The sequence below is a fragment of the Panthera pardus genome, unplaced genomic scaffold (assembly GCF_024362965.1).
Source record: "Panthera pardus isolate Hobbes unplaced genomic scaffold, ASM2436296v1 HiC_scaffold_13, whole genome shotgun sequence".
Classification (NCBI taxonomy): Eukaryota; Metazoa; Chordata; class Mammalia; order Carnivora; family Felidae; genus Panthera; species Panthera pardus.
Genome location: NW_026526688.1, coordinates 100,412,705 through 100,701,062, shown reverse-complemented (window position 1 = coordinate 100,701,062; position 288,358 = coordinate 100,412,705). Strand labels below are relative to the sequence as shown.

The following is a 288,358-nucleotide window of genomic DNA, read 5'->3' as shown; positions in this document are numbered from 1 at the left end:
GTCAGTTAAGCATCTGACTTGATTTCAGCTCAGGTCACAATCTCACCATTTGTGGGTTTGAGCCCCGCACAGGGCTCTGTGCTGACAGCATGGAGCCTGTTTAGGATTCTCTGTCTCCCTCTCTCTCTGCCCCTTTCTCTCTCTCTCTCTCAAAAATAAATACATAAACATTTTTAAAAAAGATATGACATAATGTAGAAAATGTAGAAAAGTGAAATAAAAGACAATACATTTCACCCGTAATCCCACTGCCTAGAGTCATTGTTGTCATTTTGGGTGTACATTTATGGCAGCTAGTCTGAGACTAACTGCCCCAGTTTGCCTAGGACTGAGGAGAGTTTCCCAGATATAGGACTTTTGGTGCTAAAACTGACTAAGTCTGGGGCAGAGTGGGATGAGGTGGTTACCTTACAGTAGTCTCCAAACTGAGATTAACACAAGAACTGCTTGTTTTAGACAGTCATCTCAGGCAACTCATGGAAAAGAGAGAGAGAACGAGCTAGTTGTTTTAAGCTGCTAAATTTGGGCGTGGTTTGGTTCTATCTACTTATCTGTCTACGTTATACAAGGGCTTTGTAACTGGATTTAAAATCTAGCAGTATATTATAGATATATGTTCATATTTTAAACTAGTGCTCTACAATATCAGTTTTAATGGCTGCATACAATTCTCCTGAAGGGAGGCAGGGACTGCAATCTGTTTAATAACTCCCATATCATTAGACATTTAATTTGCTTCTCATTTTGTTGCTTTTCCAAGCAAAGCCGTCCCAAATACCCTTACAGCTTGATATTTGCATACAAACTCCGCGGCTACTTCTTTAAGATGAATTCTTAGAAGTGGAATTGCTGAATAGAAAGGTATTATTTTGAAGGCTTTTGCTGAATATTGCCAAAGTGCCCTTCTTATGTGTTGTGCTAATTTACAGATCTACTGATCTCATGTAAGAATGCTTATGTTGCAAACACTGGTTTTGCCACAACCAGACAAGCTCCCAAACTCTGTCAACCTGACAAATTAACGAGACTTTCTTATATTCTATAGTTAGCCTCAGACACACCATAGTGAGATTCCTCTGGTCAATTTAAATTGTGCCATGAGAATATGTTCTGTGCAACAGCTCCTGATGTTTACATAAGTTATTACTTAAGCCCTCAACATCATCAAATATTTATTTAACATCCACCATAGGTTAAGAATTGCAACCAGAGGTTCCTGTGCAACTTAGAATCTGAAGGAGAGAACAGAGGCAGTATTCTTAATCTTTGCCTTGGGAGTGTTTTTAGTAACTTCCTTCTTTTATTTCCTCTATATAATCACATCACAGGAAAACTGTCCTGAAATTTAGAAAATTAAGCATTTTACATCATGAAATATAAAGTACCTTCAGAAAAGAGAAAAATACATATGCACGGGTTAATAAATGGTTAAAAACTGAATTTCTGTGTAACTACCATCCAACTCAAGAAACAGAACATTATCAATGCCTGAAAATCACCCTCTCCCTTCCCATGTATCTTTATGGAGTTCTAATCCAGAAGAGTAACCATTATAACTCTGTGGTGATCATTTCTTTTCTTTCCTCTCTTGTTCTACCATTGTTTAGTTTTGTCTGCTTTTAGTTTTATATCAAGAAAATCATAATGACTCATTCTTCTGATTTGCTGTTTTTGCTCAACATTATATAAGATTCATCCATTTTATTGTGGGTAGTTGTGTAATATTCCACATTATAAACATGCTATAAATTTTAATCCATTCTACTGTTGATAGATTTGGGTTGTTACCAATTTTTGGCCTTCAAGCCAGTCCATGACATAATCATGAAGCAAATACTTTGAAGTAATAGACTTCAGATTAGATGCATAAATAAATCTAATCTTTAAAAGACTTAGTTCTTGGGGTACCTGGGTAGATCAGTAGGTTAAGCATCTGACTCTTGATTTTGGCTCAGGAAATCCCACTGACAGTTTGGAGCCTGCTCAGGATTCTCTCTCTTTCCCTCTCTCTCTCTGCCCCTCCCCCGTTTGCTCTCGGTCTCTCAAAATAAATAAACTTAAAAAAAAAAAAAAAAAAAAGACTTCATTCTTTTGTGATTAGTTTTTCTCCTCCAGTGCTTTCAACTTTGATAATTTGCTTAAATTATAGGTTTGACTGTGAATCCTATTATATTGAATCTTCTTTAGTTATAACTGTTCAATGAAGGCTTTTTTCTTTCCTACCTATGGAATTGTGTAGGTACAGGAAACACTCATAATGGATGGCCACTGCTGCAATTGCCTGGACTCTTTCCTCCTGCCACAGTTGCTGTTCTCAGTGAAAAACTTGGAGTTTCTGGAAAATTGATGGGTTCAGAAAGGGGTGGGGTTAAAGGAACTCACCTGGGAGAGAAAGCAGATCCACCAAGTTAGAGACTTATCTAGATGAGAAAATATCATATTTTAAGAAAGCAGTTATCTTGTGGAAAGTTGGGGAGTCATCACTATCTAGAAAAATGGAATTTTTACCTGATTCAAATTGGGTCCAAATCTGTTTCCACCACCTAATGATTATATGATGATGAGTGATTTACCCATCTGAGAATCTTTCATCTTTTGCAAAACCAGGACGATAAAACCTTTCCTAAGAAATTAGGGAGTGAATGCAAGTGGTTAGGAGGTATTTATGATTTGAAATATAGCATGTTGATAATATTCAGCTGTTGGCTTTTAAAAATAACTTTTAAAGTTTAAGAAAATTTAGATATAAAGATGACATATAAAAATGATATAAAAATGGGGCATCTGAGTAGCTCAGTCAGTTAAGTGTCTGACTTCTGCTCAAGGTCATAATCTCACTGTTTGTGAGTTCAAGCCCTGTGTCGGGTTCTGTGCTGACAGCTTGGAGCCTGGAGCCTGCTTCAAATTCTGTCTCCCTCTCTCTCTATTCCTTCCCCACTCATGCTGTCTCTCTCTCTCTGTCTCTCTGTCTCTCTCTCTCACTCTCTCTCAAAAATAAATAAACATTAAAAATTTAAAAAATATAAAAATGTAGATAAAAAAGCATTTAATTGAGGCTTAAATTTCTTCTGATTAAACATGTAAAAGTATTTTCAAATCTCTCATGTTGGAAAAACTATTGCTTTGTGCCATTTTATTTTTGTCTTTTTGGGTTGAATAGAGTATTTATCATGTAACTTAATAAGTCAATGGACAGATTCTTCACAAAATGATCAGAATGAAAGATTAAAAAACAGCATCAAATAGGGGCGCCTGGGTGGCTCAGTCGGTTAAGCGTCTGACTTCTGCTCTGGTCATGATCTCATGGTCCATGAGTTGGAGCCCTGCGTCGGGCTCTGTGCTGACAGCTCAGAGCCTGGAGCCTGTTTCAGATTCTGTGTCTACCTCTCTCTCTGACCCTCCCCCGTTCATGCTGTGTCTCTCTCTGTCTCAAAAATAAACATTAAAAAAAATTTAAAAAACAGCATCAAATATAAAATCACAACTTTGTATATAAAATAGTATAATCCATTTTATTATATTTGTTTCTTTCCATCTCTTGAAAATACACAAATTTGTAAGAGCCTTAAAACTTGTGTAAAGGTAGGTGGGAATAGGAAAGTAATGTGAAATATCTCAAATTTAAGTAGTTACATACAAGCAAAATCTTTATCCCCTCATATGTTAGATGATTACATGTACATTGATTGTATTTATTTTATATCTTAATCCTGCATGAATGAAGTAAAACTGAAGGTACTATTTATATTTAGAAATTCATAACAGTTGGAATGAAAGAACCAGTCCCACACTTAACTTATATGCTTAATGTAAAAAAAAATGAGGGAGATAATTAAATATTGGTGAGATGATGTAATAACTATGATTTTGTCTTAAAACAGCTGCTGTGAAGGAGAGTGGGGAAGAGTAAGAGACAGAGATAAACAGTACTGGATAGAAGTTGGTGGTTGGAAGAGGTTGAGGATTAGGTATGGTGGGTTCGTTATGCTATTATCTTTACTCCTGTGTATGTTAAAAATATGTAAGGGCACATGTAAAGATAAAAGAGGATCAAATAAGATCGTGAATTTATAGTGTTAACTCCATTTCTAGTACACAATGGACTTAGTAAATTTAACCTCTTCACCTTCCATGATAGCTAGGTGAATAGTGGCATTAAAGGAATGGCAGGTTTGATTGTGAAGAGCAGAAATGGAAATACATTTTATTATGTGCTAATAAGTGTGGTAGGTTTTAGAGATGCCGAGGCTGATAAGACTTGGTTCTTATTTTTTAAGGAGCTTTGGGCTAGAGGGAGAGAGAATGCAACACCAGGAGAGCAGTTTTACAGCAGTGATGGGGTGAGGAGGCTTACTCTAGTATTCAGGAAGTGGGACAGGGTTGTGGAAAGAATGATGTGTGGCTGTCAAAGCAAGCTTTGCCTGTTTTAGAATTTTTCTTTGAACCAGCTTCATGTCCAGAAAAAAGGGAGGGGGAGAATCTCTTCTCCTTTTAAAATTTGTTTTTTCTTGAGTCATGTAGCTTTAATTCTACAAATCAAGAATTCATGCTATTACTCTTAGTTTCCTTGGACGGCTAGACTACGGAGTAAGCAGGAATTTGGGAGCTAACTCTATAATGTCCCAAGTCTAAAATGGGTGATGGGCGTTGAGGAGGGCACTTGTTGGGATGAGCACTGGGTGTTGTATGTAAGCAATGAACCACGGGAATCTACCGCAAAAACCAAGAGCACACTTTACACACTGTATGTTAGCCAATTTGACAATAAATTATATTAATAGATAAATAAATAAAAAATAATAAATTATATATACATATATATACACATATATACATGTATCTAGATACATGTATATATGTATATATATGTGTATATATGTATATATGTATATGTATATATGTATATATACATATATACAGGTATATGTATGTATATATATGTGTGTGTGTGTATATATACACACATATATATGTATGTATATATATGTATGTATATATATACACACACACATATATATACATACATATATATGGTCCCATTTCACTGAGGAGGTTCTTATCTCTGTATGAATTCTCTATCAGAACTGAAAAGCTATCCAGTAGGAGCTAAAACAAGCCAAACACCATAGTGGATGTCATATTTGGGCAGCAAACTGCATGCCAGGAGAAATAAAAAGACTGACTGAACGTGTCAGAGTAAGAAACAGACCACCCTTTCAAAATGCTGAGTGCTGTTCAAATGCCTGACAAACGTATATGAATGTTGTCGTGTTTCTGTATAGGAGAAACAACAGAAACTGGGAGACTCAGTGAGTATTCATTCTCATCCATAAACTACTGGTCTTGGGTCCCCTGTCAAAGTGTATGAGCAGCCTCGATAGTTTGGTTGTGGTACTGTGTTTAATTTAGTTTCTTCTGACTTCTATTCACCTTTAGTCAGCCACTCTGGTCTCCACTGACGGGTTAGCGGAAGATGGCCTTTAAATCGTGATGCAAACAGCATCTTCACCACATGAGGTGCATTTTTGTGGTTAAGTACTTTTTTAAACTGTCCCTTCCAAAGTTAGGGATAATGAAGAACAATTTCTAAATTTTATCAGATTCAGTGTTCTAAGGATTCCAGATTCTTGGTGGAAAAATCTGTCACAAGGGATCTATGTCCAATGAATTCGGCAGGAAGACTGACGTGAATCAGAGACTGTTCCCATGAGACTCACTAAACTTATTTCAAATGGTTTCCATTATGTGGGATGTGCCACTAAAAATCTTTGTAAAATGAAGATAGCAGCGCCTGTCTTGTTGGAGGCTTAAAAGACATACAAATAGAACATTTAGCACAATGCCTTACACAAAAACAACCCTTGTTGCCGATATATTAGGAACCTAATGTTGTCTTCACTGTTGTAAGGATAGGCAGGGCTTATGAGTAACTATCAGATAAATAGCTGATAAAACTAGCTAGAGGGCAGACAAAAAGTGTACAGCTGGATAGGCATGCTGATACATTGTTGGCTTTCTACTTGGTTCACTGATGACTTGAATAGACTCAATCTTGCCTGTGGGTGTCCCTAAATGTGAACCAACAGGTGGGTTTCTGTTCATTTTTTATTTTTCTGTTTCAGTGCTATTTAGTGGTGCTCTAGTCCAAGAGGAGAACTTGATGATCCCAGTTGTTGATGAATATCCTGTGTGTATTTAGTGTTCATATATGCATATTGGTATATGAACTTGGTCTTTGGTGGGTTTATTTCTCCTCAGTCCAGAGCAATGTGCTGACTCTAAAAAAAAGTTCAGTGATACCTGAAGTGTGCTTCCACAGAGTATAATAAATACTTTGGGTTTTGCAGGCTACATACAATCTCTGTTGCATATTCTTTCTTTTTCTTTCTTTCTTTCTTTCTTTCTTTCTTTCTTTCTTTCTTTTTTATTTTTTTTTAATCTTTATTTATTTTTGAGAGAGAGGGAGACAGAGAGTTGGGGCGGGGGGGCAGAGAGAGAGGGAGACACAGAATCCAAAGTAGGCTCCAGGCTCTGAGCTGTCATCACAGAGCCCAATATGGGGCCCGAACCCATGACCCATGAGATCATGACCTGAGCCAAAGTCAGACGCTCAACCGACTGAGCCACCCAGGCACCCCATCTTTCTTTCTTTTTAAAAAAATAATCCTTTAACAATGTAAAAATCATTCACTCAGGGATAGGGAGTGGGGAGGTGGTAGGAGAGAGGTAGTAGATAAAATTGAGGCCAGAGGCTCTAGGGCTGTAACTTGCCTACCTTGTATGACCTCCCAATGGTACCTAATGAAAACACATGAGTTTGCTATACAGGCTCTGAGGAATCAGTGTGGGCTGACTGATTTTACATTCCTGAGTCATTCTCTGGGTGATGGTGAATTGAATTGGTCAAGTCACCACCCAAACCCCTTTTGTAGCCACATTATTAGGGAGTAAAGTTAAGGTGACTATAAATTTCTTTGCTGGACCAAGTAGTGGTCCACTCACCATTACTTAGTGAGTGTCATGAGTCCTGTGGTAACAATTTGTGAAGTCCTGCGAGGTGAAAGGCAAAATCATAAATATTAATTATAACCATTGTTTTGATGAAAGGAGGATTATGGAAGCACAGAAGCCTCTAAATCTACCTACTAAACCGTGCTCCAGCTCTAAAGTTCTTGAATGTAGGGGCTAAATTATATTAGAAAAAAAACTCTATGGGATTCTTCTGTGGTCTGAAGTCTAATAAAGGACTGACTTTTCATATGACATTATTTTAAAATACCTTCCAAAGCTTTCAGAGTCATTTTCAAGAGAAAAAAAAAAATCAAGACAGAAACATTTTAAGCTATTAGTGCTTTTCATCAGGAATGCAGTAATAGAGTCAGGTTATTGGTGCAAAGCCCCAGACTTCAGTGTTAAAATGAACCCCATCTACAGGGTGAAATTTTTAAGAAGGTATAAAACACACTTAAGGCTCTTTGAAGTAGTTATGAAAAAGAAGAAAAAAACTTGAATAAACATATTTTTCATATTTTATATGTGTTACTATGGAAAAAAATAATTAGAAAGTTACTGAGTGACTTCATTTAGATCAAAATGTTTCTTTTGTGCATTGCTACACTAGCCAAAAAGCCATAAACTGCGGGCAGAAGGTGCTGATTATTTATCCTTATAAATGTCATCTCTTAAAGTCCCAATGCTTGAAAAAGAAAACGGGTGATGAGTCAAGGAGACCTGTTTTGAAATAAAAGGGGATGGTAAAATTCAAAGTGTATTGGTGGGTGATTAAGTTTTAATTTGTACATAGACTTGTAAAAAGATTGGACCAAAGGATTGGTTTTTGGTATCATTTTCTGATAAAAGTAAAAATTATAAAATATGAAAAATAAAAAAAAAATCATACATCCCAACACTCAAAAAAAGCCATCATTAAATGTTTTCTCTATCCATCTATTTTTAACAAAATTAGGTGATACTATGAATATTATTTTATAACTAGTTTTTTTTTTTTAACTTAGTATACCAGATCATCTTTGTGTGCTATCCATTCATTAATTTTTTTTGAAAGCCATCTAGGGTTGCCTGGGTGGCTCAGTCGGTTGAGTGTCCGACTTTGGCTCAGGTCATGATCTCACAGCTCATGAGTTCGAGCCCCCGTGTCAGGCTCTGTACTGACAGCTCAGAGCCTGGAGCCTGCTTCTGCTTCTGTGTCTCCCTCTCTCTCTGCCCCTAACCCACTTGCATTCTGTCTCTGTCTCTGTCAAAAATAAATAAACATTAAAAAAAAAAATTAAAAAATTAAAAAAAAAGAAAGCCATCTAACCACCAAATGATCTTTGGTAAGATCATGGTAATGACCACACAGTTTTGAGGTTATGAATATACTAGTTTGCCTAATTGATATATTTGGCTGGAGTGACAGAAACTGATGAAAACCTGTTCCTCCTCCCAATTTGGATGGATCTATAAATCTCATGCCTCTGGGATGAGTTACTTAAGTCACTCAAAAAATACTTATCCAAAAAGGGGAACTTGGTGGCTCTTGATATAGGGTTGGCTTCAGAGTCACCTGGATCCAGAACTGGAAGTATCAGGACCGTCTTTCCATTTCTCTGCTGTAAGTCTTGGCTTCTTTTGTTGCTGCTTACTTTCTGTCACATCAGATGGCTTCTTGAATGGACATAGCCACAGGAGCTCTGGAGTTATAGGACAGTCCCTGGGGAAGGCTTAGCAATGGCAAAGAAGAGGGAGCTCTTTCGCCCACCTTCAGTTTGTGGAACATTTGGAAAAGAAAGGCCTAGAAAGGCTCACCTTTGGGTAGTTGCTCACTTCTGGACCAATTGCTAGAACCAGCCAATTACTCCAATTGCCTGGGCTTTAGTCATGGACCTCCCTGTGGTCAGCGCGATAGCCAGAGGTGTGAGATTTATAGAACCATCTAAATTAGGAGGGAGAACAGTTTTTCTTCATAGGGAGTGAGGGGAGGCTGGTCCAAGAGGACTGCAAAATATGGTGCTTTGCAGGCAAATATAAGCTTTGTCCATTATGTAAACTGTTACCACTTTATGCAATTAAATGTTTATGTTTATAGTTAAATCTTGAGCAAAAGTTTAAAAATAGAGGTTAAGTTGGTTTCTCCAGAAATCTGTTGCGTTTGTTCTAAACAACTTCAGGGGATTAAAACAAAGTATTAGAGTGATGCTACAAAGTAAAAACTGAAGAATTATAGCTCCCATGCTATTTTATTCCAAGCCTTCTTAAAAATTGAGTGTTCTAGCTTCTAAGTACTTGGCTTTTCCTGTTATTTCATAAATTGGTTTCAATTTCACCAACTCCTATTTCCTGAGTTAAGAACTTCCTGCATTAAGAAGTTCATTACCTAAATTACAACTTGCTGTAAGCATTCCACATATGAGCCAGCAAAACTTGAAATTGTCCTGGGGTCTGAGAAAGACTCCTTTCATCTGTTCTCTCAGTGAATCAGGTTTGCACATTGATGAAATATAGTACACAGTATTGCTCCCAACTTCCTCATATTGTTAAGTACAGTGTCTTTTAGGTAGTGAAAGGCCTAGGAGGAAATTGGGGGGGGGGGTCTGAGAAGTCTAGAAAGAGGGGTGCCTTAGAAGAAGATCTTCACATGATTAAGCATGCAGTTCTTACCTGCTCTCACCTCCAAAAAGCAACAGTGACCACAGACTGACTTCTGCCTCTAGCCACCAAACCTCCCTCAGGCAATTCTTCAAGCAGTAGCCATTCAAAAATAATCGTCTTGTTTATTTTATTTTGCTGGGTCTTTTTTGAACTTTCATGTATCTTTAACATATCACTTCATTGTTTATTTAGGCTAGAGTGCGGGTTTAGGGCAGTGCAGAAGGAAAAACATTATTCGTATCTGATTCTGTACAATATCACGTGCTGCATACAAATATGCCCACCAATGAGTTCATTAAATAATTAAGTAATTGGTGTTTTAAGTGTGTTTTACTATGCAAGAATCCTTGATGCATTGTTTTATAGACACCGAAGAGTGTTTCAGTGGTATTTGGGGATATTGGTTGGGATTTTCAGACACACTGGGAACACCTTATTATTCTTCCCATTAAAAATAATGGATTTATAGTTCCTGTCATCCAAAAATTAGCTAACCCATTTTTGTAAAAGGATTTTAGCTTACTATGCAACATATTTTCCAGGATGGGATAATGAGGCATTCCTGTATAAACTAAATTTGGATATTATTCTGATTAAACCACAGTGAATGCCTCATAACTGAAATATAGTGCATTATGGGTCACCCCTCCCCCTCATTCTTTCTCCTAGAATAAAATCTAGGAGAATTTAATGACTCCTTTTTGCATAAATTCTTGGAGGGTAAGGTCAGCAGGCTATTCACCTTTGCATATGAAGGGGATCAGAATATGCCACCCCAAAAATGCCATGTGGTATAAGGATTATTTTGAGCTAAAGGCAATTAAGAAAGAGCAAACACAGAAGGAGCTCCTGCCCTCCCCCTTTCTGCCTAAAAGCAGAAAGTATACATGTCTCTTTTGTAAAGGAAGTTTCCCTTTGTAAAGTTAGTTTTCTCTTCTGAATCTCTTGGATAATTCTTATCACCTCAGGTGACTTGAGACATGCCAAACCTTACCTTTTTGTCTGGTTTCTTCATCACCCTTTGTTAAAATGGTATATAAGAACCTGGGTCTCTTTGTTTAAAAAAATTTTTTTTACATTTATTCATTTTTGAGAGACAGAGAGAGAGAGACAGAACACAAGCGGGGGAGGGGCAGAGAGAGAGGGAGACACAGAATTCAAAGCAGGCTCAAGGCTCCTAGCTGTCAGCACAGAGCCTGATGCGGGGCTCGAACCCACGGACCGCGAGATCATGACCTGAGCCAAAGTCGGCCGCTTAACCGACTGAGCCACCCAGGCGCCCCTCCATATATTATTTTTAAAGAGATAAAAATTGTTTTATTTAATCTATCTTGATACCAGTTCTGTCTGCATGTTCTAAGTAGGAATCTGGAAATTTTATACTAATTTTAGCAAACGAATGGTCAAATTAGGTAATTCACACACTGCAAATGGATTAGGTTTTGATATATATATGTGTATATATACACATATATATACATTTTTTTTCCTGTATCTGGGATACTACCTGAAACTACTGATACCCATTGGCAATTCATAAAAACATGAGGAAATCATTACCCCATCCTTGATGAGTAATGAAATGTGATTGGTTGTAGAAACGTTTATACTGATGTTGGTACTTGGGAGAAGTATAGGGCTTAAAAGAGGTGATTCCCAAAAGTTAGAAAAAAGGTAAGATTAAAACCTTAGGTAAGGCTTTAGAGAGAAGTTATGATGGGAAGGTCGATGGGGAACAGAGTTAGGTGGGGACTTAGAGCCTGACAGAACATGGTGGGCTTAAAGATGGCACGAGGAAGCAATGAAGAATGGGCAGTCTGATGTGGAGCTCTGTCGTGAGAATAGTAGATAAAGGAGTGGAACTGAGTGGAATCCACGGAATCCACAGAATTGTGATTTGGGTGGCTGGAAGGAAGCTGGTTTCAATCAAGAATCAAGAGGTGGACCTGGAATTGAGGAACAGACAGTTTTCCTTCACCCTTTCCCTACCCACCCCCCACCCTGAGGCCATGAAAATTGACAGAACTATTACTCCTTAGGAAATAGATGTGAAGGTGAACCAGAAGTGGGACTTAAACAGGATCATTAAAATCCTGTGTCCATCTAGGTCAAGTTCAGTAAGCCCAGGTCCCTGGATATTACCCAATTTGTATCCTTTGATATCACCTCATTGTTCCGAGTTTATTCTAAGCAGTGACCATATGGGTATATTTTAAAGCACACAGGACAGGAGGAAGTACTCTATAGGAATAAGAATATTTTAGAAAGGGGTGTCTGGGTGACTCAGTTGGGTAAGCATCTGACTCTTGGTTTCAGCTCAGGTCATGATCTTGCAGCTCATGAGTTACAGCTCTGAGTAGGGCTCTAGAGCAAGGAGCCTGCTTGGGAATCTCTGTCTCCCTCTGTCTCTCCCCTCCCCTGCTTTCTCTCTCTCTCCCTTTCTCTCAGGATAAATAAATAAACTTAAAAAAAAAAAGAATATTTCAGGAACATGGTCTCTGGAGAAGAAACCCCCAATTCTTGAGTAATAATGGCATTAAGTTAACTAACAGTGGACATTCAGATCAGGGCTTCTTCACAGAAGCTTTAAGGACTATTGTTCAGATAACAAGACTATCAATTCTGAGGTTTTAAAAAATGCTGAATTTATCTTGTTTAGCAAGGGAGATGGAATATTGGAACATGGTTTACTTGAGGATTGCTTGATCGGGATTCATACTTTTCTGAGTCAGAGGGTTTGTTCTAAAGGAAGGGAGAAAACGTTTTATTAGCTCTAACAGAATTGGGGAATGATATGAATTGGCTCTTGTACCAAAGCTGGGCTGCTTTAACCTACTCAGCTGAAAGCTGTTTCATTTTGTTTGTATAATCCCTGATAGGGTTTCAAAAATCCCAGTTCCTCAAGGTCCATGATTTAAAGAATAATGTTTCTTAGAACTATGCCCCTGATGCTCACCACAGAAGGAGATTTATAGTTTTGACCATATTCAGTCAGGCAGACCAAGAAATAATTTGAATTATGTGGTCTAACCATGTTTATTGATCAAATTAACTGGAAAATATTTGAATCTCTTATTCATCTGGTGTTATAAAGACTCAACCTTTAGCAAAACGTAATACTCCTTTGTTAAGAGTGTTAAGAATGGAGAGTCTCAAGTAGGTTGTGTGTTTCAGGAGTATTAACCATGGGTTATGGAGTCTGAGCCAGGGGGATTCCAAAGTATGTTAGAACAGTCTGTTCCATTTCATGAACTTTTGTTAAGCACATGATAATCATATCATACCTACTGTTTTTATGTGCCAGTATGCCCGATGCTTTATGTAATCTCCAATTCTCAACAATCCTACAAGAAGGTAAGGGTATTGCTATTACCATTTTACAAATGAGAAATCTGGGGCTTAGGTAACCCACTCGAGGTCATCCAAGTGGTAAATAACTGAAACGGAAATTTAACAAGGATCCTTCTGATTTCAGATTCTGTGATCAAACCCCTGGACCTTGCCCCTGCCTCTCTCACTGTCTGTGTGAATCTATTACAAGTTAGAGCCCGTTCTGTCATGGGTTTATTTTGAAGAGTGCACTTTAGCACAGGACAAATAATTCACTAAGGAAATAATCACTATCCAGTTTAGGCCCTCCATTAGGATGCATAACTATACCTTCAGTGTCCTAGTATAGCTCATGGGACAAACTCCTTTCAACTAAATCATCAAGCACTACATCACCATCTATCCTTTGGGTGAGAAGGAAAAAAACACTATTCGGGTTCAACCTGTGGACAGAGCGAGGTATCGGTAAAAGGTGTCTCTTCATAGTTATTATTCTTTATTCTGACTTTTAGTCCCTCTCCTTTACCCATATTTTCAAGTCCAATAGTGCTTCTAATCTGGACAAGAATCACCAACAGTGATAATTCATACTGAGGTTTTAGTGACTAAGTGCATCACTAAACATTTTGTCTTCTTTTCAAAGAGAAAAAAAAAAACAGGGGAAGACAATGGCTAACACAGAGAAAGCAACTATTAGCAGCACGGATCTTTGGGCACTCATTAGTCATAAACATCTAACTTTTTAATATACTTGAAGGATGGCAGAATATGCCTCCCCAGAATATGCTATTTGGACATACAGATTATTTTGAGCTAAACAAAGAGTGCTTGGGTGGCTCAGTTGGTTAAGTGTCTGACTTTGGCTCAGGTCATAATCTTGCAGTTCATGAGTTCAAACCCCACCTCGGTCTCTGGGCTAAAAACAGCTCAGAGCCGAAAGCTGCTTTGGCTTCTGTGTGTCCTTCTCTCTCTGCCCCTCACCTGCTTGCTCTCTGTCTTTCAAAAATAAATAAATAATATTTTGAGCTAAAGGCACTAAAAGATAGCAGGTGCAAGACGGGCCCTCTGATCTCCCCTTTTCTTCCTGAAAGCAGGAGATAAAACTCCCCTGGGAAAGATGCCCTCCCTCTAGCAGGAGGAAAGGAACATTCTTATCACCGGAGATGGGGAGTGAAGGCTGAGAGACATCTGTACAAGCAGACCTTGTTAAAATAACTCTTATCTTCCTTTGGTCTCCCGTATGTTTCAGTTACTTTTCTGCAGTTGCCTCTCTTTGTTCAACCTAATATATATGCACTTAGGTTTTGCTACTTCTTTGCATTTTCATTTCCTTATGAAGGCTCCTGTGTCTTATAAAACTTACATTAAACAAATCTGCTTTTCTCCTGTCAGTCTGTCTTATGTGAGTTTAATTCTCAGGCCCAGCCAGAGACCCTATGAGGGTAGAGGTTAGGTTTCTGCCCTGCTACAGTACCTGCAGTACTGTTCCACCTTGCAAAGTGAAACAGAATCCACTTCTTCCCCCCAAGCAGCCTGTATTTCAAAACAGGAGACAGGCAAGGCAAGAGTCTCATGGCAGAGGCATCACTGGAGTCATGCACAGGTGCTCAGAGCACATAGGGAGTGTTTGGGGGGGTGTGTGCAGCAGTATTACTGGGAAGCAGTAGCTTCCTTTTGGTAGACATCACATTAGTAAGGCTGACATTATTCACACTGTGAGATGTGAAGGTCAAATACCTCTCACACCTTTCGGCTGTGTGCGGCAACCTCACTTCAAGAGGCTGTTGAATCAGCATGTCCATGTGATGTTTCAGGGTGCGTCCTTGGGCACAGGAGTGGGGATGAGAGGTGGTGTTCTAAATGTCAAGAGAGTCATCAGCACCACAGTAGAAGTTTCCAGAGATTCCTGCCAGACCCAGTGTAAAGATGCAGGGGTAGAGTAGTGATCTCTTTTTGAGAAACTTCTATAATAAATTAGGATTGGGGGTTAAGGTGAACCTGCTTCTAGCTTCTGAAGACTCACGTTCATGAAATTCACATTCATGAATTTGGGGGAAATAGAAATAGCTTTTGTCAGGTTGTCAGTTCTACCCTTTGTAGGCGACCATTTTTTGTGGTTCAGGCTATTCATACATTCTGATGGTGTTTATTTTTAATTATCTTGATGGTGTTTCTCTTGATTATTTAGTGAATAGCTTTTCATTTCTTTGAACATAGAAGGTCTTATTAGTATGTAATCCCTTGCATTTTGCGGAGTAAATGCAGAGATCTTAATGATTTGGGACTCAATCCATGTGTAAGACACTGTCATTTTTCAGGGCCAGATGCTGAATCTGCCCAAGCCATGTTCTTACTATTCAAGAGTCATTCCATTGAATTAAGTCTCTCCCCTCACGCCACCATTTCTTGTAAAGGTCTATTTGTGTGATTTGGCTATTACAACATTAGCTCATGAAGACCCATAACTAAATAATATAGGACTATTATTATTATTTTAAAATATTTTTAAAATGTTTATTTATTTTGAGAGAGACAGGGAGGGAGGGGCAGAGAGAGAAGGAGACAGAGAATCCCAGGCAGGCTCCACAATGTCAGTGTTGAGCCTGAATGGGGGCTTGAACTCACAAATTGTGAGATCATGACCTGAACTGAAATTAAGAGTTGGACACTTAATCAACTGAGTCACCCAGGCGCCCCAAGATTATTATTACTTTTAAAGAAATTAGAGAGCCAAAAAGAGGAGATGTCAGAGAGAGCATGTGGTAAAGGGAAAATTGGGAAAAGGAAGTGTACTGAGGGCTTTTAGAAAGCATTGGCCAACTCTTGACAAGGAACTCTATGAAAAATAACCAGGACTAGGAGACAGACTGTCTGTTTTGTGGTTTTGCATTGACTGAGCCTTTTAAGATTCCTAGGGCAGATGATTTTCTTTGCCTTCTTAGGAAGATGCTAAATTTATAGTAAGTACCCTCAAATTAAATGATGGTATAGTCAGACAGTCAATTGGTTTTGGCATTACATTCAGTCATAAAACTTGTAATATTAAAAAAATAAAGCATGATAAAACAATGCCCTTAGAATGAGTATAGTTTTCTTTTTAAAAATGTTTACCTCAAACATTTAAAAATGTTTACCATTTCTCATGGGGAAATGATTGAACTGTATTAGACTCCAAGTGCAAAAACAGTATTGACTCTCACTTTCTACCTTTTGTTTAACAACAACAACAACAACAACAACAACAACAACAACAAACTACTCCTAACATAACTTACAGCAGCGGTTCCCACACCTGGCTGATGATCAGAACACCACAGCATTTATTACAGATTCCCAGGAATCTATTCTAGAGCTTCTGTATCAACATCCAGGAGTGGGGCCCCAGGAATCTGTATTTTTACAAAGCTGTCCGTGTGATGCAGATATTCAGGCAGATTTTAGAACTGCGGCCATAAAACAAATAGGGATTTAAATTCAGTCTTATCTCAGTGTCTCATCGAATGTGCTCCTATAATGGTCTAAGGTAATAATGACCTTGTGGTAGGCTATTTCCTGTTGATTGATGACCAGTTGGAAGAAGTTGTCTCTAGGATCTTTCAGTTCAGACTGCCAATAATTACCCAACTAAAGAGATGCCTGCAGTTTAAATGCGTCCAGTTTTCTCCACAAGAAACACTGCACTCCTAGACTGCCTTAATTGCATTTCTTTTCCTAATTCATCTCTCCAGTGCCACGGTTGCTCTAAAACAGAAAAACACAAACAAGAGGATCAAACTGTATGTCTCTGCTGGAACAAACAGAAGTTAAGAGAGGCTGGGGAGAAGATTTAGCCCTTGGGTGGATTTTGCTGAAATGTTCTATTTGTGCAGCACTGATTTGTACCAGGTCATGTGAACTAGGTTGCCCTCAGTCTCTTTGTAGATTACACCCCATTTCCTTCACCGCGCTGCTAAGTAATTCTTAGGGAATTATTCTCCCTCAAACTCCTCTCTGCTAACAGAGTGATCTGCCACATATGCTTCCACTTCATGTACTGCGGGACAGCCGGTGGCTTCATAAAGCTGCCTGCCTTTCAAATGGCGCAGGCTGGAGCTGCAATCTTCCCACCCACCCCTTTCCCGTGAGGTAAAGAGAATGTTCATACCTCAGGTCTTGTTACCAGGCAACAGAGTTCCATTTGCCAATTGCCACCATTTCCTTCTCATAGTATTACAGGCCTTATTATTAACATTTAGTTCAGAGAAATTGCTGTCATTATGTGAAGTAACTTCCTTTAGAGGTTATTCATTAACCTTAGGTATTTTACTGTGTAATTATAATTGCCAAGTGCCGCAGGCTTGGAAAACCTTTGAACTCCTCAAGGTATTAGGGGACGGCAGAAAGGATATTATCTGATTTCTCTTCCTTTTCCAGTTAAGTTTTAATTTTGAAGGTGCCCCATTTCCCCCCTAGAGGTGTCTGCCTTTCTAAAGGTAAACTCTTCCCTCTTCCACATTGCCGACTGTAAACTCAGAAGAGAACCAGGAAGGAACTTGCCTGTTAGACTCTGAGTTCCCCAAATGTTGTAGAGCAGAATGAAATTGTTCCTCCTTTGTCTTAAGGAAAATGGTGTGGCTATTCGGGAGCCCACGTTGTTGGCATAGGTGCCCTTGTGCCTCGGTGGGGCTCCTTGAAGACCTCACACAATACTTGAAATTGCATATTGCGCACAATCTTGTTCTTACACAGCGGAAGACCCTCATCCTGTTGCTCACTCCATGGCTCTATAAAAGCAATTTTTTCACTCCCTGGCTTTGCAGGAGCCAGGTGTGCATTCCATAATACGCCTATTATATAGCCATTCACAGTAGCCATTGCTTATACAAGGACACTTCTGATTTGTCCTATTGCATGGTTGCCAAGGACTTCAGTCCCCACCCAGTACAACTTCAGGTATGCATTTCACATATATTTTCAGGCAAAAGAAAAAAAAGAAAAAAAGAAAAAAAAGCATTCCTCTCCCGCCTCACCCCGTCCCCCCATGCCTCTTTGTTTTAAGACACACAAAAGTAACTGGCAGTTTTCTTCCCCCAAACCTATGTGCCTGCAGCGCGGGGGGCCCTAAAAAAGGAACCCTGTTTCCCTCCACCCAGGTTTCTGGTTTCTCCACCCTGTCTCCCCACAGTCCTTCACTCCCTGCACCCTGTTCTTCCGGCCTCCACCCAGACTGGAGAAGTGGCCCGACATTCCAGGTAACCTGATTCCCCAGACGGGAGAGGCGGGGGCCTGATGCTGGGAAGGCGCGGCCACGTGACCTTTTCTGCCCGCCAAGGGAAATGCATACCTTACTCCGAAAACTAGGGGACAGGTGAGCCCAGAGGACTGTTTTGAATCTGGATTTTAAAAACACGTATTTACTAAAAGGGTGTTTGCTTCTGCATCAGACAGCTTTCACTTTGATCATTACAAATGAAAAGCCAAGGCTGGTGGTGGGGTTTTCCTGGCGTGAACTGATCTGCAAGACAAAGGCAGCTCAATCTCGGGGAGGAAAAGGCGGAGCTGGTTTTATGGGAGCTTCGGCACAAGTCTGAACGCGGAGGCTTCACGTGGGGAGCGCAGAGCCGCCCAGGCAGGAGCCCCAAGCTGCAGGCCTTGGCTGCGAAGTGCGTCCCTCCGTCGTTTCCCCAGCTCTGGCGGCTCTGCCGTCCCTCACCTGCCCTTGACAGCTCTCTTCTTTGATCTGTAAAATGGGAGAAAATAGGGGACACTTTGATATTCTTTAAAAGCTCAGGGATTTGCTGGTTCCTCCCCAAATAAAGGGCTTGCAGGGAGTTTCTTTGAGAACTGGAAGCAACATGCTGTCGCATGTAATAATCTAATGAGCTGGGTCTCCTCTTCCAGTGCCCATTAATCAATCAACCAACACTGGAAGCATGTACTGTAGATTCTATGCCTTGTGGAGAAGTAAGGGCATGGTCTCAGCTTTTAAGGTATTTATGATTTAGCTGAGGAGTTGAGATACAAGAGCATAAAACGTGATCATAGCTGATATTATTGAGTACTTCCCACTCCTCTCTGTGGCACTTTCCTTTATTCCGCATAACACCCCATTCAGTAGGCACTATATTATCATCTCTGTTTTGGACACATTTTAGGGAGATCGCTGGCCCCAGGTCGCACAGTGTGTGGCAGGCAGCCTGTGTGTGCATGTGTGGTGGTCACCAGGGGATGAGCTGCATCAGCAGGCCCAAATCTGTTTAGCATCCTGTGAAGGTGTGTGGTCAGTTGCTTTTGGCCTCAGCCTCTCCACTCTGGCCCCAGGACCGTTCTCACCCTCTCTCTGATGAGCAGGGAAACCGCCTTGGGTCATCCCTGAGGAAATTTTAGCCACCGCTGCCCTTTGGGACCCGACATAAGTCTTCTTCCTCTTTGTCTGTACTCAGCAGTCAACACAGTTAATTTCTCCTTAGGCAGCATTAACCTTGTGCATACACCTTGTCCTGTCTTCTGTGATTTTATTGCCCAAGTAGGGAAGGATCCTCCTTCAAAGCAGTGAAATGTACAAAACAATCAAAGCAGAACTTCCCCTCAGTGAAGTGGACTGGATGGTCTCCTAAGTCCTTTCCTTGAACATTTGATGATTTGTTCTCTCTCTGCTTTACATAGAGCAGTGATCTTTGTTAAACATAGTCAGGTAGAGTCAGGGTTTCACCAGTACTCCAAAGGTGGGTCTGGTGGGTCTTCAACTCAGTTTACCACTCATGATGACTAAAGGGCCAAACAGAAGGTGGTTTCCCACATAAGCCAGCATCTTCATATTTTTTAATAATTTGAAACACTAGCCAATAGGATTTTATGAGGATCATAGTGCGGGGGTGGGGGGGTGGGAGATACATCCTTTGACCTGGTGTATAATCCCACATATCTGGATGCTGGGCTAATTACAGCAGCTCCCTTGGGCATACGTCTGAATGGGAAACATTTCAGTGTTTGGAAAATTCCAGATTGATGGGAATTAACCCTGGGTCTACTGTTTGTTTGTTTGTTTGTTTGTTTTTAATGTTGTATCCCTAGGTGATGGGGATTGAGAAGGCTTAAAAATCCTTATTTAGCATAATTCTCTCGTCTCTAAACCAGAAATAGAGGTATCTGAAAATTTGCTTTTCTTACTTTTGCTTTTATTGAGCACTTCTATTTGCATCATTTATTGGTAAAAGTAATGGAAAGAGTGAGTAGGTGTAGGGAAACCTAGGTTCTAATTCTGGACCTGCTACTAACCAGCCTTGGGCCAATGCATACTAATTCCCACCCATAGGGTCTCAGTTTCCTCAACTTTAAGGAACACAAAATAAAAATTTGGACCAGGCCAGTGTTTTTCAAATCAGAGCATCTCTGCTTTTCTCTTTTCTGCATTGGAGTTTTGTGTAAGATATTTATTTAAGAAATGGAAAGAGAGATTCACTGATAACAATTGTTATAAACTCACTGTTCCAGAGGCCCACTGAGGTTGTTAGCTGTAATGTTCTACAATTCTCTTAAAGGCATTTGGTGATGGCTGTGCTCCTCGGGAATCACAGTTGTGTCCTTTGGCTGGATTATAAATTGCGTAAAGGAAAGGAGTGGAAGACAAGGCTGGAAGTGAAGTTTCAGTCCAGATTTGGGATTGCCATGGGTGCTGGGCCAAGGAGGCTGGGCACTGCTTAGTTGAAAGTCAGGAGCCACCAGTGGTTTTTGAGAGCAAAATTTTGTCAGTTATGATTTGCATGCAACTGTGAATAACAGAGACCTAAAAAAGAGTGGCTCAAGCCACTATGTGAGAAAGCCGCTGTGCTTCCTTATATAAAAGCCTCTGGAGATTGGCAGTCTAGGGCAGGTGTGTGAGCTCCATGCAGTCTTTAGGGATCCAGGTCCCTGCTAGTTTTCTGCTCTTCAGTTCTAGCGAAGCAGGCTTTCATCCTCATTGTCCATTCAGGGTCTGAGCTGGCTGCTGGACTCCACCCACCATGCTTGCCTTGCAGGCTAGAAGGAAGAAGAGCGAATGGTACATGGGGTGTGCATCCCTGCTGAGTCAGCTTGCTTGCTATAATCAGCCTTCTCAGCAGTCCCTCATAACCCATTTTTTTACATCTCATTGGTCAGAACTTGGTCTCATTGCCACGCCTCGTTTCAAGGGAGGCTGAGAAATGTACCATTTATTCTGGGCAGCAGTGTGACTAGCTAAACGTCAGGCTTCTGTTACTAAGAGAGAAGAGAAAATAGATATTGGGAGGCAGCTTGTGTGTAGTCTCTGCTATAGCAAATGATACAAATTGTGCCCTGGATTCATTTATGTGGCAGCAGTAGATGGGAGAATTGGGACCAGGTCGAGGGAATGAGGGCTGAACTAGGAAGACTGGTAGGGAAAGCAGGGGGAGCTAATGCAGAAGATCTACAGCGATTTTGTCAGCTGGGAGGGAGCGAGTGGGAGGATGCAAAGGAGATGCTCAGGTTTGGAACCATGTGAAAGGGATGCTGGGGATGCCAGTGCCCAAAATAAGGAAGCTGGAGGAGGAGGAATTTTAGGAAAGGAGGTCATGAATTAGATTTTGGACATGTTGAGTTTGTGCTGGTGGTGGTACACCAGGACTGGAATTTGGGCGGGGTAGGGGGGGTTGGCCCTGTGTGTTTCCAAGTGAATATTACACCTACCTACTTTTTAAATTCCTAATATCTAGGATGGCCTAATGTTTCAGATGCACTTTTGGGCTTTATAAGTTGTTACTTAAGGACATTCTGTAAATCGTGATGGAGTAAGGCAATGGGGTTACTTCTCTGCTGAACCGAAGATCCATAGAGATTCTCTCCCACTGTTGGGCTTAAGGATCCTGAGAGTTATGACAGGGATGTTGTTCCAGGGAAATGCACATTTCTTAAAAAGGCTCTGCTCAGAATCCCTATGTGTTCTTCAACCCTAGTGAGCTCAGATTTGGACAAAACACAAAATCCTTCCATTTTAGTCCAGAGGCATTTCTTAGTAGCAGATTTTCTTATTTCCATTTTGCTCTCAGCTTCCGCCTGGCTTCACCTGGCCTCACTTGACCTTCCCCGTCTTAGGCTCATTGTTGGGGGGGCACAGACTAAGTGGTGCCGTCCCTGTATTCAGGAGGGATATACATAAGGAGCCATATCCCACCTCTGGAGTCCAGGAGAAAAACTGACAATGAAAATGTGGAGGTGAGGGCCCAAGTTGGATGGGGAGTGGGAATAGTCAACGAGTTTAATAGAGTTTTCACTCATATGCGGATCCTGAGAAACTTAACAGAAGACCATGGGGGAGGGGTAAGGGGGAAAAATTACAGAGAGGGAGGGAGGCAAACCGTAAGAGACTCTTAAATACTGAGAACGAACTGAGGGTTGATGGGGGGTGGGGGAGAGGGGAAAGTGGGTGATGGGCATTGAAGAGGGCACCTGTTGAGATGAGCACTGGGTGTTGTATGGAAACCAATTTGATAATAAATTATATTTAATATAAAAAAAACCAAGTTTAATAGAAAAGGTGATCGAGAGATTACAGGTTAAGGCAAGGGGTTGTGAGCTCAGTTAGCAGAACTTAAATCCCCTGAGCAAAAGGCATTATGTGCATCTTACCTGGATAAAAACAACTCCTTGAAAGGCAACCTGGGTGAGATAGTTCCAAGTGCGGGCCTTAAAAAAGACACGCTCAGTGAGAGAAGAGAGAGTAGTCTTCACCCAGCATGCATGGAGTGTGCAGTGTTAGTTACCAGTATGCCTGTTACATAAACCTAGATTGGATATCCCTTTCCTTCAGAATTTTGAAGGCATTGTTCTATTGTCTTCTGGCTGAGGATATTGCTGTTGAGGATAGCAATTCTGACTACCAGTCCTTTATTTGTGACCTTTTTCTTTTTCCAGACGCTTTTAGTATCTTTTCAATTTGACATTGACGTGCTTTGCTGTAAATCTTTTATTAGTCAGTGTGCTGTTCCCTTAATGAGCCCTCACTTGTGTCCTTCAGGTATGAGGAATTTTCTCATATTATTTCTTTGATCACTTCTTCCATGAAATTATCCTGTTTTTTCTTTGTGGAAATCCTATTAGTCACATGTCAGATCTCCTAAACATCTTTTCTCTCTTATTTTTCGTCCCTTTGTTTTATATTCTGTGGGTCTCAGTATTGCCTTCTTTATAGCACATTGAACACAGTGTTCTTTTTCTATTATAGCCCAAAGAGTGATCATGGTCCAGAATGGAGATGGGCTGGGGAAGGCTTTTTGGCACTGGTACTTTGTTTGGTGGGAAGGTGTTCTGAAGTTTCCCCTCATTTGCTGCTAGTCATCACCCACATGGCTCTCACAACTGAAGTTCATTGGTTCCTTGGATTTCTTGATGGAAGCGGAGGCCTTCTTTGCAACCTCAATTCTTCCAGCTTTCTTAGCACATAGGTTCATGCTTCAGGTTAGTAATGTAACTAAGGAATTGAAGAAGTGGATGATTACATTGAACAGCCTATTGTCATCAGTATACGTAGAGTGGTTTTAGTCATTTAGGCGAATGACTTCAGGCAGCCAACTACCTGGATTGCTTGAGGGAAGCTGCTTTTCTGACAAATTGGATTAACCTTAGTTTTAGAATCTTCACTTGAACATCATATTGGCATAATATAAATTTAAGAACGCTTGCTTGTTTTTTGTATTTTTTGAATAGCATTTGAGTACTTTAGCAGAATAAATGAAACTAATCTTTTACTTCTGCCCTCTATTGAACCTACCTGTCATGTAGGAGGAAGTCAAGGCCTTGCCAGAGTTGTCAATGTCCTGCCCTGCCCCCTCTCCAGCCCTGTAGCAAACTCTTTTCTGTTTACTTTCTATAATACTGCTACACCATCTTGGTTCTTCCATTTTTAGGCCATCTCTTGATGCCTTGCACACCTCTCTGTTTTACTCTTTTTGATTCTTCTTCCTCTCATTCTCTAAGTTGGTGTTTTTGAAAGAGTGGTTTGTGGATATCCAGGTTTAGAAGCACCTGGGGCCTGACCAGATCTTCTGAATCAGAACCTCCAGGGGTAGGGTGAGGGTGGCTGAGGGGGCTGCTTGTTGGTCAGGCACTCCTGGGGATTCTCTTGCACACTGGAGTTCAAGATACTCAAATTCCCAATATCCACCATGCTCAGTTCCTGACTCTGCTTCATGTATTTGGCCCTTTCTCTTGGGGAGTTCATACACTGGTGGGCTTTGCTCTCCTGCAGAGCACCGGAGGCTCCACTCTAGCTCTGACCATTTATTTAGCCTTGAATCTTCTATTTCCATCTATTCATAGGGACTCTTCTCTGTGCTGGGTGTGACCATTCACACTTGCCATCTGTTGGCACAACATCCCCAGGAGTTAGGTATTTTTCTCCTAGGTTATTTTCTAGGTGAGGCCACACAGCCTGGGAGGGATATATATGGTAGGACTTGTTTTGTTAGAATCATAATAAATGCATATTGAATACACGGATGAGAGAATGATTCACCTTGTACACACTATCTTTGTAGACTTTCAATAAAGTCTGGATTTGTTGTTCTTTCTTGCGTTACTTCTACTAGGACCATTGGGAGGTAGGAGAGGGGGAAATAAATGGTAAGTTATGTGCAAGAATTCAGCATTAGTAATCAAAGTGGAAAAGCTGTGGGAACCTCCCGAGAATATGATAGGGCTAGCTAGGAGTGTCCTAAAATGAGACTTTATCCAATAACATTTTTTTTTGGGTGGAATTTTTTTTTTTTTTTTTTTTTTTTATGGTGCTCATTGACGTTGATTATTGCAGAACTGGGTCAGTCAGAGGTCAGGAAGGCAGGGAAGGGGGAAGCTGTGGGCTTAGAGATGGAACATGCAGTTCCACCAACCCGCGCAAGATCTTTAGAAAGAACACAGGGTTTAAAAATCTCATTTGGGGAATTTTCTGTATAAAATTATCTGAAGAGCAGATCACTGCACTGTTCACACTCTGCATATGAAACAATACAAACGTCATAGGAAAAAAATCCCATTATGGGAAGGCAGTTAGAATAATTGCACGTTAGAAGAATTAGGTCACTGCTGGCCAGATCTGGCGGTGATTCGAATCCATTTTAGTGCTTGCGAAAGGAATGCTTGACCCACAGAAAGTGGACTTTGAGCGTGCCCCCTCCGCCGCACAGGTTGCTGCTAGATCCCAGGGGGGTTGCCACTTCCTCCATGGAGCTCCCCACTACAGCTGGAATCGGAATCGGGGTTTGTTTCTCCAGCTGTCTAACCTTCAGTTTTATCTGTCTCTTGTTGACCTCTCGGTTTTATAATGAGTCAGTTTATTTGCTTGTGCAAATTGAGTTTTCTTAGAGAGAAATAGAACAGAGCTAGAAAGAGGCCAATGTTTTGATTGTTTCCTCTTACGAAGGAGAAACACCCTGGGACCAGGCACTGCAGAGGCTGTTCATGCTATGACAGTCCCTGTGGTTGGTTTATTTTAAGACGGCGTAGTTAAATCTGGTGGGCAGAGGAATATCGTCTCCCTTGTCGGAGGTAGAAATATCTGCAGGCTTTACAAGCTAATTACTTCTTGATTCCCTGGGAGTTCAGAGAATTTGCTTAGCAACTGGCCTGACCAGTCCCCTTCCCCTGCCGCCCCCTAACATTACTGCACTTACTGGTGGGGCTGATGGAGCAGTTTTTGAACTAAACAAGGATTAAACATTTTGTGAAAATGGTGCCAGTCTTTTCCTCGATGGGACCTGAGCCTGTAACCCAGTCCAACAAAACGAGGGAGAACAAGCCAAAAAAAACCTTTTTAAGAAACAACACAGGCAGTAGGAAATCATACTGGTCAGGGCTTGTTTTCCTGGCTCAGGGCCTCATTCCAACCTGTTGCAATCAGCTCTAGAGTGTCTATAGGGACACCCTGGTGCAGGGGCCCCTCTGAGGAAAGGAACTTTTACATTTCTGTTTGACTGGGCTCTTTGCCAGAGGCTAAGTTCAAAGTGCAGTTTCCAGTAATTTGCTGGGACTTCTCTGTGGGTTTGATAGGCCAGGACAGAAGCCTGCAAGCCGAAGTAATATTTCCTGATTTCTGTCATTTCTTAAGAAGGGAGGGAAGGTTGCAGAGGGACTTGGGGGGGGGGGGCGGTGGAGGGCTCTTGTTTGCTCTGAGATCAGATGGGCCTTCCCTGCCTCCTGTCTTCCCCTGCCCTTTGTCCTTGTCTCATCCATGGCCATGGGCAGCCTGGCACCGGGCTGGAATGGCACAAGCTCCCCCGACCCCAGAGCAAATGTGAGGTGCAGCCAGTGAACCCTCCGTTGATTTACTGCATGCCAGCATTATTTGGAGCTGTAAAGTTGTCGAGTAATGGCAATATGTTCTTGTTTTCTCATATCTGTGAGATGAAAGTGAACATTTTTATAATCCTTCTCTCCTCACCACACTTGGTTCTCTGGTGTTAAACATGTGGCCTTGATTAAAGGGGAGAAAGGGCTACAGAGAGAAGTTAGGTTTTACATCCTCTCATTCGTTCCACCATCCCTTTCCCAGAACGGGGAGGGCAGAGCCCATCTTCTTGTTGGTTCATCTTTGTGTCTTCCCCCTGGGTTGGTCAGAAGACTTGGCACATAATTCTGAATGAATCCTTATTCAGCGAAGGGGTGGGTAGCAGTGGAATCTCCTTTCAAAGAAGTATCTGATAGAACAATGTAACTTCTATGTCAGGTAGAAGCTCCTAGGAATGGTGCTTGATTGATTTTATTACAACTTATTTTCTACAAGAGGAATTGTCTTCCAGAAATGTTTGCTCTAGTGCCTGCCTGTACCAGCGACTCTTTGCTTGACAGGACTCACTCAGCTGAGCCTGGAAGGCAATGGAACAGAGGAGAGAGACATAGTGGGGGCCAGGGTCAAGCTCTTCGAGATTTTTTAGCCCTAGCATCAAGTGGCAATCACCTTTGAAGCATCCTGTCACTGCCTCTGACATCATGAAAGCCACAAAACAAAACTGGACAAGAACCCAGAATACACAAAAGGGAGTTACTTCCTTCTTTCCCCCACAAAGTTCCTTCCCCTACTTCCTTAGTTCTCCTACAATGCACTTCTTTTCATTTGCTAATTCGCCTCAGAAAGACTGACTACATGTGCTGCTGCTTTTCCTCTAGCCTGGAAACTTGAATTATAGCAATTTAACATTATAACATAATTCCACTGCAATAAAGCAATTTGGGGCTGGCAGTGGTGATGGAGTGGATGTTGGTGGAAGTGGGGAGCAGAGAATTTACTACAATGGATTTTTTTCTGTATTCGTTTAAGAAACTAGCTAGCAGAAAGCCATGCTCGTATGAAATCTTATTTGAATATATTTCAGCAGTCTTTAGTTATCATTAAAAAAAAAAAAAACCCGAACCTTGTGGCAAATTGTGTATAAAACCAGGCACCAGCTAGCTCTGAAGGTAAGTCTCAGGGAGATGGAGAGCAAAGAAAGAGATGAACTTAAACCTTTTTGCCAAGCGACTTCTCACACCATGGTGTCATGAGATTGAGTAATTTATTCTTGAATGAAGTAAAGACAGCTTTGTCATCATCCAACAGCTCTCTCAAGGAAGGTCATGGATTTCCTAACACGTATCTGACGATTACACATCTCTGTTTAAAAGAAGACAGACACCTGCAGAAGACATGAGCTTTAAAGGTGATTTCAAGCTGTATTATTGCTTCCTCTCAGTTCCTGCGTGTGCTAATGATTGGGGCATATGATAAGCTGCATCATCCCTCCTATATCTATAATGTTAGGCCTTTGGCATTTATGGACATAACATTGCCAGTTTCATCTATTCACGAGGTGTCCTTAAAAGCCCGTGATATGTATAATTTGTGTCCCTGTCAGTCCCAGGGCTCTGAAATTTTGTCTTGTGTGTGGGAGCAAGCTCCTTTTGCAGTGAATGAACTGCCCACCTACGTCAGTGTGATTCTGTTGTTCTTCACAGATCTCAGTTGATACAGTCCATGACGCTTGTCAACCGCTCAACATTTTGTTCCTTGTGAGAAAGTGGACCCATAGAGGAAGTCATAGTTTAATGGAAATGATAAGTAAAGTTTTAAGGAAATGAAAGTTCTTTTTTTTTTAAAGTTTATTTATTTGAGAGAGAGAGAAAGAGAGAGAGTGGGGGAGGGGCAGAGAGAGGGGGAGAGAGAGAATCCCAAACAGGCTCCACACTGTCAGTGCAGAGCCTGATGCTGGGCTCACCTCGCAAACCATGAGATCAAGACCTGAGTTGAAATCAAGAGTTGGACGCTTAGCCGACTGAGCCACCCAGGCACCCCAGGAAATGAAAGTTTTTAGCCAGGAAGTATTTTCACAGAAAGTTTGTAGTCCTATATTTTTAACTTCATTAACTTATTAAGAAGCCAAAAGAGTTACTTAGACTTCTCAAATGTGCTTTCCTACATGTCATGATGGATGTTATATGCTATAGTGATATTTGAGAATTTGAGGGGTGCCTCAGTTGCTCAGTGGGCTGAGTGTCCAACTCATGATCCCAAGGGTTGTGGGATTGAGCCCTTCATCAAGCTCTGCGCTGAGCATGCAGCCTGCTTGTTTTTCCTCTCTCTCTCTCTCTCTCTCCCTCAACCTCTCTCCACTGCTCTTGTGTGCTCTTTATTTCTCTCTCTAAAATTAAAAAAAAAAAGAATTAGAGAATTTGTATGTTAAAGCCTTTTTGGGGTCACGGATTTGGTTTTTCATTTTTGCTATGCTTAAGATATCCTGGAAAATATTTTCTAGATTATCACGCTGTTAAAGTTATCTTTTATTACTTGTTTAGGGACAAGTGCTGACATGGGCCCATAACATTTAAATGAACAGTATTGAGATGAATGACACAAACAATATATTCATAGCATCGCTAAGCCATGGAGCAGCTACATAGGTAAATGGGTAAGCCTTGATTAGAAAAACGTAGAAATTAAAAAGCATTCGGAGGCAATTATTCATATTGCAAAAGAATTCCTCTCTGTAAGAGAGGGTTGGCTACAGGTTGTGCGTCAGGTATGGGTGGTGTTTCTTTGGTTCTTTAATTGAGGTTGTTCTGCCAGTTAAGTACAGACCACTCCCAAGCATCTTCTTCCTTTCCACCCCCATACCCGCCTCCTCTTTTCTTTTGGACTCCTTTCTTCCAATTCAATTATTCCAAAGCCAGCATAACAAGTGGGTGCGGAGGAGGAAGGAACTAAAAATGTAATAAAAGTCTTCACTGTTTTATGTACATTATCTCATTTAATTCACACAACACCCTCTGAAGTGCGGTACTGATCACACCCCATTTGCAGATGACACTCAGAAAGATTAACTTGCTCTTAGTGTCACAGCAAGAAGGTAGAGGGACTTCCATCCAGATCTGTGCAGCTGTGAGGACTGAACTCCTGGGATCCCCATCCCCAGCCTCCCACAAGGAGGAATTGGCCTGTTTGTGGTTGGGTGAAGGGGATTTCATAGCCTTCCTCCTCTTCTCCTCAAGGTCTCAGTGAATTTCCCTGATACACTGAAAAATATGGCTCAATTAAAGAACATATCTATTGTATAAAGCAAGGAGCATCTGATTCCTTTTTTTCTGTGTCAGTGAATGCTAGAGCACAAGGTCATGCCTGTGGTGAATGCACTCCCAGAAAAGCTACTCTTTTAATGCATGTCACCTTATTCTTTATTTTCAAAACAATCCTAGACATCTTAGCCAAAAAGCTGTACATCTAGGCGATAATTTTAAATTTATCACTATGCTATCCTTGTGAAAACCTTCAAGTCAACTTTTTTCCCCCCTCAAATATGTCTCATACCACCATTACCTACTAACTGTGGATTGAAATAGCAAGCCATTATGATGTCTGAATTAACATCCAAAACACACTGGTTTTCTTCCAGGGTTCCCATATCTGTTATTGTTAAAACATACAACTTTTAAAACTCAAATGGTTTTCCCAAGCCAATTCTCTAATCACAGACATAAATTTCACTCCATTAAGGAAAGGAAACCAGGCAGTATGACTAAAGTTAGGAGCATGATCAAATTTCAAGGGAAGGAAAAAAAAAAAGATTAGACATGGAATTCTTTCCATTGCTTTTGCTTGTGAAACACGGTTAAAATAAAACCCTGCTTTCCTGCACACATAAAGCGTGCAGTCTTTTTAAGTGAGAGGTTAGATTTAGGTATCGCTCTGATTTGGCGGAGCATTTTGCAGAGAGCTGGGATCGGAGTGCCCGCCCACTTTCTCTCCGCATGGTGGAAGGGGTCCCGGGACTGGTGAGAGCCAGTAAGACAGGTTCTCCTCCTTTCTGTATCTTAGGGTGTTTGGAAGTTACTCAGTTGCATTTTCTCCCATGAAATACCTGTTACATGGATGCGTCCTCCACACAATGACAGTCCACGGAGAACTTGTGATAACCAGGCAGGCCTATAAATTAGGAACTGGGATGTGGGGAGAAAGTCTTAGCTCCATATGCTATGGATGGTAGATTCAGTGGTATTCTTTTGATTGCTACTCCAAAAATACCTCAGCCCCTCAAGGGCGGATGGCTTTTTAATGTTTATCAAGATTTTTCTTTATAGAGATCTCTTTTCAACCTATTAAACTTGACTTCTTGCTATCTTTAAAAACTCAGCTGTGGGGAGCCTGGGTGGCTCGGTCGGTTGGGCTGCCGACTTCGGCTCAGGTCATGATCTTACAGTCCGTGAGTTCGAGCCCCGCGTCAGGCTCTGTGCTGACAGCTCGGTGCCTGGAGCCTGTTTCAGATTCTGTGTCTCCCTCTCTCTCTGTCCCTCCCCTGCTCATGCTCTGTCTCTCTCTGTCTCAAAAATAAATAAAAACATTAAAAAAAAAATTAAAAAAAAAAACCAAAAACTCAGCTGTGTTCGGGCACCTGGGTGCCTCAGTTGGTTAAGTATAAGACTTCAGCTCAGGTCATGATCTTGCGGTTCATGGGTTCGAGCCCCGCGTGGGGCTCTGTGATGACAGCTCAGAGCCTGGAGCCTGCTTCAGATTCTGTCCCTTCTCTGCTCACGCTCTGTCTCTCTCTCTTTCAAAAATAAAAACATTAAAAAAAAATTTAAAAACTCAGTTGTGTTCAAGTATTTCCTAAAGCATTAACTCTTCTACTGTCTGTCTTAAGAACATGAGACAAGATACTATCTACCCCCACCTCACCAACATGCACATGTGTCCTTTGAGAGAGTCTGTGAGATACACATTCTGGATTTCATAGGAATAGCCATATATATGTTTTAAAAAATACACAAGGTGATATGAAGTAATTTTTGATGTTTACCTTGTAGCTGATGTACATATATATAATTTGAAATAGCAGAGAAGGAAAAATCTTTTAAAGTACTTCTAGTTAAAAAGGAAGACAAGAAACGTTTATTTTTTAAACATATACTGTTATTGGTGGAAATGAGAATTATTGTAAATATACTTTTTGGGAAGCAAAGGAGCAATAAATAATCAAAGTTAAAAAAAATGACAACATATCCTTTGACTCAGCAATCTCACACATGAAGATCTGTATCATATAAAAAATATCATCATCAAGTGGCTGTCTGTTGTATCACTCTCTTTTAATTCTTTGTTTATGACTTCATGTCATTATTTCCTATTTTTGTTGTTATTCATTTATTTATTCATTCATTCATTCATTCTCTTCTCCCGTTGCAATATGAACTATATGAAAACAAAGACTGTGTCTGTTTCCCTCACTCCTGGAACTCTAGCAAATGGAATATTTCTGGCATAGAGTAGGCCCTCATTAAAATCTGTTGAATTAAAGGCATAAAATACCCACAGATCACAACGTATGTTGAACGATATTTATTGAAGTATTATTGTAGTGGCAAAAAACTGACATCAAGAGAATGCCCATTAGTGAGGGACTGGTTGGGAGCCCCAACATGCCTGGCTAAGCCATATCATGTAGAAGTTAATGGCATGGCTTCAGCATCAGGCTGCCTGGGCTTTAATCCCTATGTTCATCAGAAATGTGTGATGATCAGCCTTGGGAAGGGTGTTATGTTTCTATGACTCAGTTTTCTTATGCATAAAATGAGGACAACAGCAATACCAATCTCATAAGGTTTTTGTGAGAATTAAGTAATACAGGTAATTTATATGGCAACAGTGCCTGGTACATAGTAAGAGCTCAATAAATATGAATTGCTCTTATTTCATGACATATTAAAGAAAATGAATTAAATGTCATTTAACTTGGAGGAAGTTCCATGATGTACTGTGTAGTGGGCAAAATATGATGCAAAGAAGTATATGTAATGGACACTGTTTTTATAAATCTAACAATAATGATAAAATCATATATATATATATATATATATATATAGGTATATATGTATGTTTCATATGCTTGTAAGAGTGTAAAAGCACAGAATATGTATATACTAGGTATATAAAGCTGGGTTTGGGAAGAGCAGGATTAAGGGATGGAAAAGAGGAGAAGGGAAAGTTGAAAGAAAACAAAATGTCTAAGTAATAATATATTCATATTACCAATGCATTGCCAATACCATGATTAAAATTACAGAATATATGCAATAGGTGTATGTATGAATGTATATGTGATGAGATGCTTAAAAAGTGAGTCTCTAAATATTAATGGTGGTTGTCTCAAAGACTCCAGGTAATTTCTTCCTTTATACTTGGATATATTTGCATTTTTTTTTATTAAAAAAAATTTTTAAGCTTTATTTATTTTTGAGAGAGAGAGAGAGAGAGAGAGAGTGTGTGGGGGAGGAGCAGAGAGAGGAAGACACAGAATCCGAAGCAGGCTCCAGGCTCCGAGTGGTCAGCACAGAGCCTGACACAGGGCTTGAACTCACGAACCCTGAGATCATGACCTGAGCTGAAGTTGGACGCCCAACCAACTGAGCCACCCAGGTGCCCTGGATATATTTGCATTTTTGATAATAAGCATGCATTATTTATATAAGCAGCAAAAACTTTTTTACTATAAGGGGAAAAGAAAAAAGCAATATTTCTTTATTTCTATAACTCTCTACAAAAGGAAGAGGGACAGTGTTTGGTTGGATGGGTCTCTCTTCTGGAGGTTTCAGAGCCCAGGGAGTTGTCGGTACCCTGTTTGGAAAGAGTACTTGGCCACGTGGTCTGAGTACAAGATGGATTTAGTTTTTGGCAAATTACATGCCTGCTACCTCAATCTTCTCCTGTTTTGGAAAGGTGAACTCAAATCTGAGGGATTATGTGAACCAAAGGTGTTATAAACACTGGCAAATGGACCACAAAATTCTTGAAAACAGGAGAGAAGGGAATCACAAATGCCCATATCTGCAAATAATTCAACCATAGCAGGCTCTATGGACCCTAAATCTAGAAATTTTCTTAAAATACTGCCTTAGTCATATGAAAGCTTTGTTTGAAAAGCCTATTACCTTTGTACTACTTATAAGGTATGGTTGAAATTCTTAAGTCTGATCTTCAAAGTCTCGATCTCTTTGCTAACTTTCTCTTCCACTATTTCTTTACATTTGTCTCTCTGCTCTCATCACTTTCAATGCCCACTTAAAATGTGTCCTTCTCTTGTTCATGCTTCTCCCTACTTTTCCCTTTTTTGAATCTTACTCAGCCCTTAAACCGTGGCTCAAGTCCATCTTCCCTGAAAGAATTTTGAATTATTTTGGTTCTCAGGGACTTCTCTGCCCTGTTCTTCCACAGAATATATCATGTCATTACTTTAACCGCTCTGGTCATGTAGCGCTCATAGCGTACTTCCTTAAACAATCATCCAACCTCATATTTTAATTTTTCTCCTTTATTCAAATGAGAAACTCCTTGTGGATGAGGCTTGTGCCTTTTCCTTTCTTGTATTTCCACAATTCCTAATTCATTGACTTGGCTATTATTGACATGCAATTTTTGCTGATTGATATGTGTAATTTATTTACATATAAGCTTGCCTATCTAGATCAAAATTCCTACCCAAACATAGAAAACAACTTTAAGAGCCTTTCGTATACTCAGAAATGTGTGTGCAATCAGTGACAGGAATCTGCGTTTGCCATAAGCAGGATGAATGAAGAATGAAACTAAATGAGAGACATTTAATTTTTGAAAACTGGAACCTGAAACATTAATAAGGACATTAGTAGCTAACACTTTAATGGCTTTTATTATGAACTAGTTTGTCCAAATACTTAACATACATTTACTCATTTAATCCTTACAATACTGTCATTAGTGCCATTTTACAGAGGCTCAGACACAGCTGATCTGGTTCCTATTCGTATTGAATTTCTTTAAACCGTTTAATTGAAATATGAATTTAATGATTTTTGACTTGTAAATTTACCTATATGGCTATATCTGCACAAAAGACAATATTCACACACTTAAGTTCTTTGTAGACGTTATTCCTATGATTCCTTTTAAGATGAGATTTGAAAGAAATAAGTTGGTTTTTAAAAAAAAATTTTTTTTAATGTTTATTTTTGAGACAGAGAGAGACAGAGCATGAACGGGGGAGGGTCAGAGAGAGGGAGACACAGAATCTGAAATAGGCTCCAGGCTCTGAGCTGTCAGCACAGAGCCAGACGCAGGGTTTGAACTCACAGACTGCGAGATCATGACCTGAACCAAAGTAGGCCACTCAACCGACTGAACCACCCAGGCGCCCCCTAAGTTGGTTTAAAGACAAATTAGCAAACATACCTCAGGGAAGATTTTCTAAGGCAGACATGTTGTGAAGAAGCTATTTACATTTAACCTGAAAATTCTCTCCCTGCCACTTCGGGGAAGGGATGTTTTTAAAAGTCAGTATATACTTCCTAAAAGAAATTTAATCTCCTTTATTAATAGTTACGTCTGTTTTTACACCAAAGACAGCTTTATTATCTACTTCACTGTGTATGATTATGATTTTACCCCCAAAGGCTGAAGATTTGCCATTAACAAGAGATACTCAAAAGACCTCTCTAAGAGCCTTCAAAGGGTATTTTAAGACAAGAATTCCAAAGATGCTGGCAACATTTTGTTACCCAGATTCCAAGGTTGGACAGCTATTCAGGGGCAGAGGCTGATGAAGATCCATGGCTTTTGACTCTACTCCACTGTGTTTTCTGCTGAACTACACTACCACTAGCCATCTCAGTGATGACTTCTCTGCTGGCCCTGGAGGTGGTGTTGGGAGAGAGAGAGAGAGAGGAGTCCCTTGGGGAGTTGAGATAAGGATGTGGCATTGAAGCCTTTCCTTTGGGAGCACCAGATTGAGTATCAAAATGGTGAAAACTGAAAGATTGGTCATTTTTGTCATTGATTTAGCTGTTGTGGGTGGTGGGGGGGGGGGGTAAGGAGATTGTTGGATTTATGTTGTGGTCCTCACTAAGAAGAAAGAATAACAATTTCTCATAAGCCAATCTTAAGGGTTTAAAGACTCAGATCTAAGCCAGGTCTTCATCAAATCTTGTGGACCCTAAAAATTATAATAGCTAGCATTTAAGCATTTACTCTATATTAGGAATTATTCTAGGCACTTTACATATGTTATCTCATTGAATTCTCCCAAAAGCCATTGAGATGGTGACTGTTTGTATCACTCCTATTTTACAGATGGGGAAGCCAAGTTGTGGAGAGATTACACAACTTGCTATAGTTTGCCCAAGATTACATTGCTATTAAGTAGTTGAATTGGGATTCAAACACAGGCAGTTTGGTTTCAAAATCTCATCAATTAACAAAATTTTATTATTGAAAATATCACTCATTAAAGTAGAGAGAATAGTGCAGGGAACCTCGATTTACTATCTCCCAGCTACAACAATCATTAATTTATGGCCAATATTGTTCTATCTGTATCTCTGCTTAGTGGTCTCCGAGCCCCCTTTCTAGATTATTTTCAAGGAAGCATAGATGTCCCATTATATCATCCATAAATATTTAAGTTTTGCTAAAAAAAAAAATGGCCTAAAAAACACACTCTTTTTCCTAAGATGGGCATAGTACCTGTTGTCTTCTTTTTTCTTTTTTTTTTTTTGGTGACATTGACAGCTTTGAACAAGATTGTCTAGATCTGTGATATTCTGTGATATTCTAATTCTATAATTTCTTCTTAATTTATTTGCCAGAATTCTTTCCCTATACCAACAATTTGATTATCCTGATGTATAGTTTGCATAAGGAAGGCCAGATAGATGCTATATTTACAACCACCTCTGCCCTTCTTTTTTTTTTTTTTTTTTTTACTAGTTTCAATGACTTGGTTTCTTAACATTAGCCAAACTTGGTCACTTAATTTGTTTAAAGTATCATAATGAACTTATGGACGCTTAAACATATTTGTTATTTATTTGATGCATTTTCTTATCAATGCTCAAATTGTCCCATTTTGGCCAATGGGAGCCTCTTCACGTTGGGCTGATGCGTTCTTCAATTGTTATAAACAGCTTTCTTATTTTCTGGTACGACAAGATATTCTTTGCACTGTCAGCACAGAGCCTGATGTGGGGCTCAAACCCATGAGCCATGAGATCATGACCTGAGTGAAAATCAAGAGTCAGATGCTTAACCAACCAAACCACCCAGACACCCCTTATTTTCTTTCTTTTAAAAGAGAAACTAAATAATGAATTTTTACTGATACTTGTTTTTGTCTTTCTAGATAAATTTATAATAATAGTATTTCAGAATAACAATATAAAGTATTATTAAAATATGATTATCAAACACAGTTTAAATTTATTTTTCACCTTTTCATCTTTAGAGTATATGATACTAGGATGTATAGTCAAATTTGTCTGTTAATCACTTGAAGTAAATTCTTCTCTGTACAATCTACCAACTTCCTACATATTTAAATGTACTGGTTTCATTTTGCTTTAGAGTTGTAGTGTAGGTATCTTAAATTATATTTAATTTTGTTTGGAGGTCATGTAAAACAATGTGTATTCAGAGAAGTCTGGCCTCCATTGCTGTCTTCCCCTCCTCCATGAGTAATTTTTTAAAAAACTTCATTGCTTATCTTTCTACTTTTTAAAAAGGAATTGTTTGTTGTTGTTATTTATTTTGTTTTGTTTTTTTGTTTTTTGTTTTTAGAGAGAGGGAGAAAGCATGAGCACGGGAGAGGGGCAGAGGGTGAGAGAGAGAGAACCTCAATCAGGCTCCACACTGAGTGTGGAGCCCAGTGCAGGGCTCAATTCCATGACCCTGGGGTCCTGACCTGAGCTGAAACCAAGAGTCAGATGTTTCACCAACCGAGCCACCCACGCACCCCATTATCTTTCTATTTTTTTATAGAAGCAAGTATATGTAGGTCTTGGTATCTCCCTCACCCCCACTTTCTTAGATATATGTTTGTTTAACATATGCATTTTCCTTTACTTTTTTTAAAAACAATTTTATACCCCTTATCTCAGCAGTTACTCCTTAGCAGAATATGTGGCTATTTCTCATCCCCTTGAAAGCTGCATCGTTTATTCAACCAGTTCCCAAGTGAGGGACATTTGAATTGTTTCCTATCTCACTTAAAGGTCTGTCCATATGTTGGTCAAAATCTAAAGACATTTATGTTGGGGGGGGGGGGGGAGTCTTATTCAACCAGAGGAGAAAAATTAGATGAAATGTATTCTATAATTTGGGTTACTCTCCTATTTATCATAGTATATACAGTAAAACCTTGGATTGTGAATAACTTGGTTTGTGAATGTTTCACAAGACGAGCAAACATTTCTAATAAGTTTAAACTTGATAAACAAGTGATGTCTTGCAATACGACTGGTATGTAATGCTGAATGTCACATGATCACAACTGAGCCAATGGTTCTTCTCTTTCTGTCTTGCTGCAAGATTGTGGGTGATCTTCTTCCATGCTCAGATGCTCAGTCTCAGGCTGCTGTGTTTGGCAGAAATCAGTGGTTTTTCAGCAAGTTGGAAGGTGCCCACAACGGGCACTAGTGTATTTTTTGTCACTTCAAGCACCTATTGACAGTCCTTTGCTTTTCCATACAAGAGTAAGCTTAGGAATGCTTTGCTTCATTTTAGGTCAGCCTGCCTGCAAATATAGACCCTTCCTTCTGTTGCCTTATTGCCAGTTGCATTAAATACAATATATGACAAGAGTTTATTAATACTCTACTGTAGACAACATCCATGCGAGCATGTACAATGGTCCCCATGCAGAAAAAGGTTGAGTCTACAGATAACAATGATTCTGATAGTGATAGTGAAAGTTGTCCTACACAATAACCCTCTTCTCTCTTGTCTCCTTCACACCAGCTACAAAGGTTTCTAAAGGTAAGTGCAGGTTAATTTTTTTTTTTTTTATATTTTGTATTTTCTTTATTATTTTGTATTATATTACAGTATTGTAATCACTTTTATATGAATATTTTTGGGTTGTGGAATGATCATCTGAGTTTCCATGATTTCTTATGGGGGAAATTTGCTTTGATATACAAGTGCTTTGGATTATAAGCATGTTTCCAAATTGAATTATGCTCACAAACCAAGGTTTTACTATAAAAGGTAAGAGAAACTTTCTGTTCAGTAGTGGGCTTAGGGAAATAATAGTAGGAGAATCATCAGAGTCATGTGGTTTAACTATCCAGGTGGTTCCTGGTAATGGAGATCTGAATTGGGATAGTTCTCCTATCTTAACTTTTCACACGTAAATGGTAATGTGCTAGAACCAGCTACTAACTTTTAGGAGATCATATGCTCATATGACACCGACTTTACTAGTGTACTATTCTTGGCTTCCCCTAGTTTTATCTCTACCTATTTGTCTATTGTCTTTTAAAGAGTAAATTTACCCTTGTGTATTCATATATCACTTCTTTGCAAATATCTATTTTCTGCTTGGCTGTCTTTCCAAAATAAAATGTATCATCTTGGATATCTTGTGTACAATGTGAGAACATGTGCCCTACTGTCTGTCCCTATTTTCAGTGATGCACTATTCTCATAGATTTAAATCTACTGGTGGCATACCTCTATTTATTTAAACATTGTACTATCTACTTTGACCAAGTCTCCTGGGTTAGGTATTGATTTACCTGGGTTCATATGAAAACTTGGACATGACAGTCATATCCAAAAGAGACTCCTTAAGAGAAATCTGTATCAGAAGAAATTTGTCCTTGGCCCCTACCTGTGGATCAGTAGGTTAGATAAATATATGACAGTATATTGGTCAAATGTGACTATTTCTACATTCTACAAATAGGACTGCATGTGTCGAATAAAGCACTAAGTATAATGACTCAAGAAGCTGGAATAAATGAGCTCCAGTTAAACAATAGACACTGATTAAATGCCTCACACAGTCTTAGGAGAGTGACCCAATGTGAGGGGTTGAAACTGTATCCCAGCAGGAACACTGAAGTGCCAGGTGTGGTAGCCGGAAGGAATGAGGTCGACAGTGAAAAATCATGGCAACCCTCCAGTCTTGGGCGGGCTTTCCTTAGCAGGATTAGACCTATCAATTGTGAAAGGCTCTGGGATGCAGAACCAGGTCCAGTAGATGAGAAAGGTGTATCATACAGTGTTCCACAGGGAAGCAGCGCCAGTTTGAGTATGGGCTGAGGTATTTATTATAGAAATTAAAGTTGACACAATTGTGGGAGGATCAGGGAAAAGAAAGGTCCAGAAAGGGGAGTTGGAGGATCAGAGAAGGAGTCATTCCTTTAAGAAATGAGTGGAGCACTGACCTAGGTGGGCAAGTCAGAGCTTGCAGGGAGATCTGAGAAGACAAGCCCATAGAGCTACTAAAGCGGGACTGTGAAGGGGGAGCCAGTGGACTGTCTTTGGGAAGCTGTTGCCTCTGGATAGCTACAGAAGGTCTGTGACTGAGTAGTGAGACACTTTTGGTCATTGGGGCTCACATCTGGGAAGAAGAGCTAAATGTAGAGTAGAGGAGAGTGAGGACAACCAGGACCTTCCAGGCTCCTGTGTGTCTTTCTGCCACCACGTCTGACTGGAGACTTCACTCTGCCTCTGAAATCTTGCCCAAGGTTCTCTTCTGGCAACTCTAACCCGAATCCTAGGGGGAAGGGAATTCTGGGAAGCATACTTGCCAGACCAACCATGTTTTCTGTGACACGCCCGGCACAAAAAGAGGCAGGCTTTTGCTCAATAAAAAAGAAGAAATACAGGGATGGTTTTAAATCTGCCCAAGTGTGAAATACTTCTAGAGATAGTAAAGGAAAGCCCACGTGGCAGGGATATTGTAGATGGGTCCAAGCGCTGGGTATTTAGTTTGTCCAGAGGCTAAAAGGAACTTCCATATACTGCCACCATCAAATCTACTCACTTACCTACATCTGGACCTGTGCACTCTACTTTTTGTTCCTTTGTCCCTTTCCATTTTCTGTGAACTGGTAGTTAGATTTAGAGATTGGTCTAATTCAGTCTGGATTATCAGATTTTCTAGCAAGACTAATTCAAAAGATATGACTAGTAGCTATGGTCTCTCTTTTTGTGATGTTAGTGGCCGCTGATGATCATTCCTTTATTTGCAGAAAGCCAGACCTCTTACCCCCTTTGCTGTTATCTCTTCTATGAACAGTAACTAAACCTTCATAATCTTGGCCAGAATGGGTGTGGCCTAGAGAAAAAGGATTATGTGCACACATTCCTATGAATATGTCTGTCTACATATACATGCATCCCCACATCCCTATCCTTGTCAAGATGAGTTATTTCTGTGCTATGGAGAAAGAAGGCCTAGGTGACCTTAATCAGCACCATTGGACGCCAGCCCGAAGAGGAAAAGCAGGATCTGCAGCAGGCGTGTATGGTAAACATTTACACCCCTAGAGAGTAAGCATATTATCCTGTATACTTTATTTTCATACTGTGTTTTTGTACTGTGCCTCCTGGGGGATAAAACCAAATCCTTCCATTTACACTTCCCAACGAGGCAGGGAGAGGCGGCAGAAAGGGGGGACCGGGAGCTGCGCAGCCCTGCGAATTAAGGGATCAGGCATTGCTTTCATTGGCCCCAGTGCCAGCCCAGCCTGGGGACCTAGGTGAAGCGTCTTTGAAGCTTTCACTTTATGGAAGTCCATAAATACAATTTGGTGCAGATCGTACAGGACCAAACTAGTTTGGAAGCTAAATCACCTATAATGTCTTCCCAGAGATTTTCTTCAGCAGAGATGGAAGAAACTCCTTTGCTGAGGCAGAGGAGCAGGTATTAGAGTGTCTTAAACTGTTTACACTTTGGAACTCGCTTTTAGTACCTCCACAAGTTAAAAGGTCCTATTTTTTTTTCTTATTATTTCCTATGGTTTTGGCATTATCCCCTGAAAGAAGCCTGGATTTTTCTGCCTTACAGTTTCTCCGAAACAAAGCTTCCCAAGGCAGTTGGGGGATTGACGTTTGCCGTCCATGGGGTGGAAAGGAACCTAGAGGCATCTTGTAGAGAAACACTGAAGGCCCCCAGAGGAAGCAGATGTTCAGCTTAGAGACATCTTAGCAACCAAAAACTTGGGATTTTTTCATTCTATTAGTTTTTATATATGAAATTGTTATTTTAATACGTAAAAAATGGCTCACTAATGGCCATATCAGGTTCAACCTCTGTAATTTAAAGATATGTTCAGCAACCATCCTTAGCATTAATGGATCCAAGCTCTTATGGGTGTGAAACTAAGAGGAAATGCAGTTGCATAAAGCTGTTACAAGCAGATGAGGAAATGTACTGGACTGGAAAAGAAAATTAGAATATACGGATGTAAACCCCAACCCAGGGTTCCTGGCTTGCTCAGTTGGAGGACATGCACTCTTGATCTCAGCATTGTGAGTTCGGTCTCCATGTTGGGTGGAGAAATTACTAAAAAAATAAATAAATAAGCTTTAAAAAATCACAACCCTAAGATCTCGAGCTTATTCCTTCATTGAGAGTGTTGTGCAAAGCATATCCATTCCTCAAATTTCTTAGGATATTAATTGGAAAGTGATCTTGTCCTTTTGTGCATAAATGTGTGTTCCTATAACCAGGAGGAGAATTAGATTCCACAGAGTACCTTGAAAATGCTGAGGGAGGCATGAAGGTGAAGGCTAGCCCTTTGGTGGTGGCACTTACAGTTCTGAGCCTTGGTCGGGGGTCACCACTGAACAGATTGGGATATTTGATTTTATTGTTTCATCCAGAGATGATGGGGCAGGAGCATATGAGTCTTATTTTTATAATTTTTAAGAGATCAGACATTACTTTTTAATAGGCCAATTTATGACTTTACTATACAAAAATCTAACTTTTCGATGGATTAGATGCTTGCATTAGCTGGCCAGTGCAGTCCCCTTTGAGGATGTGACTTAAAACGCAAATATGGTAAATATGGTTCGAGTAAGTTTCAACAGATTGTTTTAAAAGTATATATTCTTCCAGCTTTGCTACTTTCTGGGCGAGGTCATGACCTGAGCCGAGGTTGGACACTCAACTGACTGAGCCACCGAGGTGCCCTTAGAGGGCCACTCTCTTTAACAGTGTGATTGAAACACTACTTGTTTTTATCTTCTTCTCCTTCTTTTATATTTAAGGTAATGTTCCCCTGTTTATGCCACTTTGCCATCAAGCCATTTCATTACAGTACACCTTACATGTTATTATTGTCAAAGCTTCCAGATTTACCAGATGGTACATTCCTTGAGGGTACGAGTTGTGCTTTTAAGAAGCAAGGTACACTGAAGGAGGCATGAGGCCTGGGTTCAAACTGTGACACTTTTGACTACAATTTGTGTCTCTGTGACCTGGGAGAATTGCTTAATTGCTCTGACTTCAGTTTGTTAATCTGTAGAAATGTGAATAATAGTACCTAACTCTGAGTGAGGTAGGTGTGAAAGCACTTCCGTCTGAGTGCCAGGTACCGGGTGCTGAATAGTGGTTGACTTCTCTGCCTTGGCTTCCATTCCTCTTTGTAAGGCATAGTACATAATAGGAACTCAGTATGTACTGGGTACTTTATTTCCTTTTAGGTGCCCTCTTCCCTAATTATGAGAGTGAGACCCCTTCGTGTTGGTGGCAGATTATTTCCATATCACATCATAGGGTGGTTTGCTTGTGGGAAATCCTCTTATGAAGTAGTGTCTGTCAATATTTTGTATGTAATAGCTACCATGAGAGGGGGAAAAAAAAAGGTTATTTATTTTTCTGAGAAAGGCTGTGGTTGTTATATTGTCATTGTTGGCAAGTTTTATGGACATAAAAGTTGTAGTAGTCCTTACTGGGACTCCCTTTGCCTTCTCAGCAGTTGAATGGCTCAGCCGTGGATCACTAATTCCAACCATCTTGTGTGGAATTTGGTTAGTTAACCTCAGAGGATGGCCCTTCCTCATGTAGCCTCTGTTTGAGGGTTATTTTTATGGTCTTGTAGTACTTTATGCATTGACTTCACCACTCAGTGCTTGCATGCTTTTACATGGTTGGAGCCAATGAAAGCTTTCTGAAATAAATCTGTCTGGGGCAGTATATGGCAACTTCGTTGTGAGTAGTAGATGGTTTAATATCTGATTTAACTTTACTTTTTCTTGCCTGTGGACTCTTTGCCCAAACTTTATAAAGCTAAGCGGTTTTAAGTTTTTTTTTAAAGCCCCTGTGAAGGTAAAATATACAAGATAATATGGGCTTGCAATTGCTTTACCAAAGTTTCAGAAGAAATAAAAACAAAACAGAACAACTAAGCAGTTTCTTTGTTAAAGGTCTGGAAAATACAACTTTTGGATAGATTTTTGGGAGACCTGTTTTGCATTAAAATACCAAATAAAACAAAATGATGGATTGTTTTGGCACCATTTGGGTTGAGCTTATGTGATGAGAACTGTACATAAAAGACAGCCAGCTATCGTCATAGTTGACAGATTTTTGGGTACTGTCTACTTATTCAGTATAGTAAAGTTCCAGGGGTGAGGAGCTTTTCCAAAATTCTTATGCCAGTAACAATGCAAACTTTTGCTCTAATAGAGGCTGACATTATCTTTCCAGTTCTGTAGATATCTAGACATTGTGGTCTTGCCTGGCACACCACATCAGTTCCTGTGACTTTCTGTGCAATGTGTTATCTTTATTGACACGGCTTCCTTTTATTTTTTGCAAGTTTGAAAGTGGCCTTAAAGAACGATTGGATTGGTGCAGAGGTTTTCGATTGGAGAAGATAGCTCAGGCAAGAAGAAAATGATGCAGAACGTGTCCTAGGAAAAACAAGATGATTAGTTTCATTAGGGTATAGGTCATATGTAGGGATTTTCTGAGCAATAATGCTGGAACAGTGTTTTGGGGACATATCTGGAAGGTTTGAGTGCCAGAATAAGGAACTGGTACTTAAGTTCATTAATTTTTTGGCAATGTGGATCAATTTTAATCTGATGAAACACATGTTGGAGAAACTCCTAAGGAGGCCAGTGCTCTGGAGGAGAGGTGATGAGGTTTGAATCGGGTGGAGGTGATGACAGGAAGCACACTGAGACAGATTGCCTTAATTCTGTCACATTACGCTCGAAGCACTTGTATGACAATGTGATATACGTCACTAATGGATCAGATCATGGACCTGTTAATAGAAATAACAGAGGCCTGACAGTAAGTCCAAGGTTAGATAAGGAATAGCATTTGTTCAACAAATACTCATTGAAGTCAGAGTCTACTGACACTTTCTTCAGCAATTCAGAGCTTTTAACATATATTCGTTTTTCTTTTTAACCTTATTGTGTCTTTATAATAGTACTGAAAGTTACCTCCTAGAGGTTTTTTGTAGAAACTGAGCAATAAATAGGGTAAGTACCTTGTTCAGAGTAGAAAGGTGGCAGAAAGCAGACCCTGGAGCCATGTTTCCAGGGCTCATGTCCATTTCCTGCCATTTTTCTCTTGCCTCAGCTGTACTCTGTGACCCATTAATTTGCAACTTAATGAATTTGTTTGCTAATGTGGCCTTTTCATCATTTTCATCAAGGGAATGTTAAAAAGCCCCCAGACCTCTGTGTTTTCTATTTAAGCTTCTAAGGGCAATATGAGAATTGCCTCATGAATCACTTGCTCGTTGTCGTTGGCACTGAGTGAAAGAGAGAATGTAGGCATGTTTGGATTAAACATATTTGAACGAACCCCTATAACACTTCCAACAGCAGGTCAGAACCTTTAAGTGCTGAATAAATGTTAGCTGATGAGCATGTTCCTGGGAATAAGAAGGATGCTTAGGAATGTGCCTTAAATGGAACATTAAATGGTCCCCTAGTGGCTTGAGATTCACTGTGCTTTTCTAAGTGCCTCATTTATGGCAAGGCTCGGGGGAGACCTTAGCTCCTTGAGTTTTATTGTTTGTAATATTTGATATGTTATTTGAAATAAATTGAAAGCATTCCTTGAAATGCTTCTTTCTAGTCTCTACCATCTTTTTACTCAAAATATCATTCCCTGTTTAATTTACAGATTAATTCTTGACTTTCAGCTGAGCTCACAGAAACTAGACTTAATGTTTATCAATGAGTCACCTTAGGAAACACCTGATGAGGACCATCTTTTGATGATGAGATTCTATACTTTTAGCCTGAGCCTTGGCCAGAGCCTGAAGCTGTCACAGAGGGGCTTGGGAGTGAGTGAGTGCATTTTTCATGCAGGAGGCATGTTAGCATTTGTGGCCAGAGGGGAAATTGTGACAATTTAAAATCATAGCTGCAAATTCATTGAGGGATGGGGGCTTGTACTGTGCCTTTGAATCTGGACGTACTTAGAAAAACAGAGTATATCAGAAATGATGCTATGTGACTCCCCAGGCTAACTGATATAAGATCAGATGGTATGCTTTGTTCACTGTGACACTTGCTCTCGAACTCTGAATTGCCAAGTGAGAGGTGGCCACTCTGTGGCCATCATCCTGGAGAGGTCTCTTGTCAGTGTTCCAGTTGACAATTTTTACTGAGTTCATCCTTCAGCCATCCCTGCCAACGTGCTAGACATGGAAGTGAAGCTGTGGTGGACCTTTCAGATGAGCCCAGCCCTAGCTGAATACCAGCAAATTACCTATGTTGATACCACATGAAACAGAAGAATCACTCAGCTGAGCCCTGCCCAAGCTAGACACCCACAAAATTGTGACAAATGGTGAAATGGTTGTTGTGAGTCACTAAGCTTTGAGGTAGTTTGTTGTGCAGAAACGGATAAGTGAGACAATTTGGTGCCAGGAGTGGGAAGAATTGAGAAAAAGCCTACTTGCCCAAAGAATTCGTTAAGAATTAAGTGTTTTTTTGGTTATATGTATGATATCAGGTGCAAAAGGAAATTCCCCTGTTTTTCTGAAAATACCTGAAAGTGTGTGTGTGTGTGTGTGTGTGTGTGTGTGTGTGTGTGTGTCTGTAGTGATATAGTGAAGACCAGTCCTGGAGTGAATCATTATACAGATGATTTCTCTTCCTCATTCTCTGCCCCCTACAAGATGATATCCTAAATTCTTGCTACTCGTCGTGTGGTGTGGTCTGAGGACCAGCGACATTGGTATTACTTGGGAGTTTGTTAGAAAAGCAGAATCTCAGCCTCTACCCCAGATTCTGAATCAGAACCTGCATTTAGCAAGATCCCGGGAAGATTTCAATACACATTAAAGTAGAAGGAACTCTGGCTTAAACATTGCTGTACACTATTATTGCCACTGTTTCTGTTATTGTCAGTCCCACTAAAACACAAAGGAGAACATCAGTTTTTGAACCACATGCTAATGACATATATGCATTGTTGCATGTGAATTTCATTCCTAGAATAACACTGCAACATAGATGTTATCATTTCTGTATATATATGAAGAAATTGAGGATTGGAGACTTCAAGGAATTTGTGCAAAGTTGCACAGCTGGTGAGCACCAGTGACAGGAGTGAGACCCAGGCCTGCCTGTTTGCAAAGCCTGCACACAACCACCCACCAGGATTCAAGTATCATTTATTTGGAAGGTCATCCCAAGCGACTCCTGCAGGAGTGTAAGGAAGTGAAGTAGAAGGAAGGGGACATATGGGGTGCAGTACTGAGCCAGTGACCATTCTGAACAACCAGACCTTAATCGCCAGGGGCCTCTGGAAAATGATTTAGAGCATATATTTCAGCGTTATTCCACCTGAGTGATGGGGGAGCTGTGATATCTACACAGTCACCGGCAAAAGGCTGCTTTTGGGGGTAATTCCCAGTATTTCTGGGAAGCCAAACACGTGAACAAAGTGGGCTCATGTGGTGACAGAAAGCTCTTAGGCAAAGATAATGCAGGTGCTGGCAGTTGGAAGCCTGGTGAGGATTAGGGAGACAGGAGATGGCTAGGGCACAAACAGTATCCAATACATTATACTTGCCCATATCTTACAGAAAGATTCCTCAGAAATGCATTTTCCTCTTAATTTTTATGTTTTGGATCAAGTATGGTTATAGAATTAAAGGAAATATACACAAGGTCCTTATTTTGAAGGTATTGGCTTGTTTTTCAGACCTGAAAAGAAAGTTGGAATAATGAAAAAATCCCATCAAATCATTTTACCTTAAGCTTTCATTTCCCTGTGTCCTCTAGCCAGGAGGTGGAAATTTGGTGCAGTGCTCATGTGTATACACACATATTGTTATATTCTGTCTTTTAAACTTAATGTATCATTACCACTTTCTGCAAAACATCCCATTATGTGGCTGCCACGGTGCATGGAACAAGTCCTCTACTGCTTGCTGCCTATTTAGGCTTAAGTGGCCCAAGTATAAGAATAAATACTTTTTTCAGCATGTTGAATGCAACTCAGTTTATTCACGGTGACTGAGGCACTTCCACAGGCTTTATTTCATTCAAGAAATATGTATTGTGTAACTTCTACATGCCCAGCTCTGTGTTGGGAATATTGTAGGATACAAGGATACAGACAGTCTTTGTCCTCCAGGAGACACGTTTATTTGTGAGGCAACTGGTGAAAAGTTAAATAGCAAACAAGAAGTTAAATACCATTTAGAAGAAATGCAATGTGTTAATGGGTGCTAAACCCAGGCCATGTTTTAATGAGCTTAGAAGCATGGGTTACACCAAAGATCACTGAGTTTGTTCTTTATTATCTTATAATGCTGTAACTCACAGGCAGAAAATCTACATTGGTTCCAAAGAGACTTATGTATGGGAAAGATCTTGGATCCTTAAATGCATATTCAACAAGCACCTATTATTGGAAATAACCAGAAAGGTATGAAAGTGTATGGTATGGTCATACAGATTGCTCAGGGCCCTGGATTTCCCCTTAGTTTTGCTTTCACATGGAGTTGGGGTGTGAGCACAGGGCCATCAGACTCCAGAGGCATGCCCTTGACTCCTGCGCTATGCTGTCTGCTGAAGAAAAAAAAAAAGAAAATGAGGACAGAATACTGATTGATGCTTTATGTAGGGAGATGGGGATTGATAAAGAAGTTCTTACAATGTAATGCCCATTACTACTCAAAAACTGATTTTAGCTGATTTAAGCATAAAAGGAACTTACTAAAAAGATACTAGATGACTCATAGAATTTCCAGAGAGACATGGCTTTGGGGACATGTAACCAGGAACAGTGCCCCAAGTCACAGTGTGAGATAGCACCAGTGATGACCCTTCTGTGCTTCTTGCCACACTACTGGCCCCCCTCACACGGGTCCTGCTACTTGAGTTTCTGCTTTGGCTGCTTCTGGGACAAAGATTCACCTACCCACACACATGCATGCTGTCCGCTCCCTGCTGCTCCCCTACACAGCACCAGATGGCGAGTCCAAGACTGGCACAGGTGATTCCAACTGGCAGAGCTGAGCCATGTGCTTGGTCAGGAAGGATGGAGAGCAAACAGCTGGCACTTTGGGCTTCCGTGATGGACAGGGGCATCAGATGCTGGAGACCAAAGAATGACAAATTTCCACAACTGTCCTTCTGGTTCTTTTGGTTCCTTCACACTGTTTTCCTCTCTCTTCTGTTAAGCAAAATCTATCCATGCTTCAAGGTTCAGTTTATGTCCCACTTCCTCTGTGAAATTTTCTCTGACTCTTCTAGTGTGGGTTTATTCCTCTCCTGAATCTCTGTATTACTCACAGCCAGAACAAGTTGTGAAAACATAACATTAAAACATTGACTTCATATCATGAGACCAGAACCTCATTGTGCCAAGGAACTATTGTAACTGGAATGATATTTGGTGGCACTTTTCAATAGTTCAAGGAGAAACAGCTAGTCTGTAAGGTAGAAATGAGTCTTTGTTGCTAGCTTCCTTTCCTTTCAACAACCTACTCCCCTTGTTCTGTCTTTGGTCTTTACCTAATAATCGACACAGTTGTTGCTCATATTCTGTGATATTTTCTGACCTCCTTAACTAGAAGGAATTCCATTCCCATATCTAGTAGTTCTTCTGTGATGTCCATAATATTTGCAAACAATCTGTGCTTATTAATTGGTTAAAAATAAATATGCCTGAAAAATGCAGCATTTTATGGCATATGTGGGTCTTTTGATCACTCAGTGTAAGAATACCTCATTTGTAGAAACAGCAATAAAACTTCCCCTTCTTCCTGTAAAACCCTCCCTTCAAGTAGGGATTAACGATGGAACACTTGATTATAGAACTGAAGATCCTCTTAGGAATGTGAGGTTCATAGCCCTCCTAGTAAAGTATCTCTTATACATGTCTACACACAAAAAGTTGACTGCATAATCCTCCAACATGCTTTTTAACAGACTGATTGCAGTGGGAGTGAGGAGCAGGTTTTCAGTCCTGAGTAGTTTATCCATCAGACTTATTTTAGTAGAGAAATATATCTATTATAATAATTATTGATATCTATGATAGAAATTATTTGGAAGAATAATATCTGATTGCTCAACAAAAATGTATGTATATTTTCCATTATGGTTTTCTTTCAAAGAAAACAGTACTTCAATTATATGTATATATACATGTATACATATATACGTACATATATACATATATATGCATACATACACATATATACATACATATATACATACATATATATGTATATATGTATATACATATATTTGTTGTTGTTGTTGTTGTTGTTGTTGTTGTTATTTGGGGGATGTGCATATCCCTTATATCACATCTCCCTGTGTGCTGACTTAAATAGTTCCCAAGTAGAAATTTAGATTTACTACTACCAACTTTTTCATGACATTATTCTAAGTATCTTGTTGACTCCTCTGAAGAGGTAAAGATATATATATAGCCATTTGTAGATTTAAATTTCATAAGTTCTTTTTGAAAGAACGGTTATCCTTTTTTGTATTTGGGATTTCAATTCATTGAAATTTTTCAATTCAATATTAAGGATATATTTTCTTAAATGTTTCTTTACTATTTTTGAGAGAGAGAAAGAGAGAGAGAGAGAGAGCGAGTGAGCATGAATGGGGGGGAGGAACAAAGAGAGAGGGAGACAGAGAATCCCAAGCAGGCTCTGTGATGTCAATCCAGAGCCCTATGCTAAGCTTGATCTCCCGAGCTATGAGGTCATGATCTGAGCCAAAATCAAGAGTCAGATGCTTTACCAACTGAGCCAGGCAGGTGCCGCTCAATTCAATATTAAGAGTATTTATTAAACAGAGTAGGGGAAAATATTTGCAATTCACATATTTGAGAAAAGACTCATATAAAAATAACTCTCAAAACTCCAAACAGCCCTTGAAACATGAACTAAATATTTGAATAGACCTTCCACCAAAGATGTACAGATGGCGCAGAAACACATTAAAAGATGCTCAGGGCACCTGGGTAGCTCAGTCGGTTGAGTGCCTGACTGTGGCTCAGGTAATATCTCACAGCTTGTGAGATCGAGCCCCGCATTGGGCTCTGTGCTGACAGCTCAGAGCCTGGAGCCTGCTTTGGATTCTGTGTCTCCATCTCTCTCTGCCCCATGCTCTGTCTCTCTCTTTCAAGGATAAATAAAACATTAAAAAAAAGAAAAAAAGATGATCAACATTAGTAGTCTCTAGGGAAATGCAAATTAAAACCACATTGAGATGCCACTACATGCTTATTAGAATGGTTAAAATAAGAAAAAACTGACAATATCAAGTGTTGGTGAGGATGTGGAGAAACTGGAATTCATAGCTGGTGGGAATGTGAAATGAAATGGGCACTTTGGCAATCGAGTAGTTTCTTATAAAGTTACACAGACACTTACTGAATGACCCAGCAATCCCATTTCTAGTTATTTATCTGAATAAAATAAAAATGTGTGTTCACGCAGAAACCCGAATGTGAATATCTATAGCCACTTCATTCACAATTGCCCCAAGCCAGAAAAAAACCAGTGTCCCTTAAGTGGCAGACAGGTAGACAAACTGGTATATTCATAAATGCAGTACTACTCAGCAATAAAAAGGAATGAACTGCCACAGTAATAACATGGAAGAAACTCGAGTGTATTACGCTAAGTGAAAGAAGCCATACTCTAAAGGCTACAAATTGTGTGGTTTCATTTATATGACATGCAGAACCTACATACGGGAACAGAAAATGGTGGTTCCCAGGGCCTGAGGAGGGGGGGCAGGTTAACTACATGGGGAGTGGAGGGTAGGGAGTATTTGGGGCAATGGAACCGTTCTATGGTGGTGGTGGTGGCTATGTGCCTATGCATTTGTCAAAACTCATGGAACTGTAAACTAAAAAGGAAGACGTTTACGTAGTAAATTATATCTTAATACAAAAATTTAAAAAAAAACTTAGTTCATCCCAGGACTGAGATAACAGAATACAGAGATCAGTAAGAGCATCAGTCTGGCGGAAGAAGTAAATTGAAGGGGCACAGCTAAATAAAAGTGAAGCTAGACCATGATATTTTGTAAGCAGAATGTAACAAAGTGCTAGAGTAGCATCCAGAAGATTTCAATAAACTCTAATTGTGCCTGTGTGTGCTTATGTTGGGGTGGGGGTAGGTGTGTAAGCAGGGAGGTCCTACCAGGGGAAGTGACATTTGATGGACAAAGAAAAATTGCCCAGTAAGGTAACTTGGGTGAGTGAGAGCAAGCAGGTACATCCAAATCATAAGGACTAATGTAAACAGAGTAAATGAGGAGTTATCTAAAAAATATAAGAAAAAGGCAAGTGTGAATTTTTAATAAAGCACCAGTTAAAATTTGTTTAATTTTCATTTTAATTAAAGGAGAAGAAAAACAAACATTGTTGGAAACATACAAGCTGTGTTTTTTCTTAGCTACAGCTGCAAACCATACAGGCTTCCTGGCAGAGAGCAGGTTATCTATCCTGTGACTCTGAGGGCACACCCTATGGTAGCCCCAAGGCAAAGAGATAATAATAGTATGCAAGCCTGGCAGCCGACACTCTGGAAGAGTTTATGAGGAGGAAGTCCGCAATTACATATTTCTGGGCAAACATTAACCAAGATTGAAACCCAGATTTGAAGAAAAATAACAGGCTGGAATCTTCAGACATATTCTGTAGCTGTTCTGCGGATTGAAAACAGTAGTCAAAGACATTCTGCTGCAGTTAAAAGCGAAGGTAAAATATTGAGAAGACAGTACATAAAACTTGGTAAGAAACCTTTTTCACACCTGCCCACAGCATGTGTTCTATAACACATAGAGCATTGTCCGCATCTGAATGGTGAGAAACTATTTACATTCATTACAACAAAGCCAAAGCCACAACATAGGGTCTATTGTTCACCTCTTAGCAATGACCGAATCTATTTATCCATGTGGTTTAAGAACTCGCCACTGTGCATTGAAAGGCCTCCTCTTGGCAACATCACCAAGAGCATCTCAATCACTGTTACTACCATCTGAACAATTTTGGTTCCGCGCTGTGGTTTTGTAATTTCCATTTTTAAAACTCCTCAGACTGAACTATGATGTGCCCAGTCTAGGTTGGGCACACTTAAAATGAAACTGTTAAGCTAAAATTAGCTTGACATCAAGATAGTGCATGTTCATTTTCCTTATATTTATAGCTGACCACAGTCATTATACAGAAGGCATCTGGTCTTTACTGTGCACTCTAGGGAACAGGAGGGGCAGTGGCAGTAACCAAAAAAAATAACTAAACGTTTCTCCAAAGGCAGATGGTCAGAACTACCAGTGGAGCGGTTCCTGCATCTTAGTGAGGTCAGCCCCAGTTGGGGGGTGTGGATGGGGGAGGACTTCTCATTGCACAGCTGTTTACTCTTCAGCTCTTCTGCAGTTAATCAAGAGGGATGGTACTTTTTCTACAAGTTTTGCTTGGGGGCCCAGGTTTAACTTACATCACCACAAAGGAAATACATGTAACAAAGCTTCCTCTGAGTTTTTTCACCAAGTCACTTACCTATTGACCTACCCAAGAGGCGAAGATAAATTAATCCAAGAGAATTTTTGACTAGAGTCAGAAGATCTGAATTTTAGTGTCTGTCTCTAGCTTGTTGTATGGTTTGGCTCTCCATTTCATCTGATAAGTTCAGAGGATTGAATTTATTAACCCCATAAAATCAATATTTTGGTTTTTTTTTTCAACTCCAGAATATCAGGTGGAAAATGCTATGCATTAGGGATAAGATTTCTTGTGAGCCAATGTACATTGTCCTTTACCTTGTCTAGCATTTGACTTTGAAATTCTAAGCAATCCATTTTTGGTCATTTTGTGTTATTCTAATTCTACTATCATTCATTTGGACCAGACATGTTAGTTAAGACAGAGGTGCAAGCTTTTTAAAAAAATTTTTTATCATAGGTGGTACCATATATCATATTTCTTCTTTTATTTTATTAGTTCAGTTTTTAAAGAAACGGCCTTTAGGCATGTCACAGAGGGATGCTTAATGGGTTATGTCAAGTATCTCATCTAAAATGAGACTAAAACCTTGCTTATGATCCCCAACGTTTACTTCTAATGCCTTATTAGAATCTTTTCACCATTGTCTTTTCCTGAATATTCTTTATATTGTGGTTACTAAGGAAGAAAATTCTATGGTGGCATATGTCCTTGTTATTTTGGGAATCATCACAGATATGGAGAGTAAGCAGATAAGAAAAAGATCATCAAGGCCTCAGACACAAGGGGGAGGCTGAAGCTGAGACTTACAGATTTATAAGAAAACACCACATTCTGAAGACGATTTTTATGTTGTGACCTCTTAAACATGAAAACTGTCAGAAACAATGATCACTTATATAATGACTCCTAAGGGATCTTTTAGATCAAGAGTTGTTGAACTTTTTCTATAAAGAACCAGAGAGCAAATATGCTGTGCCTTGTAGGCCATACGATTACTGTCCCAACTATTCAACTCTGCTCTTGTAGCATGAAAGCAGCCATGAACAGTATGTGAATGGATGGGTGTTCTGTGTTGCAATAATTTTTTTTTAAGTTTATTTATTTTGAGAGAGAGAGAGAGAGAGTGTGAGCAAGTGTGAGTGGGGGAGGGGAAGAGGAAAGACAGAGAGAGAGAGAGAGAGAGAGAGAGAATCCCAAGCATAGAGCCCAACACAGAGCTTGATCTCATGAACCATGAGATCATGACCTGAGCCAAGATCAACAGTTAGACGCTTAACCTTAACCGACTGAGCCACTCAGGTGCCCCTAATAATTTTTTTTTTTTTTTTTTTACAAAAGCAGACAGTGGGCTGGATTTGGGACTATGGTTTTTTGAATCCTGGTCTAGATTATTGTGATCATCTACATCATTACCAACATAATTAACAAACATTTATTGCACCTCTGGTAAGCAATTTATGGTAGAGTTAGGGTTAAAGTTAAGTTAACCCTTAGGTGAAGAAGAGAAGGAAGCTTAAACACTGGAGGCTCACAACTCAGGGTCAACTCCCACATCAAAAAGACCAGTTTTTAAAAGAAGAAACTAATAATACATAGAAATGAAGGTCAAGATACGTTCTCTTTGGATTCTATAAGTGTACTCTTCAGTTGTACCTAAAAATTTTAAACATCTACAGTGATTGACTTCTTTTTAGTTACTATGTACCTTTTTGTACTACTCTATGACCAAATAGGTAAATAAATAAATAAGAATAAGTTTTAAAATCCTGAAATTAAAATCAATCTCCTATTGGGGTGCCTGAGTGGCTCAGTTGGTTAAGCCTCTGACTCTTGATTTCAGCTCAGGTCATGATCTCATGGTTCATGAGTTTGAGCCCTGCATCGGGCTCTGTGCTGACAGCTCAGGGCCTGGAGCCTGCTTTGGATTCTCTGTCTCCCGCTCTCTTTGCCCCTCCTCAGCTCATGCTCTGACACTCTCTCTTTCTCAAAAATATACATTAAAAAATAATGAAAAAAAGTTTTTAAAATCAAACTCCTGAGCACTTGAATATTCAGCCTCCTTTTAGGGACATTTAGTTGGTCCTATAGAATCTTTTAGAAATCCTATGATATCAGGTGACAAACACATTCTAAGCTAAACCATGACTTTATTAATGATTTATGTATGTTTAAATGACTAAATGCTTCTGAAAAGAAGGGCATGTTTTTGAATTTTTATTTTATTTTATTTATTCTATTTTGTATTATTATTATTTTTTTCTTTAGCATCACAGGATTGACCCAACCTAAGGTAAAGTAATATTAATTTTATCAGACCTATTTTTGCTGTTTCTACTTTCTTTTTATTTTTTATTTTTTTTTAAGTTTTTAAATGTTTATTTTTGAGAGAGAGAGACATGGGAGAGACAAAGCGTAAGTGGGGGAGGGGCAGAGAGAGCAGGAAACACAGAATGTGCAGCAGGCTTCAGGCTCTGAGCTTGTCAGCCCCGAGCCCGATGTGGGGCTTGAACTCACCAAACTCGAGATCATGACCTGAGCTGAAATCAGGAGTCAGATGCTTAACCAACTGAGCCACCCAAATAAAAATCTCATTGTTTTAGAAAATTGAAAACATGGGTGGACTTGTAGTCTTATTATGACTGCTTATTTTTATCTTTGTTTTTGGCTTCAATTATCCTTCATAGTAGAAAGCCGAACAAATATGTTTCATGAATTTGATTATTGATCTACATTTTAACTTCTAGCAAGTCTCTAATTTTAGGATAGATAGACTCACACACAGGACAAGATTCTAGAGGTGCTGAAACTGTTTTGCAATATTACATTTTTTCCTTAGTGTTTGAAAAACTTGCTGCTTTGGTTGATGACCTATTAAAATACATGTATTTTATATGGCAAAGACATATTATCAGCCAGTAATTGATTACAAATTTGCTTGTATCATTGACTAACAGAGATAGGGTCTTAAGTGAATGAAGCCCTAGATAGGTACTTAAACATTTTTTTTTACTATTTTTTTTTTGTTTGTTTGTTTTTTGAGGCAGAGACAGAGTGTAAGCGGGGGTGGGGGGGGGGGGTTGGGGGGGAGCAGAAAGAGAAGGAGAGACACAGAATCTGAAGCAGGCTCCAGGCTCTGGCTGTCAGCACAGAGCCCAATGCAGGGCTCGAACCCCAGAATCACCAGATCACGACCCAAGCCAAAGTCAGACGTTAAACTGACTAAGCCATCCAGGCACCCTAGATAGATACTTTTAAAAAGAAGAAAAGAGAAGTGATTTGCTCTCCCTTTTACTCCATCATTTTTCCCCTGTATTTCAGTAACACTGAAAATACAATCCTTTTCTGGAACTTGCAGCAAACTCAATGTGTGCTCTTTGGAACATGCTGATCAGTAAAAAATAATAATCAACTGCCTCATGTTCTTAAATTTTGTTTTGCATATGTAATCTTGATGCTGAAGAAACTTCAGCAATGTGAATGGCCAACTTTATTTGGACTCATTGGATAAAAGCTGTATTCTGATGGCCAATCAGAACATATAAAAAATGATTAGAAAAGTTATATGAACTTTATTTGACCTTTTGATGTAGTTCATTTAAAGATAAACAATTTTTGCAGTAAGAGACCATGTCAGCAGTTTCTAGTTCTGATTCATTTTTTTTCTCAGTTGTTATATTTTTCTGTACTGAGGAGATTGGTGTGACAGGTGAGAGGTGGATATTGAGATTGGTTTACTGGTGAATCTATCTAAGTAGAATCTTTGTTGGACCACATTAGCTTTCCCCAGAAGTCAAGAGAACATACTCTGGCTAACACCAAGGATGGTCAGCCAAGAGAAAAGGGTAATTTTTCAAAGAGAAGGATCTCAGGAATTTGCTTCATGCCAGTCCTGTGGAAAAGGGTTTATTACAGATTCTTGGTGAGAGACTGTAGGAGGTATCACCAGAATTTTAGGAAGCATTCAAAAAATTTTTCAGAAAATTCTTCAGAACAAAGTGATGTGGATAAAGATTCTCAAAGAAAGAGCTTCAGAAAGACTTCTGTTGTCAGGGAGGATTCTCCCTGGAGCAAAGAGAGAAAACTGTCAATATACTATGGACATTATTAGCAAGTTGTAGCACAGGCATAGCAAAGTTGTTTCATGGAAACTGTGTTGAGAAGGATTCTGGGAATGTTTGGCCTGCGGAAGAAAGAACGCCTTGATGAATTAGTGATGTCTGCTATAGGTATGTGAGGAGAAAGTAATTGTGCATGTAGTAAATTTGCTTAGTTCTGGTTGAGGCATAGTCTTATAGCAAGGTTTTTGATCTTGCAGGGGAGGAAAACATTTTTTTCCTCTATCCTCTTAAGTTTAGTGAGTATGGCCTGTGCATTAAACTGACAGTTTAATAGTAGAAAAGACTTACTCTGCATGCTCATGAGAACTTCACAGAAAAGAAATGAAAACCCAAAGAAGTAGTTAGGGTTGAGAACTTATATGCCGTTAAACAAAGGGCAGTAAAATGTGAAGAAGTGTTGAGACAAAAGAAGGGATTTGGGTTTCTAGAGGTCATGAATTATGGGAAGGTAAATATATGGGAGAAACTAATATAAGATGAAGGTTATTTAGTAATATTGGTTATACAGACTCAAGGGTCTGTATCTCTAGTGATAAAGGGTCTGTATCTCTAGTGATAAAAGCCATCTCTGGTGATTCAGAGTCGTTCTCTTCCTGGTATTGGAGAAAGGAAGGAGGCCTGTGCTTCACAAAGGCAAACTTACACCTTGCTTTTAGGAAGAAAGGAGGACAGTAGGGAGTTTCTCCTGTGTTTGCTGTTTCCTAATTGTCTTCAGCTCAAAATTACCCTTTTGCTAAAGTGACATATTTTGGGGTGGCATATTCTGATCCCCTTCAATCTCTAATATTCCATTTCTCTATCTGTGATGAAGCTGATGTTACATTAAGAACGAGTATGAGAATGAAATCAGATGGTAAAGCATTTTGGGAACTATGCAGCATCCTACAAATGTAAGGATTCATTTTTATTTTTAGGTTGCATTTTCTTTCTTCAGATTGAAATGTCAGTTTCTTAGAAATTCACGATAAAATTGAGTTGAAAAAATGGAATGGGGATGAGAAAAGCAAAAGCATCCTTCTGTATCTTTCAAAAAATTCGCCTATCTTTTTACTGTCAATAAACAGCCAAGAAAGATAGGAATGGAACTAATTATCTGCAAATATCCCCTGACTCCTTTACTTCCCATCTGAATTTAATTCTAAAAAAAGGGACCCTGATGGATTCCTGCCTTCAGGTATAATTACCTCAAAATTGACTGACATTTAAAGCACACACGACACTTTTTAGCCTTAATTAGAGTAAATTGGTAGAATTTATTTGACCGGTAGTTTTGGGGATGGTTAGAGGCATGAGAATATACTTAGCATGTCATTTCCTGCTGATGCTAAGATTTAGCTCCTATTAGAGAATTCTATATTTAGGATAAAATCACTTAAGAAATGTAGCCCAGTGATTGTTATGACCATGAAGTAATCAGCGCAGTCAGCGAGAGAAGCTCTGAGGGGGAAAAAAAAATCACTGACAACAGCAGAAACCAAAAATCCACAGAAGTTTTATTTAAACAATCTTGAAGGTTTTCTTTAAAAAAAATTTTTTTTAATGTTTATTTTTGAGACAGAAGCAGAGCACGAGTGGGGGAGGGGCAGAGAGAGAGGGAGACACAGAATCTGAAGCAGGCTCCAGGCTCTCAGCTGTCAGCCCAGAGCCCCACACGGGGCTCGAACTAGTCAACCATGAGATCATGACCCGAGCTGAAGTCGGACGCTCAACTGACTGAGCCACCCAGGTGCCCCTTGAAGGTTTTCTTGATTTAAGAATGTTAAATTCTTTTGCTTTGCTATAACATTTTTTTGACATTGATAACATGGACACTGTAAAGAAATGTTAAGGTAGCAGAGAAGTAGGGGGACCCTGGGCTTTCCTTGTCCCTCAAACGCAGCTGTATTGAGGTCAGATCACTTGGAACACCCAGGAAATTGATCTGCAGAGCGGCAGAAGGATCTCCAGGTATGGAAGGAGACAGCTTGGCAGGTGCAAGGGGCATGGAGGTGAATTGGGGGAGAGACAAATGGTGGTGCTGCAGAAGGAAGGGAACCCTTTCTGCATTTGAGAAAGTGCGGCATCGAATTAGCACAAGAGGAGAACCTCTCTGGACCATGGACTGGGGAGCGAAAAGTACTGAATGTCCCAGTTCTTTTTTTTTGCAAATGGCTTTGGAGCTCAAACTCTGAGGTTTTGGTAGTGCATGAATTTCTCTGGAGTAGAGCTGTGGTATGCACTCCTGGGAAGGGGGTCCTGGCTCCAGAGTGCATATAGTATGGTGTAGCAATCAATCTCTGGGCTGCACTGGGAGAAAAGAGTCCCCTTCCTAGAGTACTTTTGGAAGAAGGCTTATTGCCTCCCCAAGGACAAAAGACCTTGCAGTTTCCAGTCAAAGGCCTTTCATCGGCAGAGGACAGAGGTGCATTCAGAGGAAATATAAACTTTGCTGCTTTTAGTAGTGCTACACCATAGATTCTGTGCACTGTGCACGTGTGGGACTGTTTTTCAGGGACAGAGGACTTCACACATTGTGGAGATGCTTTGCTCAGGAGGAGGGGAGCAAATCTGTGCAGTGCAGGGTCCTTTAAGACTTTGGGTTTTGAATCACAACTGTGCCCCAAAGAAAAAACGCAGGAGTTGTGGAACAGGGAGAGCTGACTAACCTCGCTATTCTGTGAGGGCTGCCTGAACACCTGGGAGTGCAAGATCCCTGGTCCGGGGATGAGAGATTGGGGCAGTGCCATTTCCCCTGCCCTCCCAATACCAACATGGGTGGAACTTCAGAGAGCAACACAGCTGCCCCCACTGGAGATGGGACTCACTTACAGCAAACCCTGACCCCCCACGCCCCCATGCCTGGCAATTGCTTATTTACTTTGAGCCCAAACAGTGGACCTCTCCTCCAGACTAGCATAGCCAACACCCCTCCTGCACCAAGTGCACTGAAAGTCCAGGGCTTCAAATTGGCACCTACAGTTCTTTTTTCTTCTTCCCTTCCTTCCTTCCTCTCTTTCTCTCTCTCTCTTTCTTTCTTTCTCTTTCTTTTCTTTCTTCCTTCATCTCTCTCTCTCCCTTCCTTCCTTCCTTCCCCTCTCTCTTTCTCTCTCTTTCTTTCTTTCCTTCTTTCTTTTCTTTCTTCCTTCCTTTATCTCTCTCTCTCTCTCTCTCTCTTCCTTCCTTCCTTCCTTTCAGAATCAGGCTCATAGTTTCTTGTTTATTTTTTCATTTCCTTTTCTTCTTTTTTGGATCAGGCTTTTTATTCTTTTCTTTTTTCTTCTTTTTTCCTTTCTTCTTTTTCTTTTTTTCCCCTTTCTTTTTCCTTGGAATCAGCTTTATAGTTTTTGATTCTCTCTCTTTTTTTTGTCCCTTTCCTTTTCTCTCTCTCTCTCTCTCTCTCTTTTTGGATCAGGCTCCTCCCCTTCCCCCTTTTTTCCAGGGTACATCAACAAACAAATCAAAGCACACCTAGGTAAAGGTCCAAATACTCCACTACTCCAAGCAAAGAGGAGCACTGCAGAGGACTGACCAGTGGGAAAGAACAGCCAAAATGCAACAGCAGAGTGTGCAGGGCATACACCAGAAACACTTCCTGAAGTGCCAGGCTCTGGACAGTGTATGACCCCTTTTTAATATAGCAGTACTCTCAGGTGCAGGAAACATAACAAGCTTTTAAAACACATAAAAGACAGAAATGTAGCCAAAATGACAAGACAGAGGAGTTCCCCTCAAAAGAAGGGTCAAGAAGAAATCACAGCTAGGGACTTGCTCTAAACAGATATAAGCAACATATCTGAACACGAATTTAGAACAACAGTCATAAGACTATTAGCTGGGCTTGAAAAAACATAGAAGACACCGGAGAAACCCTTAGTGCAGAGATCAAAGACCTAACAACTAGTCAAGATGAAATTAAAAAAATGCTATAACTGTGATGCAAAACAAACTGGACACAGTGACAATGAGGATTAAAGAAGCAGAGGAAAGAATAGGTAAGATAAAATTATGGAAAATAATGAATCTGGAAAAAAGAGGGAAAGAAAATTACTGTATCACAAGGGGAGACTTAGAGAACTATGTGGTTCCATGAAGTGACACAATATCTATATCATAGGAGTCCCAGAAGAAGTACAGGAAAAAGGAGCAGAAGGTTTATTTGAACAAATTAGAGAACTTCCCTAATCTGGGGAAGGAAACAGGCATTCAAGTCCAAGAGGCACAGAGAACTCCCCTCAAAATCAACAAAAACAGATCAACACCATGACGTATCATAGTGAAACTTTCAAAATACAAAGATAAAGAGAGAATTCTAAAAGCAGCTAGGGAGAGGTGCCTGTTTGGCTCAGTCAATTAAGTGTTTGATTTCAGCTCAGGTCATGATCTCACAGTTCATGGGTTTGAGCCCCACATCAGGCTTTGTGCTGACAGCTCAGAGCCTGGATTCTGCTTCAGATTCTGTCTCTGTCTCTGTCTCTCTCTCAAAAATAAATAAATATTAAAAAAAAATAAAAGCAGCTAGGGACAAAAGGTCCTTAATCTATAAGAGTAGACACATAAGGTTAGAAGCAGACCTATCCACTGAAACTTGGCTGCCAGAATAGAGTAGCAGGAAATATTCAATGTGCTAAATGAGAAAAATATGCAGCCAAGAATACTTTATCCAGCAAGGCTGCCATTCAGAATAGAAGGATAGGTAAAGACTTTCCCAGACAAACAAACAGTAAAGGAGCTTGTGACCACTAAACCAGCCCTGCAAGAAATTTTAAGGGGGACTCTGAGGGGAGAAAAAAAAAGACCAAAACAACAAAGACTATAAAATTCCAGAGAACATCACCAGAAACACCAACTCTACAGGTAACACAGTGGCAATAAATTTATATATTTCAATAATTACTCTGAATGTAAATGGACTAAATTCTCCAATAAAAAAAGACATAGGGGCATCAGAATGGTTAAAAAACAAGACCCATTTATATTCTGCCTACAACAGACTCATTTTAGATCTAAAGACACCTGCAGATTGAAACTGAGGGGGTGGAACCATCTATCCTGCTAATGGAGGTCAAAAGAAAGCCAGAGTAGCCATAGTGATATCAGACAAACTAGATTTTAAGACAAAGACTGTAACAAGAGATGAATAAGGGCATTATATCATAATTAAGGGTTCTACCCATTAAGAAGATCTAACAATTAAAAAATACTTATGCCCCCAATTTGGAAACACCCAAATATAGAAATCAACTAATCACAAACTCATTGATAATAGTAGGAGATTTTAATGCCCTACTTACAACAATGGACAGATCATCTAAGCAGAAAATCAACACGGAAACAATGGCTTTGAATGGCACCCTGGACTAGATGGACTTAACAGATATATTCAAAATTTTTCATCCTAAAGCAGTAGAATACACATTCTTCTCAAGTGCACATGGAACATTCTCCAGAATAGATCACATACTGGGTCAGAGATCAGCAAGATTGAGATCAAACCATGCGTATTTTCAGATCACAACACTATGAAACTTGAAATCAACCATAAGAAAAAATTTAGAAAGCCCTAAAATACATGGAGGTTAAAGAACATCCTACTAAAGAATGAATAGGTTAACCAGGAAATTAAAGAAGTAATAAAAATATACATGGAAGCAAATGAAAATGAACACATGATAGTCCAAACCCTTTGGGATGCAGCAAAGGCAGTCCTAACAGGAATGTACACTGCAATTCAGGTCTATCTCAAGAAACAAGAAAGTTCCCAAATACACAACCTAATCTTACACCTAAAGGAGCAAGAAAAGGAGCAGCAAATAAAACCAAAAGCCAGCAGAAGAAGGGAAATAATAAAGGTTAGAGGAGAAATAAATGATACAGAAACAAAAAAAGCTAGTAGAACAGATCAATGAAACTAAAAGGTGGTTATTTGAAAGAATAAACAAAATTGATTAATCTCTAGATAGACTTATCAGAAAGAAAAGAGAGAGGTCCCAAATAGATAAAATCACAGATGAAAGAGGAGAGATCACAAGCAACACCACAGAAATACAAATAATTATAAGAGAATACTATGAAAAATTATATGCCAACAAACTGAGCAATCTGGAAAAATGGACAAATTATGAGAAACTCACACAGTACCAAAACTCAAACAGGAAGAAATAGAAAATTTGAGCAGGCCTATAACCAGGAAATAAATTGAATCAGTTATCAAAAATCTCCCAACAAACAAAAATCCTAGGCCGGATGGCTTCCCAGAGGAATTCTACTAGACATTTAAAGAAGAGTTAATACCTATTCTTCTCAAACTGTTCCAAAAATAGAAATGGAAGGAAAGCTTCCAAACTCATTGTATGAAGCCAGCTTTACCTTGATTCCCAAACCAGGCACAGACCCCACTAAAAAGGAGAATTACAGGCCAATATCCCTGATGAACATGGATGGAAAAATTCTCAACAAGATACTAGTAAATCGATTCAATAGTACATTAAAAAAAATTATTCACCATGATCAAATGGGATTTGTTCCTGGGCTGCAGGTCTGGTTCAATATTTTCAAATCAAACAACATGATATACTACATTAATAAAAGGATGGATAAGAACCAAATGGCCCTTTCAATAGATGCAGAAAACACATTTGCAAAATATAGCATCCTTTCTTGATAAAAACCCTCAAGAAAGTAGGAATAGAAGGAACATATCTCAACATCATCAAGGCCATATATGAAAGGCCCACAGCTAATATCATCCTCAATGGGGAAAACCTGACAGCTTTTCCCCTGAGGTCAGGAATAAGACAGGGATGTCCACTCTCACTACTGTTGCTCAACATAGTACTGGAAGTCCTATCCTCAGCAATCAGACAACAAAAAGAAATAAAGTCATACAAACTGGCAAAGAAGAAGTCAAACTTTTACTCTTTGCAGATGACATGATATTCTACATGGCAAACACTAAACACTCCACCAAAACTACTAGAGCTGATATGTGAATTCAGCAAAGTTGTAGGATATAAAATCAATGTACAGAAATTGGTTGCATTTCTATACACCAAGACTGAAGCAGCAGAGAGAGAAATCAAGGAATTGATCCCATTTATAATTGTGCCAAACCCATAAGATACCTAGGAATAAACCTTACCAAAGAGGTAAACGATCTGTACATTGAAAACTATAGAAAGTTTGTGAAAGAAATTGAAGAAGACACAAAGAAATGGAAAACCATTTCTTGCTCATGGATTAGAAGAGTAAATATTATTAAAATGTCTATACTACCCAAAGCAATCTACACATGCAATGCAAACCTTATCAAAATAACACCAGCATTCTTCACAGAGCTAGAAAAAACAATCCTAAACTTTGTATGGGACCAGAAAAGACCCCAAATAGGCAAACTAATGTTGAAAAAGAAAACCAAAGCCAAGGCATCACAATTCCAGACTTCAAGCTGTATTACAAAACTGTAATCATCAGGACAGTATGGTACTGGTACAAAAATAGACACATAGATCAATGGAATAGAAAAGAGAACCCAGAAATTGACTCAAATGTATGGCCAACTAATCTTTCATAAAGCAGGAAGAGTATCCAATGGAAAAAAAGACAGTCTCTTTAACAAATGGTGCTGGGAAAACTGGACAGCAACATGCAGAAGAATGAGACTGGACCACTTTCTTATGCCATATACAAAAATAAATTCAAAATGGATGAAAGACCTAAATGTGAGACAGGAAACCATCCAAATCCTAGGGGAGAAAACAGGCAGCAACCTCTTTGACCTTGGCTGTAGCAACTTCACGTCTCCAGAGGCAAGTTGGAAATAAAAACAAAAATGCTGGGACCTTATCAAGATAAAAGGTTCTGCACAGTGAAGGAAACAGTCAACAAAACTAAAAGGCAACCAATGGGATGGAAGAAGATAGTTGCAAATGACATATTGGATAAAAGGTTAGTATCCAAAACCTATAAATAACTTATCAAACTCAACATCCAAAAAACAAATAATCCAATGAAGAAATGGGCAGAAGACATGAATGGACACTTTTCCAAAGAAGACATCCAGATAGCTAACAGATGCATGAAAAGATGTTCATCACTCATCATCAGGAAAATAGAAATTAAAAACTACCCCACACCTGTCAGAATGTGTAAAATTAACAACACAGGAAACAATAGATGTTGGCAGGGATGTGGAGAACGGGGAACCCTCTTGCACTGTTGGTGGGAATGCAAATTGGTGCAGCCACTGTAGAGAACAGTATGGAGGTTCCTCAAAAAAAAAAAAAAAAAAAGAATTACTCTATGACCCAGCAATTCCATTACTAGGTATTTACCCAAAGGATACAAAAACGCTGATTCAAAGGGGCACATACACCCCAAAGTTTATAGCATCACTATCAACAATAACGAAATTATGGAAAGAGCCCAAGTTTCCATGTATACATATGTGGTATATATGTACAATGGAATACTACTTGGCGATCAAAAAGAATGAAATCTTGCCATTTGCAACAACATGGATGGAACTAGAATGTAAGTGAAATAAGTCAGTCAGAGAAAGATAAATATCGTATGGTTTCATTCATGTATGGAATTTAAGAAACACAACAGATAAACATAGGGGAAGAGAAGGAAAAATAAGATAAAAACAGAGAGGGAGACAAATTGTAAGAGATTCTTAATTCAGAGAACAAACTCAGGGTTGCTGAAGGGGTGTTGGGTGGGGGATGGGTTAGACTGGTGATGGGCATTAAGGAGGGCACCTTCTGGGATGAGCACTGGGTGTTATATGTAAGTGATGAATCACTGGGTTCTACTCCTGAAATCAATATTATACTGTATGTTAACTAACTTGAATTAAAAAAAAATGCAATATGTATGAAGTGTTTCAGACCAACTCCAAAAAGTGTTGTTAAAATATAGTCATCTCAGTTGTCTCTTAAAATTGCTTTGAATTCCTCTGTATTTGTGGCTATTTCTCCTTGTTTGTAAATTTGTTAACTCTATTTTCTAGGTTAAGGCAGCTACTGCTTTGTTATTTCATTAATTATTTCAAAGAATCATTTTTTGAATTTTTTTATCACTAATAATCTTATTTAGTTTATTTTGGTATTCTAATATCATTAACTAATTTCGTTTTTCTAATGTGTAATATTTTTCTTTCTTCTTATGCTCCCTTAATTTTGTTGTTCTTTTTCTAAGTATTGACTTGAATGCTCAATTTATTCTCATTCTTTCTTATTTAATAATGTATTTATGATTTTGCATTTAACTGTAAGAGTTTAGCTTGCCACATATTTTTAAAATATAAAATGTATTTCATTATTATTTTGCAGATATTTTGAAATTTTAGTTTTGATTTTCTCTTTGGTGCAAGTGTTGATTACAAGTAAATTTCTTAATTTTCATGAGATTGATTTTCTTCCTTCTCTCCTCTTCTTTCTCTTTATTTATAGTTTAATATCACTGGAGGTCACAGTCAGATAATATGTTCTGTGTGATATCTAGTTTCTTTTTGTTTGATTAATGTTCAGAATTTTATAAATATTCCATGAATTCTTGTACAGCATGTGCATTATTTTTATTAGGAAGAGCAAGTTCTACATATCTATCATGTTCATGTTTACCAATTGTGTAATTGAATGCAACATTCTGAATTATTTTTTGTTCAATCGATTTATTGTGGACTAATATTGTGATGATATTAAGTCTTATATTATGTTTTAGTCTACTTTTCTTTGCATTTCTTATAGTATATGTGTTATGAATTTTAATATAACTATTTTGCACATCAAGACTATTATAATCATATTGTGGAATGTACTGTTTGTCACAAAGTTTCCTTTGTTTAACACTTTTTCTTGAATTTAATTTTGCAAATTAATTTTAATGTTAATACTGTGATCAACATTTTATGATAGTTTTACAAATGTAATAATTGTAAATTAGATGAACATAGAAAATTGTAGCTTTTTAATTTTATTTTTTATTAGTTTTTATTTTTTATTGTTGAAGTATAACTGACATACAATGTTATAATAGCTTCAGTTGTACAACATATTCATCCAACAATTCTATAGATTACTCAATGCTCACCATGATAAATGTAGTCACCATTATATATATATATATATATATATATAATATATATATATATTATATACCACATTATTATAATATTATTGACTATATTTCCCATGTTGTATTTATCATCTCTGTGAGTTAATTGTTATCTAACTGGAAGTTTGTACCTCTTAATCCCCTTTACTTGCCCATTCCCCCACCCACTTCCCCTCTGGGAACCATTAGTTCTCTGTATTTATGAGTCTGTTCGTTTGTCTATTTGTTTTGTTTTTCAGTTTCCACATGTAAGTGAAATCATATGGTATTTGTCTTTCTCTGTCTGACTTATTTCACCTAGCATAATACCCTCTACGTCCATCCATGTTGTCACAAATGGCAAGCTCTCATTCTTTTTTATGGCTAAATAATATTCCGGTGCGCAAGTGCGCGCGCGCGCACACACACACACATATAATGACTCATCTTCTTTATCTTCTTATCTATCAATGGACACTTGTATTGCTTCCATATCTTGGCTATTGTAAATAATGCTGCCACAAACATAGTGCTGACAATATCCTTTTGAATTAGTGTTTTCATTTTCTTTGAGTAAATGTGCCATAGTGGAACTACTGGACCATATAGTGTTCTATTTTTAATTTTTTGAGGAACCTCCATACTGTTTTCCAAAGCGGGTGTGTCAGTTTGCATTCCTACCAACAGTGCATGGTTTCCCATTTCTCCAAATCCTCACCAACACCTGTTATTTCTTGTCTTTGTGATACTAGCCATTCTGAGTGGTGTGAGGTCATATCTCCTGGTGGTTTTGATTTTCATTTCCCTGATGATAAGTGATGTTGAGTATCTTTTTGTGTATTTGTTGACCATCTGTATGTCTTCTTTGGGAAGATGTCTATTCAGGCTTTTTTATTTTTCATATCTGAGCTAATTTTCTTCATAAGCCTTTACCCTTCTAGAAAGGAATAAAACTGGAACTTCCCAAATAATGATATTCCAGTTTCCTTAGGATTACTTATGCTCTTTTGGGTAAATGCTCACAGTTTTTCAATGCCCCTTTCCTCTTTTTTCATCTTGAGATGGCATCTTGGAATATGAGGTATTTTACATAACATAACATGACAGGATTTGTTGCCATTCTGTGTCTTTGTTAGTCTCTGTTGCAAGGGTCTGTTGAGGCAGGAAGGATCCTATCTGAGCTCTTGGGTGAGTGGGCATTGGGTTGAGTGATGTTCATATTCTGTGGGCTCTGCTTTTTCTGGCACTGGGTCTTTGTTGCTGCAACAGCCTGTCTAGCTTTTCTGGGCCCTAAGGCACACGAGATGTTCTGGGTTCCTATTTTCTATACATAGACTTTGAGGAGCACACCACCACTACCCCAGGGTCAGGGACCCAGCCCTCTTCCTCTGTTAATCCATGTTGCCTATTTTTTCCACATGACGTTGGTAAGGCACTAAGCAGTAAGAAGGATTTTCCCTATAAGGTCTTTCAGCTTCCACAGGTCATGCTGGGGGAGGAGGGCCACTAGCCCTGATATTTTCAGCTTTCCTCAATACTTAGTAAAATGTTTTTATAGCTTTATCCTTTTTTATGTCCATTTTTAGAACTTTTGACTTATCTGAGTTGCTTTGTGTTTCATTTTTTTAAATTAAAAAAGATTTTTTTTTAAATGTTTGTTTTTGAGAGAGATAGAGTGCAAGCAAGGAAGAGGCAGAGAGAGAGGGAGACAGAGGATTTGAAGCAGGCCCTGTGCTCTCAGCACAGAGCCTGACATGGGGCTTGAACTCACAAACTGTGAAATCATGACCTGAGCCCAAGTCGGATGCTGAACCTACCGAGCCACCCAAGTGCCCCCCACCCTTCTTTAAATGTGTGTGCTTTAAGTTATAGATAAACCTAAAGCACAGTTTTAGAAAAGTATGATGTAATCCGAACATCTTGTTCCTTTAATAAGTATATTTACCTCCGTGACTTACGTTGTTGATCCATCAGCACATCCTGTTAATTTTATCTGCAACTCCATCTACTCTTTGTCTCCACCACTACCATCCTAATATAAGCTCCCTTATTTTTGTTGTTCTGTTTTGGTCTGCATTAATGCAAGAGCCTCCAAATTTATCTCCCCGATTCCAATCCGCACAGCAGCCAGAGTGATTATTTAAAAATATGAATGAGATCTTAAGTTTGCAAGACTGGACGAAGGCATCATGCCACACTTGAAATAGAATTCGAAATCTTTCCTCAATTCCACATGGGCTATATTCTCTAGCTAACCTCTATAACATCATCTACTCCTTTCTTCCTTGCTGACTACGCTCTGGCCAAACCACACTGACATTCTTTCTGCTCTGGAACTAGACAAGCTCCTTCCTGCTTATGGCTTTGGGGCTAGTCTCCTCTGTCTGTGGAATGCTCATTCTCCATGGCTCCTTAAATCTGGCTTCTTCCTGTTGTTACTTTCAATTGTCACATCTTTATAGAGGCCTTTCCTGACCGTCCAATCTAAGTAGTTTTCCAATGGCATTTTATCACATTCCCCTTTTTTGTATTCAACACAGCACACATTACTACCTGATTACTCTCACTGATATATTTGTTTATCTGTCTTGAGCGGAAATATGTGAGCTGTACACGAGTAAGAGCATGTCTGTCAGTTATCGCTAATAATGATAATAGTAATAGTGAAAGAATATAGCATCTACTGTGATTCTTCAATCTGGTCCTGTTCTGAGCCCTTTCCAGATATCAGTAAATCTTTAATCTTCATTACAATCTCCAGAGGTTGATACTATTATTACCTTCATTTATAGTTGTAAGGACTGAGACATAGAGAATTTCCGTGACTTATTCAGGGTCACGTGGCCATTAAATGGTAAAGCTGGGCTTTGAACCCAGGCAAGGTGGCTTCTGGCACTACACTGCTATGTGCTAGTCACAGGAAGTACAGATTCAAATAAGGCGGGGACATTCCTCTCAAATTCTCAATAGTCAGGAACTTCAGAGAATAAAAGAAATCACAACAAACCATGTGAAGTTTTATATTACAGAAATAGGGGGCAGCTAGGAAAGCATATAGATGAGACATCTTATTTATGTTATAAAAATGTTTTTGTATTAAAATATATCAGGAAAACCTGAAATGTCTTAATTAGTGTATATATATATTATATATGTATATATAATATATATATACTAATATTCATAGTATATTCATTAACAAAACCTTATCCAGGGTTTTCTTTCTGTGGTTTCAGTTACCCACAGTCAACCAGGTCAGAAGCAGATGATCCTTTTTCTGACCTATTATCAGAAATTCAGGGGGCGTCTGGCAGGCTCAGTTGATGGAGTGTGCAACTCTTGATCCCTTGGTTGTGAGTCCGAGCCCCACGTTGGGTACAGAGATTACTTAAAAATAAAATATGAAAACAAAAAAAAGGTCAGTGGTAACCTCACAGTGCATCACAACACCTCTATTTTTCACCTCACTTCATCTCATCACGTAGGCATTTCGTCATCTCACATCATCATAAGAAGAAGGGTGAGTACAGTACAATAAGATATTTTGAGAGAGATGGAGACCACATTCATATACTTTTATTACAGTATAGTGTTATAGTTGACCTATTTTGTCATGAGTTATTATTACTATCTTGCTATGCCTAATTTACAAATTAAACTTTGTCATAGGTATGTATGTATAGGAAAAAACATAGTACATCTAGGATTTGGTATTACATGTAGTTGCAGGCATCCACTGGGAGTTTTGGAACGTATCCCTCTGCACATAAGTGGAATGACTGTGTTTGGTGGGCCAACCACCTTTGCTTATGTAGGTTATCTGGAGTCGTTCTTGCAGAAATGTGGAGGTAGCCAGATGAGACATTGTCGATATGAAACATACTGAGAAACTGAAATCTGTAAGGCTGGATTCTTTTTCTGAAATGATTCTGGTATTGGTTTTCTATTCCTTTATCCTGGCTAAGAAAGAGATTGTTTCACAGATGAAAGGTGATGTGAGGGGACTAGAAGGAGGTGAACCCAACCATCAAGAGAAAACCATTATTTTCCTGCTTTGATGAAATCATTTTGAAATAATGAGGCATAATTAATGTCAGTGCTTATGATTATGTGAAAGTTTGCCAAGATACCCAGTGGAATCCTAATGGCCAGAAATGGCAGTTTGATCACGGGTGTGCCAAGTAGCCATCCCATGCCTCGCTGAATTCAGCAGTAAAATGAGATTAACTGCACCCATCAAGTAATAAATTAGACTACGATTACCACCAGTAATGGCTAGTCTACTTTTAGTGCCAGGAGCTAATCTAAGGGTGTTGCAGTTTATTTAATCTTCACAGCAAACCTGGTGAGGAAGGTATTATCTCTGGTTTACTGATAAGAAAATTGAGGCCCAGAAAAGTTAAGCAGTTTGCTTAACATCCCACAGCTACAAAGTGTGAATTTGAACCCAGCTATAGGGTTGTGTAAATAAAACAAGCAAATAATTGCCACTATTGAGTGGCTTCTATTTGCCTGGCACTGTGCTAGGCACTTTAATGTGTGGTCTCATTTACTTCTCATAACCCTGTGAAGTAAATGTACTCATTGAACAGGTAAATAACTGAGACTTGGGATGATGGAATTTTCCCAAGGTTACATAGGGTCAGGCCTGCCTGACTCCAAAGTCTATACAAACTAGTAATTCATTAAACTCTTTAAACTAGCAAGTGGTGTACGTTCTTCCTTCTCCATAATTGCCTTTACTACACTTACTTTTCTCCTTAGGTGCTTTTCTCTCTCTCTCTCTCTCTCTCTTTCTTTTTTTTGTGCTTTTATGATACACCACTCAATAATGTGCATAATGTAAAACCTGCTAACATTTTCTAAGCCTAGACTATGTGCTGGGCATTGTGCTAAATTACTTTCTATTCATTACCTCGTTTAATCCTCCCAGTGATCAAATATTGCAGGTACTAGTATAAGCACCATTTTTTATATGAGGCAACTAAAGTTGATAGAGATGCTCTTGGCCGCATTTTGCTGAAGAGTCTGATAATGCAATATTCTTTTGACAAAATAAAGCATTTTAAAGCCTCATTGCATTTGCTTGTACTGTGAATAAATGAGCCAGATTAAAAATTCTTTTAGTTCTTGAACATTAAGAAACATGCTATCCTATTTTAAAATGTGTGTTTTTGTTTTTTTCCTCTTGAAACAGTGTGGTTTGGAGTTGTCTTCTTTGCGGTGTGTTTCTTGAAGAGTTCTGTTGCGCTAATCTGGTTAATTCTGGATGCTTCCTTTTGCCCTTGTCTTTCTGCAGGTCTCTGCTCTGTTCTCAGGACAGCCACCATTAGCTTGTGTCTACTGAAGGAACCAGTGGAGCGGGGGCAGGGTGTTGGGTCTCTGGGAAACTCATTTGCATACTTCTTGTTACAAAGGCCGACCACATCCTGGTTAAGACAATGTGCTGTCTGATAAACAGACTGCATCCCCCAGTGTCTGCCTGGAGCTCGGCCAGCCTGTGGTCCGCCTTTGTCACAAGGTGCTGTTTATTCTGCCTGGAAGTCCAAGGACAGGACAAACCAGCTAAATGAACCTTTTATTTCTCCCATTCTCTGGCAGAAATTCCGTGGGTCAAAAACATTTATTAATATTAGATTAAAGGGGAGGCATCAGAATTCTCCAAAGAAGCTTTCCTAACTCTGTGGAAAACCTATTAAAGGTTTTTATCTTCTTTTCTAGCTATTAATTCTTTGGGGATCGGGGAAACTAGAAAACATGGAAAATACAGTGGGAGGGCAATATAAAGATCAAGATTTGCCAAGATTCTGTGTTGATAAATATTTATTTCCACATCTGTTTTCTATGTGTTCCCTTTCTCTTTTCCTTCTCCCTTCTAACCCAACACACAGACAAAAGGAAGTGGAGGCTTAAACAATTAACTGGTGACTGCAGGACTGGTTGTTTAAGAATCTGGGTAACTGAGTTCTAATTTCTCCATTCCTTCTACAATTTGGTAAATTAAAAAACATTTTTGTGATGCAGTCTCATTTATGGCAGTTAAGGTAAGAAATCTCTCTGTGCTATTTTTTTATTTTTATTTAGTTTTTTTTTTTACTGCCATTTCTAAAAACTCCTCTCGAAACAATTCAACATTTCCTGCTCTGCTGAAAGTGTTTTCAAATGTCAGTGTATAAGATATATTTTAACCACAACTTTTACTGGTGACTGTAATCATTGAAAGGAAGGTACTCAGTGATACAGGAGTTGTTTTAGTGGTTTTAATCAATAATTCCTGTAAACAGACTCTGTGTTGAGGGAATAGAGTATGTGGCTATTTCCTTTCTGCATTTACAGTGAGGTCTTGCATCTATTACAGCCACTCATCTGTAGCTAATCTCACATGAGGAGCGAAGACTTTCAGTCAAGTATTGACTGGAATCCTCCTGGAGGTATTCGTGGAAGACAGGGCTGGAGATGATGTTACAGAACAGTTTGAGAACTATGCTAGTCGGCATTTTGAAGGATTACTAACAATTCTAAGAAGGCCTCTGAAGAGATTTCTGGCAACCGAAGGACAATAATATGATAGAGATTGATTATTTTGAGGTTTTGAAGCTAAATACTAGCACATGGTGAATATTGAGGTTTGTTGTGAAAATAAAAATTAGACCTATGCAGAAAACCCTGTGAAGAATATCCTAAGGGGGTATTTTGAGCAATATCAGCTTTCCTACATTAGGAAAGATCGCTAACTTTTAGTGAATGTGTTTTCCTTTACACATCATACCAGTCCTCAAGACTCAAAGTCAGCAGCAATTAAGAGCTTACCAAGAACAGTGAGCCAACTTCTATTCCAGAGAGGCAGTTGGTTGTAAAAAGAGCAGCCTCAGTAAAGGGGACTGTGATAGCACTGTGAGGCATTGAATAAACACGCTTTCCTCTTTATTGGCCGTGTGGCTTTGGGCAAGTCACTTAACCTATATAACCCTCAATTTCCTCATCTGTAAAATAGAGATAATAATACCTACCTTGCTGTATTTTGTTGTAAACATTAGATGTCTAGAGACTAACAATGTCTGGCAAAATAGCCCTCAGCAAGTAATATTTATTTCCCTTCCTGTCTCCCTCTCTGTCATTCTCCTTACTTTGCACTTGATGTATTAATAGGCATTTGAGATTGGCTGTGCCACTTACCTTCTCTGGGCCTCATTTTTAAAATGAGGAGTTAATGTTTCTAGGTACCCTCTGGTTCTGAAGTAGTATAGTATCATGACAGGGAAATATTTATAGTCAACCATCGGGTGTGTTAATCAACAAAAACATGGTTTTTGGAGGCACCTGGGTGGCTCACTAGGTCAAATGGCTGACTCTTGATTTTGGCTCAAGTCATGATCCCATGGTCGTGAGGTGGGGCTTGCTTGGGATTGTCTGTCTTCCTCTCTCTCTCTCTCTCTGCCCCTTCCCCTGATTGTGCTCTCTCTCTCTCAAAATAAATAAATAAATAAACATTGAAAAAACATGACTTGTGTATGCTAAGATGTGCAAATGTAAGATGGTGTTATGATGGTGCCTCCTTTGTCCTGTTCAGAAGTATTTCCGTATTGAATTTCACACAGTCTTGGAGTTTGGCCATTTTCATACTCTTAGTATGTTTCTGGTATGATTTTGCTATGGAATATCTTTATCATCATGGGGCTAAAGAGATCCTTGAAGGCAAGAAATAGTTTTTTTAGTCTCTGTGATCCCTGTATCCAATTGATTGCCTGGTAGATAGTAGGTTCTCAGTCAGAGTTGTGGATGAATAAATGCAGTTGATATCATTTACTGACCATCTAACTAAGCTCGGGGCTCTGTTAGAGCTTTATTTACATTATTGTTTTTATTATGATAGAAATCAAGAACAAATCAAGTGGCCATTTTCTTCACATACTTTGGAAGAGTAGTTATAGAAGGTTGTCCACTACCAAATTTTTTTGTTGTACTTCTCTAGCCCTCTAGTTTCCTGTATCCTCTGCACCATGGTACTTTGATGAAATGTGCCACACCATGCTTTATGATCTGATATTTAAAAAGAGTGTAGGCATTTAAAGCCACATAAATAAAAGAACTCTAGGCATTTAGAATGCATTCATGTCACTGCCTTTGATATCCAGTACTGTTACCTGATCTCCAAAAAGTGTTTCACATCCTGCTGTGACTGTAGCTCAGCTGTTCTTATAGAATCCTATGTGGTTTATGTTTTTGGTTTCATCCAGGAGCTACAGTTATCTTTGATTATCTAAGGGAGATCATCCAGCATGGCTTACGGTTATTATCTGACTCCCTGCCCCTTGGAGATTTTACTGTTCATTAGCATCTCTACCAGAGGGTAGAGAGAGGGAAAGGGGGAAAAAAAAAGAAAATGAAAAAAGCTGGAATTGAAACCAGTGCATTTTGCTTCTTGGTTACAGTTCTGGTAAACGACTGGACCAGAAGTGGAGGAAATTGAAGTTGCAGGGTTTCCATAGCCATTTGGCCCATCTCCCAAAGGTTTTGCTGGCCAGTGTGTTTGAGGATAGGAAGTGGCTAGGGTGTGGTTTCAGACCTAGACCTTGACTCTGTCATCAGAAAAGATGGGATAGAATCTATAGGTCATTCCTATGTTTGAAAAAGGGGTTGACTGGGCTCATACATATGATTATTGCTGGAACACTGTGCATCGGGTTTGTATGCCAACAATGTGTAAGGTAGAAGGTGGCATGATGGTTACTTGTGGTTGTTTTTATCCCAAATTCTTTGGCATTCAGGGCACGGGACAAAAGTATATAGTTTTGGTTTGGCATTCTGTGACTATCCAGCTGTGTTATTTTCTTTCCTTCTCTTTTATGGGGTAGTTTAAGGTTTAGATTTTCTTTTTACCACAGAATCTAATTTAGTTGTGGCATTTTAAAAATTATTTTTTTGTATATGTGCCCAGAGCTTTTTAGGTTATTGGTAAACTTTAAAAAATACCACAGTGCTTGTAAACATATATAATTTAAGAAGCAGTCATGACTGAAGCCTATGATATCCTTTGGAAAATTCTTACTTGGAAGCAATTCTAATTAACAAGATATTTTCTGGTTTCCTTCTTGCATGCTTTATTAATAATAATGCTATTAGTTGGATAGAATCTTTTTTCCTCCTAGGATTTGGATTTCCCTATTCCTTTTCTTACTTATTATAGAATAGTCAATTTTATTGTAGTTACCTTTAATGAAACACATGTTAAGCTCGTGATAACAAACAACTAACATGACAGAGATGAGAACAGTTGCATTCTTGGAAGTCAGAGTTTTGTAGATGTTCTTTTATAATAATAAGCTCAGTGAAAAAGAATTACAGGGAAACCTCATTAAACTGCAACTGATTTATTCAAAAGAATCTTACAATTTAAAGAACATCCTTTTCCTTCAGTTACTAGATATCCTATTTTTTTTTTTTTTTAATAAGGATATTGGATAAATTGCTTGGCTATTCGGAACTATTTTGTTTTTCCTGTCATTTGAATTCCAGGTTAGGACTGTTCAATTCTCTTAGGTGGTAAAGAGACTAATGTCTGAATAAAACACTGATAGAATGTACCTCATATTTCTGACTGTGCTTTGGGCCACAGTGAACAAGAGTGGTTAGGCTGTGAAATTTTGGTATTCAGAAGATATGGTGACCTGATTCTCCATTCTGGATCATATCAAGGCCTAGTGAAGGAAAGGTTGTTTCGCTTAGGAAAGATGAGATTATAGCTCAATTCTACTATGTAAAATGCACACAATGAATCTCTTAAGTAAATGCACCATAACCATTCGTTGCCTTTTTTCACTTCTGGCATGGGACTTTATTTGAGGAATTTATTTAATTTATCTGGCTTGGGAATTTATGTTAATAAAATAATATTTATTTACCAAATTATTTACCTTTATGCCATTGCCCTGGAAACTGAGAACTTCTCAAGTCTCTAAGAAAGTTATACTTGGGGCACCTGGGTGGCTCAGTTGGTTAAGAATCTGACTTCAGCTCAGGCCATGATCTCACGGTTCATGGGTTTGAGCCCTGCATCGGGCTCTGTGCTGACAGCTCAGAGCCTGGAGGCTGCTTCGGATTCTGTATCTCCCTCTCTCTCTACCTCTCCCCCACTCGCTCTGTGTCTCTCGCTCTGTGTCTCTCTTTCAAAAATAAAGAAACTTAAAAAAGAAATAAAGTTATACTGAGGGGCACTTAGGTGGCTCAGTCAGTTCAGCATCTGATGCTGGATTTCAGCTCAGGTCATGATCCTACAATTCCTGAGTTTGAGCCCCAAGTCAGGCTGTGCACTGACAGTGCAAATCCTGCTTGAGATTCTTCCTCTCTCCAACTCCCCCATTTTTGCTGTCTCTCTCTCTCATTGGTTCTTTAAAAAAAGAAAGTTATACTTGATACAACAAAGCAACATACAGCTCCAGCATCATCATACTCTCTGAAATTCCTTCCTACAATGCCAAAGAATTTCAAAATAAGTTTATTTTGAGGGACTAAAATGAGTGTCTAAAACATGTATGGCTATTTATTGAGGTCATTGTGAGAAATAATAAAACGCACAGGAACACAACGTATTTACAGTGCGTATCTGCTTAGTATTTGGTATATATAAACCCGGACTCAGTCTTTAGAACATGAGCTTCAGTATCTGCCAGGATGGATATGTTTCTCCTATTAAAAAGAATGATTTCCCCAAATAATACTTCTTTGGAAAGAGACTTTGTTGATTATATGGTTGGATCAGAATGTGAGCCATTTTTAATATACATGTTTTAAATGCTTCTCCGCCCACTTTATGTGTATTCAAGTTGAGTAAGGAGGTAGCAGTAACAGGTTATCATAAATGCAATAAGGATATCTATTTTCCACAAGTATTGTTATTATCTTGGATGAGTAGCTGAAGGGAGCTGTGGTACATCTAGCTTCTTCTCTTTGATCCTCATTCTGCTTGTCATGGTTAACATTTGTTATGAGATGTCTTCTAAACTGAGGAAAGGCTTAATGACCTTTCATGGTTCTTAATTCAGCTCTTTCCATTGCCAAGGAGCAACTTTACTGTGTTGTCTAAAATTTTTAATTTTAAAGTACTGATAGTAACAGTAGGCGAGTGGTAAGCAATTTTAGAAAAAATATGTTGCAAAAAATGAGTAGAGCTATTTCCAAAGTATTTTAGCCAACTCAAGATTTATAAATGCACATTGTGGGTTCTCAGGGAATATTAAACAACATTGCATAATGATATGTGCTTCCATCTGGTTTGGAATGCTAATGGAAGAAACTGATATTTATTGGGTACCTGCTATGAACTAGATACCTTGCAAGGTTCTTATATACACTAGCATATTTGATCCCTTGAGGTGGTATTACTAGCTCTATTTTATTAGTATTTTTTTAATTTTTTAAGTGTTTATTTATTTATTTTGAGAGAGAGATCTCACACTTAACGCACCTACATGTGAAAGTGGGGGAGAGGCAGAGAGAGAGGGAGAAATAGAGGCAGAGAGAGAATCCCAAACAGACTCTGCACTATCAGCACGGAGCCTGACGCAGGGCTCAATCTCACGAACCCATGAGATCACAGCCTGAGCCGAAATCAAGAGTTGGATGCTCAACCAACTGAGCCACTCAGGCACACCACTAGCTCTATTTTAAAGATGAAGTCACTGAAACTTTTAAAGGTTAAACCAAATTTCCCAAGGTCAGTCAGGTAGTAAGTGCAAACTAATCTTTTATGAAAACCCATGCTCTTCTGACTACACCAGTAGTCAATTTTTCTAGAATTCCTGGGTCTTGGCTGCTAATAAAATAGATAATATTTTCCAAATCTATAGTATCATATTTTGCACAAATTCCCCATGGGCACAGTTATAAAGCAGCATTCTGCCTAATACAGATATTTGCATACCCATTACCATCTGCCTGTCTTCTACCCATCAGCTAATCTAGTCCTAGGATTATTCCTTCAGGTGATGCATTACACTGATCTTTTCCTGTCTATTGCAAAGGTTAAAATACTATTCAGGTCCTTAAAACATATCACTTGAATGGTTAACTTGTCCCTGTTGACTTTGGTTTACACTGAGAGATGTGACTAAATTAATATACTGAACCACCATTTTCGTTAAGTCATCTAATATCTCCCAGTTACCTGCAGATAAAACTCCTAAGGGTGACATTCAAGGATATATATAAACTGTCCCCAGTCTGCCTTTTCCAAATCCCCTACCTCTACTCCTCTATGTGGACCTGGATCCAGTGTTGCCAAGTGGTCTTCCTCCACCTCCACCTCTGCATAATGTTTTTCTTGCCCGGTCATTCTTAACAAACTTGACCATTCTAAGCCCATAGCACATCCTAGTTCTTCTCTGAAAGCTGCCCCTATTAGCTCTTTCCCACTTCGGCCACCCCTTGTTAAACCAAGGGTTTGGCCACAACCCCTTACTGCAGGGTATTATGAAAAGAGAACAGGTTTGAATACTGATCCCTTTACTTACTGTCTATGTGACCTTAGGTCACTTTATATTTAAGACTCAGTTTCCTTAAATATAGGTGTTTCCTCATTTCCTCATTCGACTTATCATGGATGAACTTCTTTTCTTATGATTCAATGCCTTAAGTTGTAAAATGGAGGTAATAAGAGTAACTATTATTATAGAATATAATGAGTGAGAATTTACTGTGTATTAATTAGGATGAGTTAGGTTATGTTTCAGGAAAAGTCAACCCCCAAATCTTACTGCCTTAGAACCACAACATTTTATTTCTTTTTCACCCTACATGTCCTTCTCAGCCTGGCAGAACTCTGTTTTACACTGTTCATATTCAAGGTTCCCAGAACCTTCACTAACTGGACTAATACAGGTCACTGTGGCAGGGGGAAGGGGATGTAGTGAGTTGCGTGTTGATTCTCAAAGCTTTTGTTGGAAGTGTTGCTCATCACTTCCCCTCACATTTCATTCACCAGAGCAAATCACATGGCCACGGCTACCTTCAAAGGGACAGGGAAGAATAATCTCACCAAATGCTCAGAAGATCGTAGCCCAGAAACATCAGGGGATGACACTAATGACAGCCATAACTTTCTTGTGTTATTGGACAATTTTCTTATGGTACAGTTGAAGTTTTATCTGTTCTTCTACAGCCTTGGCTCGTTAGAGCCAGACTGAGGGTGTATTCTCTGCTGTCTCTGTCCCACAGTGATCAGGATAGACCCTCAGTAATGTTTTACTGAATAGGTGATTAGAATACTACTCCAAGTGGCTTTTCCCCTGATGCTAGGGACCAACATAGGTTTCAAGTCCCAGGATTTGCTTTGTACTAAGGAAAGACTTAAGTAGAATTTACGTAACACAAAACCAAGGTGAGGTCTCGAAAGGACCTGCTATCTTTTTACTTGAGCCTGTATGGAATGTAAACTGTGAACTTGGTGGCATTAAGAAAAATGCTCCTTTAAAGCTTCACCTTTCCTTTTCTTTCCAAAGGACCATAGTCAAAGGCTGGAATTAATTTCTGATTAGTCTGAAGGAACAATATGTTACCTGGATCAGAAAGAGGTGAGTACATCATATCAGAACTTGGGCTTGCTCAGCCTCAGGAACATACCTGAAATCAACTTGTCTAGATCTGTAGGAAGGGCTAGAAAACATCTTTGGTGTTGAGAGATGACATTTTCAGTTGAAAATCACCTGCTGGATAGTCTGAAGTTATAGTATGTAATTTTTCATTTCTTATCATGTAAGACATTCATATTTGTTATAGTCAAGTTAGTAAATATAGATGGATAAAAAAGAAAAAAAAACACCATAAAAGGGAAAATTACCCAAATGAAAAACATCTTATTTCTCATCTTGAATTAATGTCTTTTAAACAAAACACCATATACTCTTTCATTGCTGTAGTGAATGTTTCTTACAACACTGATCAATTAACATACTGTGTTATAGTTTCTGTCACTACACTGTAAATTTACAGACAGTAAATTTACATCATAAGCTTGGCCTGATGTTTTCAAAGAAATTCCTTTTTATTAAACAAATTGTAAACAATACATAACAACTGTCTTTCTCTGACTTAGAATTACAAATCCCAGATGCAAGCATGGCTTTCTAAAAGTCACAAAAACAATCTTTAAGTAAACAAAATGAAGTGGGTCACAAGTAAGCAGTTCCATGAGTCTATGGCTTGATGTGCAACAGGGATGAGAGAGGCATTACTAAAAATCAAGATGCTCTGAAAGAAATGGGCAAGGGAACTCTTCTCTATTGTGGGGCTCTTGACAGAATGCCAAAGTTGGAGAATGAGTCACTTCTGCTGCCGTCAGAGCTGTTCCAGGAGCCTACGAAACTGAAGTCCATGTTTCAGGCACTCACTACCTTTGATGCATTTGATGAGGAGCCTCAAACAGTAAGTCAGAATGCTGTCTGGCCACGGGGAGAAGAAGGTTCCAGCAGGCATGCCTTCTGATCTGACTTCATGATCCTTTTCTCCTCTTGGCCACCCTTGGATGAAAATGTCAGTGGGTAAACTGTGCGATCTCTTTGAGGGACTGACTCAATTTGGAGATAGCCTTACCCTCTCAGGGCCTCTTCCCTCCTCCTGACCAGTGAGGAGAATTTACTGGCTTCAACTCTTCAGTTGACCTTTTAAAAAGGACATGGCCATGGCTGGTTTGGGGGGTATCTAGTCTCACTGAATGGACGTCACAACATGAGACTGAGTAAATCCACAAAGAAATGGTATATTAAATGAAATTAAAATGCAAACTGAGGGCCCTGGATAACATGACCACTTATATTCATTTAGTGCATTGTAAGTTGGTATTATTATTACTGTATTACTATCTCCATTTTATAGACAAGGAAACTGAGGCAAGCAGAGGTTGAGTTTTGCCCCAAATCACTTGAAAATGTTGCTTAGGTTTCCTTGTAGCTCTGTATTACGTGCTGAAAGATTTATAATTTCTTTCCTATAAATCCATGCAATACCATTTATTGCTTTCTCTCTTCCAGCCTTTCTCTCCTTCAAGCCCACTATTTTCACCTGTAAACTTTACTTGGTTTACCCATAGTGCTCTGAATATGCTCTGGGTGTTAGCATCTGGACCCCTTTGGTTTTGCTTTCTCCTTTCTCAGTCTCTCTTCTATTTGCTTAAATTCTATCTGTTTCCTGAGGATAGTCTGAGTTCTTGCTCCTCTGTGAAGCATTCCTTAGGCTGTTTAGCCCACGGAGATCTCTGTTATCTGAAAAGCTCCCTTGGCATTTGTTACTTGTGGTACTTCTTTAGTGCTTACTGAGTCCCTAGTAGTAGTGGTTATCTTTGGATAAGTGTATGTGTTAAACCCCAATCGAGACTCTGAGTTCTTTCAGGGCAGAACAGCCTTGCATATAGCAAGCTTCAGTGAATACTGGTATATCATCTCATCCTTTATTATACTTTTCTTCCTGTGGAAATATACGTAGCAATACTACATATTTTGTGACCTCTAAACAGAATGGCCATATGATTAACATCATTATTCATGCTGGCATAGTCCACACAGGAAGTAATCAGAGGAGATGCTAAATTGAGAACTTGAAGCTTGGGAAATACTTATTGTAGCTTAATTTTTATTTAGTATTTCTTTAATAACTGAAAAGGATTTATAGCTTTAATGACAAATACCAAACTTCGTGACTCCTGTGTGCTTTATTTTGTGACATGTGCTTAAGCATCAGTAAATTGAAATCACAGACCTGAAACCCAAGCAAGATACACTGTTCTATTTCCTTGAAGACAGACTTCTCCCCTGGAATTGAGCTCCTATTGAATGCTAATACTATGTCCATTTCATCAAAGCCTTCTTCAATCCTTTTTTAGAGTCAAAATAAAGATCTGGATAACACCCAACTATCTGCAACTTAATCCTGTTGATTTCAAAACCCTTAGCACAAAAGGCAAATAAGGCTGAGCAACTTTAAGGCACATGCATTCTGCATATGTTTTCTCCAAAGATACAGGGTACTAGGTCTTAAAGGACTTAAGCCTGAAGTTTGTAACTTTGATAATAAAGGATTTTTTGTGTTTCAACAGCATCAGATGTTTAAAGATTAATCTATCTCTAAATCCATCTGCAGGAGACCCAGATGTGGGATATAGAGATGATTTGACCAACTTTATGGGGAAAGACTGGAATTTTGCCTTAAATGGTACTCTTCAGAGACAAGAATCCTGAGTTTGGCAACATACATTAATAAAAAATAAGTGAATAATTTCTAAATCTCCATTTCCCTTTGGTCTGTGAAGACAGTTTTAATATTAGATAATTGCCAAGCAGACACACGATTAAAAGATGCTGTGAGGATTTGAATTAACTGATGCAGGGAAGTAAGAGGTAAGAACAGAGCCAGAAGAGACGGGACTGATATAAGACATTTTTCTGAAGAACACATAGTTAACTTTTTTTTTTTTTTGGCTTTCTTTCTTCAAACATACCAGTTCACAGGATGATCATAATCACAACAGTTTACATTTACATAATGCTTTACCACTTGCTTTCACAGATTTTATTCCCACTTGATCAGAGGGTGCCTGCTTTGTGCAGAGGACCTAATCTTGAAATAAATCATTTACTATATGAGGCTTTAAACAAGTCTTTTGGATGAAAAGTGCATTACATATTTATGAGCACTGATTTCAAGAATCACTTTGAAAGAACTATTGATGTTGCTCTATATTAGCGATCTGAACTTAATCCCATTTGATTCATCCTTGGTTTTATTTTCCGGAGGTTTCAAACCATGTTTGTAAATCCTTGAGGGCCCATTTCCTCTTCTAAGAAGGAAAACATTTAGGTGCAAGTCAGGAACTTACGAACCTTCTGTCACTATTCTCAGTATATTGGGGAAACCAGTTTTCTGAAATTAAAATGGCAGTCTATTTTTGTGAGGCAATAATAATGATGATGGTAATGATGATAATAAAATGTAGGGGTTCTCATTCAGTGCAGCAGGAGAGAGGAGATTATAGTCTATTAAAACAAAGTCCTTTGATGTCTGCTGTGAGGAGGGATCCCAGAAATGTTATTATTCACTTTTAAAATGTATTATTTCTTGAGTGCCCCTGATTAATTTTTTTATTTAGAGGTTGTTTATAAAGGTTATTGCCATTAAACCAGTTGCTTCCTGTGTAATCAGATCCCGAACATACTAGGAGAAAACAAAAAGATAACTGCTTGTAACTGAAATTATTTTTTGAGCTCCTGGGAAGAGAAAGAAAAAGTAGAATAAACATTGTTTACCGATTGCCACAGTTCAACTCCCAGCAAAGATTTTGCTTTTTTAAATAAAAAATGAAATTAAGAGGGAAAAGCCTTTTTCCCCCCGCTTTAGAAAAACAAAAGGGGGAAAAAAAACCCAAAAGCAGGGGCAGCTTTGCAGGGCCACTGGTGCCTGAGTAGAATTGCTAACTGGTTCCTCTCTCTTTTGCTGGGCTGTCTGTATTCACTGTATCACAAGCTTGAAGCCAGACCTCATTTGACTGAGCCAAAAAATGGTCCTTTTGTTGCTGTTTTTTTCCCTAGTGTCATCTCTCATGGTTGCCTGGGCAACCAGTGTGTATCCTTTCAGCATAGGTTACTGGGCCCCAGGAAGGAAGTGCTCCAGCGCTGGCCTGCTATTTTTATAGAACCGTTACATAATACAATCTATTAAAGCTTCCTCTTGGTGTTTTATTGCACAAAGGGGAAATTAAGTTTGATGACTCCTAAATGTTGGATGGAGGATGTCAGGTGACTCGGATTGTTTGGCTCAGGCCACATAGCAACAATATTCCTATATGCAATTCAAGGAGAGCCGATATACAATCATGCCCTTGGCAGTGCTCCCCTGCCTGCAGATCACTGGAGGAAACTGAGCTCTCAGCTGCTCAAGGGTGCAAGTTTTGTCCAACGGCACAAAGCTCCCTCTCTGGTAGGATGACAGCGGACAATGGAACACTATTCAGTTAAGGGCAAAGGGAACTTTAAAGGTGTAGCACATATGCTTTTAATAGGTGGGATGATTGCTGGAAAAGAGAATTGGATTGAAAGGAAGAGAACCCGGATTCTCTTCCCAGGACTTCCATTGAAGCATTACACAACTGCTGTGTACTCTGTGGTCCTACTGAGTCAGCTTTGCTTCTGGGTAATTCTGCCATGGCCCAGGAAGGGGAGTGTCAGGGGAGGGAGGGCATAATGGCTAAATGGCTTTTTGGTGGAGACCACTAGAGGCCATAGTGTCTTTTTGCATTTGCAGCATGCCTTCAGGGATGCTCCACTTGCCACGGGAACAAACAAGGAATGCAAGTTCTTAGCACCTTCTATTCCCACCTTGCTTACCAGTTACAATTTACTACCAGTCTGAATGAAAGAAGGTGCAAAATGCACAATGGGATCAGAAGCTCTGTCCTGGAACAGAAATGAATCCCTTTATCCTCAGGGGAGGTTTATGGCCACAAGTGACCTGAGGTTGAGGTTCCCTAGACTAGAGAGTATTTGAGCCGGCCACTCCTTCCTGTCTCTTCATAGTCTCCCTCCTCTGCTATTTTGTTGACTCCCATCGCTTCAACTAAACCTTGAGGTTCTCCGACTCTGAAATCTGCATCTCCAGCCTACTTTTCTTTTTTTTTCTTTTTTCCTTTTTTTAAATTTTTTTTTTTTTTTTTTACATTTTTAATTTATTTTTGAGAAACAGAGTGAGACAAAGCGTGAGCAGGGGAGGGGCAGAGAGAGAAGGAGACACAGAATCTGAAGCAGGCTCCAGGCTCTGAGCAAGCAGTCAGCACAGAGCCCAACGCGGGGCTTGAACCCACAAACTGTGAGATCATGACCTGAGCCGAAGTCGGACGCTCAACCAACTGAGCCACCCAGGCACCCCTCCAGCCTGCTTTTCTTAGAGGCTCCGCTGTGCTGTATTTCCAGTGCCTGCTGGAGATCTTTCTCTGGTTGTCTCACTTTATCTCCAGCTCAACATATCCAACAGGAAACACAATTCTTTTGTTTCCCCAACCCATGACCCTTGCTGACTCTCTGGTTTCCATGAATAGCTAAATTCAGAGAATGCTAAATGTTGCTGATCATCTGGTCCAGTCTTTTCCATTTTGTAGATGAAGAAGATGAGGCTGAAGAGGTTAAGTGATTTGTTCAAGGTCACCCAAACTGTTAGGAACAGAAGGAAGACCTCTTTATGATGCACCCCACTCCATTCCACCCAGGCTTGATGTCTCTAGGCATTTTAAGCCCTCCTCCCACACCCAGTTTTCTCAAACCTTCTTTCTTTCATGATCTAGCCTTTCCTGTTTCTACTCCTGCCATAATAATTGAGATCTTATTTGCATCAAAAGTAGACTATTTTAGTTTTTGGATTGGTTACCTCCTTCAGCTTCTAGCCTTTGAATCAATATTGCAATTCACCTCTGAAGTAATCCCACAACTTCATCATGTCACTTTATTACACAAATAGTTTTGATTGTTTATAATATATTAAAGCCTCAATTTAAATCTGGCCCTCGCACCCCCAACTTGGTTGCCTTTCTATCTTTATCCCCCATGCCAGTCAGTGGCCCTCTGTTAGGCAAGGTTTATTTTATTTGCTATTCTATTTTCAGAGGTCAGAGGTTCGTGGACTGTTTTCCCTTTTTGACACTATTGCTTCAGATAGTATGATTTCTAATGAAATATTCCCAATCCTGTTCTCTAGGGTTCCCAGAAAATAGAAAATGATATGGATAGAATGATAATGACTATTTTGTGCCAGCCTGTAGTCACTCATTTGGAACAGTTCATTGAGTATTTACATTACGCTCAAGCAGCAGCGAAGAAAGATACGGCCCCTGCTGTGTTGGAGCTTATTAAGTGCAGAAGGCAGGCATTACACAAAAATTACATAGCCATTAAATATATGATTACACAGAGAACTAATTTATCACAAATGCCTTTAAGGCTATGAAACATAAGGACATGAGAGGAAATAATGGTGGAGGTGAGAGCAGCAAGAGGATGGGATTGAATGTGGACTGGGAGTTCGGAGAAGAATTTCCCGAGGAAGTGACATTTACACCAAAATGAGAAAAACACGATGGGGTGGGAGAAGCAAAGGCAGTGGGTGAGGGAGGAGGAAAAGCCTATCAGGGCTACCAGGAGGGAATAGATTTGTGAGAGCCTCCAGGAAGCAGGGATCTGGAAGTTTTGCAGCAACTGAGAGAAGGCTGTGATGCTGAGTCTCGAGACTGGGGGGATGGGGGGGGGGCAGGAAACGGTGTGGGGAGCTAGTTAGAATGTGTATGCAAAAAGTTAAAAAAAAAAGCCCCTTATGACAGCACCCCATCCCTTTGCAGGCTTTATCGTCTGTAAGTCAGGTTCTTTCGATTTTAGGGAAACCCTTATATATGTTAAAGTTCCTTCTCAGAGAAGTACACAAATAATTGTGTATCAATAACAGTGTTTACTTTCTTTGTTTTTAAGATGTAATGATTTAGGGGATGGGGGGTTGGGTTGGGTTTGAACTTTCCTCAAACCACTGGTTTCTGCAGTAAAGTTAAATTTATTATGGTTTCTTATCCTAGGAATTTAACCTTATTTTCCCTGTGGGAAGAAGTGGTGGTTTTGTTTTGTTTTTTTTTTTTTTTTAATGTGTAAACTCAGTCTCAATAAATAGCTGGTTTACTCTGGAATATCAGACTAGAGGAACTTCTTATTGTTTAACTTATGGCCATTAAAATAAGAAAACAAGGCCCTTTAGATAAGATGATTAAAATGGTCTTTTATTTCTATAAATTCAGTTGAGTAATAAAAGAAAGCATAAGACATATGAAAGGTAGGGCTATAAAACTTGAGGATAGAATTTAAAATTCTTTCTCTTAAAAACTTTGACCTAAAAAAAAAACTGCTCTGTGTAGAAGGGGAAAATAATAGGGCTGGAATGATGTACGTGACTCTGTTCTATTAATGTAAACAGGAAGGATGGAGAACATTTTTATTTTTTCTTTCCCTTTGGCAGGCTCTCAGCCCAGCTTCCTATGGGTGGAAATGGGCAATAAATAGCAGGGTATCCAGTGGCCTCTTTCTAGGCCTCCTGGCCACTAGCATTGGCAAGGACATCATTCCCCTTTTCTTCTTATTTTTAGTGTTGATTTTTTTCTTTCTCAGGGTTGAGAGTAAGGCAGGGGCCTGTCATTATCAGGCAGTGAGGTGAACCACAGAGACTGGTTTCCCAAGAATCTGCACCCAACTGCCAACATGGTGGGTCAGAGCCATCATCTTTACTACTGCGGGTGGTTTTCCTGTGAAAGGGAGACTTCCTTCAAATTAAACACACACACACACACACACACACACACACACACACACACACGAGCAGTGTGCACCCTCCCTGCCTCCCATCTGTTAACTTGAGAAAATATACCTCTTGTTCTTAGTCTCTTCTGCAAATAATCCCCTATGTGTTGAACCACAAAGTACTAAGTAATTTCTGAAGATAAGTCATGCCATATTTTCTTGTGTTTTATGATAGTTCAGCAAATACTTTCTGTGGCTTTGACAAAAGGACAGGATTTCCTCTATTAATGAGGGGGGAAAGTAATCTATAGTTTTAAAAAGGCTTTGGAATTCCTGAAAGAGAAATTGTTGTAATCCTGGAAGTTTGGGCCAGACTAAGTTATTTGGGAGGCCAAAAGGAGAGAAACAAGGATAACAGTTTCATAGTTGATGACAACCTACCTTAACACACTGTAGGAATAATCTATATAGAGGGAGTCGCTATAAAGAAACACCAAAACTACGGTACAATTACAATTCTTCATTCTCATTAGGAGAAAAGAAATTTGGGGGGCCCTTCTGCTTTTGAGAAAGACACTTTTTCCTTGGACAAACTAAACAGAATCCACATCAATTTCTTTTCCACTGAAAATACAATGGTCCTTTTCCAGTGACCTTAGATTCTATAACTAAGTGTACCCGGACAGGGCCCGAGCACTTGAATGTCTCATTCCGGTCTCCTGGCTGAAGGGCCATTGCTTCCTCACTTATGTAAACTAGCTACTGTTTCTGTCTTGTGAGGTATTTGAACATCATTTGAGAAGCTGTAAGAGAAAGCTGTGAAATAATGAAATATTTAATATTCCAACTAGCCTGGGAGCGATAAATATGTTTTCCTGTTCAGGTATAAACAAGATTATTTTATATATAGGGGACAGCGTATGGTGCCTCTGCCTTCTAGTGGCTGAGAGGATGTAGTTTAGTGGGTGTTTGATGTTATGTTTTCATTTTTATTTATTTATTTTTTTAAAGTTTATTTATTTATTTTGAGAGAGAGAAATAGAGAGAGAGAGATAGCAGGGGAGGGGCAGAGAGAGACAGAGAGAGAGAGAGAATCCCAAGCAGGCTCCTTGCTGTCAGCGCAGAACCTGATGTGGGGCTCAAACTCACAAACCATGAGATCATGATCTGAACTGAAACAAAGTTGTATGTTTAACCAACTGAACCACTCAGGCATCCTTGGTGTTATGTTTTAAAATACCATTGTCATTTGAGTCCCTTATGCTTTAAAAATGTATGCTTTCTCATAAGAGATACTGTAAAGTTGCATCACTGAATCCATATGGTTGTTTGGGAGGAGGGTGCTCATACTTGCTATGAGAATACCCTGTTTTATTTCATTTGTGACTCACTCCTGAGAGTATGGTAAGAGTGACATTATATTGTATCTTATCTGGCTACATCCATTGTACGTTGCTAGTTAAGACAAATGAGAAAAAAAAAGTTTTAGAGTTTTTGCTTTGTCTGTTGGTACCATAAACAGTTGCCGGAGATTGAAAGCAAATTCCAAGACCAGCAACTAACTTTCCAAAGCCTCAGTCTTTTACAAACTGCTTTCAGTTTTACAAATGCTGTGATTATCAGTCCTTTCGGGCACTGGCCAACTAAAATGATGCAAGAATTCTAACCACCTTTAATTCCATTATTAAGAATAAGTCTAAAGTTGTCAAAATTCAGACCTGGAAGGTACTCTACATCTTGTCGAGTTTCTTACTACGCATATAAAGAAATAGAAAGCTGGAGTGCCTGGTGGCCACATGGTTGTTAAGTATGCCAGGTGCAGTCTAGCTGTTGTATTGAGACCCGTGCTGTACTGTAGTGTCTATTTCTGTGTGCAGTTTCACGGAAGCCTGGCATTTGGCTAGACATTTTAATTTTTTTTTTTAAAAAGTGTTTATTTATTTTGAAAGAGAGAGAAAAACCGTGAGTGGGGGAAGGGCAGAGAGAGAGAGGGAGCCAGAGGATCTAAAGCTGGCTCTGTGCTGACAGCAGAGAGCCTGATTTGGGGCTGGAACTCTCAAACCGTGAGATCATGACCAGAGCTGAAGTTGGATGCTTAACCAACTAAGCCACTCAGGCACCCCTGGCCAGGCATTTTATATACATAATGGTTTTGAGAAAGTATCAAGCTTAACTCCTTCTGCTACCATGTACCTCTAGAAGGCTCATTTCTCTCATCTGTAAAATGGCAATACTCTACCTTTTAGGATTATTATGGAGATTAAATAAAATAATCTGTGTAAAAATATAGCCTATAGTAAGTACTCTATAAATGTTAGTTATTGTTATTATTCTCATTTTCATAAATCATTAAGAATATCTTTAAACTGTTAGGTTAAAAATTCTGACTATCAAAGGTAGTAACCTATTATAAATTGATCCCATTCATCTAATATGTTTATTAAATGTCTACCATGTGCAAAACACCATACCAGATCTTTTGAGGATTAGAAGTATGAATAAGAAATAATCCCTGCCCTTTCAAGGTGTGTGTGTGTGTGTGTGTGTGTGTGTGTGTGTGTGTGACAGAAAGTAAGTAACATGAGGTGGGGATAAGAAATGGTAGAAATAAACTTCAGTGATATGATATATTATCTTGCTCAATGTCTGTCTTTCTGGGTACTGGCACATCATTTACTGTTTGTCCTTTATGAGTTTCTCCTGAAGCAACCTCACTGAATTTTTACAACTTCCAATGGTTTTTTGAAACTCTTGGTCTTCTCCTAACAAAGGCTGATCTCACTACATTCAGGAAGACTGTTGAGATTCTCAACTACTCCCCCTGCCCTCCATCTGAACAGTCTGCAGTTGTTTACATGCACACAGGAGCAAGATTTCCTAGTGGACATTAGCGTTTATAATATTTCTGAGAACAAGATTGCCTGAGGATAAGGGCAGATTTTTCTTAATGAGAACTTCTATCAGAATTTTTCCTTAAAGTTTCTGTACCACGAAGTTACAAAAAACACAAATAGTCCTTCTCTGAAGGCGGAACCTTCGGTCATCTGCCAGTATTTCCACCCATCTGTGGCTGTGGTTTCTCATCTGGTCAGGGTTATCCTGTTTCAAGTAAATAGATCCTTGTTTCTGACCCTTTGCTGTTGGATACTATCTGCTGCACTGTTATCTATTTCTTTTTCTTGCTGGTAAAAATACCTGGGTCTCTTTTGTTTTCAGGAAAGTACCAAGGGGTCTCCACTCCTCTTTGATTATGATGTCATCTCATTAAGAAAGAAAAAAAAAACACCTTTCTCTTTCTCTTTCAAGAGTAAGCTCATGGAATGTGTATATACATTGTATAGCCATATTTTTTTGCCATCCATCCTACAATATCCCCTGTCCCTACAATCTTCCATTCAACAGAAATCATTTATACTATGGTCATCTTTTGTCCGTACCCAAAGGTTTTGCTTCTGATTTTGACTCCAAAAATATCAATTCTTTCTGGCTTAACATTAGTCATGGTAGAGTTTCTTATTTATTCTTACATGTTGCTGACTTCTTCTCTTTTAACTATGAGTCTCCCTGGAAAACCTCTACTTTTCTACTCTTGGAAATGTAACCTCTGACGTGGCTTCAGATTATCAGCCATGTCTAGATGATGCGTGTATCCATATCTGCAGCTTCTACTTAACAGACACATGTCCAATGTTATCAGAATACTGTTATCAGAAGCCTCTCTACCTGAATATCTCAAAACCTTCAGATGCACAATTCCCAAGTTAGTAGATAAAAAAATCACCAAAATCTATTTTATATGATTCAACCTAATAGTTATATCCCTAGACTGAACTCACTGCTTTCTTCAAACCTTCATTTTTTCCAGCTCACCTCTTATTACCATTGACAGTTCTGGGCACTTGGTTGCTGGGTTTGTCCGACTGGAGACCTCTGTGGTAGCGCCCTCTTTCATCCATTCCTCCATTTCTCCCCCATCTCCCTTGCAAGTGGGAAGGCTTATAGCTGTTCTCTGATTTTTTCTTCTTCCTGACTGTGTTATCCCTGGAGTACTATACTGAAGAGTGCATGCCCCTTTCTATAATCTGATTTATGACCAGGAGCAGGGATTCTTAGGTGTTATGGGCTTGTTTATTGCCCTTTCTTTGGAGAGTCCTTTGTATCTCTTGTTTGAAGTTAAAAATACTTGTAATTAGAAACAAGATTCTTTCTCGCTCATTTGGTCAGCATATATCTATACTCTCCCCTGGGTCTATTATTTGAGTTTAATAAACTACAGTTTAATTTCAGTAAGCTTTGGTTTTCTAATCTGTAAATTGGGACTAATAGTATTAGCTGTCTCATAAGGTTGTGGTTGGAATTAATGTAATACGTACAAATCACTTAGAACAGTGCCTGGGACATAGTAACATATGTTAATTATGTGAAAAAAGTCAGAAGATTCATTATCATGTTGTGATGAGGTCAAATTTCTTTTGTTGTTTTCTCTATTTTTGCAAAAACAAAACAAAACCACACTCGAAATCCACAACTTTTAAAGGATTCATCTTTAATTCTGGATCTGAAAGAGCTTTTGGTTAATTCTTACTTGTCTTGATTCAATTTCATCCTCCTTAATTATAGTGCTCTTTAATGACGATTAAAAAAAACCCTAAAAACATGTAATCTTTAGGAGGTATTTAATATCAAGTCTTCTAATAAAGGGTTGCTATGAAGAAAATCTTTTGGTAAAGGTGATTCTCAAACTTGAGTTTGTTGAAATGGCCCAAGAAATATAGTAAGGGATTTGCACTGCGGTAATGTCTTTGAAGTCTGGTCGCCTGCCTTTAATTTTGCAGTAAGCGCCTAATCTCATTAGATTTCATACACTCAGTGTTTGCACTTGCACAAAAGCTGTCCAAACAAAGCCAAAATGTTGACACCACCGTCCTCTGATGGCATTTAGAATGAATATATTAAACACACTTGCACTAGCATTGCATTAAGCTAAGAAATAAATTTTGAACTTTGAACTCAGCAGGATAAAAAAGCTTTACTTGATAGCTGAGCGATTGTATTGCGGTATGGTAGAGGGAATTCATTGTGTTGTTCAGAGAATCCAAACTTGCAAACATTCTCTACATACAGTAAGCATTGCACAACTAAAGAATTAAAGTGAAGAACGGTCCTCAAATCCCGTTGTTAGGGACCTAAATGGAAGGTAAAGTGAGCTGGTGGATTTGCTTTGAAATTCACTGAATAAACTTTGATTAAATTCACTTCAGAGGAGGGCTCATAATGAAAGAATATCTCCAAGTTAGTGTGTGAATTAGAGTATGTCTTTATTCAATTCACTTTGCTAATTTACAGATTTAGAAATTTCCTTTAAAAATCTGGCAGTCTCATCTTTGTATTGAAGGTTTGGAACTGAAGTTTATAAAGAGCGTGCAAATGATTAAGACTTCTTTGGCACTTCTCATAAAATAACGATAGCAACGAAGCTGGAATTGAGAATGAACTAAATCTAAAAGGCAGCAGTAGATAGTGGTTTCTAAAGAGATAGTCCTTAAAAGAAATAGATTTCCCCATAAAATATGTGTAAATGTTTATAAACCTACATATCTGGAACATGGCCATCAATTAGGAAGTATGTGCTGGGAAACTTCGGTCAAGGAAAATCGTCATCTCGAAGTTCATATATTAAAGTTTGTGATGTGGCTTCCTGAGAGTCTTATAGTTCCTCAGCCCAATTGCTTTCACTCTTACTTTACATATTTATTTTACCTGGATATTTGCTTTTGGCTTATATTAAAGGATTTTTAAAGAAACAATATTTAAAATGTACGACACTACCCATTGCCAGGGTGCCATTGAAGATGCTATCCTTTTTTCATCTTTTTCATGAACATCCTTTTATGAAAACCAAAAAAATTCATGTTGGGAGTGGTAGTAATTTTTCTGAATATCTGTCTTGTTTTTACTTTCTGAGCATTGGGAACTGGTAATTCATTGATCACCTTTTCATCTTTGCTATGACTTCCAGGGGAGCTCTATTTGTTTCCTCATGCCAGCAATTATAGAAGACTACAGGGAATATAGCCTGTATGTGTTACTTACTCTTGGCTTTATTATTTACCTATCCTTATTTTCCTCTTGTTCAAATTCTCTGAAAAATCATTATCTTTTAAACTGTATAATTTAAAAAAGCTGTCCCAAATCCTTTGTGGAAAGGGATATGTATATATACATTCGTAAATTCATGCATTCATAGATTTCTGTATCATAGATTCATTGCAGCATAGATGGTCACATGGTTTCCAAAACCACAGCAAGTTTGAAGCTGGAAATTAGAAGGAGATGAATGATCGCTAGAGAAAGGACAGTAAGAATAGCAACTGATATGACAACTGATAACCTCCATCAAAGACACCAGAAAACTATCCTAAGGCACAGCTCCCAAAAGCATGCAGTGTAGGACTGAAAACCCTCCTGTCTCTATAACCTAAGGAGTGATAATGTGCTGCAATCTGTACATGCTGTTATAAAATGACCTTAATAGTGAGATAAGATTATATTCTATTCCACATACTTTGTCTAACAAGGCAGTGTCCTCTTTGTTATTGACTAGAAAGGTGTACCTAAAAAAAAGAACAGCTTTTTAAAAGACTAGCCTTTAGTTATTGGGAAAATTAACAGAAAGAAAACTCTTTCTTTTCAGTGAGGCTGAATTAAGGCACAACATATAAAAAACATCCATTGCATGACCTGGTGTAAAATTGGTATTTTGCTTCTGAAATTGGTAAAATTTTACCTGGCACAAAGTTGGTATTTTGCTTCTGAACAAACCATTGCAATTAGCATTTCCAGGAAGATGCTACCTGTTGTACCACGTGAACTCACCTGCCACCAATGACAACGTAGGCTCATTGAGGTTGAGGACATGAGGACGATTCATTGCCCATGAAGGGGAAGTTTAGTTACCAAGGGCTGAGTGGGAATTTGGTTCAGATGAAAGTTAGATAATAGCAAGCTAATGTCCCTTTCTTTGACTCAATTTACTTTTTCTTTTCATGAGGTGCTGGAAGGTCCTTTGCTCCTTGGGCTGCAGGAGGAGGGGTGCATTTTGCAGAGAGAGACAAAGATATTTGATTCTCACTTGTCAATGAACAAAGGCAATAGAGTTTATTACCTAAGCTAGCTAGCATGGCATAGTGCTTAAAAGGATGGACTCTGGAGCAGAATTCTTAAATCTTGGCTCTACTACTTACTGGCTGTGTGGTCTTAGACAAATTACTTAACCTCTCTGTGTATTAATTTCATCAGCTTCAAAATATCCATACCACAAAAGGTTATTGTGAGTTCCTATAAGGAGACTGCTTAAAACAGTGTCTTATTATATATTCAGTATATTATGTTACATAAATGACAAATATTCAATATTAACTATTAGCATTAGTTAATTTTTAAATAGTATTAACCATTGCCAGTGAAATAAGAAGGAAAGAGAAATTTATTCAACTTCTTAGGTAATATAAATTACCACCCCTTTTTACATATTACATTAAAATTTTTCCTCACATTTGCAAATATGCTTATTTATTCTGTTCACATGCATCTGAAAACACTTAAAAGGCAGTAGTATGTGGAGAAATAGATTTGTGTCTTGGCAATAAAAATTGTTGGGATCTATTAAGAATAATTCTTTTTTTTCTAAGTTTATTTTGAAAGAGAGAACAGCGGGGGAAGGGCAGAGAGAGAGAGAGAGAGAGAGAGAGAGAATCCCAAGCAGGCTCTGCACTGTCAGCATACAGCCTGACTTGAGGCTCAAACCCATGAACCAGGCGATCATGAACTGAGCCAAAACCAAGAGTCAGACGCTCAACTGACTGAGCCACCCAAGCGCCCCTAAAAAGTTTATTTTAAATGTGATTTTAATCTCAATTTAAAAATAACAGAACCAAATTAGAAAACATTTTCTATTCTTTATTTAGTTCAGCCACATGAACAAAACCACCATTGTGGAAGAAACATTATGGAATAAAATATGGTGTGCTTCCATCCAATCTCTTTGATATATGGACATGTATGGGTATAGAGAGGTGTTAGTAACAGGGATTCTCAAACTACTTGTTTTGCTGCCATACTAAATGGATGTTTATTTAAACATGCTCAAAATATTCCTGTAAGCATTTCCTAGCACAGTGACTGTATTCTGTCCTGTCATTGAAATGTAAGTAAAATCATTTGCAAATGTGAACATCTTATGGATTGCTTGTAACTCAGTATTAATACTCTAGCTCATTACTAGTTAAATGGGTGTCATAATGCTGAAGGGGCAAGTTTGTATTCTGCCTTTTCCCTTAATATTATTTATAAGTATTTTTGATGTAATTATGAATTTTTTTTTTTAATTATGAATTTAGAAATTGTTATTATGAAAGTCTTTCAAGCGGAGCACACACACACACACACACATGCATACACACACAAAAGAGGAAAATCTAATGAACCTTACATACCCCTTACCCAGATTAAGCAATTATCCACATGTTGTCACACTTGTTTTGTCTCTTTTTTCTTTCTTTGCTGGAAGCATTTTAAAGCAAATCCTACATTGTGACATTTGCTGTTTCACCCCTAGACATTTCCGTATGGGTCTCTAAAATAAGTAATTTTTCATATGACCACAATGCCTGTATCACAATGAACAAAACTAACGTCTAACTCATGACATATTCAGATTTCCCCCAAAGACTCAGGTCATCCTAAATTGGTTTGTTTCAGGATCCAACAAGATCCACACATTGCATATGATTTGGTGTCTCTGCAATCTTTTAAATCTAAAAGTGTGCCATCCAATATGGTAGCCACTAGCCACAAGAGACTTTAAAACTTTAAGTTAATTAAAATTAAGTGAGACTAAGAAATTCAGATCATAAGTGACACTAGCCACATTTCCAAGTGCTCAACATTTCCACATGTCTAATGATGACCATGTTGGGCAGTGGAGATACAGAACATTTCCATCATTGCAGAAACTTCTTTAGATACCAGGCTCCAGAAGGTTAACATCTCCCCTGCTTGGTCCCAAATCACTGAATTACTGAACAAACTAGGTCAATTGTCCATAATTCTGTATTGCTTACTTGTGAACAGTTTAACTTGTTCTTTTCAACCTGATAATTTCCCATATAGGATGTTTTATCTAAAAGCTTGAATAGATTCCAGTTCAATTATATATATATATCATATATATATATATATATATATATGATATATATAACTATAAATATAATATAAATAAATATAAATAAAAATATGATTTTTATTCATTGAGTATATAGACAATATTATATTTAAATTGTCTTTTATTCTTGGACATTGTTTTGTTTTTACTTTCTATATAGTACTATGCTGAATATTTCTGTGGATAGAGATTTTTTCTGTATTGTCTGTATTTAATTTCTATATTTCTGTATCCTAAGGTAGTTCTTTAGGATAAATGACCTAAAAAGAAAATTCTATATTAAAGCTAGTAGCAGTTTTATGGCTCTTGATACATATTATTTACTTACTATTCTAAGGGACTATATCAAATGATGCTGCCCCCAGTAATATTTGGGTACTAGTTTTACCACATCTTCACCAGCATTGAGTATTATCATGGAAATGATCACAATTTTTAAAAATTTAATAGTGCCCTGCAATTTGAATATGTTTTTCTGTAGTTCTTTTTTATTCCTTCATGTCTTGGGCAGGCTCACACCAGTGAGGCCCTTCTTCCAACAGGGTACAGTTTTCAACATCTTAGACTTGAAGGCAGGATGCACCAGGAGGCTTTGCCCTGGGCCTTTCCTGCCTAGATTCTTTGGGCTAATAATCCCTTTTCTCTCTTTATGATTCATTCTGAGCAGGCTTAGTGGTTAATCTTCTATTTCCAGTTTTATGCTGTGTTCCTCCCCCTTGCCTAGATCTGAAACATCCTTTCCTTCAACAATTCAAATGTCTTGGCTATTCATTTTCCCCTTTGGTTCAGAAAGCTTTAGTTGTCAATTCTGTTCCCTTGTCAGCAACAATTTTTATTCTTACTGGCTTAGTCAGGCTGTCTGCCCTGGCTTTCTTTATAAGTGTTTTTGTGTAGAATTTTTGCCTCCTAGGAAGCCCACTGTAGCATAACATAATTAAGTGACAATATATGAGGTGCCAGGGCTTTACAAGCAGTTAATGACTGGTCGGAAGATTTATAAGCAAGAGGTGAAATCAAAGAAAACCAAACGCTCCAGTTCTATGTAAATAAAAAAAAATAATAAAAAATTAATGTGATTCAAATTGTTGTTTCATGGATATTTGAAAAGAAGTACATGAAAACTTGCATATTAAGAAATTCTGAAATGCAATTGCGCATTCACTAACAACTCCATGTGAGCCTTGTATTCTCCATATTTGCGTGCATCCCATAACCCTTGCCTTCAGCATTTGCTTTCCAGCCTACTGACCTCTGGCCCTACTTTGATTCTTCATTGCTCCCTCTTACATTTTCAGTAAAAATAAAATGAGTGTGACTGAGGTCAGAATCTGGCTCTTCATACAAAGCTACACATGCAAGATGTAACTAGTACAGAAAATGTGTATCATGGGAAAGTTAAAATTACAACAAGAAACTTAACTTTGGAATTTCCTGTCTGATCTGTCTCTTCAGTTAATGTTTTAATTTGATGTCCTTATTTGGCTTTAAAGGAAGAGTTAGAACTGAGGTAGAGAAGAACAAATCAACAAACAAACAAAAATACCTACATGCAACTTATTACAGCTGTGATGAAGTAAGACCACACAACAGCACATAACTCTCAGATGGTTGTGCTGAGTGTTTACGGAATCTTATAACATCGACCAGAGTATATGACTGAATACTTACAAGTACATATGCACAAAGTACTTTTTGGATTCCTGATAGCTGTATCATAGCTTCACATCTTATTTTCTATTTTTTTCAGGAGCTCAGAAATAAGCACATGGAAACTTATGTATTTATTTTTAATGTTCAGTCCAATTGGTACCCTGTATACAGAACTCTCTGAAGAAAATATCAGTCTAAGAAAATGTGTACACCCCCCCCCCCGACTCCAAATAAGCTTACAGTGGTTGAACATCTCATACTATGTTGAAAAAGAGTTTAGTGATTGTATATAAAATATTTCCTTTAAGGCATCATCTGGCACAAAATTGTTAATTGGAAATATGTGGTGAGTGAAAATGCAATCAGGGTTATCAGATGATGGGCAACTCTTGTATACTATTCTCGCGTTCATCCTTTTTCTATTTTTGGTGATGAGACTTTAGAGTAATCAACTCAGAAATGAAACTAAAATTTTGAGAACTTTTCCTGTTTTCTTTCAGAAGGTTATGAGAGCCAAGTCTTTGATTGTTGGGTGAAGGAATTAGGGTCTGTGGCTTTCAAACTTGTAATTGTGTTTAGTCTTTAGCCCTGCTATTGGCATAACTTTCAGGGCTTTTATTGCTATAAAGTTATTTTCAAGATGGTGTTCCAGCAGGCCCCATTTACCTTTCCTTTCCAAAAACTTCTAAAGAAAAAAGATCTATTGTGAAGTACCAGTAAGCCTAACTGTTGAGACAGATGTGGGTCATTCTAGTGTTCATCTTTGCAGATGTTTCTGGCTCTGGGGGATTTGTTAATAGTCATTAACTTTATTAGGGATTTATTAAAAAATCAAAATCCCACTCTTCTATTGTATAAGTGGAGACACATCCGACCTTGGGGTAAGGTCTTGCCTCATACTAGGTTGGGATTGAGCCAGAGCCAACGCAGACATTTGGGTGTCTTTAGGGGAAATTTCTATTAACCTATAATAGCCTAAAGACTATTCTTTTCACCATGGACATTCTATGTAAAGAAGTAAGGAAAATCTTTCAGAAGCACAAGTACCTTTTTAGTTAGTGTTGAGGATATTGACACTTTCTTATTATGGATCAATCTGTTTTTTTTTTCAAATATTGAATCATGAAGACTTCCTCCTATCAAAACATTGCCTCATTAATAGCACATGTACAGTTGAACACTGACACTGCCCTATTGAGAGTAGATTTGATGGGTCAAGGGCAAGGAGTCAGTGGGACACTATGATGAGGGCAGCAGCCAATGCTCAGGGCTGTGAGCCACCAATGCCATAGTGCCACGTTCTTAGGAAAGTCCAAAGACTCAGATAGGTGTGGGTTCAAATTTTCCCACTTGGAAATACAACTATTGATCCAGAAGAGTTAGTGTGTTATTTACTTATTATTTTGCTTCCCCATCAGCTTTATTGGGGTGTAGATGACAAATAAAGTTGTAAGATATTTAAAGTGTATAATGTGATGATCTGATATACTTACACTTTGTGAAAAGACTTACCTCCCACTGAGTTAATTAACATATCTATCACCTCACATATTTATCTCCCTCTACTATTTTTGTTTTTGTGAAAATATTTAAGTTCTACTATCTTAGCAAATTTCGATTATACTATACAAAATTATCAACTAAAGTCACCATGTTCTATATTAGATCCTTAGAACTTTTTGTTTTTTTTTTTTTTGAGAGAGAGGGAAAGAGAGAGCACATGCATGCACAAGCTGGGAGAGGGGCAAAGAGAGAGAGAGAAAGGGAGAGAGAGAGAGAGAGAGAGAGAGAGAGAGAGAGAATCTTAAGCAGGCTTAATCCCATGACCCTGGGATCATGACCAGAGCGGAAATCAAGTGTTGGTTGTTCAACCGACTGAGCCACCCAGGCGCGGCTTTGGCAACCAGTTTTCTATTCTCTGTTTCTATGAGGTGTTTTGTTTTGTTTTGTTTTGTTTTGTTTTGTTTTGTTTTGTTTCTTTAAGATTCTACATAATAAATGATACCATGCAGTATTTGTCTTTTTCTGCCTGCCTTATTTCACTTATAATGCCCTTCAGGTTCATCCATGTTGTTTCCTTCTTTTTAAAGACTGAATAATATTCCAGTGTGTGTGTGGGTAAATTTATATTACATTTTCTTGGTCCAATTCATATCTTTATGGACATTTAGGTTGTTTCCATACCTTGACTACTGTAAATAATGTTACAATAAACCTGGGAGTACAGATATTTCTTTGAGATAATTTCCTTTGTATTTATTTCCTTTCCTTTGTATATATACTCAGAAGTGGGATTGCTGAATCATGTGATAGTTCTATTTTTAATTTCTTGAGGAGCCTGCATCATGTTTTCTATAGAGATTTTATTAGTTTACATTCCCAGCAATAGTGCACAAGTGTTCTCCTTTCTCCACATCCTCGTCAATATTTGTTAACTTTTATTGTTAGTGATGTGTCTTATTCCCTCATTTCAGTTCTTGAGCTTGGCCAAGAAAGAATTCAGAGCCAGACTCTTAAGCAAGCAAGCAAGTGTCTGGCTGCTATTATAGTGGCCAAAGTGAGAGTACACCCTCAGGATGGAAGAGCGGGCAGGCCCAGGGGTGACAACTGCACCAGGGGTCAAGGGTGTCTTTTGTTTTTATGTTTGTGTAGGTTATGGGTCATGACTAAGGCAGTCTCTGACTGAAGTTGACTGAAGTTGCTTCCAGTCATCTAAGTAGGTGGAGTTTTGGGCTCTATGTTGTCCTTGTTGGAACTGTCATGGCAGCCTTCCTCCACAGTGGGGGCGGCTCAAAACCACAGTGTAAACGTGTTATAATGAAGCTACAGGTTACTCTAGGACAGTGGTTATAGGGAGGGATGCATGTGTATCCCCTGGGGGTCTTTCCTAGCTATTTAAAACTTGGTTTCTGCCCTTTTTGTCCATGGGAAAGCACCTGTTCCCTGCTCATATCTAGCTAAGTACTTACTCTATTATTATCTTAGGGGCTAATTGTTCAATAGGTCCGTTTTGGGATCCACAAGCTCGAGCACCTAGAGGATATTTGGATTCTATATCTTGGCTATGGATTTATCAGCCCCAAACTCAGGCATGTAAAAAAGAAAAAAAAAATTGAAAGGAAAGAAGGAAGGAAAGGAAGAAGGAAAAGGAGTAATATTAATTTTCTATAACTCAACCTAGACTCTTAGGGCTTTTATTCTGAATGTAGATCCGGTTTATTCTGATAAACTGTCAAGTCAGTAATATTCATGCATTACAGAAGTAAACACAATTCTGGTTTCTTCTTCTCTGTCTTTATTCTTGTATTATATTCTGGGGAGTTAGGCTGTGACTCTAGTGGGGAGCAGACTTCCAGTCTATGCTCTTCCTTGTTGGCCCCTGCTGACGTCTACTGTGCTCCTTTCCAGTTTTGTTCATGAGTGTCCTGCCATGGTACCCAGTCATCAGGCCCTCATAAGTTACTATGCATCCTTCTTTTATACACCACCAGATTCCTTTGGGTCCCCCACTCCTCCTTAGGTACTTATCTCTGGTGGCACTTGGACTTTAGCATGCTGTTGGAGACACTTCTAACCCCATCCCTCCCCCCGCCCCCACACACACACTAGACAGGCCCCGCTGCCTTTCTCTGTGGTTACTGCTCTGTGCTGGCAGGGTTCCTTATTAAACTTTTTCCTTCTGGCTCTCCTGGAGTGTTAGGCACTATTTCCTATTTCTTTAGGCCCCCTTAAACTTGTCTGGGTTTTTCATTGCCTTCTCCTAGGGACACAGCATTGGGTGAGATGAAGTGATATTTTCTAACTTAGACACTTACTAGTGCTACTCACTCAGTTGCTCAGGCCAAGATTATTTGATTCAAGCTTGAATCCACTCCTACATTTCATATCAATTGTATCAACTGCTCCTGCTTTCTTTATAAATTATGTAGATTTATTTATTTATTTATTTGAGAGAGCATGTGGTGAGGGAAAGAGGTAGAGGGGGACAGAGAGAGAAAGGGACAGAGAAAGAGAGAGCCTCAGGCAGACTCCACACTCAGCATGGAGCCTGATGTGGGGCTTGAACCCATGACTCTGGGGTCATGACCTGAACTGAAATCAAGAGTCGGATGCTCAACCAACTGAGCCATCCAGGTGACCCATAAATTAGGTAGTTTTTATTTGTTTGTTTCCTCCACTTGAATGTAAGCTATATCCCTGTAAGAATGGTATGTGTGCAAATAAATATCAAATGAATGCCTGAATAAATCTATTATTGAACGTATAAGTTGCTTCCTTTTTTGTTTGTTTCTTTGTTTTAAGTAAGCTCTATGCCCAATGTGGAGCTTGGACTAAAGACCCTGAGATCAAGAGTCACATGCTCTACTCTACAGCCAGGTGCCCCATAGGTTGTTTCTTTTTATTATTGCAAACTACTTTGTAGGACATCTTTGCAGCTATTTCTTAATACTACCCAATTTTGCTAAGTGTAGTTTCCTACAAATAGAATTTCTAGATTAAACTGTGCTGGGCGTATTGGAAACAATTTGATGTATATTGACCAAGTTCCTCCAAAACATTTACAACAAATCACATTTCTGTTAGTAGTACATGGGACACTTGGGTGGCTCAATCAGTTAAGCTTCCAACTCTTTGCCCCTCTCCTGCTCCTTCTCTGTCATGCATATGTGTACGCATTCTCTCTCTCTCTCTCTCGCTCTCTCTCTCAATATTTAACAAAAATAGTACATGGGTGTGCTAATCTTTATGGTTCTTCAGCAATACCAAGTATGATACTTCAAAATCTTTACCAGCTTATTAGTTGAAAAAAAGAAAAATAATCTGATTTTTAAAAAATTTTACATTTACACATTTTTTTTTTGAGTAAACTCGACCCCCAGGGTAGTTCGAACTCACAGCCCCAAGATTAAGAGTTGCCTGGTCTTCCGACTGAGCTAGCCAAGTGCCCCAGGTTTACACATTTTTGATACTCTATTTTTTTTCTTGTGATGAGGACTTTCAGGATTTACTCTTTTGGCAACTTTCAAGTATGTACTACAGTATTACTAATTATAGTCACTGTGCTATGTTGATATTTTTAATTTAGAGTAAAATGTCTTCATTCTGTTGTTAGATTCTGGGTGGATAGGGATCATGCGTCTTGCTACAGAATATAAAGAAGGTCTCATTATTGCATCATACTGAAAAACAAAATAAAAAATAAAACAATTACTCCTCCCCAAATACAGCTGCATCACATTTTTTTTTTCTGGAGACTGCCTCCAAATGGCTCCACACTTTTGTACATTGATTAATTTTGGAAAAGCTTTTGTAGAGGTGACTGAGCTTTACTCACTCAATCCCTCATGCTTTTCTAAAAATGCCAATAAATAATAAAGATGTATATATTTTGCTGTAAGAAAGCTCCATATATGAGCATCTAAGTGGTTAAATTTTTGGGAAAGGGAATAATTATGTTATGTAGAGTTCCTGCACATAGTAACATACCTCTTAAGGGAAAAAAAAAGTTTACAAACATTGTTTTAGTTGTCAAGGGTAGTTGTAATGAGGTGAACCTAGCTTTCATGCTATATGTAGGAGCTTTGCTTCCAGGATACTAAAAATAATTTCGTTTGTAATGGGGCAGAAGGATTCCAAGCCACCCTCTTGTGTCTTGCTCGGTAGATTTATACATTTTTGGCTAACAAATATGTCCGTGTAAACCAATAGACCCTTTCCATTGTCTGCTCCTGTTACTCCTGAAGAGATGATCTCTGTCTCTGGCTCTATGAGTCCTAAAACCTTTAAGCAAATGATTATATACCACTTTCCTCTGAGTGCTTTACTGCTCCCTCTCAAAGTGTGAAAGGTGGCACTACAGCTGGAAAGCATGTGTATATATATGCATGTGTTTGTAAGCTTTAGGTTAGAAAGGCTGAAGATTTCAAGCCAAAAAAAAAAAAAAATACATCTCATTTCAATCACATTATTTGGAATATAAGACTTCTTTCATTTAGAATACTGGAAATATCTAATAATTGTCATCTTCATTGCTTAGATTTGCACATTTTCCTGGTTATATTTGAGCCTAGAATATTTCAGCATTAAACTAAGTAGCACCAACACCTGTTCATATATTGTCAAATTAATGGTTCTTGAAATAAAGAACAGGTCATATAGCTCCCATTTACCTTTTTTGGCTGTACATGGATTTTCATAGACTGCAATGGAAATACTGTGAACAAGGATTATCTCTCCAGGCTTAGGTGTAAACACTAGAGCTTACTATAATAACTTGGATCATGCACCATCCTAGGAGCTGGGGTTATTTCCTTGAGACACTTGAGTGGATGGATCAGTTGCCAAGCAACTTGCATTCTTATGGGGCCAGGCTGGGGAACAAAAGGGCGCCAGGTGGTAAAACATAGAAGGAAAATGACAAAGACACATGGAAAAATAAAGCCTCCATCTGGGAACTGTAGTGCATAACTTTTTAGAAATTTGGAATATGTTCTTCCTTAATAATTCATTTCAACAGCTATCAATCAATGGTTATACCTCCAATATGTGAGTATCTCTACATTCTTCTACCACCTATCCATTCATCTACACTGGCAGACTTATTTTGAGATTAGAAATTATGAGTAGTAAGCTAGAACTATATATCTTATATTAACTACTTTGCCAATAGTTATTGTTCACTAATTTCTTATCAATTCATGCAATTCCTCTGTTCTATCACATCTGCCACTCCCCATCCCTGCCCTTTATGTCTTACACATTTTTCCTTTTCTTTTCCTCATCACACGCTTTCTCTCTTTTTTCTCTCAGGACTAATTTTATAGATGGGATCTTTGCTTCGATGATATTTGATGCTTAGCTATTCAACTTATGTCGACATATAGATTCCCATAGAAGATTGTCAGAGTGAGCATCATGTCTCCACACTATAGGAGACCTTTCTCTTGGACACTGATGTGCTGAAAATTAGATTATTAATGTCCAACTGGAAAACAATGGTGACAGCCTAAAATGTCAGATGCTACAATACACAATCACAAATTAAATCAGCTTCATATATATATATATATGTATATATATATATATATGAAACATTAAAACAGAAGTCAATTCTATTTGTTCAAATACACTATAAAAATAAACTTTTTTCTCACTATAGAGACTAAAACTAAAGAAAAGCTATGAGTTCCTTCTTCTTGAGAGATCTTCCAGAATTACATCAGATTGCACTCCTCAGGCTTCAGGTTTTTTAATAGGCTGCCCTAGGACCATTCGTGTAACAACACGAATCCAGTTGGGTCTCAAGAATTTCAGGAAAAAAAAGAAACTCTCCAATCTGAACAACTTGCCTCCAATCTGAAGAATTCACTCTTAGTTTTAATTTTACACTTGAAAGCTCATCTGCTAGATTACTCCAAAGCTAGGGTTTTGCCTGAAATTACACACTTCCCCCACTTCTTCCTCTTCTCTCTTCAACTCCTTCCAGTTCCTTTGCAGTTCTGCTGAGGACACTTTCTTAACAGATCATTTGCTCATGAATTTTTGCCTCAGATTCTGGGGAATACTCAGATTTTAAAGGACTGATAGAAGACCTGAGGTGACACTGTTATTTGGGAGCCCAAAGCACTCTCATGGCTCCTCTGTTAGAATGAGGGAGAATGGAGATTGGATGAAAAATGAAGCTCTGGCCCAGGACCATCTCAAATTGGGTCCAACTGGCCTCTGGACCCATCTGGTAGTCATTTTCCAATTTCCTGACTGAATAATCAGGGTGAACATATTTAGCATCTGGCAGAATACTCACATTTGTTCCCTAACCTATGGAGTAAAAGCTATTGTAGTAGGAAAGACCAAGTGGAAGTCACCCAGGCCAAGGTGGTAAATCAAAAATAATTCTGTCTCTTAGCCTCTGTGTGGATGCTGCCACACAGGATGGAGTGGAGATTACCACCATCCTCAAAGACTCAAAACCAAATAGAAGATTGACCCCATTTTATCCCCATTTGATACATCATTCTACTTCCTGCAGAAATCAGATGAATCCTGACAGGTGACAGTGGACTACCAGAAGCTTAACCAAGTGGTGGCCCTAATGCAGCTGTTGTGCTGCATATAGTATCTTTATGAGAACAGATTAACACTACTTCTCATTTGTGGTATGTGGCTATTGAGTTGGCAAATGTGTTCTTTTCAATATTTATTATTAATGAAGATCAGAAGCAGTTCACCAGGATGAATAGCAATATACATTCATAAACTTTCCCTAGGCCTAAGTTAAATCTCCTGCTCTCTGTCACAATATAGTTTGGAGGAATCTTGATCATCTGGGCATTCTGTAAAACATCACTTTGGTCCACTGTTTTGGTGATAGCATGCTAATCACACGTGAACAGGAAATGGCAAGCACTTCGGATGCCCTGGTAAGATGCATGTCCTTGGGACATTGAGAGAAACTCTATAAAAAGTTAGGATCCTACCATATCAGTAAAGCTCTTAGGGCTCCACTAGTCTTGGGCAATGCTAGGACTTCACAGCAAAAGAAATGCAGCAATGGGCCCACATTCATGCAATTCACTGTCTTACTATGTACCCCATCCTCCTATAGCAGTTGGTTTGATAGAGTGGTGAAATGGCTTTTTGAAAGCTATGTTAGAACACCAGCTACATGGTAATACCTTTCAGGGCTGGGGCAAGATTCTCCAGAAGTCTCTGTATGCTCTGAACAGGTGCCCAATATATGATGCTGTTTCTCTAATAACCAGAATTCCTGGGTCCAGGAATCAAGGGATGGAAATAGGAGTGGTACCACTTACTATTACACCTTGTGACCCAATAGCAAAATTTTTGCTTCCTGTTATGCTCTGCTGGCTCAGAGTTCTTAGTTCCAGAGGGATGGATGCTTCTACTAGGAAACACAACAATGATTCCACTGAATTGTCAGACTGCTGCCCAGGTACTTTGGGTTTTTGATGCCTTTGAATTAACAGGAAAGGAAGGGAGTTACTATGAATGATCCTGATTATGAAGGGGGAAATTGGACTGCTATTCCATAATAGAGGTAAGGAAGAGTATGTCTGGGGTACAGGAGATCCCTAAGAGCATCTCTTAGTAGTATCATGCCTTGTGATTAAGGTTAATGAAAAACTACAACAGCCTAATCCATGCAGGACTACTAATAGTCCAATTCCCTTCAGGAATGAAGGTTTGGTTTACTTACCCCACCAGGTAAAGAACCATGACCAGCTAAGGTGCTTGCTGAACGCAAAGGAAATACAGAATGGGTAATGGAAGAAGGTAGTTATAAATATCAGCTACAACCTTTGTTTTCTTTCTGCTCTTATTTACTTACTATGTAATATAAGATTATTGATTTTATATTATTGCATTTAAGTATTATTAATTTTACATCATGGTACTTAAGTTATAAGACATCAAGGGAAGAGGAAACATCACTCAAAGAATTACTTCCTCTTCTAGAGAAAAGGTTAGTGTGTTTTTCTTTGTATGTAAGACAGTTTATAACCTTGTTATTGTCCTTATTTGGAGATTAAGTATGGTTTAAGGAGATGTATGGGTGCCAAGTTGACGAGGGATAGACTTGTGATGATTAATTTTATGTGTTAACTTGATTGACCATGAGGTGCCCAGATTAAACATTATCTCTGAGTGTCTTTGTGAGAATGTTTCCAGATGAGATTAGCATTAGAATCAGTGGACTCACTAAAGTAGATTGCCCTCCCCACTGTATGTTGGTATCCTCTAATCCTTTGAGGGCCTGAATAGGACAAAAGGTGTGAGAAAGTTGTCTCTTTTTTCCCCTGCCTCATTTATTTGAGCTGGGCCATCTCACCTCCTCTCTGGCCCTTGGACTGGGATTTGCACCACCAGCTCTCCTGGTTGTCAGGCCTTCAGACTAAGAGTGAATTATACCACCAGCTCTCCTGGATTTCCATCTTGTAGGCAGTGGAACACAGGACTTCCCAGCCTCCATAATCATGTGAGCCAATTCTTCATAATAAGTATCCTTTCTGCAATAAGTATACTTTTTTATAAGTGTACTTTAAATAACTATATATATCCTACTGGCTCCATTTCTCTGGAGAACCCTGACTAATAGACCCTCTAAATTAAAGAACATGTTTTGGCACCTTTGAGTTCTTACCACTTAAAAAATAAGCACAACATTTGTTAAACCTCTTTGTATTTTAGTAGCAGCATATACTGCACTTAGAAATACTGCTCTGATCCATTTATTGGATAACGTGGAAGACTTCCAATTTTGAGTGGGGCACAGAAAAAGCAAGGGCTATAGAGTAGATCTATGGTATAGTACAAGCAGCCCTGCTTCTTGGGTCTTTTGACCAAGTAGATCCCATAGTTCTAGAGGAATCAGTAGTAATATACTACATGGAGTCTCTGGCAAGATCTAATAGCAGAATCATAGTGTAGAACCCAAGTTTCTGGAGCAGCCGTCTACACCTGAGTACTATACATCATTTTCAAAACAGCTCCTGATCTACTACTGGTCCTGACAGATACTGGTCATATGAACATGGAACATCAAATGATTACATGACCAAAACTGCCCAACATGAGTTGAATGTTTTCAGACCCACTAGGTGATAAGTTTGGGTAGGCCCAACAGCAATCCGTTATACAGTGGAAGTGGTATATGCAGAATCAGGTACCAGCAGGTCCTGAGGTCATATATAATTTTGACAAATATGTAGTTCAAATCCCCATGTCACCACTCCCTATGGCATTAGTTCTTCTTCCTCAGTTTATACCTATAGCTTTATGACTCGCTGATGGAGGAGAAGAGAATACCAAGTTTGGTTTAGATAGGTCTGCTTAGCAGGTTGTTTCATTAAAGATCATTCATGGGTGGCCCAGAAAAACAATGGTAGAAAGAAATTCTTCCACAAGGCAGGGCTTTGGGCAGTGTAGCTGGTTATCCACTTTGTGTGGAGAGAAAAGTGGTCCAATGTAAAGGCATCTACAAACTCTGGGGTGGTGGAGATTGTTTATCTGTTTAGTCATGGATCTGAAAGCAGCAAGATTGGAAGATTGAAGACAGGAGGATGGCTTAGAGGCAGTTGGATAGACGTGTAGAAGTGGGCAAAAAGTATGGGAATTTTTCTATTGCTTGTTAATGCCCACCAGACGCCAGCCAGTGGCAGATCAGGTGAACAGGATGACTCATCCAGTAGATGCAGCCATCCTTTGTTTTTGTCTACCCTAGTATGTTGTCTTTGGCTACCAAAATATACCTGTGAACCGGGTAGACATGGTTGCAGAGACAAAAGGCATATGTTCTTCTAGTTATTGTTGCTGAATGTGAAACTTGTCAGCAGCAGAGACCTTTGCTGTAATATGATGGTGAACCCCTAATGTACTACTATCCCTCAAAGAGATCAACAAACCACTTAGTGGCAAGTTATTTACATTGGACACTTTCTGGCATGAAGAGGGCAATGATTTACATATATTTCCAGGTATGGATTTTTTTTCCTGCCTGGAGTTCCTCAGGTTCCCTGCTATCCAGCATCTCACAGAATATCTGATTTATCTACATGAGATCTGGCCAAATATTTCTTTGAACCAAGGGACCGACCTTACTGCAAAGGAGATGTAGCAGTGGATAAATGACCAGGGGGTCCTATCATAACACACATTCCATCATCTAGGAGCTGTGGGCTGATAAAGCTTTGTAATATTCTTTTGGAGGCATAGTTAAGGCATCAGCTTGGAAGTGGTATCCTCTGAGTCTGGGCCACTGTCCTTTAGGATGCAGCATATACTTTGTGATGGTTAATTTTATGTGTCAATTTGTCTAGGCCATGGTGTCCAGATATTTGGTCAAATGTTATTCTGGGATGTTTCCGTGAGGGTGTTTTTGGATGAGATTAAAATTTAAATTGGTGAATTTTGAGTAAAACAGACTGCCTTCCATTATGTAGGCGAGCCTCATCCAATCAGTTGAAGGCCTGAGTACAAGTCAGCTCTTTGAAAGATTCTAGAGCAATAAACCACATTAGACCATTTCTGTCTGAGTGGCTATATCCTTTTTTGAATCACAGAGCCCTTTAAAAATCCGATGAAAGTGTTAGATGTTCTCACTAGTAAATTGTATATATGAATCATACACAGTTTATTTTGCATATGGATTCAGGATGGATACTAAGAGAAATCCCTTATTAATCTTACAGGTTAAAAACTCTTTTCTGTATCATCCTTCAGTAAAGGAAGGTACTGGTTTTGTTGTGGAAGCCAAAATAGCCACAAGAAGTCAACAGATGGAATTAGTTAACACTGTAGTATCAAGGTTTGGACTAAGACATAAGCCTCCTCCCTAATCATTCTATTTATCTTCCAGAAGATGTGGAAGATATATAAGATATCAAATGTGCCAGAAATATTTTATTTTATTTGACTTTACAAGTAGTCACTAAGAAGCCTAAACGGCATCAGGTTTACCATCAATGGAATGCTTCTAGTTTGTTTAGTTCCAGAACAATTTTCTTATCCAACAAGTCCAATCCTAAATGTCATTCAGGGAAGAAGTTCTTTTTTTTCTTATTAAAAAAAAATTTTTTTTAACGTTTATTCATTGTTTGAGAGATAGAGTGTGAGCGGGGGAGGGGCAGAGACAGAGGGAGACGCAGAATCCGAAGCAAGCTCCAGGCTCTGAACCGAGAGCACAAAGCCCGACGCAGGGCTCGAACTTGGGGCTCAAACTCATAAACCGTGAGATCATGACCTGAGCCGAAGTCAGACACTTCACCGACTGAGCCGCTCAGGCTCCCCTCAAGGAAGAAGTTCTTAAGCATCCAATATCTGAAAATATTCCATATTGGCTGTCATAATATTCTCTTACTTTCCTTTTTCCTTTGTCAAATTGCTATTTGACACTAGCAATTGTATTACTGGTTGATTCACCAGTACAATTTAAGTTCAATCAGGGGGAAGACCATGCTTACCCTACATATTGCTGCATCCCTAGTATATTGTACAGTGCCGTACATAAGTTAGGAGCTAAAAAATATGTGTTAAATGAATGAATAACACATTTACAGAGTTCATGGTAAGACTCAAGCTTACATTAATTTTCTTGAATGAGTACTTAGGAAAGATATCTGGGCCATTAATTGTGTTTGTAATAAATTCTTTTCTTGAGGATGATGAAGATGTTAATGTCAGCTGCCTTTGCAGCTGCTGGGTGGTAAGCTGAAGTGAGTTGACCAGAAGAAATAAAAGGACACGCTAAAGCATAGTCTCAAACAATATCCTTTAATCTCCGACTGTTGGGAAGACCAGCCATGGATAAACTTGTCTGTGTGCCAGGATCCCAAGGGAGCTGGCAAACTGTGAGCAAAGTCAGCTTTTGGAGAAAGAAAGGCAAAGTCATGGATAGCAACAGATATTGCAAACCGTGGTCACAGTTGCTATCGAGAGGATGGGCCTGATGTGGTGATAGAGCACAAAGCTCTGTTCTTCTCTCACAGGTTTCCAACTAAGTTTTCCAGCTAGTCTTTCCAGCTAGTCTTTCCAACTAGTCTTTCCAACTAGTTTTGGGAAACAGGCCTGTCAACACTATTAACTTCCAGAAGGAAAGACCACGATGTCATAGGTACTCATTTCTATTTTCTTATACAGCTCTAGTTTATCCAGAAAGACATAGAGACATTTATTGCAATTATTATTAATAGCTTTCTCCCCAATGCTTGAACATTTATTTTATATAAGTGGAAAGTCCATACCATGTAAACAAAACTTTTTTTTTCACATGTCTTATGTTACATGGTAAGTCACAGTTTATTATTTGTCGGAATGTTCATCTTAAGCATTAGGACACATGCATATTTCTTGCTATTTAAATTTTAAACAGAACAAAGCCTCAAATTAAAAAAAAAAATTTAAACACATGCTTGTAAAGCCCATCCTACACTTTTTTAACCAAGTAAGTACCAATAATCTTATGAACACACATACACAAAGAAAAGAAAAAGAGAAAGAGAGAGACTTGGCCTAGCATTTCTTGTTCCATTTTACTCTGACTTGATCGTTTCCCTGGCCCACATACAGGGCTGAAAACTGGTGGTTTATTCTATCTGAGGTTAAGCTGATGGCTTTTATTTCCTGCTTTAACCATAACCAAGGTATCCAAAGAGTATGTTTTCAAGGACTTGGGTTTTTTTTGTTTTTTTTTTTTAACTCTGTGTCTTGTTTGTAGCTCTGTGTCTCAGTCACATGGGGTATGGAGGAGGCTGGGCAAAATCTGGGCACCTTCAGTGCAGAGAACCCCCTTCCATGAAGCCACATTTACAGGAAAGAGGTGTTATTTTCAGGAAAGAGGTGGTGAATTCTCAAGATAATCTTGTTTGTGATATACAAGTATTTCTAGGACATTGTCACAGCCAGCTTCATACCGTAATCAGCTGCAGAGTTGGAGTATACTGGAAACTACGAAGCTATGGGCAAAGATTGAATTAGGTGTGAAGGTAAGCTGGGCTGCTCTCTATTGTGTAGTTAAAAACAAAAAGTGGGCACAGAGAGAGTACTTGTTCTGCCCTTTCTTCACCCACTGCATTTTCATTTCCCCTTCCACTACCCCAGAGGTCTAATAATGGGCTCTAACATCTCGTATTCAACAGAGTTTTAAAAATCCACGTGGAGTACAAAATTGTAGTAGGAATTTGGGATTTGCTTTTCTTTCGGGTTTAATGGGACTTACTAGGTTCAGCATCCTTTGTAATATGTTCCTTAAACCACAGGTTCATGAAGGCAAATTCTCTTGCGGGGGAGAGTGGCTCTGCAAGTTGATTAGCACCACTGCCTGCTTCCTACCTCTCTTCTGCTCAGGTATTAGTTGTTCAGACAGCTGCACTCCTGCTCTGCTCCCCAAGTCCCTCGCTCCATTTTCATGTGAGCCAGTGATGCAAAGTCCCCAGCTTGGCCTGTCAGAACTTGATAGCTCTGTAAACATTGAAATCTTTGTTGCCATAACACCAGGAAAAATAATATGGGATCCTGCATATAAATATAGTGGAGGCCTTGGGAAATGGGAGCATTTCTAAATGCTCTTGAAGCTCTGTCATGGCATAATCTCTTGTAAATAAATGTCAACGTAGTCGCTGAATGCAGACTGGATTTTTGCCTGCCTATGGTGCTCAGCCTTCTAGACAATAGTTATGCTAAGGGATTATCTTTTAACATAGTGCAGTTATCTCCTTTGTTTGTTTTCTTTTTTCATTATTCACATAAGCCAAGGGAAATGAAAAGCATCTTATTTCAGGCAAAAGAGCCTGTGAATGATTAACTCTGGTTCCATGCATTGGGACTTTGCATAGCAACCCCTTGGCTTGCAACTAGAGAAAGACTCAAGGCAGCAACAGCAGCCCAGGGACCTGAGACTAACATTCTCAAATGGAGGTGGTGAGGAACGGATTAAGTCTAAGCATTGTGTTTATGACTAGAATGCTCTGTAGCTGGCTCATTTAATTTTGAACTGGTTTTATTGCACTTTTCTTGGTGAAGGTGTGTTTTGCTGACCTTTACTTTCACGTTTACTCTTCCTTTTGGAGTACACTTGAGGAGCTAAATGAAACTTGGCCGTGATTAGGGCTTAATCTGGTTTATGCTACCATATTGTATGTTTTTTCCCTAACACTATCCAAACCTGGACTGACATTGGATAAATTTTACATTAAAAGAAGGAATTAATGTAATGGCCTTAAGTTTTAACTTTAGCTCAACAAAATTTTTGTTGGTAAATTTTGGCACTCTCATGATTGTATATAGTACAAAGCATTATATGAACGGAAGAGAAGCAAATGGTATGATTATATGGTTCCTATTAAAAGGATATGAGTATGTAAAGGACCCAGATTATGCAATATGAGGGATGAAATCAAGAACAATTCCATATCTTTTATGGACATTTGGTGCTTAAGCATTTATATAACAAGGTCTATTTTCATGGCAAACAAGACTTGAATTAAAAGACTCAGAAGAAATTGAACTGTAGGCTAAGGACAGAAGAAACATTGGAGAATTTTGGAAAATGCATATAGTTATAACGGAGCCAAAATATTTAGGACACTTAAATTTAGACTGCAAGTCGATCCAGATGTTTATTTATTAACGTTAATAATGTTTCCAGTCTTGTTATAGAATACCAAATCCCGGGGGGTTCCACTTCTGAGTTTAAAAACAAATGCATGGTCTTTATTCTTTTCCAGTTCTGTTTTAATTTTAGGGGTTTTCTATAGCCATGATTTTCCCGTAAAATGTTTGCAAAATCTTGAGTAGCTCCTGATGCTTAGCAGAAAGTCTGAGTGAAACATTGGGTCTAGCTAAGCTTTCTCCTTTCTGCATTTCTCTTCTTGCTTCCATGGCAATAAAGAAAGAAACTTGGCATGAGAATATAATCTGTTCCTGCCTGTTTCTCATCTGAAGTCGTAAACCTCTGCCATCCCACCCAAGACTAGAATTTCAGCTGGCATGAAACAGCTGTCTGCTTACAGGTTTATTCCGGTAGTAACCAAAGACAAAACTATTTTAATTGAAGGCCCTAGGCTGTTCTCCAAACCCTCATAATCTTTGGGTCACTCCCAAGAGGAAACCATTGAGGAAAAGGCACATGTTACATCCTTTCTTATAGTTTTGACACACTGTATGTTTATGAAGTTGAGAGCATTTTACCTTCTAATTTTTCTAGGTAGGATGCCGTAGAGAAAAGGAAAAGGTCACAAATTCAAAGGTCCTAGGGCTCAGGCACACCAGCTATGTCAGTGGAGGGTAGGCAGTGGTGTATGGGAAGAGTGTCCTGTCCAAAGGGGCGTCTGCCGCTTAGCTGTCCTCCTAGTTGTCATGTGGGAATGTGAAAGCCTGGTGTGACCAGATATTCTGGTTTTCTAGTCGAAGTTCCCAGTCCTGATTTTATGTGAATTTTGTATAGTTTTAAATTTTGGCAAGTCATTTGAAGTAAAGCCAAATGTTGTGAAGGTCAGTTGAAACATGGCCGATTCTTGAATGTTGGGGACTGACAGTATCCAACCCCCAGGCTTTGCTCCTGATCCACTGCAGGTAGACTTTGCATTTCTCAGCTTCTTAGGTTCTAAAACTGTCAGGTGACTAATTTATTTACTCATTTCACTTTTTATTCCAGGTAGTACTGCATAAAGGAAAGAACACAAGTTTTGGAGGCAGGGAGATGTGGATTTTACTAGTTCCAGATTTTTACCAAATTGTTACCTGCACCACTTTAATCTCTTGAAGCCTCTCTTACAACATGTGGAAATGAAAACCTAGTTTACAGGGTGTTTGGAGGATTAAATAAACTGCTATACACATATAAAATGCTATGCCTGGCCCATAGGTGCTCTTTGCATGGCTGTTACTTTTCTGATCATTACCAGCAGGCGATCCACTTTCGAAGACACAGGACTTCATCCAAATGAGTTTCTCTCAGAACAGGGAGAAGGTAGTCTCTGAAGGTCTAACATGGTATGCAATACAAATAAATTATATCAAGAGTCATCTCTAAGGCCTTAAAGAATTTGAGAATTTTAGAAGCAGAAAAGACCTTGAGGAACAGTAACTTCAACAGCTAGAAGTGAATGGAATCATCAGTTTTATGGTCAACATTAATATTTGGAACCATGGCAAATGAATACTTTCACTGAAATGCAGTACAACATGTTAAGAACATGACTTGTAATGAGAATAAAACCAAAGACTATATCTGGAACAATGCTGTGAAGTAAAAGAATGTACATTAACTTTTTTCCTCCTGATTTCTGTGGGATTATTTACTTGGAAATGAATGGATGAATGTCACTGGATATTCCCTTATTTTGCATCCAGGCAGGTTTGCTATTATGGAGATTTCTTCTCTTTTACCTGTCAGTTCATTATCTATGTGTGATGATGGCAAGAGGCTACTCAACCAATTGGGGTGTATAAAAATTGAGTTTGAAAAGAAAACTGATATTTTCTCCTTTCTGTTCAAAATTAGGTGCAAGTTAAAGCTTCAGCATTCAAAGGAAGAAGCTTCCTTCATTTCTTTTCCTGGAACAGCTGTAAGTAATAATAAAACAAAACAAAACAAAACAAAACATTCAGTCTTACATAGTTCAGTGGTAAAAACAAAACAGAGTGGTCATGTAATATGGTTCAACGTATCTGGTGTCTTTCACATGACATATCCTCTTGTTTGATAAGGGCTCTGTAGCAGCATGATAGGGAGTGGTGTCGTTGTGTGATGGATTATTTGAAGTGTTTATCTATGAGCCCATGATATATTTACTGACAAAACTCTCTTATTCCCAAAACTTAATGGCATATGGTCCTGGTCATATGGGAATCTCAAAGACTCTTGCTGACATTTAAGAGTTGTAAAGAATAATAATGACATTGGACATCTACCATGAGAGAGGAATTATGTGAGATGCTTAATGGACTTTGTTTATATTCCTCATCACCCTTTATGTAGATCTCTATCTCCATTTTATAGAGGGGTAAATTGAGTCTCAGGCATAAAGGACGTTCCTCTGGCCACATAGATGGTTAGATGAGGCTACAATTAAACCAGGTTTGCTGCTCTATGCTGTCTACCTCCTACTTCCTCAAGTATTTTATGGAGTAACTGGTCCCACTTTTGGGAAATCTGTCATCAAGAAACCATCAGCAATGTCAGAACCCCCAGCGATCTAATAGCCACCCCAGAAATAGAAAAAATTCACTTGGCATGTGTTACAGGCACAATTACTGAAGGTCCCTTGCTGTTTCTTAGAAAAGAAAGCAGTTCTCTCTCTTTTACTTACTGAATTAACAACAAAGAAAGAAATTGAAAAAAAAATGGGGGTGAAAAGGTGTAGACTAATGAAATATTGGGCCTGATAAAAGCATAAAGAAACTAGCCCTTCCTCTCTTTTTCTTTTACTATCATAGACTCGGTCTCCTAAAATGAATGAAAGGCTACTAAGGTGGACTGTAGAAACTGTCAAGGACTAACCGTGACTGACATTCTATGGACAACAGTGGTTGTTTAGTAAATGTGCATGAGCAAGTGAGGTCCTGGGTAATTTTCTTTGCTTTCATTCTTTCTGGAGACCCTTTCCTCCAAATATTTTTTTCAATCCTGGTTCAGCCATCCCCACCTTCAGGAGACTGTTAGATGTTCAATAAGTCAAAGGGCCATTCTGGATGTTGAAAGAAATCCTCATACATCCCAGGAGATAAATTAGCATGACAAGCCACAGTGTGAAAATTGAGCCTGATGACACCTTTTTTTCCTTTGGCAAAGGGTATTATATTGTTTATTTACATGCCCAGCAAATTAGAACATCAGGATGGGAGTCCACAGGAGTGGGGAAAAACATGCAAAGGGAAGTTCTTTGAAGAGAGGCAACATGAAGGCAAAGCAAAATCACAGAAGGCCAATCTTATCACTTACATTTGTTCACAGAGATGAAATTCCAGGCTCCTTACCTTCATTGTGGCTATTGATATCACTATCTCAAGAATCATTTAGATTAGTGGTTCTGAGTTCCCCAAGGAGTTTCTGAATCTGAGGCCCTGGAGAGAAGGACAGGCAGAGGTAGAGCTTTTTCATATGGAATGTTCTATGGATAGCTCTGATGTGCAACCCAGGTTAGACAGCAGACTGAGACTCTCACTCCACTCTCACTCCAGAGTTCCAGAATTGGTCTGTTTGTTATTTATTCCAAGTGAAGATGCATGACTACACTATGTTTACATCAGGTACCCAGTTCACAAGAATGAAGGTACAGCAAAGAGATTCTCAAAAAAAAAGTATCAAAGTATACTTCCTTTCAACACACTGTGATTTATGAATTAGATACAATAAAATGGAAATAGAAGGTTTAAAGAACACATGTAATTAAGGTCAAAAGAATATTAGTATAGTCAGATCCCTGATCTGAATTCAGGGGTGGCAGTTGGTTGAAAGTTCACTATGCTAATGTGCCTGGTTTGACCCTGATGATTTTTCACCCAAGAGATGTTGGCTCAGTTGTGAAGAAGCCTGAAGCTTTTTGAGAAAATACAAATTTGAGAGAGAGGGAGGGAGAGAGAAGAGAAGGAGGAGCTCTAGTATGATCTGATGGAAAGCGAATGTATCTCTACTGAAAAGAAGAGGAGAGAAGGTCACAAGGAACTAGCAATGAACCAGTAAATGTGGGATACTCCTGAAGGGCTGAGGGCATCTGATCAGAGGACAATTAAGACCAAAGGCTGAGAAGTGACCTTAAGGTCAAGGTAGAAGAGGACCCAACAATTTCAGGGAGGCATGACCTGTAGCAGGAAGTGAAAATAGAAGAAGCCAGTGAAAATACTGACTCCCAGAATCAGGGCTAGGAGGGTTGCCTGTGACAAGAAATGGTGTAAACACAGAGAGGGCTTAGCCAAGATTAAGGCTGCAAACCTCTGCCAGCCAAAGAACATGGAACTATATACTTGTAACCTCACTCTTCTGGATATCATTTGTACCTGAACAGTCTTTTTTATTGTAGTAAAAGCAGTTGTACCCTTGAAAGGACTGTGTGTGCTAGATCCCATAGACATACTGGGTATGGTGAATGGCCAGAGTTGAAGGAGAGGGCAAAGTTCAGAGAGGCATGGTTTTTGTAAGAGAAAAACCACCTCCCTTAAAGAGTTGTTTGGTGACTGCTGGAAATTATGCAAGAGAAGGAGTACCTGGAAGCCTGACTAAGAGAACCATGTATTGGGAGCAGGCAACCTGCATACTAGACCAGCATATTCAAGAGCTTAGAGGACAGAAATAAGAGGGCACATTAGTGAAATTTTGAGGAAGAAACTTGAGAGAACTTGATGGAGAGAATTCCTAATAGAAGGCTTAAGTAACTCAAGAGCAAGGGCAGATTACCAACAAAAATCAGGAAGAGGAGCATGAAGAATAGAAACAGAATTCAGAAAGCACTTTGGAGAAGGGAAAGCTGAGTGTGGGGCTTAATGCCCAGAAACACACAAAAGACTAATCAGAGACCCCATTGAAAGGAAAACTCAGGGACATGCTGGCTGAGGTGGTGATCCTGAGCTGCTCAGACCTGAAGTGAAAGGGAAGGGTTGGGGCCAAATGGGTAAAGATCCCATACTACTCCCTCTGGGATCTCAGAGTGAAATGCCAGCTTGAATCTAGAGAAGAAGGGAGGTGAGACCAGATGGAAAGCTACAAAGAGGAGCCTTTTGGGGACATAAAATGTAAGTAGTGCGAGAGAGCCTCTTGTGGAACTTTCTGAATACTCAAGACCATTGCCAATTAGGGACTATTTTGCAACTCAGATTTCCTCACGAAATAGAAAGGTTATGTCCATGTTTGGTTACCTGCCTGTGATGGACTGTAGAGAAGGGGTAATACTTAAGGATATCAGAAAGTAGTAAACGGCTATCACTCAAAGGATCTAATTCCTGGAAAAGAAAGCTGATCCTTACTGGCCATGAGATGATCATGTTAATTAACTCAAGTTTAGTGTAGAAGGAGAACCATAGTAGAGAAGTCTTTTCTATGGAGTTATGGTCTTGACAATAAGACTATTTTAAGTGAATTGGTTAAAGAGTACAAGAAATTGCTTAATCATTAAAGAAAGAGAATCTGTTTAATTTCATTTAAGGATATAACATAAAATGCTTTTTAAAAACTAGTGTGAAATACCCAGAAGTAATATTTGAATTGCTGGGGTTTTCCAGTGGAAAGAGGAATTTATATTGAAAATTGTGAACATAAAGTGAAGAAAAATTGCTTGGAACCATTTATTGTTACAGGCAGGCACACTTTGTCAAAGATGGTATATCCTGAGCAAGAAGAATTTATGGTAATTTTTTAAATGTTTATTTATTTTTGAGAAAGAGAGAAAGAGAGAGAGCATGAGCGGGGGGGAAGGGCAGAGAGAGAGAGAGAGAGAGAGACAGAGAATCCAAAATAGGCTCCAGGCTCTGAGCTGTCAGCACAGATCCCAACGTGGGGCTCTGGCCCATGAACCGTGAGATTATGACCTGAGCTGAAGCCAGATGCTTAATTGAGCCATACAGGCACCCCAACTTTATGGTAATTTGAATCAAGAGGACACTGTATCTTGTTCATAAGAGGTGCTCAAAATGTATTGGTTGAATGGATAAAATAAAAACATGTTAAGGAACTAAACAAATTGATGAGTAAATGAAAGACATAGTTGTATATTCCAATATCCCATTTGGGAAGTCTTTTTCCAAGATGGGTTATTGGCCCTTCCACAGGCTCCCATACTACAGGCACATCCCCTATCTTATCCAAAGGTATGCTGTGCTCTTCTACTAAACATTAAGCTATTTAAGGGCAGGACTAATTCTTATTCTTCATGATAACTGCAGCACTGAACATAGGAGACATTCAAGAACCAGTTGTATAAATGAATATTACTCGAAAGAGTGCTAGCTTAACACAAATGTTAACTTAGCATTATACATGGAAGAGTAAAAGAAGTAGTTTTAAAGAAATACTTGAATAATATCTAGGAAGTCCGTTATGGAGATATAAGACAGGAGCAGCTGGACAACTTGGACAGTATTATTGCTATAATTTGAACATATATTTAGATTGGAAAATAGATTGTCATGATGCAGAGGGAAGGATTCCTCCCCTGGAAATGAAAGCTAAAGAATTGAGGATGGAGACATGCTTTTTACTGAAAACCCAGTAGGAGAATGTCCTCCCCACCTCCCTACCCCCCAAATTATCCAGATTCTCAGATTAAACATAGATTATTTCTTGAAAAAATTTTCCCAGAGGAAAACCAGCATCTATCTCCCCCTACTGGTGTCATGTTAAGAGTGATTTCTGACTTTTTTTTTTTTTTTTCTTTTAACTAAGAAGCGTTTTAGTTAAGATGAATATTTTCATTTGTTATTTGGGAAAAAAAAACAACTGTCATACTTAATATAAAGTTTAAGCATCCTGCCATGGAGGTTTGTGTTGCAATGAGCTTTACTAAGATCTAGAGTATAAATTGTTTTATCACAGATGAGGGATGGTTAAATAGTGTTGCTAGTTCATCTGCAATTAACAGATTTATATGACAGGATTATCATTGGCTGGCACAATAAAATTTTTAAAAACTTTTTATTATAGGAAAGTTCAAACATACACAAAGAGAGAGAGAAAAATGCAATGAATTCCCATGTGCCCATTATCGAGTTTCAGCAAACAAGTCAGAGCCAAGATTGTTTCATTTATTACTTCTCTGAGGTCCCACATCCAGATCATTTTAAAGTACAGTACAAGCAATCACTTCATCTGTAAATATTTCAGTAAGTACCTAAAAGGTAAAGATGCTTCAAATATCCCCATAATACCATTTTTATGCCTATCCAAAATTAGTGATAGTTCTACCAGGAAATATCCAGTCAGCAGTCAGTGTTCAAATTTCCACAATTGTTTTAAAATTGTAATTATTTATTTCACAATTTGAAACAGGCATTTTATAAGGGCTATTGATTATAATTATTTCATATGTTCCTTAAATCTCATGGAATTTATGAGATTTAAGATTCTTCCGTCATTTTTTTGGGTGGGGGGTAACAAAACAGCAACATTTGTTCTGAATAGTGTTCCACAATCTGGAATTTGCTGACTGGATCCCCATGGTGTTGTGTAACACATTCCTCTGTCCCCTGTATTTCCTGTAAATTGGTAGTTAGATCCAGAGGCTTAATTTTATTCAGGTTTGATTTATTTTTTTGGCGAGGTGCTGTTGTGTACTTCTATCACACAATGTCTGGCAGCAATCAAAGTTCACTGTATGGAGTAGACTTTCTACAACAGCACTTTCCAATAGAAATTTCTATGGTGATGGCCATGTTCTATATTAGTACTATGTATGTTCTGTAACTGTACTTATTGTTTTATATCTATTCTGTATCTTCATACGGTAGTCACTAGTCATGTGTGGCTCTTAAATGTGGTAGGGTGCTTGAGAAACTACATTTTTAATTTTTAAAATTCTAATTACTTTAATTTTAAATGTGAATAGCCACATGTGACTAGTGACTACCCTATAGGGTAGTATAGCTATAGACTCATTAATTCATTAAAGGCTGCTGAAAGATAACACGATTATTCTATTATTTTTAAAAATTTGTTGGAATATTTTTGTAAAGAGAATTAAGATCAAGTGTGTTGCTACATGAGGTTCAGACCTTACAGAAAAGGTTGAAAAATTGTTTAATTCTTCTCCTGTATTTGTCAGTTGTCAAAACGATGAGTTGCAATAAATAAATACTAATTTGAACTACTCTCTATAACCTTGAACTGTACATCAGGGGAGTTATACCTATGATAGAGCTTTCAATTGGGCCTTGCTTACAGACAGGGGGACTAAGAGAATGTTCTCAAAAGTTCTAAATCTCAAATCCCCTCCAACCCGCACATTTCTCCCACCTGCTGAACCTCCCTATACTAGGCCTCAGTGCTCATGCTTACTGACTTCTGTGTGGACCAGCTGCACAGCAACGGCCTGTGACACAGTGCCGCTGCAGGGCAAGGAGAGCCGGCTCTGGACAGAAGCAAAACCAGGGAATCAGCCATTTCTAAGGCGTCAAGAAAGGACTTGCCTTCTAAGAGAGGCTAGAAATTCAACTTAACATGTACTTGAAACTAGTTTTACCTTTCTGAGCAGGCTACTCTTAGAGTACTAAGCAGTAGGTGGAAACTGAGGTGCCCCAGGCTGCACTGCCTAACACTCAAAGGCTTGGCTACGAAAAGGAATGGCCAGACTAAGCACAGTGCAGTCATACCAAGAGGGCAAGAAAACCAAGAACTAGCTGCTGATTTGTCAGTCTTTCTTAATAATTTTTTTTCCGTCTATTACCAGCCTGCCTATGGAGATGTCTTTCTTGGTTTTTTTATAGTATTAGGTTGCTTGTGAAATTTGTATGTTTAAAATGAAATGTAATATCTATTAGATATTAAAACCGCTTGGTGGCTAATAATTGCAATAGCTTATTATGTGTCCATTACATATTTTCCTAATGTTTTATTTTTAGTTTTTCTTAGAGTCTTGAAGGGTTGGGTTTCAGGTAAGCTGAGTGAGGCACTCATCTCAGGGACAAAATTTAAGGGGGTTTCAAAAACCTCAGTAATGATGATAAATGCTATTTTAAAGCAATAGTTAAAATAATCAAGATTAATGCAAAAAACCCCTACATGATAAACACTGTATGAAAATTTTAAGTAAAGGCAGATCTGATCCTGCCCTTGAACAACTCTGCCTCACTTGCCTCACCCTAGTCCTGGCCCTCCAATAAAACTTTACTTAAAAATCAGGCAGCTAGGGGCGCCTGGGTGCCTCAGTTGGTTAAGCGTCTGACTCTTGGTTTTGGCTCAGGTCATGGTCTCATGGTTTGTGAGTTTGAGCCCTTCATCAGGCCCTGGACTGGCAGCATGGAGCCTGCTTGGGATTCTCTCTCTCCTTCTTTCTCTGCCCCTTCCCTGCTTGCTCTCTTTCTCTCTCAATAAATAAAATAAAACAAATAAAAACAATCAGGCAGCTACTCTGCGGGGTATAGTTTGTTCATTTTTAAAAATATTATACTGAACTATTACTTATCTTTATCATTGCATTTTTTGGCACCCTCTTATATTTTGCATCCTATTTTTGACCCTGTTTTTGAGCTAAACTTAAGAGTTGACTAAATCCCATTTCATCACTTTTACAGGTAAGGCTTACATGAATGTCTATGAGCAGCCCAAGGTTGAACAGGTAAGAGATAATGGGGTTGAGATTTATAATGGTTTTGTGTTCTCTATCTCCCCATTTACATTTTTGAGGATGTGATTCTTGACTCATATTAATTTCTTTTTTGTGATATAGTGCTGTGTGTAGAGTAGCCTCCATCACCCTTAAACTTGCTGTTGTTCTGTTTGCTGAATTCCATCAATTATCTATGTGACCTTAAAGAATATACTTTTTATTATCTTAATCTGTGTCTACAAAACACCCAATTTGGGGTCAGTTCAATTAAAAAAAAAAAAAGAATTGAAATGAAGAGAAAAGACAATGAAGAGAAAATGAAGCCAAAGACAAGATGCGTGCCACTACATGGACAAAATAATTGATTAAGTGTTTGAATTTTTTTTTTATTTATTCTTTTATTAACTGGTTTGTGGTGGTGTATAGATATGGGCAGAGTTTACTAATGTTCAAGAAAAAGTAATCTGCCTAGTGGGAGTTGTAGAATTAAATAAAAATTGAATGATGTCTGCAAAGGATATTATCTTTGGGTGTGGTAATTATTAGGCCAGGTGGTTAATGTTTCCTTATTTTCTCAAGAGGTAGGAAAAGGTAAGACTTTTCGGTCTAGTAACAACCACATAAAATTACAAAGGGTACTGGCAGAGGTAGTGGGGGGCAGGGGAGGGAGGAGCTGGAGGAGAGGAAAGCACAGTCATCTTATATGGTTTTTTGGTTAAAACTGGGAGAGATTTGTGGGTTTCACATCAGTCAACTTTCATTATTCTTGTTCTCATCTTCTTTGATTCACATGGTTTCAGTTTCTTTCCAAACGTCTTTGGTTCAAAACTTTATGGTCTTGAAACAGAGCAGTTGAAAAATGTTGACAAAAAGTTTTGGAAGCAACCACTGAATTTTGCACAACTTTACTAGCACTTATTTCTAGTGTGAAAGATGGTGCTACTCTATAATAAATGTGGGTTAGGAATATTTATGTCATTATTATGTAGCCAGTTAAACAGAGAAGTAAGACCATGATGTTATAGATGTTGCAGAAAATGAACTTATTGGAGAGCTAAAAAGTAGAGATTTTCTATGTATTTCTTAAGGGACAGGGGCATATTTTATTGTGTGGAAAATACGATTTCCCTGAACTGAGGGAGAGGTACTATATTGCATACCATTGACTCGTATTTGATATTGGATTTAAAAAATATTAACTTTAAAAACTTAAGATACCATTTGAAGCCATAGTGAGATGAATCAGGAAAATTACTGAGAGATGGCATTGGTTTTTAAAAATAAATAGAAAGTTGGGGCACCTGGGTGGTTCAGTCGGTTGGGCATCCAACTCTTGATTTCATCTCAGGTCATGATCTTACAAGATTGAGCTCCAGGTTGGGCTTTGCACTGGCAGCACAGAGCCTGCTTGGGATTCTCCCTCTCCCGCTCTCTCTGCCCCTCCCTGCCTCACACCGTCTCTGTCTCTCTCAAAATAAATAAATAAACCTAAAAAAATAAACAAAAAGTGTATTTTCTTGTGGAATCATAATTATATGGACAGCATAAGGGTAACCCTTGGCTTATGTGTCTGCTAATCCTATCCTAGATAATAAATTCATAATTCAATTAATCGCATGCATTATATATACTAACTCATTTAAGGAAAATGAACTATCATCATCATCCAGAGGTCTTTATGGGATGACTAAGGTGCTGGCTTTACAGTGTCAGTAAGCAGACTTTCTGCTTCTAGGAACTTTGAACTAAAATGAAAAAAAAAAGAAAAAGTCTTCTGAAAAAGAATAAGCAGACAAAAAGTAATCATGCAAGGCAAATACAGGATACAATGGAAACTAGATCATCACTCAAAGTTCATTAATAAATGCCCCTGAAGGGAGAAAAACGAAAGAAAATGTATTCCTCACCAGACACCTTAATAAATAGTTTATATTCCCTCAATTAGAGTCAGATGAGGGGCATTAAGCAGAGACATCCAGAAGCAATAGGTACAGATGAAGGAGGAGATTGGCTCTCATCTAGGAGGGAATGGCACAGGAAATAGGGAGTAGGTCAGCTGGACAGAGTGGAAGGTTTTCAGAAGGTAATTTTGGAAAGTTGGCTAAGCTGGGACTGTATTGTGGAGGACACGTTAGGACAAGCTAAGGCATGCTCACTTTTTAATATAGGCAAAGGAAACCCGAAATGATTTTGAGCAGAGGGTGACCCATCCAAGAGCTGTGAATGGCAGAGCAGACTGAGTGTGGAAAACACTGGGGCTACTTTGCCACATGGTGACAGGCAGGGCAAACTCAGCTTTGAAGGTGGCACTCTTTGAAGGCTCTGTATAAGTAAATTTTCCTCGAATAGTCTTGGCTGGTAGTGATTTTATTGATTTAATCATCAATACTTCAGGATCACAAATATTTTCTCTGGTTTGCTGCCCATCTCAAAGCATCCGACTGTGTGAAATAAATGTTGAATAAATAAGACGTTAAGTGTTTAGAATTATGCTGACATTTAGTGACAGTTTGTGGTGACTTTTGAGGAAAAGCAAATAAGAGTATTCTTATGCTCTTCTTCCTGTTAAAAACAATTTTTTGAAAGGAATAGGATTCCAGGAAGTCCTTGAAGTGAGGAAGGCTGACCATGTGTGATACTTTGGAAAGAGCAAAGATATTTATTTGCTCCCTCCATTTCTAGTCCACATGAGCCCTGCTCCTTCTTCCTGTCACACCATCTCCATTCCATTCAAACCACTTTCTTGAATATTCCTAATAAACTCATCTTTCCCCTTTCCTTGTTCTTCTTAAACCTCTCAAAGCATTTTGTACCACTGCTCACTTCCTCTTTTCTCTCTTAGCCACATTTCTCTGTGTCTCTGGATCATATTCCTCTTCTTACTTCCTGACAGGAGCCTTAGTCATCAGCCCTCAGTGATCCTCCTATCATTAACATTGTCAAGTGATAAATAGTTCTAGAACTTTTAGAATCCTCAAATTTGCAATAACTGCTATAAGATTTCATTTTCTTCATAAAAAATAATTTTTGGACTGACTGAGGCATTTGCTAAAACAAGTTAATGAATGGCTCATACTTCCACATAAAATACAGGTGTTAGCTTCAATGCCACCCATTCGGGTAGGTATTCTCTGTAGGACAACGTCAGGCTCCTTGGTGATATATTCCTCAGGTACCTCAGACTCCTCTTTTATAGCAGATATCTTGTTTGAAATTCATTACTTGTAACCCACTGAGGACATGAAGTGTGTCAAAGGTATTCACAACTGTCCCTCTAGGATGTAGCTCAGGCATGTATTAGGAACTCAAAGAGTATTTTTTGTTGGTTAATTGACTAAATGATTGTTTTCAACAGTATGTATTTTACTTAATATTTCATCTAAGAGACATCATTTTCATAGATATCTTTGCTTTTATGTTATTTCCTCATTCACACATCTAGTTGACTTTCTCCTCCAGGCCATTTTTCTTTATAAAGAAATTTTTAAAAAATCGTTTTATGGGAATGACTTTGTGCAGAGGAGAAACCTAGAACAAATGCTCTTCTGAGGTGTGCATGTGAGGCTTCAGACCAGGCTCACAGACCACTTAATCTTCCATTTTTAGCAAAATTTCAAATCACCATGTGTCTCGGGCTTCATCTTATTAGCAAATGGCCAAAACCACAAATTTTAAGTAAGTCTACTTTTTTTCGTATTAAATGTCCCTTAGTCACATTTTCTCTCTAGGGAAAGTCAGTGGCTGCAACCCTCCCTCATTTGTGTGTCTCTAATTCAATCCTTTCATGTGAATCCAGACCTATATCTAATTACAACAGGATGTCTACTTTGACTTGTGAAGTCTAGCACCTAGGGATTGTAGCTTACTGTTGACATGGTATAGGGTGGTGTGAGAACTGTCTTCTATACCTGGCACTGCCGTTAACCGTCTAGTGAATCTGAATGGTCATTTGACTTCTCTAGGCTTTCCTGAGAAACCCTGAAGACTCCTAAAACATAGTTTCTCTAACTAACCTGCTGAAGGAATTCTGATCTCTGCTTAATATTTTCACTTGCTTTGTGGTTCTATCTCTACCAATCCAACATGGTAATAAACCAAAGTGTGGAGGGAACTTTGGCCCTGGCAGAACCAAGCAAAACGGAGATAATTCTCAGATTTATGAAAGCTGGTGCTACTGCTGGAAGCCTTCATAATTTGCTTCTCTTCCTCTCAGGTCTCTGAAGAGATCAGCCTCGTTAAAGCTGATTGAACTAATTGAACATGAGTAAAGGAAAAATGAAATCCAACTGCTTTCCTCTCTAAGCCCACAAAAGAAACAGTAACCGGGTCTCTTTGGAGAAGGGCAAGGTCAATCTCTGATGTGCTCAGAGGTTGGGTGGAGTTTAGGGGCAGCGAGGGGCTTCAATGGTCACTTGAGGGATTTTCTTTCAAAATGTGGCGTGAGCTTCCTTAAGCATCCTTTATAGGAACAGAACACCCAAGAGAGTTGAGAACACAAAGGTGATGATAGTACCACACTGGGCAGCGGAATATCTATTTTCTTGGTGAGGTAGACAGAACGGGGAGATTTATGCTCTAGTCAAGTTTCTTCCTTTCATGCTTGGAGGGAAACTCAATATTCCATATTCATGGTCTTTGACATAACATTTTGCTAGGGTGGTCAAAAGGGATTTATACTATTTGTTGCAAAATATCACAGTGTTATTTTTATAAGAATCAAGCGGAGTGGGGATGGGAATGAGAATCTTAGGTGCCACCTGGTTTTCACACTTTTGGTGAAGTAAAATTTAATTGAGTTTTCAAAGGCAGGAAAATATTCTGTTGCTGGGAAATATAGCATAAAGAATTTCTGCAAGCTTCCTCTGGGTTTTTCTTGCAAGTTTTAAATGAGAATTTTCTGCCAATTTTCTAGCAGAAGCGGAGGAGACATAGCAGTTCTGCTGGTGGTTTTGATTATGGATTGTCTATATGGCATCAATAAAAATAACTAGACCTAGGTCTGATGGGCACTGAACTTGCTTAAAATGCTAATAAAAATTATAAGGGAAGGGAATCAATCTTAAATTTTAAATATTTTTTCTTATAATACATATGGAAAGACTATTTCTCAGTACTTTAGTGTTAAAAGTACAATAACTGGAGAAGAATATGTTCTCTTCAAAGTGCCAATAAAAATGCAAAATGTCATTTTCCAGTGCAATTCGGCCTGAAATCAACCTGTTTTATGGTAATTATGGGCTCTGGCACCAGAACATAGCAGAGCTTTAGGAAGATTGAATGAGTGATTGAGTCCAACCTACTTAAATATGAAACATATGAAATGATTTGTGTAAAGCAAAAACCAGAGCGCACTGTCACCCTCCCCACCCCAACCTATGCATCAAGCTTCATTAATGCTGTGTGGTAGTCATATCAGCATGAGGGAGTGGGTGAGAAAAACATTTTCAGGATAATAGAAGTAGCGCAGGAAAATCCTCTTGAGGTGGAAGGGAAGTTTCTTATAAAGGCAGAAACTGTGAGAAAGAGATAACGATGCTCAAAGTGGGTGCAAAGTGCCTTTCGTTGGCAAGATTCTGCTATATCACTATGAAAGGAAAACCGTATATATTTCTCATAACCACTGTGGTGTCAGGTGTAGCTACCCAATAATGCATCGCCGTAAACCATATGGCAGCATATCACGAGGTGGCTACTCAAGACAAGAGAAATGTGGCAACACTTCTCCCTTTGCTCCCTTTTTCTGGCATAAACTGAGTTCCTCGTCATACAGGTATCCTGACATAGGTATTACCTTAGATTGGTTTTCATTGGGAAAATGGGAGGAAAATAAAAATATTTAAATTATATGGTGTTCAGGTACCCACACTATAGACCCAAATAAAGTCGTGGCTGAATCTTCTTAGTTTTTTTTTTTTTTTTAATCAAAAGTATAATATATATGTTTAAAGAATCCATTTTTTTCTGTGAATTTTGTCACTGGAAACCATCAACCCCCTCCACTCTTCTCTGATTTTTTTTTTCCCTTCTCAGAGGCTATTGTTTTCAACAAAGTAAGCCTATCCTTTGTACTAATTTCAACGTCTTCAAATGCTAGGTTCCTACTGCTGGTTGTTAATATTTCTGGTTTTGGCATTATTACTTCCCTCTGAGAGGAAGGAGACTTTAGCTCTCACAGACCCCTATCCCATGCACACACCCCTGAGATCCTACATTTTGAGGATATAAAATTTTTGCTTACATAAGTATTGGAAGTTTATGTTTTTATGATCAGATAAATACTATTTCCAACTAAGCCATGCAGTTTTTTTAAAATGATTACTCTTTCCTTCTTGCATAACGTATTATTTTCCTTGGCGTTAATAATTGTCTTGGTTTCCTGGTTGTGTATTTGATTGGTATTCTGTAGTCTTATCAATTGCAAACTCTAGGTCATTTTTAAAATTCTCCTTTCAGTACCTTGTAACATATAAAATATTCCATAGAATTTGTCTTATTGGAGAATCTCTCTGGGCCTGTGACACTGCACTTTTCTTTTGATCACTCATCATTATAAAAGTGAATTCTCTTTGATTGTTTAGGATGTTAGACCTCTTGTTTCCTGGAACCACATCTCCCTCTTTCTTAGTTTGCTCTCTTTTTTTGGTTACCACAATTCCTGGTGCTTGTTTCACAAAGGGTGCATGAAATGTACATCTGTTGAGACCTTGTATGTTTGAAAAAATTTTTTTTCACACATTAATCTCAGATGTACAACATAATGATTTGATAATTGTATATATTGAGAAGTGAGTCAATAAGTCTAGTTAACATCTGTCACCATACATAGTTAACAAGAATTTTTTTCTTGTGATGAAAACATTCAAGATTTGCTTTCTTAGCAACTTTCAAATATGCAGTATAGTATTATTAACTATAGTTGCAATGGTGTACATTACATCCTCATGACGTATGTATTTTATAACTGGAAGTCTGTACTTTTTGACTCCCTCTTCACACATTTTACCCATCCCTCAATCCCTGTGTCTGGTAACCACAAATCTGTTCTCTGTATCTATAAGCATTTTTTTTTTTTTTTTTTTAGTTGCTTCACGTGTAAGTGAGATCATAAGGTATTTGTCTTTCTCTGTCTGACTTACTTGATCTAGCACAATGCCTTCAAGGTCCATCCATGTTGTTGCCAATGGCAAGATTTCATTCCTTTTTTTTTTTATGGCTGAATAATATTGTAGTGTGTATACCACATTTTGTTTGTCCATTCATCCATCAGGCCACACTTGGGTTGTTTTCATAGCTTGACTGTGGTAAATAATGGTGCAGTGAACATGGGGGTGCATGTAACTTTTCAAGTTAGTGTTTTTATTTTCTTTGGATAAATATCCACAAGTAGAATTGCTGAGTCATATAGTAGTTCTATTTTTAACTCTTTGAGGAATGTCCATACTGTTTTCCATAGTGGCTGAACAAGTATACATTCATAAGTGTTCCTTTTTCTCTACATTCTTGCCAACACTTGTTATTTTTTGTCTTTTTAATAATGCCACTGTAACAAGTGTGAGGTAATATCTCATTGTGGTTTTAATCTGCATTTCCTTGATGATTAGTGATATTGTATCTTTCATGTACTGTTAGCCATCTGTATGTCTTAAAATAATTTTATTTTATCCTCATTCTTTCTTGGGAGTTTGGCATAGAACTCTAGTTTGAAAATAATCATCTTTCAGAAATTGTATGTCCTTGTTCCATTTCATTTTTTGCTTCTAATGTTTATAATAGAGAATTCTGATGCTGTTATAACTCCTGATTCTTTATTTTTGACATGTTCCTTTCCCCTCATTGCTCTGAATTGTTGTCCTTAGTATGCTAAAGATTTACGACAATATGTCCGTATGTTTGTTGGACATGCAGAAGAGTATTTTAATCTGAAAAATTGCGCCCTTTATTTTTGGCACATTTTCTTTGTTCTTTATTTCTAAAACTACTATTAGTTGGACGGTGGTTCTCTTGGACTGCTTCTTTGATTTTCTTATTTTTTCCCTTATTCTCTCAGAGTCTATCTCTTATATTTATTTAAAAATTTATTTTTCCGGGGGCGCCTGGGTGGCTCAGTCGGTTAAGCGGCCGACTTCGGCTCGGGTCATAATTTCGCGGTCTGTGAGTTCAAGCCCCCCGTCGGGCTTTGTGCTGACAGCTCAGAACCTGGAGCCTGTTTTGGATTCTGTGTCTCCCTCTCTCTGACCCTCCCCTGTTCATCCTCTGTCTCTGTCTCAAAAACAAGTAAACGTTAAAAAAAATTTTTTTTAATTTATTTTTCTGGGATATTTTCTCAACTTTATACCCTAACACATCCATTGCTTTTCATTTCTACTAATAGATTTTTAAAAATTACCAGAGTTCTTTTGGGTTCTATTGGCATCTCTGTTTAAACTGTTTTTGTTTCATAGATAAAACATGTTTTCTTGTGTTTCTGAAGGTATCAATGGTTTTGCAGTTTTCTTTTGCTACCTGTATGGTTACTGCTTTTCCAAGCTTCTTCCTCCACTCCCCCACCCCATTTGTATGTGTCTGCATCTTTCATGATAGAGATTTTCCTCAAAAGTCTGATGATCTTTGGTTGTTCATATTAATAGTGGGGCACTAAAGCCAATTGGAAATTTTGGTTTCTCTAACATGATATTCTAGGGACCAGAACAAACCCTTCCTCTGAAAACAACTTAAAAGGCTGGATTAAAATGTTCTGGAATGCATTCATATGCTAACACCATAAGAGGGTATTCTGAGTGGTACTGAGTGAAAGCAGGAACTCAGAGGTAAGCACAGCAGTAAAGATAGCTTTCACCTTGATGATACCTAACTGAACCTGAGTTCAGAGGATAGAGGTCAAAGCCCAGGGCCTACCCAAGTTGCCTGCAAGGAGGGGTATCCATAAAGTTGAGATGCTAAGGGCTGCACCATCTGAATAAGGATGAAAACAAGCTTCCTTTTTTCCTCCATTTTTAAATGAGAATCCCAGGAAAATTGGTCTCAAACAGATGCTGGGTAGGGGAAAAAAATAATCTCTGAGAATTTGTAACCACAGTCAACTCTTGTGCAAATATGTAGCCTGAATATACACTAGCTAGGGGAAATTACATCTTCTAAGAAAATAACTGTCAACCTAGAATTCTGTATCCAGTAAAAACTATCATTCAAAAGTGAAGATAAAATAAAAACATTTTTAAAGAAAGCTGATAAGAGTCTCTTTACAAGTGGTATACAGTTAAATAAAAACAGAACATTTATAAAAACTGCCACACATCTGGCTATAAAACAAGTTTCAATAAGTTGTAAAGCTGGATGCTGTCCAGATCACATTCTCTGACAACCAAACAATTGTTAGAAACTGATAGCAAAAATGTAACAAGAAAACTCCATATTTTTAAAAATAAAGAAAAGATACTTCTGAATACTTTATGAGTCAAATAAAAAGTCATGATGGATTTTAGAAATTATCAAGGACTAAACATTATAAAAATACAACATATAAAATATTGTGACATTCTTGCTACTTAGTAAGATGTTTATAGTCTTAAATGCTTTTATTATAAAAGAAGGGATAAAATTAATGAATACAGTTCCATCCCAAGAAGTTAAGAAATAATAGCAAAATAGCCCCAAAGATAACAGGAGACAGGAAGTAATACCACAAAAATATACATGGAACAGTAAATAAAATTCAATAGGGAACATTAATAAAATAAATGTCTCATTTTTTTTTTCAGAGACTAAATTGTCAAATATCTGGTTAGGTTAATTAAGGCAAAAAGGAGAGAAGGCACAAATATCCAATAATAAGTATAAAAAGGGCAATGAGTTTCTGATATAAATAACAATAATAAAAAGCTATTCTCAAGAATTTTATGCCAAAAATTTTGAAAACTTAGATAAAGTGGCTAAATGCACTAAAAACTGAGTCAAGAAGAGATAGAAAACTGGAATAATATCATAACCATTAAAGGTATCAAAAGATATCATTAAAGATATCAAACAAATATCTAAAAAATCTTCCTACAAAGGAATCACAAGGACCTTTTTATTTAAAAAAAAAATAATGTTTATTTATTCTTGAGAGAGAGAGAGAGAGAGAGAAAGAGAGAGTGTGTGAGCGGGAGAGGGACAGATTGAGAGAGGGAGATACAGAATCTGAAGCAGGCTCCAGGCTCTGAGCTGTTAGCACAGAGCCCGACGAGGAGCTCCAACTCATGAACTACAAGATCATGACCTGAGCTGAAGTCAGCCACTTAACTGAGCCACCCAGGTCCCCCCTCACAAGGATCTTTTTAAATTTAAGAATTCTGGCAAATGGAGCACTAGTAATTCCAATATTGTGCAAATTATTCCAAGGCGTATAAAAAGTAGGAAATCAGTTACTTGTTTTATGACTGTAGCATAACCTGACAACAAAAACTTAACAGAGAATAAAGAATAAAAATGACTGATCAGACTCATTCATGAAATATATACTAGATTAAAAATTTTTTTTTTAATTTTTATTTATTTTTAAGAGAGAGAGAGAGGGAGAAAGTGAGCTAGCAGGGGAGGGGCAGAGAGAGAGAGAGAGACAGACAGACAGACAGAGGATCTGAAGTGAGCTCTTGTGCTGACAGCAGAGAGCACAATGCAGGGCTCAAACTCATAAACCATGAGCTTAAGACCTGAGCCAAAGTTGGACACTTAACTGAGTGACACAGTGTCCTACATACTAAATTATTAAGCCAAACATTAGTAAGCAAACTCCAATGATGTATTAGAAAAAAACTTCATGACCAAGTTGGGATTTTTCCATGAGTATAAATTTGGTTTAGCATTAGAAAATCAATTAGTGTCTAACAGATTGAAGAAAAAAAATCATATAATCATTTCAATGAGAATGAAAATGCATTTGATAAAATTCAACATCCAATTATGGCTAAAAAAACCTCTTAGCACATTGGAAATTGAAGGCATATTCCTGAGAAAGGGTGTCTGAAAAAAGACTGTACTAAATATAATGGTAAATGGTGAAATATTGAAACCATCTTCAATACTTTAGGAATAAAATGAGAATGTTTTAACATTGTACTGGTAACCTTAGTTTATTAAGGCAAGAAAAAGAAATAAATTTTATAAAGATAGGAAGGAGGAAAGAAAACTGCTATTATTTGAAGATGATCTAATTGTATACCTAGTCAATTACCAAGAATCCAACAGCTAAATTGTCAGTTTCAGGGGCGTCTGGGTGGCTCAGTCGGTTAAGCGTCTGCCTTCCGCTCAGGTCATGATCTCAAAGTATGTGAATTCAAGCCCCACCTCGGGTTCTGTGCTGAGGGCTCAGAGCCTGGAGCCTGTTTCGGATCTGTGTCTCCCTCTTTCTCTGCCCCTCCCCCACTCGGGCTCTGTCTGTATCTCAAAAATAAATAAACATAAAAAATTTTAATTGTCAGTTTTATAAGAAAGCATCTCAAAATTGTTTTTCTATAAATGAACAACAAGCATTTAACAAGTGGAATTTTAAAATGTCATTTACAGGAGTGTGAAAGTATCAAGTACCTAGCAATGAATCTTAAAACCTTTATGTGAGATCTTTATGAAAAAATAAATTGAAATACAAAATATCTCAATAACATGAGACAGTTATGCTCAAGGATTGGAAGCATCAAACTTCCAATAGGTTTCTTTCTTTTTTTTTTTTTTTTTTTGAAATCTGACAAGCTGATTTTATTTTATTTATTTATTTATTTGTAAACGTTTATTTATTTTTGAAAGAGAAAGAGACAGAGCATGAGCAGGGGAGGGGCAGAGAGAAAGGGAAACAGAATCCAAAGCAGGTTCCAGGTTCTGAGCTGACAGCACAGAGCCCAATGCGGGGCTCAAACTTACGCACCGTGAGATCATGACCTGAGCCGAAGTCAGATGCTTAACTGACTGAGCCACCCAGGTGCCTCCTGATTTTAATATTTGTGTACAAGTGCTAGGGTCCATAAAAGCCCAGATATTTTTGATAAGAATAATGTACAGTGATTTGCTTTACTACATACCAAGTGTACTGTAGTAGAAAAATCAGTTTGTTATCACCATAAAAACAAGCAGACCAGTGGAACAATACAAAAGAGCTCATAAGTAGACCCATCTATACATGGATACTTGATTCATGATGACCTTTCCTTAGTAGGAAGAGGTTACAGTTTTTGTAATTCGGCTGACATGATTGGTTATCAAAGTGAAAATTATGGAATTGGAATATTACCTCACACTATTCATAAAAATCACTTCCAGATAGATAAAATATCTCAATATTTAAAACTTTTAGAAGAAATATAGGAAATTCTCTCCTTTTTGCTCTTTTTTTTTTCTCATCATCTTTCTGAAAGGATATTTTCTATGAGTGTAGAATTCTGGGCTGGTGGTCTTTTTTGTCATAATTTTGAATCTATTCCATTGTTTCTGTTGAGACTTTAGTTTTCATTCCAATTGTTATTTGAAGGTATTGTGTTTTATTTCTTTGTTTGCTTTAAACTTTTCTAGGATGATGTTATCTTTCTCCTAAAAGTACTTATAGTTTCTTCTTCTAGGCATCTGTAGCCACTAGCATTCCAGTATCATCTCAATTCAGTTTTAGAAATTGGAATTGTGTGCAAGTTAACTTGAGTTCCTATGATACCCTGTTTACTTCTGACCACCTTACTTCTTAAGATAAACTCCTTCAGCAATCCAGTCACCAAGAGGGAGATTCACTAGAATCCATACCCCTTTGATCACTAAGAATTTGAATATTTGTGTTCTTAGCCCTTCCATATTGTCAGAAATAGTCCCATCTCCATATTCCGATCACTTATTTTGAGTACCTTAGTAAAGCTTTTGTGCTTATTGCTGTATACCTCACATGTTAGCCTTTTGCTCTTCAAGTTTTTATATTTATTTAATTTAATTTATTTATTTAGCACAAGTTGGGGAGGGGCAGAGAGAGAGAGAGAAAGAGAGAGAGACAGAGACACACAGAGAGAGAGAGAGAGAGAGAGAGAGAGAGAGATTGAGAACACCAAGCAGACTCCATGCCCAGTGCAGAGCCCAATGAGGGGTTTGATCCTATGACCATGGGATCATGACCTGAGCTGAAATCAAGAGTTGGAGGCTTACCCAACTGAGCCACTCAGGCGCCTCTTCAAGTTTTTATTTAAATTCCAGTTAATTGACGTCACACATTAGTCTTTAAAACATTTCTTTCTCAATTTTGACACTCAGACATATTACTGTGTGATTTTTTGGGGGCTACATATTACATTATTTAGTGTCTTGTTGACTATTCCGTGCTAGTCAAACATTTGCAGTTTCAGTTTCTTCATTTTTACTAAAATAAATAATACTACATTAAACCTTAAAATTAAAAAAAAATCCTATCTCTTCACTCTTTTTCTTGGATAGACTTTTAGAAGTATATTAATGAATATTGTAGAGATCATGACACACATTGTCAGTTTGCTTTGCAGGAACGTTTTATTAATTTGTAGCCCAGACCAGCAGAACACGTGAGTGTCAGTCCCACCATACATATACCAGCATTTGAAATGTTTTGGCCAATCTAACTGGCTAATATATATATATTTTTTTAACGTTTATTTTTGAGACAGAGAGAGACAGAGCATGAACGGGAGAGGGTCAGAGAGAGGGAGACACAGAATCTGAAACAGGCTCCAGGCTCTGACCTGTCAGCACAGAGCCCGACGCGGGGCTCGAACTCATGGATGTGAGATCATGACCTGAGCTGAAGTCGGCCACTTAACCGACTGAGCCACCCAGGCGCCCCTCTAACTGGCTAATATAAGAGACACAAAAGCCTCTTGTTTCACTGTAATTTTCTTTTCTCTGATTATTAATGAGATTGAATACTTTTTCATAAGTTTATGAACTATTTGAGTTTTCTCTTACGTGAAAACCCTCTTTATGTCCATTGCTCTTTTTGTTTTTTGTTTTGTTTCTATTATGATGTTTGCATTTCTCATGTTCTGATTTTCTAATGGGGAATATAGCTACCAGATGGTTTCTTAATAGCACAGTCTCCTTCCCCTACTGGATAAACATATTTCTCTAAGACAGCATACCAGCTATAGGGGGAAACAAGTGACTATTTTTACTTCCACTGCAATTAATGGTAGGACAGTTTTTTTGTGTCACAATATTTTCTAATTATGCTGTGCTACCTAGGTCAGAGTCAGGAGTTTGGGTTTCCAGTTTGAGGAGAGTTACAGAAAGTACCTTTCAATCATACCAACTTTTCCCATCATTAAAAACTTTCAATTGTTAATCCACATTCTTTGAATATCCTCTAAACTACTTAGAACAAATCTGCATGGTCTGACCCCAGCTCACCCTCTCCAACCCTACCCGGAGTCACCCTCTTTGCTTACATGACAAACCTTTGCTTAATAGCCTAGGTTTTCATTCGGTTCCTAACACACTTCTTTTCAGGCTCAAGGCCTTTGGACATGCAATTCCTGCTGCCTGCAATGTCCTTTCTTCTTACTTACCCTTTGCTGAGCAAACTCCTCATATCAAACCTCAAATTAAGCATCACTTCCCTCCTGCTTCCGTTTTCTCCTTCTTGGCTATTTCTTAATGATCATATATTTATTCGTGATACTTTTCATTTAATGAGCGCCTCTTCCCCTGACACTGGGTCTAGGCTCCATCAGGGAGGGGCAGCTTTTGTTTTGTTCTCTACATAGTTTTTTGTTATTTAGAACATTTGAATAGTTTACTTTGAACATGTTAGATGTCCAATAAATGGATAACTGCATTACTGACTAGCTGATTGAGTTAAAAGATAGAACCTTTAGGACACAACTACTTAATTTTGGGTCTGGAAGCCAGTCAGAGCCCCAATTATATCCCAACCATTATTCTTTCCACCAAGAAATTAGTACTTATTTATACACAAACTAAAATATTCAGAAATATTTTAAAGTTTTCTCTTTAACTTGTACTTTTGTTAGTAACATGTATTAGAGGTGTACATTTTGCTATGTGTAATTTTCTCTTGAGGATTAGATTCAAGTCTCTCTCTTCTACATTAATAAATTCCTTTCTTAAGGAAGGTTTCTGGAATGGATTGTATTATATTTGCTATTTCTTGTTTGACTAAATATCTGGTTTCTCAGGAGTTCATTGAGATTGATATGCCAGTCTACAGACTCTTCTGAATAGACACAGAGGGGCACCTGGCTGGCTCAGTCAGCAGAGCATCTGATTCTTGATCTCAGGGTCATGGAAAAAAAAAAAAAAAAAAGAAATAGACTCAGGGATTGAATTTACCTATAAGAAAACCATTTTGCTAAGGGTCATCACTAACAAATGTTTACCCTCTCTTGCTCTTTCTCTTTGTTACTAGTGAAGAAATAACCTATGTGGACAGTTACACATCATTCTTAGATGAAACCTCTTGAACTGACTAGAAATTGTGTCACTGGATATTTTTCCTTTTCTCTCAGACCAAATCAAGGAGCTATGGCTCTTTCTGTGCTATTGTGATTTGCCTATAGGCAGCAATACAGCAGCTTAACTGTTGATTTCGTTTAAATCCAAAGATCGTTTCTAGTCAGTTTTCCTTTTTTGGCAATTCAGTTTTTCTAAGAAGCAGGAACTCACATCCATTGGTTAGTATGTAAGATATGCAAAAATCAATAATTCAAATTTTGGTTTTCTATTCAATCACTGGGGATAACATAGGCCTATTTTATGAATATACACAAATGCAGCAAGGTCCCCCAGTTTTTCATGCATAATCATTCAGAACATTTGCCATTGGGGAATAAGTTTTGTTGGCTAAATCTGGTCCTAAGATCTCTGAATTTTGGGAAAAATAGGGAGAAAAACTAATAAAACCAGGCATCCTTTAATAAATAGGAGAGGGGCAGGAAAAAGTTTCAGTGCCTCTTTTTGATGGTTGTTGATAGTAAGCAATTAGGAATGATTGCCAAGTATGTATGAAATATTGATGAAGGCAGTAAGGGGGCAGATCATTTCTTTTTGGACAATTTCTATATAAAAAGAATACAGTTTTCCTTTTGCTATTTCTTTAAGATGCTGAATAAATAAATAAAGCATTTTAAAATTTTGGTTGCTGGACTGTTTTCACCAAAATGATACTATATTGAGATGTTATAAGGTACCCTAGGTTTATTTGGGTAACATATGTTTAATATGATGGTTATAATCCTGTCTTTTTCTAAAGTCCTGTGGCGGTATACAGATCTTTAGATATACAGCTTGGAGCTTAGAACCTACTTACTCAAGTGTGAGAATTCATGCTATGTTAACATTACTAATGACCTCTTATTTTTATGTCTGAGATAAATGTGCCATTAGCTCACAGACACAGCATCTATTACAGCTTCTTCCAGTATCCAATAATGGCTTCATATTTTCAGGATCCTAAACCAGACCTTAGTTATGTTTATGCCAAAATTTGTCGGTTGTGGCTGGCTTTGGTTACATCTTTGATCACCATTATATTGGCATAATTTGGACTGAACTAATGGAGTGAGTGATTGAATAGTGTGCTAGATATGACTCTCCCTATAAGAGGCTGAAGTAAGAAATTAAAAGGCCAAGTGGTGGTCAGAAGTGGGTGTGAATTAGGTAAATGCTGGTGGTGGTAGTGGTGGTGTGGGTGGTGGTAAGGTGGCAGAGACTGCAGAAGGCAGTGGGGTTTGCATTTGGCCTGTCCATCATACAGGGTGAGAAATGCTCAGGATGTCCTGTGGCTTACCATGACCCAAGGTCTATGTTTTAGCACACCTTTGACATGTGATCTCCAGGGAGTCTGCTCTGTCTCTGGAATTTTGATCAGTAGGATTCTGGATGCCAACGAGATTTTGCCAACTAGATGCAGTTTTGTGATGTTTGGAAGAGAGGAAGTGAGGCAGAAGTCATTTTGCTACTCTAATGGCAATCAAGGTTATGGAAACATGAATGCCAGGAGGAACTTTAAGTTGCTGGAATCAGTTTTCCTGGGTCTACTGGTTTGTGAGATTGAAATAAATAGGCAGTCTACTGAGCCCCTACTTGACCTGTACAACTTAAAGGTTGATGTTGCAGTGGTTGTACAGATGCACTCAGTGTCTTAGTGTTTGGTCACCAATTTCATGAGTTATTGAGAGGCAGTTGCTGAGGCTCTCTGGTTTCTAGAGTATAGCCATGGTGATATGTTTTTAGATTCTATGTTTCCAGAGGCAGACTCCTAACTCTTGATGTTCTAGGCATTCCAATGATTTTGAAAGCAGATTATTTCTTGAATTAAATATCTCATTGTATATAATAGCTAGAACATTTTTTGTTTCTTGGGTTGAACCTCCATGGATACAATATTTAACACTAGGAGTGGGGTTATGGAAATTGGCCTTTACTGGCAGGAAATTGGTGTTTGTTACCTGATCTGGTTGGATATGAATGCAGTTACTATCTGGGTACCATTGGAAAATGAAATACTATTAGTTCATGGCATGTAGTAGCAAAAACAAAAAACAAAAAACAAAAAAACAAAAAACCCACAACAAAGCAAAACAAAAAACAAACAAACAAAAAGTACATAAAATATCATTGTGATATCCTTGAACCAGGTGTTCTATTAAATGTGTGTTTTGTCAGACCAAGTATTTATTGTTATGTTAGACCATTAGAGTACTAATTAAAAATTCAAGATGAGGTAGGGTACCTGCTTCTGGCTATGCTGGAGAATGTTGAGGAAAACAGTGGCAAGCTGAAGGTTCTAAATTCTTGGCTCAAGAACCTGGGTCCAGGGATCTTCTTTGACTGTTCTAAATAAATCTCTGATCTTGTAGTTGAAAGGCTAACATAGCTGAGAAAAGGAGTCTGAGCCTGTGGGTTCCAGTATGAGATGAATCCATATTCTTGCCAGATCTCTTATATAAGAACATAAAATATTGATAGGGAAAAAGTGAGTCTGAGACTTGAAATATTGCCTTTTGTGTAGATTTGGATGAATCTCAATACATTGAACCACCAAAATCAGTCTGTGCTGCCCTAAATAGCAGTGACCTTCCTCCTTAGCTGTCTGGAAAGGCTGGTGGTACCTCACTCAAGGCAGTTAGCTCAAAAAAAGGGTTGTCCGTTCCCCATGTACATTACTTCTATCACTCCTTGGTCTCTTTATACCTGCAAATCCCGAAATGCCTTAGGGAGGCAAGTACAGATGTGACCAGAGAGTGATATTTACATAACAAAGTCTGTCTAAGATTTAGGTAATATGCATCAGAGGATATCTGGAGAAAAGTCATGTGACAGAATATAATGACACTAGAGCAGAAAGGAAAGCACATAGTTTTTAGGGCTACTTCACTGATAGGGGTTCACTGACTAGAAATTCTGAATACAACACAAGCTTGAGAATTTGAGGGCTGGTTCTGTCTCAGTTAGTTGGCTTGAAACCTGAGTGTCCTTTTAAACTAAATGAAATCAGGATGCCAGAAATTCCTTGGTAAAAATTGATGAAGGAATCCAAAGATTTAGGAGTGGATTTATCATATATGACCCACTCACTCACTTCTTAACTATATATCCTCAAAGGGTCCAGAGTATACTCTCTCTACCAAGCAATTGGCAAACAGTGTGGTGAGAGCCCATCATGGGAGCAAGTGGCAGCAACAGGTTTGTCGTGGTTGCTGTCCAGGAAGGAAGGTGTGAGATGATGCTATTGAAAGAAGGAATGCATGTGGGCATCAGAGTGATAGAGGCCATCAGACAGTGTAGTTACCAAATGTGGCAGCAAGGTTGGAATAGTTAATGGGATGGTTTGATCTGCGGGGATCTTTGGCAGTGGTTAGTTGATCCTGGGCCCTACAGTTTTGGAATAGATGAACAGAATACTCAAGTCCAATTTGGTTTATATAACCGCATGTGTCTTAGGTCTGGTAAACAGTGACTGGTTCACCATACCTCACCATAATCCAAAGTCATGGCTCCTTATTCATTTCTATACCTGAAACAATCTGCCCTGAACCACTGTGTCCAGGGTCTTCTCAAATGAAAAGGGGGCTAGATATTGTTGAGGAATATTTCTTGATTTTTTGCGTGTGTGGAATTGTCTGTTGTCTTTATACTTGATTGGTAGCTTGAATGAAAAATCATAGGCTCACTTTCTTTCCTTGATGATTTTCTGTATGTAGCTACTCTGTCTTCTAGATGTGGTATACTTATATCTACACTATCTTCTACTATAAATGGGTTTCACTATTGTTTAATCATATCTTGCTTTTGCAAAGTATGCCAGATTGACTTTTTCTGGCAAAAAGTATTGGTATTTTTGCCTGAATTCCCAATGACTATTTTTGTTTTTCATTAAATTTTGTTAGTTGCTATCTACTTGTTGATGTTATGGGCCAATTTTTCTTGGGACACATTGTACTCCTTAGCATATAGTTTCAAATTCTCTTTTATTTCAAGAAGATTTCTTGATTATATTTAAGAGTATGTGTGTTTCCATTATTTTAGTTTTCTTCCTTGGAATATGAAAATTTCTTTTTGCTACCTTCCCTATATATCATTTTCTTTTCTAATCCTTTTCAGCTCTTCATTTCCGTTATTTGGGGTGTTGATTTCTGGTTTTTATTCTCTATGTCCTTTACTGTACAGCAGTATCCATTTACCTTTGCACACATTCTAATTTCACCTTCGTGTCTGTGATAATCTCATTTTTCCCTCTATTCCTTCCTTGAGCTGAGTTCATGTTTCATTTCTTCCAGTAGTTTCACTGTTCCTTGAATTCTTGCATTTTGTATCTACAGCTTGTGCTCTAGCATAAAAGAAGCTGTTATCCTTCTTTAGGTTTTCAAATTAATGGTGAAAATGTCTAGTCGTGCTATTCATCTCCTCAGTGACAAAATTTTTCTGGAAAATAGTCTGTGTTTGTAATTTGTATTTCCTGCTCCAGTACTCCTTTTCTGTCAAGTATCTTTTTTTAATGTTTTTATTTATTTTTGAGAGAGAGAGAGAGACAGACAGACAGAGCACCAGCAGGGGAGGAGCAGAGGGAGAGGGAGACACAGAATCTGAAGCAGGCTCCAGGCTCTGAGCTGTCAGCACAGAGCGTGATGTGGGGCTCGAACCCACAAATGGTGAGATCATGACCTGAGCCAAAGTTGACAGGGTGCCCCACTGTCAAGTGTCTTTGAGTTGATGTTGTGAATGTTCTTTTTTGGTAACCTGCCTTTGGATGTGGTGAGTTGTTCTGGGGCCAGCTCTCTGTGGGAGGCTTGCATAAGGCAGTGATCAGGGCTGGTTTCAGGCTAACTGGAATTTGTATTAAAACTCAGGCTTTTGCATAACTTTGGTTAGCCTTTACTTTGCTTATGGAGATGGGCAGCTGTCTGGGGTGGGCCTTTGTATATGTGGATGTTTGTCCCTTTCCGGTGCAGTTTTCCTTCTTCCTGCCTCGCTCTCTGCAAAGATGGCCTGTTTGTATAGCTTCTCATTGGTCTCCTTCTCCTTTGCTTTTTGAAAGTGGGCACGAGGAAATTCCTAAGACCAAACAGAACATCCACTTCCAAATCTTGCAAAAATGGGATTTAGGTTTTGCACTTCAGTGTGCTCCTTGCCTCTGAGATGACTACTTGCCTCTGAGATGACTACTTGTCTGGCTTTTTCTGCACCCATGGCAGGTTCTTCTCAGTTTTCTTTTGCTGCGCCCTCACTGCTTTTGGAAATTCTTTCACAAATTTTGTGATTCAGGCTTTAGAGAGCTGCCAGTGCGTTTTGCATTTTGAATCTCGTTCTCTAAAAGTCAGCTTTGTGTCTTAATTTAACTAGTGGCCACCAAGCATTTGCTATGTGCTAGGTATTGGACATTTGGGAACTCTAAAGAAAAAATACCTTGTTTTTGAGGGCTTTTTAATAAAATGGGACATGAAAAATAACAAACAAACAAACAAAAAACCCAAACACCAAAAAAGACAGAATGTATTAAGTATCAAAGCAGAAGTTTGAAGTGGTGGTTTAGAGCAAACGTGAAGATCAGGAAAGGGTGGCAGTTAACAACACTTTAACAACACGGTTGGGAGCACAGTACTCAGAATATGGTAGGAACCCAAGAAATAATTAATGGATCCAGAAGATTCATTTTCAAGCGAGACAACAGAGATGGACAATAATTCTGCTCATGGTGCAGTTTTAGGAGGAAGCTGTACATAAGCTAACAATTTTAGGATATTCTAGTTTAAGGAATTATTGTTCACTCTTTATCTAGATTTCTTTCTGGATCAGGTTATCTGTCTTAAAACTTACACTCTTTTCATTTGCTCTGCTGCCTTTGAGGTAGACTTTGGAGAATGGGTCTACTGTTGACAGATGAATAGAGAAGGGAGATCATTTTACATAAAACAAAGGACAGGAACACAAGCACACGGATGCAAAACCATAGGAAATAAGTCTGGAAATTTTGTGTAAGGGTACATTATTGAGGGTCTAGGATGCCAATCCAAAATACCACTTACTTTTTGGATAGAGGAATTTTGGTTCAAATTGAATTTAAAAAAACCACGAATTTTTCATAAAATTCACCATTTTCTGCCTTTATGTTGAAAGATAACAAGACGCTAATTGTATCAATGTATTTCTCAAAAAACTGATGATACAAGGTTTAGTTTTATAAAGTGATAACTTTCTAATTGATAGAGGCAGAATATTTAGTCATTAATTGTTGGTAATCAGTGTCTTTTATCTTTTTATTCTCTTTTCATGATTATCTTTTATTGAAAATGTTATTTGTTATATGCTATGACATGCTTCAATAGATGCTTCCCCTTCATTCCTTTCCCTGCTTCACCCCTCCTGTCCCCTCTTCCCTACACCTCTTCCCTCATCTTTTCTTCTCTCCACTCAGTTAATTATCAAGCAATCATGGGGGTATATACTAGATGAAACATAGTTCTTTTTTTTAATGAGGTGCCTGGATCTTTACCATTTTAGACACAATGCAGTATTTTTCATACCATATGGTCTTTGAAATGTTTACAATGCTTCCTTTTGGTAAAAAAGGATTTGTTTATACATGTCATACAATCAAACATTACTCTTGACTCACATAATCATAATCACCACCAATACCACCACAATAACAGTAACCTTTGGGTTGAATAGACCAATCCATTTTATAATCTGTTGTAGTTGTCTTCTGATCTTCACTATCGTGGGTTTTATGTATTCATGAAAAAAAGTAGAGAATAAAAGCTTAGTAGTTTACATGCTGTAAAAATTAAAAGGACATGATTTAGGATTAAAGGAGGTAATGATTTAATTTTGGAGTTGCTGAGCTGAGCTCTGGTGGTCTGGGAAGCTCGGGGGAAAATCCAGATATTGCAGTGACATATTTGGGTTGGAATATTTTGTGCATGCAATAGCAGATGCACTTATGGAAAGCTTTTCAAATCAAGATGTTGCCTCACATGACCTTAGGATATGGTGACTCTCCCAAGGCTCTGGATTTACCGAGAAGTTTTCTGTTTAGCCAAAAGTTGAAAATCATTTCCCTTCACGCATAAAGAGTTATCTTTACATATCTTTAAATTACATGGTTTGCAGAAACTATTAATAGGGTATATATATATCTAATATATATATATATATTATGTATATATATATATATATATATATATATCTTTCTCTTCCATTCTGTCTCATCTTTCTCTTTCTGTGTGTGTGTGTGTGTGTGTGTGTGTGTGTGTGTGTACTTTGCAAGTAAAATCTATGGTCTTTAGACAGCTTAAATTAAGGTAAATATCCTTTATGGCAATTTTTCTGTCCTATAAATATGGCTTATGTGTCTCTATGTCTTTGCTTCCACTGATGAACTTGGAGTAGCAGTAATTGGGTCTTCTGGAGAGTCTCTGGGACTTTAGTGTCTCCTACCATGTTGTTAAAAGTATATACCTTGGACATTTTCAAGGATCTACCCAGGCATTAATAGTCAGAGTTAATATTAAAAGTCTGAAAATTTGTACTTGTGGTCTTTGATCTCTTGAATTCTTGATACTGAGACACCATTGATTATCTTTACACACTATATTTGCTTGTAAATTTTTTTCACTGTTAATAAATAATATACAGCATATTCATGACCATGTGTTAGTACAAGTCAGAATTAACCTATAGGAACTCTGCTCTATGAGAATTATAATCAAATACCATGAAATATCCTCTATAATCTTTAAAAGTATGCAATAAATTGTTTCACTTGTAAAGATTTTTATATCTTGTCCTATGATATTGCTTAAATCTCTATTTAAAGACAGATTTAAAAACACGACAATTCTTAAAGTTATAAACCTAAGTAGAAATTTTGATTATTTGTTGAACAACGGAAGCTGCACATTGACAATAACTATTCATACTTTGTACCAAGATCTTAATTTGACACGATCGTATGTTTTAGCTTTGTTTGGATTTGCTGTCAAACCCTAAAAACATTAGCAAATGGTACCCGCACTTTTAAATCATAAAAAGAAACCTAGATTTGTTTGCAGTTTTTTTAATCTGTTGTTAATAAACTTGAAAGAACACAGCCCTGTCTAATAAACACATCAAACTAATGGGTACCAGTGCAGTTCAGAGGAGTGTTTGTTGTTTGGTGTTTAGATTTCAGTCAGAATTAATCAACAATGGATGGGGCCTGCTGTATTTATTAGCAGCTCAAATCCCTGTGATTTAATGCCAGGTCCCTTTGACTCATTCCAGTGAACGCTGGCAAGGTTACAGCACTGATACATACTTACATCCTCGGGTCTTAAAAAGAAAGAGAAAAATAGAGCCTAAAATCAGACCACAGGATTGGCAAGAATTTCCCGAGAGCCATTTTGAATTTAGCCCTATACAGCGAGCCTGTGAATAGGAAGCAATTGATTCAGGAACAGTGGAGCCTTTTTTGCTGGAAGAAGCCTTCAGCTGTGCAGATGGCTCGCTGGCATAATCCAGTCTGCCTTTGTCTTTCATTTTATATATTAGGCTACTTTCTTCTCACACTCTATATTGCTTTTATTTTCTCTTTTTACTCCAAGCCTCCCAATTTCGGGGGCAAGGAGAGGTTGCAGGGGTTTAGTGAAGGTGGCTGCGTTATAGATGCCCTATCTCCCACAGATTTATGAGTCGCCAAGACATTGCTGGCAGGGCTGCTTGCTTGTCACAGTCGGCGCTAGGCTGTTCTTTGTACCAAAGTGTCAACTTTTGAATGAAGTCTCTGGAAACAGATGTAAAGATTAATCTTGAGAATGCATTTTTCTGAGGCTCCAAAAACGTGCCTTACTTGTGCAATAGCCCCGGTTCTAGACATTTATTTTTTTCAAAGTGATCTCATTTCTCAATTACAAAGACTGACATTCTTTACTGTTCATGTGCAGAAAATTCCGCAGCCCTTAGCCATTCCTTCTGCTTCCCATGTCTGGGGGCTGCCTTTCGAGAGCAAAGTATTTGTGGAAAGACGTTATTTATCTGGAAACTCTTCAGTGAAAACTTGATGGAGTCATTGTTACTCTAGGGACCATCTATCTCCCTTCGAAGATAAGATTTGCCAGGGCTCCCCTCCTACACCTTCCTATGGGAAGATAGCCGACTTTTGGCCTGATAACTAACTTCACACTGAATGCCTTGTTACTGTCTCATGGATCCTTTCACGTCCTTCCCAGAAACAAATTTTTCTATCTTGCTCTAGGTCATAGTTTTTTTGGTTTTTTTTTTCTCACTTGGAGGCATATTTTGAAGAACAAATATACACCCAAATAGGCATTTGTTCAAATATTTCCATGTTAAATATTAGGATATATCTCAAAATGTTCTGAGACAAATCAGTATTTTAAAAAGAAAGAAACACTGAGAATGTTAATCACATACCTCTGTTTTTCTTCTGGTGCTCTTCGGTCCAATGACATGTTTCCTTTCAGCAAATAGACTTTGTGGGAATGATGTGGGCTATCTTTTTTATTTTTTATTTTTTTAATTGTAAATGTTCCACACACAGAGAATAAATACCACAGACTCCACCACTTTGGAATGACTTGATTGTGAGTCAATGTCCTTGTTTTCCCTGCTCAAAAATTGTCTCTTCCATTTATATGGGAAACACATGTAGATAGTTCCTCCTTTCTTATCTTTAAACAACGTGTGTAATGCATTTCAGCTGGGGATTAGAAAGATCTGGTTCTTTAAACATTTGTATATGATCGGCAAGTGTCCTAACATATAGATGTTTTTTTCGCTGTTGTAATCATTCTCTATACACTCAGCACTTTCTTTTGTGAGGTACATTTGTTTTGGTACTGACATACTTAATTTTCTTATGGTACCTCTTTTAGATTATGTATCTCAAGGGCATGATAAAGGAGAACTTGACTCTCAAGTGAACATGTTTAAATTTAAAGACCGAGTGCAGATTTTTGGCTAAAGATGGCAGAGGAAATGTGTTTGCATCCCAGTTTATTCCTTGAAATAATACAAAATAACAATGATGTAAAAGCAAATAAGAAAGGCTGTCTTCAATGAAACCAGGCACATGCAAGCCATGACAACAAAGTGTAGGTGCCAAAAATAATGAAATTAGGACCAACCTGAGATAGCCTTAGTCTGCTGGCATATACATCTCTGATCCCTGGTAATGAGTAGAGCGCTCATTGGGTGTCCTGTCCTGAAAGGCTAACTGAGGATCACTTTCTGGAATGACAGAGTCTGGGGGTTTGGATTGGCTGTAGGAAGGTCACTGAATTCAGGTTTACGTGGCCGAAGAGAAGCAGAGTCAGAATTACGCAGATATCCCTTTTGATCATAAGCAGGCTGACCACTAGGAAGAGGGAAGATGTTAGAAGGCAAACAGATTTGTTAGGGACTCACAGGCAGCTGAAGACTTACGTGGTATATTGAGCCAGCTCTTTAGAGCCGATTCATAAATGTTTGAAATTTTGCAAGTTGATTGTTAAATACAATCATTAAAAATTAAATTATAAACTTACAATAATGTTAAAAACAAAGGTAATAGGTACTCAAAACTCATCACTCCTTAATTATCATATTTTATTTTTACCTATGTTCTTGAGGAATTTACATTGATTGCACCTAATTGGTGAAAATATTATGAAAGTGCCCTTCCGTGCATTTCCTCCCAACCCTGTGATTAGTGATGTCACTTTAGTAGTTTGAGATTAGCCATGGTGGGAGTATTATTCCATGAAAATCTGCAAATGCCAGAAGATCAGCACTTGGTTTGTTGTTTGTTTATTATTTGGACTTAAAGTGATAGAGAAAATGTTAATCATGCCGATTAAAATGACCAGTGTCATGTCTGCAGCACAAAATGTGGAGGAAATATCGTGTTAGTGTTTGAATCTATTATCTGGTTCAGTGAGTAAGCTGCTCTAGTCACCAATGAGAGAGTGAAGTTCGCAGATGTGTGTCTTTGCTGTTTCGCTTTTGTCTTACTTATTAACTAACAAAGTATCATCCAACGGTTGTGTCAGAATCACATTTCCTTGTCAGTCATGACCACAGGTTGTGTGTGAATTTGGTAAAACTCAGTAAAAGCATTCTGGGAAAATCAACTGGCTATAGAGACTTTACAAGGATCTTTCTGTGGTTATTTTATAAATTGTATGCTGTGCATTCTTTATATCGGTAAAACTTACAGTACACTTATTATGTGTTTGTAAAATGAGGAAATGTAAAAGTGTGTGTGCATGTAATAATGCGTACGTTATTTTTTAAGATAGTCTGTTAAGGAGTTATCAATACCCACAGATGTTTGCAATGCCGCAGCAAGATAGTGTCCTCACTCTGTTCTGGGCATGGGGACAGAAAAATAGAGGTTTAGCAACTTGAATGCAGGAGACATATTTATGCCATAGAATCAGTGAGAAGGTACTTTGAGACAGTATATTTGAATTCAAGATACTCACAGTCCCAGTTTTTTTCCCAGGCTCCTCCCACACCAGTCTTGACTGGTCCTGAAAGAACTATCCCCGTTCAGCGATATCATTTTCTGAAAAGAATGAGTGTGGGATCTATATACAGGTATTGAAGACAAAAGAAAGTAGCATGTAGAAAGTGATCAAGTTATTATTATTATTTTTATTGTATAAGACAGATGACTCATTCACATCAGAATAACAATTAGAAAAAATTTCAAACATACAGTTCTCCACATTATCAAATAGATTAAAGACAATATTTTGTGAAATGAGTCAACACAGAAGGGAAACAACAAATCAAAGAAGTGAAAGTTGAGACACCTGGGTGGTTCAGTCAGTTGTGGTGTCTGACTCCTGATTTCAGTTCTGGTCATGACCTCATGGTTTGTGAGACAGAGCCCTGCATCAGACTCGGCTTGACAGCGTGGAGCCTGCTTAGGATTCTCTCTTTCCTTCTCTCTCTCTCTCTGCTCCTGCCCCACTTATGTGGGTACACATGCACACACGTGCTCTCTCTCCCAAAATAAACATTTAGGAAAAATAAAGAAGGGAAAGTTGTGAAGTAAGGGAAGTGTTGCCAGACAATCAGAGAAGTTTGGGCCCAGCTGAGCTGTTTGAGTATACAGGACACAGATCATCATAGACATGAAAGAATGGAGGAACAGGATACTCATGTGTCTTTCTTTATAAAGGTACATGGTGATGAAACCTAAACTATATATACATACATACATATATGTATATATAAATTCCTTGACTTGAAATCAGAGAACACGGACTCACTTCTAATGCTCTTGGAATATTAAAAACAAACAGACAAACTTACGTCTGGGCACAAAGAAAACCTCAGAATTTACTAAATTGGACAAACTAGAAAAAGAGGACATAATGTAGTAGCAGGTCATACACTGAAACTAATTTATTATAGAAATAAAATACAAAATCCCAATCATCTAGAATTAAAAGTAACAAGAAGAACAAATTCTCAAACAATTTTTAGGTTAAAGAGAAAATTCAGCACTGAAGTTATAGAGCATGTAGAAAATAACAATAAAACACTATTACAAAAACCTAGACTCTAAAGCTGAAGCCATGCTCAGGAGAAGAGTCATGGCCTTAAGGACGAAAGAAATGATCTTGTAACAGAGTAAGTTAGAAAAAAAAAAACAGCAAAACTAATTTTAAAAAGGTTTTAAGAAAGAGGAAATAAGGTTTTAATAAAAGTAATGCCAAAAATTAATAAATTAGAATATAGAAAAACAATAGTGCTAATACATAAATCAATCTCCCAGTAACACAGATAAATCACTAACTAACGTAATTAAAGAGAAAAAGGAGATGACGCAAACAACACAAAATTAGAAAACAAAGGAAAAATAACCAGATACAGAGGAAATTATAAGATATGTTTAAGTTTTTTTCCACAAATATTTAAAAACCTGTATACAAGGATGATTTTCTAGGAAAGTACATGTGACTAAAATTGATATCCCATAACAGGGAAAACTCAAATAGTGTTGAAAGATATTAAAGTGTTGTCCCTTTGAAAAATGTCAAAGCTCATGGTATTTTATTTTATTTTATTTTACTTTATTTTATTTATTTAAAAAAAATGTTTTTTCCACATTTATTTATTTTTGAGACAGAGACAGAGCATGAGTGGGGGAGGGTCAGAGAGAGGGAGACACAGAATCCGAAACAGGCTCCAGGCTCTGAGCTGTAAGCACAGAGCCCGATGCGGGGCTTGAACTCATGGACTGTGAGATCATGACCTGAGCTGAAGTCGGTCGCTTAACCGACTGAGCCACCCAGGCGCCCCCAAGCTCATGGTATTTTAAATGTGAATCTTTCAAAGCTCCTTATACACTTCTCTGAAACTGAATAGAAAAAGCCTTCCACTTTATTTTTATAAAACTACCACAGCATTAAAACCAGATTCTGAAAAAATGGAAATTTCATACCTAGCTTACTAAACTAGAATTTATCCAAAGCAAAGTTAAATGATAATGAAATAATATGTAGCAATAAAAAAGAAAATGTAGATCTATCCCGATTTGGATATGGAAATATCTTGAAATATGCTATTTAAATAAAAAAAGAAGGTGCAGAACAATGTATATGTGTCCATTTGAGTAAAAATGCATAGATTTATGAATGGAGCATTTTTTATTGAGGTATAATTGACCAGTTATCCTATTAGTTTCAACTGTGCATCATAGTGATTTGATATTTTATATCATACAAAATGATCCCCATGATAAATCTCATTACCATCTGTCACCATACAAAGTTATTACAATATTATTGACTATATGTTCTCTGTGCATATATTACTTTCTCGTGACTTATTTCGAATGGAGCATTCGATGAAGAAACTGTTGACGTAGTAATTGACATTAGGGCTGGGACAAACTATCAGTTTTCATTGTGTCTCTCTTTTGTATTTTTATTCCTTTCTTTATTATATTTGTATTATTTTCATTAAATCACTCATCAGATTCTTAGCCACAAAATAGAATTTACATATTCAGTAAATTGCCCCAGCTACTACTCTTAGATTACACAACTGGCCTAGAATTGCAGACAGGATATTTATTTGATGAATGTTTTTAGAAGATAGCATATCAAATAAGATTTTTTTTTTCTCTCATTCTTTGTTAGTTGGAATTCTCAAGTAGAATCACAGCTCAATACTCTATGAAAATCTTAACCTTTCAATCGGATCATGAGATTTGAAGCGCACTAACCCACTGTTATCAGTAATGTCCATGAATTTAAAGGGATAATAGGTGTTTCATTTTCATCATATATTTCCAGTTTTCTTTTTAGTTACTTATAGAGAGTAAGTGCTATACTATACTTTTGAACAACGCACCAAGAGGTGGCACTCTTTTTACCCCTTAATAATAGAATTCTTGATCTTTCTTTAACATTCAAATAACACAAAGTTTCTGAAAATCTCAGTTACCTGGCAACTGTACAGTTTATGTTAGGTTGGAGTGTTTGGCTCTTCAGTCTGATGGGCACTATGTGAAATGCATCTGGGAAAATTTATAGAGGGGGTCCAGTTCTCTTACGGGATGCTGTGGAAGCAGATTCCATGTGCTAATAATAGAATCTTCAGGGAGATGATTTTGCTTTTTGTGGGGAAAGAATGTTTTGAACTGCTGTATGGGAATTTCAGTGTCCGCAACATCCCAGATGTCGTACTGTGAATTGTTGGGTTTAATGGTCTACAGGCAGCAGGAATTATAGTATACAGAAAACAGAAAAGATCAAGAAATTATTGTAAAAATCTGGAGTTGAGGGCAAATTTAATTATTAGTTAAGGATTTTGGAGACACATGTTTGCCGAAGTACCCCTGGACATGATGCTTATTTTTGGTGTATTTTTAAAGGAAGATTTGAATATGTGATACCTCGTATTAAAATTTGCCCTACCTTGTTATACATGTCTAGCTGACACCAACTCTAGAACTCAGATATGTATTATTTTGGGGGGTGGATGACTATTGGAGCATTTACAAAAGAGGTAAGAAAAATGGAGGAATCTCTTAGTTTCAGTGTAGGGATGCTTCCTAGGTCCAGGACTCTTTTCCAGCATTCTTGAGCCTAGGCTAATGAGGTGCTAATGGGGTGTTAGTACTGGACTGTTAGTACTGGCTACTGGACCACGGCATCCAAGAGACAGGAGGGTAAACACTCTTTGAAGTATGTGCCTAATCCTTTGGAGTGTGCTTCTAATGGGAAGATAAGCACTTTTCCTGTCTTACAGATCCCTAGTTGGATTTCCTCATATAGGAAACCTTTAATTGTAAACTGGCTTAGGTGATTTTCTTATACTTCACCCCCAGAAGAAATATAAAATAGAAAGAAGGCCAAACCACGGGTATATAAGCCCAAATCCCACTGTAAACTTTTCTCGTCTTTGACTTTTCCTTACTCTCCTTTTCCCTCTTCAATACCCTAATTAAATATGATCAGAACTGTCCCTTATTGGTCTTTTTATCCTCAGTTTCCAGCACAATGGTTTGTATACCTTGAGTACTCAATCTATTTAATTAATTCACATGAATGAATTGCTTCATTACATGGACTAAAACCCTGAAGATGTTCTACTACATGATTCTTAAAACTAAAAAGTTCTCAACTTAGCAGAAAGCCATAAATAGGACAATACTTTCTAACCTTTAAGTGTTTAGATCTTGTACATCTTTTGTTAGGTTTATAACTAAGTATAGTATTTTATTTCCTTTGGGTAAATGGTATTTTTTTTTAATTTTCAAATTCCATTGTTTATGCTAGTATATAAGAAAACAATTGACTGTACTACATTAACTTTGTATTCTGCAACCTTGCTATCATGGCTTAATAGTTTCAGGTATTCTTTTTTTTTTTTGTTTGTTTGTTTGTTTTTGTTTTTGTTATTATTTTTGCTTTGTTTTTGTTTTGTCAGTTCTTTTAGACTTTCTACATAAACAGTCATGTCATCTGAGAACAAAGACAGTTTGCTCCTTGTTTCCTAATCAGTATACCTTTAAGCCTCTTCTTGTCTTATTGCATTAGTTACACTTCTGGTATGATGATGAAAAGGAGTGGCAAAAGGGGATATCTTTGCCTTGTTCATGATCATAGTGGGAAAACTTTTAGCTTCTCACCATTGAAAATTGTGTTAGCTGGAGATTTTTTGTAGATGTTCTTTATATCAAGTTGAGGATATTCCCTTCTGTTCCTAGTTCACTAAGAGTTTTTATCATGAATGGGTGTTGGATTTTGTCAAATGCTTTTTCTGCTTCTATTGATATTATTATGTGATTTCTTTCATTTTTTTGCCTGCTGATGTGATAGATTGCATTAATTGATTTTTGAATGTTGAATCAGCCTTGGATGCCTGGGATGAATCCCACTTAATCATAGTATATAATTCTTTTTCTACAGTCTTGGATTCAATTTGCTAGATTTTGTTGGAGGATTTTTGTATCTATGTTCATAAGACATATGGTGTGTGGTTTTTGTAATGTCTTTGTTTTTGGTATTAGGGCAGTACTATTCTCATAGAATGACTTAGGAAATTATCCCTTTGCTTCTACTTTCTAGAAGGGATTGTAGATAATTGGTAAAATTTCTTCTTTAACTATTTGGTAGAATTCACCAGTGAAACCATCTGGGCTAGGTACTTTCTCTTTTGAAAGTTATTCATTATTGATTCAATTTCTTTAATAGATATAGACATATTTTGATGGCGTATTTCTTATGTGAGTTTTGGCAGATTGTGTTTTTTAAGTTTAGTCAATTTTATATAGGTTTTCAAATTTCTGGGTATAGAGTTGTTTATAATATTCCTTTATTATTCTTTTAATATCCATGAGATCTGTAGTGATGCCCCCTTTTTCATTTTTGTTATCAGTAGTTTTGGTTTTCTCTCTTTTTTTCTTGGTTATGTTGACTAGAGGCTTATCAATTTTACTGATCGTTTCAAAGAACCAACTTTTGGTCTCACTGATTTTCTCTATTTCCTGTTTTCAATTTCATTGATTTCTGTTCTAATTGTTATTACTTCTTTTCTTCTACTCTGGATTAAATTTTATTTTCTTTTCCTAGTTTCCTGAAGTTGAAATTTGGTTTATTGATTTTTAGATCTTTTTACTTTTCCTCACTTTCCCTCTAAGCACTGTTTTCATTGCATCCCACAATTTTGCTAAGTTGTATTTTTCAATTTCTCTTGAGATTTCTTTTTTGACTCATGTGTTGTTTAAAAGTGTGTTGTTTAATCTCCAAATACCTTTTAATTTTCCAACTACCTTTATGCCGAATGTTTATTTTTAGTCCAAGAATCAATCTGCATTTCTTTCTCCACTTCCTCTATGTACCTTTGTATAGGGAGAAGGGTGTTGTCACAAATTTTTCCAGTATCTTCTGGAGTTATCCTTTTAAATCATCCATGAGTACCTCATGGTTAACAAGCTTCCACCACAGACAGTTCTACTTTTATTATGCTTGATATATTTTACTGGTAATTCTCTACCTAACCCTTCTCCAAGTCAGAAACCTGCAGATCTTCCAAGATTTTTAGTTTCTCAGTCTCACACGTGTAACTGAAAAATCAAGATTTATCAATTATAAATTTGAAGCATTTTTCTGTCCCTTTCTCTCATTTTCAGTTTTCACTAAGTTCAAATCCTCCTCATCTCTTATTTGAACTATTAGAGTAGTTTCTTAATTCATCTTCCTGCTTTTAGCTTTATTTCTCCCATTTATCTTGTACCAATTTGCCTGAGTAATTACATACATATGTAATTAATATATTAATTATAACAATATAACAGTATAATATTAGATTATAGATAACAAATATGCATTTGTTATATATTTTGTTTTGTTTAAAATTATTTTTATTTAAAACTCTTCAGTAACTTAAAATTCTTCCTAATGCCTAGAGGATAAAGTATAAATCCCTTCATAGAGCATATTTAACTCTTTTAATTTGACCCTTCCCCCTTTAAACTTTGGTTCTTGACTTCATTCCTAGAAATTTGGTTACTGCTCTGTAAGCAAAAGGCAAGCATACTTGTTGTTGCTCCTCAGAGATCACCTTCTTGTGAGCTCTCCCTGGAATATTTCTTTTTCTCCCTCCTCCATTTAAATGCTCCTCCTGTGTTTGTCCAAAGTTCCTTTCCTTACTTACTCTTTCAATGCCTCTCCTGTTTGGTTTCAGATAACTGTTTACAGGTGGGCTTTCCCCACTGTGAGCTCCTTAAAGATAAGGACTGTATTTTGTTCATATTTATTTATTTATTTATTTAGCCCAGATACTTGCCTGTAGTGGGTGCTCAGCAAATGTTTGTTGAAAGTGGCAGAGCTTCGTAAGAATATGGTGAAGGGCTCATTCTGGCTTCATTAAACCTGAGCCATTCAGACCACCAAAGGAGCTTTGTCTGAAAGGAGAGTGGCACCAATTAGTGTAGATTGTTGCAATTAGACTATAAATAAGCTAGAGAGAAACTCCAGGCTCATCTAGGTCCCTGGAGAACGTACTTGATGTCTTTCAATGATGATGATTTAAAACTTGATTCATATGAATTTTTATTGCCTTTCTCAGGGATCTCCCCCAGAACTATAAACACAGGTATTGTTAGACTGATACTTATTCCAAAAAAGAATGCCAATTTGTATTATAGTTGCTTGGAATTGTGGTCTCTATTAACTTTATTTCAGTATTTTTTTGTGCTTTTTGATTTTTCAGTTAGCTGGATCTCAAAATATCCGTGAAATCTTTCTTTGGCAATGTCAACAACTCCTACTCTCCTACTCTCTTCCTGACCCTCCCATTTCCTCTGCCATCCCCCACTCCCAAGCCCTAGCCTCTGTTCTAGTACTTCAGTAGTGTTTCTGTAGTAGATCTATGAGGCTTACATTGACCTCCTCTAGACCATGAGTTCCCAGAGGACAGTCATGGTGTCCTTGCATTAAATTTTTTACTGCAAGACCTAGCAAAGTGACTTGCATAATATAGATGTTCAGTAAGTATTGAGTGAATATATAACTTAATAATGGCAATGGCCTAATAAAGGCTGCAGAGATGGCCAAATAATGACCTCAAAAGCAATTTGGAGATATTCTTCTTTGAGAAGATTTGAGTAGGTGATATTGTTTGGACATTATATCATGTGTAGACTCAATTTCTCATGACAACTAATGTGGGGTTAAGAGGACATTCTGTGCAGTTCAGCAGTTTGAGGGAAGCCACAGCTGGAAAGGGGAAAGAAATGAGTTCTTGAAGGGGGCAGGGGAACAAGACAGGAAATCCTCAAAGGCAGCTGTCCACTAGTGCTCCTGGAAAGAGTGGGGGAATTGAGGGAGGGGAAGTCTACTGTTGTAAATAACTCAACTTGCCAACCACTCATTGAGCTAGCCACAGTGTCTGTGTGGGGAGAGTAATTTCTGATAAAAATAGAGGACAACTTTCTTTTCTTTCTTTTTCTTTCTTTCTTTTTCTTTTTTTAAGTTCAAGCACTTTAAAAGCAACTGTGGGAAGTTTTAATCATAGGGTGGTTCTTTTTTTTTTTTTTCTGAAAGAAAGAAAAGGCATTTCAATTTTAAATTCAGGGGGTTGAAATGATTGTGTCATTTCAGCTAGAGTAGAACATGTCAACAAGTAGACATGTTTTCATTGTGGAAAGTATGACTTGAGGATGTAACATTTTAAATTAAAAAAAGCAAGTGATTTCTGTTGTGGGTTTTCTTTCCTCCACAGGAACACTTAGAACTTAGCTGAATTTAGAAATATAAAGTAAAAATATCAAGCATTCACTACTGTCTTAGAAATAGAAATCTTATTATGTGGGCTGGGTTTCTTAATATGGTTAAGATATACTGAAAACAGAACAGAGGTTGTCCCTTAGGACACAAACTTTGCTTAGAGATATTCTGAAAGATTAGCTTGCTGGTTTATTTAAATATTTACATTTTAATTATAGGAGTTAGTAGATAAAAAGAGGTGTTGACTACATTGTAAGGTTCTTGATTTCCAGCTCAGTGCTTTATTTATCACTAAAACATCCTTTCAGTTCAAATAAACATTTGATAAAGATGTGCTGAATGAATGAATTTTAAGATGTTTGGAGTGTAAGTGTGCATTAATTATTTAATGATACTATCAGCTACCAATAAGCACTAATAATGATAACAAAGGCATTATTCATTAATTGGATTAGTATAGACATTGGAAGTATAAAAACGATGACTTATAGACTGGTCTTTTTATTTATTTATTTTTTTAAGTTTATTTATTTATTTTGAGAGAGGGAGAGGGAGAACTAACTGGGAGCGACAGAGAGAGGGGGAGAGAATCCTAAGCAGGTTCTGTACTATCACTGCAGACCCAAGGCAGGGCATGAACTCACCAACCAGTGAGATCATGACCTGAGCTGAAATCAAGACTCAGATGCTTAACCGACTGAGCCACCCAAGCGTCTCCTAGGCTGGTTATTTAAATTTTTTCTTTTTTTTTACATTTATTTATTTTTGAGAAACAGAGTGAGACAAAGCGTGAACGGGGGAGGGGCAGAGAGAGTAGGAGACACAGAATCTGAAGCAGGCTCCAGGCTCTGAGCAAACAGTCAGCACAGAGCCTGATGCGGGGCTGGAACCCACGAACTGTGAGATCATGACCTGAGCCCAAGTCGGACACTCAACCGACTGAGCCACCCAGGTGCCCCAAGGCTGGTCATTTTAAAGCCAACATTATTCTATGGTTTAGTTAAAGTGTAGTTTGTTGGGGCGCCCCGCTGGCTTAGTCCGTTAAGTGTCCAACTCTTGGTTTTGGCTCAGGTCATGATCTCATGGTTTCATGAGTTCGAGCCTCGCATGGGGCTCTGTGCTGATGGTGTGGAGCCTGCTTGGGATTCTCTCTCTCCCCTTGTCTCTGCTATTCCCCCCCTCATGCTATCTCTCTCTCTCTCTCAAAATAAATAAATAAGCTTTAAAAAAAATTTAAAAAGTAACAAAATTAAACTGTAGTTTGTGTAATGTAACAATATTCAGAACAGTGTCCTTTTATAGAGAAATGAGACCAATAGCCCAGATTAACTGCCCAAATATGAATAAACATTCAGAACCATGAAGCTGTAGAGGTTATTAGCTCTGAATAAAAAGTGTTGACTAAACTTTCGGTCGGAGCAATTTGTTGCTCTTTTTATTTAACTAATTAAAAGATACAGCGAGGTTGACATTTTTTAACTGACAAGAGGCCTTTTCTAAAGTGATTTTTCCACTTGCTCCGTCATAACTTTAGGAAAATTCTTTTCCTTTGTAGCCAAGCCCTATGTGCATATCAGTTATTATTATTTTTTGATGGGAGGATATACGTATGCATATAAAGTAATCTATGTTGATTATAGCTTCCTTCTAGATGTGCAAAATTACTTTTTCCCTATAGAATTTTCATTTACAAACCAAGATGTTTTGTTATTAGTAACAAGTTACTTATGCTTCATAGCCGATGGTACTGCCTTTTGGAACATGGTGGAAAATAGCAGATGTCAATGCTTTTAACATACACCTTCTAAGAGAATTAAAATGATTTTTTTTCTTTTGTCATGGCATTTGTGTTCAGGGAAGCCTTTTGGAGCTCTTTTTTTGGGGAGGAGAGTTGGACTGCTTCATTTAATGCATGCTTTCAACCCAGATTTGTTCTCTTTAGTAGAGCAACATTTTCTCACTCAGAGGGACTGGTTTTGACCCCCTGGATTCCAGCTCCTGTTGTTCCATTTATTACCTGCGTGGCTTCAGTTTAGCAGCTCTGCTATTCAACCTCACTAAGCCTCAGTTTTCTTACTTGCAAAAGGGAAAAATAATAGTAGGGCTGTTGGAGGATTGAATGAGATAGAGTTAAGGCCCTTAGCATGGTACTTAGAGTAGAACATTGTAAGCATTCACTAGGTTGTTGATTATTACAGCAGGAGTTCGTATTTCTTCTCCTTTGTTTAGTTTCTTTCTTCTTATGTTTTTCTTCTTCTCAGATCAACTCTTTCACTCAATTTTCCCCAATATATTTGTTTTCCCTCTTTTGGTTAATTTATTTTATATATGTGGATATACAGCAGAGCTTATAAAATAATGGGATTGTGGGGGGGGGACGTCTGGGTGGCTTAGTCAATTAAGCGTCGAACTTTGGCTCAGGTCATGATCTTGCGGTTTGTGAATTTGAACCCCACATCGGACTTTGTGCTGACAGCTCGGAGGAGTCTAGAGCCTGCTTCAGAACCTGTGCTCCCTCTCTCTCTGCCCCTCCCCCCTGAAATAAATAAACATTAAAAAAAATTTTTAAAAATAATGGAATTGGTTCCCATGAGAAATTTTTGGAATAGAACTCAGTATTATTATACCTCCTACAGTATGCATAGAAATCACTTTTTAAAGCATCCAAACAACATTTTACATATGAATGGACCTACTCTTACAATGATCCCTCTTAACAATGATTCCTATGTTCTTCTAGGTGTTCCTGGATATTCATTACCTCATATTTGTGAATTTTATGTATACCACATGTATATATACTACACATGTCTGCTCCTTTATTCCTGCATAGTCTTCTTCCTCTGGTTTCTAGCTATTGATATATTTCCCCCTGCCCTGTATTAGAATGAATATTTCTTCCAATATTGCTTCTAGGTGATACTCATTAGCCTTCTATTCTGTATTGCAGATATCCTATATTCAATCCAATGAGGTTGACAAAGGAGCAGAGTTAACAGTTATTTAGGGATAGCAGCAGGAAGGGAAAGAGCAGGCTGATACTTTTCCTCACTCCTCCAGTTCTCCACTGGTTTCTGAAGCAATGGGCTCATGACTATCTTGTGTGCTGGTGACAAGAGAAGGACAGCAAAGGGATTGGACAAGTTTTGCTTTTCAGGTACTTCCCAGTACTCACTGGATAATATCTAAGCTCCTCAACATGGTGGATGTGTTTTCCAAGGCCTGGGTCCTTGTAGCCTCTTCAGCCTTAGCTTTTAAAATGTATACCCTGGTATAATTTAAAATTTATACCGTGGTAATACTACATGGCTTGCAATTGCTGGTACATCCCACCCTGCTTTGAACATATGTGTCTTTGCTCACACCTGTTGTAATTTGGAATGTTCCTCTGCCCATCTTCACCTTGCTAAATACAAGACCCACCCATCTTTCAAAGCTCAGGTCAGGGACTGTCTCTGCTGGGAAGCCTTCCAGGACAGGCTTTCACTTCTTTATACTGGACCAAATGCCCTTCTTTCCCTAGGATGCCACTGTATGCTGTGACTAGCTTTGTCATGATGTCTTTTCTTAATTTGGAATGATCTGTTTATGGGTCTGTTTTTTTCTGCTGAACTAAATTCTGTGACAGCAAGGACCAGATAGTATTCAATTCTGTACCCCCAGCATGGAGCATGGTGTGTGATGCAGTGTATACAAGTTGGGGTCATTTACAGAACTCTTAAACTGGCCTCACTGGGATCTGTGGGGATGGAGACAGTGATGAAGTAATTCTTACTTCCTTTCATGGGGCTTGTCTAATAGTGGCCTCAGCATTGAAATTCCTTCCAGACAACTTAACCAGCTGGATAATCTAACCCTTCTCCGATTTGTGGTCTTATTCCAGAAGTGACTATGCTTTCTAACTTGGATTCATATCTTTACATTATTTGTATACTTTTTTCTTATGTTGTAATATAGCTTGTTTTCCAACAGCATGTATTTACTGTTTAGTCATTTGTTCTACATAACTTATTAAGATGATGGACTTTCTAAACACGGGAGGCAAATGCCTATGTAATGCCTGAAATAAAATAGGCCATGCAGCAGATTTCCTCATAGAAGAAACCCGTAGGCACATAATAGAATGCTCTTAGTGCAAAACAAACAAGTAATTACCTGAGTCTGCTTCCGATGGGAAATTCAGCATCCTACCACCCATGGTGATGACTCCTGTGAGTTTTTTGGAGGGGTTGCATCATTCTAAGGAAATTCATTCATGTGTTTCTCAACAAATGCACATTTTATTTTCTTGGACAGAAAACAAGCTATATGTCTTTGTTCAAGTTTATTTTCCTCTTTCTACTTTGCCTGTTTTGTTTTTTAGACATGAATGTTAAATATGCGATTCTGAAAGGCAGTAAAAAAGATTGAATGGTGGTTGTTGTAGGCTGGTGAGTGCGGAGCAAACTGGGCTCGAGAAACATCTGGAATGTTTGTGATGTGGTAGTTGTCTACATTGTCTTCTTCTGGGCTTCAACATTAATCAGTGATTTCTAGAATTTAATTGAAGATATATTTAAATCACAGATGTTTATTGGTATAAGTCCAGTAGAAATCATATTTGATGAATCTGCTCTTGGTTTTTGTCTCTGCCTTACAATTACCTCTCCCTTTCTCATATTAATTTACAGTTTTCAAAAATACTGTGAGAATGGAATTTTGGAATAAAAATTTTTTGGAAATATTACTGAGAATATATTTTACAATCTACTTTAAAATATTTTTCATCAAGTGAAACAATAGATACATTTAGTCCCAATGGATAAAAATCTACTGTGTGAATTGATAGTTCAATATAATTTTTAGAGAAACAAGAGTTCTAATTTTGCATTTTTCTTTACTTCATATTAGACAAAATACTAGTCATTTTATAGTTTGTATCCCCTGGAACTTCAGACTCAAATTTTTGGCATTAGCTTCTTCATGTAGAATTATCAATTCATGTTGAGCTTTTTGTAGAAAACTATTTATTTGAATTAAAAATCTTTAAGTTTTCACTGAAAACTGATGTGTTTGTTGTTTTAGCAATGGTAGTTTAACCTAAAAAGTTTCATTACACTTGAAGTTTGAAGAGAAATTAATAGCTTCGACAAGTATATTTTAGGTGTATGTATTAGAGACAAATTGTGAGGTATTATGCATTTTCCATCTGGAAATTACTATAAGATTTAGATAGAAAGTGTTTAAAGTTTCATTTCCTAAGTAATAGTTTTTTAAGCAGCTATAGGAACTGCCCTATTAATGTTATGAAGAAAACACTTTAAGGGGTCTGTGATTATTAATTATTCTTCCCTATTACGTGGTTTGTTTCTCATACCCTCCTGATGTTCTGTGGCAGAAAAAAAATGAAATCCTTTAATTATGAGGTTAGATACCAACAAAGACTCATTTTCTGCCCACTTCTCATAGAAATTAAGAGGCAAAACTTTACTTAGAGACCTGTGATCTGATGGAGATGGGGTGTTCAGAAGTTGCAAGTTTGAATTTGAAGTTGGATCGTTGGGTTGGCATTTCTGTCCAGTTTGGTTAAGTATCTGAAAGCACATTTCTTTATCAGGAAGTCAGGCTGACTTGTGATGAAAGATGATGAAGACAAATCCTAAACAGGGCTTCCTGTTTGCTTAAACCTCCAACCCAAGAGAAAATCGCTTCCAGTTTCCCTGTACAATCATGGTAATATATTTTCTTTTCAGATGGTTAACAGACTGTTCAGCTTGTACTTGGCATTTTAATCATAGTGTAAAAGGTGAAGCCCAAAAGACTGAATTCTCATTAGGAATCTGAAATTGGTTGACCTTTGAAATTAACCTCTGCTTCTCGTCCTCTTCTCTTTGGTAAACACATTATTCATTAATTCATATTAATTGATTTTCTGCTCCATGGACAGGTTTGAAATGGTTATTGTGATGGATATAAAAGTAATAAATATAGCTTCTGTCCTCAGAGCTCACTGTTACTAAAAATATCAGGTTAAAATATAGACGAAAATTTCAATTTAAAGATGGTAACTTCTCCGAAAGAATGATTAAGTTGTTCCCTTTTAAGATAAACACTTGTGTACAATGAGATTTTGTGAATGATTTTTAGGATACTAAAAGTAGGAAGGAGAAGAAGAAGAGTTGGGGAGGAGTATAAACTTTGTGGAAAGATTTAGAATTTTCCTAGAATTCTGGGACATTCAAACCATGTTTGGACAGGGGGTGAAAAAAATGAGAAACTGATCTCAGCTTTATTTATACAAGAACAATTTGATTTAAAGATTTTGGTTACAGATCACTAACTATTATACTTTATGAACTGGTTTGACTGTTACTAATCTTTTCTAGCATTCCTTATATTAAAATATTTTCCTTATGACCAATATGAAACATAAACCTTATGACCAGCCTTAAAAATTTTTTTAAAAGGAAGAATCACAAGATTTGGCACTTTGAGTAATTGATTTTTAGAAGACGAAAGATGAAATAATGTTAAAATAGTAAGATAAGTTCTATAAATAATATGTTATTATAATACTGCCAGTTACACTAACTCATGCTAATAGCTAACATGTATTGAACATTTACTTCATTGACTACCTTGCTAAGCGCTGTACCTGCATTTCCTCATTTACGCCTGGGAATAGGGTTAAGTGTGCGATACATTTTATGGACGAAGAAATTGGGACAAAGGTAAAACAGCTTTTCCATAATCAACCTTAGTGTCCATGCTTTAAACTTCTACTCAAGTCTTCTGAAGAACATTTTTACTTCTTTCTTGCTTTCCATACTTTTACCTACTTTCATTTCTTTTTTCTCTTCTCATTCCCACTGCCTAATTCTCTCTCTTGATTTCTTAATCCCTCTTTCACTTTCTCGTAGCACATCCGTGGTCTGTCATGGATTTTCTTGTTTAACAGAGAGTTCACTGAATACTTCTGTTGCTGTTGTATTCTTAATCAAATGCATGGATGATAGATAACACTTTTACAGTCTGATATAGATATGAATGTGCCAGATACATATATTTTGTTTGATTAGAAATTGAGGTACATATCAACAGAGGCCTGACATCATTCTTTTTCGTAAAAGGGGCAGAAAGGTTATGAAAGAATAAATGATTTATTGTTTAGCACTACATGCATATGCATTGTTTTTCCTGGAAAACAAATGATAGAGCTTCTGCCCATAAAAGGTGGGCAGCAAGTTTGGTCGCACTGGATTTGAAGCCTAGAAAATTCTTCCCACCACAAGTCAAATGTCTATTAGAACACAAACATTTCATGTTCTTTTCCACCTACTTGCATGAATCCCTGATATCTACTATGGCAGAAATCTTCTGAATTCTTAGCCTGCTGAAATGATAGTCTTTCAGAAAATTCTCTTTCAGAACATGGCACTGTCTATACAATTTGGAGTGCTGGTGGAACTTGGTTATAATCAATTACATAGACTTTTTAACTAAGATGTTCTGTAGGGAAACCATGGTCCTTTAGGATGCTCATTATTTTCGAATGGAACAGTGATCAGGATAAAGGCCAGGGTGCCATTGGAGATGATATGCTGAGAAACAGTTTCATTGGGAAATTATGCTTTGAGTGGCCATATAGGTAATTCAAAGATGGATTGCCCTGATCAGACAAAAACAAAATAATCTCAAATTGCTTTATTTATCTTCTCAGTGCTTCCAAACTTTGTTATTTCAATGATTACATAACAATTTGGCATACATGAACTCTCTGACAAGGTTCAGAATCTCAAATTGTAAGAATAAGTGTTTGTACATTGTGCCTGCCCATTGCTAGTTGGTCATTAATGATTTTGCCTAATATGAAATTCTCAGCTTAACGATTTCCCTTCTGGCCTTCTAAATAATTACCCAATGAGGCTAAAAAATGTATAAGAACGTATTTTGATAGAATAGTAAGCAATATATAATGCCATATGTTCATAAGAAATGATGCAGCAGAAGTGGCTCTTTTTTTTTATATATATGAAATTTATTGTCAAATTGGTTTCCATACAACACCCAGTGCTCATCCCAAAAGGTGCCCTCCTCAATACCCATCACCCACCCTCCCCTCCCTCCCATCCCCCATCAACCCTCAGTTTGTTCTCAGTTTTTTTTTTTTTAATTTTTTTAATGTTTATTTTATTTTTGAGAGAGAGAGAGACAGAGCGCAAGTGAGGGAAGGGCAGAGAGAGAGACACACACAGGATATGTAGCAGGCTCCAAGCTCTGAGCTGTCAGCACAGAGCCTGATGTGGGGCTTAAACTCATGAACCATGAGATCCTGACCTGAGCCGAAGTCAGCGCTCAACTGACTGAGCCCCCCAGGTGCCCCTGTTCTCAGTTTTTAACAGTCTCTTATGCTTTGGCTCTCTCCCACTCTAACTTTTTTTTTTTTTTTTTTTTCTTCCTTTCCCTCCCCCATGGGTTTCTGTTAAGTTTCTCAGGATAGAAGTGGCTCTTTTTGGACTTATGTTCTATTGTCTCCCCTGGGCAATTTATGAGTTAAGAGGAAGGGGTGGGACCCATGGGTAGGTTATAGGCCATCCCTATAATGTTATATTCATATAGTTTAACTGTTATCTTTTTAAAACATTTTTTAATGTTTATTTATTTTTGACAGACAGAGAGAGACACAGCATGAGCAGGGGAGGGGCAGAGAGAGAGGGAGACACAGAATCTGAAGCAGGCTCCAGGCTCCCAGCTGTCAGCACAGAGCCTGATGAAGGGCTCAAATTCAGGAGATCATGACCTGACCCGAAGTTGGATGCTTAACCACTGAGCCATCCAGGCACCCCAGGTTTTATCTATTTTTTAAGAGATTTTTTTAAATGTTTATTTATTTGAAAGAGAGAGAGAAAGAGAGAGAGTGGGGGGGGGGAGGGGCAGACAGCAAGGGAGACAGAGGATCTGAAGCCTACTCCACACTGTCAGCCAGAGCCTTATGTGGGGCTGGAACTCACAAAGCATGAGATCATGCATGACCTGGCTGAAGTCGGATGCTTAACCAACTGAGCCACCCGGGTACCTCTTATATATTTTTTATATATTGACCTCCACATGCGATTTTATTGAAAAAATAATCCTGCAGTAAAATTGTTTAAACATTCATGATAGTAAATTAATATTCGATAACATGAAAAATGTTCACTTACTATAACCTGAAAAAAAAGCTGATTAGAAAACTAGAAGATAAAATCCGTTCTTTAAAAAAAGGTGGGGAGAGGGGAGCAAAACAAAACAAAGAAAAACCAAAACCCCAAAAGGCTGAATATATTTACCAGATCGTTTTGTGTAATCTAAAAACTGAAAAAAAAAAAATTAGACACACAAAAATGTGAATCATATGTTTGTACTGCTTCGTTTGGCCAAGTTATTAAGGATTACAGGAAGAGAGTGTGCTATTGCTTAAGATGATGAGAAATTTATATTAAAAAATAAATACTGCATGTAGCAGGAAGGGGCAATTGCCTCATTAATTACCTGGTTATCTTATCGGGGCTCTAATTTTTGGGTTTTCTGGAATGCAGAGCAGGCTTCATGAACAGTGCTCAGAGTTGCTGGGGCAGCACTTATCCAAGCGGAGTGATGTGCAACATTCATGCTCACTCTGCGTTTGGGTTTCAGAAAATGAGCGTCTGCCTGGGTGCGTTTGGTGCCGCGCAGCGTGAGAGGGCGCTTCGCGCAGCACAGCTCCCAGGAAGGGTTACACTTCCTGCATCTGTGCTTTCAGTCAGTGCAGTGGGTCTTGTTTCCACCCTCTGGGTTAGGGCAGTGTCAGACTCAACACCCCTTCCACAGGGCAGGCTCTCAAATCCAGAGTAACCCAAAGGGAACAAGGAAGCACAGAATCCTGGCTGAAGCCATTTTCCTCAAAGGCAGTTTTGAGTGCTGCTTGCTCTGAGTGTTCAAGAGCCTTTTCTTCACTCCATGTAGCTGTACTGTGATTACCTCTCAGGGATAGATTTTATTCTCTTTATCTATCTTTTATAGAAATAAGCATGTAGAAATTTTATAATTCCAGTAAAAATTCCACATAGTCTATATTTAAAAAGAAAAGCAAAAAAAATTGCTAAAATGTAACATGATGTATATAATTCAAAATATTTATGTTCCTTTGGACCTCCAGAAAGTAAATTGTTAGGTGGAGAGTGCTTATTTTCCTAATTTGGCTGTAGGTTTGAGCCTTAATCCCATTATTCTTTTGTCTGAAATCCCTGTGTTCAAAATCTAATTTCTATTTCTTTATTTTCCAAAGCTATGATATTTGTGGGCTTAATTTATACAACTTCGGAATGATGCAACTGGTAGCCCAAATTAATATAATCAATTACAACAATTTTTAATATCTCATAAGTCTTCTTTTGATCTCAGACGATGAGGCTTTAGAGTATCTAGGCTAATGGCCAGAAAGGCAAATAAACTGTTTATCACAATAATAGTGACAAGCATGATAAAAAAATTGGTACCAATACCATAATAATAATAATAATAATAATGCTGTAAATTTTATGTTCTTTGAAAATAAAATATAGGGGGGGAATACTATGTTCCTTCTCCACCCCCTCATATGCGTTTCACAAAAAAATATATATGAAGTATGATGCTGACACAACCTCCCGGTGCCAATATTTCAACACAAAAGACAGTTGCAATCAAATTTTACCCACAGCCATTATACAGGATCACCTGCCTTTTCTTAGATGTTCATGTTTTAGAAAACTGACACAAAGCAATGCTGGTCAGCAGGATCTGTGACCTGTTCAACAAAATCTACACTGGATGAACTGTTTACACTGAATGGCTCCTTGATGTAGCTGGCCAGTGAAGTGGGAGTGCCTGCCAGCTGATAGTAAATGTTATACATTTTACATAACGTTTTATTTGATTTCACACACATCACCTCATTTCAGTCACATTTAACCCTGTGAGATAGATGGGACAGAAGTTAGAGATTTTTATACACACGAATAAAATGAGATCTAAACAGAGTAGGCAACTTGACTAAAATCGACACTTCTGAGAGGGCTGTAGAGTTAAGAGTAGGGCAGGGCTCTCTGACTCCAGTCAGGCGCACTGCCATTCCTGGCTTCCTTTTGCTGAGCAACTGTGCTCTCCTGTTCTTGCTCTCTCAGTAGCTGTGCTGTCACCTGCAGCCCGTGGCCAGCATTGCATCCTTCTCCAGTGCTCTCAAGTTTGGTGGGGAATAATAAGAAGTCTTTATAAACAAAGTTAAGAATCCATTCTTTTCTGGGGGCTCCTGGGTGGCTCAGTCAGTTGAGCGTCTGACTTCGACTGGGTCATGATTTCATTCTTCGTTCGGTTTGTGGGTTCGAGCCCCACATTGGGCTTGCTGCTGTCAGCACGGAGAGGAGCCTGCTTTGGATCCTCTGTCCCCTTCTTTCTCTCTGCCCCTCCCCCCCTTGTGCGCGCTCTCTCTCTCTCTCTCTCTCTCAAAAATAAAGAAAACATTTAGAAAAAATAATAATCCATTCTCTTCTGAGCCCCTTCTTCTTCAGGCAGGGAAACTAAGATCCAGGTGCAAAAGCAGAACTGGACTGCAGCCCAAACGTTCTCTCTGCTCTACCACAGTAGTTGACATCAGTGTGGCGAAGGGGAAAAACTGCTATTTAAAAACACAACCGATTACAGCTACATCTGCCCCAATAGGAGGGGAGCACTTGCTGACTGGAGGTGATGGCTTTTTGCTTAGAAAACTTCTTGCTGGGCCCTTTGAATGAAAAGGCCAGCCCCTCATTCCCCTCCCCTGACTGTGGTGGTCTGAGAAGTTCTGAGCAGCAAGATGGCTGGTCTCTTCAGAATGCTATGTGGGGTAAAGTAGCAGAGTACTTCTAAGAAGTGCTTATGTCACCATGGATATTAATGTGAAGGGCTGTGATGCCACCTCCTTTGTTGAACTCTGCTGGGTAGATAGATCCTCCAGTGACTATCTTTCTGTGAGTGGTGTCTGTAGGGAGAGGAATTGCAGAGAGGGGTCAGTGGCTTACATCTGAATCTCCATTGGAAAAAATGGAAATAACAGCTGCTAGAGGTCACAGTGTATTCTAGATTGAGTGGGAATGAGAAAATTGATGTAGACCATGAGGTATAAACCCTACAGACCTGCAGAGATCTTGGAAAGGGTAACAGCCTGCCCGCTTGGTGTGAATCTGCCAACTTGATGGAAATCTCAAAGGTTATGCTGACTTCAGTTGACCTCTTGCTTACACAAAAAAAGTGAACAGTCATTACTGGTTGTTCTAGAAAAACTTGAGATGGGGCCACGGCCAGTGAAGTATCCTGAGAAGGTTCTTAGATTTATTGAACTGTGGACACACAGAAATTGTAAACATCAAGTGGGCCAATCTTCCTTTATCTCTTTCTCCTTCTCCCCCTTTTTGCAGTAAAGGAATCTTAACCTAGATCATTGTCCAATGTACCCAGGGCCAAATGGCTTGTGAGTGGACACGGATCTATGACCAGAATCTGACAGTGATTTCAGAATCAGAAGCCCTGGTTCTGGTTGCTACCCCATTTTCTAATCTTTCTTGCCCTCTTGAACATCAGTTCCCTCTCTGGTAAAAGGAGGAAAGTAAAATTCTATCTCAGAAGGTGTTTGGAGGGCCAGATAAGTTAATGTAGGATTTAAAAACTGTCAAGGAATGTTAACACATTTTATTGGTTTATTTAAGAGGTTATTTATGATGTCAACAATTATATGGAGAGGATTATTTTGACTTTTCTGAAAAGGTGTAACAGGAGTATAATTCATGTGACCTCACTGTCCCTTGTGCATACACAGGCACAGATTGAGGCAAGGGGACAGGTAATGAAGTTTATAGAGTGACTTCTGGAGTAGTCATCTTTTGTGTTCTTGATAGGCCTTCTAAATGAAACTGTTTTTCTTTTATTATTTTTTTTCCTGAAAGAATTAGAATGAAATAAAAAAAAATTCTCATTTTCCCTTAAGGAAGTCAGGGATATCTCTTAGTAAATCAAGAAGTTCAAACACACCATCCATAGCAGCTTGAAGTAAACTCCTGTTATGTTTAACTGTGCCTTTTGAAAGTCAAAACTCCAGAGGACTCTTGGTAGATGAGTCATGAGGAATAGTAGGGGCTCAGCATTCTCCTAGGCTGTTAGGGCTGTTACAGCCACTTACTGCCTAACCTCCCTTTGCCTCCCTGAACAATACTTGGGGGAAGAAAACTCTGGGGGAAGGAGGAAGAGATTAGGTCATTCTAATTAGCTTCACTTTTATCTTCCTGAAGCACTTTTGTATGTGGTGGGAAAAAATGAGAAAGTTTAAGACATCACTTATATGATCAATCTTCAAATTTATCTTCACTTAGCTTTTCAGTGTCCAATACTCTCTTAAAGCTTCTAACCATTTTAGCCTGAGTTTTTAGTAGAAGGAAATTTTCTTCTGTGAGAAGGATACTCCCTGGACATGTTTGCCTCTAAGGCCTGGAAAGAAAGGAGTCCATTTTACACTCTGAAGCAGAGCTCCTCTGGCTCCCTTCTGTTCAGCCAGTTGTAGGGAAGGATCTACACCCTTAATCACAGAGACAAAAAAATACCAAAACAGATGACTTCGGCTGGTTTGCTAGGGGCTGGCGGCAGGTTGGCCAGGCCAACGATCAGTGGCTTCCAAAGTTCAGCATGACAGGAAGTTGGGGGCTGCCACTCAGTCTGGTCATTAGTTAGGAACTACTGAGATTGATGATTAGTCCTTGCAGCACTGGAGAATGTATGCATATCTGGCTCAGGGGACAGAGAGGTCCCAGAACATCCCAGACATTTGGTCGTCAGCCCTTTCATTCCCCCATCACTCAGGAAGTGAGAAAGAAAATGAAAACAAATTAAAAAAATAAAAAAAGCATCCGAGTTGTTTCTTTCATTTTCCATTTCCTTATACAACATGATTTTTTAACATTCTAATAAAAGGCTAAGTCATAGACCCAAGGATGTCAAGAAGTATAATTTCACACAAAACTTATCCTCCTCTGAGTTTGAGAAAACCGGGAAATAAATTACATTTTGATTCAACTTTCTTAATAAAATGAATACTTTTTTGAAAATATCAGTGAATTTGTGAACTTCTCCAAAAGGTGAAGAACAGTTATGACAGCATTATCTTGAGGCGATAGGGAGAAAGGCTGGTGGGAGGGCTATAAGCCATTGGAACTAGAGGAGTAACAATAGCACACCAACACAGAAATAAAGGTTGGAAACTGGCCTCGTGCAGTAGTGGCCACTTCCTTCTTCTGTCTGCTTAGCTGTACTCTGCAGACACACAATAATCACCCCAGTGGGTCTAGGGATCAAATGACGGCACTGCTGAAGGATTAAGAGCAATTCTATCCTCTTGGCTTGGACTTTGGAATTTTCATTAAAATGACCTTGGGTGTGGTGAGAAAGGAATTCAGGCAACAGGGATCAAGTCTTAAACATCTTACCTGGGAAAACAACCAAAGGGCCCCTTTTAGAAAGAGCCTTCTTTCTGGGCCTCAAGCAGAGCTGTCACACTTGTTTTTCTAAGTGTTTCTTACATGGGATTAGCCTCCAGATATGTGAAAAGTGAGGAGTTTAAGGGTCTTAGGTAGGCAGAAAGGGGGAAAAAAATAAACTACAGTAAGCTAGTGGCAGACCAGACTTCATAAATTTTCCAGGCTCTGTAATGGTTGACTTGTCTGGAAACTGACCTCTTTCTTCCTGTCCTGATCCTTTTGACCTCAACAGAAGAGCTGGTGCTCCATCCGCCCTTCATGACTGGTTATTGTGAGGCATACTGTTTACATGCACAGATCATGTTGGTCTTGCAGAGGCAGGGGTTTGAAGTCTAGCAGATGTGGACAGATTTCCAGATGTAGGCCTGGAGACTTGGAATGATAAACTGGAGAAAAGGTAGAGGCCTCAGGAATTTAATGATTCCCCAAATGGGAGGACTCAGGAGACAAAGCAATTTGGTGATGACTAACAAAAGTTTATGAAAAGAATGGGTTTTCAGAGTGGTACAATGTCTGTGGTCTCAAGGAGTGGGCTAAGAGGAGGCAGGCTAAGCCACAGTAAGCCCTTCTTATAGGGTCACTATGAAATCAGCAGACTCAGACTAGGAAGAGGCAATGAATAGAAACCGGAACAGGGTTAGACTATATGGTTGGACAGATTTGCAAGGAAGGTTTGTTGGTCTTTGTCTATGTCCACTGTGTTAGTCAGTTCAGGCAAGGAAGGTTTGTTGGTCTTTGTCTATGTCCACTGTGTTAGTCAATTCAGGCTATAACATTACCACATACCAGGTGACTTACACAACAGAAATTAAATTTTTTACAGTTCTGGAGAAGTTTAAGTTCAAGGTTCCAGTCAAATTGGTTTTTGGTGAGAGCTCTTCTCCTGGATCATGGATGGCTGCTTTCTCATTATGTCCTCATATGGACTTTCCTTGGCATGTGTACATGGAGAGAAAGTGAGAAAGAGAGATCTCTCTCTCTCCTCCTTTTCTTCGAAAGCCACTAATCCTATCAGATTTGGGCCACACCCTATGACCTTATTTCAAAAACAGTCACATTGGAAGTTAGGGCTTCAACATATGAATTTGGTGGTGGTTGTGGGGATACTTCAGTACCTAGCATGCACCAAGGTGTAGATCTGGACATCTACCATGTCTAGGATCAACCAGGCTTAGCTCTTAAACCAATGGAACTCACCTTGATCATGTGAAAGATCTTCTTTTTCCATCAATGATTAGGATGATGAAGAGGTGGGACCTGGTCCTATACTGATGATCAGAGTGCAAGCAATTGAATTTGGCCTTTGAGATTCATGAATAACTATGGGCTGTAGCCTCGTATTCTAACCACTTCGGTTATCATCATCATTATCATCACCGTCATCATCACCATTATCATCATCATCACGGCTACCTATAAGATAAAGTCTGTGCTAGATAAAGATATATATTGTTTGTAATCTTTTCTGATTTGGGAGACCAAGGAAGTGAATATCCCTTTGATGACTTAAGATGTAAAATACTACAACTCAAGTTTTGGGGGCCAGGTTTTTAGCTATGTGCATCAGAGAGCTAGAGAGAACATTTTGTGGAGTGCGAGAGGGAAGAAAGCAAATTACAGAGACAGATTAAGAAGCTGGCCAGAGAGGTATGAGGGCTTCCTGAACCACAGCTTCAATTTTATTCATAAGTTTAGTGGGACACCATTTTCCTTATAATAAGATTTCCTTTTTGCTTAAGCTACATACACTTATGACACTTGCATAAAGGAATCTGCATTAATATATATTAAGCCAACACTTTTTGTAAAGAAAAAGCTACACAGAAAGGATAAAGTGATTATATAAGAAGAGACTAATAAGAGGATATAGGAAAAATGGCTCATCATTCCATTCTTGCCTAGAGCAGAGCTTCTCAACCTGTTCTGGGATGAGATAATTTTATCACTAATTGCAAACCAAATTAGAAAACCATACACCCCTACCTATAGGATTGTCCCCCCAAATGTTTCTGATTGGGAATACTAGATGGGTGCGTATACCTGTATTATAATATATATCATACTGTACTGTACTACACCATTATATTATACTATATTCTTATACTATTATCCTATATTGTAACAGGCCTGCTTGTTTTTCTGAAACTTGTGAATGTCTATACCTCTCTTTCTTCTCCATTTTTGTAAATTAAAAAACATTTTTTAGTGTTTATTTATTTTTGAGACAGAAAGAGACAGAGCATGAATGGGAGAGGGTCAGAGAGAGGGAGACACAGAATCTGAAGCAGGCTCCAGGCTCCAAGCTGTCAGCACAGAGCGTGATGCGAGCCCCGAACTCACGGACCGTGAGATCATGACCTGAGCCGAAGGCAGACACTTAACCAACTGAGCCACCTAGGCACCCCTCCATTTTTGTAAGTTTAAAAGAAGTAAGATTTGGCTCTTTTTTGTGTTATATTTCACACTGTATTTATGTAATAATAGAAAATTATAACTCAATGAAATCACCATATTAATTGTCTATCCTGGGGGAAGGAGTTCAATATTTCTATTAAGAAGAAAGTCAATAGATATATGATTCTGTAATTAGAAAATATGGAAGAATTTACACATACTTTATTATAAGTGAATTTAACAAGGTCATTGGATATAATGCCAATATGTAAAAATCAACTATATTCCTAAATACCAGCCAAAACCAAACAATAAATAAAATTCTAAAAGATATGTGCAGAAAAGATTTAACAAGTTTGGTCTTTAGCTATTGTCAGGGAACTTGGATTTCAGGAGGGTTCCAATGACCATAATAAGAATTATTCACTATGCCTTAACTGTGCAAATAATGTGGTTTAGTCTGAATATCTGCTTTCCTTCTGGGAGTCTGGGATTTTGATATAGTGGACACTAGGTCTCTAATAAGCTTTCCTGGTAGACAGCGTTTTGCTTGAATGGTCAAACTTATTGCTGGGAACAAGTATGATAAAATATATGTAATATCTCTACATCGAAAACTTAAAAATATTGGGAACAAAAAGGCCTAAATAAATGACATGTTCATAGGTTAGAAGATTCAATACTGTTAATACTTTAATTCTTCCCAAATTAATCTATAAAGTCAATGTACTATCAAAAAAATGCCAGTATATTCTTTTTGGGAGGTTAAATCTCATAAGCTAATTCTAAAATTCACATGAAAAGACAAAAACCTAAGAATGGCTAGGGTAAACTTCAATGGAATAAAGCTAAAACATTTATATTGTCTGATGTAAGGTTTATTATAAAGACATAATAAGTAATTGAGATAGTATGATACTGGTATAAGAATAGACAGACTGACCATTGGAATGGATAGAGTCCAGAACAGACCTACACATTTATATAGCCAAATGATCTATGACAAAGGTAACACTGGAATGTAGTGTTTTCTTTGATAATAGGTGCTGCATTAATTGGATATCCACGTGAAAAAAATGCATCACACACCATATATATATATATATATATATATATATATATATATATATAAATTCTAGGTAGACTGCAGGTCTAAATGTAAAAGATAAAATAAAATATTTAGAGAAAAATATAGCTGAATATCTTTCTGACTTTGGAGTAGGTAAACCAGTTGAAACAGCAATCAAATAGCATAACATGGAAGAAAATGGTGATGCAATAGTATAATAAAAGTGAGAACTGTTTATCCAAAGACATGATTAGACACTGAAAAATCATGTGTAGTACATGTATCTAACAAAGGACTTATATTTTAATATATAAAGAAATAACACAAATTAGCAAGAAAACTATAACAACCCAATGAGAGAGTGGGCAAAAACTTTACAAAAGAGAATATTTAAACATGCAGTAAACAAAAGAAAAATGCTCGATTGTAGAAAATAGGCAACTATCTCTTTGACCGTGGCCACACAAATTTTTACTAAACACATCTCTGGAGGCAAAGGAAACAAAAGAAAAAATGAACTATTAGGACATTATCAAGATAAAAAACAAAACAAAACAAAACAAAACAAAAAACTTCTGCACAGTGAAGGAAACAATCCACAGAACTAAAAGGCAACTGACAGAATGGGAGAAGATATTTGCAAATGACATATCAGATAAAGGGTTAGTATCCAAAATCTATAAAGAACTTCCCAAGCTCAACACCCCAAAACAAAAAATCCAGTGAAGAAATGGGCAGAAGACATGAACAGACACTTTTCCAAAGAAGATGTACAGAAGGCTAACAGACAGATGAAAAGATGCTCAACATCACTCATCATCAGGGAAATACAAATCAAAACCACATTGATATACCACCTCATTTCTGTCAGAATGGCTAAAAGTAACAACTCAGGAAACAACAGATGTTGGCAAGGATGCAGAGAAAGTGGAACCCTTTTGCACTGTTGGTGGGAATGCAAACTGGTGCAGCCACTCTGGAAAACAGTATGGAGGTTCCTCAAGAAATTAAAAATAGAGCTATACTACAACCCAGGAAATGCACTACTAGGTATTTATCCAAAGGATGCAAAAATGCTGATTTGCACATGCACCCCAATATTCATAGCAGCACTATTAACAATAATAGCCAAATTATGGAAAGAGCCCAATGTCCATTGACTGATGAATGGATAAAGAAGATGTGAGATACACACACACACACACACACACACACACACACACACACACAGGAATATTACTTGGTGATCAAAAAGAATGAAATCTTGCCATTTGCAATAATGTGGATGGAACTAGAATGTATTATGCTAATGAAATGTCAGTCAGAGAAAAACAAATACTGTATGATTTCATTCAATGTGGAATTCAAGAAACAAAACAGATGAACATAGTGGAAGGGAAGGGAAAATAAGATAAAGGGAAGGAAACCATAAAAGACTCTTAAATATAGAGAACAAACTGAAGGTTGCTGGAGGGGTGTTGGGTAGGGGAGATGGGCTAAATGGGTGATGGGCACTTGTTGGAGTGAGCACTGGGTGTTATATATAAGTGATGAATCACTAAAGTTTACTACTGAAACCATTATTACACTATATGTTAACTAACTTGGATCTATAAATAAAATAAAAAAAATAAAAATAAAACAATATAATGTAAACAACTCACAAGAGATACCATCAAGATGGCTAAATGAAAAATTATGGAAAATGTCAAGTGTTGATGAGGGGATTGGATCTCTCATATACTGCAGTTTGAAGAATAAATGTGGTACAAACTGCTTAACAGTATCTATTAAAGGTGAGCACATGTGTATCCCATGATCTGGTCATTCTAATCCTAGGTGTATACCCTGAAAATATGGATTCATATGATCACCAAAAGATATGTGCCAGAATAGCATTGTAGTCTATTCACATAGGCAACAGTTATAAAATAATCAATGTCTGGAGCTACTGGGTGGTGTGGTTAAGCATCTGACTCTTGATTTCAGCCAGGTCATCATCTCATGGTTCATGAGATTGAGCCCCACGTTGAGCCTTGTGCTGACAGAGTGAAGCCTGCTTGGGATTCTCTCTCTTTCTTTCTCTCTGCCTCTCCTCTGGTGGCACACACACACACGCACACACACTCTCAAACTAAATAAATAGACTTAAAAAAAAACCAACAATTAATGTCCATCAACAGAAGGAATAAGTAACTTTTATTGTTACTCAAATAATGTGTTACTATATAGCAATAATGATGAATGGTCTACATGATATTCAGCAATAAAGATGAGTGTCACATGCTGAATGTAAAAGAATACATAGAAGAATCATACTTGATGGTTCCTTTTGTAAAGCAGGAAAACAGTAAAACCAATCTGTGGTGTTAGGAGTCAGGATAGTGGTGCTTTGGGGATGAATGGGCATTGGAGTAGGCATTGGAAAGGAAGCAGGGGGGTGGGGGAGATTTTGTGATGTTGGTAATGATTTGAAGACACTTGTATGGTTGTGTTTAATTTGTGAGAGTGCGGAAAGCTGTACACATATGATACGTGAACTTTTTCTCCTATATGTTTTTTCTTCAATGAAAAGTTAAAAACAGGCTTACGGCTCCTTCTTTTGTTTATCACTTATATATTCATTTATTCTTCATTAACATAATTCTTTCCATATGTAAGAAATGGTACTAGTCGGTGGAAATTAAAAAATTAATACATGTGGTCTCTGACATAATGGAGTTTTTAATTCCTTGTCACTGAAGTATATGTACATATAAATCATTGCAAACTGCAAAGAGATATGTTACAAGGGCTTTGGGGGTATCGAAAGTGGGATAACTGCACAGAGGTGGGAGCAGGGAGTTAGGAACCACTTCATGGAGGATACAATGTTTGAGGAGAGCTTTGAGGGATAAGAATTTCTTAGAACCTGGTACCTTTTCTACTTTGCCCGTTGATATCATTAGCTTTTAACCTATGCTGCACATTAAGATTATCTGGGCAACTTAACAAAAATCAATGATAGAAATCTGTCCCCAGGAATTCTGATTCTAATTGATATGGAGTTGTAACCTGGACATCGGTATTTCTTCAGTTTTCAAATTATTTTAACGTGCAACCTAGGCTGAGAATTTCTGACATAGGCAGACAATGTGAGAAAGATAGTACCGAAGAAAAGAGAGGAATGAGATACAGTGGCAGGGAACTAAATGATTTAGCAAGGCTGTATCACTGGATCCAAGGGGGGAGGTAGCAGAGATGGTTAAGAAGGGTCCAAATAAAGGACTTAGAAACCAGCTTATGGAAGTTGGATCTTCTTCAGTAAACAAAGGGGACATATTGGAGTTTTATAAGCTGATGGGTAAAATGATCAGACTCACAGTGAGCTCATTGGAAAGATCACACTGACTGCAGTCTATAGAAAACCAGAAGGGGCAAAACAGCTTGCAGGTAGATAAGACTTTAATTAGCCTTCCTAGCACTATTTTGCAAGTTTTTGCATCTTTACGTGTGTCCTTACTTATGAGTCCCTTTTCTTTTCCTTTTGTGACTTTGAAAATGCATTTCCCTCAGCTTGGAATGCTTCCAGCATGCTCTTTTGTATAACAAATTACTATTTGTCATCTAATCACAGTTTAAACATTACCTTCTTTGGGAAACTTTTCTTACCCCCTCTAAGAAAATTATCCAAAACATAGAAATAAGGCAAAAGAGGGGCAACATCCATCAATGGCATTGTTTAGCTGTTCACCAAAGGATGATTTAATTCTCTAGAACAATACACTTGTGTCAATTTTATTATTATTTGGTTAAAGCTCAGACACTGTTAAAGTAAATATTAATTTGTATATTTCTGTGTATAGATCTTTCTCAATTTATGACAGGATTCCATCCAGATAAACCCATCATAAGTTTAAAATAGAGTAGGTTAAAAATGCATTTAATATACCTAACCTACCAAACATCATAGCTTAGCCTACCTAGCCTACCTTAAACATGCTCAGAACATTGGCATTAGCCTACAGTTGGCTAAAATCATCCAACACAAAGCTCTAAGAAAGTGTTCAATAGCTCATGTAATTATCAAATACTACACTGAAAGTAAAAACCAGAATGGTGGTATGGGTACAGAAAGGTTGTAAGTCTATCAGTTGTTTACTTTCATGGTGGCGTGGCTGACTGGGAGCCGTGGCTCCCTGCCACTGCCCAGCATCATGACAGAGTTTTTGGTATCTCATGTGGCTAGGAAAAGATCAAAATTCAAAATCTGAATGAAGTACAATTTCTTCTGAATGCATATTATTTTCATACCATTATAGAGTCAAAAAATCATAAAATTGAATCATCATAAGATGGAGGTGTCTGTAATAGAAATGATAACCCGAAGACTATGGTCTTATTGCCCTCTAGACATTAACCAGTTTTTTTTTTTTTTTTTTTTACCTAACTGGCAATCCTATTCTAAATCCTTCCTTCCTACTTTCCTTCCCTCCATCCCCCCTTTCCTTCCTTCCTTCCTTCCTTCCTTCCTTCCTTCCTTCCTTCCTTCCTTCCTTTCCAGTATAGTTAAGATACAGTGTTATTCTACTTTCAGGTGTACAATATAGTGATTCAACAATTCTATACATTACTCAGTGCTCATCATGATAAGTATACTCTTAATCCCCTTCCCCTATTTCACCCATCTTCCTACCCACCTCCCATCTGGTAACCATCAGTTTGTTCTCTATAGTTAAGAGTTTATTTTCTAGTTTGTCTTTTTTATTTTCTTTGCTAATGTGTCTTGTTTCTTAAATTCCACAAATGAGTGAACGAATATGGTATTTGTCTCTCTCTAACTTATTTCAGTTAGCATTATGATATTCTCTAGGTCCATTCATGTTGCAAGTGGCAAGAATTCATTATCTATGTATCTTCTTTATCCATTCATCTATCAATGGACACTTACATTGCTTCCATAATTTGGCTATTATAAATAATGCTGCAATGAATATAAGGGTGCATATATCTTTTCAAATTAGTGTTTTCATATTCTTTAGATAAATACCCAGTAGTGGCATTATTGGATCATATGGTAATTCTATTTTTAATTTTTTGAGGAGCCTCTACACTGTTTTTTACAGTGGCTGCACCAGTTTGTTTTCCCACCAATAGTGCACAAATGTGCCTTTTTCTCTACATCCTTGTCAACATTTATTGTTTCTTATATTTTTGATTTTAGTCATTCGACAGGTCTAAAGTTCTTTTACAAAATGTTTGTGAGCATCTAATTCTTCACATGCTCTTTCAACCAGCTTTTCTTCTTACTGGTCCCTTCACTAATGCATTGAATAAGACATTGACACCTATTTATTCTATAACTATATGAGAATCCTGATTTTTTTTTTCTTTTTGAAAATTTTACTTTGACAGTCTTTAAGATTGAGTTATATCTTGCATCCTACCCCGTGTTTAATCTCATCATGGCCTGAACTCTGCTTCTAGTTACCAGAATTATTTTGACCATTCCTAATCCACTTGATTTGCCTTCATATTTCAGAATGTGATGTTGTAGAATCATGTATATTTTTAAGTTTTAATTTTTAAGAAACTTTAAAACATCTGCTTTTTTGAAGTCTAGTCATATGTCTTATGTCTTATGTTTCTTTCCTTGACTTTCATGAACTCTGACGGTGACAAGTTTCCACTTTAACTTTGTCTAAAATTTTCCATTGTTGATAAGAGTTTTTTCTGGAATAGTGATTGTTCTAGTTGATGCTTAACTCTATAAATTTAACATAAGAACTGACTTTGTAACATTCTTGATGACTGACAAATGAGTTGTTAGATTCTCTGTTGATCAAATCTCATTTTGAATAAAACCTGGATGTGATTCATCTTGATAATACGTAAGGATTTCACTAAAAAAAGACACACATGGTTATTAAAAAGGGGACATGAAAGAAGAAAAATGAATTAACTGTAGTCTGCTGCTCAGAGGAAACCATTGGTTAAAATTTAAATGTTATTTTAGTTATTTTTTCTATGCTAAATTTTCCAAAAATAGTTGTAATCATATTGCGGATACAATTTTTATATCATACGTATTTTTCACTTAATATTACATATGACTCTTTCCCATACTATACTGTTATAAATATAAATTTTAAATAGCAAAACTCATAACCTCAAGGGAATTAAACAAGGTTCTTTCTTATTGTCTTTTCTTGAATTTGTTGATTTTGATTAAATTGCTTGATTTCAATTACTTATAAAACTAGCAAATTTTCATTCAGAATAACAGTGAAAAAATTCTTCAATCTATGTGAAATATTTAATGGCTTAATTATAAATATGTGCTACTAAAAAAAAAAAAAGAGGTAAAGAAAAGAAAAGAAATACTGGGCACTTTTTGCAAAACTCCACTATGATGTTCTTACCATTCTGAGTGGCCAGACTAACTTCTCCTTCCTTCCATGTGGTCCCAGGAACTGCAGGGGTTAAGAAAGAGTTATAACCATTATAATTCTGAATAGATGAAAGTCATGTCACATTTCCAGTAATCTTCCTTCTCCTGTTTGGTATTTTTTTCTTTTTGAAATCTCAATACCCTAATTCATTATGATTCTTGTCTTAACTGTCACCCAGGGTCAGGACTAGAGATGGGCCAGACAGAGGTGCCTAGGGTGCACAATTTAAGGAGGTATTCACTCTCAGAGTTGTGCAAGTGCAGGGTCAACACCTGAGACTGAGTGCTTCCTTAAAATTTGTACTTTAGGTACCTCTCTTCTTATGATCTCCCCTATTTAGAGAAATGAAATTCTTTGGAAGCGGGGCATGGTGTTAGCCTGACCATGAGTGATTGACTGTTAGTGTTGCTGCTATGCGTGTAGATTGTGGACTAGTATTACCATCTGAGAGCTTGTTAGAAACACAAAATCTGGAGCCCCATTGCAAACTTACAGAATAAATACCTGCATTCTAGAAAGATCTGTAGTCATTCTTAAATTTTTTTTTAATGTTTATTTATTTTTAAGACAGAGAGAGACATAACATGAACAGGGGAAGGGCAGAGAGAGAGGGAGACACAGAATCTGAAGCAGGCTCCAGGCTCTGAGCTGTCAGCACAGACTCTGACGTGGGGCTCAAACCCATGAACCGTGAGATCGTGACCTGAGCCAAAGTCAGATGCTTAACCGACTGAGCCACCCAGGCACCCCAGATCTGTGGTCATTCTTATACATGTTATATTCTGAGAAGTACAGCTCTAGACAATTGTCATTGTGATAGATGTTGCTGCCTCAGGGACTATTTTGGGTATATGGACACCATTGATCCTTTTGGGGAAGTAACAGTTGTGATGGAAAGGAGGTCCAAAGAGTTTAGAATGTTTGCATATTTTACTATGGATTCATATATGATCGTCATCAAAACAAAAACTTCAGATGATAGACTACTCTTCAGAATGAAATACTTCTAGCTTTGGAAATCTCCATTTACCAGTTTTTGTTTTTTTGTTTTCCTTTTCCCTGACTTTACTATTGGTTTTAGTAGCTGCAGTATTAGTTTTCAAATACATTTTAGTTTTCTGCTTCCATTTGGTTGACAGTGATATGTAAAAAACTTTTTTTTTTTCACTTAGGATTGTCAGCCAAATTGAAGACGGTTAAAGTTCCTTCCATCACCAGAATTGACTATGTATTCTGTTTGCACGTATGTATGAGAATATACACACACGTGCACACATACAAATCAGAATTTTGGCTTTATTGTGCCTATAAGAAAAGATTCTCAGCACCAAGGTAAGCAGGATTAAATAATGTTCTTGATTTGCAAATGAGATTTAGCTAGCCCCAGTGTCAATGATTTTATCTTCCCCTTTTTCTTGTTCTCTGGAAGATTTCTAATAAAATACGTATTATAGCTCTAGTTATAATATTAATCTCATCTCTTGCAATGTTGATTATATTGTGTTGGTTGCTTCACCTATTTTATAGAGGGCAGATGGGAAAATTTTCTCTTCCTTGGATCACCTTTTATTTTGATTTATTTATGATACAGATTCTTTACTATTTGGTGTTGTAAATACTGGTGGAATTGAGTTTCAATCCAGTGGTGGTAGAGTAGCTTGTATCAGATTTACTCTCCCACAGATAATAATAATAAATTCTGCAAAAAAAATATAGAAGAAAAAACAACCCTCTTATTATTTGCAAATACTGGAGAGAAAGCAGGTACTGAAGGGAATTTATCCACTGAAAGCAGACAATACTCTGGGTAAGATACACATTTTTGTGTCTTTTATTGTTTTTCCTAAGTACACCACCCAGACTACAGACTATTGTCTGGGCAACTAGCACTAGCACAAAGCTGCAGTCTTATTGGTTTGAAGTATAAGGAGGATAGAACTTGGGACTATAAAAGTAACTGGAAATTTAGGGGGTAAATCTTGTAAAGGTGGGAGCACTAAACTCTATGTATAAAGTGTCTCATCAAATCCTTGTCTGATCCTTGATCTTAATGTGCGTGGACTTCAAGAAGTCTAGTAGAAAGCAACCGTTGAAAGGCTGTAAGTCTGAACAGATATTTCAAAAGATGCCCACCAGAGGGAAGACAGAGTTTGGGGTTTGAGCCCTGCTTATTTAGAAAGGATTGGTAAATACCTTGGGCTTTTGATTAAAACCCATAAAGGGCCACACTTTAGCAGCAAAGACTAAGTTCTTTAACCAATTTGTCTTGGTAGAAAGGGCTAACTTTAAAAAGACATGCCCCAACAAAGTCTCCACATTTATGGAAGTTCCATAAAAGAAGCCTCCTCAAATCTAAGTTGGTCAACCAGTAATTTAACTGCAAGCTAGAACAAAAATCAATACTCTTTAGAGGAATATAATAGAATCCAGTGTCTCTTGAATGTATCATTCACAATGTATCATATGCAATAAATATTTTTTATACATGTGAACAAACAAGAAAATATGACCTTTAGTCATGGGAAAAGGCAGCTAATACAAATGGATTGAGTTAACATAAATTTTGGAATTAGTAGACAAAGACTTTGAAGCAGCCATATATGTTTAAGGATCTAATGGAAATTATGTTCATAATGAGGGAACAAATGGAAAGTCTCAGCAGAGAAATGGAACCTATAAAAAAGAATCAAATGGAGAAATATAATAACTGAAAAGGAATGTTTAGTGATTGGACTGAACAGTAGATTGAAGACGGGAGAAAAAAGGGTTGCGCCAATGGGTTGGACACAGATCAATCGAAACAATTCATTTTGAAGAACACAGGAAAAAGTGCTGAAAAATAAATGGATGGGTCTTATTACTTATGGGATAAGGATCAGGTAGGTTTCCTGCTATTTGTAAAAGATTCAAATTCCCTAAGTTTGGGGTTTCTCTCCCATGTCACAACCTGCTGCATGTGTAGGTATCACCTCACTCTCTTTATATTACTCTATGGGAATAAAGGCTCAGGTAACTAGTGTAATGAACTCTGACTCTGGCTACTGTTATTGTTGTGACTAATGAAGTCCTTCTTCCCTGACTTAGGAGTCTTGGGTGTTTTACTAACATCCATAAATTTGTGGTAGGTTAACTTGTTTGCTTTCAAGTGGGGTGAATTCTCAGACTTTTTACAGTCCTTGACAGTTCTCTCACCACAATAGAATTAAACTACAATCAATAACAATAATATACCAGAAAAATTTCTGAATACTCAACACTTAAAAATAAACAAAACACTTCTAAATAACTCATGGGTTATAGAAGAAGTCACAAGGTAAACTAGAGAGTGTGTTCAGCTAATGAATATATGTCAAAATATTTGGGGATAGAGATAAATATTGTATAGAGGGAATGTGATAGTTCTTATGCTTACATTAGAAAGGGAAAAAAGGTTAAAATCAATGATCTATGTTTCCACTTTAAGCTAAAAAAAAGATCAAATTAAAGCCAAAGTACTTAGAAGAAAGGAAACAATGAGGATAAGCCTAGGGACCAGTAAAAATATAGAACACAATAATAGCAAAGAAATTTGGCAGATGTGCTTAAATTAAGGGTTTTGGGATGGGGGGAGACTATCCTGGATTATCTGGATGGATTCTGTAATCACAAGTGCCTTTATAAGAAGGAAGCAGAAGGCATTTGACTACAGAAGAAGAGGAGAATGTGACAGCAAAGCAAGAACTGTGGTGATGTGACCATAAACTGAAGAATGCCAGTACCTGGCGGAAACTGGAAGAGGCAAAGAATGGATACCCCTCTGGAGCTTCCAGAAACAGCCATCCCACTGACACACTGATTTTAGGCTTGTAGGACTCAAATATCATGGTTTCCAGACATTAGAGAATAACTTTCTGTTGTCTTAAGCCATTGCATTTGTGGCAATTTGTTACGGCAGCAATGGGAACTAACACAACCCCTTAGCAAGACTGATTAAGACAGAAAGAAAAAAAAGAAAGAACACTTAAATTACCAGTAAAAAAATTAAAAAGGGTATATAACTGCAGATTCTATGGACATTGACAGAAGAATAAAGGGGTATTTTAAATAATTTAAGTAAGATGAAATGACAAATTTCTTGAAAATTACAAATTTCAAAACTGATTTTAGAAAGAGAAATGGAAAAGCTGAGTAGCCCTATATTTATTGTAGGAATTGAAATATTCATTTAAAATCTTCTTACCAATAAAAATAAGATCAAAACTTCTTCACTGATAAATTCACTCAAACATGTAAGAAAAAAAAAAAAACATAGTACCAATTTTATGAAAACTTTCAGAAAAGAGAAAGATTCTCCAACTCATTTTATGAGGCCAATATTAGCCTGATAAAGAAAATAGAAAAAGACTAACAACAAAACTACAGGCCAATATATCTCTTGACCATAAATAAAAATATTCTCAATAAAATATTAGCAAATTAATTCCAGCAATAGATAAAAAGTTTAAGGCATCATGATCAGTTGGGGTTTATCCTAGTAATAGAAGTTTGGTTTAACATTTGAAAAAAAATCAACGTAAGTCACTAAATGGACAAAACAAAGGAGAAAAAAATGACCACCTCAATAAATATAGCAAAAGGATTTGTAAAAGTTCAACCTCCATTTATGATAAAATCTTTTAAGAACTAGCAATAGAAGGGAAATTCCACAATTTGATAATGAACATCTATAAAAAGCCTATAGGCAGTATCTTACTTAACATCATATGCTCATTTGGAATGCTTCTTTCCTTAGAGTGAGAATAGGGCAAAGAAATCGCTGTTCGCATTTCTATTTAATATTTCTCTACAAGTCTAGATTGCAAAAATGCAAGAAAAAAAATGGCAAACTGATGGGAAAGGAAGAAATACAACTGTGCTTATTTGCAGGTAACAAGTCATTTACACAGGAAATTCAAAGACATCTACAAAATCACTACCAGAAGTAAAAAGGAAATTTGTCAAGGTTGCTATTTATTTATTTATTTGAGTTTATTTATTTATTTTGAGAGAGAGAGAGAGCAACTGGAGAAAAGGCAGAGAGTGAGGGAGAAAGAGAGAGAATCCCAAGCAGGCTCTGCACCACCAGTGCAAAGCCCCATGTGGGGCTTGAACTCTTGAAGTCCAAGATCATGGCTTGAGCCGAAGTCAGATGCTTAACCCACTGAGCCACCCAGGCACCCTAAGGTTGTTATATATTTTTAAAAAAATCAATGAAATTTCTTTGTAGTTATAGCAGACAAGTGGAGCATGATTCTTTAAAAATTAGAATAACATTAAATACATATAAAAAAACCCCTTGATCCCTAACTTACACCAAATATATATATTTATGCTATATGGATCATGGACTTATATGTAAATGTTAAAACTGTAAAACCTATAGAGTAGAAAATACTGGAGAGTATCTTCAGGAACTATACATGCACAAAATTTGTAGAGTTCCACAATATACTAAACAGCACACTTTGCCAAAAGTAAAAGCTTCTGTTGATTAAAAAAATCCTAAGAAAATGAAAAGTCAAGTGACAGACTGACCCTCAATACATATATCTTACAAAGGATTTACAACCAGTATTTATGAAATCATCACAAAAATAATATAGTAAATAGTAATAGTAAATAGACAGTTCCATTAAAAATGGCTACAAGACTTGAAGAGAAACTTCGTAAAAGATATATGTATGTCCAAAATGATGCTCAACATCAATAATCAGTAGGAAAATCCAAATAAAATCATAATGAAATTACAAAATGACATGGCATTGTACTCTCTATAGAATAAAATTTAAAACAAAACCAACTTATTTGCAAGGATGTGACTGGAACTCTTCCATACTACTGGAAGGTGTATAAAATTGTACAATAACTTTGTAAAACTGCCTTGCAATTTCTTATGAATTTAAACATACATAAACATAACCAGAAGTTAAACATCTGCCTAAGCCATAGCAAAAAGGTATTGGTTATGTGTGTGCAAGAGAAATGAAAATATTTTGTTCACAAAGTATGTCAACAAGAATGTTTATAGCAGCTTTCTTTATAATATACAAATTGTGGCATAGTCACACAATGGAATATCATTCAGTAATATAAAATAATAAACTATGGATACATACAGTATATAGATTTATTTATATGTTTAGATTCCACTGATATGAAGTTCCTGACCAGGCAAGATCAAATCAGAGTAGGATTTGGGATCTACATCTATGGGATATAGACTGATTGGAAGAGAGTATGAGAACATTTCCTGGGCTTAGGGAAATATCTAATATCTTGATTTGGGTGGTCTATTTGGTGTAATATTTCTATACATTCTTTGAATTGTACAGTCAAAATATGTGCATTTCATTCCATGTAAATTTTATCTCAATTTAAAAAATAAATGAAGAAAATGAAGTATTTTTTAAAGACAAAATATTTCTTTTTTTAAGTTTAAATTATGTTACTATTATCAGTCAAAAATATATTAAGCCCTACATCAGCTTTTTTTTTTATGCCACACTCTCAAAGCAAGAAAGTATATTGTTTTTATTTTAAAAATATGCTCCACTTTACACTTGAGTATACACACGTGAGTCAATTTTGACCTTGAACTTAAGCACTTTTATAAAACACTAGAAACTAGAAGCAGAAAATAAATCTATTAAGATGCTCATTTGCATTTAAGCTTGTAAATCTTATATATTTATATATCTTATAAAAATTATTGATAGGTACTCGACTCTGGATAATTCTGTCTCAGGTTATATGTTATTTTTTCTTTGCTTGCTGTACATTCCTTGATATTTCCAATATCCTGTTTGCTTTTGTATTAGCTATTATTTCATTTCTTACAGTCAGAGTGTTTTGTACACTGGCTGATTCACTAGTTGGAAAACATCATAGGTTCCCAGGCTAATTGTGGAATGTTAGTTCATTGAGTACAGTCCAAGTTCAGAGTAAAAGAGGGTGGGTTGTGAAGTTCAGAAGAATGCAAGATTATAAACACTCAAGTTCAACTATAGGAAAGATTCTTATTTTTCTAATTGGTATTAAGAAATACATAATCTTTGTTTTCTTTTTGCCTAACTTTGTAAGTTTTTTTTTCTTGTCTCAAAGTGGCCAGATAATGTCGAACAAGTTTGATAATGTTGAACAAGTTTCTAAGTCTTTTTCAGCTGTACTCTTATCTCTAAATCAGTAAAAAATCTCTACATATTTAAAAGGTACAGTATGATGATGTTGACAAAATAAAACGAACTGTTTGTAAAATTATGGAGTTAATTTTAAAAGGTTGCAAATTGGGATAAGAAGAGGAGATTCTTTACTTTTTTTTTTTTTTTGGAAGAATTTGGGTAGTTAACCCAGCTGAGATTTCTACATCCACCAGGAAAAGGACTGATTTGTAAAGCTGTCTTGGTAATTTCAGGATTTAGAACTCCTAAAAAATTAATTGTCTCAGTCTCTAAAATTATCAACTTTAGGACACAGTGGGAATCTTTGGAAAGGTCTGTGATCATATGGTCTCATGCAGAGAACAGAGGGGATTACTTGTAGTATATAGTACTCACAATTTATTCAAGCAGTCTTGGTTTTATAATGATTGATTTTAGTATCAGTTTTGTTCACATTGTCTCATGTCAACTTGCATGTAAAAATGTAGTAATATATTTGTAGAATTAAAAAAATATTCTGCAAGTATTATTGATTCTAATTCTCTAATATCACACATGGCTCAGAGGTGAAGTTATGGCTGACGTGTAGTAATGCTATGTTGCTCTGCAAGGGTAGTGAGAGGTCACATTGACAAATACAATGAGGAAAGAGGTATTGAAATAAAGAGAAAGAGTGTGTTAAAGGAGCACATGAGGTGGTCCAACTGAGCTAAGAGTCTGGGAAATTGTTATCAGAGACCTTTATATATGTAATGAGTCTTGAAGTTAACCAGGTGAAGGGAAGGGCAGAGAGGAAGGAGAGCGCTTTAAAGGAAACAATGTGGCCTTGGGCGGGAAAAGTAGACTGTCTCTCAGATTTACTGTCCTTCTGCTCTTCATTATTATTGCTTTTTAAATATATTTTGTTGTGGTAGGAACACGTAGCATGAGGTCTATTTTCTCAATAAAATTTTAAGTGTACAATACAGTAGTGTTAATTATAAGGACATGCTGTGCTTCAGATTTTCAGAACTTGTTCATTATGCATAATTGAGTCGGCTTTCTATTTTTAACCTAATTTCTTCATTCCCCAATATCTCCTAAGTTCCATGCATAGGCACCCATAACCACCTCATCCATCTTTTGTTTTGAGGTGGGGATCTCTGACCCTTAACACCTGTTATCCTTGGCTGTGTTTTACTACTTGCCCTCTGGCTCCATGTGTCTGCTAACCATCTTGGCATGGAGGTCCTGATTCAAAGAGCGGCCTGCCTAGGGAGGGCCAGGAGATGAGAGAGGCTGAAGCAGCAATGACCACGTGGTTCATAAAGTCCCTTAGATACGGTGATAAGGTGTTTGAAGTTTATCTACAAGGTTCTGGGAGCGACTGAAGTATTTCAGTTCCAAGAGAGACATTTTTATATTTATGCTACATAAAGATCATTGTAGGAGCGATGGATCGCAGGGGTCCAGTCTGATGGCAGGAAGGATAAGTATGAGGCCATTGTAATTATCCAGACAAGAAGTATTGAGGGCTTGAACTAAGGCTGCACCGCTTGGGAATAGAGGGAAGAGGATAGATATTACATTATTTAGGCAGAATAGAGGAGCTCTAGTGACTGATTATTATTAACAAAGGAATTTTTCCATTTGTTTGATGAGTTCAGAGTGGCCATTTTGTTTCTGCTTTCATTCTTGGTTACATAACATAAGATTCAGGTTCTCAGTCACTAACAGCAATGTAGTTAAAAGAGCCTCGCGCATATCTTGGTATACTGTTTTGTGAATGTTAGCTCTAAAGCTGAAGGGGTAGAAGATTCCAATATTCTTATCACATGGTTGACTTTCTTTGGGAATAATACCATTTCCAGTCAACTGCAGCAGGAGATTGTCTGGTTTTAAGAACTTCAGAGAATCCAGATTCTGTTTTATGAAACTCTTTATATGAGTAAATGCAAGAACAGAATTTGTCTTTGAGAAGCACTGAACCTGCTTCTCAGCTTTTCTGGATGGTGAAGAGGCAGGCTGCTTGATTAGTACAAGGGGAATTTATTCACTTGCCCAAGGTGAACCTGGGAATTTACCCAGGCTCTTACTGCCTAGCTCAATACCTCTACTTTGTTCTGTTTTATCTGTATTAAAAATGTTTTTGAGGCTCTATTCAGAAAAGTTTAGTATGAATTTTATAAGAAGCATTTTTATCAGGGAGAGTAGTATTTACTTTTAAAAAATGATTTTTTAATGTTTATTCATTTTTGAGAGAGGGTGTGAGTGGGGAAGAATCTGAAGCAGGCTCCAGGCTCTGAACTGTCAGCACAGCCTGAAGATGGGCTCAAACCCATGAGCTGTGAGATTGAGACTTGTGCCAAAGTCAGATGCTTAATCGCCTAAGCCATCCAGGTGCCCCAGGGAGAGTAGTATTTAAAATAAAATACTGGGCTCCTGTAGATGTCCTGATGTAATTTTTACTATGTTGTAAATGGTAAAGAGAGAGAGAGAGAGAGAGAGAGAGAGATTAACCCAAATCTTTCTACTAAGAAAATTCTCCTTTATAGACAAAATTTTAAAAGAGAAGTAGTATATATTATAAAAGATAGATTTTAGTTTTATGGTCAGGCACACTGCTGAAAGCAAAGCTAAAAAAATCCACAGGCATAAAGCCAGTTTCAAAAGTGGGAACCTACTGAGTTTCAACCTAACCCACTGACAATGCACTGCAGGTGGACACCACATGGGAGGATGAAAAAAATGTGATTGTGAGGGTCATGTTGACAGTTCCATGTCCATAATCTATTCGTCTTAAATTTGATCTGTGCATCTGGTACATATTTATGCATGTATTTTTGCTACAGGAGCTTAGAGTTCTTTAAGTAGGTCAAGAGTGTCTATGCTACAAAACCTCCTGTTGAGGAGAGCTGATGAGGCAGTGTGAGTGGCCTGGCAAATATTAGTGGCCTTGGATGCTGCAGGGCTCTATTAGAGTATTTGAGGTTGCTTGAGGGTCCCCCCCTCTGAGAATGGGATTATTAGGGACTATACTTCAAAAAGGAGGCATATCCCACTTCCTATAAATTGGAAAAGCCAAGGAAAGTTTCACTGATGCAGATTCCTTTGGGGATGGGAGTTGAAAACCACACTTTTAGTACCCAGCCAATGGTCCTCTGCCACTGCTGCCATAACAAGCCAAGAATAAATAATTTGATAATGGAGGATCCAGAGACACATAAACTGGGTAACTATTGTTGCTTGCAGTGTAGAATCAGCTCTACTCAAGGGCATATTTCAGGGTTAGCCTCTTAGCCTGTTTAAATCACTTCTCAATAAGCATCTCATCCTAGGACCTTCTCAAAGCACGATTAACTGTCCATGTTTTCATCTGTGTGAATGGAAGAAGAAGGCCCTTCAGGAGAGCTGCTACATTTCTTCTCTTTCCTAGTGGAAGGTATGGTTTAGAATCTTAGGTCAGGAGATGTGGCTTGGGTTTAGAAAGTGTGACCCAGAGCAAGAGGAGTTTAGAGTGGTTCTTCAGCTCAGATGTGAGCACCATCGGAATTTCAGAGAGCAGCTGACCGGTCCAGTGTGCCTGACCATAAAACTAAAATCTATCTTTTATAATATATGCTACTTCTCTTTTAAAATTTTGTCTATAAAGGAGAATTTTCTTAGTAGAAAGATTTGGGTTAGTCTCTCTCTCTCTCTCTCTCTCTCTCTCTCTCTCTCCCATTTACAACATAGTAAAAATTACATCAGGACATCTACAGGAGCCCAGTATTTTATTTTAAATACTACTCTCCCTGGGGCGCCTGGATGGCTTAGTCGGTTAAGCATCTGACTTTGGCGCAAGTCGCGATCTCACAGCTCATGGGTTTGAGCCCATCTTCAGGCTCTGTGCTGACAGTTCAGAGGCTGGAGCCTGCTTCAGATTCTTCCCCACTCACACTATCTCTCAAAAATGAATAAACATTAAAAAATCATTTTTAATAGGCTTTTATTAATCATCTGTTATCTGTTGTAGAATTATGAAATACTGAGGGCTAGCTCAAAATAAAATTTACATCTATGCACCCAGTAGTCCCAGGTGGGCATAGGAAGATGAATGTGTGGTGTAGCTGGGTCTCCGGGTTACTGGAACTTGAAAGATGCCTGGCAGAAGTGACTGGTGATTTCTGGTCTGCCTTAAGGAGTGTGAGCCCCATTCACACCTCAGGATGTATCAGTGACCTGTGAGCATCACCACAGCCAAGCTGTGGGGTAGGTGAAGTTGGGACTGGAGAATATGTACCTGACATCATAAGATAGACCCACAGTCCTAAGTGTCACCCCAGAGGCCATGAGCAAGCACCTCTGAAATGTCAGATGGTCCCTGAGATGCCACTAGAGGGCGCAGTATGGACATAACTGAATTGCACTTAGGGGATGAGACTGATTCTTAGGTAATCAAAGGCTGAATTTGGAAGCTTTCTGAGGAAGTGAGAGAACTACTGAAAAACAGGATGACTGGGGAACCTAAAATGGAAAATTCTTTGAGAGAAATAATAGTGATAACAGCTACCATTTATTGAGCACTTACTAAGAGGCAGGTATGATTTAAGTGCATTTATGTCCTTGAATTCTTACACTCCACTTAATGAAGAGCTTTATTATTATCTTCAACAGATGAGGAAATGGAGACTTAGAGGAACTTGCCCACGGTCCCACAGCATCTGCCTCTGTGTGGAGGAGCTGGTTTTTAATCCAGGACTATCTGAATCTAAAGACCTCTTCACTTCCATTCTTAAAACTTAACCCTGGTATGCTCTGTGAGGGAGGGCTAAGGTTATCCCTGAAAGGAAACAACAAAAAACAGCAGCCTAGCTGCTGGGAAAGGTTTCAAAATTCATACAACTCTGAAATTTTTAGCCCCTCCTCTTCCCGGTGATTTGTGCAAAAGGTTTAGGCTATGGAACTTTCATGCTGAATCTGTGGTTACAGAATGGGTTTCAGTGGAACCTTATCCATCCAGAAAAGGGGTCTTTGCTGGGAGAAAGACTCAGAACAACAACCTAAGAGAATTTGCCTCTGATTTTCTTATCACTGGGTTCTCATAGATTCTGTCAGCATGCAGACTATATATGTTAGTGAGTAAATTCTAGACTTGAGACATTAGAAGGTGTACTACCACATTCACCTGAGGGCCATTGCTGGAGGGCAGCATCTCAGGTCGAGATCTTAGAGGGCTTCCCTTGGGGTTGTGAGAATTCTGTGGTTGGGAACAGCAGAACCATCCCACCGTGTTTCCTACTGTGAAGTCTCTGAAAGGGTTTGGTGGCTGGAATAGGGCACCAGTCAGAGATAAGGATTTTCTGGTTCAATTTCTGACACAGATAACATTGTCATACTGCACAGACTTGTTTTCTCCTTTGGTCAAGTTTTTACCAAGATACTTTTCCTTTTTGACTAAAAGAATTTGGCTCAGTTAAGACTACTAGCAACTTCTCTCATTTATCCTGCACCCCCCATGCCTCCAGCACACACTAATTCGGTGATAATAGAATGCTAAAATAACTTAAGGTGTAAGTAAAGCTCTACAAAGGAGATGGATAGGCACTTTACAAAGCTGAAATGAAGGTTTTCTTTTTTTATCAGCAATAACACTCAATGCTGATAGAAGTGTGGGGCATGGGAATGTATATATTAATAGTGGGGGTTATAATAGCAAGACCTTTGGGAGGGTTACTTAGTACTTTTTTTTTTTTTTTTTTTTTTTTTTTTTTTTTGAGAGAGAAAGCACGAACAGGGGAGGGGCAGAGAGATAGAGAGAGAGAATCCCAAGCAGGCTCTGCACTACCAGATCAGAGCCCAATGCAGGGCTTGAACTCACTGTGAAATCATGACCTGAGCCAAAACCAAGAGTTGGACACTTAACCAGCTGAGCCACCCAGACACCCCAGTAGTATCTATTAAAATTAAAAATACTCATTCCCTATGGCTCAGTTATTCCTCTTTTAGGAAACAACCTTTCATTTTTTTTCCTTTTTACTTGTTCCTGATTTGAATGGGAATACTTCTAATGTTTCATTATTAAATAATAATTTTTGCTGAAATTTTCTTTTCTTTTTCTATCTGTCTGTCTAGTAATCACCATCTTTTTAAGGAATATCCTTCCATTCTTAGTTTCTATTATGAATCAAATTTGCATTTTATTGAATGCTTTTCCTGTGTCTATTGTGATTGTCACACTTCCCCCCCCCCCCCCCCCCCCGAATCTGTTAAAGTAATGAGTTTTAATGATAGAATTTCTAATGACAAATCATTCCAGCACTTCTGGGGTAAACCAAATTGGTATAACACATCATTTTCATTAATTACTGAATTTAGCTTGCTAATAGTTGCTTCAGCATTTTGCATCAATATTCAGACCTCAGATTAGCCTATACTGTTCCTTCTTTATGTCTTTCTTTAGTTTTGGAATCAAGAGTGTAACTGTCATAAAATGAGTTGAAAACTTCTGTTTTTTTATTTTTTCTGAAAATGTTTGTATAATACTGGCATTTTCTGTTTCTTTTTTAAAAATGTTTATTCATTTTTGAGAGAAAGAGAGAGAGAGAAAGAGCACTCAAGCAAACAGGGGAGAGGCAGAGAGAGAGGGAGACACAGAATCCAAAGCAGGCTCCAGGCTCTGAGCTGTCAGTACAGAGCTCGATGCAGGGCCCTAACTCACGAACCGAGAGATCATGACCTGAGCCAAAGTCGGCTGCTTAACCGACTGAGCCACACAGGGTGTCCTGGCATTATATGTTTCTTGAATGTTTTAGTAGAACTTAATTATAAAACTATTTGATCCCAGTTGTTTTATTTTTCCTTTGTGGTAAATTTTTATTTACTCTTTTAAGTTTTTGCTCAATTTATTTAATGATACAGGACTATTCAGACTTCTTTTTAAATATAAGACAGTCTTAAGAGACTCTTAAAAACTGAGAACAAACTGAGGGTTGATGGGGGTGGGAGGGAGGGGAGGGTGGGTAATGGGTATTGAGGAGGGCACCTGTTGGAATGAGCACTGGGTGTTGTATGGAAACCAATTTGACAATAAATTTCATATTTAAAAAAATAAATAGATATAAGACAGTCTTGATAAAGTATAATTTTCTGTGAAGTTGCTTATTTTGTCTAAATTATAGGCTTGTTTTTTAGTATTCTCTTTACTTTCGTTTCTATGTAGTAATGTTGTCCACTTTCATTCTTAACGTTGTTTAGTTGTGATTCTTTCTCCCAATTAGCTCTAGAGGCAAGGCCATGTAGCATTGGAAACAGATTATTAACAAAATAGTTTCTTTGTGGCAAAAGAATGAAAAGAGGAAAACACCCTAAGGCACTCATGAAAAATGCCCACCAATCCAAGGTACAATCTCTTGTACAAACTTGTATAAGAATAGCAAAATCCTTGTCCATTGCTTAATTTTCTTTCCTTTTTCTTTTATAATATTTAATTTTGCTTCCAATTTCCAAAAATGGTCTTTAAACACATACTATGTACCAGGAGTGTTGCTATGTGCTTCCACGTGTCGATAAATACATGGTCCTGCCTATAGGGAATTCATCTAGGCAGGTCACAGAAAATAAGCAGGAACACTAGTGATGTAAGCACTGTAGATGTGTATTCAGGCCACATGGAAGCACTACTGTAGAGAGTCTACACCATGACTGGGGACAGGGATGAATCCCTACACAGTTCTGGGTGTGCACTATTCACCCTGAATTCTCTGCCGATGGCACCTCATGGAGCCTGTGGGAATATTGCTCTCTAGAGTTGGGTAATTAGATGACCTGGACTGAAAGTAATCTTAGAATGAGCACAAAATGAGTACTAAAAAATGGGTGGAAAAAAAATCAGATGAAGGGATTAGAGAGAGTAGAAAGACAATCCACTTGAGGGATTTTGCAAACACAAAACTTTCCACAGATGAGGAAAACCCTGGTCAGATCATGAAGGTCCTTATGTGCCATATTGAGTGAGTTTTGATTATAACCTCATGGTGAAGGGAAGATACTCAGGGACATTTAGTGTGGGGCTGACAGGGATCAGATTTACATAATAGGAGAATGGGTGTTGTGATTGGTGAGAAAGAAATATTTATCTTATTGCTTAGCCCATAAAGAATTGTGATGATATAAATGAATACCCATGTGTCATAGAGAAGATGAAGGAGATGGGCAGAACCAGGAGCACTTACACTGCTCATCCTTAGACTTAGTTGAAGGTGACATCCTCAAAGCCTACAGTAGATGCTTGTGCTTGCCCTCTTATGGCATACTATACTTACACTTCATCAAATTTATAATAGTCTGTAGCACTAATCCATTTATATGGTAGTTTATTTAACCTCTGTTCTGCCAATAATCTGTAACTCCACAAAGGTAGAGTTATTTGATTTGCTCACTATTGTATCCCAAATGTGTTGTTCAGTACTGAAATAGAAGAGATGCAAAAGGAGAAAGGGTTGTTGCGTGAATAATGAGTGAATTCAAAAGAGGCAAGATTGACAATTAGATTTCTAGCTTGAGAATCTGTGTCATTCACTTCATAGATAGTAGAGGATGACTTACAGGCTTATGAGAAGTGGAGGTTTGAACACGGTGAGTTTGAAGTATTTGTGGGTGAGTTTCTAGCAATCATTGTGTAGAAGGAACTGAAACTTATGAAGGAGAGCTAAGCTGAATACATTGACCTAACACCCACTGGTATGTAAGCATTGCTGAAATTGTGGGAATAAAGAGAGCTGGCTCAGAGAGAGCAGGTATGGTGAAAAGAAGATGGGGTGCCTGGACCAGAACCGTGAGGATAATTGAAATTTAAAAGAAAGACAAGAGGCACCCTGAAGGAAACTTAGGTGCTCATTAAGAAGTAGAACAAAAAGTGATGTTACCATGGCAGAAGGAAGCATGTAGTCAAATACTGCCAAGAAGTCTAAGATATGAACCAAAAAATCTTCATAAGATCTTGGGAAGAACAATTTTAATTTTGTGAACAAGGCCAGATTATCCTGGGTTGAGATGTAAGGGAGGGAGAGGAAATGGTGAGCATGTATGGCTTTTTTCTGGACACATCTTTGTGCTCTAATAGGAACTGTGAATGCGTAGTGTCAGGAGATATATATATATATATATATATATATATATATATATATATATAGAGAGAGAGAGAGAGAGAGAGAGAGAGAGAGAGAGGACAAAAGACTCTTCAGAGTTTTCACAGCTAAATTGTGACTCACATAACCTTGGTTAAGGATATTATGAAGTGCTTCTGTTGACTATTACATCCCGATTAGGACTTCACAATTTATGAATAAGAATTTGAAAATGGTTTTGAGGAGAATCACCAGATGGTTATTTGATCAGAAAGTAAGCCTTTGAAGATATTAAGTGGGAGAACTATCTCAAGCATGAGGAGTGCTGTTACTCAGAAGAGGTTGACTATTTGTACTTTATCTCCCCTGGAAAGAGAAAGTGAAAAAGGACTTTGGTTGAAATGAGGGATTTAATCTAGAAATCAAAATTTCCTGACACTGTGATTGTTCAAGCAGGTTGCAGAAGTTGCTATAAAATCTCTTCTTCGAGGTCTCAGAAAGTTAACATTAATAGTTTTGAAATAAGGCCTTGAAGAGTAAACATTGGTGAATTTGATTAATCCTTTCTGAGAGAGAATAGTTGGCCAATGGCTACAGTAGCTAAGGGACTGTCCGTGTACCTCCCTACAGCTGCGTGGTGAGTCTCCTGCCAACTAAATCAAGCTGATTTGACACAAAGTGGTTGTTTGTAAGCCCCTGAGAGCTCTTTCGGCATCTCAAACCCCAGAGCTGCTCACAGTATTTCCTGTGGGCTTCGAGTTTAGACCTCAGTAAACTTGAAAAATCCATCTGGCGTTGGCTGAGTCTAGAATTCAGGAATGTACGACAAAAGCAGAAGCAAAGTGAAAATCTCAGAGCACTATATGTCCGTGTGAAGTTTGGAGGCCTAAAACCCTTCTTATTTTTCTCTCACACTAAACTGAATGGGTGAACAGCTCATTGTGGGTGGTTTGTGTGGTTTATATATTATTAGTCATCTTGCAGCATTGTGAGACCCAGGCCACTCCTACCACCAATTATGTGTGTGTGTGTGTGTGTGTGTGTGTGTGTGTGTGTGTGTGTAAAGAATATAAGCCAAACATACTATCTTCATTCAAACTCCGTTTTATTCTCTTAAAAATTTTTCTTTGTGTAGGAAACATTCTGTTACTTTTGAAAGGAATGATTTCTTGAAATGTCTTTACAAAGGCATTTGAATTATATTTTAAAGTTTTCATTGGTCTTATAATTATTGTGACTATAAAAAGCTCTGTGAAAATGTATTGACATAGATATTAAAGTCAGAACAGGAAAAAAGAGAGAGAAATTTTTACTTAATATATACCTCATATGATGATGGTTCCTAAGTTTAAAATTGTGGTAAGCTTAGAAAGGATGTTGATTTTTTTTCTTGTACCTAATATAAATTGTTATTTAACCAGTAGTAAACAAGATAAGTAGTTATTTCCATGGCTAATTATGTTTATGTGTTTATCTTTGTATATTTTCTACTCCATCTTCCTTTTTAGATTATGTGCTTAAATTAATTACCTTAGAACCTAAAACAGAGACAATACAAAAGTTATGCCCAGAGTAAAAATATAGGTTGCTTTTGAATAGAGTAATTAGCTACTAGATTCATTAATTCAGGGTATACTCATATAACTCATTCATTCTTTCACTTATTCATTTGGTGGCTACTCTGTACCATGAGTCATGCTTAGCACTGGGATGAATAACACATGTTGCATGCCTTCCAGAAGTTTGCAATCTGTTGAAGGGAAACAGGCATATGAAAAAAAAAAAAAAAAAAAGAAAGGCAAATGTATAGCTAAACTGTTTGGGTTGAATGTGACAGAGACCCAACTTAAACTAGTTTAAGAAAAATGGGAAATTTATTCAGAATCCAGTGAAGTTAACAGCAAAGCATGAAAAGATAGGGATGCAGCCAAACCTTGAGGACAACTAGCAGCAATAATTTATCCTAAGAGTGAGTTTGTCTCCTTCACCTCTGTGGTTTCTTTAGAGTAACACCTTCATCATCCCTCATAACAGATCAGGTTTATTCTCTATAGTGGTGAACTCACTATTGAAACTCTTAGCTACCAAGTCTATGATTTCTGCAAAGGAGAGGGATTCATTAACTTTCAAAGCTTCCATTTAAAAATTTCTTGAGATGTTCTCCAATCATCCTGGCCTAGACCAGGAGTCCAATTCTAGATCGGTCAAGTGTGGCTGTTGGGAGAGGGTCATGTAAGAATTTGGCTCCTCTTGAAACAGCTACATGGGTAGAGATTGGAAGAGCAATTCTGAAGAGTTCTGGACTGCCAAACTATATATATTCTGCTATGATACGTACCATGATAAAAGTATGAACATATATCAGTGAGGGCATAAAATGGGGCTTACTCCACTTGGGAGAATCAGTTGACTCTTATAGGGAAAAGGTGATACCTAAGCTTGGCTTTAGAACGTATATAGTTAGTCCTCAGGCAGATTTTGGGATTGGGGTTGGGAGAGTGGGAAAAGGGTGTAGGATTGCTGAAAAAGGAAGTCTGGAGAGGCAGGTTGGACCAAAAGAGTGAAGATCTTCTATTTCATGTGCTTTCCTGTAGACAAATTCTGAAAAGGTATTTTTTGAAAGAAGTACCTAAAAGTTCCTTTAGTGTGTTTTCCAGCTAAGATGAGGAAACCATACACCTTGTTGTTTTTCTTCTCTAAGTGTAAAATATGTAACTTTCTCAAAAGTCTAGCATTTTGAAAGGTTTATACATTTATATTTAAAAGAAATATATGTAGGGGCACCTGGATGGCTCAGTTGGTTGAGCATCCAACTTCGGAACTTGTGTGTTCCGTCCCACATCAGGCTCTGTGCTGGCAGCTCAGAGGCTGGAGCCTGCTTATGATTCTGTGTCTCTGTCTCTCTCGGTCCTTCCCCCACTAGCACTCTGTGTGTGTGTCTCTCTCAAAAATAAATATTCAAAAAATTAGAAAAAAAAGAAGTGTATATAAATTTGCATAGATTTTATAGAATCTATTTGCATAGAAACTTTGTAATGTTGGTGTCTACTGCTAATGTTAGAAATGTGGCCTTGATACAAATGTCTGACCTTTGGTGGAGAGAGGAGGAAGGATTCAAAATGGGCTAGAAGTTTGGGAAAGTGGGAAGCACAAGAGTTGGACCAAGATGGGGGCTAAAAAAGTGAGCTTAAGATAAAGATTCAGCTTTAAATTGTAAATGGAAGCCACTTCCTGGAAGAAGTGGTTCTAGGAACAGAAAAAAATTGTTCTACATGTAGAGAGAAATTTTAAGTGGTGACAATTAATCTGAGAGTATTTGTAAGCATATAAATTAATTTTAGAATTATATTATTTGAATCAATTGAACTTGAGACCTGAAATTGACAGTCAATGATATTCAATTATTGCATTCTTCCTAAGTTTTTGACTTGGGTTTTGCAAATATTAATAACTGCTCAATTAATTAGGCAGCAGTCATGAGGACAGAAGCCTTGTGTTTTTATGTCTTTCAATATGGCTGCCTCACTGTTGAGTATGTAAAAAGATTGACTCACTGATTGATTTCTACTAATTTGACAAATACATCTTATAGGATATTGTAGATATGTACTTTGGTAAGATACAAAACTAAGTTTAATTCATCAAGATTTTCTCTTAATAGTGGACTGATTCTTTACAATCAGTGCAGTGAATAACATAGTGTTTGATTAGATATTTGTTTCGGTTTGGGAAGATTTGCTTAAAGTGGAGCAGATTTCAGAATGACAAAACAAGTTTCCCTGGCAAGTTTGGTATCAAGCGTTTTGTTTTGTTATACTTGATTATGTACTTTGGCTGCATAAACCAAACATATGTTCCAATCCAATTTAGTCTCTGTTCAGAATGATTTTCCTTATTTGTCCAAAAGTTTCAGAACTAATTTTTTTTGCCCTTACTCTGAGCATTCAGCCTTCATGTATTTCAGGGACAACAGGCACCCCAGGGATTTGGGTTTGACTCATGACTTTTATAGTTAAGAAGCAAGCCATGCTATTTTAGGCGGTTTTAGTGGTGGCAAATTGGAACCATATACCGTGTAATTTGTTTTCTGACACAGGTGATAGAAAAGTCACTTAAGTTTCTATATGTCATAGTTTAACCAAAATGTTTCCTGTTCACTGTCTATGCTTTTGTTCTATTAGAACAAAATATGCTCCTTGTCATTTAGGAAATTACAAGGGTTTTAGTAGCTCTGAAGACACAATCTCATGTCTTTAATGTAAAAGTCTTTAGCATATTCCATGCTTTGCTCAAGAACATAATGCTTTTAGAATCTCAGGTTATATATTTATTGAAATCAAAAAACAACCCAACCCAGTTCTTCCCCACTGTGATTCTCTTCCCTATGTGTTTCCTTTATTACTCATACAGAAAACTTCACTTCTGATCCTTCTGGTCACCGAATGGGAAAATTTTTTCCCCCACACCAATGAGCAGTTTTCTGTGACACCACCTGGGTGTCCTACAATTTGACACAATTCTAACCCTATCTATGTGGAGATAGTGTGAGATTTCATAGGTCAGGGGCTCAGTCCCACAAGGCTGCCCCTACCCCCTCACTTTCAGATGTTAGTTACAAGCCTAGGTTATCACCTGTGCTTCTGACCAACCAGCTGTAAATCAAAGGTTCCAGTGATCCCCTCTGTGGGCTTGATTAATTTGCTAGAGTAGCTTACAGAACTCAGGGAAAGACTTACATTTACCAGTCTATTAAAGGATATGACAACAGGTATAAATGAATAGTCAGACGAAGAGATACATAGGGTGGAGTCTGGAAGGGACCCAAGTGCAGGGAGCTTCTGTCCCTGTGGAGTGGGGATGTGACACTTTCTTGGTGTGGATGTGTCTGCCAACCTGGAAGCTCTCTGAACCTGGTACTTCTGGGTTTTATAGAGCCTTCATCACGTAATTAACTCCATTTTCAGTTCTTCTCCCTTCTCAAGAGAATGCGGGGTGGGGCTGAAAGTTCTAAACTTCTTATCATGGCTTGGTCTTTCCTGTAACCAGGAGCCCGCTCAGAGATGCCTCATTAGAGCAACAGATATTTCTATCTCCCAGGAAATTACTTGGGTTTCAGGATCAGGAACAAGGGTTAAAGACCAAATATTAGAACAAAATATGCTCCTTGTCATTTAGGAAATTACAAAGGTTTTAGTAGCTCTGTGCCATGAATGGGGGACAAAGATGAACATACATATTTTCTATTATCTCACACTTACTTCATACAGCCCCCTGGATTCAATTGTGTGAGATAGACAGTGAACAATCTTAGCTCAAAAATAATTTTCACAAGAGAATTATATTACAGGTTAAATTTATAAAACTATTTCAGGGAATAATATAATTTTGACAATAAGCTCAATGTTTTTTGCATGAATTCCATCTGCATTTGTTAAATTGTTTTCTCAATACCCCTGTTGGCTATGTGAATCATAGGATTCCCAATTATTTGGTAAATGTAGAGTATGAAGTTTAATATATTTAGACTTGACAAAAGTTATCCAACAAGTGAGTCACAGTGAGAAATATCCAATACAAATATGCTATTCCCTTAAATTCAGATTAAGAAAAAAGAAATATGTGTTTAATATTTTCTCAATTATTTTAACATAGAGTCATAGTAGAATACTAATCACATATTAGAGTTAGACAGTTCCTAGAAAATTACCTGGTCCAAGTCTTTCCGTTTCAGATGAAGGAGGAAGGCCTGATATGTGCCTATTCATTCATCCACCTAGTGGCATCAGCCAGGCATATCGCAGAGAAGCCCTGTGATAGTTACCACAAGGACTCATAACCACAACTACCATCATCATTGCTATGTTGGTGTGTGTGCTACACAGTGTCCTAGTGTTTTATTTAATCCTTGCAATAATTTAATGAGTTACTTTTGCATCCCTGTTGAACGGGAAAAGAAGAGAGGGGGAATTAAAGGGGGAATTCACTTTTCAGCTAAGTGATAAAAGAACTCTGACCCCACATCTCCCTGACTTCAAAACCCAAAGTCTCTTTTCAGCTGTTTTACCATTAAACAATGGTGCCATGGTAAACCAGTTGTCAAATATGGAAGGTTTAAAGCAAGTCTGTGACAAGATCAATGCAGAAGTTTTGGTGGGATAATAAAACCAGGTGTGTGATTCTAGTAGGTAAGAGACTATTTCATATTTGGTGGAGTTCCTTTGAATGGAGAATGTAGATCTCATACTTTACTAAGTGGACCTCTCTAATTATCCCAATGCTTGTCCAAAGAATCTTTCCCCTTTTCCTTCCTGCCATCAACCCAGATTTAGAAGGAAGTTGGAAGAGATATGTAAATGAATAAAAATAACCCAGGAAGCTTTGCACTGATTAAAAAAAATATTTTTGTCCTGATTTGGAAATAGTTATTGAGTAAATTATTCCTGACCTCATAAAGCTCATGTTCTTGTGTGTGTGTGTGTGTGTGTGTGTGTGTGCACATGCGTGTGTGCAGTAGGATGTGCATAAATAAAGAGCTTTATTTGACCATAAATAACTTTCCACAGCAGTAGCTTCTTACATGAATGAACACATTTGGAGAATACGGATTACTATTTAGATGTTTTTTTGTAATTCAATAAGTTCCTACTAAATTCAGAGACTGAGAATTTGATCCCAGAAGATTGATCAAAGACCTTGTATTACTAAAATGGCTGTTTTCATAAAAGTGTTTTCAAAGATCTCTAAAGCTCTATAAACACTTCATTTTTGTACATGTTATAACTGTCTGCTGAAGAATTCATCCTGTAGATGGCTTAACATCTCCATACTGGGTGAGAAAAGTGAAATAGGATATGGTATGAGAGTAGATGGTCAAATAAGGGAGAGGAAAATACTCTCTATTTTTCTTCTGCTTGGAAATAAATATGCAGGAAACTCTTACAATGGCAGCCTTTTTCTTTTCTTTTTTTCTCTTCTCTTCTCTTCTCTTCTCTCCCCTTCTCTCCCCTCCCTCTCCCCTCCCCTCCCTTTCCTCTCCTCTCCTCTCCCCTCCCTTTCCTTCCCTTCCCTCCCCTTTCCCTCTCTTCCCTTCCCTTCCCTTTCCTTCCCTTCCCTCTCTTCCCTTCCCTCTTTTCTCCTCTCCCCTCCCCTCCCCTCCCCCTCCTCTCCTCTCCTCTCCCCTTTCCTTTCCTTTCCTTTCCTTTCCTTTCCTTTCCTTTCCTTTCCTTTCCTTTCCTTTCCTCTTTCCTTTTTAAAGCTATGGATGCATTAAAAAACAAACAAAAATAAACACAAACTCCATCTGGAAGCATTTTGAGCTAGGGCATTGTAAAAATGTGTCAGATGATATATTGGGAAAAGAGTTGGTTTAAAGTAACACTAAAATTCAAAATGAGATAGTTTATGTCTCTGTTGTATGTCTGGAGAAAAAATTTCACTGCCATTATCAAGGTTGTTCTCCACAAAGCCCTCAGGGATCTAGTGCCTCCTAGCTTGGTGTTTCACCACATATGACATCTTTTTTTAAGGTCACCCTATAATCCAAGAAGGCTGCTTCAGCTCCAGCCATCATGTTCCTTTTCAAGTAGCAGGAAGAAGGAGAAGGAAGAAGATATATCTATCCTCTCCCTTTAATATTATTTACCATAATTTACTCATACATATCACTTCTATTTATACCCCTCGGGTCAGAATTTAGAAAATGGCTATACCTAAATGAAAAGAGACTGGGGAAAAAAGTCTTTATTTCAGGTGGTCAAATACCTAACTAGCTTAGGAATTCTTACGACCATAGGAAGCAAAATAAAATAAAATAAAATATAAGTAAAAAAGATAGTGAGGGACAACTATAGGAGTTTCTGCCACAGATGACTCTCACTCTGTTCTCTGCCCCAAGTCCCACATGTCAATGATTTTAAGTCCAGAATGAGCATGCCTTCAGTGAAATCTGTTCTTTCCAACTTGTTTCTGAGATGCAAAAACACCTTTTAATGCCCTGAGATATATGGTGGGCAGAAGCTGGTATTAAAAAAAGATGAATGCCAAATGGGTTTGCAGTTTGCTCTGGGTCCCACTAAAATTTCACAGAAACAGTAGCATCATCTCTGCATGACCTGTTCGCTTCATAAGGATGCCTTTAAAGTTGCAAAACAATTCAGGCTCCTTCAGGCACCTGGAATGTTCTTGCGCCATTGCCTGACTCACTTTAAATTGAGAAACAGTTGGGACCTGGGACTACAAATCCTGCTGCCTGACCTCCGGAGGATTTTCCTTTCTGGAGTTTTAATAGGTGTCATCAGCCTAGTAGGGGAGTCTCTTGGCAAACCTGAGGCTTTCTCCCTCCAGAAGCTCACTGATCCTGCCTCTGTGAAAGGGCCAAATTTGTCAGTGGGAAAAGAATTTTAAGAAGTATCATGAAGTAAACTGTTTTGCCATGGACTGAATATTGACCCTCAGTAATAAAAACTTCTTACATTTTCAACCATGGCATTAAACCATCTCTTTAAATAATTAGCAAGTGGAGAGACAAGAGGTAGGAGCTCTTTGAAAAGGAAAACTTTATCAGACTTGGGCACACTGGGAAAGAGTGAATCAAATCAAGGCACATTTAACTTTTCATGCTTGAATACTGAGAGTATTTTTCAAAGGTCTTATATGTGAACACAATAGCAGTATTGCAGTTGTGTGTCTGTCCGTGTAGCTGAGATTTATTGTCAGGCAGTTTTCAAGTCAAATATTTATTCCTACTAGAGAGTAACACTGTTCTTCAATTATTTCTTTTTCTCAGTCTCTTCCCTCACCCACTTTAAAAATGATCCAAATGTTCCACTCACTGAGTGTGGGAAGACACAGAGCAGCAGGAGGGAAAGAACAACAGAAACTCAGTGAAGGCCATTGGGAACCTCTGCCAAGAAGCATTTTGAAGAGGTTAATAATGCTCAAATAATAATGCTTTTAAGTTGCCTTTACCTTGAAAACATCCAGCTACTGTGTGGAGTTTAAATTATCTACCTAATAGCAGCAATCCAAATTTTAATTGCCTACTCTTATATATAGAAATATTTGATTGGACCAAGTTCTCAAATGTTGGTCAGTTTTCTGGGTTTTAAAAGGTGTTACTCATTACACCACATGGAGCCTCCGTTCTTTGTCCTTTCCGGCCATAGTTATATCGGCTTCCAAATTCAGCACTGTGACAACATTCCATTAGAGTATCCAAAGTTGTTTTTACAGTCTGACAGAGAAGAAAAGAAAACGTATTGGGTAAAGTATGAGAGAGTTTCTCTTTCTCCTAAACTTCCTCCCACCAGAAAGAAACAAAATTAAAAACAAAGCAACCAGAAAATAAATGTGTGTCTGGGAATCCAGGGATTAATTTCCTCATAATATACCTGTTTCAGCAAATACTTGCAGAAGTGTTTGCCTGTTCCTCAGATGTCATAGCTTTCCTTTGGTCTCTCTTGGTGGATCCAGTTTCTCAGCAGTATGATGTATTCCTTGTTGTTTCTAGTATTTTCAGTGGACAAGAATCATCTGGTACATAATCCATGACTGGGCTGGAGGCTGAGTGCAGCTGGCCACAGCTGTGCTAGAGTAGCCTGAGAACTGAACTGTTCATATAAGGTGGTTTAAGAAGGTATTTGCAAGTGGAGCAGAAAATGGGCTCTGTGCCAAGCTCAACTGCTGACGGGGGTTAGTCTCTCAAGGAATCACACTGGTCGTTGGTGGTCACAAAGATGGAGCTGAACATAAAGTGGAGAATTCACTACCCCTAAGCCTGTTGCATGGCTAATTTCAACCTCTCTGTGGTCACGTGGATGTTCCTAATGCAGTGAAAGGCCATGCCCGTTTCTTTCCTGCCTTCTAAGGCTTTTCACCACAAATTCCTCTTTGGAGAAATTTTAGCAGTGACGCCATATTTTCATTAATAATGGAGTGCATATATATGGACTTGTAAAGGATGCAAACTCATGCCAAATTGTCACTCTGGGGCAGCAGAAGATCAGGAATAATTAAAGTGAACAGGACAAAGAATATGAATTGGCAGGAGGGGCCTGGTTTGCTTTAGTTTCAGACAAAGGGAAGGATTTTGATTTCATACAGTAAGGTAGTCCTGGATGTCATGGGTTACCATGCAAAATGATGAAGTCTAGACAATAAGCATCAAGAGCAAGAAGTTTTCATTCCTGAGACATCAAAAGATGTGGGGCTCTAGAAGACATGGATGTGGGGCTTCTAGGCTCTGGAAGACATGGTGGAGGCCACACAGAGGAGACACTGAGACAGGCTTTTGGCAAAACAGAGGATGTTTTTATGTTTTCCATATATGTACTTCTGACTACATATGGGTGCTCATTGCCAAAGGGAGACTCATGGGCTGTCCCTTCCTGACTTAGCAATGCCAGAGGTAGTCAACCTTCTGGGAACAACACACATATCTATCTAAAGTTGGTCATGGCTCTATGATCATCACTTATTTCGAAAATTCACTGCCAAATGAAGTTACTTTAGAACTTTATTTAAATTTTTCTCCCAGTATAAGCAGGAGATAATTTTAAATCATTTTCAAAATTCAAAGAAGTCATTAATTTAAACATTGTTACCTTACCCACTGCTTCTTTTGTGATCGAATAAGAAAGCTTAATATTGAAAATGAAGGGCCAAAATATTAGAGGACTTTCTATTAAGTTTAATGTCTTCTGTGGTATTGTTACATAGCATTTTCATGAGACAGCTAAGTAGATCATGCACTATTGGCATGTAAAACAAAATAGTAACAAGACATAGTGAAGGAAAGAGTCATGAAGATAAAGGGTACCTAAGGCTGACATTTCTTGATGGCATTAATGAGGACAGTGTAGCTTCAGGTAGATCTTTTAAACCAAACTGGTAGATCTGGGCTATGTTGTATGTGTGTTGGCAGATGGGGTGCAGTCCCTACTCTCTCTCTATCTCTCTGTCTCTATGTCTCTGTCTCTCTTTCTATCTCATCTTTTCCTTACTCCCACTGTCTTTATCCAAAATTTTCAGGGTTGTTGACAAATGAATATAATGGATGTGAGAGGAAGCTTGTCCTGTGGTTCTGGGGGGCCCAAGGAAAGGATTAGCAATCCAGGCCTGACTTTTAGCATCTCTTCTGAGTAAGTGAAAGCCAACAGGAGTAAGGGCTGAGGCCACCCCCTCGCAATGGCTGTCAGTAGGGGTCAGGGCTTTGAAAGCTTAGGCCAAGGATTTCCTCTCAGTATGTCTCACGGACATGCATATATTCAAATTGTATGGACTGAGCATGCTATTCATTGGACAGCAGTATTTTTATTGCTTCACCATACTTAACCCTCTGCTTCCACCAAAGAGCCGTTTAACTTTCCTTTTTTGCTTCAAAAATTATGAGTTTCATTTATTTTTAAAAAACAAGTACTCATTGATTGCTTCTGTGTGCATTGTACCAAACACTGAACTGTGGCAGTGGGAAGAATTTAAGACACCATCCTTATCCAGTGAATGTCCTTACACATACAATCACATCAAGGTCTGTATAGTAGTTTAAGAGCTGTGGAAGAAGTAATTACAGTAGAGCTAGAGTTAGGGAAGTTAGAAAGACAAATTTTCATGAGAACGAAACATTATACAGACTAAGTTTTCATGGACTCTGGTGCCTGATTTTTTTTTAAATGTGCCTTTCCTGATGTTATTGCAAGTCTTAGGGACATAGGCATGGCTTAGTGTATGCTCTTGTGGTTGATATACATACTTATTTCTTCACCACTGTTGTTTTCTCTTCATTTCACAAGGACACCAAAGCTAGTGAGAAAAGGCCAATGAGGAAATTCTTGGGGGAAAAATCCCACATCTAATATTTTCATTTCTAATGAGAAAACCCAAAGGGAAAAAAGGTACTCGATACACAGAAGATGCTGGCAAAATATTTTACTAGGATGTGGTTTTGATCAGGTTACCATTTCTTCTGGGATAGAATGTGTTTTGTTATACTTTTTAAATCATTTTTTGATCTCCCTTACACGTTCTCCATTATGGGCTCTTTCCTACTCATTGAAAAATTATGCAGAAATACATAGTACATGCTATTCTATATTCATATTAGGCTAGCTTGGAGAGTTTTAGGGAGAACACATGCAATTCTTCCACTAGGCTTAGCTGTGTTAAATCAGAGAAAGTATTTTTCCTTGTCCCCAAATGTGGGTCTAGAGGCTAGAGCCCTGACTGTTGGCATGTCACCAGCTTTCATGGCTTGCATAGTTCTTAGAAATGAAAGAAATACATTTTTGCAGTCACATGAGTCAAACATGAGACTTAGTTTTATTCCTTATTTGGGGACAACTTGACAGTTTTTTTTCATTCTAGGTGATGTGGCTGGCTCAGATGCATTGCCAATGCATTCATTTTACGAGTGAGCTCTCATCCTCACTTCTCTCCCAAAATATAAAATGAACATGACAAAATTATGTGACAGTTGCTATAGACAACAATATTCTATTTATCTTTGCAATAGAAAGGCTCATCAAAGAATTTTGTCCAGGTATTTTTGTCACTTGGAGCAGATATGTTGAGTGTCCCTTAGCTTTGGTTTTGGTTTTGTAACGTAACACATAGCCAAGGTGTCAATACAGTGCCTATGTGGAGTCCAGATATCATTCTGCCATAATGACTATAACATGGTGTGAATGTTGAAACCAGAAAGTTCATTTTTGAAGTCTGAAAGCAGCTGAGAACAGATGAGGGTAACAGAGCAAAGCTTGCTTCCAGCCTTGGCTATTTCTACTGCCAGGACATTCTTCTCCCATTACTTCATATGGACCAGATAGGAACAAAGGTGCTCTGCAGATATCCCCATGATTCCTGCTAATAAAAAGAGTAGGGGATCAGCTTACACAGTGCAACCATGGATCACCTGTTAAAAACTTGCTGGTGATGTTCAGCTCTCTAGATTATAGCAGTTTCCCAAACTTTACTGTGTCTGCAAATCCTTGGAGATTTAGTGTATCCAAGGTGGAGGGAGCCCAGATAATCTACACGTTTAACAAGCTCCGGGAGATGGTGATATTGCCGGTTTGTGGACCACACCTGGGTAACATGAAATAGGGCATGATGTTGAAGTGGCCTAGCTGTCAGGTCTAATGGCAATATCAGCAAGCTTATTTCTGATCTGTGGGATTGACTGCATTCTGAATCTTAGTTTACCTCCTTTTAAGTATTTGTTGTTGGTCAAGAGAAGGATCTGGTGTTGATAGAGGGTATAAAGGGCTAGAGGGTATATGGAAAGGTCTCAGAGTATGGGATAGCCTTCAGACTCCCATAATTCTGTAGGCCCTACTGGTTAGAGAGCTATTTGTATTAACAAATGGTCCCTTTCACATGTTAGATCTTAGTTTAAATTAGTTTCATTAGCTGGTCTACTCCTAACTGGGAGTTGGGTTACTAAGGGAAGCCTGAGATAAGAGTAAGAGTTTGGGGACTTCTATAGGAAAAACAATCTTGTGTGTTTCCTTTACTGTCACGCTACTACCACATTTGACTTCTGACACTTCCAGTTACCAAATGTGTGTTTCCCCCCGGCACCAGCAATTCTCTTAGGCCAGCTGAGAGTCCTACGTCCCATAAGACTGACTACCCGCCCCCCCCTTTCAGGTGCTAATCCCAAGTCCCAAGTTATCACTTGTACTTCTGATTGACCAGCTATAAGTCACGGTTCCCTGATTTTTTCTCTTTGTGTTTGATAATTTGTGAGAATGACTCATAGAACTCAGGGAAACACACTTACTGGTTTATTATAAAAGGTTATGATAAAGGACACAGATGAACATCCAGATGGAAGAGATGCTTAGGGCAAGGCGCAGAGAAAGGATGAGGAGGTTTTTGTATCCTCAACAGGCAAACCACCATCCCAGTCCTCCATGTGTTCAGCAACCGGGAAGCTCTCTGAACCCAGTACTTTGGGGATTTTTATAAAGGCTTCATCATATAAGCATGATCAATCTGCAAATTAATCTCTAGTCCCTTACCCTCTCCTGGAGGATGGTAAGTGGATGAAATTTCTAGGTTTCTAATAATAATGGCTTGGTCTTTCTGGTGACTAGTCCCTGAGTTGAAGATATCCAGGAGCCCACCAAGAGTCACCTCATTAGCACAAAAGACATACCCATCACCCAGCAAATTACAAGAGATTTAGGAGCTCTGGGTCAGGAACCAGGGCCAAAGACAAAGGGACTAACAACAACAACAAAATGCTCTTAGTGCTCTTGTCACTTAGGAAATTATAAAAATTTTAGGAGCTCTGTGCCAGTAACTAGGGATATAAACATTTTTCCTATTATTTCACAGAACTGGAAACAATGAAGAAAGGTAATTTTGGGGTATGTGGCATTTCAGAGAATAGTTGATCTGCAAGAGGCAATGGACAGTCCAGGAGACAATAGGAGTCTGTGCTGATTGGCCTGATGGAGACTGAGATGACATCACTAATGACCAGCTCAAAATGCATATTTCATTGATCATGAACTAACTGTATCATCTTCTTTTATAAGAAACAATGTAATAAAAAAACACACTCTGATAAGACATTCTTCCCCTTTCTTTTCAGGTGGATTCCTCCTGGTTTGGCAGCCAAGAAAAGATTTATTTCAGTGTTTACACCTGCTGGAAAATTGGGAATTCCAGAAATCTCACAGTGTCCAGACCAGTTTTCTTTACAAATCTGGGATGCAGCACCCTCTTTTGAAAAACAGAGATCAGTTCTTAGACTTTGTACATTTATACTAGTTTTACTTCATTGGTACCAGGGTGACTTGAATTCTTGACAAGGATGCAGTTTCCTAGAAACTTTTAGAAGAAAAGCATTAAAATAAAAGTTGACCATTGAATGGCTGGGATTTTCTGCATCAATGGATCTGGTGCACTTAATGGGCATTGAACTGTTCCAACTGAACCATATTCTTTCATTTCAAATAAGTTGATTTTTTAAACAGTAAATTGTGAGAATGAGAAATTTTGAAGGGGCAGTGGCAAAATTGTAGGTGAGATGTGCTTATTTATCATAACTTATTATGTTTAATCAAAATTACATTAGTACCCAACTTTCTTAGGATTAAAGACCAAGTAATATAATGAAATAAGAATTAGGAAATCAGGACCCTGATCACTATTTGAATTTCTACCATTTTATTACATCAGATGTATCACAAACTTTATCTAATGTTTCGTGAATGTGGTCCATGATCCCTAGTAACTGTGTTTTAATAATAATGATTTAATAGTAACACTTACCATTTATTGAAGATAAACTATATGCTTAATTACAATCTTAACTCATTAATGACTTTCTAAATAACCTTTCCCCTATAAACCGATTATAATAATGGTCACTTGTTATAGCCCATATGTCTATAGTCCTTTATATTTACAAGGCATATTCTATATATTTTTTCATTAACCTATTCAGTTCTTTATTTAAAAAAATTTTTTTTTACATTTATTTATTTTTGAGAGACAGAATATGAGTGGGGGAGGGGCAGAGAGAAGGAGGCACAGAATCCGAAGCAGGCTTCAGGCTCCGAGCTCTCAGCACAGAGCCCGACGTGGGGCTTGAACTCACAAACTGTGAGATCATTACCTGGCCGAAGTCAGACGCTCAACTGACTGAGCCACCCAGGCGCCCCAGTTCTTTATTAATTCTAATTTCTTGAAACAAGACTTTGCTGGGATGTCATGGAGTCTTGTGACTGTGAATGAAATCTTCCTTATTTGTGGGGTAGAGAGAATGTAAAGAGAGCATTGTCTTTCTTTTCTCTCAAATTCCAACTGTAAAGAGTGAGACAGAGGTGTCAGTGTGGGGCTACTGGCCTGAATATTCTCATCAACAGCATTGGCTGTACAAACCTGGTGCTACAGTTTCCATGAACATTTTTCCCATTTCTATTTTGCTTATAGACTTAAGTCTTTCCCTTCCACATTGTACTTTGTCCTTTCATTTTGTCTTTTTAAATTTGATTAAGTCATGTTGGTTTAGACATTCTGGTGGTTTACTTACTCTTAACAGTGACTTTGGCCAGCCTTTAAAAACTCTTCTAATGCTGAAGACAAATGCAGTTACAACTGAGATGATTAATGGTAGAATGTTTCACTTAAGTAGGCCTGGTAGATATCTGTTATTGAGAATTTAATAAAATTATCTGTAATCATGTTGGCAAAGTTGTTTCCTAGGGCCATCTGCTTAGTCATTAAAATTATTTTTAAAGATATATCGAACCAGATGGTTTTCAAGTAGGATTTGACTTGTCCTATTTTTTTCAACTCTAAGGTGTATTTTTTATTACCTGTGTACCCCATCATCCTAGGATAGGATCCCTCAGAATAAAGGTATCTCCTTTACTAAACCATTCTGCCTATTTTTCTATTTGTAACAAGAAAATATAACCATTTTTATTAGAATATTAAATGAGTAATCAATTTATACTGCCTGCATAGACAATGTTTAGGTATGGGCAGGAATCAAAGAAGAGAAATGCTCCTGCGTTCATGGTGATTAACATCATTCATGATGTTATATTTTCTTAAACTTTATTTTCTCCGATACAAAACAAGGTGGATACTATTATGGTGATGTGAAGAGGAAAGTGACAACACTGGTATTCCCCCCCGCCCCTTGGCCCATTGGAGGTTTCCAGAGAGCCACAAAGGCAAGGAAGACAACTCAAGATGCACACAATGGTGTTCTTATTTCTTCTTTAACAGGCCTTGAACAGGGCACTGGGTAAGTGTGTACCAGCATTCCTGGTCCATAGTTTCTTTAATGCCAACCACTTATTACAATAGACAAGGCAATTTGGATAGGCAGCTGCATGATATATTGCCATGCTGACTCAGTCAGGGACTGCAGGAAAAGCAAGAGTTCTGAGGTGTCCCAGAAGTTCTCAGACATGCATGGATTTTGATGGTTTAATGTACATATTTGTGCATAACCATAAAGCATTCCTTCCTCTGTTCTTACTCAAGATTCCACCCAAATTCCTGTCTGTTACCTCCCTTGGGGCTATCTTAGGGAGTGGCTTTTCCAGGAACCTCAGTGGGATCACACTGTGGGATCCTTTCATTATTGTGTGATTATAAAATGGGAAGCCAAGTGGTCCCTTTACACCTGTGATGACATGTGGTCTTCAGTTCAACTCTGTGCTTCTCACTGCCCTTGTACCTTTGATTCTTGTTTTTTAGAGAGGTGCATCTTTCTTAGAAGAGTTTTTAGTTTTATTTTTTGTTTCTAAAGTATTATGACATCTACTTTTTATTACATTTTATTCTCCATCAATGTCACTTAACAACAAATCTGAAAAATTAATGTATGCTTATATATTTAATTTCAGTGTCTTTTATTCCTTTTATGTATATTAATAGAAAAGATAGGTGAACTAAGAATGGAGCTAGGGAATAAAGATAGGACATAAGGAATTTTTTAAAATAGTTTTTTTCAACTTTTTTTTTTTTTTGGGCAGAGAGAGACAGAGCATGAACGGGGGAGGGGCAGAGAGAGAGGGAGACACAGAATCAGAAACAGGCTCCAGGCTCCGAGCCATCAGCCCAGAGCCTGACGCGGGGCTCGAACTCACGGACCGCGAGATCGTGACCTGAGCTGAAGTCGGACGCTTAACCGACTGCGCCACCCAGGCGCCCCTAAAATAGTTTTTTAATGTTTATTTATTTTTGAGAGAGAGACAGAACATATGTGGGGGAGGGGCAGAGAGAGAGGGAGACACAGAATCTGAAGCGGACTTGAGGCTCAAAGCTGTCAGCACAGAACCCGATGCTGGGCTCGAACTCATGAACTGTGAGATCATGACCTAAACTTCGCGAAGTTGGATGCTCAATTAACTGAGCCACCCAGGTGCCTTGGACATAGGGAATTTTTAATATGAGAAGGATTTTATAGAAAAGAAACTTGAAAGAAGAATACCAGAATAAAGGTGGGGAGTGGAATTTGTGATCAACCAACAATGTATGTGTATGTGCCTGTGTGTCTATGTATCTGGCAGTGGTTGAGGGTCACTGGACATACAGAAAAATGGTAGAGCATCTCTTGGACCCATGGTTAGCTTGCTTAAGGGAATTTCTTTTTTATTTTCCTCTTCAAATGGATAACTTTATCCTAATGCCTTTTCTGGAGCAAAACAATAGGAAGGACCTGAATAAAAAAAGTGAAAAAAGATCCCAAAGAAAGAGCATATATGTTGGAGGGACATTGTTTGATAGTAATGGAGAGCTAAGGCTCAGAGAATACGTTCTTTAGAAAATTGTTTCTGTTCTCACCTAGTCCATGCTCAGGACCACCACAAAAATGGGGTAGTAATTTACATATCTAGTGAAAGGTTTTTTAAAAAACAGACCAAAGATTGGTGAAAGTGTAGATGTGTAGATCAGTGGGACAGAATGGAGGGTCCACGAACAGACACACATGCAAGTGATCAATTGAGTTTTGACAAAGGTGTAAAAGCAGTTCCATGTAGAGCAAGTGGATATAGTAGGTAAATAAATAGGTATATGTATATCTGTATGTGCTGGCACAATTGTGCTTTCATATGTAGAAATTAATCTTGATCCATGCTTTGTACCATATAAAAAATTACATAAAAATGGATCATAGAACATAAAGTGAAATAAAAAACTATAAAAATGTTGAAGAAGGTAGAAGAAAATCTTTGTGACCTTGAGTTACACAAAGATTTCTTAGATGCAACATCAAAAGCATAATACTTGAAAAAATATTGATAATCAGCTTCATTAAAATTAAATACTTCTGATCTTCAAAAAAAGCTTTTAAAATAATGAAAATAAATAATGAGAAAAATATTTACAAAACGCATATCTGATAAAGAACTTTTATCCAGAAGATACAAAGAATTCATACATAAAGAATTCTCTAACTCAATAATAAGGAAATAAACAATTTAACAAATTTAACAAATAAACAACTAAATAAAGTGGGCAAAATATTTATTTCTTCATATTTTATTTTAATTTCAGTGTAGTTAACATACAGTGTTACATTAGTTTCAGGTGTACATTGTAGTGATTCAACAGTTATATGTATTACTCAGTGTTCAACATGGTAAGTGTATTCTTAATCCATTTCGCCTATTTCACCCATCTTCCCATACACCTTTCCTCTGGTACCATCTGTTCTCTATAGTTAAGAGTCTGTTTTCTGGTTTGTCTTTTTTTCCCCTTTGTTCATTTGTTTTGGTTCTTAAATTTTACATGTGGGTGAAATCATACGGTATTTACCTTTCTGAATTCATTTCATTTAGCATTACTCTAAATCCATCCATGCTGTTGCAAATGGCAATATTTCATTCTTTTTTATGGCTGAATAATATTCCAGTGTGTGTGTGTGTGCATGTGTGTATACCACATCTTCTTTATCCATTCATCTATCAGTGGACACTTAGACTGCTTCCATAATTTGGCTATTGTAAATAATGATTCAACAGACATAAGGGTGCATACATCTTTTCAAATTAGTGTTCTCATATTCTTTGGGCAAATACCTACTAGTGCAACTACTGGATCAGAGGGTGGTTCCATTTTTAATTTTTTGAGGAACCTCCAAACTGTTTTCCACAGTGGCTGCAGAGTTTGCATTCCCACCAACAGCATACGAGGATTCTTTTTCCTCCATATCCTCGTCAATAACTGTTGTTTCTTGTGTTTTTAATTTTAGCCATTCTGACAGGTGTGAGGTAACATCTTATTGAAGTTTTGATTTGTATTTATCTGATGATGAGTTGAGCACCTTTTCCTGTGTCTGTAGACCCTTTGTATGTCTTCTTTGGAGAAATATCTGCTCACGTCTTCTAAGATGGATAAAATACTTAAACAGAAAAGATACTTAAACACCAAAGAAGATATAGATGGCAAGTAAGCACATTAAAAGGTATTTAATAACATTAGTCATGAGAAAAATGCAAAAAACAATATCAAGTGTTAGGGTATGAAACCACAATCATACTTACATATTGCTGGTAAGAATGCAAAAATGGGGGCGACTGGATGGCTCAGTCGGTTAAGTGTCTGACTCTCGATTTTGTTATAGGTCATGATCTCACGGTTCGTGAGTTCAAGCCCTTCATCAGGCTCTGCGTTGACAGCGTGGCGCTTGCTTGGGACTCTCTCTCTCTCCCGCTTTCTCTCTGCCCCTCCCCTGCTCATATGTGCTCGCTCTCTCTCTCTCAAAATAAATAAACTTAGTGCTATGACCACTTCGGAAACCAGTTTGTCAGTTTCTTATGAGGTTAAATGCACACTTGACACATAACCTTGTAATTATACTTTTAGGTATTTTAAGTGAAACAGAAACTATTTTCACAGAAAAAATTTTACTGCAATGTTTATGGTAGCATTATGTATAAATGCCAAAAACCTGGAAATAGCCCAAATGTCTTTTAACTAGCTAAAGGATAAACTGTGGTATATCCAGGCAGTGGAATACTACCCAAAAGTAAGAAGGAGAAAATATATCAACATGGATGAATCTCAGATGTATTATTTTAAGGGAAAGAAGCCAGACTGAAAAGGCTGTATACTGTATGATACCATTTATATGACATTTCTGAATAGGCAAAATCACAGAGACAGAACAACAATCAGTGGTTTTCAGATCACAAAGGGAGAGGCATTTACCAAAGAGGTGCAACAAAGGGAGGTTTTGGATGACGAAAATATTCCATGTGTTATGTAAACTGCTGCTACCATGACTATCTACATTTGTCAAAACTCATAGAACCATCAATTAAGTATGAAATTTATTATATTTAAATTATATCTTAAGCAGAAACAGAACAAGATATAAGAAGTGATATGCTATATTAATGGATTGGGAAATCCAATATTATAAATATCATTTTTTTCCTGCAGTGGCATCTTGATAGAGTTTAATCCTAATTAAAATTCCACAATGGTGACGATGATGGAGGATAGTATAAATTGGCAAGCTAACTCTAAAATTTAAATAGAAACACAAATATCCAAGAATAGCCAAAATCATATTTTAAAAAAAAGAACAAAAATGAAGGACTTATATTATTAGGTGTCAAGGTTTGTTATAAAGCTAGAATAATTAAAAGAATATAGTATTGGCTCAAGGATTGACACATAGAACAGGAGAAGAGTAAGCACTCAGAACAGACTCCCATGTATATGATCACATGATTTATTACAAAGAACACTGCAGTTCAATGGGCAAAAGAATGGTCTTTTCAACAAATGATATTGATCGATTTGACACTGTATTTTTAAAAGGGGGAGGAAAATTTAAGCCCTACTTCACAAGGATAGACTCAGATGGATTGTAGATCTAAGAATGAAAGATAAGACAGGAAAGTTTTATTTACTTATTTTTTCCTTTTCAAATTTTTATTTAAGTTCTAGTTAGTTAACATACAGTGTAGTATTGGTTTCAGGAGTAGAATTGAGTGATTCATCATTTAACTACAACACCCAGTGCTCAACGCAAGTGCCCTTCACAATACCTATCGCCCATCTAGCCCATCTCCCACCCACCTCCCTTCATCAAACCTCAGTTTGTTCTCTTTGAGTCTCTTTAAATGTTTATTTTTGAGAGGGAGAGAGAGAGAGCGTGAGCGGGGGAGGGGCAGTGAGAGAGGGAGACACAGAATCTGAAGCAAGCTCCAGGCTCTGAGCTGTCAGCACAGAGCCCAACACAGGGCTCGAACTCACAGACCTTGAGATCGTGACCTGAGCTGAAGTCAGATGCTTAACCAACTGAGCCATCCAGGCGCCCCTTTAAGAGTCTCTTATGGTTTGTTTCCCTCTCTCTTTTTTCTTCATATATCTCACATATGTCTATGTCTCCATCCCATATGTCTATCTGTTGTGTTTCTTAAATTCCACATAAAAGTGAAATTACATGGTATTTGTCTTTCTCTTAATGACTTATTTCGCTTAGTGTAATACACTCGAGTTCCATCCACATCATTGCAAATGACAAGATTTCATTCTTTTTGATGGCTAAGTAATATTCTATTGTATAAATATACCACATCTTCTTTATTCATCCATCAGTTGTTGGACATTTGGGCTCTTTCCATAGTTTGGCTATTGTTGATAATGCTGCTATAAACATTGGAGTGCATGTACCTCTTAAAATCTGTATTTTTATATCCTTTGGGTAAATAGTAGTGCAATTGCTAGATTGTAGGGTAGTTCTATTTTTAACTTTTTGAGGAACCTCCATGTTTTTCCAGAGTGACTGCACCAGTTTGCATTCCTACCAACAGTCCAAGGGGGTTCTCCTTTCTCCATATCCTCACCAAGACCTGTTTCTTGTTTTGTTAATTTTAGCCATTCTGACAGGTGTGAGGTGGTAGCTCATCATGATTTTAATTTGTATTTCCCTAATGATGAGTGATGTTGAGTATCTTTTCCTGTGTCTGTTATCCATCTGGATGTCTTCTTTTGAAAAATGTCTATTCGTGTCCTCTGCCCATTTCTTAACTGGATTATTATTATTATTATTACTACTATTATTATTATTTTTAGCTATTGAGCTTAATAAGTTCTTTATAGATTTTGGGTACTAACCCTTTATCAGATATCTCATTTGCTAATATCTTTTCCCATTCTGTCAGCTGCCTTTTAGTTTTGTTGATTGTTTCCTTTGCTGTGCAGAAGCTTTTTTATCTTGATGAAGTCCCAATGGTTTATTTTTGCTTTTGTTTCCCTTGCCTCTGGCGACATGTCTAGTAAGAAGTTGCGGTTGAGGTCAAAGAGGTTACTGCCTATGTTCTGTAGGATTTTGATGGTTTCCTGTATCACACTCAGATCTTTCATCCATTTTGAATTTATTTCTGTGTATGGTATAATGAAGTCCAGTTTCATTCTTCTGCATGTTGCTGTACAGTTTCCCCAACATCATCTGTTGAAGAGACTTTTTTCCACTGGATATAATTTTCCTGCTTTGTTGAAGATTAGTTGACTGTATAGTTGTGGGTCCATTTCTGGGTTTCCTATTCTGTCATTGATCTATGTGTCTGTTTTTGTGCCAATAAAAGACAATAAAGACAATAACACAATAATGCTTTAGAATAAAGCAGGATAATATCTTTTTGACTTTAGGCTAGGTAAATCTATTAAGCCAGATTTAAAGGAAAAAATTAGTTAATTAGATCCCACTAAAATTACAACCCATTCTTTCAAAAACACTATTATGAAAATGAAGACAAGCTACAGACTAGGAGAAAATCTTTGTCATGCATCTTTCTGACAAAGGACCTTATTCCAGAATGTGTAGAGATCTGCTAAAAATTTAAATGGAAAGTTCAATGGATCCGTCCAACATGCAAAAGACTTGAACAGATAATTAATAAAAGCGAGTATCTATATAACTAATAGATCATATAAGTGTACTCAACATCATTGTTCTTTAAGGAATTTATATTATAACCACAGTGCTGTGCTACTACATGTCCATTAGAATGACTAAAATTAAAAGACAATGTCAAATATTGGTTAAATACGGAACAGGTGGAACTCTCATGTATTATTAGTGAGAATGTGAGTTGGTATAATCCTTTGAAAAAATATTTTGTCAGATCTCTTGAAGTTTTATATATGAAACTTATTTTCATATATAAATAATTTATATACTAGCATTAACTTATGAACCAGCAATTCCACTCACAGGTATATAGTAAATGGAAATATGTACTCACTAAAAGACATGTGTAAGAGTTCATACCAGTGCTATTTATAATAGATCCAAACTGGAAACAACTCAAATATTCATAGAAGATAATGAGTTATTAGACAATTCACAAGCCAGCATGGAAAATCAGAATAGATCGAACAGGAAGGCAGCTGGATGACAATTCTGTGTGAAGCTGGTCACGATGTTGGTGCTAGAAGCCTGGGTCCCACCTGAGAGTATAACTGGAGGCTGAGTGCTGTGAGTTCCACTTTTCCACATAAAAGTGGGGTTAGCACTGCTTATGTGCTCTCTCTGTCTTTGTGAAATGTCTGAAGCTCCTCTTTCAATTTTTTTCCTATAGGTTTTTCCTCATGAGGACAAGACCAAGAATCACACACACCCTGGCAGGCTAATAATCTGGTGCCAGTTAAACCAATTATCTGTCCACCATGTATTTCATGGGTTGAAAAGAACCAGATTCTGCTTTTATAAAAATTGTACTAAATTTTAGATGGTATCCTGGAGATCTTGGAATACTAAAAGGGCATTAGTGGAAAAACTGGTGATTCAAATAGTCTGTAGTTTAATTAATAGCACTGTACCAGTGTCTTATTTCTTAGTTTTGACAAATATAACACGGTTCTGTCAATACTAACATAAAGGGAAACTGGGTGAAGGCTATAAAGGAATTTTCTGTAGTCTCTTTGCTACTTTCCTGGAAGTCTAGAATTATTCCAAAATAAAATAAATAAAATAAAATAAAATAAAATAAAATAAAATAAAATAAAATAAAATATTTTTTAAAAACCCAGCCAAAAAATAATATGTCTTTTATCTTCAAAATAAAAAATAAAAATGTTATTAGGTGTTTTGAACACAATATAAACATCTTTAGAATGTTATTATTATTTCACAGTTTTCACAGTTATTTCACAATGAATTATTTCACAGTTTTTCTGTCATTCATTAGTAAAGACTATTTACCAATCACACTAATTTAATATAGGAGTAGCTTATAAGGATGTAATGACAAAGTCTTGTAGAAATACCAATTAAGGTTTTTACCTCAAACCTTGATTATGCCAGCTAAACATTTGGGTTTCTTTACTCTAGTTTTCTTTTGCGTGACATTCCAAACTCCTCCAAAAATATGGTAAAGAACTCAATACCAAGAATAGGTAAAAAGTTTAAGATATGAGTTATATATGGAGGAAATTTTAGACAATAGTTAAAATGTGTAAAAACATAGTTTCTAGAGAAAGAACATTAGTAAATGGGGTTCCTAGTGATTGACAGTATTGCTAAGTTTAGGGATGTCCTTTTAGCATCTACATCACTGGTACACACTGAGAGGTTAGGAAGTTTTGGAACCATGTCAGTTGGAATTCATAATTTTATTGTGTTCTCTTACAAGCAATTTGTTTCTCGCTTGGCTCAAGATGCTAATTATGGAACTTCAGATTTTAACTATCAGGTGAGTCGGATACACATCTTGGTGAAGGAAATTTCGAGGGCCTTAGAGCAGAGCCCTAAGGCAGCATCTGCTCTGCTGCTCTCACTCCAGACAGAGCCTCTGACGGAAACACTGCGTGACAGGTACAGAGAGACTGAGCTCTGGTTGTTGTCCACAAGAGAGAAATCTCTTTCCACAATGTGAAGAGTTGTGACTAGACACAAAAAGGTAGGAAAACCCCTAATAGCCTCAGACATAACCAGCCATAACATAGCCAATATCTAAGAGAAGGCGTATTCTACAACAAGACTATCCTGGGTGCAACTGTCATTGTGTTAGGAATTTGACTCAATACAACTACATGTGTCTAAACTTTACTGTCACATGTTCTATTTCATGACTAAGAATATAAACTAGAATGAACTGACAAGAGAAATTATAAAATCTATATAATTAGCATTAGTCATTCTTCATTATGAGCAAAGATTTTTGAGTCAAAAAGAACTGGATTTTTATCTTATCTCTGCCATTTGCGATCTCGATGACCTTGGCAAGTTACTTATCTGAGCCCTGGTTTCCTTGCTTGTAAATTGGAAATAACAACAATGCCTATTTCATCGGATTGTTTTGTGGGCTGAGAATAAAGTGCCAAGTCCAGCACATGGCACATAATGAGAACCCAGGAGAGCCCATTACATATTCATTCTCTCCACCCTCTTCTAGCTCTCTGTTATATACGGAATCCAGAAGATGTCATGTGTAGACAAACACAGGTGTGGGCACATGTAGCCAATTCCAAGTCTTTGGCCATGTATGGAGTTTCCATTCTACTTCTGATTTTCTCTGAGACCATTTTCCCTCTTCTCTTCCTCCTACTTCCTTCCTCCTCCCTTTGCCAATACCTTCTTTCTCTCGTCCTACCTTTCTCTTCCTCTCCCCTGTTTCTCCTCCCTCACACTTTCCTTCTCCTTCCTACCCTCCTCTTCCCTTCTTCCCCCCATTCCTCTTCCCAAGACAGGATGGGGAATGTTCACACACACAAAGGCAACCAGGATTAAAAATTAATGTTTAACTGCATTATTGAAAATTCTAGATCTTTCTTTCACAATAAAAGCTGTCTAGTGCCTCATTAGAAGCACACATAGTCCTAAAGCAACCCACTGACTATAAGTAACTCAAAAGCAAATAGAACTCTCCTCCCTTACAACCAAAGTAGCCATTCAAAGGAGGATAATGTCATGTCATTACTACCTGTGGAAAGGCCCCAAACCACCTCTTGTTCGGCCATATGCTGGACTATTTTCAGAAATAGTATGGTAGTTGATTACTTTGATCCAGTTTTAATTTTTATTTTCCCACATAAATAAGGGTGTCATAATCTCAATTGTAGGGGAATGGGGCAAGTTTTCTGAAATATTCTTATCCTCTGATTATTCTGAAGGCTTCCATGGTCTTCATTTCATCCCTTTTTTTCAACCCCCAAAACTAAAATGTAAGGGGGATTACAGAGTTAGTGTAAGGCCATAAGAGGAGAAAGCCCCATGGGTAGAAGGGGAGAGGACTATTGTACAGGGTTGTCATTTATGAGGTGACCAGCTGACCCATGTCTGAAACTGCAGTAGATCCCAAGCACCTTAGGACTATGCAACCTTAACTTCTGCAGGACTCTTAAAATCCCTGATATATTCTGAACTCAAAAACTCAGATATTCAGTTATTAGAAAAATGTGTAGTTCAGAAGAGCTCAATTTATATTCCTTTTTCTGAAATTGATTGCAACGTGAATTCCGGTTGGAAGTTGTTGGCTCAGGTATGGACTTCTCTTAGGTCTTCAAGGAGTGTGTACCAGATGTTTGATGAGGGCTGGAGTAGTAGTACCAGCCTCTTGATGCATATGCTAAGATTTTTAAATGTTACCCCGTATTAGAGAAAATATTGCCCTTTAAGATCCTCTTGGGCAATACAAATAGAGAAATGAAGATAATTCAGAGGAGCAAAAATATAAATATGTTTGTAAATATGTTTGTAAAACAATTGACATTACATCTGAGAAAATATATAAGTGCTTTCAGTAAGGTGTTCAGTGGAGAGGGAGAAAGTGCATGTTTTTAGCTGAGATAGGGAAAGTAGTAAATGTTCAGGGAGGGGAGGCTTCCAATGCTAAAAAACTGAGAAGTAGATAAATTTCTCTGAGAGTGGAGGGCACAGAGGCATGGAATGTGACTTGGGAGAAGGCTCAGAAGAATAGGTACTTTGTCTAGATTGAGGGGGGATTGATGACTAGAGGGAAGTGAAAGAAAGAGAACTACCTTTGGTTTTTCTGTTACCATTTGGCAAGCCCACTGGGATGAATATGGACTTGGGTGCTTAGATCCTCTGCAGATGAAAGTCTGTTGCCCAGCCTGTGGGAAAGCTGTCCACAGGCAGCCTCCTGCTGTCAGTCCCTTCAAGTTTGGCTGCACAGAGCCACCTTGCTCACAGACACACCCTTCCAGGGAGACCCACACTCAATGACTGATCAAGGGGCAGGTATAAAAAGCTAGCCATTTTGGCCTTAACTGGAGAAATTCTGATGTCCTGTTTCAACTCTAAAGCTCTCTATAGGGTCAGCTAAAGCTGTCATCAGGCCCACATCAAAGCTCAATTTTCCCTGTGCCCAATCCGGCTGTTTTTCCTACCCTCCCATAGGCGCTGATCTAAGAGCATTCTAATAAATGTTCTACATTCTAACTCCATCTCAGGGTCAGCTTCTTGGAAAACCCACCTTCTCAGTACATTAATTTTCATAATAACTCCCTTAAGTTGGTATTATTAGCTCTATTATAGAGGTGAGAGATTAAGACTTAGGTTAAATAACTAGCCAGAAGTCATACACATTGGCATCCACATTCAACTACAATATCTGTGCTCTTTTTAGTATATCATGTTGCCTGCTAAAAGGATCAGCTGTAGACACATTAGCTTCATGCATGTGCAGTAACTAATACTTGTATGTCTTTATTAGGTCAATAGTTATTTACTAAATACCAGTGTTCTGGAAATTTTATAGTTATGGAAGGAAGAAACATGAAATGTGAGATAGGGTTGCTCCCTACATAAAAGCTTTGTAGACACGTGAAAGGATCTTGTTTCTGCTTTATAATGACATTCTACATGTCTAATGCCAGCTTTGATAGTGTCTTTGAAGATCAACCTTTCTCAGTTATATTTTCTTTTGTAATTTAATTAGAGATTAAATAAATTAATGGGATATGAATGTAAAACAAAGAAAAAAGTTTTGCTTTGAAAGATACAATGAAGATAGATACTAAAAAATTGCTGCCAAACTAGTTGTAACCAAGACAACTCTAAAATATTGGAAGATGTTGTAAACATTTAGGGAAGATATATACTTATACTGCTTCTCAAATATTTTTAAGTTTTCACTTTAAAAAGCACAAATGGAAATCTTAGATGATGCATTTTGAGTGTGGTTCACGCAGGAAAGAAAAAGGATGGATTTAAAGTAAAAAAAAAAAAAAAAGAAAAGAAAAGAAAAAATAAATTGGCCCAACATGAAAAGATTGGCAAATGAATATACATTTATATGATATGTTTTGAGTTAGAACAAAATATTTAAGGTATGTATGCATCATTTTTTATGATTCTCTGCTTTAACCAACTTTTTCTGTTGGCCACAGTTGCTGCTAAATTGAGGTTCTCTACCATACTTACTAAGACCATGTAACCCCAAAACAATAGCTCTCATAAAGAATATATTCAGTAAAAGTTGATTATATAAATGAATCACTCCCAAACATATGAGAGGAAAGTTATTTTAAGTAATGTATCGTGTAGATTATACCCAAGTACCACGTGTAGGGTAAGGTAAGGTAATATTCAACCTTTATTTGTTGTTCAGTCTTTCTTTGTTAGTGTACTACTGAACTGATTTTGCTTTTTCAACTTTGTGTACCAATCTGTAGTGAAACATTTTAACTAGTTATATGATGAGGCAACACATTTAGAAGGGCAAATTTAGCTAAAAAAAAAAAAAAAACAGCAGAAATTTCCTGCTTATAAGCTAACGATGAGAATTAAAACAAAAACAAATTCTTAATCCCACAAAAACTGCAACTATTTAACTTTTCCTACCAATATATTAACCATTAATTTATAGTTAACTGCTACTTCACCTTTTTTTATCTTTGACTTTTCTCCCAAATCTCTGAATGGTAACAACCTTCATTTCCATTGTCGACTCATCATACTTTCCCACACACATAATATCTACTTTTTTTCTTAAATTTTTTAAACGTTTATTTATTTTTGGGAGATCGAGAGACAGAGTGAGGGAGGGGCAGAGAGAGAGGGAGACACAGCATCTGAAGCAGGCTTCAGGCTCTGAGCCGGTCAGCACAGAGCCCAACGCAAGGCTCAAACCCACGAAGGGTGGGATCATGACCTGGGCGGAAGTCAGAGCTCAACTGACCGAGCCACCCAGGCGCCCCCATAATATCTACTTTTATAACTGCTCCATATTTAACATGCAACTACATAAAGACAATATGCTATCTTGACTTTTCCTAGGTTTATGTTGATTTTCCACACATAGTGGAGTGAGAAGCCACTCCACAGATCATGGAGCCACAGATTTGCATTTGTCTTGGTGACCAAATAGCTTACGTTAAAATCATTGGTTGGAATTCCTGGCTAGATCTAAAATTCTGGAATTTTGCCATGTTTGGGGAGAAAAGCAAGAATGACACTGATAGTCAGTAGTATTTCTATTCTACAGAGGCAGAGTTTTAAAATTTACAGTATAAATGAAAGTATAAATTTTAAGTATAGTACTTCATTTTATAACCTAAATCAAGGTAAAAATTAATCGAATTTTAGGAAATAAAATCATTTAGGAATATATTGTTACTACTCTCACTACCATCAATATTTGGTATTATTATTTATCGCTGTAAAGTTAAATAAAAAACCACCTTCATTTATCCTGAATCTTTTCTTTCAGTCAAAATTTTTCATAGCTTATTATTGATAATGAAACATCATTAGCTGCTCTTAGTTGATAATGAAAGAACCTAAACCTTCAGAATAATTCAATATCTTCTCAAAGCTTTCCAACCCAGCTTTCAAATCTTCCTGTTGTCTTACTATAGCTACCACAGAGTGCTAAAAATATGTGATTTCATGCAGTAGCAAATGCTCTTACACACCTGTTTGCATTATAAGAGAGAAGACAATTTCCTTAAAGCAGATGAGCAGATAATTTTTAAGTTAATATTGTGTATTAGGTACAGTGTCAGATACTGTAAGGTGTACAAAAGATGAAGATGTGATCAAGGAGTTAATAATTTGGGTGAAGAGATAGACTATGTCAAATTGCTCATGTTGTAAATAACAAAGGATTAATTACTCAAGAGTCAAATGTTCTACAAGCATAGGAGAAGATCCTTCAGACTCTAGTGTTTGAGGGAAGTCAGGTTTAGCAGACCCTCAGGGACTGGGCAGGATTTGAATGGGTGGGGAGAGGAGTGTTGGCTTTCCAGGATTGGGTGGGGAGGGGCTGAGGGTTTTGTAGAATGAGTTGCAAAGGCTGTAGGATATGTAGAGTCTATTGAGAAAAAATAAGTTTGGTAGAGATTTTATGGGGGAAAGTAGATAAGATGATGCTCTAAAGGATAGTTTGGTCAGACTAGAGGGTCAAGGTAAAGGATACTGGGTTACAGCTTAGGTACTTTTGGCTTCAATAGGTACACCTGTTTTGTTTTTTTTTTTTTTTTTTTTTCCCCCAAATTGTGTCCTGGGAACATAAATTTTGAAAGCTTTGAGGAGATGTATCATTGGAGATAAAAAAATATTTCCAGAGGCAATTTCATTTGGCGAATATTGAGCTAAATGAAGTTTTTTCCTTTAGGAAGTATTAATCTTTAATATATTCATATGCATTGTAAATTTCCAAGAAAGTGACGAATGTAGTATATAGTGTTTTATAAACCTGTGGAAGTGGAAAAGAAGGCTCATAGAATACATATCTTGAAGGATAAATTGATGCAACTCTGTGACTGATTAAATATGTGAAGTAAGAAAGAGTGCAAACAAAGATAATAGATGTTAAAGTTGAGACATTGTACAAAAATCATTTTATAATCATTGCTATTATTTGTCAAGCTGCTATTACATGCCAGGTAGTGCAGATGAAAGACTGGGACTCTGAAGTTTAAGTAATTTGTCTAGGGTCATATAGATAATATGTGGTTGTCACAATAGTGCAATCACACTGTATTGAAATGATTGATGGAGAAACACCAAAGACGTAAGTGAAAGGATATGAAGTTCCTTTAATCACAAAGGATGTAGAAGCTTATGGTACCAATTTACACAAAGCAGGAGGTAACACAGTGCACACCCAGATGGAGGTACAGGTGCAGGCAATACATGCTACACAGTGTGATGATTCTGCCAGATGAGTTTCTTTTTCTCCCTTTCTTTCTTTCTTTCTTTCTTTCTTTCTTTCTTTCTTTCTTTCTTTCTTTCTAAAAAATCTATGTGATAATCTGCAAATCACTGTTACTAAATAACCCCAGCAGATTTTTGAGTGCTTATTGTGGAACGAGGTGAATCAAAGGTTACTTTACCAAGAATAATATCTTATAGACAGTTCAGGCTATAAGCCTACTGACCTGAAGTCCATTATTTTTTTAAAGTTTATTTATTTTGAGAGAGAATGAGAGAAAGAGAGAGAGATAAAGGGAGGGGCAGAGAGAGGGGATAGAGAGAGAATCCCAAGCAGGCTATGCACAGGTAGTGAAGAGCCTGATGAGGGGCTTGACCCCAAGACTGTGAGCTCATGACCTGAGCTAGTCGCTTAACCCACTAAGCCACCCAGGCATCCCTCAAAGTCCATTATTAAACACAGTAACTGGTAGACCCGGTGTTTAAATCCAGGTCTACTTTGTTTCAAAGCCCAAATTTTCCCTCTATACCTGACCATTGATTTTGTGTACCGATGGAAGAATGGTAAAGCTATTAGAACACCATTGCCTGCTGATATTTCCTATCCAGGTCTACTGAAGAACTTGACTTTTTTTGCTTCATAACTTGGGCATCAAAGTGCCCCTGTGACTTAACTTACTTTTTCTAAGTCCTCCATACAAAAGAAAATCAGTACATGTTTTAAGGGATTCACTGGGTATCAAATCCCTGGTTGGTTTGTTTAAAGCAGAGGTTACTCTATGGATGTGCATCTTTGTCTTATATTCCTAAGACTATGGTGCTATAACACGTGCAATCTATACTTTGGTGGGACAAGCCTTCCTAAAGGAAGATGATCCGAATAACTTTTGACGGGCACTGTTCTAAGTCCTGACATATACATCCTCATTTATCCTCACAGCAATGGGATGAGGGTTAATGGGATAATACTATCAGTTACCCTCACTTTAAAAATCTAAGTAATTTTCCTAAGTTCACACATTTAACAAATGATAGAACTCAAGTCAGACTTTAGACTCCATATTTTTATTTTTACTTATATTTATTTTTTTAATGTTTATTTATTTTTGAGAGAGAGAGAGAGAGAGAGAGAGAGAGAGCATGAGAGGGAAAGGGGCAGAGAGAGAGGGAGACACAAAATCCAAAACAGGTTCCAGGCTCTGAGCTGTCAGCACAGAGTCCAATGTGGGACTTGTACCCATGAACCTTGAGATTATGACCTAGCCGAAGTCAGAGGCTTAACTGACTGAGCCACACAGATTCCCCTTATTTTTTATTTTTTTAAGTTTATTTATTTATTTTGAGAGAGAGAGAGGGGCAGAGAGAGAGACTACCAAGCACCCTTGGCAGTGTCAGTGCAGAGCCCTATGTGGTGCTCGACCTCACTCACTGTGAGATCATGACCTGGGCAGAAGTCAAAAGTTGCATGCTCAACCAACTGAGCCACCCAGGTGCCCCATCCACATTAAAAAAATGTTTATTTACTTTGAGAGTGAGAGAGAGAGAGAGAGAGAAGGGGAGGGGTGGAGAGAGAGAATCCGAATCCATGCTGAGTGTGGAGTCTGACAAGAGGCTTGATTTCATGACCTGAGCCAAAATCATGAGTCTGACACTTAACTGACTGAGTCACTCAGGTGCCTTTAGACTCCGTGTTTTTAACTCAAACCCTGTAAGGTGATAGCCATGAAAATCACACTGCAATACTGGATCTGTTTTGCTTCAGTCTCCTTGCCACTATCTGTTGCTGTTGCTCTTACTTTCTCTGTCTCTTAGAAGTCTTATGAGGCTATTTCTGCTGTCACGCTTATCGTCATCTTGACACTCATCTTTTTAAAATGATGTTTAACTTTGATTTCCTTCATTCAGTGGCACCGCCTATCTTCAGGACTCCTTTCTTTGGTCAACACTCTTACAGGTATGAGGGAGTGTCCTCCCTTATAGTGTTATGATGCTTTTGCTTTTATCCCCCCTTCACAAATTTTTAACCACACCCACACTATTATGTATTAAAACAGATACTTTTTCTGTTGAGAAACGTAGACATGTTCTATTGGGAGGTAGAGGGATTTGACAAACATTTAAAATTGCCTAAAATCCTCTCTCCATGTAAATTTTTATTATGAATATTTTCCCAATTCTCTATATTTTATCCTATCTTCTCATCATACCAACATCCATTGAGCTCCTACTAATATGGTGGGCGCCATGCTAGTAACATAAGGATAAGTAAGAAAACATCCTGATCTTTGGGTGTTCAGTGTCTCAGAGGACAGATGCACACAAATGGATAACAGGTACAATATGGAAAGTGCAATGCTAAAAGAATGTTAAAAGTACCTGGGGAAAAAGGAAGAGGTAGAGAAAGGACATGGTACTTGATCTGAGGCTTTGGGAGATGAGCAGGAATTCATTGGTTGGAAAAAGAAGCAAAGGGCAAACCGGGCAGAGTGGATTATATTAAAAAAAATTCATGGAGTTGTGAATGTACATGGTGCATTGGAGGAAAAATGGATTTCTGATAGATTTAAAGACCAGGATATATGCAGAAGAAGGGAAGGAAGTGATTATTTACTAGCTTTATATGCCATGCTAAAGAGTTTGGGTTTAAGTCTGTAGACAGCAGGGACCCCCTTTTTCCAGGTTCAGTCTTTGTACTAATACCTTCACCTCTCCCAGATCCTTCTTTAACTCCTGCTCAGGAATAAAATTGGGAGTTGAAGGTGGACAGACTCAGCCGCCAAGGCAGCTCCTGATTTTAAGAGAAAATTTGATTCCCTTTTGACATTAGAAAAATCCTCAGCCTTTGCCAAATAAACCAGTATTGGTTTTGGCAACATTTGTCAGGCAGGATGAGTTTTTCTACCAATTTTACTGCATAATTTTAGAATCAGTATGACTCTCATTCATGGAGTACTGGCTCGGTGAAGATGAGTGCTTATTAACTAAAGACTTTTTCTAAGTGAGGGCCTCTCTAGGTGACATATAAATACAGTCCACTTTGTGTGTGTTTGAACTGTTGGGATAATCCAAATCATCAAATGTCTGGGTATTAAGCTGCTCCTACTAAGAAGCTTTGTACATTTCCTGCAAAGGTTGGTCATTTTCTTTCCAAACTTATGAGCAAACATTTCTGCCATTTTTTTTTTTCAAACTTGATCTTGATAATGTTTTTGTAAATCCATTTCACTGCCTGCCCTGCTCACATCTTTTTTGGGAAAGCTTGTCATACCACAGTCCTGGGAAAGCCACATGACCCCATGACCTCTCCCAACTTCCCAGTCACGGGATGCACATCTGACCCTAGGACAACCAATCCCTTTGCCGATCAGTGATAAAGCAAAATCTCTTTTTCCAGATTGTTTTTAAAATTAGGAGAGGGGCGCCTGGGTGGCGCAGTCGGTTAAGCGTCCGACTTCAGCCAGGTCACGATCTCGCGGTCCGTGAGTTCGAGCCCCGCGTCAGGCTCTGGGCTGATGGCCCGGAGCCTGGAGCCTGTTTCCGATTCTGTGTCTCCCTCTCTCTCTGCCCCTCCCCCGTTCATGCTCTGTCTCTCTCTGTCCCAAAAATAAATAAAAAACGTTGAAAAAAAAAAAACTTAAAATTAGGAGAGGTACAGTCTGTAGACAGTAATTTAAACATTGATTCTTCCTATCTATTCTTACACTGGAATAATCTTTTTAAAACGTCTTCCATCCTAGCTCTTTTAGACTCAGGTGAGTGAGAACACACACACACACACACACACACACACACACACACACCGTTGTGTCTCTCTGATGTCTATTTATTAATTTAACAGTTATTTTATATTTTCAGTGTGCCTAGTGTTAACTTTATTGTCATAAACCCTAATCCTCTATGGCATGGTGTGAGGAATTTCTTTTTTTTTTTTTAAATGTTTATTTATTTTTGAGCAAGCAATAGAGAGAAAGAGCAATCAGGGGAGGGGCAGAGAGAGAGGGGGGACAAAGAGGGTGGGATCTGCTTCAGCCCGATGTGGGGGCTCAAACTCGTGAAACAAATGAGATCATTACCCAAGTCAAAGTGGAAGCTTAACCTACTGAGCCATCCAAGCACCCCTGGTGTGAGCAATTTCTAAACCACCTTTATAAAATATCTCCCATTCTTCCAGGGTGGTGGCATGGGAACAGGCTAAATACTTCCCATATCAACTTTTATTTGCCATTTATTAATATGTTGATTCCTTATTGTCTACCTTAAACCAAGCATGATTTGTTAGCTTTGTATCATGACCGAATAAATGATGAGGTGGGCTTCCTGCCAGGTAGAAGGGCTGTATACAACACACCCTGAGGGCTGATGGGGGCTGGGAGGGAGGGGAAGGTGGGTGATGGGTATTGAGGAGGGCACCTGTTGGGATGAGCACTGGGTGTTGTATGGAAACCAATTTGACAATAAATCTCCTATATTAAAAAACAAAACAAAACAAAAACACAGTCACACATGTGTGCACTCACACTCTGATCTTTTCAAAGGACAAAATAGTAATGATTGAAGGCAGTTGAAATGAGCACAGCCTGGAGGTATTGTTTAATATATTTTCCCCACATCGTATGTATATTTATGTAATTCCAAGAAACTAAGTGAAGACACAAAGTTGTTAATGCCTTGAGGCCTTGTGTGTAAACAAAGGACCATATAGTAGGGAGCCAGTGTATGCGTTTTCTCAGCAAAAGTACCGATCGCTGCAGCTAAAATGATTATACAACAATTGACACCAGTTGTGCTGATGATTATAGTCTGCTCATTCCTTATCTATGGACAGCTGAAGCCTGTTCTTTGTACAGTTTGAAGGAGAAGCATAGGATACCATGTTATATACGTGAGCGCTTTTTATTTTTATTTTTGTTAAATAGAAGCAAAACCCGGAGTGCTGCACTGAGCAGCAGCTTAAATTTAGTTGTTTCTGTTTTTCCTGAGAATGCATTTTTAACTTCAACTTTCCAAACCTGTTTTTTTCCCTTTGGATTTATGAGTTCTTTTCTTATACTTCAGAGATTTGTCTATCAGAGAGATGCCAGGCCTTCAAGGTCCCATCGGGTTACGTTATGAGGCCTGGAGACAGCCACGTCACCCACCCCCGACTCAATGCAAGCCTGCAGTGTAGACTGCACCAATTGCGTGAGACGGCATACAAGACCACATAATAGAGGGGATTAGATGAGAACAAAAATTTCTTTGCTTTATTTATAGTATCATTGTAGAAGGATGAAAAGCTACAATTCAGCTCTGCCTGGGTGAGGACTTGCAATAATCCACTCAAAACTTTGTTCCCTTGACTTTGCCTTGTAAAGGCTTCTGTGGCTCCTGTGGATTATTACTTCATAATGCTTGGACAAACATCAATTAACATACATCAAAACGTTTCCATTTGTGTCCTTCTATGAATGGAGGAGAAGCAAAAGATACAACGGGGTTGGAAACACTCACATGGAGAATACAGGAGGCCAGGCTGTGCAGAGGACATTGGTGTGCTATTTGATGTGTCTTGGAAATATTGCGTTTCTTTTTCTTTTTCTTTCTTTTTTTTTTTTTGAATTTATTACTTTGAGGGGAGGAAGGGCAGAGACAGCGGGAGAGGGAGAATCCCAAGCAGGCCCCACTCTGTCAGCGAGGAGCCCCACGCGGGGCTTGATTCCACAAACGGAGATAACATGACCTGAGCTGAAACCAAGTGTCCCACACTCCACTGGCTGAGCCACCCAGGCGCCCCAGAAATATCGCACTTATGGAGCTTGGGGTAATTAGCAAACCAGACCTCTAAAGACCGGCTTATTGGAAACCTTTGCTACAATAAGGACTATTTCTTTTGAAACCTAGGAAATCCGTTGTTAAAAATCAGATAAGGTTTGTGAATCTGGCTGTTAAAATTGGAGACAGCAGAAGTTATATTAATTTTCATAGTCACTTAGGAACTTTTTAATCTTTTTCAAAATTTTGCAGAGGTTAATATAGGACTTCTTTCAAGTGATGTAGATAATAGAAATATACTTAACATAAATGTTTGAAAATATTTATATAAAAATCAATGTCCAAGAAAAGTATTCCCATAGCATTTCATATTATGGAGTTTTAAATATACTCCATATCTTGCTGTCTGGCTTATTTTTGTACAGATATTTTCTACCCATGATATCAATACTATATGTAGCTGGAACACATTTAATGGTCAAATAAATTATTGTCTTTATTGTTGCTTATAAAAAAATTGACAATTGGGGCACCTGGGTGGCTCAGTCGGTTAAGCGGCCGACTTCGGCTCAGGTCATGATCTCACGGTCCGTGAGTTCGAGCCCCGCGTCGGGCTCTGTGCTGACAGCTCAGAGCCTGGGGCCTGTTTCAGATTCTGTGTCTCCCTCTCTCTGACCCTCCCCCATTCATGCTCTGTCTCTCTCTGTCTCAAAAATAAATAAACGTTAAAAAAAAATTTTAAAAATTGACAATAGATTCTTGTTCAGTGTGAGAAGATTACACTAATATTAGCTCTCAGTGTGTGTTTATATGATAATAATGAGTGTATTTACATGGCAAATCGTCACAACATATTAATGTTGCTATTAAATACAGTGAATGATTTAAAAAAAACACAGTGGAATAAATTAAGAAAAACCTCATATGTAGGGTTATTCTACGTATTATATAGTACCAAGGCTCAGTTCCTGGGGAATTTCATTAATAAACCTCAATAATTATACTGGGCCAATTTACTATAATCTGCAAATTCACATGGTTAGAGTGGTATTAAAGCATACTCGTTTTCGTAGATTGTCTTATAAATCAAACTGAAAGGTTGCCTTTTGCATTAATTTCTTTTGCAAATATTTGTCTTAGAAAAAATTATAATAATATTCTAGTGTTCAGAAAATTAATAAGAATATCCAGATTCTGCTCAATAAGAAATAAGAAAACTCCTCTTGTATAGGAGCAGAAGTGTTTGGAATGCAAGAATCACTTGTTTGGTCTGTTAAGATGGGTCAATTGTCAGATGCTGCATCTGGAGGACAGGGAGAAATCTTGGTGCCCTGGAGGGACAGAGCTGTAGACAGAAGTGCCTGTAATTTATCTTAATGTAGGGTCGGTCTAACCGTGAAGACACCTGATTGGGAGGTGGGCCGCTTGAGATACAAGATTCAGGCAAAGGCCTCACGTGGGGGCTACCTGTGTATCCTCTTTGCCCTTTCCACACTGAAGCATCCTGAGACTAGAGTTCTGTTTTTCCGTTGTGTATATAGCTGCAACCATGGTGATGTCTTGCCATGTGACCTTTTACGTCAACTAGCTTCTATTATCTGTGTGGAAGGGATCTTATTCTGGAAAGTCATTGTATCTGATTTGTGTTGAGTACAACTGAGCTTGAAGAGAAATGCTTCCAAATAGGCAAGAGATTGTCTCCCACTTTTGGCTCTGTTGACTGTGCACAACTGTTTTGCTCACTCCTTTAATTCAGTTGGAACATTAGAAACCTGGGCCTTTTGTGGAGCTCCAGCACAGGTCTCACAGACAGAAATTTGGCAGGGAGGGACAAAAACGTGGGCTTTGAAGATGGGAGGACCCGGTTTCTGCTGCTGTCTCTGCTATGTATATCACAAGGTTGTTAGTGGCAAGGAGAATTAGTGACAAAGTATGATATGTCCAGCACTTTTTCTTGACATTTGGTGGGAGCCTGACAGAAGCTATTATGAAAAATAGTCCCATTTCTCCCACATGTGGCAATTTTAGCTCTGTTTATTCAGAAGTACTAGGTGGCTTGATCATCTCCATTTATCTTATTTGACTGTGGATGTAGAAGAAGAGTGGGAGGAGAATAACAAGGGTGGGAAAAACTGTGGAGAACAATGGGATATTAGCAGATTCTTAGCTATTTATTTGCCAGTAAGATTCTCTGAAGACTTCTCACATAGGGAAGTGCATTTAATCCAGCCCAGCAGGCAGTCGTGCTCCTTGTACGTTTATAACTCTTATATGAGCTTGGATGAAACTTCCTTATGCTGCTTTGAGGAAAGAGCCTTGGCCTTAAATTTAATCTATTTTGATAAATAAAAACCTTTATTATAAGAGATACTATACTTCCAAGGCCCTTTTCCATCAGCTTGCTTCTTTTGGTTGTCTATCACATGACTATATCATTTTTAGACACTAAATGAAAAGCATGTGTAACAGAGCACAGAACTGCACTTTTAGTCCATGTTACCATGGGTAACGTCCGATATGAAAAATGGGCTTTCTTGAAGTAGAACACACTACTTTAATTATTACATGCAGTATGGAAACATGAATATTTATACAATTAGAAACTTGGAAGCATTGTGCAAATTCTTTCTAGTTGGACTCTGACATAGGCATTTTCCCCCCAATCTGCTCTATAAACGCAGACCAAAAGATGAAATATTGTGACAGCCCTAAAGTCACTGGTTCTAGGAAAAAATGCTATAAAACTGGTCATGTGAAATAAATTGCTAGCACAGAGCCCCAAATTTGCTTGGAGTGTTTATTTGTTTATTTATTTAATTTTTTGGTGTCTATTTTCACTTGAGCAATGGTAGGATGCTCTTGTTATTCATAACTTTTGTTCTATTCAGTTCTGTGTGATGAAATTAAATCACACAAAGGAAGTATGTGGCTTATTAGAATATTTGAACTGTGCACTTAAGGTTGTAAATCAGGTCTTACTATAATGCCCTCTTAATTAATTTTTTTCCCCATATTTTCCCCTTTGGATTCTAATTTTTGGGTGCAAAGATAGATCTTATGTGTTTTCAAAACTTAATTTGACTCATGTGGGAACACATAAAATGTATTCTCTTTACTTAAAACCCACGTGCATATACATACATAAGTACTCATGCAATTAAAATTCAAGACATTAATCTTTCTTAAAATGTTAAGCTTGTCCTCTAGCTTGTCCTCATAAAGAACTGTGACTCTGCTAAGGATTTCATTTTTAAATTTCTTAGACAAAAGTAGCTAAGAGTTTTATTTCTCTGCTAGTTTTATATGTTATTTATTTATTGATGTTAAATTTATTTGAGTTCTTGTCATGTATGTTGCTGGACTTTATATAAATTGTTGCACTAGGCATACGATTTATAATGAATTTAAATTAGTAGTAATTAATTAGATTAAATTAATAGTAATTCTATATCTAATTGAGTATGAGATTGGTAGTATTATTTAATAGGAAAAATAACTCATACAAGACCATGAATTTAATGCAGTTTATTAATAACTCTTTTGTACACTGTATGAATAAAACCCCAAATTACTGATTTTTTAAAAATGTGTATTTATTTATTTTGAAAGAGAAAGAACGTGCGAGTGTGCAAGTGGGGAGGGGCAGAGAGAGAGGGAAAGAGAATCCCAAGCAGGCTCCATGCTGTCAGTGCCAAGTCCAATGTGGGGCTCGATCCCATGACCCTGGGATCATGACCTGAGATGAAATCAAGAGTCGGATGCTCAACCGACTGAGCCACACAGGTGCCCCCTGATTACTGATTTTTAATGATAGTTTGGGATGTTGAATCAGCAAAGGAAAAGAATCATTTTGCTTGAAAATATCCTTCAGGTCTATCAGTGGCTACAAATACTGAAGCCAGATAAAGCTTTTGAATACCATTCATCATTTGCTTTGAGCTTCTCTGTAGTCATTTTGGTACTTGCCAGTATCAGCAAGGGGAAAAGAAGCCCAGGTTTGGGGAGAAATTTAATGCAGTAAGTTGGTTATCAGATGCAGCTCAGCAAACTCTGATGACCCTATGCTATTTCAAGGACATACTGTTCTGAGTCTGTAAGGATGGTAAAACCTCATCCTCTCCATCTTCAGTCACCTGTCCCTACTCAGGACTTCAACTGATGGAGAGCTTAAAGAGATAGAAAAATGGATTTAGATATGAGCCAATAGGCAACAACATGACCTGGCATCTGTCCCCTTAAAAATCTTGTCTTGCCAAGTCTGTACCCAATATTATGGAAAATGTATGTTTCATCTATGCCAATCCATTCTTGGTTTTGACCTAAGACATTAAAGAAATCTGAAACCTTTGAGGCTTCTCGTCTTAAGCAAATGTTTTGAAAAGGTTTCAGAGACAACAGATTCAAATAATTGCTGCAGAGAATGAGAGTGGCATGAGAGTTTTCACCAACTTTTGTAGTCAGAAGAAGTTTTTAACAAGAAGAACTTTTAAGGAGACCCATGAGTAAAGAGTTAGAAGAGATTTAGCACTGAGAAGTGGAGGCCACCTGAGACATATGGCGGTGGGCTGCGGGTTATGTTGGGCCGGAACAGGAGGGAGAATGAGTCCTTCCTTATGCTGAGCTGGAATCCTTCCTCCCTTACCTATGCTCCTTGGGAATGAAGAACAGCTGCTCACCATCCATATGGTTCCATTATTTAATCTGCCAGCTTTTTCTGGGAATGAAATAATCCTGATTCCTTCAGGTTTTCATCATGGTGTCTGTTTCCTGGCTCTTGACTCATTTCCACTGATTTTTCTCCAACTCTCCTCATCACAAAAATTATTGGGAGCTCAGAAGGGTCACCACTGCTGCATGTAATGGGAACATGACTAAAACCACCTTTAAAAGCATCCTCTACTGGCACAACTAATTACTGTACTGTCTCACCCTGTTTCCTGCATGCTTTGGTTTCAGTAACTGGGTTTACAGGAAGCATTGCTTGAAGAGAGGGAGGCCACCAATCTTAATAGATCTTTTTTCTCCTGAAAGTGGAAATTTCAGTAATAGTCTGTATTTGACTCTTTTTCATTTCCCTCTGATTTTTTTTTCTGTGCTGTTTTTTATACTTGTACAATCTTTTTAGACAAATGGATTGTATTCTACTTGTTTTCGTTGGATTTAAAAGTATAGTAGTGGCTTCCGTTGGTGATGACATTGATTCATTCATGCACTCAGGAAATATTTTTCAATTCCTGGTATGTGAAAAGCTGTATTCTAGGTGGTAGAGTTAAAATGCTGAACAAAGATAGACATAGTCTCTATAGTCTTGTGGGGGAGAAAGACATTAATAAATAGTTGTACAGAGGATTATATAGTTAAAAGTGGAAACACGTGATACAAAGGATACAAGGTTGTGTGAGAGTACAGAAAAAGGACGTTTACTTAAAATAAGATAAGGCTTCCCTGGGGAAAAGAAAGGTGCTTGAGCTGAAATTTGAAGGCAAGTAAGAAGAATTACTTGAACAGAGAAGCAAGTATGTCAAGAACTGCATTCTGTGTAGAGGAAACACCATGTTCAAAGTGTTGTATATTTACCACATGGTCAGTGGAATTGAATTTCCTTAAATTTGTGCTATCAACTTAAACTCTTTAAGTCTGACTTGCCCATTTCCTTTCACCTTATTATAAGGAGTCCCTCAGTTAAGAGTTCCTGTTCTGTGCTGGTCCCATTAAGGGATTTGAATCTTTCCTGATTAAATAACAAAATTTTGTATCATGTTATGTCATCTTTATTTTCTGAGCTGAGTGAATTGATTTGTAAAATGAGATGGAGGATTCAAGATGAGCTTATATAACAACCTGTCTAGCTCAGGCGAGTGTATGTGTAGCTCAAACCAGATCTGGAATATTCGTGTGTGTATCTCTTAATGGATATTCATTGGACTTTGACATATGTAGCTAATCAAAAGAATCACTTTTTAAAATTCATTCAGATTCCTTAGAGCTCTGCTTTGGTATTCTTGAATCAGAATTAGCACTTAGCTTTCACCTTCAATCCTAGACTTCATTTAATGTTTCATGTTGTGAACCCTCTCTATCTGTGTACACATACATTGCCACAGATATACACCCATTCTTTTCCCTGCTTGTGGATAATTGATGCTAAGATTCCCCAAGTTCCCCAAATTCTAAGAAAATTTCATCACATAGCAAAGCCTCCTTAAGAAACGGCAATAACCATATATATTTCTCCGGCCAGATTTCCCGATTCTGACCCTCCTGCATATTCCAGGGGATTTCTCTAGTTCTACTTTGATCTCTAATATCTACTTGATTAATCAAGAATTCCCCAAATCCCTTACCTTTCCTTAAATAATATGATCCCTAAGGTTTGACTTAGTCATGTTGACTGTTGGCTGTTGCTTAAACATCGTCATCTTGAGCCCTAATTCTCCATCCTTGCACAGCTATTCTTTAAGTAGAGTGCATATTGCAGTTTCATGTGCCTTGGAACCATGATGATTGTTTGATGAACATGAAGTCATCAGTAGGGGGGATATGCAAAAGACACAACAGAAAAAAGGCAGTAGAGTGTCCTTGAACATGTTGTTTCTTTAAGTGCTTTTAATTCAAAATAATTAACATTCCAAAGAAGCGTATTTTGGGGTAACGTATTCTTGTTTTCACAAATCTCTCCCTCCTCTTCCCCTTTCTTCCTCTCTTCCTCACACACATAGATTTTAATGCTTTGGTGTTCAAATTATAAATTCTTTTTTTTAGGTTTACTTATTTATTTTTTTTTGGCGGGGGAAGGGGCAGAGAGAGAAGGAGAGAGAGAGAATCCCAAGCAGGCTGCGCACTGTCAGCGGAGATACCAATTTGGGGCTCAAACTCACAAACTGTGAGATCCTGACCTGAGTTGAAACCAAGAGCTGGCTCCTTAACCAACTAAGCCACCAGGTGTCACTTAAATTATAAATTCTTAATGATATTTTCTTCTGAGGAAACTTTTGTATAGTCATGGGACAAAGTGAGGTAAATCACCTTTGGAGGTCTAATTATATATATAATGTTGGCAAAGTTAACTTCATTTTGTGGCATATGTCCCCAAATCTTTAATTTATTTATGAATATATTCCTTTATAACTTAACATTTATTAATTATGAATCTAGGGTGGGTCATGCACTGTGCTATGAATTTTGTGTTTCGGTCTCTGGCACTAACACTGCATTGTGGGAGACAGTAAGGAAAAGTATAATATAATACAATAAATGTTATAATAGTTGTGAGGCAGGCACTGTGGGAACTAAATTTAAGCACTCTCATTGGATTCATGGGTCAGAAGCAGCATCCTGGAAACAAGTTTCTCATGTTTATCACATCATATGTATAGTTCTGGACAGATTCCAATGTTAAAAATCAAAATTTAATTATATGAGTTGACATGAAGTTCTCTTTTGTGTAGCCACTAAAATAGAAGTTGCTAGTGCATTTTCAGCTCCTTTTAAAATTGTTGAACTGTTTTATGTAACAAAAAATTATGATCATATTTTTTCATCAGCTGCCAACAAAGACCTCTGCTTGTATCATATTTCCAAGGAAGTTCATGTTGTTACTAAGTCTGTTTTGAAGACAAATTATGTGAATGGAATTCATCAAGCCCTAATTTTGTTTTTCCTATGCTCTACTCAAGCAAAATCAGGATTCTCCTTCCTGGTCAACTATGACATCTAGTATCTTGTTAGCTTTTGCAATCTTGTCTCATAAACTTCTCCTAGTACATGAAAAGTCTCCAAGAAATATTTAAGACCTAGGTAAGAAGGGAATCATATATTTTTACACTTGATAAAATTAAATTAACATTTACTATATTATATTTTATTATTGTGTTATTTTGTGTGTTAAACCTTGAACACTTTCAGACCTTAGCAATATGATAAAAGCCTTGAAGGGAAGTATCATGTAATTTCATACACAGTAGTTACTCAGATATTATTCAATTCTGGAATATAGATGTATTTTATTAAAATATACCTCCTAGAAGTTTTCACATACAAATTATATCAACATAATCTAATATAATGGGAGAATATTTGAGGTGCTTCTCCAAGGGTTTTGCATGTATTAACTATTTGATTCTCCTTAATGATGAGGTAAGGATTAGTCTTGTAAATTCTTCCTTTGTACAGTCTCTAAAATGCAGACATTTAAACTCTCTATTCCTGACTCAACTTGAATCTCAAATATTAAGGAAAAATTATTTGAAAGTTGAAAATAAGGCAAAAAGGTAACTGTATGACTTTTGTTGTTAAGCTATGGCATTTTCTAATAAGCTCACCTAAAGGTTATCCGTCTGAAGAATGTTTAACTTTTCTTGATGTTTACTGGTATCCATGAGAACATTTTACAACTTGGTAACCACAGATATTAACTTATAGAATACTGAGAAGGTGTGCATACTTCTTTTTCTTTTTTCTTTATCTTTTAGAGAGTGGAGCAAGAACATGAGTGGGGGAGAGGAGAAAGAGAGAGAGAGAGAGAGAGAGAGAGAGAGAGAGAGAATCTCAAGCAGGCTCCCTGCTCAGTGTGGAGCCTGATGTGGGGCTTAATCCCATGACCCTGGGATCATGACCCAAGGTGAAATCCAGAGTTGACACTCAACTGATGGAGCCACCCAGGCGCCCTTTTTATTTTTCTGGTTGCAATGCAAATAGTTTGAGCCCAGTAAAGAAGATAATCCAAATTCATCGTTTCTGGCCCTTCAGGGAAATAATCTGTTCTTTTTGTTGTTGTTGCTCTAATTTAACAATCTCATTTCAGATTTCTTATTGTTGTTTCACTGACTGTATATACATTGGGCAGTCTATCTCAGTATAATGAGCCAACAAGATAAACCGGCTTTGCTTCCTGCTTATTTCTTTGTCAATAGTTGAGTAAAACTTTAGTATGTATCTGTATGAGAATTCTGCTGTTTTAAGGTTTTTGAAAATTATCCATTTGATGACAATCTTATGACCTTTTTCTTGAATTATTACAATAACTTACCAACAGTTTTCCTTCCCTACAATCACTGCCCTAATTCGCTATCAATCTTGTATTCTACTTTCAAACCACCACTCCAACAAAATAAAATAATTGCCCGTCATAGCAAGACTAGATTCGATGTGGAACACCAGGCCCTCCATATTAGTTTCCTGGGGATATCATAACAAACTGCCACAAATTGGGCGGCTTAAAACAGAATTCTATTCTTTTGAAGCTCTGGAGGACAGAATTCCAAAGTCAAGGTGTCAGTAAGGTCATTCTTTGTCTGGAGATTTTAGTAGAGAGAGAATCCATTCTTTCCCTCTCCCAGCTTCTGGTAGCTGTTGCCATTTCTTGACTCATGGCTGCAAAATCGCAATTTCTGCATCAATCTTCATAGCCCTCTCTTCTTCTCTGGGCTTTCTTTTCTGTGTCAAATACCCTTCTGCCTAACTCTTATAAGGAAACTTGTCCTTAGGTTTAGGGTCCACCCAGATAATCCATATAAGATAATCCAGATAAGATATCTTATCTCAAGATCCTTAATTATATTTGCAAAGACCATTTTCCCAAATGTCTGGGATTCAGGTCCTGGGGATTCAGATACGAACACATCTGTAAAGAACTACCACTCAACCCACTATGCTATCCATATCTGGCCCCAGCTCAACTATCCATCTTTACCTCCCAGTGCTTCTCAACAGTATTTCTGTTTATTTCTTGATCACTACCCTAGTCTCCTACCCAGGAAATCTGCTCATTGCAACCCATTGTTTCTGGTGTTCATATGCTTTCTCCCCTTAACACAGCTTCCCTTTCCTTTCTATGTGTCTGGTGTCCAAGCTTCCTTCAAGTGGACCCGGCACCTATCCCCATGCTGGTACATTCCTTCTGTCCCGTCATTGCACCATGAACATGCTACTACTGCTTACTGAATTCTATTGTCTTTTCTCCTTCTGTATATGCCTGCGCCCCCCATTGATCTTTTATGTACAAGGCTTGGACTCCGAAATCTTTGACTTTAGACAACCTCACACAGTGCCAGTAAATAATAGTCATTCACTAAGAGTGGGATATGAGTCAATGAGTCTCTAACTCAAGACCTATTTGTTACTAAAATATAGCTAACATTTTTTTTACATTATTTACAACTCAATTCTATTCTGTTAAATCTAGTGCTTGGATTATAGGATATTTTGTGTTCTGGTAGTTCTTTATCTATTTTGCTTGGGCTTTCTTGGCTAACCTAAATTATACACTTTGAAGGACAAAATTCATGTCACCTATGGTATATATGTTGGAAATATGGAAATAGCTTTCTGAAGATTTGTTAACTTAATTCCCAGTGAAAATATCTAGAATATAAGTATATCTTGGGAGGAGGATGGCCTGGCTTAAATTTATTTACTTTCCTCCTTTTAGGGAATAAAAATCTATTTCTCAGCAATTTAGTAACATTTTAAAACTAAGATAAATTATGTTCCTATTGGAATATCTAGTTTCTGGGTTTAAAAAAACTGTTAACCTTCATGAAGTCAGTTTATAGAATTCCATTTTACTTCCCTACCTTGTGTCTTAATCACAGCCACAGTATAAATAATCTGTTGCTTCAAAACCTCCATTCACTCATACATTTTATTCTTATTGACCTTGGCTTATGAAATTTGGATGGAAGAAATCACTAACTAGGAAAGGAATATTTGAACTTTGATTCTATGTTTCAAAGCCTTAACAGAGACCTCGGCCACATGGAAGCGTGTAATTATTATATGCCTGCTTTGGGGAAACAACCAGTCTCAAGAACAAAGGTATTGTGCTATATGATAGTTTACTCTAAGAAACTTCATTTTCTGTCCTTTGGTATCATCAAGTGAATACTTGGGCAATGGACAATTTTTATTTTCTACAGCCTTATGAAATTTTAGCATCAAAATCATTTAAAAAATTCACCTGGTCTTAGGTGTCATTAAAAACTCCATATTTATGCCAGATTAACTGAAAAATTTGGCTCCAGATATAGTGGGGAATTATGGCCAAGCTTTAGGCAAACTTGGGTATTTCTTAATTTTAGGTGAAAAGTACATAAAATTCAATGGATTCTTGCCCTCTGACCTAAAACCAACTAAAACTCAACAATTTGGCTATGATTTCCTTTGAGGTTTTATATATTTTTTCAGCTATAAAATGTGAACCCAGGTCAAGAGGCATATACTGAAGCCTCAATTTTAGCAAGAATAATATTTATGAACTAAAAGAAAAATATTTATGAGAATTCTACAGAAACTTGGTGGCTGAACAGAAAACTTTAAAACTTAAACAACCAACTTAGAATATTTGGGAGGAGTGAACATTTCACGAAGTTTGCTCTTTTTCTCTGCCTTCCATAGTTCTAACTACTGGATTGCACACAGATTCTTCTTCTATGCTGTGTTACAATTCTTTGATAGACTCTATAGAGGAACTTCTCAATATTTTCCTTCACCTTCAATGTTATAACTCTTTAATTTGAATCACTCTCATTTTTTTTTTTCTCCAAAGCTCTTCTTCCCTGGGGAACTAAGCAGAGTTCCTCTGAGGACTGAATCAGAGGGCTCAGTGAATGGATTCAGCAATATTGCGCTCCAACGTACTCTTCCTGTAGACACTGTTTTGATCACGGTGCAAGGTCACAGCTTGGTGACATGCCTCCGCTGCAAGATGAGTTTCTTGTGTTCTGTGGAAACACATCCCAGGAGGGGAAGAGGTGGCCTCTATCCCTCTCCCTTGTTTAGATGTCCTAATGTTGGAGCTCACAGTCATTGCCAAAGCATCTTCTCACTGTTTCTTACTGTTAAGCAGAGAAGCATGTTGAGGTCTTGTACAAATAAAACCTTTGGAGGTCTGTCTAGACTTACCCCAAAGTCTCCTGAAGATCCCTCATACGTGGTTTTTCTTTCTTTTCATCTCTTCTCTTTTTTTTCTCTTTTTCCCAATAATCTCTTTACTCCATTCAATGAAAACTTCGACGCCCTAGAACAGTTTCCTCATCTTGCAGAGAGGATAGAGGGGAAAGGACATCTGTCAATCACTATTATAAAACAATCCCTGTTTTCTGATGCATTAAATAAAACACCATTTGAACTATTTTCAAACTCCCACCATCTCTTCTGGTAAGCCTATTTCCCACTATTCTATTTTATATACCTCATGCTTTAGTCAAATAAGACTCTTATCATTCATTCATTCCTTCATTCAACGAATATTCATAAATGTCTTCTACGTGCTGGGTGCTGTTCAAGTCTCCAAAGATATATCAGTGAACAGAACAGACACATTATGTGTTCTATAAGCCTTGTATTCTTGCACATCCTTGGCTTTGCATGTTTGTTTGTCTTTGGTGCTGTTCCCTCATATGTTTGCCCCATCCCAGTTTTGTCTGGCATTTCCTCAACTGGTACCTACATTTCAAAGCTAAGTTCAGATTGCCCTTGACCCATTAAGTACCTGCGAAAGCAGACTTGCTGTTAGCATTTGCAAGGCCTAGGGTGGAAATATGAATGAGATTCACAAACCATTTGTCTAAATATTTAAAAGATATAAATCTAGCTAAAGCCTTGAAAGCTAGATAATGTCAAAATTGAAAAATGTGTAAGACTATGGTGTTGATATATCTGAAAGTTGGCATACTATCAACAGTGCTAAATTTACTATTATTATTATTGTGCATATCTAGGTATTCTGTGTTGATCATCTGGCATTGTTTGGAGGATTAATAAAATAAAAACATAATAAATTATTACATAATTACTTATTTTTCTTGTCTTCATTTCAGCAAAATCAGTAATGTTATAATCAAGTTTATGTTGTTGTTTTTGTTGTTTTTTAAATAATTGTGTTATATTGGTGGGTGATGCTAATTTAGACAGCCTTTCTTGGACAACACAGTGCTTAGACTTTTGTTTTTTTTAAATTACAATTCTTCAATTCATCCTATTGAGGCTATCATAATGGGACCTAGTGATAAAACTCCTAAAGCAGTGTTTGATTCTAAATTACCAAAAATTTTACACAATATGTTCAATTATTTTAATAGGGAGATTTATGAGAAATATCATCATCACAGAAAATATTGTTTAAGTATTTTAACTTCCTTGAATAAAATAGTATCAATAGTATATTGATTTTATTATATTTTAAAGCAATATCTAAATCCATATGGCGATATAAATAATCAGTGTCACAGGCCATGCATATTATTTCTAGACCTACATATATTTAAATTAAAAAAAAAATTGAAATGCTTAATATTGTAAACTGTTCCTCAGCTTCCATGTCCACTTATTGCAAACATGCTAATTTGCTATAGTAGAAAAATGTCCACATGCCATACCTGGAACATACGGAAAAGAAAATGATGCCTCAGCAGCAGCTGAAGAAAGATATTTTATTATGCAAGAATCTTTCACATCCATGCTGAGAAAAAGGACATGGGAAGTTAATTACTTTGTATTTTCTCTTAGATCTTTCCCACGTAATGAAGCAGTATGATTTCTGAAGTCAGCAGTAACTGAATTCATGCCGGTCAATGGCATGCAGGCGCGGTCATCTTTTGTTTGGGGGGCAAACAGCAAGAGATTTGAAGAAATGATTACTTGGGAACCGAGAGGTTTGACCTAAGAGCCAGCTTTTAAAATTAAAGGTTGGGCTGGATCAGTTCTGTCAGATTCCAGGTCGGGGCACTCATGTATCCTTTTTAAATTTAGTTTCTGTATTTATAATGTGTAGGGCTTTCTAAAGTGTGGGGCCCAAAGGAAGGTATCCTTCTTACCCAAATGTAATACTCTCTAAAAGAAAGTGTGTGATAGGATAGGAGTGATCTATAATTCTGAAATCCTTAAACACTTTGCATTTCTATTTCCTAATGCCTGGAAAAATATAATAAATACAACAATAGTTTGCCCTCATGGAGAAAACAACTTCTTTATGACCAGTGTCACATCTCCTTATAGAGAAAACAAGTTCTTTATGACCAACGGAAGATACCTTGTTTGTTTTTTAAACCACCACCTGTGCCTCACACAATAGATTCAAGATTGTAAAGTCTCAAATTTACTTTAAAAAATATCGAACAGCTAGCTAACTAAATAAAAGAAAAATATAATTAACTGCAATTCATGATCCTTGGGGTTTTTTTATTTGTTTTAGTTTTAGTTAGGAATAAATTATATATACCTGTGACAGGGTAATTAACAAAATCAATACCGGACTGAGGTCCGAGTCTGGGTGACCAAGAGAATAATAATAGTGTTACAAATTGAATTGTGAATGTTAATGGCAGTGTGGGTGGGACAGCAGTTTTGGAAAGAAGAGCAGGAAACAGTTTAGCTTAAGGTGAAGGTGGTGAACATTAATGAGAAGGCTCAAAAGGAAATAAGAGATGTAGGATTAGAATGCAAGGTATAGATTGAAGTTTATGAAAGCTATTTGCTTGGTGGTTCAGAAATTATAGTGATAATATTTGCCTGTGTGATGATAATATATTTCATAAGTGTTTACCACCTGTCAAACATTCTGTCGAAAGCTCTATACATACCAATTTATTTATTCCTTTGAACCACATAAGACTGATATTACCATGGCCCTTCTTTTTGAAATAATATAAATGAGATTTTGAGATGGTCACTTGCCAATATTTCATGGCTGGCATGTAACAAACAGAACCAGAAAGTAAGCCCAGGTATGTCTGACTGCACAGCTTGCCCTTAATCACCAAGGGCATTGGAAGCCATAGATTGGATTTCAGCTCCTTGGCGGACAGTAAAGAGAAATAAGAGAAGAAAATGACACAGGGCATGGTAACATCTGGGAGAAGGGAAGGAAGCTTTATTAATTAGTCTGTTTAAATTATTAGTGAAAGAAATCCTACTTGAATTGGTTTAAACAAAAAGGAGGGCTTAAATGGAAGGATAAACTATGAAATAACTGGACAATCATAATTACAGAAAGGCTATGATCTCTCATAACATCAGGAATCAGGGCCTAGAGGATCAAGCTTCCTTCTCTGATCTTTAGCTATGCTTCTCTCCATGTATCAAGTTCTCTCTTTCTATAGTGTGGTTTTATCCATGTGATGAGAATCTAGGTGGCCAAACATTCCAGAATTTTATGGCTCATGACTTCAGCCTACAGAGGAACACTGATAAGACTCTCTGGGTCTTAAGTCCAAAAATTCAGGGCAAGGCTCTAATTGGCCCAGGCTAGGTCAAATGCTATATCCGTATACTTTTTGCTGTATGACAGAGAAAATCTAAATAACCTCTTATTGGATATTTTTCTCAAATAATAAGATATGTGGAGAGAGATGGCTCCAGAGCTGGTTCAGTGCTAAATTATGTCAAGGGGCAGAATATCTAGGATTTTTTCAGCCTTTAACACATGACAGAAAGATGGTTGCTGTTACTATAATAATCACATCCTTATGGCAACATCTGAAGAAAGAACAAAAAGAGACAGAAAAGAAAATTCTCTGTGACATTTCCTTTTGGTCAAGATGGAAACTACTGCATTTCAGGTTTACTGGAGCCTGAAAAATTTTGGGGATTCTTTAAAAAAATTTTTTTTAATGTTTATTTATTTTTGAGAGACAGAGACAGAGTGTGAGCAGGTGAGGGGCAGAGAGAGAGGGAGACACAGAATCTGAAGCAGGCCCCAGGCTCTGAGCTGTCAGCACAAAGTCCAATGTGGGGCTTGAACTCATGAACCATGAGATCATGACCTGAGCTGAAGTTGGACGCTTAACTGACTGAGCCACCTGGGTGCCCCTTGGGGATTCTTTTTAAGAAAGAAAAAAGAATATTAAAAATACACAATTAAGCTCAGGACATTGGCTTGGGTCATTGTGAGTATGGGGCCATAAGCTTAATAAGCTTTATTAGCTCCCTTATAAATCAAGTCCATATTGTATTTCCTCTTTTGTCTCAGTGGCTGAATGGAATCATGTGGTCACTCCTGGCTGCAAGGTGCTTGGACATGCAAGTATCTGGATCTTTAGGTGGCTAGCTTTGGAGCTAGGTATCTAAGACTAGAGAAAAAGAGGAGAAGAGTGGAGGTTGAATGAGGACCAGCTAGTTTCCACAGATGTCTATCACTGGAATGTTTATGCACAGCCAGAGGTACTGGAATCATACTATTAAATGGGGCTGATTTGGAAGTAACTATGTGAATGGGTGTAATGGATGAATAGTGTGCCCTCTGAATTTTTTCCACCTAGAATCTCAGAATGTGGCTTTACTTGGAAATAGGGTCTTTGCAATGTCATTAGTTAAGGATCTTGAGATGAATCATACTGGATTTAGGGCTCTAGAGTCAACGACTGATGCCCTTTATAAGAAGAGGAGAGACACACAGATGCACAGAGAAGGCCATGAGAAAGTGGAGGCAGAGATTGGAGTTATTCTACTGCAAGCCAGAGTAACTCCTGGTGCCTGGGGTCACCATAAACTGAAAGAGGCAAGGGAGGATTCTCTCCTAAAGCCCTTCAGAGAGAGCATCACCTGCGGACACCTTGACTTCTGACCTTTAGTTCCAGAACTGTAAGAGAATACATTTCTGTTGTATTAACCACAGGTTGTGGTTGTTTGTAAGGGCAGCACTAGGAAAGTAATACAAGGGGATAAAGGGTAGTTATCAGAAGAAGAGGGTGTAGTGCTGGTGCCCATTGTAGAATTAATGAAAGGAATTTACAGGCAGGTAGCATTGTAAATACAGGATGAGAATCAGGTTGATGTAGTGCCTTGATGGTGGTAACAAGGCATGGGAATTTCAACGTCAGGCAGTTACCAGTGCGAAATCCAGACAAGAGAGTAAGTAGAGATAATGAAACAGGAGGACAAACAAATTACTAGGCATTTCTACTTCTTGCCTGACTCTGCCCTAGATGCTCCATATTTGAAATTTCCCCGTCCCCTCACTCTTGTCTAGTTCTCTGCCCTTCTCTCTGTGAAACTGACATGGAAGACACACTCCTTTCAGTCCTTCGTGTTGGTGGTGGTAGTGGTGGTGGTTGTGGTGGTGTGTGTGTGTGTATGTGTGTAGGTGTGTATAGAATAATTTCACATTTTTCTATTTTTAGATATTAAGTGATAGCATAATCTCTGTCTCTTTAATTTTCTTTTCATGGTAGAAAATTCTTGAAGTAATTTAGAAAGTGCTTAAATGAAGTAGATGGCATATAATTTACATTTTGTGGAGTATGATAAGAAGAACAAGAGACACTGATATTAAATTCTTACTTATAAGTCTTCTATATTTAAATACAGTCATTTTTTGTTAAATTTTTTAAAGTTTATTTTGAGAGAGAAAGAGAGAGAGAGGGAGCGAGGGAGAGAGGGAGAGAGAGAGAATCCCAAGCAGGTTCCACTATGTCAGTGTAGAGTCAGATGCTCAATTGACTGAGCCTCCCAGGCGTCCCTTCCATTAATTCTTATATAGACTATCTTTTCCTTAATACTCAGGATCAATATTATGCACATCCCTTACCGATATTATGATGTTCTGAGACTTCTTTACTAAATGCCCTGGACAGTCATAGTGCCGAACCAGTGTTCTTTTCTCGTGCTATGTGCTGGCCAGCTGTGCTTCTGGTCGTTGCCAGCACACTCTCCTCCACCAGAACCCTGTCTTTCTTTAATGCACTGTTTCTAATCCATTGTGGTCTGGGGATCCAAATAATACAGCTTGTTAGGATTGATCTTACTGTAAGAGTGAATGCCCCTCAAGTGAGCGTCTGCATCCCCCAAGAGAGTTTCCTTGAGAATTTATTCTTTGGTTAGGTGTTACAAGTTTTAGTGCATGGAGGGCCAGAGTAATTTTTTCTTTGCTTCTGAACACTTGAATAGTTCCAGCTGGCTGATGAGGTGCTTGTCAGCATCCAGCGAATTCTCAGTAGGAATTGTTTTTTCCCCCCTTTACATTGTTTTCCATGCCCCAAGTTATTTTTAAATATTATATATATGTTTTTGTTTCATTTTGCGGCATCGATGGGATAATATTAGCTTCGCTTTTAAAACTTTCGTCTTGAGAAGTTACCCTAGCCAAGCTTTGGAGAATGATAATGTGACGCTTATTTTAGGCTAGTTAAGAGTGTGTGTTGTTAATGACTGACACACAGCCATCATGTGTGTCAAAGCCAGGGTTAACTAGAAGGGCAAAACTCTGCTAGGACAACTTGATTGTGCCCAGAGGTAACATTTTAAATATCCACAGCAGTAGCAGAAGTCACAGGAGAAGAGCCAGTGTTTTCCAGGATATCCTCGTATTTCTGAATCAGGTTGTCAGAAATGTCTTTGAAATCTTGAGCTGACATTTCGTCCAAATGTTAAGGCTCGGAATTCTGAGGTCAGAATCAATAAAGTATTTGGATATTAGCCATTTGGTTTAAGAAAACATAGTGTTTGAGTGGACCCATTTCTCTCAGCTCCTTTTCTCACTCAGCCTGTTGTTCTTCAAAGCATTACTCACAAAAGAGGCTAGGAGAGAGTAAATGGTGAGGGGCAGAGAATACATATAAAAGTTGCAAGAGCTAAGTGTAAATAGTCACAGCCTTTAAAAGTAACACAGGTTTAAGAAAATGAGCGCCTCTATAAATCACTAGAAGCCTCGATGAGGATTCCAAGTGCAGATGGGATTTTAAACAAGGGTGTGCTGTTGCCGCTGCTCCTCAACTCCCAGTTGGATACTAAAAAAAAAAGGCTCTTTCTCAATTTCCTGTTCTTGTGCCTTATTAAAATCATTCTGTTGCTCTGACCCCCGCCCCTGCTTCTTTCTTCCCCTCACATCTGTGTTTGTGTGCGGAGGATGTTATCCCCGGTTCCCGGCCATGAAGAATGCATGAAAGTCCTGAGGATGAGATTGTGACCCTGCTACGGTGTGTGCGAAATGAGTGATGGGAAGAGAGAGGGCGAGCGAGCCGTGGTGCAGGGCTATGAGTTGTATAGTTATTTCTAGCTTTGAATTGTTTCCAAATCTCATACATTCACAGACGGCCTCGCCAAAGCCCACAGCTGTCATGCATTTTCAACAGATTCCACAGGGGCCTAGATGAGGTTTGAAGGCATTCCTTTGCTCTTACACATTAGCTAAAAGGAATTACCGTAACATCTGATATTGTGGAAGTGGGATATTTGCCATCCTGACCTTGCCCAAAGCAGTCCGGAAATGGGGTCCAAGAATGTATTATCTCATGTGGCCTCTAAAGGTCACCGGGGGCCCCTTGGTGGCATTCCAGTAAAACCCAAGCACCCAACATGCTCTGCATTTGGAGAGACCGTGGTGCTTTGTATGGACACAGTGGGTAGACACGTGTTCCCCTTGCTCTTTGGATGTTTGTCATAGGAAAGGCATGTTCCACTGGAGAAATTCCCAGCTGTCAGTAATGTGCTGATACACCACAGCCAATCATCAGAGGACGAGCCAAATAAACAGGATGTTCCCAATGTGTGTGATTGCATGAGTGTGTAACAAAACTTCTGCCCATTTCACAGCCTCATAATGGGATTGACATGCATTGCTTAATCTGCATCTGTCTGTTTAGGGTAGAAACACATAAACACCATGGAAACAATGTGTAAGAAAGCCCTTCCTTTGGCTATATGGACTGTTGATATGATGGGATGAAATCTGGTATAAATTGGGAATGAACACTGCTTTAATGTTCTGCGTTTACTTGCTGGGAAGTGCCTTCCAGGCATCCAAACAAAGACGAGAGGAAATGATCAGATCATCAGTGGCTATTGTGAGTTGACAATGAGGGCTGAGTCTATATGAATATTTTTACATACCAGTAGAGTCATCCTCATTCTTTCTTCTTGTAAGGCACTTCTTGGCTGAGTTATTTATAAAAATGTACAGAAACAAGATAAGTAATGTCATGGCTTTTTTTTTTTTTTTTTTTTTTTTTTTTGGAAACGCTGCTACTGATAACCATTAGTGTCTAAGCATATTCCTGAAGCAGCAATTTGGGAAAGAAAGGAGAGAGGGTGGTTCCTTCAATATTCACGTGTAGAGTGGGTTCTTTGAAAAATAACATTAAGTCCTGCTGGGTGTCAGACCTCTTACGGCTCTGAATATGTAAATCCCTTTTGCTTAAGTTGGTACATTTATCCATAATAATAACAGCAGATCTCATTTCTTGTACACTTCCTATATGCCAGTACTGTGTTGTCTTTAACACACATGAACTCTTTTAACTCTCACACAACATATAATGTTGACATTATTATTATCCCTCTTTTAAAGATAAAGAAACTAAGGTTCAGAGAAGTGAGTAGGCTTGCTTAAGAAGATGGAGCTAGTGAGAGAGCAAATGTGAAGTCACGTCTCTATGAATACAAAACCCATGCACTTAACCACTCCTTTACAATATGACCCTTGTGTGTCTCTGCTTTATGTGAAATCTGATTCTGTCCCAGGCTCTTATGTTATGTTCCATAGAAATGTGACTCATTGTATCTTCTTGAACAGGCTTAATGTACCAAGGCAATTTCGGTGTTCTAGGGTCTGTTTAGAACACCAGCCTAGCAGGGTTGAAGGTTGAAGACCATGACATGGAACCTTAGTAATAACTTCTCTCTGTTATTCAAGTTTGATCTTCTAATAATGATTGTCACATGCTGCCTTTGAAACATAATGCCCAAGATGCACGGATTTAAGCCAAAATCATGTGTCAGGATGGTAATTTCTAAAAATTTTGACATTCTTTCTATGGTTTTTATTTGGTAAACATTGTGGGAAAAAGGAAAAGCTGTAAATGCACAGGATATGTGTGCTTATTTTCATTTATGAAATCATTAAACACTTGTACTGTGATATCATCTGGCAGAAAACAGTATTTCCTAGTGGTTAGGGCACAGGCTTTGGAATTTCATTACTTATTATTTCTGTGATCTTGGGAAATTTAACTGCTGTCTCTGTGCTCATTTTTTCCCCATCTGTACAATAGGCATAATTATAGGATTGTTGCTAGGATGGAATAAGAGAATACATGTAAAATGTGTGCCCCCTAATAAGAATTCAACAGTATACACTGAAATGTCTTTGGCACTTTCCATTACCAATCTTTGTGTTATTTTTCTCCAAGGTTCTCAAGGAAATCAGACATGCTGGATTCTATTTATTAAATGTCGTATTCCTAAACTTAAAATGTAAGCTCCCTGAAACCAGATATCTATTTTTTTCTGATGTATTTTCATTCCCTGGAACAGCACCTGACACACTGTGCTCACAAATATCTGTTAAATAGATGAATGTTAGCTATTATTATCACTATTATTATCATCTGCTTCAGACTCAGATTCCAATGCTTAAAAAAATCTTCAAAATACGGTTTAACTTTGAATAGTCACCAAGTCTTAAGATATATTTGATTTCCAATAAATTAATAGCTTGTTAGAGCATCAGAGCATATTGAGTGTAACCTCTTCAATTTATAAAATAAGAGGACTTAAAACACTCTGAGGCCCAGTACTATTAAGTGATATTCTTTTAGTCAAGTACCAAGTAAGATCTGTCATTGAGGCCTCTGAACCCCAAATCCAGGGCTCTTTCTGCTATGCCCCACTGACTTCTAATCAGGATACCAACATGGCTCTCCACCCCTCAGTGGACCAGCCCTCAATCCAGGGGGAAACGGGATCTATTTCACTATTGTGCCCTACGCCAAACTTCTCATCACCTGTGGGTGATTGGTCATTGCCATCTTCCACATTTTTCACAGTGATGGAATTTCTTTTTTGGATGATAAAATGAGTTCTCATCACAAGTCATATACAGAAATGGCTAGGAACTGCAAGGGACCAGGGAGAGCCGTTCCTATCCAGATCCCTCAGGGGAAAATTGTGGACCTTTTATCATTGCTTTTTGGAGTCCTTATCTGGACCTTGAGATCTCAGGACCTTCCACCTGGGGAGAAAATCAGAACAAATAAAAGTTCTACAGGTTATTGTTTCTCTGACTCTAGAGCTGTCCAGAGGAAAAGAAGGTACCAATTCACCCAATGAACGTTTATTAAGTGATTATAACACAGTAAGCAAAGTGTATATGTGTGTGTACAGTTGACTAGTATTTTCCAGTCACATTCTTTTCCTTCAAGGAATTTACAGTATTGCTGAAAAACAAATTATGCAAAAGTAAATCCGGCAATGCATAACACAATAGTTAGAAATGAAGAGTGGAGATGAAAATAAAATTTTGAGGGCTCTTAGTGAAGGAAAAAATTCACTTACAGGGGATGAATTGGGATGTTCATGGAAGACATGACATCTTAACTAGACTTTCATGGGTCAACTGTAGTCTTCAAATTCCATGCATCCAGGATGAAATCTATTTTAAAGTTGATTACTTAGAGTCTGTTTTGCTTCATGGCATTTAATATTCTCATGTATGCCACATAACAGACACATGTGTATGCAACTTGTTACAATCACCAATGTTTATTTCTCAAAAGAGGCTTTTATTAGAGGCGTTATTATATATTTTTTGCATAATCATAATTATGAACACTTATTTGAGTTTATAAATGATAATATACTCCTGAAAGGCAAAAATTTGTATCTTGCACATATGCATGGATAGTATTTGGAGTCTCTACAAATAGTTAAGAATTAAATAGCAGATGAGTTTTGGACATTGCTAATTCGACTCACATAGCTGATTATGGTTAAAACACAAAAGTTTGCCAAACAAAAGTCCATCATGAGGTAGTATGGAGTATTAAAGGGACACATGAGCTGAACCCATGATTTTTATATGAAAAGTCCCCCCAAATATTTACAATTACTTTCACAAAATTTTTCCCCTCCATGCAAGGATATCTTTCAACTTAAAATAATTTGCTACACCTATTTTAACAGTTGATCTTTTTCCTTATCCTTATTTTCAAGAGTAAATATAATGCTGGTCAAATAAGTATTTTTAGTTTTACTAAATATTTAACAATGCATTAAGTACTACACAGTAACTAGAAATTTAAAAATTCTCTTTTTCATTGAGGTATAATTGACATATAACATTATATTAGTTTCTGGCATATACCATAATAATTTGATATTAGTATACATTGCAAAATGATCACCACACTAAGTCTTGAAGGTTTTGATAAATTCCACCGAACCGGATAATTATATTTTCCATTTACCAAACCAAAATTAAAGCAATGCATACAAGTTATAGAGGAGCAACAAGGAATGTGATTTGCACCAGTTTGGAGCAGTGATATGTCTTCATTTTCCAGTCTATTCCCCTAATTTTGACTTTGCTCTGTTCCTTGTCAGCTGAGGAGTAGTCTGCTGTAGGGCTTTCTCTCCTTAGCGTTTATGCACTTCACTTGCTGGTTTTCTGACTTTGCGTTGTTCTAGCTACTCGTTCTGCTTGCTGGCTCCTAAGGCTATGATTGCAGCTGTAGTCTTTTGTTTCTCATGTGGAACATGCTGACAGATGTGTGCACTGAACATTTTAACCAGCACACTTACTTGGGCTTCTGAAGCTGATGGAATGACCAAAACAATTCTCTTGCTCTTCTGAAGAACAAAAGGAAGGCAAAACCAGAAAGATGGATCAAACAGAGCCGCTATGTCTCTAAGATGTCTTAGAGCTATTACAGAGCATGAGAATAACGATGTTGAGTAACTTTTGCGGGCCACCTTCTCTCACACTGAGAATTTAATGAGAACAGCTTACTCAAAACCTGTGTACTGCGTCTTGCTATAATTAGTTTATAGATCAGTACTGGATCTTGGACCAACTTATGCAGACAAGTCAATTGAATTTTTGGAAAAATATGGGACAAGTATCCTAACTAAGGTCATGAAAATATAAATGTAGAAAGAAGAATGATTTATTTTCAAATATTTATTGAGCTGTTATTTGTAAAGGAGACTTATTTAAAGGGTATGTATTTGTGCAAGACATAGTCCCTGCCCAGAGGACCATGCACACGATTGCTGAAACTGGTTATGGGGCCTCAGCTATAACTGAAAGAAGTCAAGTGTATAATCCAAATTAAGAGGATTTTCCAGAAGTTGATAGACTATTACACCTGAAAGTGCTTCAAGAAATCATCTACTCCTCCCATCTTATTCTATGAATATAACCATAATTGTGACTTACTCAAGATCACCCAGAAATTTAGCAGAAAGTCAGATATGAACATACTTATCTTTCCTTTAAATCTGGTGATTTTTAAAAAAATGATATGACATATATATTTTTACTGATTTGAGTAGGTCCAATGCAAATTTAACTTTACTTGTATTAGTTTAGTGCTTATTGTTGATTCTGTTAATTCTAAATGGGCTTAATCTGGTTTTCTCTGCATTGTATATTTTATTTATTTAAGTAATTTATTTAAGGTACAGGAGAAAAGGCAAGAGGAAGACTTCTCTATTTTGAACTTTAATTTTTTCACATTCTATTAGTCCTATTTAGAACTTTTTATTATATAAGTAATATGTTAATAGAATAAAACTAGAAAATATAGATAAGGAAAAAAATAAAATTAAATTCAATTATAATCCAATCCCTTAGAGAGAAACACTCTTTTATATATAGTGTATATTTTTAAAGTTATTATGTTATATATTAACATTTATATTTTATATAAATATTTTAAAATATTTTATAATATATTTATAAATTAATATTTAATTTAAATAATATAAAATATAAAATTATTATTGCATATATAAAATATGTTTCTATTATGTACATATTCTGTGCAATAAAAATGGGATCACATTTAAAACTATTTATACTTCATTTCGTTTAACTTTTTTTAAAGTATATTTATTTATTTTGAGAGAGAGAGAGAGAGAGAAAGATAGCAAGTGAAGTTAGGAAGGGGCAGAGAGAGAGAGAGGGAGATAGCAAGTGAAGTTAGGAAGGGGCAGAGAGGGAGAGGGAGCGAGAAAAAAATCCCAAGGAGGGTCCACGCTTTCAGGGTGGAGTCTGATGCGGTACTTGAACTCTGATGCAGGGTCCAAACTCACAAACCATGAGATCATGACCTGAGCTGAAACCAAGTGTCAGACGCTTAACTGACTGAGCCACCCAGGAGCTCCTCATATAACTATTAAATGGGCATTTTCCATGTGGACAAATATGTTTACAATAGTTTTTGGGGGGGTTGCAAAATAGTCTGTTTTATTTATCTCATATATTTGGACATTTTATTCATCATTAATTTTTGGACACGTTGAAAACAAATTTTCTTTGTTGTAAATGTTCTGCATAAAGATCCATGTAATTTAATCACATGCTTATATTTAATTATTTTCTTTATATTTTCAGAAGTGGAGTTCCTGGATCAAAGAATGTACATCTATGCAAGACATTTCGATACACAGTGGGCCTACCACCAACACTGACTTTTTGTCCCAGGTTTCACAATTTGCAGTTTATATTCAGTGCTGCAGGACTTTAAAATTGTCAAGGGTAAATAAGTATATAAACAAACAAACAAAAACACAAAAAGCCAAATCTGCAAGATACAGAGTCACAGTGGCTTAGCATCTACACAGAATGCCTATTATTTCCTGACATATATTAAATAGTGTTGTATTAAATAAGCGTTTGAGTTGGATGTTGCCTCATTTTTATCCCTCAGGGGCAAAAAGCTGATGATCCTAAATTTAGCAGTGGCATCAGGGGGTGGATTTTGTCACATCTTTAAATCTCCTTCCAGAGATCTCTGACTCACATTTGCTAAATCCGGCATAGATATAAAATGGATTTATGGTTCTACAAGAACTTAGAAGTCTTCAGATGTTAGAGAACAAATATTGTTGCTTGCTAGAGGCCATTGTGATTTTTCTACTTCATGTTTGAGTTTTCTTTCTGTGTGTGATTACTTATTAATATGTGAATAAGTAATAGTTACTGTTTTTAAACTTGGCTTACTAACAGCTACTAGATATGTATAATGAAAATACTAAATTCAATGAGCCTTGCGTGCATCTTTTAAAAGTAAGAATATACACTCTAACATAAACATATTTTTAAAGAGAAAAATGCATATATGTTTATTTTTTGCAACGATAGCCTTTCACATTTTGGTGCCTTGTAGAGTATGTATTCTTTGGTTTTCTTGGATGCAAAATAGTTGTAGTTAGTTCCAAGCATGTTGTTTTGAGATAAAGGTACTCTATGATAATAGTTGTAGATAGTTTCAAGCATGATGTTTCAGTATAGACATTGAGAAATAGAACTTAATTCCTTCCTCTGTTTCTGAAGCAGTCTAAAAATTCAAGGGAAAATACTATTGCATTTGATTATTTAATACCGCCTGTGATTTGAATTGCTTGTGTCATAAATTATTATAAACTGTCTCCAAAGGTGAGATTTTTTTACAGTTAAGATTTTGTTATCTAAGTAAATGGTTGTATAATTTTAGATTGTACTACAACTCAATTAATATTTATTTATTAAATTTTATAAATTTAATAAAATTAAAATTTTATTCTATTTATTTATTTTTAAAGTTTATTTATTTTTGAGAGAGAGAGACAGAGCACAGGCAGGGGAGGGAGAAACAGAATCTGAAGTAGTTTCCAGGCTCTGAGTTCTGAGCTGTCAGCACAGAGCCTGATGTGGGTCTTGAACCCATGAACTGTGAGATCATGACTTAAGAAGAAGTCGGACACTTCACAGATTGAGCCACCCAGGCACTCCTAAGATTGTATTTTTAAGTAATCTCTACATCTGATGTGGGTTTCAAACTCACAACCCTGAGATCAAGAGTTGCATGCTCTACAAACTGAGCAGGGTAGGTGCCCCAATAATGTTTTAAATAAGTATACGTGCAATTATTTTGTCATCGTTATCATATATCTCAAGTGTGTGTTTGTTATTTGGAATGGAAAATGTTAGTTTTTAATTTTTGATTTTTGTTTATATTGTGTTTATTCTGCTTAGTGGATTCTGAGATAGCTGTAGGAAAACGTGTTGAAACTTTTAGTGCTCCTTTTTTTTGGATGATGTGGATTTTGCACTTCATCATTCACTAACCTTATATTAGTAAATATTATGATGTTAGAGGAGCTGACAAGTTGTGCTTTGCACATCCTGTACTTGAACACAGGACAGGCACAGCTTGATGGAATGGAGAGAAGGGAAATGACAAAGCCTGTAGCAATGATAACTTCTGGCTCAAGATGGGCTCCAGAGTTGACGATTGAGAGTTCTAGATAATCATAAGGTAGAATGAGACTCTAGGGCACATGCAGCTGAGACCACGTGTAGTCCTGACTGTGTTCCCTGAAACACTAATCAAAATATGTATGTATCTGAGCATTTTTAAATAGATGCAGCCCCAAGCGGAACTTTATACTAATATCTTAACTAGTACATTGAAAATAATTTTTATTAGTTGTATTAAAAGGAAGGGAAAAAAAGAGATTCAGTCTGAGCATTGAGATAGCTGTTGAAGGTTTGCTTCATGCCGAACACTATACTGAACTTTTTTTTACACATTACCTCATATAAGTCTCATCACCACCCACGTGGGAGATACGGTTAAAACTCTTCTCAGAGATGAGGACATGGAGACATCTCCTCCACTGAGGCTCAGAGAGTTCAGAGACTTCGTCTAGGACATGTAATTAGTAAATGGAAGCACTGGGACAAGAAACAAAAAATGTATGACAGGAAACATTTGTGCCCTCAGCCAATTCCAACATCTTCATATCTATTTTCTATTGGGTGGATTTTAGTGAAGTAAAATAATGCTTTGCAACTCATTTTTTATTTTAAACTTTCCAAGCCTTGGCTCTTAAGGTTGATCTTTTTCATAATTGATCCTACTGTGTGGATTGAAAATTTTAGAGTGCATCATTCTCACCTGATCTATAAATACAGGGTCATTGCCCTTTTAATCCACAAAGGAGTCCATTTGAAGGGATCAGTTTATTCTGTAAGGCAATTATAATGCTTCTCACAAAATTATCCGATTAAAAATGGTTACAAAAATAAGAGCAGACAAAGGTCTTTCACCCCAGTGTAGGGCTAGCTGAAAATATCACTTTATTAATATTAATATTATATTGTCTTTATAGGCATGCTTGCTAATATAGTTACTTGATCATTTTATCTTGCATGAGGTAACAGGGATTATTAAGTGATATTCTTTTTCTTTTACTATGTGCCACATTTGTTTTCAAATGAAATATAACCCAGCCAGTTCTAGTCAAGTAATGCCTACACTGTTTATGATATTAAACATAACTTTCTACTAGCATGGTATAGAATGTAATATCAAATAACTTTGAAATGTAACCCGTGGAGAAACATGTTGATGTTGCAGAAAGATGTCATCAGAGACCAGGCCAAATTAACCAACACGGTAATTTCCTACCAAATGTAACCATCCTTAGCTTGAAAGAAAGATCTGCTTCATAACGTTACAAACATATCCTTCCCTGGAGCAGTATTGATAATTAATGCCACATATTCATGGTGAGAAATGTATATGAGTTTGGTCATAAATGTTCTCATGCATTTTAAATGTCAATAAAATGAATAGCCTTTATTATTCCAGAATGATAACTTGTTCCCAGACACCGCTACTTTGCAGGGGATGATGACTGCCTTGGCACGTAATGAAGAATTACGGGAACATGCCTTAAGCATTTGTAAGCCACACCCTTAGCTCTGAATCAGTGTGGCAAGGGCAACATATAAAGGCACAAGGAATATGCTTGAGGAAATCCAATCCCTGCTCTTGTTTCCACTTACACTCTCATAAATCAGTCTAGGTGAATATCTCAAACTCAGTTAGGAAAAAAGTTTTTAAAAAGACAACACTTCTCTTTCTTGGGCTCACAGGGCCATGTGCTTTGTTCTTGGTCACCCCTGCTTTCTAGACACAGCTTTTTGTTTGTGTTTTAGAAAATCTCCACAGGCTTGACCAATGCGGGGAATTTTGTTCCACATTAAGAGATGTTTTCTTAATGTATGTATTCTTACTCTGTGACACATTAGAAACATGTGAAGCTGGCACAGAGGTGATAGATGAGAGTAGTTAGTTCCTGGGATGGGAAGAATTATCAACTGAATAGAAATTAAAACTAGGAATTGTGATTTCCATTCCAACATACAAAGAGCTTGGAAATTGTCACCCCTGTCTTTACAACAAGGAAGCTAAACACACTTAAGATTGATGACTTTTCTTGGACCCAGCAGAGAACAAAGGTTGCAGGTCAAACTCCCACCACAAATTTTGGGGAGATGGGCAAAGCCAGAGTCACAACACTTACCCAGAGCAGCAGCTGCTGGTGCCATAATCTGGCATGGATACTTGAATGGTAATTTTGAGGAAATGCTGCAGGTTGAGTATGGACTAGCAGGAGACTGAGACACTTGTGGAGGTTTCAGTTTTATGGGTCTCCCATGAGATTTAAACTCCAGGAATCCCACCAGATTCTCACAGGGAAGAGCCAAGAAAGATGCTCTTGTGGCTTTGGCATAGACAGGCAAAGAATAATCATTGTGAAATATTCCCAGAGAGTTCTCCATAACAAAGACACATGCTTGAGGACAAAAGACTTTACCAGAGCCTCACCCCAACTGAAGGAAGGGCATTCTCACTCCAGCTAGCCTTTTGGGATCACCTAAGGGGGAAAAAATTTTACCACGGAGAAGCATTTGTGAAGGTCACAGCCCAGGAACTTAGACTTACTAAGAACTGAGATGTAATCATAAGATGATAGAATGCTTCCCTTTTCCCACATTTCATCACCACACCAACAGGGCTCCAATGTCATGATAGTGGATTAGAATGGAAAGAGCTGTAAAATGCAGACTATCTCTGAAGAAGAGTACTTAGGGTAGCCCGAAGTCAACAGGGAAGATAAAAACAAGAGTACTGGAAGAAACTGAATACTTGGTACCTACATTTATAGCAAATATTAGCATAATATATCTGGCTTTTAAAATAATTACAAAGCTAAGTGGGTGATGGGTATTAAGGAGGGCAATTGTTGGGATGAGCACTGGGTGTTGTATGTAAGTGATGAATCACTAAATCCTACTCCTGAAACTAATATTACACTATATGTTAACTAACTAGAATTTAAATAAAAACTTGAAACCAACGAACCAAAAAAATTACAAAGCATGCCAAAAAGCAAGAAAACACAGTCTGAAGAGACAAGGCAAGAAACAGAATCAGACTTGGATATGGTACAGATGTTACAATTACCAGAATTGAAAATACATATTATTAACAAATTAAAGACCCTAAAGAAAAAAAGTAGAGAATGTGTAAAAACAGATGAGCAATGTAAGCAGAGAGATTGACCCTGTAAGAAAGAATCAAAAGGAAATGCTAGAAATCAAAGATAGAAATAAGAAGTGTTTTAAAGTGCTCATCAATAGATCGGGCATGCCTAAGGATAGAGCTAATGAGAATGAAGATAGGTCATTACTGAATTAAAGGTAAAGGAGGAAAAAAAAAGAAAAAAATCCCTACAATATCTGAGAAGTAAGATAACTGCATAAAAAAAAAAAGTAACATATACATGACTGGAAAACCAGAAGGAGAAGAAAGAGGAAACAGAGCAGAAGTTATAATAGTTGAGAACTCACCAAAATTAATCAGACACTAAACCACAGATCTAGGAAGCTCAGAAAACACGAAGAAAGATAAATTACACCCCCACAAACAATAACAACAATAACCAAAGCTGTAGAAAATCAAAGAAAAAGAGCAAATCTTGAAAGAAGACAGAGAAAAAAATATACCTTACTTACAGTTGAACAGGATAAGAATTACAATGGTCTTCTGATTAGAAACTATGCAAATAAAGAGAATGGAGGGCAATATTTAAAGTTTTGAAAGGAAAACCCACTGATCTATAATTCTATTGCCAGTAAAATTATTCTTCAAAATAAAGAAGAAATGAAGACTTTCTCAGACAAACAAAGGTTTGAACGACTTTATCATCAGCAAACATGACCTGAAAGAAATGTTAAAAGAAGCATTTCAGGGTGAAAGAAAAATGATACAGGTCAGAAACTCAGACCTACATGAAGAAAGGAAGTGTTTTGGAGAAATAATAAATCAAGGTAAAATTATGTCTCTAATCGTTTTTCCATTTTTAATATAATAGCAATAATAGTTATAATATATTGGGTTATTATAGCACATGGATAAGTAAAATAAATGAATGAGTGAATAAGAGACTGGAGAGAGGAACAGGGAATACTCTATAATAAGGTAACTGCATTATATACACATGAAGCATCGTAGTTATTTGAAGGTGGACTTAAACTGGTTAAAAGGACATGTTTGAAATTTCAAGTCAACTACTAAAAATATTTTTTAAAGAAGTATAATTTATATGGTGTGAGAGGACATAAAATGGAATCACATAAAATGCTCACTTGAAACTGGAGAACGCGGAAGAGGGAAATAAAATGAAACAAAGAACAAATATAATAACTAGAACAGTTAAACATAGTGGGTTTTAATTCAACCGTATTAATAATCACTCTTAGTGTTTATATATATCAATTTAAAGACAAATTGTCCATGAATTTAAAAATAAATATGGAATTGTATCAGTGAGATCATGGTAGCTGCTGTAATAAATAGGCCTTCACAATTTTAATGGCTTAACATAATACAAAGTTTTCTTCTTGCTCACATAAAAGTTGATGAGGTAGTCCCATGTAGCTTCAAGATCCAAAGTCTTCCACACTTGTGTCAGGGCCCAAGGTCTTTCTACTGGATGACTTCATCTTCCTTAGTGCTTCATCAATTCTTCATCCAGAAGGTACAAAGGGGAAAGAGAAAGCAAAGGATAAGAATTTAAGTTGCATAATTCATAAATTTTTCTCAAAAACATTTTTTAGAATGACAATTAAGACATTATACATGTTAAAGAAAAGGTATAAACCGCTAGAGTTTAGAGAAAGGTATCTTTATGAACATCGATTCAGGGTACTTTGTTACATAAATATTAAGAATAAGCTCCAAAGTGAAAATGTAGTATTTTAGATAAATTTGCCAAGGAAAGCATGAAATTTTAAAAAAATGTGGAAAAAAAACTTGAATTATGTTTTTAAAAATTACACGGACAATTTTTGGAAACCAGTTTTAGTAATTGTTTTTTTTTTTTTAATTTTGGCACAAAATTTTATTTTAAATGCTAAAAAATTGGTCCAATCTGGTGAATGTCCAAACCTAAACTGGTTTAAATAAAAAATACTGCTCTAAAATACTTACCTCCCTCTTAAGTTTATGGCCCTTGTCTCTATTCACTTACCACATACTTCCATGTGAATGGTCAGGCAAATAATTAAATTTATATGTCCAGAATTTAAAAGCAAAATAAAATATAGAAGCCTCCACTGAAAGAACTTCCAATATTGGAAAGAGAGAATAAAGATAATCCAATCAATTCATCAGATGTCAGGAAAATGACACAAGACTAAATGGTAGAAAGGATTTCAAATATACAAAATACTCAGTAGATGCAAACTAATTAGACATAGGACTAGTTAAAGCACAGAGATTTTTTACTGTTTATTTTTTTAAAACGTGCTTATCTGTAAGCAAGAGAGCAAAACGATGACACAGAAAAGTTGAAAATAAACAAATAGAAAAATATATTAGACTAATACTATATAACCTTTGCACCAAATAGACTTGAAGCTAAAAGTCCTTTCCTGAAGTTAAAGAGGAGCATTTTATAATGATAAAGCTACTATTTCCCAAGAATATGTGGCAGTTTGAACCTGTGTGCAACTAACAACATATCCTCTAACACGTAAGGAAAATTGAAATAATTTTGGGAAGAAATTAACAAATCCACATAGAATATTTCAACACAATTCTATGAAGTATAGGTACGAAACATATAAATTGTATTGCACATATAGACAAGTTAAATAACACAGTTAACATATTTTGTCTAATTCACGTATCAAGAATCCTTCACTCAACAATTATAGAATTAAGAGATTATTTTTCAAACACTCATGAAATTATACAAAAATTGACCATATACTAGGTCACAAAGCCAATCACAACAAATATCAATGAATAAAGATGATATTGTCTGATCATAGGCAATGAAGTTACATAACAACATATTTTGAATATATCAATATAACTCATATATTTTGAATTTTAAAGCAACGCTCTCCGACATAATTTCATTAATTTAATAATGATGTTGTTTAGCTGATAATGATGGTGGCAGCCAATTTCGATAGAATGCTTCGCACAGATGATGTATTGTGCCATATGAGGTATATACACTTTATAAAACCCTTGAGGCAGATTCTACTGTTATTATTTTGCTGATGAGGAAACTAAAGTCCAGATTTTATGAATGATGGAGCTAAGGCTGAAAGCCCAGACAATCTGACCTCAGATCCTGTGCTTTCAGCTATGACAATGGAAGAATTAAAAATCAAAGGTGGAATTAAGCAGCGACGAGACACTATATACCAAAACTTGTGGAAGGCAGTTGAAGGGGATTGTAGAGTTTTATCTGCAATTCATATAATAGTGCAGAAGATACAGTAAAAATTAATGTTCTGTGAATTCACCAAAAACTCAGAGAAAGTTGGAGAATCTTTCTGACAAAGTAAACTCAGCAGAGTAGACGCAGGCAACAAAGAAAGAACAAAAGTTAATTAAATACAAAACAAAGAAACAAAGACCTAAAATCTGTTTCTTTAGAAGGAAGTTTCTCTGACAAATCCGTTTTTAAGAAGGGCAACAAAAATATTATGAATAAAAAAGAACATGACCATATGTAGACTAGAAATATTACAAATGAGTGGGAAGTTCTATAAGGAACTTTTATACTAAAACTTGGGTGAACTGGCCAATTTTCTGGAAAATTAACAAGAAATTAAAAAAACCTAATTAATCTAAAGCCATTATAGTCATTTAATCAGTAGTCAAGAACCTACCCACAAAATTGGCACAAAAACAGACATTTTTAAGTACAGGTTTTACTAAATCTTCAAAGGAGAGATAACATTGACTTGGGGCACACTTTCAAAAATTGAGGAATAGGGAAAAGTACCTACTCACCAAAGGCAGGTAGAAAGGCCGATCTCTTTTATAAGCAGAGATGCAAATATTCTAAATAAAGCATTAACACAAATGAACAAATATTATATATTTTTATAAAGTATATAATATTTAATTTTCAAAGTATGCAGATGGGTGTTTTATAATTGACACACTTAAATTGTTTTCAGTAACAAAGTTGCATAATGTTGAAAACATTGCCAAACATCTGTTTTCAAAATTCTGTCTTGATAGCAAGAATTATTTTCCAAACTGATCATTTTCTCACTTCTTATTAAAAATGCCTCTTTTACATTGGGACATATTACGGGTTTGTGTGTATTTAAATACTGCTTAACAGACACTTTTAATCATAGAAAAGTTCAGAAATTTGGGACAGTTGTTTTTTTTTGCAAGAGAAAAACATGCACTCATCTTCAAATTCTCCAACTTTTTAAAGGACTTCTCTGTGAGAAAAACCAGTCTCTCTTTATGGTACTTAGGATTTTCATGTTGTCTCCTCATTTTAGTACACATTTTTGGAAATAGTTTTCTACTCAATGTAATACACCCCCGAAATAATATAATCCCTAAACTCTTCCAGCCTGTAATCATAACGACATAACCAGTTTCAATCTGGATATTAAATATTAGTAGATTTAGTTGCTATCTTATTTTCTAAACTAAAAATTAATATAAAAGAACTATCTTGTATATCCTTTGGAATTCAAGAAGTCCACTTAGAAACTGCTGCTCTTGTGAAATAGGGTCATTAGAAAGCTTCCCACACTGGGTATGGCTCAGAGTAGCTGCCTACCAAATGAGGGTTTAGGATGACACCCCAAAGATGAGAGTGAGATATTCTGTCTCTATTTTGAGGAGTAACATTTCAGCGAGAAAGGTCAGCACGGCCATTTTCTATCCAAGTAGGCTGGGAGGCAACACTACTTCAAGCGTTCTGGCTTAATGATAAATTCTTGAAATATATTTCAAGTGTTAGATTCTGAGGCTTGAAAAGTTTCTAGACACAGAAATGTATTATGTTAATTCCAACAAATTTGAATACCAGCCATACTTTCATTATGAAAGTTATGATCTTCAGCGTTAAGAGACCCTATTTTAAATAGCAAGGCTGAAACATGACTTAAGGAAATTGCTGTATTCAAGTTTCAGAGATCTGGGTCACTAATAGAAATTTCAACTGCTCTGTCATCAAGCCCCCGGAAAGGGCCTTTAAGAAAACACATTTTTTGTTTGTTTGTTTTAACAGTGGAGCTATATTCCCTGAAAGCGAATTATACGTTAGAATGTCAATTACTTGTATTTGCATTTGTCGATGCTGGTATTGCAAACAATTTGTCCAAGTAGAAGAAAAGTAGAGACTGGAGTCCTTCAGTAACCCCTCTCATTAATTCTTTGTGCAAACAAACTCTAGTTTGGTAGAAAGCAAGATAACCTAATGGATGTTTTGTAGAGGATGTACAGCTACATTGTTTACCAGTTAAGTTTTATCAAATGAAATGGACCAAGAAAAGCCAAGAAAAGTTTGCAGCTCTATAAATCCCAAGCTATATTTTGAACATTCCTGAAACACCCAATCTCCAGACTTGGGCTTTGAATAGATTTATAAGAGCCAAAGGTCACAGTTCTTGCAAACACAGGAAACAGCACATAGAGTTTTTGTTTATTTTCTGTCTCTTAAAAAAATCAAATATGGCCATCAAGGATATAAAATACCAATACTCAACTACTGGTAGCAGAAGTAGGGCCTGGAGTGTTTTTGTCTCCTTGGTTATCATGTGTAACAAAAACAGATGCAGAATAATTTCAAGTTTATTCTATCTTGCTTTCACCAAGGTTTGAATACATTTGTTTGAAATGATAGAAGGATTCCGTGAAAGCACTGCCAGGAGAAGGCCAATCAATTCAGTTACTCATGAAATTAAGAATATGAACAAGATGGCATGTGGTTGGGGAGAGCAGAAAGATTTCTTTGACTTCAGGTTGAAGGACGTCAGTATCAGTCCTAAGATTTCTAGTTATTACGTTTTGGAGCTCTGGACGAGTTGTGTAAATTTGTGAGTTTTGTCTCCTTGCTCTGTAAAATACCTGGTATCCTCTTTGTCTCATAGTGCTACTTTCTTAATAATCTGAGAAAATAAGGAAGCTTCGTTTTTCATTTTATTTTTGTTTTTTGAAGTTGAAGAGCAATACAAATTTGAGGTCTCATAATGATATTTTGTAGTTGTGAGTTCTTCCATCCCCAGTAGATGTCTGCTCTGTGATCCCTTACCTGCTTTGGCAGGGTGGTATGGGGAAAGCCCGGGACAGTGGCATCAAGATGAGCTACTATAGTTCTATTAGCAATATTTAACAGAATTAATTTTCTAAACTCTTTAAATTTCTTTTTAGAAGACCCTATGCCAGTGGTGGCAATGGCTTTCGATAGCCTTATTTAATGAATGTATTTATAAGCATTAGACTTTTCAAATGAATCAAAAGTAGGAAATGAAAATATCATCTCTTTCCCCACCCATAATGAAAAGAAATTCTTCAACTTCTCTGGATTCTTAAAAGTAATCATTTTGCTTTCATCTTGAAATTCTAAGCCCAATGGGCAAATATCCTCTCTAATTCTTCATAGTAAATTATTGATTCTCAAATGTTGCTTGTTAATAATATTTATATACAATTAAATTTTTCATGTGTTTTAGGATATTAATTTATTTTAAGCTCAAGTAACTAATTTTTTTTAAGTTGCATGTTAGTATTTGCCAAGTCTTCTGTCTAGAGTTAATACAACTTTTGGTTACAGATAACCCTTTGGGAAATGTCCTACTTTATCTTTAGTCTCCAATTGCTCTTCCCTCTTTTTAAGCTATGCATATAAAAACCTTCTGTTATTAGTAGCCTTAATTAGCCTTTAGTCTATTTCCTTTGGATCCTAGCTGATTGCCAACCAGCCTGGGAGATAGAGGTTTGAAAAAAGACTGGTCTCTGATTTCAGGACTGTTTCAGGCTGCAAAAATATGGCTTACTCTATTTAGATACATGAACTGCTCTAGGACTTAGGTCCTAGAGCAGGTTTCTAAGACTGCAGACAAATGCTTAAAACAATGAGTGAATCCTAGAATGACTTCAATCTTTCTGAACCAAAAGTTTCCCAGAGTTAGGCATGCTCTTATCCTAAATTGTATAGCAGAAAGTCCATTGACGATAAATTTCTCTAGGATTATCTCCTATACTGGTTTAATTAGATAACTTTCCAAGGTAAATTACATCCTGATTATAGGCCACCTTAGTTGGTATCGTCTCTTGCCCATCATCACAATAACATCCTAACATCTTAACATTTTAATATCAACGCCTCTTGATTTCTGTAGCTTGAGTAATAAAAATTGAAATGTTTATATAACATTGGATTCATCACTTAACTGAACTTAAATAATTTAGTGGCATAAGCCATCAGCGTGTTAAAGTGATGGCATTAAGAAAACGGATGTTAATAACTGGGAAAAGTGCTAAATTTCTCAAAGTTACTAAGTTTTATAGAAAATGAGGGACCAGTAGAGGTGAGGACTATTTTATTCATAAAAAAGCCACTGATTGTTGGGATACCTTGATCCCAGGGGGAAAAAGCCTTCCTAAAATAAGAGTTTGTTCCCCAAAGGCCAGAGGTAGTTTTTTTGTTTGTTTTTGTTTTTATTATTTATTTATTTTTTATTTTTGAGACAGAGAGAGACAGAGTGTGAGCAGGGGAGTGGCAGAGAGAGAGAGGGAGACACAGAATCCAAAGCAGGCTCCAGGCTCTGGGCTGTCAGTACAGAGCCCGACGTGGGGCTTGAACTCATGAACCACAAGATTGTGACCTGGGCCGAGGTCGGATGCTTACCCCACTGAGCCACCCGGGTGCCCCTCAGAGATAGTTCTGACTGGTGAAGATTAACTTCTGGATTTAGAGGTCATGCCGTAAAACTAGAGGACTTCTAATTTCTGACCAAGAGACCAGCTTTTTAAGTGGTCTACAATTTTTGTTTTATGTACCAAGAATACAAAGCTGGATAAAAAATGATCCCGCTCTAAGCAGTTTTTAATCTATATGGAGGCAGCAAAGCATTAATCTTTCTTTTGGAAATTCTTTCTGGATACTCAAATAATCATGACAATGGTGGAATGTATGGGAGAGGTTTTCCCTGTCACTTGGGTAATTTGTTGTTGTGGCCCAGTCAGCCATTTATTTGATTATATTTTTAGAATCTGCATTCAAAAGTCTGCATACAAATTCTCATTCAGGGAATGGAAAAAATATTTTTTTTTTCTTCTGGCCCAAGTCATCTTTCTAAGTCCAGGGAATATTTCGCTCTACCATTAATTCCTCTTCATCCCTTGGACTCTCTCCTCCAGAAGCTTCAAAACATCTTTGCTATAGCCTTCAGCTATCAGCATTACTATTATTAATGCAAGTGCTTTGCTCCCATTAGACTCTGAACCCAGCCATACTGACCATGTATCATTTGTCTTTGTTTTATTTTGATGCTGTTATTATAGTCTCAAATATACATACCGAATTGAATATTTATAATAAATTTTAAAGGCTTGACTTTATTTCCATGTAGAAAAAAATTATAAGAGGAAACTATAATTTGTTACTATACATCTAGTTTCTTCATACATCTAGTTATTGATAGTTCATTAGGTAAATCAGCATTCTTTTAGTGGGGGCAGGAATGGCTTTTGTCTTTTAAGACTCTTTAATATTTGTATCAAGGAAGCACATGCTCTTCTAATCTTCCTCAATCGAGTAACTTATTCTTGAATTCTTAGTTTGGATAGTAAAAGGTTAACGTACAACTTCGGTTTTGCATTTTACATTGCAATCTTGATTTCCTTGATAGTTTTTAGTGGGCATTCAATGCATGAGCATGGTTATTGGGTAGCAGTCATTGCTTTGCATAGATTATTTTATTGACTTTATGAGCTAGATCCAGTTTTAATCCTAATTTTATGAGTGAGCAAACTCTGAGAGGTTAAATAATTAGCTGGTAATGTAGCTGGTAAGTGATCCAGCTGGATGCAACATAGCCCATTCTTTTTAAACAGTTAGCTTCACTTCCCTTAGCTACTATCCCTGTGTGCTTCCCTCGTTGCTCCCTGCACCCCCTCAAAGTATTGACCTCAAATGTTATTCTACCTTGCTGCAGAGTGGAGCATCGGTCTTAGCAGATCTTGGTTCACATGGAGTGCACCAGGGGTTATCACTACAGATCGTGTTTATTGCTTCACCCAGCCAGGAGTTTTTGGCAGTTTTTAGGACCATGGAGGCTTCCTCTCAACACAGAAGCCAGTGTAAATACACAACAAAGGGACCACACCTGACAAGGGTTTGCTGTCTGTTTAAGTGACCTTGTTCATGGCTCTGGGCCACTGGTGATCTTTCTCATCAGTCAAATATTAAATTTCCCTTTCTGATATTTCCTGTAGACATGTTTGAAGTCCACCCCATTCCTCCCCTCCCCCCCCACCATGCCTTGTGTTTTAAGGAGTGATAAAAATTTCAAGCTCTTCAAAGACAAAGCTGATATGTACTTTTTAGATGACACTGTCATTATAATTATATTGGTCTTACTAGAATTGTCTTTTAAAGGTAACTACTTATCACTGCTGTTTCTACCCTACCTGCCAATTGTCAGAGGACAAGATAAATTCAGTGTTTGGCTTTGACATTCACAACTATTCAACAAGAAGCCGATCAGGAATTAGATTTCTGGTACATGATGAAAACTATATGGTAGGGCTGGGCTATGTCAGATTGAGCAAAGATATTTCCTTCCTCATTCTACTATTGCATGAATATCAATCAGTAAGTATTTCTAGGTGCCCAAAAATGAAATGAATGAAAGAGATGAATCACAGGGGTGCCTGGGCGCTGGGTTAAGCGTCCGACTTTTGCCAGCTCAGGTCATCATCTCACAGTTCTGTGAGTTCGACCCCGTATTGGGCTCTGCGCCGGCCGCACAGAGCCTGCCTGAGGTCTTCTCTCTCTCCTTCTCTGCCCCTCCCTGACTGGCGCTGTGTCTGTCTCCCTCAAAATAAATAAACTTAAAAAAAAAAAAAAAAGAAAGGAATGACCTAAGCCATGTACACAGGAATTTGTTATGAAGAAATGATTCTGACAAACTCTGGTCATCAACAGTCTGGAGACACATTTTTGCTTTTGTAAACTGAATATGAAAAGATGACAGGAAACAATAGTTGAAATTTGTGATGAGTGGTGGTGTTTGAAAGATGAAAGCTCGGAACACGTTTGCTTTGGTAGACTTACAAAATGCTGAAGGACCAAGCAGAACTGCAAAAGCCAAATCTGCAATTTGGTTCTCACTGCAGGGGCTTGAGGATCCCAGATCATTAACAGAATTTAATCAACTTGCCTACAAGGAGTTTCCAAGGAGGTTGCTGACATTTCTTGGTGCTGTAGAAGATACAGTTGACAAGTAATAAAACTAAAGTTAACCTTGTCTGCCAAAGATTAGAAAAGGATGCTTATCAAATAGCAATAATTACTGAAGTATGTATGTAAAAATACCTACATGGAGTTTTACAAAGAATAGCAAACTAAACCATGGAAATTTCCTAAGTGCCTCTTTAAACAGAGTGCTGAGAAATAGATGAAACTGTTTTGCATGCTTTTCTCTTTTAAGTATTTAATTTGGAGATTTATCTACCCTATTGTGTCACTCGATTTTATACCTGACATGGAGTCAGATGTATTTCAACATTCTTTTTTGTTAAATTTTCAACAAGTAATTTCAGTTTAGCTAATTTATAATTACAGTTTTACTACTTTATTGTAGTGTTTTATTTCTAATATAATATGCTTCTATATTAAAGGGTGATATGGTGCACAAAAGGTGTTAAGCATATTAACTGATGACATTATTTGCTCTTGACCTTGGATCTTGGTAGTTGCTGGAAGACTGAAGAGAAAGCTTTTTTTTTTTTTTTTTTTTTTTGGCCACTTGGGAGACTACCAAAGACATTAATTTTAAAACTATACCAGAGTAATTACCATTACATTTATGTTAGAGGTTAACATTTGTGTTTTCCTCTTATTGCCTGGCTTTACAAAATGTTATGCCTCACTGCTTTTATTAAATCCAGGTAATAGAGGAAATAACAGTATTATTAACCTTTAACACTGATGAAAAATTAGTTTTAAGTAAAACATGGTTTAAAATCAGAGCAATTGTGTTAGTTGTCTAGCTAGTTTCCTGATGAAACACAGTAAGTCCTTGTGTACTCATTGTGTCCATATTTATAATTATAAAAGTAAAAACAAAGTATAATATGAAATAAATCTCCAGGGAAAAGGGATTACATTTTTAATACACACTGTATTCTTACTGATCAATGTTATAGATTTGCATGACATTACACGAAACAGTACTGATTTTAAAAAGTACCACTTTTCTATGACTGAAAAACAAATTAGTTTTGATAACTAATTGTTACTACTTTCACAGAAAAGCATGTAGAAATTGAATATGTAATAACTGACCCTATCCGAAGTCTCCAATGGGGTGCTTCTAAACATAAATATTTATATAGTTGGTATGGCTGTAGAAAAATTCTCTTTTCCATGCTTGTTGATTTTAAAACATTAACTTTTAAAGTGATTTTTGATATTTAGGCAGAGTAATATCTTACCTCCTTGGTTATACAATATACATACATGGTTTTGTGGGGATGTTTATTCTAAGGGAGAACAAGAAGAAACTGTATCAATTTTATTACTTTTAGACAAATGTGGAAATAGAGACTTAAATAAAGTTAAGGAAATAATTTACTATTGGAAAATATTCTTTGTAGAAGAGTTTGGTTTCATAGCCTATTGATTAGTTATAACCTAAATGTAATTTATATTTTTTGAGTCATAAATATTTTACTTAAATTTAATATTAAAGCAAAACATCCACTCTATCAAATATAGCATATGTGTATCCATCTAAGTAACTTTAAATGTTTTTTTTTGATCATTTGATTTTAAATAAATCTTTCAGCCTAAATTTTATCAGTAAGTTGCCAAATTATTTGAAGATAAATTTTTTTCTTGTGGCATAAAACATATCTTTTAATTATAAACCTAGCGTTTTCTAAACTACTCTATTTGCTACTATGACTTTGTAAATAATCAAGTATTAAGAAATTTATTTATAATCTATTATTTTCAGTTTAAATATAAAATTAAGATAATTGATTAGAACAGGTATCATTTTGTTTTATGTATTTATTTAAAGGATTATGTAGGAGAACTTTAATATATTTGAGAATGTTTTCTGTGCATTAAATGAAGCCATATATATGAAAGTGCTTTGTAACTGCAAATATGAAATATATAATAATATTATTCTCATGACTTAGAATGGATAATATTTAAACATCGTAGTATTCATAGCATTTCTATAACATACATATGCCTAATGGAAAATAATTTTAAAAAGTAAGCGCTGTACTTCTTAATCTTTAGGTAAATATACATTCCAGTTGCATGAGCAATTCTATGTAAGGCTCAACAACCCATTTACCTTTTAAATTAACAACCACTTCAACCGTTAATTGAGTATTTCTAAGCCAATAAATTACCCTTCAACATTACTGACTGGAAGCTTAGTTAGTACTCACAACAAGCCTGCCATTAATGAACTCATTCTCCAACAAAAAAAAGAAGGCATCAAATCTGAACTGTGGATGTGTTCGGTTCCCTCATTCTAAACACATTAGTACACTGTATTTTCCCACTTAGAGAAGCTTTTGTACACTGAGCATGTGGCTGTTTAAATGCCCCAGCGGGGCATCCAGAGGCTGCGAAAAAAGGAAAAATTATTTGGAACAATTTGCATTCGTTCAAGGGCAACGTTACGCATTTTACAGCTGGTTTATTGCTATTCTTGTGCTGTTTAAGCTGTCTTTCATGTCAAAAGTCCTTTCCTGCTTACAGATCATCCGGAAGCATTCTGCTGCGTGCTGTTTGCCCGAGTTCCTCCAGGGCTCTGGGCCTTTGATCACGGATACCATTTGCAGTCTGGTTAAAAATAGGAGGCTGCGGAGATAAGCCTGAGTCCTGACAGTGAGGAAAGGCTCTTTTCTTTCTTTTTTCAACTTTGTTCTCTTGTTTTTTAGGATGGGAAACATATGATCCCAGCACAGAGAAATAGTGTTCAGGAGTTAGAACACACTTAGAGGTATAAGAATTTTAAAGGTGAAGAATTTTAAAGGTGCAACGAGGCTCACCAGTTAAGTTCAAGTTTTACAAGAACTCAGTGTGCCATTTTCTTTGGGTATAACTCAAGCGATACCCGCCTCTCTTACGTTGAGGATATACAACTAGTTGCACAGATTTCTAGGTTCTGCTCCCGAGTATGGCTTTTAACATAGGGGAATATCTTTTTAATGGAAAAAAAATACAATGATGATTGTTGCTAGCAAACTTAATATAAAAGAGCAACAATATAATGAAATTGCAATTCGATAAAGGATAAAGCCAGAAAAAAATGACTCACATTTTTATTTTTTATATTACTGGTCATTTATCAGTACCTCCTTAAGTTTGTCTACTTATTGAAAACAAAAGCAAGAGGATTTATTATACGTTGTTGTTTTTGTTTGGTTTCTACAAGAATTTTGATTAACATAATTTTATCAATTTTATGATGTAGGGAGATGGTGACTTTCATTATTGTTTGCTTAAGCAACAAATCAAATATGCCACAAGCCATGAAATTAGAGACTTCTTTGGAAATGAAATCTAATCTAATGGTAAAAGTGCAATAACTTTGAATACTAGAATGTCAATATGATACTCGGTGTGGAATATTTAGTATGAAATGAAATGTACTAGAAGGGGTCTTGGGAGTTTAATGAATGTCATTGCCAGCAGGCAGGACCATTTATTTGTTAATTTACCCAAATAGAGATCTGTGCAAAGCCAAATCCTGTGATATAAAGCAGGATATGAGCATGCCATCAAAGAGGCTAAAAAGATGTTTGTTTTAATGCCACATCCATTCTTGGCAGTTTTGGAGCCTGTGCATATTTTGGAGAGACAAAGAGGAATTAGTCAAAGAAAGAAATATGGGAGTAAATTTGGAGAATGGGAGTCGGGGTGAGATTGAAGGTGGAGAAATCACTTTATACAAATTTCAGGACAAAAGAGATTTTGGGGCCTTCCTGAGGAGGCTGCAAGTGAGGCAGGTTATGTGTGGCTGATGGGAAGCCTGGTGGGGGTGGGGCGGGGATGGGCGTGCCTGGAATTCACAGAACCAGCCAGGGGTAGGATCATGGGCTGTGTATATTAAGCTCTATCCATATTTTTTCTTTTAATCATAGTGTAATAGCTTTTGCTGCTGGGTTTGCTATAGTAATACATATTTTAAAAATTCTTATCGGCTTAACTTTCAAAATAAAGCAGGAGATTTTGTAAGTTGTTCTTATGTTTGTGTTTAAACCTCACCAGGTGTGGTAGGTTAAACCCCAGCAGACAAAATACTGTGGTTTAATCAGACCAAATTTTATGTGCAAACGGTTTTACATGTAACAATCTTTAGAATGGAGACAGTCTTTCTTGAAAGGGGTGCTTTTTTTCCTGAAAGTCCAATGCAAAGCTGTTTTGAGCTTGCTGGTGTAATTAGTGCTTTGAATACGTCGACCTGCCGTGTTGTAGGTCAACTTTGACGCTCTACAATATCCTCAGATGGGCATTTTGTGTCTCTTGAAAAGTAGTATTAAACTTATGCATACCAAGGAAAAGGATCAGGATTTCACTGAAGAGATGGAATATGCATTTGTCCTCATGTCTGGAAAATCAACTTGCTCCTAAGTTTTTAAAGGACTAGGAAGAATCAGTGAAATTTTTGCAATCCTCCTTTACAATATATTCTGTTAAAGTCATTTTGTCCCCTCAGTTCTGAAAGGTTAATTGGATCTCTTGTAATGAGTGACTGCACCCAGTCACATGTGGTTTGGGAATTTATTTATTAATTTAAAAATTGTTATTGTTCAGACAATAACAGTGGGGTACTAAATTCAACTTTCTTTTATTGAGTGGGATTGTTCTAAATTTGCTAGTTTTATGGCTCTTGTAATGAAAATTATTAAAAATGAGCACTAAGGGCCAACTTATTTTAAAAAACTAACCCATGTTGCTCCAATATGTTTTTCATCTACATGTCTAATAAATTGCTCTTAGGTAAATTTGAACCTGCTTTGAGCTTTTTGGAACAAAAAGGTATTTGCCATGTACCAGAGGTGGTCACTGAGAGTAATTTTGTTGGACTAAGGAGTCACTCTTAATAACAAGGAAACTAGAAGAAAAGCAGGAGGAGGGGTGGGGGAAGGTGTGGCTTGATACCATGTGATTAAGGAAAGGAGAAAAATATTTTGCAAATACAGTTGTATATTTCATTTGCCTCTCTTCCATTTCATTTTTTGTCCTTCAGTTTTTTCCTTTTTTTCTCAAATTCTCTTTTGATTTAAAAATATATTTATTGCTTATTTTAAAGCTTAATAGGCATCATATATATGTATATCTAATTTAATGGAATAGCATATTACTTCTCAAATCACTCATCTATGAAGGAAAAGGTATTTCAAAGAGGCCCACTATATAGATGTGCCTGTAATTCATGATATCTTAAGTGGTCTCTTCCCAAGGAAGTGAGAGGAAGATATTAATTATCAGTACTACAGCATATCCATGTACCAAAACAGGTTCTGATAAGGAATTAAATCTTCAGCAAAAAGACATCAAAGGAATCCTAAAAGTGGATTGGACTTCATAGCTGTAGAAGAACAATCTAAAAGGATATCTTTGGTTTAATCATCTTGTCTCTTACATTTTCTCTTATTTTAGGATACTCTCTTTCTTAATGGTCTTTGAATTCACAGATTTCAGCATAGCATATTTTGGGGGAATGTAGAAGTATGGAGAAACTCAAATACTTCTAATAAGAGGCACTAAAACATTGTTATGGGAGAGACTGAAGAAGGTGATCTTATCCGGAAGATCAAGAACTTTCATGTGTCTCAGATATTTGGGACCATATATGAAGATCATCCCAGAGATCTAGCCCATCAGGACTTGAAATTCTATCAAGCATAGGAAAACTTCATGTACATTTCTAGATGTAGATCCTGTATGACTTTGAGGGGAAGGGTTTAGGACTTAAAATACCAAAATTTACAAGTACACAGCCTGTAAGAGTGGTAGGCGTTCAGGCATATCTCTAAAGAAGAAGTCCATTGTGCCATTTGCAAGGAGTCAGACCCCTTAAAAATATATACCAAACCAAAAAAACTCAAATGAATCTCAATCATGAGGGAAGAATAACAGGTATACAGAATTTCCCAAGGGAAACAAAGTAGAAAGAAGCTCTGGTGTGTGAGCAATTCCCTTTGAAATAGCTATGTGAGAGATACTAAGAAACAGAAACCTCTTGGTCCTGGAAACTTTTAATTATAAAGCATAAGATGTCATTAGAAATATCCCATGGGTGAAACTGCTGTAGATATTCAATGTATAAAATTCCTAGGCGTTAGGTATCCACAGATATCAGAGAACTTATATATGAGAGAAAACTTTTAAATGTGGAAAGTAAAAGCCTACAGTAAAGCTCAGATACTGGAAACCAGTCCAGTTGGCCTAGAGAAGAAACCCCGTATCTGTGATGGATTGTATTAAGAACTTCAAAATGCAGTGATTCTTGCTTGCTAGTTAAAACTTTAGTTGCTTTATGAATTAGCCTGTATGAAAGGCTCTGAGGTATTAATCTGTCTGAAGAGAGGATATGTCTAATCATGGGTGATCGGTGGACACGGAGGAGTTGTAGATTGCCAGTATCTACCAGAGACAGCACAGAGCATGAGGGGATGCTCCCTCCCAGGGAATACCATACTTATGAAAAGAGATGTTTGTTCCTAATAACATGAAAATAATTTACAGTAAAATCTTGGATTACGAGTAACTCGTTCTGCGAGTGCCCTGCAAGAAAAGCAAACATTTCTAACAAATTTTGACTTGATAAATGAGTGATGTCTTGCAATATGACTAGTACGAGACGCTGAATGTCATATAATCACAACCGGTTCTACTCTTTCTCTCTCTGGGATTGTGGTGATCATCTCCCCATGCTCAGATGCTCAGTCTCAGGCCGTGGTGTTTGGTAGAAATCAGTGATTTTTCAGAACATTGGAAGGTGCACCCACAAGTGGCGCTAGTGTATTATTTGTCACTGCAAAGCACCTGTGGACAGTCCTTTGCTTTTTCATACAAGAATAAGCCTGGGAATGCTTTGCTTCATTCTAGGTCAGGCTGACTGCATATATAGACCTTTTCCTCTGCTGCCCTATTGCCAGTTACATTAAGTACAGTATATGACAAGAGTTTATTAATACTGTACTATAGGCAACATCTGTGTGAGCATATACAGTGACCCCCATGCAGAAAAAGGTTGAAAAGAAAAGTGGTGAAAGGAAGGAGATGATTACGGTGGAAATTAAGAAGGAAATCATCAAGAAATATAAACGAGGTATGCGAGTGGCTGAAATTGCAAGATTTTATAAGAAGTCTACATCTGCATCTCATTTGCAGAGGAGGAGGAGGAGAAAAAGGCGGAGGAATCCCTCACTTCAGATGAGATTAAGGAGTTGTATAAAATATGGGAAACAGTGCAAAATTTTGTACAAAACACCACCCGAATAAGGCCGTAGCAGTGCAAGGGATGAATCTGTTTGACAACAACGCAATGTCACATTTCTGCAAAATCCTCTCAAAGGAGATAAAAGCAAGTGTCATTGGATATGTTTCTTGTTAAAGTTGCACGAAAAGAAAAAGATTCCGTTGAGCCTATAGACAGCAGTGATTCCATTAGTGATAGTGAAAGTCGTCCTACACAATAACCCTCTTCTCTCTTGTCTCCCTCACACCAGCCACAAAGGTTTTCAAAGGTACCTGTTGGGATGAGAGCATTGGGTGTTGTATGGAAACCAATTTGACAATAAATTTCATATTTAAAAAAACGAATTAACATTTAAAAATAAAATTAAAAAGTAATACAGGTTAGTTTGTTTAGTTTTCTTTATATTTTGTCTTTTCTTTATTATTTTGTATTATGTTACAGTATGGTAATCATTTTTATATGAATATTTTTGGGTTGTGGAATGAATCATCTGAGTTTCCATGATTTCTTATGGAGAAATTCACTTAGATATACAAGTGCTTTGTTACAAGCATGTTTCCAGAATGGATTCTGCTCACAAACCAAGGTTTTACTGTAATTAATTTTATTTAATCTCGTTCTTTGATCATCTTCAGATTATAATTTGACTTCTATGCACCTGCTAATTAAAAAAGAAAAACTACAGAGGAAATGAGTATATAGCCTTTTTACAGCTTTATTTTTTACTGTATGTTACTACAGTAAGAAGTATAGACTATACAGTTTCTTGAATTGTATTAGTCTGGAGTTTAATCTGTAGTTCAGATAACTTTTGACGGTGGCATGATAACTACACATGGTATTATGAACTGGCCCCATAGATTACTCTATGAAACCTCATCTAGGGCTAAATGACACATTTGTGCAAGTTGAAAAATGTTGCAGTTTTCTCTGACTAAACATAGCCTTTCACCAGGGACGATGGCTTGGGGAGTGAAGGATGGATTGGCTCTTGCCTCCTACTTTCTCTTGATTGGTGCCCTTGCTCAGTGAACAGCCGGCACAACCACATCGGTGGACCTGATTGCACCAAGTTTCCTAACAGCAGGCCTGATGGCATCTTGTCTGGTTTTGCTCATCTTTCTTCAAAGCATACTGTATATATCGCTCAGATTTGTACTCAACATACTAAACTGATAAACAAGGGATGGTTATTTTCATTTTGGAAGTTTATGTGCTTCAAAGTAAGGCATAAAATTATGTATTTAAGTGATCTTTCCTATTATTTAGTTTACAAAACAGTTTAAGAATGCATGTAATAGTTAAAATATGTTTGGCTTTAAAAAAGTTTGGTTTGTTAAGTTCCACAAAAAGTAATAATAGATGATGTCTCTTTGCCACATTGCTATCTCCCCTTACCAGAATGGCTGCAAATGCAATGTCTACTCTTTTTTTTCCCCTTAGGTTTAGAAAGTTTTCAACACACGTACGCACAAGTATTTATGGCAGATTGTTCGATTGCTCCTAATTATTCATTTGCTTCTTACCCCTAAGAGGATAATGCATGTTTGTGCCATTGATTTGAGGCTTGGCCATGTGACTTGCCTAAGCCAAAGTATATGCCAACTGTGAGAAATTCTTTCATTTCTGGTCCTTGCCATGAGAAAAATATGTATAAGTTGGGCTCTGCTCCTTCAACCTGGTTTCTAGAGTGAGAAGACAAATGGAGCAGACCCCATCCACCCACAGCCTGCAACAGAGCCACAGCCAGCCAATCATCCTCCTTTGATGTGAAAAATAGCTGCTTGTCCTTGTTAGCTCTGAGATGTGGGGTTATTTGTTATCGCAACAAAAACTATTCTAATACATATTTTAAATATTGCTGCCATAACAACTATTTTTCCAATGTTTGCAGCAGTCATTGCCACTTTACATTTTGACAACACTGGAGATCGTAAACTG

The 288,358-nt window shown here is 37.6% G+C and overlaps 1 long non-coding RNA gene across 1 annotated transcript; it reads left to right on the top strand.

The window, feature by feature from the left end:
* The first annotated feature begins 73,295 nt into the window (after positions 1-73,295).
* On the top strand, positions 73,296-217,654 carry LOC109249006 (uncharacterized). The gene is made up of 4 exons (XR_002072401.2): positions 73,296-73,443; positions 80,896-80,967; positions 81,694-81,817; positions 215,863-217,654. It is a non-coding gene; the product is annotated as an uncharacterized LOC109249006 (long non-coding RNA).
* Positions 217,655-288,358: the final 70,704 nt, after the last annotated feature.